The 254,637-nt window shown below is 42.5% G+C and overlaps 2 protein-coding genes across 3 annotated transcripts; both read right to left on the bottom strand.

The window, feature by feature from the left end:
• Window positions 1-19,081: 19,081 nt before the first annotated feature.
• On the bottom strand, window positions 19,082-44,385 carry LOC142200893 (integrin beta-1-A). Of its 2 annotated transcripts, XM_075271562.1 has the most exons (17): window positions 44,226-44,385; window positions 34,503-34,569; window positions 33,531-33,616; window positions 32,159-32,375; window positions 31,887-32,057; window positions 30,196-30,434; window positions 29,171-29,326; window positions 28,638-28,733; window positions 28,457-28,546; window positions 28,234-28,374; window positions 27,904-28,106; window positions 27,384-27,622; window positions 27,081-27,303; window positions 26,671-26,903; window positions 26,418-26,584; window positions 23,072-23,152; window positions 19,082-20,531 (listed from the first exon to the last, which is right to left on the bottom strand). In XM_075271562.1, the coding sequence occupies exons 2-16, from the start codon at window positions 34,567-34,569 to the stop codon at window positions 23,078-23,080; spliced, it is 2,403 nt and encodes an 800-aa protein (XP_075127663.1). In that variant the 5' UTR covers window positions 44,226-44,385; the 3' UTR covers window positions 19,082-20,531; window positions 23,072-23,077. The 2 variants fall into 2 exon arrangements, with proteins under 2 accessions (XP_075127663.1, XP_075127664.1); XM_075271563.1 differs by lacking the exon at window positions 23,072-23,152.
• Window positions 44,386-97,979: 53,594 nt separating this feature from the next.
• Window positions 97,980-251,415, bottom strand: NRP1 (neuropilin 1). Its single transcript, XM_075271602.1, has 18 exons — window positions 251,184-251,415; window positions 248,972-249,355; window positions 244,803-244,983; window positions 190,957-191,138; window positions 184,851-185,078; window positions 170,210-170,365; window positions 168,053-168,219; window positions 131,821-131,976; window positions 129,438-129,582; window positions 127,279-127,613; window positions 124,882-125,026; window positions 123,503-123,607; window positions 115,066-115,122; window positions 106,061-106,198; window positions 102,997-103,274; window positions 102,342-102,438; window positions 101,877-101,936; window positions 97,980-99,845 (listed from the first exon to the last, which is right to left on the bottom strand). Exons 2-18 carry the CDS (start codon window positions 249,036-249,038, stop codon window positions 99,562-99,564), a joined length of 2,781 nt encoding a protein of 926 aa, XP_075127703.1. The 5' UTR covers window positions 249,039-249,355; window positions 251,184-251,415; the 3' UTR covers window positions 97,980-99,561.
• Between the last annotated feature and the right edge of the window lie 3,222 nt (window positions 251,416-254,637).

The raw sequence follows: 254,637 nt of genomic DNA, 5'->3' as shown, positions 1-254,637 counted from the left end.
AAAGGTATAATGGGTGTAGTGATGGGGCTACCACGGATTACAGTAAAACCATGTGGTTTAGGGTTATATTTTGGCCTCAGTGCCAGCAGTTTGAGGTCCATGTCCTCCAAGTAACCTTGGCTAGATGGCTATTGATGTGGGCTCCTGGAAGCCTGCTTTACAAAGCTATTGCCCAGTTACGGACACTTGTCACCTATGGAGAGGACAAGGGATAAGTATCTAATTGCCATTTCCCCCAGTGATCAGGACGACAGGGGACCAAGTGTCTCCCTCAGGTCTCTGTGAATGTAGCGTCAGTATGCTTGCTGTAAGTGAATGGAGCACCTCTCACCCAAGTGCACTGGCGTTCCAGTCGCAGGAAGGCCTTGGGGGGAACTTTCATTACCAAATCCTCTTGATCACTGGGTAACCCGACGTTTGGACCCTAGCAAACACACACATCCCCTTTCCACAAGACAGAGTAAATGTGTCCATAAGGGGACAACCGCTGTAAGCGTTTTCTTGGATTAAGAATGGTTTGGGTGAGCATACCCCTGTTATACAAGTATCCAAAAGGTCCAAAGTATGTTAAAGGGGTATTCCAGCAGACATATCCTAAGGATAGGCCATTGATATAAGTAATGGGTATGATATTGGTTGGGATCTGATTCCTGGCCCTCTCACTTATCAGTTCAATGAAGGCGTCACAGTCTCTTCATTGCATATCAGACACAACGTAGTATTAACACACAGAGGCTGTGTTGGATAATGAACTGCCATAAGACTAAACAGAACGACATCAGTCACCAAGAGGCCATAAAGCTTGCCCAAGTACCGGGCACCTTCAAACAGCAGATCCAATTCCTGGAGATATAGAATACAATATAGAACTCCTGGAAGAGCCCTTCAAAGCCTTATGCACAAAGCCCTAGTACAGAGCCATGTTATACATATCTGTAATGCAACACCCACCGATATGTGCCATTTGGTATTAATGCGCGCCTCTCATTTTTTTTTTTCAAATCAAAAGTTTTATTTGGTTTTTTTAACATTTGTAAAAGAACTTTACATGCAAGTGAGAGAGCACTTATACAGGGTGTGGACAAAGAGTAAACTTAACAGCTCAAGATAACATAAACAAAAGTATGGACCGATTGACCATCTGCCATACAAATAGCGCAATATGGCTCCAATACACTAGCAAATCTATAACACAGGCGTGAGGAGCTATATATAGCCTGTCGGTATCATCTATCCATACAATTCAGGACAGTATATCTATGAGTCCTTTTCTGGACAAGTGAGGAGAGAGAAGAGGAGAAAAGATAGAGAGCAGGAAGAAAGGAGACGAGAGTGTCAGAAAAACACGAAGGGAAGGGGGGGGGGGAGGGGCTTATGCCCCAAGTTCAATGTTTGTGGATAAGCCAAGGGGTCCACGTTTTTAAGTATCGGTCATGTGACCTGGAGGACCAGGACATAAGCTCGTCAAAGCGGGATATTTGGTTTACTCTGTCAATCCAGAGGGAAATCGGAGGGGCAGACGAGTTCAGCCAATATAGTGGAACAAGCAGCTTCGCAGCTGATAATAGGTGAGTTACCAGTCTATCTTTCGCAGGGGTATAGTCTCCAGACGGCAGGAACAGAAAAACAGTTTCAGGAGTGAGCTGAAAATACGGGTAGCTTACTGCACGGATCACTTTTTCTACATATGTCCAAAACTCCTGAATCACCGGACATGACCACCAAATGTGTAGATAGGTACCAGCCTCTGACTGACATCGCCAGCAGCGATCTGAAGTGTGCAGCTTCTTTGCATGTAGCCATACAGGTGTCCTGTACCAGCGAGAGACAAGTTTGTAGTTGTTTTCCTGCAGCCGCACACACGGGGAGAAACCATGCGAACGTGACAGAACCGTTTCCACTTCATCATCAGTCAGAGAGATCTGTAGCTCGGTCTCCCAAGCAGAAATAAATTTCGGTCGATAAGGTCGTCGTGGATCCACAAAATGAGATTGATAATGGGAAACTTTCCGGAGCATAGATGTTTTGGAAAGGAGCAACTTCTCCAGCTCTGTCAGGCTGGACCTGAGCGTATATTTCTGTTGCAGTTTTCGAAAAACTATGGACAGGTGATGCTTGTGAAGAAAGGTAAACAGTCTGTCAGGAGCTAGGGAGCATATGTCGTCTACTGGTAACAGACCCGATGAGGAGATCACATCTCTGAGAGACAAACCATAAAATCTGGCCCATAAGTCCTTGAACACTCCAGATGTCTCACCAGCCAGGTGGGGGATCAGGTGTAGTGGGAGTAACGGGGATGGCTGTGGGAGCAGGTCATCCAAGAGATCCTTCCAGGCACCCGCCGGGCTGAAAAGAAGCGGACAGGAGGAAGCCGTCTGGATGCGGTGAGCACGTGGGAACCACAATATAGTGTCGAGTGGAGCATCTACACCTTCCTGTAATAGAGCTGCGGGCAACGGAGATGTGAGGGGGAATGTAAGCTCAGACCACCAGGACAATCGGACAGCCATATGATATTTCTGGATATCTGGTAAGCCTATCCCTCCTTGAGCCTTCTTTTTGGTCAGTTGCGTCCAAGAGATCCTAGGGGCTCTATGTCTCCATATGAAGCGGGTAAACAGGCTTCTGACAGAGGCAAAGAACGCAGCAGGTAAGGCAATGGGCAGCATCGCCATGCGGTAAATGATTTTGGGGAATAAATAGACTTTCAGAAGATTCTTCCTCCCGAACCAGGACAGAGGGAGGCTATCATAGTCAGCTAACGAGTGCTTCAGTTCAGCAAGCAGAGGAGGAAAATTTGCGTTGTAGAGAGCGTCTAGATGGGGCGTCAGTTGTATTCCTAGGTACTTGAGTGGTTTTGTCGACCATTGAAACGGGGTCATTCCCTTCAGTGAAGCGACAACTGCAGGAGGAAGGGTAATGTTCAATACCTCAGATTTTGAGAAATTCGCCAAGTATCCTGATAGTTCTCCATACGACGACATAACTTCCATCAGAGCTGGTAATCCCTCAGCCGGATTGGTAAGTACAAATAAGACATCGTCTGCATATGCGGTAGATTGTAGCAGCATGCCATCAAGCTGGACACCCTGGATCCTAGTGTCTTGTCTAACTGCTTGTAACAGTGACTCCAGAACCAGGACAAAAAGGGTCGGGGACAGGGGACATCCCTGCCGAGTGCCGTTGGAAATGGCAAAACTGTCAGTGAGTACTCCATTAATCTTGATCTTAGCTGTTGGACACTCATATAAGGACAGGACTGCTCTGATAAATTGGTCAGGAAGTGCAAACCGATGTAAGGCCTCTACCATGAAGTCCCACGCCACTCTGTCGAAGGCCTTTTCGGCATCAACACCGAGCAAGACCAGGGGGACATTTCGTTTGCGAGCCATATGGATCAGTGGAAGCAGCTTCGCTGTGTTGTGCCTCCCTTCTCTGCCAAGCACAAAACCGGACTGTTCCTCATTCACCAACTGCGGCACAAATGGTTGCAGACGTCTGGCTAAGATTTTGGCCCATATTTTGACATCAAAGTTGAGGAGAGAGATAGGTCGATAGTTGCTGCATTGAGTATGATCTCTGCCCTCCTTTGGAATAAGTGCAATGTGTGCCTCAAGTGTCTGGCGGGGAAGGGGCAGGCCGTTCAGTAGAGAGTTACACAGCAGGGAGAGTTGTGGTAGCAAAGTCTTTGACAGCTTTTTATAATAGAGCAAGGGGAGCCCATCTGGGCCAGGGCGTTTTCCGACAGGGATGCTGCGCAAAGTATCCTCCACTTCCGTTAAAGAGACAGGGTTTAGTAAGGATTGTTCAGCATCTTTCGGAAGAGAGGGTAGAGACAGGTCCTCTAAAAAATTCCTGATACCCTGACGTCTGTCTGCACTAGCACTAGAGGTTGGGTGCAGATTGTATAACTTCGTGTAATAGGCCACAAACTCAGCTGCGATGTTATCAGTGGAGGTATGTTTCTCCCCCGTAGGGCCATGTATGCAATGTACAAACGATTTTGCCTGCTCCTTCTTAATAAGTCGCGACATCAGCCTCCCCCCCTTGTCGCCATGAGCATACAAGAGTTTTCGAAAGTGCATATGATGTTTAGCAGCCTTCTGGTTCAAGACATCTAATAGCTTCCCTCTCAGCAAGGTGAGCTCAGCCAGATGTAAAGTCAATAAGGACTTCTTATGAATTCGCTCTAATGCGGAGATACGGGCAAGTAAATCATCAATCTCCTTCTGTTTCTGTTTCTTGATCTTAGATGCAAGAGATATTAGAACTCCTCTTATATAGGCCTTATGAGATTCCCAGACAATGGGCTGACTGACGTCAGGGGTTGCGTTTGTCTTAAAAAAGTCCTCCAGATGCCCATTGAGATATTTAACATTTTCCTCTGAGTCCAGTAATGTCTCGTTTAGACGCCAGGTCCATGAGGGCTTGGGCAACTGTGTAAGCAATATTGTTGCAGAAACCGGAGCATGATCAGAAATTGTGAAAGACCCGATGGAAGTCGACTGTACATGTGAGAGGAGCTGCTTGGATACAAAAAGATAGTCCAATCTGTGATAAGTAGCGCTTGGTATGGAATAAAACGAATAGTCTCTATCCGTGGGATGTTGCAATCGCCATATATCTAACAAATGTAAGTCCTGAAATACAGATAATACCCGCCGTAGCGCCCTCTGAGAAATAGGTTGGTGTGAGGAGGAGGAGTCCAAGGCGTAGTTAAGTGATAAGTTCAGATCACCACCTAATATTATAGATCCCTCTGCGAACAACTGGAGCGTTTGCAGAGCCGCAAGTAACCATGCCACTTGACCTCTGTTTGGGGCATAAAAATTCGCCAAAGTGTAGCTTTCAGAGGCAATTGTCCCTTTGAGCAGTAATATCCTTCCTTCAGGGTCAGCATACTGTTTGGTACATAGGAACGGTACGTCTCTATGTATTAGCGTGGATACCCCTTTAGAGGCCGAAGAGGGGTGTGGGTTGTGGAAGCTTTGTGAGAATTGTGATTTCGGGAAGGCTGGTATTTGAGGGCCTTTGAAATGCGTCTCTTGAAGGAAGACGATGCCTGCCTTCTGTTTACGAAAGAAAAGTAGAGCATGGCGCCTCTTCTGAGGTGAATTGAGGCCTTTTATGTTATACGAGAAACAGTTCAATGAAGCCATCATTCCTGCAGTACGGGGAAAGAGGTAGAGGTAGAGCAGTGGGGGGGGGGGGGGGAGAAGTTGGGTATAAGTTAGAGAAAAAAGGAGAAAAAAGAGGAGTGCGGAGTATCAAGAAGTTAGAAAGGGAGAAATTCACTGTCCGAGCGATAGAGGACGCTAAGACACCTATAAGTATCTGTCACCGGGACCAATACACTTGGTCTATGTTGGTAAGTTTACTAGACAATATATGCAATAGCGTCAACAAGCGTTTACAGTCCCTATATGAAAGGTAATAGGAGTACGTTGTACAGAGCAACCAATGAACAAAATTACAGTGAAGTAACGTAACAATGGGGGTGAAGAAAAGTCCTGATCGGATCGGGCCCGTCGTCCACCTGGAAAAAAAGAGCGTTAAACAAGGCAACGAACAGTGAGAACAGTGAAAACAGACGGCGGGTAGCGACCAATGTCACCACGGAGGTGACAGCAGGTAAAAGCGCACCGGAGGGGTCCAGTTCCTCCAGAAAGTCTACATCCAGGCATAGGGGACACAATGAAGTCAGAAAGTTGGGTATGAAACATAACAATCAGGTAACAACCAAGCGCTATGCGAGGAGGCTGAGCAGAGCAATATAGTCAAAACATGAAAAAAGGGGGAGGGGAGGGGTAAGGGGAGAGGTAAGAAAGGCGATGGAAAGGGAGATAAAGGGAAAGGGAGAAATAAAGGGGGGGAAGGGAAGGGAGGGTTGCAATTAAGTTGAATGCGAGAGAATAAGGTAAAGGTAAAAAGCGACTGCCATGCCAACCATATCTCATACCGCCAGGAGATGCAAAACAGTGCGCTAGTGGAACAATCAACAACGTGGAACACAGTATACTGGACAACAGATAACAATCTCTTAATAAAACAGCAAGAATAAGAGCGTCCGGTCCATCATGCGAATGCAACGAGATGAAGGCATCTCTGCTGGATATCTCGAGGATGCCGAACTAGTACCTCAAGGCATCCAGTAGTACATTCACCGGTAGTAAAGAAAATACAATCGTCATTCCAACAACGACCCAGACAATGTAGAATCAGACTGTCTAGGTATGGCTTTCCCCTTTTTCGGTGAACGGCGTCTGCCAGACAGAGACGAGTTCACGGAGGTAGCAGGGAAGGTAGGCACCTTGATCATATCCTCCTGCACTGGTAGCCAGGAGGGAAGGGAAATCGGGGCAATATCTAGTATCTCCCACAGGGGATCCAGATCCTGTGGAGAATGTACAGTGTACCTTCTGCCATTTTTCAAAATCGAAAGTCCAAAAGGGAACAGCCACGCATACCTCAGTCCTTTGAGTCTCAGTTGATCCAAGAGGGGTTTGAGGACTCTGCGCTTCTGGAGCGTAGAAGGAGCAAGGTCTTGGTATATCCTTAAAGCGTGGCCATCATAAGTCAGGTCTGCTTTATCTCTCGCCGCGCGGAGCAGTTCAGTAGCGTGTGCTGAAGACAAGAGGGCACATATAATATCGCGTGGCGGCTCATCAGTATTGGGTTTGGGGCGTACAGCCCTGTGGGCCCTCTCCACCGACATAACAGCGGCCGCTTCCGAGCCAACCAGCAAGGCAAAGACACTCGAAACTACGTCCGATAGGTGCTCCGGTAGGTAAGTCTCTGGTAGACCTCTGATGCGGAGGTTACGGCGCTGGTTCCTATTCTCCAGGTCCTCCAGAAGTAAGTATGAGTTGTTGAGATGAGCCGCGTGTGTCTCCAGACGGTCAGATATAGAGGAGGTCGCTTGCAGCATTTCGCTCTGGCAGGTCTCCATCACATCCACTCTCTTAGTAATGCTATTGAAGTCTGCCCGGAGAGCGGATAACTCGCTTTGTACTGGGGCCAGGGCTTGGAAAAGGACACGTTTCAGATAGCTCTTAGAAATAGGAGCAGGATTCCTGTCCGGCATAGTGTCCTCACCGTCTGAATCAGGGGCGGGGGTATCACTGCTCCTAGCCTCCTCGGGCGCCATTTTCCTGGGCCGAGCGGGAGAGGCAGCAAGCTGCTTCTTAAAGAGTTTCTGCATACCCACTTGTTGATTCTGCTGGCCTCTCGTCTCCGGAGGGTCTCTGGACCTTTCTCCCCCGACTTTGACCATTCTGCTGCCGATATATGCTAGTTAGAGGCGAACAAACAGGGCCCTGTGACGGAGCTTTCTTTTCAAGCGGCCATCACTACACACGGTCAGGCTCCACCCCCCGCGCGCCTCTCATTTAGGGCTTATTCACATCAGTGTGCTGGTTTTTACCAGAGAGCCTCATTGAGGTCAGTATCAATTCACACAGCTGTTTGTCCGATCCGAGAATAATAAGAACATGTACTAGCCTGAACTTTTTATGGATCATTCACAGAATTAAGTCTATTGGGATCCATACGATACAGAAACTACTTGGGTGTAAATTAGGAGGGTAGCCCGATGCCAGATTTCTGATGGTAAAGCCCAATTACAACGAAGCATGCAGGTATGGCAGACCAGAACCTTCATACACACTGTGGGCTCAACATCTGAAGAAAATGCAGAGGAGTTATCGGTTTACAGGAGTTACTGATAGAAGACAGGCAGAGAATTGCAAAAACTCCAAGTAAGATCAGAACATCCAGGTCCCCACCTGGTATTATCACCAGACATAAGATACAGAGGACCATCAGGCAGGATCATAAATACAGTCTATTACCCCTATAGCCTAGGATCCAGACCTTGTCAGTCACTGCCTTGTATACGGCTTATCAGTACATCTTTGGTGTGTGAGAGAAAACCCGCAAACACAGCAGAAACCCACACTAAATACAAACTCCTTGCAGATGTTACCCTTTGCAGGATTCGAACCCAGGACCCCAGCGCTGCAAGACAACCTTCAATCAACATACTATCATCATGAGCTGGAACTTGTCACCAGGTAGGAAATAAACATGCAAAAGAATCCCAATATTTGCTCTACAGGACTGGGGATCATGCAGTAGTCCTGAATTATCGATTACATTGCCCGACCTAGTTAACAGGAATGAAGGATGGTGGGTCCAGTCTTATTTGTCCAGTGTAAACATGGAGGCGATCATTATCTGAGCGGGACATAGAATTATCCGTCAGCAAGATATTGTCCCGGTCTTCTGAAGACTTGCTAAAACACCACAGCGACCACCGAATATAGAGGAAAAGAAAGCTGCGGTATTACGTGTGGTCGCTTTATGCGACTCAAGTAAAAGAAAGTTACAAATGTCACTGCTAAAGGCCAAAGTTACTGCGATGTCCTGTCCGACATCTGCAAAGACTTCCTCATTTCACTCTCCAACCACGCGATGACTGGAAGGATCAAGATCAGATGCAAGAGGGAGTCAATTCATTAAAGGTCACCAAACCTAAAGCATACGCAATGCAACTACAGTATCTGCAGAGAAACGTAATGTGAATACACAAAAAGTGGTTACTAGAGATGAGCGAACACTGTTCGGATCAGCCGATCCGAACAGCACGCACCCATAGAAATGAACGGAAGCACCTGTGACGCTGACTTTGCCGGCGGCTGGCCGGCGTCACAGGTGCTTCCATTCATTTCTATGGGTGCGTGCTGTTCGGATCGGCTGATCCGAACAGTGTTCGCTCATCTCTAGTGGTTACCTTAGGAAACCCACGGACCCCATAGACCATAATGGGGTCTGTGTGGTTTCTGCACGTAAAATGCAGAGAGAAAGATGTGAATTAGGCCTCAGACTCTGCATTGTTGACGATCAGCTATTTGCAGGGACCGCGGCCATTGCACGAGTCCTGCAGCCTCTTCATTACTGAGCTCAGTCCAAGGTTTGTCATAGAATTCTGGCCATGCCAAGTAGTTTCACATCCACTGCATGCCTATTATATCTTGGCTTAGGACAGAACTTGTTTTTATGAAGTATTTTTTCATTTCCTCAATAAGTAGTCACCGGGTCACTTTTGGGAAGATTCACAACTGTACTAAGCTTGTGCATATTGCAAAATTGTCCCTTTGATCTCCATTGGTTTGGCCTATATCAGTAGAACTAAATAGATTTTTATGCATGTGTGTCAGGGCTTCTTTCCTTGGCATGTATACGCTGAGAAGTCTTCATATACCTCCTATGAATGGCTCAAATGTAGTGTACTCCGTGCCTTCCTACCCAAAGTCTGCCGATGCAGAATAGCCAGGTGCAAATGTTCCCCTAAATGCTTCTTTCATATAGAATGCTGTTATAGAGCGCTCCATTCATGTCTATGTAGATGCTGGAGTTCCCCTCCCCAAGGACAGAATTACTAATAATATACTTGGAGCCGTCATTATATGAATATTAGAAACCACAGATTTCTGATATATACTGCAACTGCTGCAGAACCTCTTTTTAAACCCTCATGTCCTTCACTGAATGTTCTGAACCACTCACCATACCAATACTGCAGCATCTAAGGGGCTTATTATATGGATTTGCAGACGCCAAGACACAAAGTTGTATTATACCTACTGCAGCTACTAAAGAACCTAAAGCCCCACCTTGCGGATACACGGGAGTGGATTGAGCAGAAGAACTTCCTATATATTTCTCATTCCTTTTGGCTTTGGCTCAAAAAACTGCAACAAAAAAAAGCTGCGTTTCTTCAACGTGGGGCCTCCGCCTAAAGTGCAAAATAGTGGTTTGCACAAGATGAGGAAGAACTTCTAAAAGATTACTTCTGAGCACCAGCAGTAGGAAGTTTCTAAGGTTTCATTCACACATCCAAGTGCTGTCTGAGGGGGTTCCAATGCTTTGTTTCACTGAAAATGGAGCATGTCCTATCCAGCTCCACAATGAAATAGAACCAACCCATCAGCCTGCACACTTAGGCCCGGTTCACATCTGCATTTGGGCCATTCTGTTCCCCTCTACACATGAAAAATGAGGAGATGCATGTTTTGTACGGAAACCACATGGACCCCATTTATAGTCCAAGGTCCACGGCTTGCCTTAGGTAACTGCTTTATTATGTGGATAGGTTTCCATTTGGGGGATCCGAACAGAAACCTGAACGCAGATGTGACCCAGGCCTTAAATGTGTGCATGAGGCCCAAGACTTGCAGAATAAAAATATTCCAACTTGCAAATATTTTATAGGATTGCACTTTGATAAACTCGTGTAATATAGATTATAGCTTTACAGTCACACAAGATAGTAAATAGCCATAGTCAACCATCCAGTTCCTAAGACTCAGTCTTGTGTATCCTTGCACAAACTTCAGAAACAAAGGAAACCAGAAAACATACCTAGAGGGGAGAGAAAAAAAAAACTGAAAAAAAACCACCCACATCACAGGCCAGACAAGTGCTGACACATCAGATCCCGAGGCCAGTGATCTGCACAGCAGCAACCAGGAGGCGCACATGTAACCTCACCAACACCAGGAAGTCTACACGGATATATGGAAACACAATAAGCACACGGCAGGACGGTAATATTCCATAGAAGCGGGAAATTGTATAGACAGGAAAGCGCACTTTGGATTTCTAACCTGTGACTCTCTAGCTCTTGTAGAATTACAGCTCCTAGCAGTGTCAGGCTGTCAGGACATGCTGGGAGTTGTAGTTCCACAGCAGATGGAGTCACAGGGTGAGAAAGCAACCTAAGAACTGAAGTATAACGTATGGTATAACGTATCAATATTTATGTCTAGTAGATGTTACATTGAATCAATAGTCAGATGTGGTAGATATTGTTACATTGTATCTACACGACACACACAACATGCCCGGCTCATGTTTGTGCTGTTAGGATCACATCCTCCATCTTGTATTTTGTCAGCCATGTTGTAACCTTTTTCTTATATAAGCTTCATAAGAATGTCAGTTTAGAGTCTAAGAGACCCCTTTAGGGGATAAGGCGTGTGGAATGTTGATGGTTGGGTTATAACTCCTTATCTGTTTGTGGTGATCCTTAGCCACAGACCGGACTGGTCAGATAGCATGTGATCATTATCTCTCGTGCTGTGATATATACATCTAGAATTAGTGTAAGATGTTGGTTTACACATAAATATTGTAAATTCTTCTGTATGTCATGAGAAAGGTCATCCCAGGTTGGAGTGTAATAATGAGATGCAGACCTTATTCAATAGTCATGTGCCACAGCTTATGTTATAACCAATCATGTCAAAGTCCAACCTGCTTTTGTCTGTATAAATGCTAACTTTCTGTAACAATAAATCAGAATCCATTTTGATACACCACCACCATGTGTCTCTGTTGATCCTCCAGGTCAAAGATGGCTGTAGCCAATCTTGGCCTGTTAATTAATTTTCCTTTACAGACAGCATATCTCTGGGGGTATTATGAATCCCCCAACAGAAATTGGCGCCCAAACGTGCGGCTTGAGAGATGAGGAAACGGTTTGCTGATCCCCCGGACGACCAGATTACAGGAGTGCCTGGAAATACAGATCCAACAAAGTCAGCGCTGCAAGGTAAGAACTTTAATCTTACCAGTTTGATCTGTGTTTCTAAGAACTTTTGTATTCCTGTCAGAGTGTGAGGTAAACACATATGTTCCTTATATAGATAGCTCAAGCTTTTTGCAAAGAACCTAAAAGAATATATATTGTCTGTAAAGGGGGTGGGAAATGTTATACCTCATTCTTTGTATACTGTCCATGCTGTGATTTGATTGATACATCTGTTATAAAGTGTATAAGGCGGTACAGGCAGTCTCCATCCTTAGTTAAAAGACAGAGATTAGTTCAGTGAAAATGGGGATAAATCTGTGTGGAATCTGTGTGGCTATGGGGAGAAATCTGTGTGATCCCCCAAATAAATCTGTGTGGTTCTGGGGAGTAATCTGTGTGACCCCCAGAGAAATATACCCCATATGAACTAATAGAGATGAGAGAGAGAAGAAGTTTCTGCAAAAAGTAAAAGAAAAAGGGAAAATAAAAAAATAAATAAAAATCCTTAAGAGAGCAGGGCTTCCTAAGATAGGATTGTTTGATAGTAAATTTTGGGAACCAATGGAGATTAGAGCATGCAGGACAGATACAGGAGCATAAGTTACAAAGGGATATGTGCTCTAATTGAAGAACAGAATGGGGGGAGTGCAGAGTCAGCCGGTATGGAAATCAACCCAAGAGATAGTTTAAAGAAAGAGCAGTTAGAAAAGGAGGTGATAAACTGCTGATAAGATGTTGGATAACATTAAGTAAGGAATGGTTACAGAAATAAGGTATTAAGTGTTTGTATATTTTTCTTAGTGTAAGGAAATGTATAGTGAGCCCCCACTCACAGTCCAGCTAAAGGGTGGTCTGCACATGGCATTTTGTTGTTAGTGCCATGTGAGTGATGATGAAGGTCAGGCCCCTACCCCCAGTGTGACTTGTATATCTCGACACCAGAGGTATACAGGATACAGGTTTTGCTAGAATTCAACAGAAGGGGGGAGGGGAGACACGGCAGGTAGCTAAGATTTCAGCTATGAGTGATACGATGTAACATCATTGGTATAATGTATGGACAATTATGAATATATGGTTTAATAATTTGTAACTGTATAGTGTAAGCTGTTTTCAGTCAATTCCAGTGTTTGATTTTAAAAACTTGTGTAAGATTATTGTGGTGTGTTACAGTGGTAAAAACTTTGATTGGAATCTTGTAAAGGAAAGTGGTAATTAGATGAGTGGGGTCTGCCATGGAAATATTCAAAAACTGCACAGAAATATTAATATGTAATGTTGGTATCAGTATTGGCTGTTTAAATAATATTTAATGTCTTTAGTATTGGATTAATGGCATAAATTTTAGATAATCATTATTATGTTTATTTTTCAGTGTTACACATTGATGAGAAGACGAAGCAATCTAATGACATGTTTTGTTTATTTTTCCTCAATATTCAGCTGTGCAGGAATTATAACTAACCCTGTGATTATTTGCAGGAAAAGAGACAATACGTGATATCACTGTACAAAATATATGAAAATTGACAAGTTCTCTATGATTTAATGGATGTGTGTTGTCTGGAGCTCCAGTGTGAAGTTTGCATGTATGTATGGAAGGAAGTGAATGGGACCATATGTGTTACATGTATTTGCTATATGCACATGCTCTGTTTGCCTATGTCTGTATTATTACATTTTCAGTCTCCACAGGTAGCAGATGACCCCATAGAGGGTGGTGACAAGTAGATATGAGTTCCTTTCCATCGTTGAATATATATATATATATATATATATATATATATATATATGTTCTGGTGAATATGAGATGTACTTGATATAACATGTACATGTACTAGGTAATCAGTGTTTATTGGTGCTTGTGTGTATCAAGTATATCACATGGGCTTTATACTGGTAATATAAATATTGGTTATGGGTTTATACTATAAATCCATGAATGTTAACAATAGGGAATTATTTTGTGAAAAAGTTTTATCTAATCAAGGAATTAGTTGTAATTCTGGAGTGTTTAGAAGTTTTAGAGAACTGAATTTACTTGGGATTGTATAAATCAGCTGCTGGGATATGTAGTACTACAGGTATAACAAGTTTAGGAAAAGCCAGCTCAGCTGCTTCCATGATAAGACACAAGGGTTGCTTGCAGTGGAAACAAAGCAGACTGCAGTGTGTCTTATTTATGTCTTCTAATGTAAGCTTTGCATTCTGTGCTGCACTACAAGTCCCATCTAAACCTGGTAACAATAGTTTCAGGGGAGGAAAAAGTCAGATAACTTAAAATTAATTTTATTTTTGCTGATTTGGTTATGTAAATGATGAATCTATTGCTAACTCTGATGAGAGTTCTTTTATTTTAGATGATTCTCTATTTGGGAATGATGGTGGATTCTGCACCAGATATGTCATGGTCACTGAATATGAGGTAAACCAAGGGTAAAACCAAGCACAAAGTAGAACCATTAAGGAACTGTATGGGTCTCAGCTCATGAAGCTGAACTAGAAGCCATCACTGAGACAGGGTACAATGTCTGAGGGTAGGTGTTTAATATAGTGGGACTATGGTCCAATCTGGAGAGCAAGAGTTTTCTGTAGGGTTAATGTTAAGCCTAAAAGGATTTCCAGGCTGTTCAGATAGTGATGGACCCTGCTGCTGCCTCCACACAGGTGGGTATAGTCAGAAGTCAAGGCACACACCAAGGCTGATATGAAGGAAAGTAGAGGTAACATGTGGGCAGACACTGCCACTAACCCAGCTGCAGAGGCCTAGGGGATATGCTTTACTGATAATTGGTCACTGTACTAGGCCCAAACCCGTTTTAGCTCTCTTTTCAGGTTTTACAACACTGAAGCACCAAAAATGGTCCAGGACTGAAAGAGGATGTACAAGTCCTGATCTCCGGTGGTAAGAGAGTATTTTTACTGATAGCATTTGTCCCCACTGATGGCATAAGCAGCTCATTTCTAAGTACACTGTTTAGTAGTAGCCATGTGTGACCTGGTGAGCGGAGGATGGGCGGCTGCAGGATTTAGTATCACTACTGACAGATATATATGTAAGCCTGCATGGCATGTGGTAAGTGCAAAGTAGGCCAAAAAGTGAAAAGTTTCCTTGAGCCATGCCCAGAGCCCTTGTACCTGTTCCAGGGATTGCAGGATAACTATATGCTATAACTATAACTTTAGTAACTACTAAAGGTGAGACGGTATAAGTACGTGCTTGTGTGTATAGTTATTTCTCTTCAGGATGGCCTGGGGCATATCTGGTGAAGAAAGCCATCACAAGTGGGCTGCAGGAAGACGGCGATTGAAAGATGTAGTGTGTCACTTGTATTTGTATTTTCTGTAAGGTATCCTCCTGACAGAAGAATTGGTTTTAGCAAACTTACTTTGGGTCAGCCCCTAGGTTAGGGTTGTATTATGGTGTACTGACTGACTATGTGATGTCTTTGCAAAAACATCTGACTAATGTATAGTTTTGAGTTTTCTCCTCCCTCTCAGATTTTAAGTTAGTGGACGGGACCTATTCATTTGAGCCAAGAGATTGATGACACGTGAGAAATCCTCTTGAACCAAGATTTGATGATTCCCTCCAAGTGCTGCTAACTACTAATACTTCTATGAAAATTGAAGGACAGAGTAACTGTGTCCATGCTTCACATTGCAAAGAAGTATCTACACAAACAGCGATGAAGATTCACCCGATGTTACTGTTACAGATTATTCTGGTGATAAGCCTGCATAGAACATTTGACAATGAGTGGGACAATAAGTTTTTTTTCTTTAAACATATGATCTTGAATGAAGATCTGAATGTGTCAGACTGTAGGATATGTACTCATAGCCCCATATTAGCCTCAGTCATGTTATATATAGCTGTTTTCATAACACAACAGGAAATGTTTGAAGTAATGATACATAGTATAAGCAAGTGAATGTATAATCTTATGTTTATTTGTTTGAAAAATACAAAGCAGACTGAAAATAACAGGCCAGAACTATGATTGAGATTAGTTTGGAATACAGGAATATACGAGGGGAATCTGGAAAGGTCCAGCAGTAGACGTTAAGTCACTGAAGTACCTAAATATGAATTCCTGTATCCAATTATCTCAAAATGGGGGAATTGATAGGATCACATCCTCCATCTTGTATTTTGTCAGCCATGTTGTAACCTTTTTCTTATATAAGCTTCATAAGAATGTCAGTTTAGAGTCTAAGAGACCCCTTTAGGGGATAAGGCGTGTGGAATGTTGATGGTTGGGTTATAACTCCTTATCTGTTTATGGTGATCCTTAGCCACAGACCGGACTGGTCAGATAGCATGTGATCATTATCTCTCGTGCTGTGATATACACTCACCGGCCACTTTATTAGGTACACCATGCTAGTAACGTGTTGGACCCCCTTTTGCCTTCAGAACTGCCTCAATTCTTCGTGGCATAGATTCAACAAGGTGCTGGAAGCATTCCTCAGAGATTTTGGTCCATATTGACATGATGGCATCACACAGTTGCCGCAGATTTGTCGGCTGCACATCCATGATGTGAATCTCCCGTTCCACCACATCCCAAAGATGCTCTATTGGATTGAGATCTGGTGACTGTGGAGGCCATTGGAGTACAGTGAACTCATTGTCATGTTCAAGAAACTAGTCTGAGATGATTCCAGCTTTATGACATGGCGCATTATCCTGCTGAAAGTAGCCATCAGATGTTGGGTACATTGTGGTCATAAAGGGATGGACATGGTCAGCAACAATACTCAGGTAGGCTTTGGCGTTGCAACGATGCTCAATTGGTACCAAGGGGCCCAAAGAGTGCCAAGAAAATATTCCCCACACCATGACACCACCACCACCACCAGTCTGAACCGTTGATACAAGGCAGGATGGATCCATGCTTTCATGTTGTTGACGCCAAATTCTGACCCTACCATCCGAATGTCGCAGCAGAAATCGAGACTCATCAGACCAGGCAACGTTTTTCCAATCTTCAATTGTCCAATTTCAATGAGCTTGTGCAAATTGTAGCCTCAGTTTCCTGTTCTTAGCTGAAAGGAGTGGCACCCGGTGTGGTCTTCTGCTGCTGTAGCCCATCTGCCTCAAAGTTCGGCGTACTGTGCGTTCAGAGATGCTCTTCTGGCTACCTTGGTTGTAACGGGTGGCTATTTGAGTCACTGTTGCCTTTCTATCAGCTCGAACCAGTCTGGCCATTCTCCTCTGACCTCTGGCATCAACAACGCATTTCCGCCCACAGAACTGCCGCTCACTGGATGTTTTTTCTTTTTCGGACCATTCTCTGTAAACCCTAGAGATGGTTGTGCGTGAAAATCCCAGTAGATCAGCAGTTTCTGAAATACTCAGACCAGCCCTTCTGGCACCAACAACCATGCCACGTTCAAAGGCACTCAAATCACCTTTCTTCCCCATACTGATGCTCGGTTTGAACTGCAGGAGATTGTCTTGACCATGTCTACATGCCTAAATGCACTGAGTTGCCGCCATGTGATTGGCTGATTAGAAATTAAGTGTTAACGAGCAGTTGGACAGGTGTACCTAATAAAGTGGCCGGTGAGTGTATAACTGCCATTGCAGAACTTTGGTAAAGGTTTTATGTCTTCATTGCGTTTTTGGAGTTTCTGCCCTTATACCTATATAGAAAATGCCAAGCTATGATTTTCAAAAACACAAACAGCTTTCCCACTGCAGATTTTCTTTCTGCAATGTGTGAATGGAATCAGCCAGAATCCCATTCACTTTAAAACACAGCTTTTTCGCATCACAGGACTGAAGCCTTACTCTAGGTTCACATTTACGCTTAGGTTTCCGTTCTTTGGAATCCAAAAAATGTAAACCCAATCTGCTTAAAAAGTGGTTACCTGTGGAAACTCCATAGATTATAATGGGATCCTCCTGAAAAATGCAGAGAGAAAAGCCTGCTTGTGTTTTAAAGCAGAATGAGGAACGGAAACCCCATGTGCATTCTCCTGTGGGACATCAGTGGCCCCAGGTCACCTTTGAGGCCTGCGATTAGGCCTCATCAGCCACTAGGGGGTGTCATGATGCAGAGTCAAAGTGTCACAAAGTGGACGCCCCCAAGTGACTACTGAGACCCAGTCACGGTCTTCTGTGATGGTCCAGGTGAAAAGCGCTGGGGTTGCCTGGGGAAGGGAGAGTATGAATCTTATCCTGCACCTTCCCTGAGCTCCTAATTATTATACTCACGTCTCTTCAGATCCCAGAGTATAATAATAGTTCATACCAAGACAAAGCTTGCAAGCAAACCTAACAAATATTCACAACGCGAATCTGTGGCATATAAAAAGGGCAGGCAGCATGTTATAGAGCAGGAGGAGCCAATCAGATACATTGGAACTTTTCTTAGGAGTCCAGTGGGCGGTCCTAGACAGTGACTAGGAGCTCTCTCTATGCAGGAATGTTTGCCAATGACTAGAACCACCCATTTATCAACCTGCTCAGCTCCTCCTGCTGTATAAGATGCTGCTTGCAGGTTGCTCTGCATTTTCAACATGGCAGACATATTAAGATGACTGCAGTGACAGCAAATTACCTTGTTCTTCCAGAATTCCCGCATGTTTAAGGAATATGGACCTTGGAAACCTTGTGCTCAGCAAATACCAGGAAAGAGGAGGACAGCTTTATAATCACAGGATTCTCCAAGAAGAAGGACCTGAGCGTGTGCCAACATATCCAGAATAACGAATGAATGTAATAAGAATAAAACAAACAGGGCAGATTAAGGCAGTGGTCACTGTGGCGGCTAAACTTAGACCTCGTTCACATCTGCGTCGGTAATCTATTTGGGGAAATCCGCATGAGGAACCCCCCCTGAACGCATTGGCAAGCGGAGTGCAGTGAAAGCACACAGACCCCATAGACTATAATGGGGTCCGTGTGCTTTCCGCACAGAACATGTGGATAGAAAAGTAGTTCACAATTTACTTTCCTGTCCGCATGACTCTTGCAGAGACCGTGCGAAAAGCACACAGATCCCATTATAGTTATGGGGTCCGTGTGCTTTCACTGCTCACTGCTTGCCAATGCGTTCGGTAGTCCGTTCAGGGGGAAGGTCTGTCCCCATGCGGAGTCCCCAAACGGATTACAGACGCAGATGTGAACGAGGCCTAGTATAACCCAATCTGTATCAGTCAGACAACTTAGAATTCTGCTGAAATTAATATTTGGCTCGGTACACGTATATCCTATTCATTTACTGAATTGGGCCATGGAAGCAGGGTTGGGGCACGAGTGGCACATGGACGACATCTGTGGGCTGTTCATTTCCGACCGGCAGTAAGAACAGGTCGCGTGCAACCAGGCTAAAGGCAAGTTCACACATCAAGTTCAGCAGGGCCAGATTTGCCTACGGACAGCTGTGACACAGGCAAGGGTTGAACATGTTTATTGCACAGTCCTACAAGTGCACGACTATAGATACATGACAAGAATCACCGCAGGAGCCCAGTTTTAGGTCATTTTATTTAATAAATAAGTTCAGTTAACAGTACTGTAAAAAGTGAACAACTGCTAAAATAAAAAGGCACTTAAAAACAAGAAATGTGACAAACACGAACAGAGGCAAAGCAAATGGTCCGAGGGGTAATATACAATGTATCTGTATGGCACAAATTTAGAACAATCCGTAATGTAACAAAGGCAGATTACAATGAAATGGTCACAGGGTCACAAGAGTCAGGCGAAATCCTGAGGATATCAAGACAGACTGAACAACAAGAGAAGGAAGCACCAGATTTAGAAATAAAATAAAAGGGATTGACCATTTGGGAAAAAAAAGGTCTGCTTTTGTTAGAAAAACAGCGCCCCCTCTGACCAGAGGTAGTATCTGATATTGCAACTCCATTCTAATAACCTCTTTAGACATATCGGTCACGATACTGCCTCCTCCTCTTGAGCTGGGGCATTGCCATAGCACAGGTAACTAGTGGTGAAAACGGGAGTGGGAGGGGGCGGAGTAACTCAAATCCAAATTGTGTGACCCCGGGGTTGGAAATGGCATGAAAACCCCCCCAAAGTAAAATGAAACTCCCTGGAAACCCTTTAAAACAGAGTAGAGATGCAATACCAGTCACTGCCATCGACAATAGGGGGCGCAGTTTCTAAAAGAACAAAAGGCAAGCCTTTTTATTAATTTCTGATCATCCCCTTTAACACATTAAAGAAAAAGCACGCTCATGACAAAAATTTAAGGCCTTTAAAGAAATAATGCACTGTGATTTTTTTTTTTTTTGGCTAGGTAAAGTTAGGCAGCTATTGGTGCAGAGCTGGAATTTACCGAGGACCCTCTGGGACGTTATTCCATCCGATAGATTTAGCATTTCCCTTTCGGTTCACTTTCACTGACATTCGCTCGCAATACACATAACAAACCCAATCTGGCCGCACCTTCCGAACCCGCTGACGCCTGAGGTACGCGTTACGTCCGTAAATTCCAGCCCTGCCGATCCCCGTGAAGCAGACCCAGAATCATCATAATACTCTCATCGGAAAGGCCTTCAGTGATTAACCCTTCATCCCCAAAGCTATCCGCTTACGCAAAGGCACGAGGTGACCTTCAATGACTTAAAGGCTGCGCGGTCAGCGAGGTTTCTACAGTCCAATGGCACCGATTGCTTTTATCTTGCAAACCAGGTTTTGCAAAAAAAAATTTTTTTTACATAATCTGTACAAGTGAAAATCTGAACATCAAACACTGTTATGCTTTAGTAAATCATTGCAGTACTGCCCATCTGATCCCAGCGGGTGGGTAGGAAAAAAACAAAAATAAAAAAAAAAATTTTGCTACTTTGCATACACAGTGTAGTAAAATGTACACAAAATAAAAAAAAATGTTCATTTTCCCTCATATTTCGGATTCACCACCGTTGTCACCGCACTTTTGTAGATGGGATTTTCACCCTAAAATTGGGAGAAAAGCAAAAAAAAGTTAGATTGGAGAAAAAAAAAAAAAAATTCTGACTATTGACATCAGTGAGGAAATAACGTGAAGGATATCACAGCATTCCTGCTGAATACACACATGGACACCGTGCACTCACTATAGGAGGATACCGCACAGACAAGGTTAGCAAAATCGTCCACACACGGAAAAGAAATCATTTGCAGATTTTTTTTCCTCCAAGGATTTGCAGCAACTCAGCAACTCACATTTAGAAACAGATTATGTTGCAGATTTCACCCCACTACATTAAAGGTAAATGCACACCTTGCATATTAGCTGCGGATTTTCTGTGCAGTCAATATGGTGCTGGCTACGATGATGCAAGTCTAAGAGTCGCATCTATACGAGAATCTGCAGCAAGACCAAGCTCAGGATTTCATCCTTTGTATTGCATATGGCAAGTGCATGTCAAAATCTGCTTACAAATCCACACAAACATGGGCACGTTTGTCCCAGTGTTCATGTAGTCGGTTTGTAGCCCTGTTTAGTCTGCACCGTGTGGCAACCTCTGCACAATTTTGTACCCGCTGCAAGAAGATAAACCATGAAAACCTGATGGACCTACTGTCAGAGTTAAAGGGACATGGACCTGACCGTGTGCATGTAGCCAGGCTGTGGTTAAGGTAAGTGAGCATAGGCTGCATAATGGACGGGAATAGGGCCTGTCCAGAGTTCAGCCCCAGTTCACGGAAATGTGTATGGGGCCATAAAAATGAATGGGTCATTGTGTTAACCGTGAAAAACACAGCTATAGCACATGGACAATGCATATGGTCATGTGCATGAGGCCTTAGGCCCAGTTCATATCTGCGTTCGGTAATCCGGTTGGAGAGTCTGCATGGGGACCCCCCCCAAACGGACTATTGAACGCAATGACGAGCGGTGAGCAGTGAAAGTGCACGGACCCCACAGACTATAATGGGGTCCGTGTGCTTTCCGCACCAGTCATGTGGACAGGAAAGTAGATCATGAAGTACTTTCCCGTGCACGTTCCGTGCAGACACCGCAGACCCCATTATAGTCTATGGGGTCCATGTGCTTTCATAAGTTCACCACTTGCCAATGCCTTTGGTATTCCATTTGGGGGGTTCCCATGTGGACTCCCAAATGCAGATGTGAACCAGGCCTTAGTCTGCAAATATGTCCTGCATAGAGTATAATCTTGATGCCAGTAAAGCTTAGCTGTCGAGTTGCATATCCAGAAAACATGAGAAACCTGTCTGTTTTGGAGGGGGAGCAACCACGTGAGTACAAGTGCCCCATTGCTGCCCCACAAGTCAGTGTATGCTCGTTTCTGCTGGAGTTGATGGAGTAGAGTACCCCTCTAACAGGCATGTCATATACGTGGTATGGGATCACTATATCCTTTTGTAGATTCCTTTGCCAAGTATTTTGCTGCACAATCTAGCCGGGGAGCGATAACTTACATTGATGTCCTCATGGAAAAACCAACCACTATCCTCAATGGGCCGGGGAGTAAGTCAGCAACTCAACCAAAAGTTCAAGTCGTGAAGTCATGTAACTTCAGTGAAGGAAATGTATGAGTAATAGCGACGCCTCCCATAAAGGACAGAGGTGGTTTCCAACGAGACGGCAATATAACAAACAGAGGGAACCAGGGCGAAAAGGTTATAGGATACTAAAAACACATCTTCTAGGGGAAGAGCAAGCGACAGCTGAACATGGAGCTTGTGACATGAAGCCAAGGGTCCTGTAAGGAGGATACACAATGCTGCACCTCAGGCCAGCAGTCTATGGGATACATTGTTGGGTATACAAGGAGGTCCTCTAAAGGGGGTCATGGCCACTATGCATGACATATAGGGAAACTAAATCAGATGCATGTACAGGTGCCCTTCAATCCTTTAACATGGGGCAAAGCATTGTTAATATAATCGTTCACCCTGAACATCTTGCAGCATACAGTATTTACACGGGACAATGACCAGGAAAAAACTATACGCCCGATCACTGGTCCATGTAAATGCCCTTCTATCCTTATGCTTGCCATGTATTCTCACAGCAACATCGCTACTTAGGATATGTTCACGTTCAGACAGCCTCACGCTGCAAAAAAACAGACTACTGAGGGTTTCCAGCAGTGGGACCACCCATCACCACCTCACATTTTGGCAGCTGCAAATCAAAAGGGGGATACCCAGATGGAACCATCCCTTTAATTTATTAAGAACAGTCTGCCAAAAAAACCTCAAATTATATGGCGTGCGCTCCCCGCAGAAGCTGTACTGTACTTAGGCAGTCTTGGAAGTCTTCCCAAAGTCAATTCCACACTGTGCGTTCAGTAGGGTTATAGGATGCAAAAATCTACCAAAAAGCCTTATAAAACTCAAGCCACTTGCAAACCAGTTTTACCATAAATCCAGCAACCCGTCACCAGTAAGCAGACGCTGGTTCACACAGGGTTAATGTAAGAATGAGCGGTGAGCACGAGCATGCAAGAAAACGGCACAAAGAAAAAGAGAGAGAAGATACAAACTGAGGCTTAGAGAGCGGCTTTACGTCCGTAATTGGGATTCTTGAAATTATTTATAGGACTCTTGTAAATGGGATTCTCTTGCTGGAGAAAGGAACCCACAGAGAGAGAGGATCACAGTGACACAACAAGAAAGAGACATTGTAAAAAAAGAAATCAAAGACACATCTAATAGGCGAGGCGCTGGCTGCGCACCACGAGTACTCCGGATCTTCGGAGACTACTTCTATAGACCCGCCACAATAACCACTCTGTATCACTGCGCTGTTTGTTAGATGGCTACACTTGTGACTATACAGGCAGACGGTCTTTATGTAATAACTATAGGATCGCTGAAGGCATCCAGGACAGCGCACACATAGCAAAGACCCTGCACAGCATGTATGCAACATGTGAGAGCCCCGCTCATGTGCCAGGTATAATACCGGTGTCTTATGGTGTCTTAAAATCATTTAACGCCTATTTATTATTTAAGGGGTCGGATGCCTTTACAGGTCTCGCATGACTTGAAATAAGTTATGAGACTTCCTAACATCCAGTTTTATTAAATGGGTTGCACAGGATTAGAAGACATGGCTACTTTTTCCCCAAAAATCATAACGCACATCTCCACGGGTTGTGAACATATAGCAGCCCAGTCTCATCTGTAGAGACCACCTAAAGACCCAAGTGGCAGTTTATTGCATGAAGCGGCCATGTTTCTCCAATCCTGTACAATGCCTTTAAATTTTTTATTCCCCTGCATCAGGTAAGTAATGGATAAACCAATAGGAGGAGTAAAACGCGCTCACTTGGACAGAATATGAACTGATAGGTATTTATTAAGAGGACGTGTTTCGGGGTTTTTAAGAGTCAACAGGATACTCCACCCCTTCTTCAGATCTTTGCCTGTTACCTGGTTTATAGTATTCCATAAAGTTATATAATATGTACTACATGTATATCCTCATATAAGGATTAAAGGGTCTCTATCAGCAAAATCATGCTGATCAAGCCCCACATATGCGTGAATAGCCTTTAAAAAGGCTATTCAGGCACCGTAAATGTTATATTAAAACTACCCCCCCGTTTTAAAATAATACCCTAAAAAAGAATGTGATCTACTTACCCATCGTGCACGGTGGGCCGGTATTTAGGGTGCGCCGTCTTCTTCATCCACACCTCTTCTTCCTCCGATGTCCTCAGGTCCCGTCCTCCTCCGGCGCTCGCAAACTGACACTGATATAAAAAAATGGCCTGGGCGCATGCGCAGTAGCATGCGGCTTCTACTACCGCTACTGTGCATGCGCCCAGGCCATTTTTTTTATATCAGTGTCAGTTCGCGAGCGCCGGAGGACGGGACCCGATGACATCGGAGGAAGAAGAGGCGTGGATGAAGAAGACGGCACACCCTGAATGCCCGCCCAGCGTGCACGATGCTTAAGTAGATCACATTATAGATTAGTTTAATATAACATTTACGGTGCCTGAATAGCCTTTTTAAAGGCTATTCACGCATATGTGGGGCTCTATCAGCATGATTTTGCTGATAGAGCCCCTTTAAGACATTAGCAGAGAGAGTAGTTGCCCATTTATTCCCCTGCATGACATGTAACTGTATGATGGGAGTGCGTGTAAACACCCCCTCATCTAATGTCCTCAGACAATCTGAGCTTGTATTTTTGGGGAAGTAACTTTACGGTCAGGCCTCCTTTTTACTACTGTGTTGGGGGAAGAAGGAAAAAAAATGCTTCCCATTTCCGAGAGAATGCAGTATGATATATGCTATTATTACATTCTGCATAGTGTGTGGGTTTTGAAGGGCTTTCCTGTCCGGAAAAGGACCATTGGGGAAGTGGAGCCCTCACCTCTTGTCCAGACAGCAAAAACAAAGCCTCTGGCTCTGGAGGACCTGCCCGATAATGCATTACAAATCCACTAATTTGAATAGGGATGGTGTAATTCCTCCTTTAGCCTGCAGAGGTGCTGCAGAGAAACTGAACAGTTTCTACCACATTTCTCCAGATTACAGCTAAGTGACATCTTTCTATCTAGCACAGGTTGTGCATACTTTTATATGGAAAGCAATATCAGTAATACGTAATCACTAACTATTCCTCCTATAAAATAACCACAGTAAGCATATAGTCATTTTGGGGAACTTTACAGGAAGGAGCACATAAAAGAAACCAAAAAAGTAACCAAAAGATAAATTAGAAATATGGAGAAGGGTTAAGAGACTTACTGAAGATATGTATGAAACAGATATGGAAGGAGACAATAGTTAATGCCTGACTATTGGAATAATGTTCAATGAGTAGGTCTGATCCAAGTTACTATTCTTAAAGGGGTTGTCAAAGACTAGATACTGATGACCTATTCTTACACAGTGTACAGAGTTGTCTTCTCCTGGCTTCGTACACTGCAGCTGACAGATGGGCTGTACCCCTCACCAATTTGATCATAGCTTAAAGAGGACCTTTCACCACTTTTGGGCACATGCAGTGTTATATACTGCTGGAAAGCAGACAGTGCGCTGAATTCAGTGCACTGTCGGCTTTCCCGATCTGTGCCCGGTGTAAAGAGCTTACGGTGCCGGTACCGTAGTGCTCTATGGTCAGAAGGGCGTTTCTGACAGTTAGCCAGGAACGTCCTTCTGTCTCGCGGCGCCAATCGCGCTGTACAGTGGAGCGGGGAGGAACGCCCCCTCCCTCTGCTCACACAGCTCGTCCATAGACGAGCATTATCAGGAGCGGGAGGGGGGAGTTCCTCCCCGCTCCACAGCACAGCGTGATTGGCGCCGCGAGGCAGAAGGACGTCTCTGGCTAACTGTCAGAAACGCCCTTCTGACCATAGAGCACTACGGTACCGGCACCGTAAGCTCTTTACACCGGGCACAGATCGGGAAAGCCGACAGTGCGCTGAATTCAGCGCACTGTCTGCTTTCCAGCAGTATATAACACTGCCTGTGCCCAAAAGTGGTGAAAGGTCCTCTTTAAGGATAGGTCAACATATTTAGCATTGGACAACCCCTTTAATCATCAATTACATCTCTACACACAATGGGTGCTTCAAGGCAAACGGACAAGGGAACTAGCGCCTGGAATAAGTTCCCATTTTCCAAGCCACTACCCCAAAACTTCCACAACAATTACTGACGTTACTGGAGATGAGCCAAAGTTACCGCTATACCAGGGAGCCACCAATCACAGAACAGCTTATACATTTTTCCAGGGCACTGTAAGGACTAAAAGCTACACAATGGCAGCTTGCTATGGGTAACAAGGCTAGTTTTTTGCTATTGGACAATAGTGAGAACTGTGGCTCGTATAATCACATGTTCAATAGACAATTCCCATTGAATACTTACAGCGTCCCACTTGGCATTCATTTTTTCTTTCTCGAATTTAGCAAACTCCCTTCTGTCGTGGATGATCATAAGAAGCTTCCATATAAGCAGCAGTGCCAGGCCGATGAGAACAATACCAGCGACTACACCGGCCACAATTGGGATTATGTCAGGGCCGCTGGGACATTCTACAAATTATATAGAAAATCTATATTATATACACATATATAATGAATGAAGTCAGCTGCAAGTGACCCAATAGCTGGGGGCTTACCTGGATCCTTCACCACGTGTACATGAACCTCGGAGTTGGCATTGACGGAGTAGGTAAAGTAGAACCAGCAGTCATCGGCGTCCTTCTCTTTGCAGTGTGTGAGCGCGTCCGCCTGTCCAGGCTGAGGTAACTTATCCCGGCTATCCACCATGGTATAGTTGAAATGGAGGCACTGACTATTACATACGTCTTGCTTTTCTCCTTTTTGGAAGGCTCTGCATTGAACACATTCCCTATGGACAAATAATTTAAGTCAGCAGCTGACAATACAGTCCCTGCTCACTGCCCATACACGTCATCTACTCCGCTATACTGTCCTATAGAGGCTCTGGTCCTTCCCCAAAAAGCATTATATGTTATACTAACAGTGCAAAATGCAAGTGAGCAAGAGAGACCCTTGTAATACTCACTTGTGCTCAGTACACACCCCCGCACAGGTCTGACACATCTCACAGGTTTGTCCCTGGAACTTGGGGTCTGTACATTTACACCTCCCACATTCACAAGTGCCTCTCCCGTTGCAGAGCTGACCATTCGACGCCATACATGTCGACTTATCCTCCGAGCAATCGCATGCAGTTCCAGAGAAGTTGGGGAAACACTCGCATACTCGGCATTTGCAAATTCCATTACCTGGCAGAAAGAAGAGACATGTTATGGCCTGATGCTAATGAGAAAACAAAACTGGGAAAGAGGATCGCGCATATGCTTACCGCCACAGATCTGTCCATTCGATCGGTCACAGTTGAAGTTGTCACAGTCACAGTATTTGCCAGAATAGACTTCATTGGGGTTGTCCCTCTTCTTGCACACACATTGGCCGCAGATACAATCACCGTTGTTGCTGCAGATCTCGGAGCTGTTCTCCTTCCTGCACTGAGCGTCCATATCCTCATTGCTGACCTGCTCTGTACTGCACTCGCAATGTTTCCCGATACGGCCCTCATTACATCTGGACAAAACAAGAAGACAAATTGGTACAGGGTTATCCATGGACAAATGTAGTAATTTGCAAAAGGGGCCATGCAGCATTTTCATACCCATGTCCAATCTATAGCCCATGTGACAATATAATGCTATACTGCCTGCAACTAACAGGACACAAAGCTAGTTTTATTATTGCACTATGGGTGCAATATGTCTATGACTATGGGACTAAAGACACTGTACAGACTAGATCTACAGGCGATAACCAGAGTATAAGACTGTACAGGCACAATGCCATGAATGTACCTGCAGGCTCCACACTCGAATGTGCCATTTCCATTGTGGCATTCTGGGCTATCTGGGAGTCCGCTTTGTTGGCAATCACATTCACAGATAAATTTCAGAAGGATCTCCACTTCTTCGGTAAAACCCAAAGGTTTGATCTTAATAGATTCAGTCTGATCCTTCTTGGGGCACTTGTGTGCGGTTACACTGATCTCAAACTGGACCTAAAACAAAAAAAAAAAATAATATCACTTATTAGTATAAAAACCCATTGCTCTCTGCATATAAGGCATGCCAGTGCTACAATACACACACCAGGAGGCGGGCAGGGTGCTCCAGGTCACCACTTACCTGATCTCCCAGGGAGATGTTGGAGCACTTCCTTCCATTCTCGCCTGTACCAATAACTCCGTTCTTGCAGAATGACTTATAGCTGATAGTTACGCCTTCAGGTAACTTGCTGTTTTCCAAGATTAGCTCGGAGGATAGCGACTGGAAAGAGTAAAAAAAGAGATTATTTACTAATCGTCCATTATGTGGCATTAAACAGAGGTTTCCTATGTAATATACTCACATTATAGGAGTCAATGATCAGCTGAATGACGTTACTTGAGTTAGAGGACAGCGTGCCGACGGCTGACTTGGGGATCAGGTTCTTCAGTTCCTATTGAGACGACACCGGGACAGATTTGGATTAACCTCTGGTATTCCAGATTTATATACTGAAAGCTTAGACCAGGAGGAAGAGTATGTACCTTGTAAACTGGCTGGAAATCCTCAGTCACAGCAAAGATGGTCTGGATGTTATTCTCACTAAGTTTCTGTACTATGTGAGCAATGGATGGATAGTCCTGTGAAAGACGATATAAGATTAGTATACATGTGACAGGAGTCTTGAAATTAGAAATATCAGGCCTCTCAATGATGCCAAGAATGATTAAGATCTGTGGGTTTCTCAGACCCCGTCCCCCATTCAAGAGTTTGCAAAATTTCAGCTTCTGACATCAGGCCACACTTATAGCCTATAGTGGAGCTTAAAGGGGTTCTCTTGCCAGATTGGAAATCACCAGGATATTGTTTTTATCCAAGCACGATCCCACCAACACAAACAAGTATGTGACAAGGAGAGATGCTGGATCAGACGGGTCACTGCACCTTGCACATGACCTTATGTATGTAACGTAAGTGTAATATACTATGTACTGCCCCCTGCAGGAAGGGTAAGCATAGAAAACTAGATATCAGGTCATCAGACAGTCATGTAGAGAAGCTCTAACTATAGACTCACATAATAGTGGCTCATTGTGTACATATTATCGTGCATGTGACATTTCCCATCGTTCGGCAGCACGATTCCACCTAATTTTCCATCTCCGGCAAAATGGAAGCCGGCATCCGTGGAGAAGACCAACAAGCGCGTGACATTCCTCCAACCGATTTGCTCCTGAAATAAAAGGCTGCAGCATGAAGGTCATATTTTCGTGACACAGGCATGCAAGACTGATCCGCTTAGCTTCCAGGCAAATCACTATGATAGTAGTAAGTAACATGGAAGATCTTGCTGACTACACAGGCTATTCCAGAATCTGGAACCATTCCAGTCTAAGTATCTACGGATGTCTGACGAATATTTCCTGACAAAGTGGTATGACTAGTGCGTACATATTTAGCTTGTTTACAACTGCTTTGGTGGATTACTAGCGAAAATGCAATTAAAGGGGTTTACTGGAAGTCAGATACTGGCGGCTTAGCCCTAGGATAGGCAAAGGGGCTTTCCAGACTGGAAATAATGATCTCAAGGATTGAGCAACCATATCAGATCGGTGTGTGTCTGACATCCGGCATCTCTATGAATGAGCTGTTCTCAGTAGACGATACACAGAGAATGGAGCAGGAAGCAGACAGCTCCGTTCAATGTCTAGTGGTCAGCCCAGGTACTGCAGATCAGCTCCTCGTCACATGAACTGGAGCGAGGTACAGTGACTGCGTAAAAATTAGGGTGATCCCCTTACAAGTCTTTACAAAACCATTCCCTAGAGGAAGACATCCCAGTGTTAAGACTGGTTGCTGACACCCCATCCCAGGCACGAAAAGTTGCTGGTGGCTACAAATGACCCCTGCACCAGCAACTAAAGGATAACTGTAGGATTACATAGCATCCACTTAAATGAATAGGTGACCATGTAATAGACGGCTGTGCAAAGTTCACCACTGCAATCCACCCTTTGCAGCTCTGCACACCATAGGTCCTAAATGGCAGTATGGACAAGTCCAGTTGCTACAAGTGTCTAGGATGTATTAGACTGCACTTACCCCACACACAGCAACTTGCATAATCGCGTCAAAGCCACCTTCTGGGGAATCCAGGTTACCGGAGATCTGCTGCTTGCCTACCAGATCATTGAACAATTTGCCGTCGCTTGTAAGATTGAGGACATTCTTGAAGCTGAAGGGACTAGTACAGTTCTGCTCGGTGGTGCAGGGATTGAGGAGTTTAGCTGGGGTAGTGCTAATGTACGGCATCACCGTTTTCTCCACAAAAGAGCCAAAACCTAAGATGAAGCAAAAGGTAGAACGTTAATAATACTTGCAAAACAAGTAACATACTATATAGTTATAGGCAAAGCTATCAAGTGTTATTGACACCCCAAAACCCCCCCAAAACACCTGAAGTCCCGCAGTTTTCACTCTGGCCACTAAGCTTCAAAATAGGCTGAGACTTCCCGTTCAATAGAGATCACTTCTCAGCCATATCATCATCACAGGCTACAAATAGTGAACATGTGATGATGTCACAGCTCACCTCCTCCCCCTCTCTACAGTATGATCTCATCACCGAGCATGCCCACAACACACTTCCATAGACAGCAATGAGTTATCCCCAGACTACAGATTTCTATAGTCCATGTGGCTGCTGTAAAGCATCTCTGTAAATGCTGTTACTGGCAGCTCCATAACCATGTGCAGAAAAATAAAAATACCAACCTGAGAATAAACCAGATTAGAGAAATAGAAAGTGTGTCAGTATCTGGTTATAACTAGAGGGTCACTTAAAGGGAACTGTTCTGAAACCAAGCGAAAGGAAATGTAAACACACGTAGAAAAAACAATTTTTTTTTTTCTTAGACGAAAAAACCCACGATAATATATTAAAGCTCAGACAGTCCGACCTAAATGAAGAAGAGGAAGTGCAGAGAGGCCGCCCACAACCAAGCAAGGAACCTCTATCTGTACAGCAACTGCAAGATCTCAAGCCTTAATAAGTTCATATGCAGTGTGGGAGGAAAAAAAAAATGCAGTACCTGGGGAAAAGCCATGCAAACACAAGGAGAACATACAAACTACATGCATATGTTAGATTCAAGCCCAGGGCTGTAAGCAACAATGATGACCGCTTCAGGAAAGGGCTCTTAAAATACTGAGGCCTTAAGAGGCTACCAATATCAGATCAGTGGGGGTCTGATACCCAGCACCCCTATCAGCAGTTTTTAGCAAATGATGCAGAGAACGGAGCAGAAAGCAGCCGGCGCTGTTCTATGTGCAGTGGTGGAAAGGAGGCACTGCAGCTTAGGTCTCATTGATGATCTGCAGTGCCTGATCTGTCCACTACACTGAGAACGGAGCTGTCTTCTCTCTGTAAAATTCTCAAGTCTACCAGCTGTACGGATTGCATATCAGTAACAGGGCCTATTCCTATGATAGTTCAGCAATATTTTTAACCCAGAAAACCCCTTTAAAATATTTAGACAAAGCTTACTGAACCCTGACATGACTGTACACAACCATACACTGACACTGTGTTCGTTCTCTTTTTTTTTTTTATCCTATCGGTATGTCTTTGTAGAATGGGAGGAAATCCATGCAAACACAGGGAGAACATACAAACTCCTTGCAGATGTTCCTGGCGGGATTTGAACCCAGGACTCCAGCGCTGCAAGGCTGCAGTGCTAACCACTGAGCCACCGTGTTGCCCCGGATGTTTGTTCTCATCCTTCAGCCCTTACCTATCCTGAAATCTGATGTAATCTGCTCCATCTCTCTCATCAGTGCTGTGCCGAGGCTTTTCACGTTCTCCAAATCGTCCTTCATGGAGTATGACAGGTCCATAAGATAGTACAGATCGATAGGATAGTCTTCTGCTCTTCTAAAAGTTAAGTTAAATGTCTGGGGTTCACCTATATAAAAACGTAAAGAAAGAAAAAAAATAAATTAATTCAGAGATTAAACTGAAGATAAACCCTAGACAGTTTACAAAGCACAGCGTCACACTACCTACCGGATCTCAGCTCAAACCTCAGCTGCTGAGGGCGGATCTGGGTGATGTTGGCAGGATCCATACGTTCTCCTTTGGCTTTATTAGTTATGGCATTATCTTTTAGCTTTTCTTTGCTGCCCCGGGGGTTCTGGATACTATCTTCAGGGCATCCTTTGCTTTTCAATGCAGCCAGGTCGTCACAACGTGCAGAGGTCGGCTCACCTTCTTGCAAAAAGTCCTAAAACAACAAGGAAAGGTTAACCATACACAGCCTACCCGCACGCCATGTACATAATACTAGCAGGGCATGGTTACCTCCTCCCTTTCACTTCTGCTAGTAGGTTGACCGTACGCAGGTGGATAACTTTACAATGGAGTTACCGCTTCCTTCAGGTCCTCTGTGGTGTCATGTGACCACAAGACTCTCTAAATGACAGTCTTTTACTTCTTCCTCCAATTGAAGCTTTGATGTCAGTTTCATAGGAACAGAATCTGATTTCCTATCCAAACCAGGATCTGTCTCATTTAAAAAATCTGATTGCTGGTCAATGACAGTGATAAGGACCAGAAGGAAGTGGCTAACTCACACACAGAGACACCGGTAGGATTAAGAATACCTGCATTACAATACACAGGTACTAGTCTAACAAATGAGAGGTCATCATGCTTTTGGACTAATAAAACATGCTTGCATTGCAGGTGGGACTGTTGCAAAAATTTTCCGGATATAGGTGTTTATTCTGCAAGTAAAGCTCGGCATATCCCCCAGTGTGACACACGAGTCTAGCGTTACACAGTCTTCTGCGTCTCTTCTAGATTTCTGCCTCCAGACACAAGCTGTTGTGTGGGATGGACGGGAAATAACAAAACCACCTGTTCCATATAAAAAGGGATGAGGCTCCTGTATACTGTGCAGCCCGGCTATGGTAATCACATGCTATGTGCCGTAATTGCCGGTTTATACAGAAACTTGCCATAGAGTAACTTGCTAGTACAAGTGCAGTCTAGAAATGACAATAATTCACATGTGATTCCTGCGGCTGGGCTGTGTATGGAGACCCTTACCGATGTTAACCCCCTTAAGGAGCCTTCACACGGAGTAAACGAACGTGTATTTTTGCAAAATACACATGTAAAAATAAGACTCCCATTGACTTCAATGATATTTTTTTACATGAGTAAAAATACGCCTGTAAAATGTCATTGAAGTCAATGGGAGTCTTATTTTTACACATGTATTTTGCAAAAATACACGCGCGTTTACTCCATGTGAAGGCTCCCTTATAAGTGGAAAGGGTAGCACATGGATACAACCCATTCTATTGGGGTTGAGAAGACATTATAGCACAGTAACCGGCCATGGTGCTTCCAAGTAAAACTTGTCTCTACTTACCACTTTGGTGCACCAGCCACAGTTTGGTCCGGCTTGTATACACTCTCCACAGGATTTGGCGTTTGCTTTTAAACATTCAGTTCCACCTTAATGGAAACAAAAGCAATGAGGCTTAAACAAGGCCCAAGAAACTTTGAGAAACAAGAGTGCGTGCGCGAGGGGTTAATGTGCTGGTGGGCTGGAGCTATGAAGACTGGCGCGGCATATGCTAACCTTCAGAAATATTCCACCGTGTTACTCATTCAACACAGTAAATGCCATTACCAATATGCCTGAAGTGCTATAGGTTCTAGTAATAAGGAGAGATCACCTTTGCAGGCGTAGGGAGACTTACAAAGCCATTTATGCTCCACTGGGGGATTATGGGAAATATGCAAATCTGTTTTCCAGGATGTAATTAGGAAAACGGTGCCTCTGCTTGCTGCCCTCTAGGGACAGGGACTGAATTGCTATATTCAGTCCCTTACCTGTTTCTTATGGACCACCTAACTTTCGCAGATACAGACACAATCCACACGGTTGTCTATTACTGCCGCGGATTCTGCACATTTTCAAAAAAGACAACACTTTGGGCTGAACTGCTTTTGCAGAACAAGATTTAGGCCTGCAGGAACTTTAAATGGAATTTTCCAGAAAGTAAAACAGGGTCCTTAAAAACAGACCAACTTCCTCAAGTGTTTGGCTCAAGGACGGAGCAAAGTAGATTTTTTTTTTTTTTAATGTAGATTGTGAGGCCCACACAGAGCTCACAATGTACATTTTTCCCTATCAGTATGTCTTTTTTGGAATATGGGATGGAAATCCATGCAAACACGGGGAGAACATACAAACTCCTTGCAGATGGTTTTATGCCCTTGGCAGGATTTGAACACCAGGACTCCAGCGCTGCAAGGCTGCAGTGCTAACCACTGAGCCACCGTGTGGCCCCCGGAGCAAAGTAGATTTTATGTCCAAGACAAACAGCAGACTTACCTTGTTGTGCACTGATGTATGACAGGGAATACACACACAGCCCCACAATGATAAGGAGACGCGCCATCTACAAGACAAAGAAGACACACGCCATTACAGATCTGTACTTAGGATTAGTGCTTTACTTTGTGGCACAAGACTATCCTCAACAAGGACATTTAACATGGCCAAACCCGCTGTCACATAAAAGTAGTTTCATTGTAGTAACTGTACAGAAAAATCTCTATCAAATCGACTTCACGAATGTATACCTACTATATAAGTAACAGGTACAGTATGTGCAGACCTGGAGATATGACAGATAACATAGGTATGGGGTGAGGGGTGTCAGTCTACTAGACTTCCTGTCGCTGATCTCATAGATGAGTGACTGATAACAGGGAACAACAGTATGTGATATGTGAGGTGTCATCTCCATCAGACACACTATAATAAAGCTATCTTACATCATGGAAGCCCTACAGCACCATACAGTGACACATAGCGGGCCTATGAGACACGACATAACTGCGGGGGCTCCGTACACCTACATACTACTCCGCATGAGGCCTTCTATTCTGGACAACTCTAAAAGATCAACCCTGAATTTCATTTATTTTTTATTTCCAGAGCTATATCATCGACCTATTCTTAGGATAGGTGTACAACATGAGATCAGGGGGGGAAAGGGAGTTCAACATTCAGCAACATTCAGGGTCTTGGAACTGGTGAGGATATTGTTCTGACACTGATCTGATATTGATGACCTTATCTAAAGATCAGTCTAAAGAAATATTTCCTCAAAACCCCTTTAGAGAAGTCCCATCACCTCTCCAGACATGTCGGTAGAGTAATTGTATTTCCATCAAATAATTGCAGAACGTTCCACTGATACCCGCTGGAAGATTTAGAAATAAATAGAGAACTTGGTGTTACTAGAGATGAGCGAACAGTAAAATGTTTGAGGTTCGATATTCGTTTCGAGTAGCCCCTCAATATTCGACTACTCGAATCGAATATCGAACCCTATTATAGTCTATGGGGGGAAAATGCTCATTTCAGGGGTAGGCAACGTTCGATCAAATTATACTTACCAAGTCCACGAGTGAGGGTCGGGCTGGATCCTCCAGGAAGTCTTCTCCGTGCAGCGTCCCCGCGGCATCTTCCGGCTCTGAATTCACTCGGCCAGGCATCGGGCCTGGGCAGAGCCGACTGTGCATGCCCGCACTACAAGCAGACATGCGCAGTCGGCTCTGCCCAGGCCCGATGCCTGGCAGAGTGAATGAAGAGCCGGAAGACGCCGCGGGGAAGCTGCACGGAGAAGACTTCTAAAGGTAGGAGAAGAACCAACGTTGATATTTCGAATACCGTAGTATTCGATCGAATACCTACTCGATCGAGTACTACTCGCTTATCTCTAGGTGTTACCACTAGGAGGCGCATCCCATCAGCCTGATAACAGTATATAGCGTGTAAGGACACCTCTTTGACAAGGTGGATAGCAAAACCCAATTATCAGGAGGAATAACAGAGGAACACGACAATGCAGAGTAATAAGGAGCAGTGTTCCAGAGCGGTTATATTAGCGGGGACAGCGTTATATACTGTAACATATCAGGAGGGGGGTCAAGTCTAGTTTATGTGCACAGACAAGAAAATAAAATGGACCACAAACAAAAAAAATCTTCCGCTTCTGCGACTTCCACATGGCACCATTACACCATTATACTGCAGCTCCCGGTGACCCAGCACAAGGCTTGTTAGCAGGTCCCCATTTTTGGTAATCCTAAAAGCAGATGTGAGGCAGACTTGTGACAAGCAGCACTCCCTGAGTAACACACTCATCTATGAGGAGGAAGCCGGGCAGATTCCTGCACTGAATGTTCCCATATATGGGCCGAGCACCGGACAGCAAACACTGCGAGGGGCGGCATTGTAGTCAGCACCGGCTCTGCTACGTTGTGTTATTCTCATCACAGACAGTAGGAAAACTAAGTCAGCCATGAGAGAAAGGTCACATATTACACTTTATATTGGAATAATGGCCGCTGCATTCACTATTCCTGCAGGGCCGATTGTTTACATGGATTTCCTACAGAGAATGCAAAATATGTCGTGGAGTCCAGGCATAGAAAGTTTCCAGCAATGTTCACACAAAAAGCAGCTGACACATCATCCGAGCTGTGGACAGGATATAAAATGTTACTTTTAGTAATATACTTGTAAGACGGGGATAGGAACAGCCGAATATAAAAATATATCATGCCGAAGCCAAGAAAGACACTTAATGGAGACCAAATCAAAAGCCAACGAGTCAGAGCTACTGAGGGGGCGCCGACCCCAAAATAACAGCACCGAGGCAGAAATGGGATCATAACCCGCATGGTCTTACTGTAATGTGTGGTAGATGGGGTATGTATAGGATGCCAGTGACAAGGAAACATCCTCTATGTCCAGGCTAGTGACAACAAGGGGACATCCTCTATGTCCAGGACGGTGACAGTGACAAGGGGACATCCTCCATGCCTAGGCCGGTGACAAGGGGACATCCTCTAAGTCTAGGACAGTAAGGGCTAGTTCACACATAAAAACCTCCTGGCTTATTTTGGTCCTGAAAAAAAAAAAAAAAAAGGTTTTTTGACCTTGAGGCGTTTGTTAGAGCTTTTTCTGGAGCAGTTTTTGGTAAAACTGCTTCAGAAAATGCCAGGCGGTTTTCCCCTCCCCTAAAGTGAATGAACTGTAAGAAAAACCTCTAGGCGTTTTCAGTTTCTGTTTCTTGCAAAAAACAAACAAACAAACAAAAAACCCCACAAAACTGCTAGGCGTTTTTTCGCCTCCCATTCACTTCTATTGCTTTCCTCAAGCGGAATCCGCCTGAAGAAAGGTCACGTTGCTTCTTTTTTCTGCTAGCAGAAAAAAAAAAAGCTAGCGGTCTCCATAGACCACCATTGTATGGAAGCAGATTTTGAGGCGAAATCTGCTGTCAAAATCTGCCTCATTGCCCCCTGTATAAACTATCCCTAAGGGTTAGTTCACACGGGCACAAAGGGGGCAGATTATGGTGCATAATCCACGTCATAATCTGCCCCCTCACAATGGTGGTCTATTTAGACAGCCAGGCGGCCAGCGGTCTGCTCTTTCTTCAGGCGGCATCAACCTCCAAAGTCGGCTCATTTATTTGAGCCAATTCCGGAGGGGGAAGCCGTGACTGTCGTGGCAGGCGGGTTTTGACCCGAGAGTGATGTGGCTCTCCGTGTCACTCTTGGTGCCAAAATCCGCCCACACGCTCCCTGTGTGACAAGGGGACCTCCTCTATGACTAGGCCAGTGACAGTGATAAGGGGGCATGCTGTATGCCTAGACCGGTGACAGTGACAAGGAGACATCATCTACGCCCGGAGGGGAGAAAGTTTCACCAACAACATAGAAGGAGATTCTTTGAGGCAAAGCGATGGAAGCCACTGCCCCAGGATGCGGTTATGGGGGATTCATTGTTCAGGTTCAAAGAGAGCCTGGATGTCGTCCTCTAACAGAAAAAATATTACAAGTTATGGGTTTTAGATTTTAGTAAGAACAACTTGATCCAGGATTTTATATTGATTGCCAGATTGGAGTCAAGAAGATGTTTTTTCTCCTGACGTAGGGCAATCGGCATCAACCTCATGGGTTTTTGTTTTTTTTTTGCCTTCCTCTGGATCAACACCCTAGGGAATTGTAGGGTTATAGGTTGGACTTGATACATATGTGTCTTCATCCAACCTCATCTAGTATATGGTAACAGGTTGAGGCTCCGGTCAGCATAGGACCACAGCTCCAAAGTTAGGAATGAAAGGTATAATAGGTGTAGTGATGGGGCTACCACGGATTACAGTAAAACCATGTGGTTTATCTTTACATTTTGGCCTCAGTGCCAGTAGTTTGAGGTCCATGTCCTCTAAGTAACCTTGGCTAGTTGGCTATTGATTTGGGCTCCTGCTTTACAAAGGTATTGCCCAGTTACGGACACTTGTCACCTATGGAGAGGACAAGGGATAAGTATCTAATTGCCATTTCCCCCAGTGATCAGGACGACAGGGGACCAAGTGTCTCCCTCAGGTCTCTGTGAATGTAGAGTCAGTATGCTTGCATGAACCATACACTTCTATGTAGCCCTGGCAGCCCCCTGTAAGTGAATGGAGCACCGCTCACCCAAGTGCACTGGTGTTCCAGTCACAGGAAGGCCTTAGGTGGTGGTGGTGGTGGGGGGAAACTTTCATTACCAAATCCTCTTGATCACTGGGTAACCCGACGTTTGGACCCTAGCAAACACACACATCCCCTTTCCACAAGACAGAGTAAATGTGTCCATAAGGGGACAACCGCTGTAAGTGTTTTCTTGGATTGAGAATGGTTTGGGTGAGCATACCCCTGTTATACAAGTATCCAAAGGTGCAAAGTATGTTCAAGGGGTATTCCAGCAGACATATCCTAAGGATAGGCCATTGATATAAGTAATGGGTATGATATTGGTTGGGATCTAATTCCTGGCCCTCTCACTTATCAGTTCAATGAAGGCGTCACAGTCTCTTCATTGCATATCGGACACAACGTAGTATTAACACACAGAGACTAAACAGAACGACCACGACATCAGTCACCAAGAGGCCATAAAGCTTGCCCAAGTACCGGGCACCTTCAAACGGCAGATCCAATTCCTGGAGATATAGAATACAATATAGAACTCCTGGAAGAGCCCTTCAAAGCCTTACGCACAAAGCCCTAGTACAGAGCCATGTTATACATATCTGTAATGCAACACCCACCGACTTGTGCCATTTGGTATTAATGTGCGCCTCTTATTTAGGGCTTATTCACATCAGTGTGCTGGTTTTTACCAGAGAGCCTCATTGAGGTCAGTATCAATTCACACAGCTGTTTGTCCGATCCGAGAATAATAAGAACATGTACTAGCCTGAACTTTTTATGGATCATTCACAGAATTAAGTCTATTGGGATCCAAATGATACAGAAACTACTTGGGTGTAAATTAGGAGGGTAGCCCGATGCCAGATTTCTGATGGTAAAGCCCAATTACAACGAAGCATGCAGGTATGGCAGACCAGAACCTTCATACACACTGTGGGCTCAACATCTGAAGAAAATGCAGAGGAATTATCGGTCTACAGGAATCACTGATAGAAGACAGGCAGAGAATTGCAAAAATTCCAAGTAAGATCAGAACATCCAGACATAAGATACAGAGGACCATCAGGCAGGATCATAAATACAGTCTATTACCCCTATAGCCTAGGATCCAGACCTTGTCAGTCACTGCCCTGTATACGGCTTATCAGTACGTCTTTGGTGTGTGAGAGGAAACCTGCGAACACGGCAGAAACCCACACTAAATACAAACTCCTTGCAGAGGTTACCCTTTGCAGGATACGAACCCAGGACTCCAGTGCTGCAAGACAACCTTCAATCAACATACTATCATTATGAGCTGGAACTTGTCACCAGGTAGGAAATAAACAAAAGAATCCCAATATTTGCTCTACAGGACTGGGGATCATGCAGTAGTCCTGAATTATCTATTACATTGCCCAACCTTGTTAACAGGAATGAAGGATGGTGGGTCCATTCTTATTTGTCCAGTGTAAACATGGAGGCGATCATTATCTGAGCGGGACATAGAATTATCCGTCAGCAAGATATTGTCCCGGGTGTATACAGGGATGTGCTGCTGACAGACTGTACTATGATCATTGCACCTCCGCATAGTTAGCACTGGGCGACATCATCATCACTCACTGCTGTTTTTCCCCATAGCCCCCTTTTTAGGGCCCTTGCGTTCCAACACCCCTTCAACCTTCTGGAGGACAATAATCCCACAGTCCTGGTGGAAACCTAGGGAGAGGAATAAGCCAACATTCACACATTACAAGAGGCCCACTGGCAAAAAATACATTCTAAAACTGGCAAGTAAAAACCCCTGTACTAAAGGTTTTTTGTGACTAGAGACGTAGTAGCTGTGTGCGAGGAAGTGACTGACGACATCTTCTCAAGACTCGCTAAAACACCGCAGCGACCACCGAATATACAGGAAAAGAAAGCTGCGGTATTACGTGTGGTCGCTTTATGCGACTCGAGTAAAGGAAAGTTACAAATGTCACTGCTAAAGGCCAAAGTTACTGCGACGTCCTGTCCGACATCTGCAGAGTTCCTCATTTCACTCTCCAACCACGCGATGACTGGAAGGATCAAGATCAGATGCAAGAGGGAGTCAATTCATTAAAGGTCACCAAACCTAAAGCATACACAATGCAACTACAGTATCTGCAGAGAAACGTAATGTGAATACATAGACCATAATGGGGTCCGTGTGGTTTCTGCACAAATAATGCAGAGAGAAAGATGTGAATTAGGCCTCAGACTCTGCATTGTTGACGATCAGCTATTTGCAGGGACCGCGGCCATTGCACGAGTCCTGCAGCCTCTTCATTACTGCGCTCAGTCCAAGGTTTGTCATAGAATTCTGGCCTTGCCAAGTAGTTTTATATCCACTGCATGCCTATTATATCTTGGTTTAGGACAGAACTTGTTTTTATGAAGTATTTGGTCATTTCCTCAATAAGTAGTCACCGGGTCACTTTTGGGAAGATTCACAACTGTACTAAGCTTGTACATATTGCAAAATTATCCCTTTGATCTCCATTGGTTTGGCCTATATCAGTAGAACTATATAGATTTTTATGCATATGTCAGGGTATGTATACGCTGAGAAGTCTTCATATACCTCCTATGAATTGCTCAAATGTAGTGTACTCCGTGCCTTCCTGCCTGAAGTCTGCCGATGCAGAATAGCCAGGTGCAAATGTTCCCCTAAATGCTACTTTCATATAGAGCGCTGTTATTCAGCGCTCCATTCATGTCTATGTAGATGCTGGAGTTCCCCTCCCCCCAGGATTGAGTTACTAATAATATACTTGGAGCTGTCATTATATGAATATTAGAAACCACGGATTTCTGATATACACTGCAACTGCTGCAGAACCTCTTTTTAAACCTTCACTGAATGTTTTGAACCACTCGCCATACCAATGCTGCAGCATCTAAGGGGCTTATTATATGGATTTGCAGAAGCCAAGACACAAAGTTGTATTATACCTAGTGCAGCTACTAAAGAACCTAAAGCCCCACGTTGTGGAAACAGCTTATTTTTTTTGCTGGAGGAGTGAATTGAGCAGAAGTATAAGAACTTCCTATATATTTCTCATTCCTTTTGGCTCAAAAAACTGCAACAAAAAAAGCTGCAACGTGGGGCCTCCGCCTAAAGTGCAAAATTGTGGTTTGCACAAGATGAGGAAGAACTTGTAAAAGATTACTTCTGAGCACCAGCAGTAGGAAGTTTATAAGGTTTCATTCACACATCCAAGTGCTGTCTGAGGGGGTTCCAATGCTTGGTGCAATGAAAATGGAGCATGTCCTATCCAGCTCCGCAATGAAATAGAACCAATGGGGGGGGGGGGCTTAAAAAAAAAAAAGTGAACCTCATCAGCCTGCACACTTAGGTTCACATCTGCATTTGGTCCATTCTATTCCCCTCTCCGCACGAAAAATGAGGAGAGAAAACCACTTTTCTCTCTGCATGTTTTGTGCGGAAACCACATGGACCCCATTATAGTCTATGGGGTCCACGGCTTGCCTAAGACAACTGCTTTATTATGTGGATAGGTTTCCATTTGGGGGATCCGAACAGAAACCTGAACGCAGATGTGACCCAGGCCTATAAATGTGTGCATGAGGCCCAAGACTTGCAGAATAAAAATATTCCAACTTGCAAATATTTTATAGGATTGCACTTTGATAAACTGGTATAATATAGATTATAGCTTTACAGTCACACAAGATAGTAAATAGCCATAGTCAGCCATCCAGTTCCTAAGACTCAGTCTTGTGTATCCTTGCACAAACTTCAGAAACAAAGGAAACCAGAAAACATACCTAGAGGGGAGAGAAAAAAAAAACTGAAAAAAACACCCACATCACAGGCCAGACAAGTGCTGACACATCAGATCCCGAGGCCAGTGATCTGCACAGCAGCAACCAGGAGGCGCACATGTAACCTCACCAACACCAGGAAGTCTACACGGATATATGGAAACACAATAAGCACACGGCAGGACGGTAATATTCCATAGAATCGGGAAATTGTATAGACAGGAAAGCGCACTTTGGATTTCTAACCTGCGACTCTCTAGCTCTTGTAGAATTACAGCTCCTAGCAGTGTCAGGCTGTCAGGACATGCTGGGAGTTGTAGTTCCACAGCAGATGGAGTCACAGGGTGAGAAAGCAACCTAAGAACTGAACAAGAAGGGAAGCATATGGTATAATGTATCAATATTTATGTCTAGTAGATGTTACATTGAATCAATAGTTAGATGTGGTAGATATTGTTACATTGTATCTACACGACACACACAACATGCCTCATGTCTGTGCCAAGCTCCTATTTACAAGGCACGCCGGCAAATCTACCCTGCAACAAGAGCCCAAAAACTGAGACCTTTGAGAGGACACAGGGACAACACTACAGGCGGTATTTTTACCTTCTTCGGCCATGTGTGTGTTATTTGTGGTGGTCTGGTGTTATAAATACACACTGTATAGAGCCAGACTAAGTGCCCCCCTCCCTCCACACTACCACTCCCAGGATGTCCTGTGCTCCCCTCCCACTGCACATTCCTACAGGGAAACTCCCTGCTGCCTCTGGGGGTGGAAAGGACACAGCGGATTGTAATATACCCGCAAAGAAGGAGACAATGCCCCGTCTATCAGTGTGAACTGGGGCTGATCACTGTACTGCATGCATTAGCATCAGAAGACGGACTGACAATGTCCTAGCCCCATGGGCAGGGTGTCAGTATATACAATGTCCTAGCCCCATGGATGTCAGTACAGACACAACTACACCTCTGCTGGACATCAGGACTTGTAGAGCTAACAGGACAAAAAAAACAGTAACCCCTTCACTGCCATGTCTGTAATACATTATAATATAATATATATTTGTTCTCGAACCATGTTAGCTAGTGGGTAGGAAATATATATATATAAAAAAAACAAAAAAAAAAAAACAAAACTATCAAGTTTTTTGTTTAATATATATATATTATATACACACACATATTCTGCTGCAAACTATAACTGCACAGCACAATGACTACACAGATGTGTATACAGTAATACATGCGGTCATTACATCTCCAATACATACACACTGTATATATCCAGATATGTGCTCTACATATACATGACACTATAGCTATATCCACTATACATACCCAACCAGTATATACACCTACATGTTACAGATACACACGCACCTTAAGAGATTGCCACTATACACATCTATATATATCTCCACTACATTCATGTCACCATAATATACAGTCCACACTCTGTACACTGCATGCACCTATATACAATGTATACATGTAGTATATACACCTGTATCACTATACACATACTGTATACGCCTAGACTGTATCTATTACAATATATATGTATACATGTATACAGTACAGCCCCTATAGAAGTAGCTATAAAGCATCTGCTGGGTACGAGTAGTTGTGTAGAGTGTATAGAGTATATACCTACATGTAGTGCCATGTATATACATGAGTGTATCTACCATATGTACTAGTACAGCACACACAGACACTACATGATACATAGAGTACTATATACAGTATATATACGCACCTCTATATACCCCTATGTCGGGGTCTCTGTATACGGGGAGGTGCAGGCTCCGGCCCGGCTCTCTTCTCACTGGCCTCGTCCCGGCCGCCGCTAACGGTTCCCGGAGATGTTACGCGGTGACGTCCCGCACCCAGCCCAGTCCGCACGCCGCGCCACAGGAAACGCATTCCAAGCCCGTGACGTCACCAGTGTAGGCGGGGCCTCGGCGGGACACGTGGGTGCGCAGAGGGCCTGGAGGTGGGGGAGGGGGTGACGTCCGTCTGGGTGCGGGTCACACTGAGCTCATAGAGCCCCCGCCGCAGTGGCCGCGGTTCTCCTCGCTGTGTCCTTCATTTATAGGTGATGCATATTTATTTAATAGAAAAGTGCACTAAAACCGCATCAAAACTGCACTGTGTGAATACACCTTAAAGCGCATATTTACTAAAACTGACATTTGAGTGTTTTTCTTTTCAGAATATACAAACACTGGGTTTACACTCTGCTTATTGTTTTCTTTAAGGAAGAACTGCTGGCTGTTATAAGTGCTACATTTCTACACCTGAGCTTTTCTGAGACATGCTGTACATATGACTGACCTGCCCAGCCTTAGGATAGGACACCAATAGGTTACTGTGGGTGGTCTGGTACCCAGGACCCTCACAGATCAGCGGGTGAAAGAGGCTGCTGAGTTCTAGTGAGTGCTGTGACCAAGGACAGCGCTATAAATATGATAGAGGCGGTGCTTGGTACTGCAGGAGCTGAGCGTCTCCATATAGCACCATATTCTCTCCTATAAGTGATACTTCCACTATACAGCATCTAATGAAATAGGTGCCTTATCCGTTATATGTCCATGTGCACGAAGCCCGATCCTGGTAGTAGCCAATAATGGAGCTCCCTAATATAAGGAGATCAGACACACTGCCGTCAGTTCACAGTTATTACTTTTATTTTCTGGAACTGCAGCGGTATATCTGTACTTCAGTATATCTGTAGTTCGGTGTACTGCTGTATATCTGTAGTTCAGTGTATTGTGGTATATCTGTACTTTGGTGTACTGCGTTATATCTGTATTTCGGTGTACTGCGGTATATCTGTACTTTGGTGTACTGCGGTATATCTGTATTTCGTGTATTGTGGTATATCTGTACTTCGGTGTACTGCGGTATATCTGTACTTCTGTATACTGCGTTATATCTGTATTTCGGTGTACTGCGGTATATCTGTACTTCGGTGTACTGCGGTATATCTGTACTTCGGTGTACTGCGGTATATCTGTACTTCGGTGTACTGCGGTATATCTGTACTTCGGTGTACTGCGGTATATCTGTACTTCGGTGTACTGTACTGCGGTATATCTGTACTTCGGTGTACTGCAGTATATCTGTACTTCGGTGTACTGTGGTGTATCTGTACTTCGGTGTACTGCGGTATATCTGTACTTCGGTGTACTGCAGTATATCTGTACTTCGGTGTACAGTGGTGTATCTGTACTTCGGTGTACTGCGGTATATCTGTATTTCGGTGTACTGCGGTATATCTGTACTTCGGTGTATTGTGGTATATCTGTACTTCGGTGTACTGCGGTATATCTGTACTTCGGTGTACTGCGGTATATCTGTACTTCGGTGTACTGCGGTATATCTGTACTTCGGTGTACTGCGGTATATCTGTACTTCGGTGTACTGTGGTATATCTGTACTTCGGTGTACTGCGGTATATCTGTACTTCGGTGTACTGCGGTATATCTGTGCTTTGGTGTACTGCGGTATATCTGTGCTTCGGTGTACTGCGATATATCTGTTCTTCGAGGTACTGCGGTATATCTGTACTTCGGTGTACTGCGGTATATCTGTTCTTCGAGGTACTGCGGTATATCTGTACTTCGGTGTTCTGCGGTATATCTGTATGTCTGAGTGATCCGGAATAATGATCAGGATTTCGCACCACTGGAAGGAGGAACATCAGTGTACAGTGTACAGGGCAGAGGATGTCGCTGGGCTTATAGAAGAAACGTGTTCTGATTTTCCTGTCGTCTCCTCCATCCTGGCTGTAAGTCTGTCAGTGAATATGATGTGGTTGCTCCAAGAGGTGACTCTCTGCTCTGCTGTCATGTAGAGAGATGTAGTTTAGGAGAATGCAAAGTGATAAAGTGTTTAGAAAACAATTACCACTGCACTGAGTCACTGCTGCACCGATTCACTACTGCACCCAGTCACTACTGTACCAAGTCACTGCTGCACCCAGTCACTGCTGCACCCAGTCACTACTGCACCGATTCACTACTGCACCGATTCACTACTGCACTGAGTCACAGCTGCACCCAGTCACTACTGCACCCAGTCACTGCTGCACCGAGTCACTGCTGCACTGAGTCACTACTGCACCAATTCATTACTGCACCGAGTCACTACTGCACCGAGTCACTGCTGCACCGAGTCACTGCTGCACCGAGTCACTGCTGCACCAAGTCACAGCTGCACCCAGTTACTGCTGCACCCAGTCACTGCTGCACCCAGTCACTACTGCACCAATTCACTACCGCACCGAGTCACTACTGCACCAATTCACTACTGTACCGAGTCACTGCTGCACCGAGTCACTACTGCACTGAGTCACAGCTGCACCCAGTCACTACTGCACCCAGTCACTGCTGCACCGATTCACTACTGCACTGAGCCACCACTGCACCCAGTCATTACTGCACCTAGTCACTACTGCACTGAGTCACTGCTGCACCCAGTCATTGCACCCAGTCACTTCTGCACCGATTCACTACTGCACTGAGTCACCACTGCACCCAGTCACTACTGCACCGATTCACTACTGCACTGATTCACTACTGCACTGAGTCACCACTGCACCCAGTCATTACTGCACCGAGTCACTGCTGCACCCAGTCACCACTGCACCCAGTCACTACTGCACCCAGTCACTACTGCACTAAGTCACCACTGCACCCAGTCACTACTGCTAAACCTCCTGTCTGTGATTTCCTCTGAATGTCATCTTTTGCGGACGACCTCATCACCATCTTGGTTTCAGATGCATTAACCAAGGGTTCAGATGGTGCACATAAAGTACAGTGCACATTAGTATTGTATACAATTGATATGGCAGTATTATTCAGTAGTGTGTACAATCTGTGTAATGTGACTGTTGTAATGAATACATTTTACATCACTCATTGTGTGAATGGAGCTCTCCATCCAATCCTGGTGACAGAAGGATATGTGTAAAATAGCAATGTAAATTATTCACATGACCATATGACTGTGTAAAAGACTCCGTACATGGAGGCCTCAAGACTTCCTAGTACAGAGACACACTGTATATAAGATTTTTTTTTCCACTTTTTTCCATCAGTCACCTTTTTGTCACAACATGGAAAAACTTGTCAAAGACAAATACGTGTGAAAAATCTGATTTGACTTTCTATGTGCAGTGATTTTAACAGTTGGAAAGTCCTTTGTGCCAAACATATGTGTATCATACTGATAGATGTATAATAGATCCAGTGATGTCACAGTACAGGGATAATACACCCAGTGATGTCACAGTACAGGGATAATACACACAGTGATGTCACAGTACAGGATAATACACACAGTGATGTCACAGTACAGGGATAATACACACAGTGATGTCACAGTACAGGGATAATACACACAGTGATGTCACAGTACAGGGATAATACACACAGTGATGTCACAGTACAGGGATAATACACACAGTGATGTCACAGTAAAGGGATAATACACACAGTGATGTCACAGTACAGAGATAATACACACAGTGATGTCACAGTACAGGATAATACACACAGTGATGTCACAGTACAGAGATAATACACACAGTGATGTCACAGTACAGGGATAATACACACAGTGATGTCACAGTACAGGGATAATACACCCAGTGATGTCACAGTACAGAGATAATACACATAGTGATGTCACAGTACAGAGATAATACACACAGTGATGTCACAGTACAGAGATAATACACACAGTGATGTCACAGTACAGGGATAATACACACAGTGATGTCACAGTACAGAGATAATATACACAGTGATGTCACAGTACAGGATAATACACACAGCGATGTCACAGTACAGGGATAATACACCCAGTGATGTCACAGTACAGAGATAATACACACAGTGATGTCACAGTACAGAGATAATACACACAGTGATGTCACAGTACAGAGATAATATACACAGTGATGTCACAGTACAGGATAATACACACAGTGATGTCACAGTACAGGGATAATACACACAGTGATGTCACAGTACAGGGATAATATACACAGTGATGTCACAGTACAGGATAATACACACAGTGATGTCACAGTACAGAGATAATACACACAGTGATGTCACAGTACAGAGATAATACACACAGTGATGTCACAGTACAGAGATAATATACACAGTGATGTCACAGTACAGGATAATACACACAGTGATGTCACAGTACAGGGATAATACACACAGTGATGTCACAGTACAGGATAATACACACAGTGATGTCACAGTACAGGGATAATACACACAGTGATGGCACAGTACAGGGATAATACACACAGTGATGTCACAGTACAGGGATAATACACACAGTGATGTCACAGTACAGAGATAATACACACAGTGATGTCACAGTACAGGGATAATACACACAGTGATGTCACAGTACAGGGATAAGACACACAGTGATGTCACAGTACAGAGATAATACACACAGTGATGTCACAGTACAGGGATAATACACACAGTGATGTCACAGTACAGAGATAATACACACTGTGATGTCACAGTACAGAGATAATACAGTGATGTCACAGTACAGAGATAATACACACAGTGATGTCACAGTACAGGGATAATACACACAGTGATGTCACAGTACAGGGATAATACACACAGTGATGAAAAAAGTAATACCGAGCAACCACAGGAAATACACACAAATTGAACGTGTATACAGGTACAAGGGAGATTTCCAGCAGCAGCAGTTTCATCCAGAGACCCCTTGGGGGACAAAAGATTCAGACGAATGACCGGTGGATGCGAAGAAAGCTGCGCTACTCTCTTGGGATAAACAACACACGCACTTTATTCTGCTTTCCATAAAAACACGACGCTACGCACAGCGTTTCGGGGATTCCCCTTTTTCAAGTGTAACAGAAACACAATGTATCCTAATAAAAGATAAATGACCCAATAAATACAATAAATACAAAAATAAAAAAATATATATATATGAATTATGAATATAACTATAAAAATTGTGTGGGCTGGCAGGTCACAAAATGTTAGCAGTAGTGACACAAATGTTCATTGGAGACATTATTTAACACAATCCAACGTTGTTGCTAATCCCAACCACTGAAAATGGGGGCTAGAAACAGGCTAATAAAATATATAGCCAATAAAATATTTCGCCAATAAAATATTCAACCAATGTAAACAGAAAGATACAGAACAACAAATATAGCCTGAAAGGTAACAATAATAAAAAACAACAAAGTAACTGGCCAAAAAAGTATCAATAAAATAAAACAGTTTGCCATACCAAACAGGGAGCAGGAGTCAAGGGCAGAAGCTTCCTTGCAGGAATCAAGTGTGAAGCACAGCGTGGAGTGGCTACACCACGTGTGTAACGCGGGTTTTTCACATCAGGGCGCGCTGGCAGAGAGAGTCACGTGTCACTGGTCTATTCCAATATTCGCTGCCAGCCGCTCAAAACGATCATATGGTTGTTTACACTAACTTAGCTTTGTGGATGGCTGGCATACTACCTAGATAAATATAATATTTAAAACATGCTCGTGTCTAGGGGGAGCGGTCAAACCCGCTCGTGTATTTTCCCAAGTGCGCATGCGCGTTTGCACGGCACTAGATCGCGGAGGTACCCGACTGACTAACGAGCGGCCGCTCGTGTGTCGGGCACCTCGCTCATGCGCATACTCGCCCGGTCTCTGGAACTGGCCGGACAAGAGTAAGACAGTGTCTGCCTGTGGACCACTACGGCAGTGTGTTAATCAGGATGCTAATTGACTGGAACGGTCTACTAGATGGCCACCTAGGGCTCCAAATGAGTGTAAATAGTTGGGCATGTTAGATTCAAATCTTGGAAGCAACGGCCCTTGATGCTACTTTACAACCATATCAATCACAGTATGTACACTTACTGGTTGATTTAAACGACCCTTAGTCATATGTTAATAGAAGATTTAGTATCACTTGTTGCCAGCTCATATAATTTCAATTGTCACAAAGTTCTAACCTATGATCGAACTATTTTGACAAGAATATAGAAACTTAGCCCTAACAGGTTTTATTAAAAAACCTAATTATTGAAGGCTTAATGACTGTAGTAAATGCCTATAGGGTGGCATATAAAAAATACATAAAAAACATATAAAAAAAAATTTTAAACTAAGATATATTCATACTACTAATAAAAGTATAAATGAGAGTATACAAAACCAAAGTTATACAAAATATTATTATCAATGCAGTAAAACATAGTGCATTATTTTTACAATCAGATATACTAACTGTTAGGAGTATTTTGTGTCGTGGGTATTGGTGCACACCTTCTGACTTGCTCGCACGCACTGTTGGTAGGCAGCTTGATTTCCTGGTTGATTAGTCTGTCCTCCCATTTGCACCTGGGAGGAGTGGTCTCTACTCTGTATATAAACCCATGCCTCCCATGGTTCTGTGCTGAGTGTCGCTTTTACAGAGCTAGGCCTTAGCAGGAGGAGTAGGTGGTTATCTTGGATAGAGGAAGTTCCGTGGTTGGTTTTTGGGAGGCTTTGGGTGAACAAGTTGGTTTGTGTGTTTTCCCTTCTGTGTTCACCAATCCTCCCTCCGTGTATAATTGACTGTGTGAGTGAATTGCCTTATCCTTTGATTTCTACTCAGTTTCCCTGTGTTTGTTTCCTAGTGTACGGTTCCTTCCCATATTGGTTTGGGGAATTCCTTTCCTACATGTTTCCTGTGTGCTGCTTGTGTTGTTAGTCAGCGCACACCCTTGTCAGTCCCTGTCAGTAGCAGCTTCACTTGTTCGTTAGGGGTGACCCCCTTTAGTCTCCAGTCCCTAGAGATCTTATAGGGCATTCCTTCTCCCACTTCCCTCTAGGCCTACGGTGTCAGTGAGAGAGGAGCTGTCGGGGTCAGGTTTAGCCTGAGAACAGCCGACCTACACCTGTGAGGCAGGGACCGGGTTAGCTAGTGGGAGTAGTGCAGGGCGAGATTCCCTACTGCAATCCCTTAGCCCCGTTGCAGCTACCTGGACTGACATAACACTAACGTATTGAGAAACTAAACTGATTTACCTTACGCTACTCTAGATTATCCACCTATAACAGATGTATTACAAAATATAATAATTTAATAGAAGATGTCCTCTAGGGCTTCATTAAGACCCTCCGGATGGAGGGTGTTGAACTTAAAAATCCAAAACATCTCCTTCTTTTTCAATGCCTCAAACCGGTTGTTTATATTGGTCGGAATTTGTTCAAGTGGAATTACTGTGAAATTGGAAAAACTGCACCCATGTGTTGTCTTAGCATGTCTAGACACGCTATGTTTCTCATATCCGTTAGAGACGTTGGAACGGTGTTTCTTGATTCTGTCCCTTAGGGACATTGTTGTTCGTCCCACATACTGCAGCCCACATGGGCAGCTTAAAATATACACAACATATGAAGATGAGCAGTCTAGTCTCGATCTGATAAAAAATTTATCATTTGTAGATCTGCTGATCACTTCTCTCGTATTATGTGCTATATTTAAACAGCACTTACATCTAAGATGTCCACATTTAAAGCTACCAGCATTTGTACTAGTGTGAGAAAGGTTCGCACTGATTTTTTTAGAAGATCTTAATTTGCTTGGGGCAATAATGCTCTTCAAGGTACGTGCCCTCCTGAAAGTCATCATGGGTTTTTTTGGGATTAATTCTTTTAGAAATTTGTCATTGGCTAAAATATGCCAGTGCTTCTCCAGAATTTTCCTAATGGAGCTATGGGCCACATTAAAGGTTGTTATAAAGTTGTATTTAAATTCATTTTCTTTTTTCATAATTTTTCTAGGGACTAGACATTCTTTCTGGCTAGAGTTTGCTGCTCTGGACTGAGCTTCTTTAATTAGAGATGCTGGATAGTTTTTGTCCTTAAATCTTGAAGCCATAATTTTGCTCTGGGTTACAAAGTCTGATTGACTTGTGCAATTTCGTCTCAATCTTTTAAATTGTCCATATGGGACATTCTTAATCCACTTGTGGTAGTGCAAGCTCTTGAAGTTCAGCAAGCTGTTGCTATCAACTTTTTTGAAAAATGTTTTAGTCCGTATACCTTTCTCATCCCCCATTAGGACTAGATCCAGATACTCGATTTCCTTCTCATCGATTTTACCTGTCAAACTTACACCCCAATTATTATTATTTAGATGGGCTGTGAACTCATGAAATGATGTGGTAGTACCCTCCCAGATAAAAAGCAGATCATCAATATATCGCTTATAGAATTTAATATTGGTGGTCCAGGGGTGGTCTTTTAATATAAAGGACTCCTCATAACGACCCATGAAGAGGTTCGCAAATGCCGGGGCAAATTTTGTCCCCATGGCCGTTCCTTTTACTTGTATGTAGGTCTTTTGCTCAAATTTGAAAACATTATGGGTAAGGATGAAATTGATCCCCTCCAGGATAAAATCTTTTTGTTTCTCAGGCATAGACAGATCAGTGCTTAGGTAGCTTTTGATCGTTTCTATCCCCTTTAAATGTGCGATGTTGCTATACAATCCTGCAACATCCAATGTGGCCCACTGAAAATTCTTACCCCATGTCATGGGTAGAATCTCTTCCAAGAGACTCACGGAATCCTTCAGGTAAGATGGTAGCTTAATGACATATTTCTGCAATAGAAGGTCGATGTAATGAGAGAGATTTCTTGTTATAGCATTTACTCCTGAAATTATCGGGCGTCCTGGGGGATTAATGGGATCTTTATGAATTTTAGGTAAATGGTAATAAAGGGCTGCTGTTGGGTTTTGGACAAGCAGGTACTCCTTTTCTTTTCTATTTATAATGCCCTCTTTGAATGCTTTTATGATGATTTTAACATATTCTGAATAATGTTCGGCGGTTGGATCTCGACTGATCTCTCGATAATAATCTTTATCAGAAAGGATTCGGGTGGCTTCAAACATATAGGTCTCACGATTCTGGATAACAATCCCGCCTCCTTTATCCGCGCTTCTGATTACAATACTCGAATTATCTCTTAGAGTTTTTAAGGCTCTTTTTTCCTGCTAAATTAAGGTTCGTTGGGACTTTTTTTACACTATCTAGTTTCCTGAATTCAGACGACACTAGGGAATAAAATGTCTCGATGTTAGCTCCTTTATGGTGTAATGGGTAAAATCTGGATTTTGGCTTTAAATTGGTGGTGATTGGAAGAAGTGGACCTGAAGAAGGGGCCATTATTGGTTGGAGATTCCCTGAGTGGGTAGCAGAAGGGCTTGATTCAGAAATATGACGGGATGGCCCTAAGACGAGGGCTTTCTCCTGTGTAGAGTTAGAGGTAAAATAAGTAATAGAGGGTCCTGGTTGAAGGACCTCACCTTTTCCACTTTCCTGGCAATTTCCTGTAATCGCGAAATGCCTTGATAGGGTAAGTTTCCTTATAAATTTGTTCAGATCAACAAAAAGGTCTAAATCATCAATTTTTTGTGTTGGACAGAAAGAGAGACCTTTTTTAAGGAGACTGACCTCTGCCTCTGTTAGGTTGTAGTCTGAGAGGTTAAAAATTCCCACCTCATTCAGATTTTGTTTCTCTTGGGGCTTGGGCTGCTCAAGTCTAGGGCCTGCACGAGACTTTTTTCCTCCTCTGCAACCTCTTTTGTTTTTTCTGTTGGGGTTGGTGGGCTGTTTATTATCTTTCTCTTTGTCCCTAATGGAGTATAAAAGTCGGAAATTCGGGTCAGTCGTGTGTGCAAAGGGGCCTCCTGAACATGATAAGTCAGGGGGGTCAGCGTCTGGGGAAGGGCTAAAAAACGTTCCTTTTTTGGGGGAGAAGGCTCGTTAATAGCCCGCATTATTTGAGATTCAGTTAGCGGGGTTCCATAGAGAGAGTCCTCGAACTCACTACTAGGGGACACTGGGTCATCCGAGGTGGGACTGGTTGGCACAGATGCCATCAAATTGCTCTTAGTTTGGGCGAGCTCCGTGTTCTCAGTGGAGGTTCGGGTTACTTCTGTAAAGGTGGTAGGTGGAAGTTGGAGGACCTTCGTGTTTGGTCCGATTTCATCGAATAGGTCGTCCTGACTTCTCATATTTTTATTATTTTTATCCATAGTACATGTCACAGGGTTGCTAGTAGGGGAGACTTGAGGTTTGTTAGACTCTCTTGATATATTGGCATCATCCGGCGTCCTCATGGTAGGAGGGGCTGTATTAGTTTTAAGGACAGTGGTGCTTGTTAGTTTTGGTTTTAGATACATTTTGGCCTGGACCTTACTAGTTTCTCCTTTAACATTATTTACTTTTTTAGAAACTTCAACTGGTTTATCAGTTGATCTGAGTCTTGATTGTCTAATGGCTTGTCTGTGAAGTGGGGTGAACGTATTAGGTGTCACCCTACTTTTCTGTTTCGGTTTGGTAATAGTATTTTCCTTATATTTATTTTTTTCCCCCAGAGATACACCTGTTGGGTTCATTTTGTTTAATATCCAAAATTTCTCATTTCCTAGTGCGAAATCGCGTCTATCTCTATTAAGTTTACTGCTTTTTGTCTCAAGGATATTCCTTTCTGTTTCCATACTTCTTGAATGGAGAACTTTACTAAGTTTCATAAACATTGGATGGCTTTTATATTTCTCAATTTCAATATGGGCAGTGTTGATTTCTGCACTAAGTGACTCTGCTAGTTGGAACCTTTTTGAGGCCAGCCTTTCAAGGAGACCCATCGTGCATTTGTGTAAATAAGAGTCCCAATCCTTAGAGAAATCCACATCATTTCCAAAAGGTGACGGAGTTTTTAATCTGAGGCCCCTTGGAGCAATATTCTCATTCAGATAAATTAATAGGAATCTATGATCTAGACTATGTCTAGATTCTTCTGCTAGAAGGTTCTCAAGTTTCCAAAAGAGGTCATTTAGATCCTCTCTTGAGATACTAGGTGTGCCTGATTCAGAGGTTATAACGTTTAAAGTCTGGTCTTCCTCCAAGAGGGGGGTAGGTAGAGGTCTTGTATAGTGTTCGACTAGGTCCAATCGTTTCTGGGACCTCAAATTAATAAAATCCATAATAAACAATAAATAATAACAAACAATTAAGGATTGCTACAAGGTACAATAAAATCACAGGGCGTCTTTGAGAGTAGACTGGTAGGTCGACCCTCTCTTTCCCTAAGATTCACCAGACTCCTTGGTCAATGGAGTAACAGGTGACAAAACAATGAAAAAAGTAATACCGAGCAACCACAGGAAATACACACAAATTGAACGTGTATACAGGTACAAGGGAGATTTCCAGCAGCAGCAGTTTCATCCAGAGACCCCTTGGGGGACAAAAGATTCAGACGAATGACCGGTGGATGCGAAGAAAGCTGCGCTACTCTCTTGGGATAAACAACACACGCACTTTATTCTGCTTTCCATAAAAACACGACGCTACGCACAGCGTTTCGGGGATTCCCCTTTTTCAAGTGTAACAGAAACACAATGTATCCTAATAAAAGATAAATGACCCAATAAATACAATAAATACAAAAATAAAAAAATATATATATATGAATTATGAATATAACTATAAAAATTGTGTGGGCTGGCAGGTCACAAAATGTTAGCAGTAGTGACACAAATGTTCATTGGAGACATTATTTAACACAATCCAACGTTGTTGCTAATCCCAACCACTGAAAATGGGGGCTAGAAACAGGCTAATAAAATATATAGCCAATAAAATATTTCGCCAATAAAATATTCAACCAATGTAAACAGAAAGATACAGAACAACAAATATAGCCTGAAAGGTAACAATAATAAAAAACAACAAAGTAACTGGCCAAAAAAGTATCAATAAAATAAAACAGTTTGCCATACCAAACAGGGAGCAGGAGTCAAGGGCAGAAGCTTCCTTGCAGGAATCAAGTGTGAAGCACTAGCCCCCATTTTCAGTGGTTGGGATTAGCAACAACGTTGGATTGTGTTAAATAATGTCTCCAATGAACATTTGTGTCACTACTGCTAACATTTTGTGACCTGCCAGCCCACACAATTTTTATAGTTATATTCATAATTCATATATATATATTTTTTTATTTTTGTATTTATTGTATTTATTGGGTCATTTATCTTTTATTAGGATACATTGTGTTTCTGTTACACTTGAAAAAGGGGAATCCCCGAAACGCTGTGCGTAGCGTCGTGTTTTTATGGAAAGCAGAATAAAGTGCGTGTGTTGTTTATCCCAAGAGAGTAGCGCAGCTTTCTTCGCATCCACCGGTCATTCGTCTGAATACACACAGTGATGTCACAGTACAGGGATAATACACACAGTGATGTCACAGTACAGGGATAATACACACAGTGATGTCACAGTACAGAGATAATACACACAGTGATGTCACAGTACAGAGATAATACAGTGATGTCACAGTACAGAGATAGTACACCCAGTGATGTCACTGAACAGGATAATACACACAGTGATGTCACAGTACAGAGATAATACACACAGTGATGTCACAGTACAGGGATAATACACACAGTGATGTCACAGTACAGGGATAATACTCACAGTGATGTCACAGTACAGGGATAATACACATAGTGATGTCACAGTACAGGGATAATACACACAGTGATGTCACAGAACAGGATAATACACACAGTGATGTCACAGTACAGAGATAATACACACAGTGATGTCACAGTACAGAGATAATACACACAGTGATGTCACAGTACAGGGATAATACACACAGTGATGTCACAGTACAGAGATAATACACACAGTGATGTCACAGTACAGGGATAATACACACAGTGATGTCACAGTACAGGATAATACACACAGTGATGTCACAGTACAGGGATAATACACACAGTGATGTCACAGTACAGGGATAATACACACAGTGATGTCACAGTACAGGGATAATACACACAGTGATGTCACAGTACAGGATAATACACACAGTGATGTCACAGTACAGGGATAATACACACAGTGATGTCACAGTACAGGGATAATACACACAGTGATGTCACAGTACAGGGATAATACACCCAGTGATGTCACAGTACAGAGATAATACACACAGTGATGTCACAGCACAGGGATAATACACACAGTGATGTCACATTACAGGGATAATACACACAGTGATGTCACAGTACAGGGATAATACACACAGTGATGTCACAGTACAGAGATAATACACATAGTGATGTCACAGTACAGAGATAATACACACAGTGATGTCACAGTACAGAGATAATACACACAGTGATGTCACAGTACAGGGATAATACACACAGTGATGTCACAGTACAGAGATAATATACACAGCGATGTCACAGTACAGGATAATACACACAGCGATGTCACAGTACAGGGATAATACACCCAGTGATGTCACAGTACAGAGATAATACACACAGTGATGTCACAGTACAGAGATAATACACACAGTGATGTCACAGTACAGAGATAATATACACAGTGATGTCACAGTACAGGATAATACACACAGTGATGTCACAGTACAGGGATAATACACACAGTGATGTCACAGTACAGAGATAATACACACAGTGATGTCATAGTACAGAGATAATATACACAGTGATGTCACAGTACAGGATAATACACACAGTGATGTCACAGTACAGGGATAATACACACAGTGATGTCACAGTACAGGATAATACACACAGTGATGTCACAGTACAGGGATAATACACACAGTGATGGCACAGTACAGGGATAATACACACAGTGATGTCACAGTACAGGGATAATACACACAGTGATGTCACAGTACAGAGATAATACACACAGTGATGTCACAGTACAGGGATAATACACACAGTGATGTCACAGTACAGGGATAAGACACACAGTGATGTCACAGTACAGAGATAATACACACAGTGATGTCACAGTACAGGGATAATACACACAGTGATGTCACAGTACAGAGATAATACACACTGTGATGTCACAGTACAGAGATAATACAGTGATGTCACAGTACAGAGATAATACACACAGTGATGTCACAGTACAGGGATAATACACACAGTGATGTCACAGTACAGAGATAATACACACAGTGATGTCACAGTACAGAGATAATACACACAGTGATGTCACAGTACAGGGATAATACACACAGTGATGTCACAGTACAGGGATAATACACACAGTGATGTCACAGTACAGGGATAATACACACAGTGATGTCACAGTACAGGGATAATACACACAGTGATGTCACAGAACAGGATAATACACACAGTGATGTCACAGTACAGAGATAATACACACAGTGATGTCACAGTACAGAGATAATACACACAGTGATGTCACAGTACAGAGATAATACACACAGTGATGTCACAGTACAGAGATAATACACACAGTGATGTCACAGTACAGGGATAATACACACAGTGATGTCACAGTACAGGGATAATACACACAGTGATGTCACAGTACAGGGATAATACACACAGTGATGTCACAGTACAGGGATAATACACACAGTGATGTCACAGTACAGGGATAATACACACAGTGATGTCACAGTACAGGGATAATACACACAGTGATGTCACAGTACAGGGATAATACACACAGTGATGTCACAGTACAGGGATAATACACACAGTGATGTCACAGTACAGAGATAATACAGTGATGTCACAGTACAGAGATAATACACACAGTGATGTCACAGTACAGGGATAATACACACAGTGATGTCACAGTACAGGGATAATACACACAGTGATGTCACAGTACAGGGATAATACACACAGTGATGTCACAGTACAGGGATAATACACACAGTGATGTCACAGTACAGGGATAATACACACAGTGATGTCACAGTACAGGGATAATACACACAGTGATGTCACAGTACAGGGATAATACACATAGTGATGTCACAGTACAGGGATAATACACACAGTGATGTCACAGAACAGGATAATACACACAGTGATGTCACAGTACAGAGATAATACACACAGTGATGTCACAGTACAGAGATAATACACACAGTGATGTCACAGTACAGGGATAATACACACAGTGATGTCACAGTACAGAGATAATACACACAGTGATGTCACAGTACAGGGATAATACACACAGTGATGTCACAGTACAGGGAAAATACACACAGTGATGTCACAGTACAGGGATAATACACACAGTGATGTTACAGGACAAGGATAATACACACAGTGATGTCACAGTACAGGGATAATACACACAGTGATGTCACAGTACAGGGATAATACACACAGTGATGTCACAGTACAGGGATAATACACACAGTGATGTCACAGTACAGGGATAATACACACAGTGATGTCACAGTACAGGGATAATACACACAGTGATGTCACAGTACAGGGATAATACACACAGTGATGTCACAGTACAGAGATAATACAGTGATGTCACAGTACAGAGATAGTACACCCAGTGATGTCACTGAACAGGATAATACACACAGTGATGTCACAGTACAGAGATAATACACACAGTGATGTCACAGTACAGGGATAATACACACAGTGATGTCACAGTACAGGGATAATACTCACAGTGATGTCACAGTACAGGGATAATACACATAGTGATGTCACAGTACAGGGATAATACACACAGTGATGTCACAGAACAGGATAATACACACAGTGATGTCACAGTACAGAGATAATACACACAGTGATGTCACAGTACAGAGATAATACACACAGTGATGTCACAGTACAGGGATAATACACACAGTGATGTCACAGTACAGAGATAATACACACAGTGATGTCACAGTACAGGGATAATACACACAGTGATGTCACAGTACAGAGATAATACACACAGTGATGTCACAGTACAAGGATAATACACACAGTGATGTCACAGTACAGAGATAATACACACAGTGATGTCACAGTACAGGGATAATACACACAGTGATGTCACAGTACAGGGATAATACACACAGTGATGTCACAGTACAGGGATAATACACACAGTGATGTCACAGTACAGGGATAATACACACAGTGATGTCACAGTACAGGGATAATACACACAGTGATGTCACAGTACAGAGATAATACACACAGTGATGTCACAGTACAAAGTTAGTACACACAGTGATGTCACTGAACAGGATAATATACACAGTGATGTCACAGTACAGAGATAATACACACAGTGATGTCACAGTACAGGGATAATACACACAGTGATGTCACAGTACAGGGATAATACTCACAGTGATGTCACAGTACAGGGATAATACACACAGTGATGTCACAGTACAGGATAATACACACAGTGATGTCACAGTACAGAGATAATACACACAGTGATGTCACAGTACAGAGATAATGCACACAGTGATGTCACAGTACAGGGATAATACACACAGTGATGTCACAGTACAGGGATAATACACACAGTGATGTCACAGTACAGAGATAATACACACAGTGATGTCACAGTACAGAGATAGTACACACAGTGATGTCACTGAACAGGATAATACACACAGTGATGTCACAGTACAGAGATAATACACACAGTGATGTCACAGTACAGGGATAATACACACAGTGATGTCACAGTACAGGGATAATACACACAGTGATGTCACAGTACAGGGATAATACACACAGTGATGTCACAGTACAGGGATAATACACAGTGATGTCACAGTACAGGGATAATACACACAGTGATGTCACAGAACAGGATAATACACACAGTGATGTCACAGTACAGAGATAATACACACAGTGATGTCACAGTACAGAGATAATGCACACAGTGATGTCACAGTACAGGGATAATACACACAGTGATGTCACAGTACAGAGATAATACACACAGTGATGTCACAGTACAGGGAAAATACACACAGTGATGTCACAGTACAGGGATAATACACACAGTGATGTCACAGTACAGGGATAATACTCACAGTGATGTCACAGTACAGGGATAATACACACAGTGATGACACAGTACAGAGATAATACACACAGTGATGTCACAGTACAGAGATAATACTCACAGTGATGTCACAGTACAGGGATAATACACACAGTGATGTCACAGTACAGGGATAATACACACAGTGATTTCACTGAACAGGATAATACACACAGCGATGTCACAGTACAGAGATAACACACACAGTGATGTCACAGTACAGGGATAATACACACAGTGATGTCACAGTACAGGGATAATACACACAGTGATGTCACAGTACAGGGATAATACACACAGTGATGTCACAGTACAGGGATAATACACACAGTGATGTCACAGTACAGGGATAATACACAATGTGATGTCTCAGTACAGGGATAATACACACAGTGATGTCACAGTACAGGGATAATACACACAGTGATGTCACAGTACAGGGATAATACACACAGTGATGTCACAGTACAGGGATAATACACACAGTGGTGTCACAGTACAGGGATAATACACACAGTGATGTCACAGTACAGGGATAATACACACAGTGATGTCACAGTACAGGGATAATACACACAGTGGTGTCACGGTACAGGGATAATACACAGTGATGTCACAGTACAGAGATAATATACACAGTGATGTCACAGTACAGAGATAATACACACAGTGATGTCACAGTACAGAGATAATACACACAGTGATGTCACAGTACAGGATAATACACACAGTGGTGTCACAGTACAGAGATAATACACACAGTGATGTCACAGTACAGGGATAATACACACAGTGATGTCACAGTACAGGGATAATACACACAGTGATGTCATAGCTAAAGACTAAGGCTCACGTTGAGTAATAAACACATAAATAAATGATAATACACAGAGCCATGTCACAGTATATGTGTCCATCTATTCAGACAATGAGAATTACCATTATAGATCTGCCCGGCCTATTATGACAGTACAAGAACTGAATTCTTATTTCTGTAACTTGGAGGAGTTGGAGCTGTCACATCACTCTGCACATTCCTTATCTCCATCCTCCAGCTGTTACTCTGTGAGTCTGTGTAGTCTGTGTCCTGCTCGGCGATTGTCTGCCCATACCAGATACCAGGGCTTTAGACCAGCTGCATTTAAAATAAAACATGATATGATATGATGTGTTGGTTGTCCGGCGCTCTCTGCTGCTTTTGGACCAACCATGGTTGACAAGTCATTGAGAAAATGTCCCTCTAAAATCTCTGGTGTGTGAGCGGCTTTGGGCGTGCAGTTCTTAGGTTGACTATAAGCTATACATTTTAGATGACCTCTTTCTGTAATGATAAGTTACTGACAATTGAATACTGATCTCTGCTTTAGGATGTTGCACACAGGTTTACTCAGTCCATGAAATTTGGATCACGTGGTGGCCATATTTCCGGGACTGAACATGGAGCACTTACCTGAACTCAAAGCATCATAGTCATCTATGAATCCATCAGTCCTGGCCTCTTAGTAGGACTTGTATCCTGTACTGATAACATGATTACAATACGAGACAGTAGTCCTTTGGGATACAGGAACTGCTAGCGTCATACTTGACTATAGTGTCCAAGTGTTCTGTCCGGTAAATATGACCAAAATCCAGGCCATATTTTACAGACTGAATACACCCATATGAAGCTTTCCTTAGTATGTTATCTGGGTTGGTTTCTATTGAAGAGGTTTGGATGCCATTGTCAGACCTATCCCAGCTGGAATTTGAGCATACCATATTGTATGGTATTTATCATATTGCCATTGGCTGCACCAGTGTCAGAAATTTCCAAATTTGAAGAGGACTTTTCACCACATCCACCAGTTGTTAGCATCTGTAAATAGTCACCAATCCACTGATTCCAGCACAGTTGGAATTTTCTCTCTAGCTCCCACCATTCCTGAGCAACAAATGCAGTTAGTTTTGGTGCTTGATGTGATGTGCTATTTAAAGGGATTCTACCACTAAAATGTTTTTTCTGCTTTAGACGTCAGAATGGCATTTAGAAAGGCTATTCGTTTTTACATTTAGACGTGGTCTCCGCCGCACTGTTCCTTAGAAATACTGTTTTTTACTGGTATGCTAATGAGTTCTCCGCAGCAATGAGGGCGGACCCCAGCGCTCAAACGGCCCCACTGCTGCCCGAGACCCTCTCTCCAGCGACGCCTTCTTCTTCACCTGCATCCTCCCCTTCTCTGTTGTCTTCCTTCTTCGTCAGCTCTAACGCCCGCGCAGTCGGCTCTACCAGTGTCTCGCTGCGGAGACCACGTCTAAAGGTAAGAGGTGAATAGCCTTTCTAAAGGCTATTCTGAGGTCTAAAGCAGAAAAAACAGCGTTTTATTGGTAGAATCCCTTTAAGCTCTGTAATGTCATAAGGGCGGTGTCAGGCAGGGGGTGTGATTCAGAGCTCCAACCAGAGGCAGCCAGTGGCAGAGCTCAGAATCACACCCCTTGTCTGCTCTTGCCAGTCCCCGCCCTCCTGACAGTACAGAACCTAAATAGTATATCAGGCACCAAATGAACAGCATTGATTGCTCAGGTATGGTGGGGGCTAGAGAAAAAATTCCAACTGTGCCAGGATCAGTGGATGTAAAGAGCTGGACTTGTTGGAGGTGGTTAAAGGTCCTCTATAACAGAGGAACAGCACAATATGATACAGATTAATAACTTTATGGAGAATACAGTTAGCTAGTACAGCACTGTAATACAGCGTTTTTTCAACTGCATTTCACAAATGGTCAAATACTCTGGGTTTCCGTAATGTGTGACCTCAGCAAATTTTTTGTTTAATACACATAGAGAGTCAATTCTGCAAACAGTAATCTCAAATTCAGTAGTCAGAAGCAATGACTTGAGTTACACTGGATGTCTCTCAGCTGAGACAATGTATCCTGGTTTATGTTACACAGCCTTGAAATAACCGGATTGTGCTGTGTCCCGATCCTCCTCCCAAAACTACATAGAGACATATACTGAGCACACAAGTCTGGAATGAAGGCTTTGCTGATCATTGCAGGTAGTGAGTCAAAGGGACGTGACTCAGCCGCACTGTCAGTCCTGAAAGCCATTTGACTCAGTAGGAGATGATTCAGTTATGTATCCGAATAGAAGACGCTGTGTGTTTCCTATCTAGGGAGAGATAACATTCATAACATGGATAGATGATGTGAAACAAAGCGTCATCTGAACCGTCACTACAAATAAGGAGCAGGCAGAGTTGGTGGCTGCCTAGGGCGCTATTGGTGGCGGAAGAATTGCCTTTAACCCCTTCCTGCCATGTTTTGACTTTTGTTTTTTCCTCTCCGTCTTCCAAAAGCACTGAGAAGCTGGAAAAAAATTCAGGATGGGGTGGAATTAGAGAAAAACTTTGTTTTTATGGCATTCACTCTGTAACCAAAATGACACGTTACCTATATACTGCAGGTTGTGATCATTATGGCCATGCCAAACGTATCTAGTTTTTGTTACATTTTAACACCTTTAAAAAATCCAAAACTTTGAATTTTTTTTTAACCCTTCCCCCACTCATCAGCTGATCCAGCTGCCTCTGGGCACCAAAGCTATCGGAGTGGTATTGCATGTAGGAAATGCTGCTGCATGTCTTTGTAGACAGCGTTTTCAATGAGTTTGGGCTTACCCTAAAACAGGACCTTCCAATCCACTCCAATGTACTACATGCATCAATAGTCACTGCTGCACTGATTCCAGCGCATTTTGAATTTTTTCTCTAGCCCTCTCCGTTCCTGAGAAATACTTTCTGAAAGTTTTGGTAGAGTCATGTTCTCTATTATCAGGTGGGCGGTCCTGGGCTGGAATAGAATGTCAGGGACCGCCCACCTGACAAGAGAGAGTGTTATTGTGCTGACACTAACAGCAATGATTGCTCGGGAGTGGTGGGGGCTAGAGAAAAAATTAAAAATGCGCTAGAATCAGTGGAGCGGCCTCTATTGAAGAATTTAAGCAGTTGGATGTGGTGGAGGTGATGAACGGTCCCCTTTAAGGGGGTTGTGTTCAGATTAGAAATATATGGCTGTTTTTTCTTAATGTATTTCTTTTTTATATAAATAGCACCACTCTTGTCAAGGGCTGCAAATGGTATTGCATCCTAGAAAATCGATATAATAGCATGCCAAGATGGCTGGATTAGCTAATTCGTATATTTGGAAACCTTTATGTCATGCCTTATGTAATCGCACTTTTTTTGTGTGTTTCTTTTTCCCCAGCAGAGCATTTACAAGGCAGGCAGCAAAAATGATGTCAGAAAATCACCAAGCTAAATGAATAGTCATTATGTTGGCAGTTTTCTATTCCCTTGACAGGAAAATCCTCAATCTCATCCTGACCGGCTGCCAAAATGAAAGCATTGATTGGAGCCACTCCTGTCATAAATAAGTCAGTGCGGGCCTTATGGTGAGGCAGCCATTACTTCCTATCATAGTGAATCCCATTTGCTCTTACTGGCAAGTCATTGCTATAGAACTGGATTATTTCAGCATTTTATCTTATCTGCATCAGTCTGGTTGAATATGTAACAGGAAATTCTTTTGTCGTGGGTTTGTGCAAAGGTGACAAGGCACGCTGTGTTAGTGGTGTCCGAACCAGCCAATTGTGACACAGCTAATGCATACCAGGGTGTCCGCACTCCTCTCCAAATGATCGGTTTGGATTGGGCGTATTAAAGGGAACTTGTCAGGGCTATTGGGGCAATAAACCACACAAAGCTCTCTCTCTATATATTTATATATCAAAACATTGCTGGGCTGGATTCACATCTGCGCTCGGTCTCCGTGTTGGATTGTATCCCCCATTCTACTTGTGAAATGTGGAGAGAAAAGTCCTGCAAACAAGGCTAAAACAAGAACATATTAATTTGCGTGATGTAATTTTTTTAATGTCATTCTCTGTAAGGGATAGATATCATTATTTTTGTTTACCTTTCTTATGTTTCATAGCCCCAGGAAAGCAGAGAAAAAGAACTTTTATCAGTGGTGTAACTGACCGACACCGAAGACCTCGACCAACCAACCCCCCACCGCATTCCTGAGCACTCTATTATGCCCCATAGTGGCCCCAGTACACAGTATTATGCCCCAGAGTGACCTCAATACACAGTAGTATGTCCCATAGTTGCCCCTGCACACAGTATTATGTCCCATAGTTGCCCCTGCACACAGTATTATGTCCCATAGTGGTCCCTGCACACAGTATTATGCCCCATAGTGGCCCCTGCACACAGTATTATGCCCCATAGTGGCCCCTGCACACAGTATTATGCCCCATAGTGACCCCAGTACACAGTAGTATGTCCCATAGTTGCCCCAGTACACAGTATTATGTCCCATAGTGGCCCCTGCACACAGTAGTATGCCCCATAGTGAACACCCAGGAACAATTATTATACTCTGGGGTCTTTTCAGACGGGAAACTATTTCTTTAATTCTGTTTCGTATTGGGCTTAGATGTACAATGGGCGATCCTACTCAGTGATTGACGACATATCCTGTATCTCTGTGCCTGCAGAGATAACTGTCAATCACTGATTAGGACCGCCCCCTGGACTCCTAAGCCCAGGAAGAGCAGAGGTTTGAATAAATAGCAATTTCTGCTCCATAAAGCTCCCTTCAGATTGCACTACATATACAATGCTTCAGCGTCCCTTTAATAGCCAAGCATCATTCTTTGTCCTGTACTCTTATCCCTGGTCTTGTTGTTACCCTGAAGCTAGATTTTGTCAAGCAACATACAGTAGACAAATATAATAGGTGAATCTTTCTGTGACTCCTTCATTCCCTTTCCATGAACAAGCATGGTGTTCCTTCAGAGCTGAAATCGAGTGGTTGCTGAGCAAAGCGAAAAATAAATTTTGCAAAGTCCAGTGGTTGCAATGCAATGGTGGTTTATGGAATTTTGACTTTTTCCATTAGTATTGGTTAAATATCCTAGAATATTTGTGGATTTCTTTAGAAAGCTTCCTGTTTTTGTGACTATTTCCCACCCATGACTGTGAGATCTTTCTGAGCACACTACAGGATTCTTCCCTGTGATGGCCAAGGGACAGCTGTTTCCTGTTGTTTCTGCCACGACTTGCTGAAGCATCAAAGCAATGTATACGGTATCCAGTATGTAAAGAGTGATCTGACCACAAGTAACATGGACGATCTAGTGAATTCCTCATCTGTCACATTCCTAGCCAGGGGTGTAACTAAACTCTTGTAGGCCCTGTTGCAATCTTTTGTCCGGGGCCCCCTACCTCATCCCTACAGCGAACTCTTGATAGTGATGGTTACGGGTGCTAAGGAGTTTAATCTACCTTAGTGTGGTTCGGGTAATCTGTGGGTCTCCTTGGTTTATGGGCCAGATGGAAGCTGCAATCTCAATACTTTGTCGACTTTGCAGCATTGGGGTCCAAATGTGACCAAGGACATCTGCATAGAGTTTGTATGTTCTTGTTTTTTTAGGGTCTCCTCCATGTTCTCCAATTTCCTTCAATACTTGAAAAACATACTGATGGGTTGGTTACTCGGCGTTCAGTGAGAATGGCCCTAGTGTGTAGAGGTACAGAAATACTAGGCCTGTTATCTAGGCTTCATATTAGACAAGACTAGAATGGGGTCATTGTTATAATTCTGGCGGCGGTGACCTCACGTGGTTTCTAAACAAGACACTTTTTATCATATGAATAGTCTAGTGTATTATTATGTGCCCTATTTATCTGCAGCAGGAGAATGTGTATGAAGTGACTTCTTACTCTATAGAAGAAGCGATGTGTGCAGAATACATGTACCTGATCTCCAGGGCGTGTTCAATAACCTACAAAGAGTCAACCGCACCGCAGGGCAAAGTCCATGCAGAGTAAACAGTGAAGCTGCATGTGCATATGGTAATATTATTGTGCACCAAGGACAAGCAATAGCTCCGGAAATATGGTACTGTGCAAATATTTTAAGCAGGTGGGTAAAAATGCTGGAAAGTAAGAATGCTTTTAAGGGAGATTATTAGCTTCCTTAACTTCTTCAAGCTACCAGCATAGTGCTATAGACGCTGTAACATGCTTAAATATACCTTTATTATGTTTCACAGTTCCGTGGATGCCAAGAAAAAGATGTTTTCTTCATTATGCAAATTGATGCTTGGAGCACAGAAATTACCAAGTATAGCTTTCTCCATTGTATGCTTTGTTCCAACCAGGGGCGTAACTACCGCAGAGGCAGCGGAGGCAGCTGCCACAGGGCCCGGGCCATTAGGGGGCCCGGTGACAGCCGCTACCGCTGCGTTTTTAAAAAAAAATTTTAATAGGCCGTTGCGGGCCCTATTTACTTGCCGATCCTGGCTGGGCCGGGATTGGTAAGTGATATTGCGGGCCCCACAAATACTATCATTATTATCTTTGCAGACCCCCGAGTATAATGATCGGCGGACCGGAAGAGGTAAGGGAACGTAAAAAACACTGTTACTTACCTCTCCACGATCCTGCCAGGCCTCCGTCCTACTTGTCTGACGTCTCTGACGTCACATGAACCCGGCCCGCTTCCCGGGTCATGTGATGGGTCATCCGATGTCATAGAAGAAGGACGGCAGCGGAGAAGACCGCGTAGGAGCCGGGGACAGGTAAGAAACAGTAATTTTTTATGTTTTTATTCCCCCAGGTCTCCGATTATTATACTCTGGGGTCTGAAAAGACCCCAGAGTATAATAATTTTTTATGGGTGTCCACTATGGGCTATAATACTGTGTGCAGGGGCCACTATGGGGATGATACTGTGTGCAGGGGACACTATGGGGGATAATACTGTGTGCAGGGGCCACTATGGGCTATAATACTGTGTGCAGGGGCCACTATGGGGATGATACTGTGTGCAGGGGACACTATGGGGGATAATACTGTGTGCAGGGGCCACTAAGGAACATAATACTGTGTGCAGGGGCCACTAAGGAACATAATACTGTGTGCAGGGGCCACTAAGGAACATAATACTGTGTGCAGGGGCGACTAAGGGACATAATACTGTGTGCAGGGGCCACTAAGGAACATAATACTGTGTGCAGGGGCCACTAAGGGACATAATACTGTGTGCAAGGGCCACTAAGGGACTTAATACTGTGTGCAGGGGCCACTATGGGACATAATACTGTGTGTAGGGGCCACTATGGGACATAATACTGTGTGTAGGGCCACTATGGGACATAATACTGTGTGTAGGGGCCACTATGGGACATAGTACTGTGTGCAGGGCCACTAATGGACATAATACTGTGTGCAGGGGCCACTATGGGACATAATACTGTGTGCAGGGCTTACTAAGGGACATAATAGAGTGCGGAGAAGGGGTTCGGTAGAGGTCTTCGGCGACGGTGTCGGTTGGGGCCCCATGTCAAAATTTCGCCACGGGGCCCCGCCATTCCTAGTTACGCCATTGGTTCCAACCACTGGACTGTGGGAGACGATAGTCCTGTGTGATGTTAAATATCGCGCATGCACAGTATGCATTTGTAGTGTTTGGCGTACATGAGCATACAACTTATCTGTACTTATGCATTGGGATTTGTGGTGCATACTGCACATGTGCATAAAAAAACAAAAAGTTGCAATTTTTTTTGTGCAAAAACATTTGGGACTTTTCATGCCTTGTACATTGAAAACTGGCGTAGAAGGCATAATAAATGTGCCCCATGGATTGGGAGGATTTGCACTTCTAGTATCCCATGACTATGGACTAGGATGACTTCTCAATAATAAATGCATTTAATCCCCTTTAAATTTTTCCATTCCATCCAATGTCCTCTTATTAACACAACCACCAAGATCTTGTTGCTAAGCCGGTGTCATAGAATACAAATAATGGAGAAGTCTGCATAGTAACTGCATGTCACTGATATATCACATACGGCCTCAGATTTGCCTCCCTGACTCATGTAATCTGGAGAGTTGGATGAATATTCTGCTCGGGTTCTATGATGTCATCTCCTGAAATATTGCATTATTATAGAAGGAACTCCATGTACCCGTAAATTACAGCACAAGCACAAAGCTCAGCAGACAAAGTGTACGGCAAATCAATTCTTACTATTGTTAGCCTGAAAAATACGGAAGAATATTTGGCTGCAGTCTCAGCTATTCCTGTAAATACGTGGATAGTGGGAAACTCTCAAATAGGTCTGATGGCTGAAGCCACTCTGATTAGGAGATTGGGGTCCATCATGGCCCATATAAATGGAGCCGTTCTTGACTGTCCCATAGAACTGAATGGAAAACAAGCATGTACGCTCCATTCATACAGAGCACACGGGACTCTCATGCTCATGGTCGATGGGTGTTAAGGTAATCAGACTCCCATGTTCAGGCCCCCCTATATATAAAGATAACCAGTGTTGGACTAGGATGTCTAGGACCCATCAGTGCAATTGTCTATAGGGGCCCAGCGCCAGGACCCCTACAGATCAGTTGTACCGACACAGCTTTGCCGCAGGTAATAATAGCGCCATGCTGCTCACCCACCATATGATGCGCACCACTGCACTACCTAAACCCACCTCTACCATATGTATAGCAAGTGAGCAGCATGGCTCCTGGAATTGTTAACATTAACATGTATCCACAACTGTAGTTATCAAGAATACAGTGTAGTGCGGCGCCTGGGATATACACAATACTGGGAGCTGCGTGTTCTGCTAAACATGTGACTGCTGGGGCCCAAACACAAGCCTCAGCATTGATGTCTGGGGTGTGTGACCTCAGTCACAGAATGGAAGAGCCTTGAAGAAGATGCTGGGAGCCATCGGAGTCCCAAGAGTGGTGAGTATAAGTATTTGTCATATTTAAGCACCTCCCTTGGGCTGGCTACTATTGGAAAGGGGCCTGGCCTGTACAGACATCACATAATGCTGGACCCCTTTCCATTAACAATATATATAGCGATCGGGGAACCGAGTTTTCCCCGATCACTAGCATGGTGCTGCAGGGCCCAGGCTATCTCAAGTGGGCCCCGTACCACTCCCCAGCGACTGCAATCGTTACACCGCCTGTTACCACATCTCCGCTGCCTATTAACAAGAGCAAGGGGGGTCAGGTAGGGCCCACTAAAGGCACGGGGCCCACCGGGGGATTAACTAGTACCCTGGTGGGCCAGTCCGAGCCTGGAGATAACAACCTGTATGGTATATATTGGAATTCTCCTTTTTAAATAACTGCAATAATGTGGACAAAAAACTTTTTTTTGTCTAATATTCCACTTTGTTTCATTCTATATATTTTGGTTAGTATTCCATTACAGGGGACAGCTGTATACTGTACGATATCATCTCTGCGATTACCTAGCTGAGCCTGAGACTGAAGAGTAATTTGAGATAATTTCCTATAGCTGTAATGGGGCTATGACTAGACACCGATGTGATGATAAAACTAGAGAATCACAGATTTCCTTTCTAGATTTATTTAAGTAACAATGTCATAAATAAAACACATTGAATGCGTTCTCTGGAACTCTAACATTGACTCCATCTCTGTAGGATCAGAAGACAACATAAAACAAGAGAGCGATAGCAAACCAGAATCTTGTACGGAAACCTCGATGAGTTACATTGTCTACAATATGTCTCATATTCCTTCCTTACGTCCATCCATCTGGCCTCCATTAAAGGGGTCTGCCATTAATACTGAATCACTGGATACATTCACTTTCTTATATACTTTGGGTTTGTGTTTTATATTCAGCTTAGAGTCCACGTTTTTCATCGCTGTCTGTCTGTAACACTAGGGCTATACATTGGCTTTGCCACAACCCCATCACACGACCAACGATCATGACGTCACTCTGCCACTCTTTCAGTAATGCCCTTCTTGATCTTTTTTCGGCTAGAAGTTTCTGTCGCAGCACCCTTGGACTCAATGTGTCTCCATTAATTTACATTAGTGGCGGAGTGATCGGCCAATATGGCAATCATTGGTTGTGCAATGTGTTATGGCCGACGTCACTGTGTAGCTCTAGCCCAATATTCATTGGCAATAACAGACAGGAGCCCCCTTTAGGTCTCCCTGAAAGTTAATAATGCCTCCTTGTGGCTCTCACAAGTTAATGGAGCCCCTAACAAAGTAACGGAGCCCAAAAACTAATAGTTCCTCCACAGGTAATACTGGCCTAATAGTATCCCCTTCACATAGGTTTTAGTGTCCTCCAAAGATACTAGTTCCAACACCCCACCTGGGTAATATGTTCCCTGACATAGATGACAGTGCCCTACTGCTACTAGTGCCCCCCACAGGTAGTAGTCCAACCTCCCCCATACATATTTTCCAGGCCACACCACAACTAGCTACCATTGACTTTCTATTGTCCTCTCGGCTCCCCTGAGCTATGATGCCACTGGTTTTGGTAGCAGGAGATAGGAGAGCCAGGAGGAGAATAGAAGGTGCCCACAGATTCCCATGTGCTGCATCCACTCTGTGTAGGGATATGATAGTGTCAGCAGTAGCATGGCCAGGGGCCCTATAGCATGTGTGACTGCAGTGACCCCTATATCTACGCCTCTACCTGCAAATATTTAGTCCTGACCTCAGCTGAGAAGTCTGAATGAAGTGTCATGTATTAGAGTATGGCGACATACTGGATATTTGCTCGGTCCCCTGGGTTTATGTAAAGCTCCGCGCAGGTCATGACTATTGATTTCTTCTGGTACATCTTTATGGAGCCTTATAATTCATGAGGAATTTCAGGTCTGACTTCTTCAAGTTTTCTGTCTTACAACAATGTTGTATTTTTAACCCAGGATTGTGAAATGTTCCATACAAGGATTTATAATATTTCCTCCTGGACTTCTTTCATCATCTTTAGCTGAATAGTTTCTACACAGGAGGAGAAAAAAATAAAGGGGGGGGGGGGGGGTACTGTACAAATTGTTTACCCCATCTTATGTGTAGGGACAGAAAATTCAGGGGGTTGTTCAGAGATCACTTTTTCCCACTGGATAGGTGAGAGCCCTGCTGATCATCTGTGTGAAGAGGTTACAACACTGGTGTGAATGCCGTGACCCCTTCACTGTTTACATTGGACAAAGCGTCCATGGCATATAGTTACAGCATTGTCCCATTGAAGTGAAAGGGACCAGGTTTTTATTATGTTGCACGGCCGCAATAAAACGTGCTCATTGAGGGTCTGTTCACACGGCGGAAAATGAAGAGGAAATTCCTCATGAATTATGCGCTCAGCTCGGCTGCATCTCCGGAGTAGGCGAGCTGAGCGCACGGCCAGCACTGCTACATCTCAGCATAGGAATGCATTGACCAGCGTTGCCGGAGGAGGCGGAGTCTAAGATCGGTCCACAGCAGTCTCCATTCTGGTCCGATCTAAGACTCCGCCTCCTCACAGACGAGCCTCCAGCAGAACCAGCGTTGATTGGCTGAATGCTGTATTCTGTATGGCATTCGGCCAATCAACGCTGGTCAATGCATTCCTATGGGAAAAAGTCAGCTTGGGCATATCGCAAGCTGACAGGGATCCCGACCAGATAGAGCCCCAAAGAGCTGTGTGAGTGACATTCCCACCTAAATAAAGGCAATCCCTAGCTAACCCTGCCAGTACATCTGTCCCTGTCTCACAGTCACATAGTTCACAGTCCCAAATTAATCAAATGTTAAATCCACCACTCGTCTAAATTGGAGGTCACCTGATTTAGCCAGCCAATTACTTTTTCCGATTTTTTTCCGATGCCTCCGTTGTCGTAGTTCCTGTCCCACCTCCCCTGCGCAGTTATTGGTGCAAAAAAAGCGCCAGGGAAGGTGGGAGGGGATACACATTTTTAGTGTGTTTGCCTCATGGTATTCGATTGGAATCAAATACCTCGAACGGCCTGATATTCGATCGAATATCTATTTGATCGAACAGTGTTCGCTCATCTCTATTCATGAACATAAGACAATGAATGGCGCAAAAGAAAACTGTTCACCAGATGGAAGGAACCCTATGAAATGTTTTACTTTGATGTCCTCTGCAATGTTGGGCTTTATAGGTCATGCGTTTTCAATCACATACGGTCTGATCTAAGGAACATCTGCAGACGGAGCTTAGAATTGCAGAGGTAGAAGATGGCATCCCCTACGGAGAATGACGGAAATTTACTTTCAGTCTGTTCACATTTGGTTACCTTTGGCTTGTTGGCTACGAAATTATTTTTACAGCAATTCCCTGATATAAATATATCATTCAAAATTGCTCTCTTCTCAGTATAGATAATAGAAGAGTGTAAATATAATAATGTCATATTCTAAGGGCCATTTTAATGCATTACCGGGCCTGAAGCAAAGGTTTCGTAAGAGTCACACAAAAATTTGTCAGGAGGTATAAAATAGGGTGTGCAACATGGGTTCCTGAAGGTGGAAGGGAATAACACTTCTGCAGGTTGCTCTCACATATCACATGCAACCAAGGAGCTCCCCTATGGTCTTCCACCCGGCACCAGGCCAAGGGGGCAGTCAGGGATATCACTTCCGAACATGTCCCCCACTAAACCATGGCATGTGCACCATGTTTGCCACCAAAACTTTCTTTCTTATATGTACACCTGATTCTTTTCCTGAATTGACCCCAGTCACCTAGTTAGGCTACCATGCATAGGCTTAGGGGCCGGTCCACCAGACGTCTGCATGTCATGAAAAGCAGATGCCAAGTGGCCATTACCTTTGTCTTGGTGCAAGTCAGAGTGGGCAACCATAGCTCTAAGGACATAGCATATGCAGTGGTCAGGGTTACATTGCTCGGAGCTGTAGCATTGCCATGTCACCAACACACGTGAGATTATTTCTTGAGAAGAAGGAAACCGCCATGTTTACTAATCCTAGATAATCTCTTAAACAAACAATATATACATAAATTCATCTCCTCTAGTAACCCTATACGTGCAAAAAAGTAAGTGACCTGTACACCGTAAATATTTGATATATTATATACAAGAAACTTCCATAGATTATTTTTATCATTTAACAAAATGAAGTGAATGAAGAAAAGAGAAATGTAAATCCCATCAATATTTGGTGTGACCTTTGCCCTTTGCCTTCCATCAGTTCCTCTCGTTACTTGCAGACAGTTTTTGGCAGGGAGGTTGTTCCCGCCATCTTGGAGAACTAAGCACAGATCTTCTGTGGATGTAGGCTTACTCCAATCCGTCTGTCTCTTTATGTCATCCCAGACAGACTGGTACTAAGGTAACAATCCCAGGGGCTAAGATATGTTTTATTATAATTATTAGTTAACAAAAACTAACAGCCTGCCTTATATACTTTTGAGGATGTTCTTGCTGTTGGCATAGTGAGAATGAAGACATAACGGCTGCATCGTATACAGTCACCATGATGGAAATGTCATGGGTGAGGTTGTCACCTCTTTGTGCAGGGCACATCACATTCTGCTGCACTTTCAGAATGATTGTACTTTTGCTAACCACAACTGTACGGGGCCACACCTTTGTAAACCACAGTACAGATGGCACAGGCTTGTTTTCCTCTTTTCTGTCTTCCTTCTTAGATTAATTGATTTGCAGTAAAATAGTTGTAGGAATTTGTGCAAGTTGAGGTTGCCTCTGGACCATGGCGATTCGGCAGCCCCAAGGACCCTCTGACAACAGCAATATATTCAAGTGTGGTACAGAGATGTCATGGCAGGTGTGATGTGAAGTCATTGCACACAGCGGCACAAGATGGTTGTACTTTTGCTATTGTGCTATTTGCATTGAGCTTTTGCTGCATTTTCTCCATTTGTAATAAATCAATTAGTTTTAAGTTGTTTTTCAGTCTTGTTTCTAAACTGGGCAAGAATGAGCAAAGCTCCCAGAATTGTGTGTGATTACTAACTTGTTCATGTTTGGGCATCTCAGGCTTTGCTGGCAGCTCATACGTGTCTCTCTGGCATGTGCCTGCACAGTCTCATACTGCATTGTTGACTGAATCCTGGTTAGACTAATCACTTTTCTAAAACCAGTGGAAAGGCTGAGTCACATCGTGGTACATTTTACACCCATGGTAGATGCCTAAATAAATTGTTCATATGCTTCGGGTTACTAGTGCCGCATGCAACTCACTGGTGGGAACTGGAGGATGGGATTAGAAGTAGTAATAGTGTGGTTACCGGTAGGCCAAGGACACTCAACCAACTCCTCCAGTCCACCTCCCAAGTTGGGGCAATGTTAAGGGGGCCTATGGTGTATCTGTTGTTGATGGTAGATCTTCCCAGGGTACTTCCGGTCTTATTTTATCCTGCCTTGAGCACCTCTCCTCTACCATGTTGATGGTCAGAAGGACCCTTGATGGTGATTTTTATCTCACTGATCCCCCACTGTGTCCACTTTGACACTATCCAGTTCCATTTGCTACTCTTTGCTCTATGGTTTCTCTTGACACACAGGAAGTGACCCCTTGGCCAATCACTGATCCTAGTGGTGACCTGTTAGATGGTAGATCTTCTTTGTGCTCCTCATCCACCCTTAATTTAGCAGCTACCCACTTCATGTTTTCTCAGAGTAGTATAGAAGCCTAATGATTATCAGGAAAGTTCTGGAGACCTAATGCCTGTGTATTTCTGTCTTAGGTCTCAAGAAGAAGCTGAGAGATATTGAACTAGTGAATAGAAGAAACTTTGTAATATATCTTATTAAAGAAAAATCTTCTTTTTCCGTATATCAGGCTGCTGTCCTTCCTTGATTTTGTTTCTTATCACTAATAGAAGAAGAAGAGCACCCAATTGGGGTTTTTTGCCTTCCCCTGGATCAACACTGTAGGGGATTGTAGGGTTATAGGTTGGACTTGATGGACTAATGTCTTTATCCAACCTCATCAACTATGTAACTATGTAACAATTCAAGTTACTTCTGACATAGAAGTCTATGGAGAGGGAGGAGGAGCCTGCTGAAAGGAGAAAGGAAGTGACACACTCCTGCTAGCTCCTCCATGCTCTACCAAGTATGATATCTCTAACACTGTAGACAATGAATGACTTATTACACAGCAATAGCAGAGTTACCAACAGCAAAAGGTAGAACCCTATATTTTAACCTTCCAAAGAATCCAGGAATTATATAAGTAGTCCTGTCCTTATGTACTTTGGATTTTAGGTGATTCAATAAGTGGGGTGTAATATATTTGCTAATTAATGTCTCCTGAATTCTGGAGATTTTGCTCTAGTTCCAGGGAATTAAGTGACTCACAAATTGTGCAATTTCCTGTTTAATATAAATAAGAAATGGATAATACATTTGGATACATACCACACTATACAGTAGCTCCCTGTTATTTTTGCAATCTCCCCGCCTGCCAAAAAGCCTGCACAACAAATATGGATTCAGTAAAATACATCTGGCTTAGCTTTTTAGCTCTGCACTCAGTTATGTCAGGCCCCTGTAATGTGAATGGAGCCGTGATCACTCTTCACTGTGGGTGAGTAATAAAAGGAGTCGTGGGATCCCTTTAAGTGATCAATCTCATCACTAAATGGGTGATAAATGTCACTTATGGGAAAACAAATCTTTAAGCGGTCAATAACTTTTCAACAGACTTTTGTATAAATCAATAGCGCAAGTGAATACTAAGATAATAAGTAAAAAATAAGAAACTGCCTCTTTCTCCACTTGTCTGGCTCTTTTCCTGCTCCCCCCTCTCTTTCAAAACTGATATACACTCTGAAATCTCTGCTGAATCCGTCTTGGACTAAAGCTGATATAGCTGTTAGATTACAGATCACAACAGAAGTCTACAGAGCAGGGAGTACTCTCTAACATGGTGGTGCCAATTGGCTATGCCTGGGAGGAGGTGGTGGTAGACTACCTTTAATATAGTGCTGTCCATAGATACTGTATCAGTATAACGGAGCTAGAGGGATGTATAGCCCCATGCACATGAGCCTACTGTGCACATATGCAGATTTTAATTCTCTTTTCTTCCCTAATACTTTATATCCTTTAAATTGACTCTAAATGTGATTTGTCATCCAGAAATTCAATGTAAGCATCTGCGTTGCGCTCATTGCTCCTAATAGATCCAAGTATGATTGTGCACATCAGTTTGTGTTTTGGCTCCGTGAAGACAATGTGAACGGATTCTTAGCATAACATGACCATAATAGTAACATAAGAGGTTTCAGAGAATTTGGATTGTTTTCCTGAAAATGTGTCAAATCTAATCAACGCAAATGTCTTCTCTTGTTTCCCATTACATGACATTTTACAAATTAGATTTGGCCGCTTCTTCGTTATATTGGTTTCTGAAAAAGCTAAGTGACGAGGAAGACAGACCCATTATAGCTTGGATAGGGATGAGGGGTCTGAGCCAACCACTGCCTTGGTGTAGATTTATATTCTGGATATTTCCCATAGTGGCTGCCATATTTGCTGTTATTAAGTGAGATTCTAGAATTTTTCAAGTTAATTTTTAATTTTTTTTTGTAAAAGGGTCAAACCCCCACCACTCCACTGCAGCTCCTGTTCTGCTACTATCCGGATCCCTGCTGATTTCTGCTTCCTGGTCCTTCTCAACACACAGAAAATGCCAACCAGCCAATCACTGAGCTGAGTCCCCACTGAGGCCAGTGATTGGCCAGGTGGGCATTTCCTGTGTGTTGGGAGGACCAGGAAGTAGCAGGTACCAAGGAAGTGCTGAAACGGGAGTGGTGATGGATTAGTGGAGTATGATTTATTTTTTTATTTTTATGCTATACGGAGCCTTATATTCATGGTGCGGGTGTCTGCAGTTTCTCCATCCTCTGGGGCTGGATAGAAGGAACATTTTTGATAATCTGTAAGGATAATAATAACATCTAAAAAGCATCTTTAAAGGGGTTGTCCCATCACAAGGATCCTATCTATACGGCTAGTTTATGTGGATTTAAGACTTTTCCTAAATGCATTGCTTTATCAAAACTGCTTTGTTTGGCCGCTATCTTAATTTATTCACTTCATTGTTTACACTCCGTTTCAAGGGCCCTTGAGATTATCTGCTCATTTGTCAAGTGATGTAGCTGCCTGCTCTCAGGGGGGGGGGGGGGGAGGGGCTGGGAGCAGCTCTGAGCTGTTTGTGTCTGATAAGTAGTGGAGCTTCTCAGATAGGGGAGGTGAGATTTTTGAGCTCTTATCAGTCAGTTTAATTGAATTTGGCTGATAAGGGCTGAGATAGGGAGTCCGTTACCTCTGTATGTAATGCAAACTGACTCAAATCCAGCTCTGCTACATCAGCTTCACACTGTGGTAATTCATTTACAACCAATCTTGTGCACGTGAAACCCCGCCCACCAATGTGCTGAGAAAAGCAGGAAGTGAAGAGAGCACAACAGCCTGCAGGTTAGTGGACAAGCATCATGGGTATACCACTTTAAATATAATTTAAACCCCTTGAAGGATGATGAAGGACCCATTTCATCTGTGAGACCTAGAGAAGGTGACCTTCTCCCCTGAAACTTCTGGGAGTTATAAAGACATCAGAACCACAAACATGTGTCTACTTTTCTTGTCTACCAGTTTTTCCCCAAAATAAGACAGGATCTTATAATATTTTTTGCTCCGAAAGATGGGTTTGGGCTTATTTTCAGGGGATATCTTATTTTTTTCCATGAACAACAATTCCCCTCACCAGACCACCTTAGACCCAAAACAATTAGAGTTGGCAAGTGCCAATGGTGGATGGGCTCTCATACACAGATCTGCATCACTGTCATGACCCTTGCCATTGCAGCAATGTTCCACTGCCTCCAAGTGTAGTGATTGGCTCCCTCTGGTCTGGAAGCAGCCATAACATTCGGGGAATGGGAGTGGAGCGATTCCAGTTGGACTACCCATTGATACATGAGAGCCTATCCACCATTGGCAGTTGGCAAATCTAATTGTTTTGGATCTAAGGGGGTCTGGTAAGTGGAAAAAACATAAGACATCCCCTGAACTTAAACCAGTACTCAACCCTTATGGTTGTGGAGAACTATCTCATGCTAGGGCTTATTTTTGGGGAAACATGGTAGATGTTAGAATTAAATAATATAAATAAGGATGGCCGGGATAGAACTAGAAAATGGACATTTTGGAGCGTTATTCATTGTTTGGCAGGTCTTGTCCTCCATAATAGGTTCCTAGGTCATATATACTATGAGAAAGTGACAGGCAGAGTCCTGGAGTCCAGATATATCAGCCCCAGGTTTCTGACATATGTGTGGTGCAGCGCGGATCTGAAGTAGGCCTCAGCCCACGTGCAGATCCTTGGCTCATTACTGGGCTAGAAAAGGTTGCAGCTCTTGCATTGTGTGCAGTTCCATGAGGTGAAAGGAGGTGTGTGGGCCTGTCCTGTAACCCTGAGTCTGGTGAGACAATATTGCTCCTGTTTTGTTCGTGTGGCTGATAGTAAGCCACGCGTATAGTTAGGTTATCTGTTCTGTTTAGCTAGTGGCTCAGACGAGCAGGGTTTTGTTTTTGCAGAAGTTAATGCTATATTTTGTTTTGTTTATTTTGTGCCTGAAGCCAAGGTTTATTTATTTTCCTGTTTTTTTTTTTTTCTAAATAAACCAGTTTGCTGCACATTTTGTGTCCCTGTCTTGACTGTTTGGGTCCGCACCACTGCCTCTACCGAGCTAACTTCCCCACAACATCTACTTTATAAGATGAGCAATTGCTTATTTTCCAGCGATCGCTGCCATGATTACATAGAAAATCATCAGTACCTGATCTTTATTATTATATCTTTAGCCTATGTAAGAGCTCCTCTATTCTACACTCACCGGCCACTTTATTAGGTACACCTGTCCAACTGCTCGTTAACACTTAATTTCTAATTAGCCAATCACATGGCGGCAGCTCAGTGCATTTAGGCATGTAGACATGGTCAAGACAATCTCCTGCAGTTCAAACCGAGCATCAGTATGGGGAAGAAAGGTGATTTGAGTGCCTTTGAACGTGGCATGGTTGTTGGTGCCGGAAGGGCTGGTCTGAGTATTTCAGAAACTGCTGATCTACTGGGATTTTCACGCACAACCATCTCTAGGGTTTACAGAGAATGGTCCGAAAAAGAAAAAACATCCAGTGAGCGGCAGTTCTGTGGGCGGAAATGCGTTGTTGATGCCAGAGGTCAGAGGAGAATGGCCAGACTGGTTCGAGCTGATAGAAAGGCAACAGTGACTCAAATAGCCACCCGTTACAACCAAGGTAGCCAGAAGAGCATCTCTGAACGCACAGTACGTCGAACTTTGAGGCAGATGGGCTACAGCAGCAGAAGACCACACCGGGTGCCACTCCTTTCAGCTAAGAACAGGAAACTGAGGCTACAATTTGCACAAGCTCATCGAAATTGGACAATTGAAGATTGGAAAAACGTTGCCTGGTCTGATGAGTCTCGATTTCTGCTGCGACATTCGGATGGTAGGGTCAGAATTTGGCGTCAACAACATGAAAGCATGGATCCATCCTGCCTTGTATCAACTGTTCAGGCTGGTGGTGGTGGTGTCATGGTGTGGGGAATATTTTCTTGGCACTCTTTGGGCCCTTTGGTACCAATTGAGCATCGTTGCAACGCCAAAGCCTACCTGAGTATTGTTGCTGACCATGTCCATCCCTTTATGACCACAATGTACCCAACATCTGATGGCTACTTTCAGCAGGATAATGCAATGCCATGTCATAAAGCTGGAATCATCTCAGACTGGTTTCTTGAACATGACAATGAGTTCACTGTACTCCAATGGCCTCCACAGTCACCAGATCTCAATCCAATAGAGCATCTTTGGGATGTGGTGGAACGGGAGATTCGCATCATGGATGTGCAGCCGACAAATCTGCGGCAACTGTGTGATGCCATCATGTCAATATGGACCAAAATCTCTGAGGAATGCTTCCAGCACCTTGTTGAATCTATGCCACGAAGAATTGAGGCAGTTCTGAAGGCAAAAGGGGGTCCAACCCGTTACTAGCATGGTGTACCTAATAAAGTGGCCGGTGAGTGTATATGCTTACTGATGACTTTTTTCCGTAGGGGAAGCATTTCACAATAGTGTAAATTTCCATTTGTGTTATAGTAACGTGCTATATTTCTCTATAAATCTGTATAATATCAGGTTGAGCAGATGTAAGATCCTATGGCATTTCGTGGAATGATCCTAAAATCACTGCCTGAATACATAGTTACATTAAAAACTAGGGTGTAGCCCAAGGAAGTGTGAACCGCGCCCTGACTGATTTCATCACTTTCCTAAAACTGGGTCATCACACTTCTTACTGTATAAACCCCTTATCTCTGTTCACATGAGGATAATTCATCTGTATTAAAGGGGCTCTATCAGCAAAATCATGCTGCTAGAGCCCCACATATGCGTGAATAGCCTTTAAAATGGCACCGTAAATGTTATATTAAACTACCCCCCCGTTTTAAAATAATACCCTAAAAAAGAATGTTATCTACTTATGGAACGTGCACACTGGGCGGGCATTCAGGGTGTGTCTTCATCTTCATCCACGCCTCTTCTTCCTCCAATGTCCTTGGGTCCCGTCCTCTTCCGGCGCTCGCGAACGGACATTGATAAAAAAAAATGGCCTGGGCGCTTGCGCAGTAGCATGCGGCTTCTACTACGGCTACTGCGCAAGCGCCCAGGCCATTTTTTTTAATCAAAGTCCGTTCACGAGCGCCGGAGGAGGATGGGACAGGAGGACATCGGAGGAAGAAGAGGCGTGGCTGAAGAAGACGGCGCACATTCTTTTTTAGGGTATTATTTTAAAACTGGGGGGGGGGGGGTAGTTTAATATAACATTTACGGTGCCTGAATAGTCTTTTTAAAGGCTATTCACGCATATGTGGGGCTCATCAGCATGATTTTGCTGATAGAGCCCCTTTAAACAGTCCGCATTATGGCCGCATATCTCGTCTGGGGTGCAGATCTAAAGGCCTAAGCTTACAATATCATAGTTCCATATGGTGCCCTATCTATCTATCTATCTATCTATCTATCTATCTATCTATCTATCTATCTATCTTTCCATTTATCTCTTGATCTATATGTCTATCAATTTATCTATGTGTTTATGGAATCCATCTACCTAAATATACAATATATTGTTGATGTTGGATAGAATATATCATTGTTTAGTGAGGTTACAATGTCTGGTTTTATTTCATTTGTAAAATGCACATTATTGATCTGTGAACATCTAATGCAGGTAAGAATATCCAGTCTGTTTAGATATTGTATCCTGCCATGGAGCCGATATGCCGCCAGAATAAATGTATATACAATACTCATCCATCCTAATTAGATCCCTGCCAGGAATAGATTTTATTTAGTAATATGTCATATATCCAAAAATATTGGCCATGCCGTTGTAGAGAAAAGCGGGATATATATACGCAATGACAGCAAAAAATAACATGCAATGTTGTGGCTGGGCCTATAGATCCTGCACACTTGTAGGTTACTGAATCTCATCCCAGCTCGGAGATTTGCCCATAGAAGAAAGAGACAAATAATTTCACAATATGCCACCCTTAAAGGGACAGGTTTGTCGTGATCAGTATATAAGAAAGACTTTACAAATTTGTCTATCTGAAAGGTTTTATCCAAAATCTTGACTCAAACAGTCTTACGGAAATATAGAAAAGTAAATGTCTCCATGTGCTCCTAATCCCCTATGTTTGGGATGGGGCCAACTATGAGTTGTGAGAGGGGGAGGCTGAGATTATATTACTTTTCCATTGCAGGCAGAGAAGGAGAATCTGCAGCAGACACCGTGCCATAGATCGGTCTGGTCTGATGTACATGAGGAAGACAAGGGACAGGAACACAGGCACCTTCTAAGACAGGGACTCATATAGTCTGTGATCTCCATAAATCCATGTTGGATTGGGGTGCCTAGGTCCCACTAGTAAAATTCATTGTGGTGGCCCACTATATAGATACATGCAAATATTACCTATATTACCCCAAATTCCTAAAATGTCACCAACATAAATTTATTTTCCAGTAGTATCTTGCTGCCTAGCCCTTGCCTCTGATTATTCTTGTCCTGAGGTCCTGTCAGTAGTCTGCTGCCTGGTCCTTGCCTCTGATTATTCCTGTCCTGGGGTCCTGACAGTAGTCTGCTGCCTGGCTCTTGCCTTGAATTAGGGGCATCTTAACTCTATAAACCTGGGATGTGAGCCGGCGTAGCATCACGCCTCAGGCAGCAGAAAGGCTTGAGGCCCCTACAGGGTGATTGAGAAGGTGGGACCCAGGTTGGACACTGCACCTAGATGTTATCGCACCCGCCCAGTGTATACTAAATAAATTGGTTTGTTTTTTTTAAATAATCTACCCCATATATAATACTGACACATAGCTAGATGCTGTAAAATAAGTATCTGTAAGGGTTCACGCGGGTTCACATCTGCTGCCTGGTCTCCACTTTAGTGGTTTTCCGTCTTCTGCCCCGAGAAACTGGACAGGGGACGGGCACCCAGCAGTCAGTTTTCAAACCCCTTCACAAGAATGGGTTTGCAAAGTGACCGCCCGTGTGCGTCTTCTGCCTGTCTGTGGTGGAACCGTTTTTTTTGTAGCCAGACACAAAGTCGAACATGCAGGACAGGCAGAAGACGTACATAAGCAGTCACTTTGCAAACCCATTCAAGTGAATGGATTTGAAAACTGACCGCTGGGTTTCCATCCCTTGTCCAATTTCGAGGGGCAAAAGATGGAAACCCACTGGATTACAAAAACTGGACACTGGGCACAGATGTAAAACTGAACACACAAAAGGTTTCCTCAATGCAAGACAGCGAGCCAATATAAGGCAGAAACCAACTTGACAAAAAGCCGCATACAAAAATTCAAATAGTCAATATGTATATAAAAAATATTTATACATTTTATTATTCAAAAATATATAAAAGATATTTGTGATCAGCAGAATGGATGGAACAATAGTGAATACACAGATATAAACCAATGTAGCAAACAACAGACCAAGCATATCAACAATGATTAAAAATATACTCACAAGAAAGGAAGGGGGGGGGGGGGCAAGATGACATGTACCCTATAGTTTATGAGTGTATACTAGAAATAAAGGCAATAATTGCTACCCCCTCATCAATATATTAAACATGTATACTGTATGTCTAAGGATTGAACTACAGGAACAAATGGACAATCCAATATTGCACAGGAAAGGTGAATATAGCAAACAAAAGGACAGGCCAATGCTGCACTAAACAAATTAGTGATGTAATACACCCTAAATATCACCCCTCTAGATACACTATACATAAAAGTATCAATTCAATATCTATATATAGATGATAAGAACCATGGGTAGTGTATCAAAGCATACAGGAACTAAGGTATAACCCAGTATGCAGGTACTGAGGATAATGTAAATAACCAGTATAACATAATCACAATAAATACCAACAAGTACCAATACCACTATAGCTATAACATAAAGCCAATCTAGATCATAAAAGGAATATCCAGGTGTGCAATGAATGCATATAGGGACAAAGAGATATAAAAGTCACTGCTATCTCAATATTGGAAAGACCCCATTACCTGTAGACATGATATAATGCTTGGTCCGTGCTACCACAGTGAAAGAGCCCTTAGGCCGAACGCCTTAACGCGTTTTGCCTGGTGTCAGGCTTCCTCAGGAGACATATAGTAAAACTGCCCTCAGAATTACAGTGAGTGTACTATACCAGGTCAGGGTGAGCTGGGGACCCACTGGGCTCCAGGGCCTGCTAAAGGATTTACCTGTTTACCTATGGGCCAATCCAAGCATGTATGACCTGATTTATTTATTAGATTATCTGTATTATACTCCAGAGTTGCATTCATAATTCTGTTACTTTTCATCATCTCCTTTCTGTAACTATCAAGCCAGCAAGGAATGCTTGGAGATTACAGCTCTGAATATCTTACAGAATTGTGAATGCAGCCCTGAAATATAATACCGGCTGTAACTCAGAATCCATAAATGATAAATGAATTGATGGAATTACAAAATGATTACATTTTATAAGTTTCTTATATATATGGGAGTAATTCATGGAGATTATGAAAGATTACTTGCAAAATATTGTCTCTCCCTTGTTGTAGATGGTTACCGTGTATCCCGCAGGAGGGGAAGGAAGGTCGTCATTACCTTGAACTTTTCTATTCTGTACTTCATAGACACTTAGATCTTATGTATGTGTCAAGTAGGGATAAGCGTCACTTGAGGCTGTTAGATCTTCCGCTCAGTTATTGATACTATATGAAGGCCTAACATAGTAACACAATTTGTAATGCTGTATGAAGATATACAGATCCAGCGGCCATTGGTTATATTCTGTGATATTTTATCATAGAACAATGTAAAAAGCAATGACCTTTCATTGGATTTGTTGCCTTGTGTGATAACATATCGTGTGGCAGCAGTTTAAGCAATTACCTCTGCTACATCTGTATATTCCTCCAGTTCAGCCTGTCATCCTACAACCCCCCCATAATGAAACAGTATTTTTTTCTCATTGTAGGTAAATTGTTGATGTGCTTTTGCTAAATTTCTCATGTTAGATCTTTCGGGACCAGATATTTGGGGATCATCTGGTTGAAGGTGTTGCTTGAATGAGAGCGGCTTCCACTTCACAGGCCACGTGATGTCACATTCATCAGTCACCTGGATTGTTTGTAGTTCAGTCCCATTCAAGTGAATAGGGTTAAGCTGCAATACTAAGCACAAGCATTATACAATGTATATGAAGAGGCCCAAACACTAACCCCAACACTGCAGCCTCTGTAACAGCTGATCAGTGAGGGTTTCAGGTGTCAGAATCCCCCGGTCTTATAGTGATGACACTGTCAGGGCTCCTAGGAACCTATCTATAAAACATAATGTAGGACACTGTGAGATCTCCTAGGAACCTATCTATAAACATAGTGTATAACACTGTCAGGGCTCCTAGGAACCTATCTATAAATATAGTGTAGAACACTGTCAGGGCTCCTAGGAACCTATCTATAAACATAGTGTATAACACTGTCAGGGCTCCTAGGAACCTATCTATAAAACATAGTGTAGAAGATTGTCAGGGCTCCAGGGAACATATCTATAAAACATAGTATATAACACTGTTAGGGCTCCAGGGAACCTATCTATAAAACATAGTGTAGAGCACTGTCAGGACTCCTAGGAACCTATCTATAAAACATAGTGTATAACACTGTCAGGGCTCCTAGGAACCTATCTATAAAACATAGTGTAGAACACTGTCAGGGCTCCTAGGAACATATCTATAAAACATAGTGTATAACACTGTCAGGGCTCCTAGGAACCTATCTATAAAACATAGTGTAGAACACTGTCAGGGCTCCTAGGAACCTATCTATAAAACATAGTGTAGAACACTGTCAGGGCTCCTAGGAACCTATCTATAAAACATAGTGTAGAACACTGTCAGGGCTCCTAGGAACCTATCTATAAAACATAGTGTAGGACACTGTCAGGGCTTCTGGGAGTCTATCTGTAAAACTGTCATCAAGAGAGGGCCGAACAAGGAGATCCAAAAGTATGAGTATTTTTTTTCCACCTCCCCTGGGCCTCAAAGTTGCCATTTAAGTTCAACAGAGTTAAAGCTTTATTTGTTCAATTTTGTAAAATAAAAACAAACAATTTGGAATAATCAGGTTGAACCCGGGTTGGTACAAGTCTATTCTCCCATCTCTACGGACTACTCATTCTTTGTAGGTGAAAGGGCTGGAGAGAGACTTTGCTTTGATTCCTTCCTTCCTCTTCGCTTTTTACTAATGCAGAACCTAAACAGAGACATCCCTGACCAAGGACCTCCCAATCACTGGAGAAATCCTGAGCATGTATGGGCTGCTACTGTAATAGATCGGCACAGTACAGCAAGGCACCAAATGGGTGGAATGGAGCGGCCACCATCTGACAGCTGCTCCTCTCCTGCTTATCATCTGAGGCCTCCTGTGTTGTGTATATAAGATTATAAGAGGAAGGATAGAATGGATCTTTTGTCATCTGACAGCTGCTTCTCTCCATACCATGGCTTGGATCAGTTGACTTCTGACTACTGGATATTGAGACCCTCTGATGTGTTTCCCTCATCTCGTCTTGTGAGAACTGTCTGTCCCAGTTTTATTCAGTTAGATCTTTCTGTTCAATTGTCTCAATATTTTATTTCCAAGGGATTATTTCTTATCGCACAAAGGAAACCTTATAACTGCTTTTTGTTTTGTTTCTATCTCTAGTATCAAATATCTTGCAAAGCAAGTTCCTCCTTGAAGATGTGTCCTACAATACTCGGCCTGCGTAATATTTTCCAGAAGCTGCTGCTGCGGCGGAAAATAATGTTCATATTTGGCATGTCCATTGCATATGTCCACCAAATGTTTCCTGCCTGCATTTATAGCCAATGTGCTGAGCAGCTCCATATCCCATTATATATAAACCTCTGGCGTCACCTAGTGGTAGTATTGGATGTGTGCACGCTGCATCTGTGATAACATACTGTACCAATAGCATAGAGGCGAGCAGAGCAAATACATTTCATATACTCTCATTTTTCTCAGTTCAGCTGCCCATGTATACACATCTAGATACACTCTGTTTTTGTATATTTGTTATATATGGATGTTTTTTTCTATAGCGAGTCAATGGAGCACTGGAAAAAGGAACTGGTTAGTTGTACTGTCTTATGTGAGTCCGCACTTGTTTATTGTCACTTTAAGAAAACTTGCAATGCCATTGCTATAAAGAAACTACTGGATATTACTTTAAGTGGGGTAAACCTTAAGTAGGGCGGAGATGGGCCACAGTAAGGAGATGGGCCGTAGCCCTGCTCACTTTTATGAACATTCGGCGCGACAATGACTGCGAGGATCATTGTGGATGAACCTTGTAACTGTGATCCAAGACAGGGGTGTAGCTATAGGGGTGCAGAGGTAATAGTCACTACCAGGTCCTGGACCATGAGAGGTCAAAGGTCTCCATTCACTATAAAACACAAGTATTCTGAACAGCACAAGGTAGATAGGAGCCCCTTTGTAGATTTTATATAGGTGTCCAGTAGCTAAAAGTTACACCCCTGATCCAACCTATGAGCCACCGAATTGGCTAGACATCTTTTTGTGATCTGCACCCTGGGCATTGCAGAGAATTTTGTGGTTTTTGAGTATTACACTTTAGGGAACAGAAGACTTCCCCAGCAAGGGAGACACTGACTGACCCCCAGGGTATACAAATACTGAGAGCAAGGGAGACACTGACTGACCCCCAGGGTACACAAGTACTGAGAGCAAGGGAGACACTGACTGACCCCCAGGGTACACAAGTACTGAGAGCAAGGGAGACACTGACTGACCCCCAGGGTACACAAGTACTGAGAGCAAGGGAGACACTGACTGACCCCCAGGGTATACAAATACTGAGAGCAAGGGAGACACTGACTGACCCCCAGGGTATACAAGTACTGAGAGCAAGGGAGACACTGACTGACCCCCAGGGTACACAAGTACTGAGATTCAGCCCCAGACAAGTGGTGGTCAAAGTATGTTATATGTTATTTTTCAAGTAAATGGTGAATTACTGCTTTGTGGAACACTATCTCCTGAGCCTTTCATTCTCAAATCACCAACAAGAGCCCCCCCAACCACCATTAGGCTCGGGGACACTATCTACCATAATTTCCCTAGAGGACACTATTACCACCGCCTTCCACACTGCAGACCCCTCTTTACTGAACCTCCCCTGAGGAGTGCTGGAGAATCTAGTAGTGTTTATTGCCACTGTGTGCCCGGATACTACTCGCAATGTCCTGGCCTTACTTAGTGCTCGTTCACACGGGGAAATAGGCGGCGGATTTTGTCGCTGAGTCCTCCTCAAAATCCGCCCCCTCACAATAGAGGTCTATGCAGACCGCTAGCATTCTTTTTTCCGCTAGCGGTTTGTTCCCGCACATGGAAAAAAGAAGCGAGCTGCCCTTTCTTCAGGCGGATTCCACGGCTGATTCAGCCCCGGAGTCTGTCTCGTGGAAGCACCCTCCGGACTAGGCTCATTCATTTGGGCCTACTCCGGAGCGGGAAGCCGCAACTGTTGGAAGCCGCGACAGTCGCGGCAGGTGCATTTTGGTCCTATTCTGACGCGGCTTCCTGCATCAAAATCAGGACCAAAATACAGCATCCCGTGCCCCGTGTGAACTAGCCCTTACTGGGTTGCCATATTACTCTGTTTTGATACATTTGTTGTACCGTCTTCTCAATGCTTTCAAGTAGACTGCTGATCCCAGACACAGTGGGAAAAACTTAAAGAGGACCTTTCATCAAATCGGGCACATGCAGTTTTATATACTGCTGGAAAGCTGACAGTGCGCTGAATTCAGCGCACTGTCGGCTTTCCCGATCCGTGCCCGGTGTAAAGCGCTATCGGTCCCGGTACCGTAGCGCTTTAGTGTCAGAAGGGCGTTTCTGACTGTTAGCCAGGAACGTCCTTCTGCCTCGCGGCGCCTATCGCGCTGTACTGTGGAGCGGGGACGAACGCTCCCTCCCCTCTTGATAATGCTGGTCTATGGACGAGCTGTGTGAGCAGAGGGAGGGGGCGTTCCTCCCCGCTCCACAGTACAGCGCGATAGGCGCTGCTGGGCAGAAGGACGTCCCTGGCTAACAGTCAGAAACGCCCTTCTGACACTAAAGCGCTACGGTCCCGGGACCGATAGCGCTTTACACCGGGCACGGATCGGGAAAGCCGACAGTGCACTGAATTCAGCGCACTGTCAGCTTTCCAGCAGTATATAGAACTGCATGTGCCCGATTTGATGAAAGGTCCTCTTTAAAGGAAGAAACTTCTGAAGAAATATGTCCATCGATCAACTTATCCCAAAGATCAACAGGCGATGTTGCATATTACTGCACATTTCTACTGCAGAGGCCATGGAGTTACATGGTGACTATGTCAGTGAATGGGCAGCCGAATAATAAATGGCAGGACCGAGGGGCCAGAGTGGGATCCTTCTTTTATCATAGCTTTCTATTCTGCTTCATAGAGGGGGCCATTAATAAAGGATCCTCTATGTTATCTGTAAGCTCTAAAGGTAAGGACCCCGCACATAAATGACACAGGCGACCTCCTGGTACTGTAATGGGGGCCTTGTAGTTGGTACTGTATAGAGGGACTGTTGTTGATACTGTTATGGAGGCCTTGTGGCCCTCTGCATTACCATTTGGCCCCTGTCTCTGCTCCCGGGGAGCATTAGATGTGATGTAGTGACATCGGTTACATTGCAGCTGCTACTTCCTCATGGAGCTTCTGGGAGAAGAGACAGGAGAGAACAGGAGAGAACAGGGGAACGGGCAAGAGGAGTAGTTGTGTTTTTTCCCCCCAAAACAATATACTTTGGGCACAAGGAGAGGACAATATATATACCTGTATACCATGGATGCACGAGAGAGTGACTTTATGCTATCAGGGCAAATCTATACTGTGGTGTAGCTGGAGAGGGACATTAAAGTATGGGGGCAATTGGAAGGGGGACTTTATAATGTGGGGGTAGTTGTGGGAGGCATTATATTGTGGGTGCAACAGGAGAGGAGCATTACACTGTGGGGGTAACTAGAGGGGGGTCATTAGACTGTAGGTGCCCCAGGAGAGGGGCTTTATACTATGGGTGCAGTTGGACGGGGACATTATAATTTGGCGGCAACTGTGGAAGGCATTATACTGTGGGTGCAACAAGACAGGGACATTATATTGTGGGGGCAACTAGAGGGGGTCGATAGACTGTGGGTGCACCAGGAGAGGGGCTTTATACTGTGGGTGCAGCTGGATAGGGACATTATAACGTGGTGGCATACCATCTCAGGGCCACAATATGGGCGTTGTACTGTGTGGAGACACAAAAAGTCATGGATGTGAATGGACGGATACAACGTGGAAGTGGGTGGGGCTGGATGATAGGCAAATCATTCTTACTCCTTATATTTGTGGTGTTGAATATTGGGAAGTATAGGTTGGGCATGTTGGATTTCAACATGTCTGACCCTTTGTTTTTGGGAAGATGTTGTAAAGTGGTGCTAGAGGAGCCTGATAGTAGCTGACCCCTGTCCGTATGGAGGACACATGTATTCTTGGATAAGTTGAGGAGGTCGGGAGGGAGGGGGGGATAGCTGTCAGCTATAGGAGCATTGGTTGGTAGGTATCTCATACACAGCCCACCTTACAGATTGTATAATACTCCAGAATTTTGCAGTCTTCAGAATCTCCCAGTTTTCTGTGTTGGTTCGGTATAAGGACGTAGCTTTGTGGTTTGGATCCTCAGAAGTTTATTCTTTACACAAGGCACTGTATAGTAATTTGATGCAGACACTATCTCAGCGAAGTTCCTGGGGATGTGTCGGTCTCTCAGCTTGTTGACTGTTTCCAGCAGCAAACAACAGAATGTGTGTGACCTGTATTATATTATTATTATGGCCATGCGGTGTCATGGTGGGCCATCTCTGTAGACCATACAACCTATAGACTGCTCTATGGCAGTTGAAGATTTAATAGATATGCATAGGTGAGGTGAGTATTATTCTTTTGTTGTTTGTGCATTTTTCTGTGGGGGGTCACATTGACGACAGTATACCATAAGGAATGCATTGAGGGGGACATTATACTATGGGAGACATATTAAGGGGGGGCTTTATACTGCGGTGGCTGCAATGAGTGGCTATAGTGAAGGCACGCACAGCCCAGCCTCCCTAACTAGATATTTATAATAATGACGCTGCCCCCAGCAGGTAGATGTAGTAATGTCTCTAGCTGTCCAAATGCAAAGATGGAGTCTGATACAGAAGCTGCAGGGATATGAGTGGAGTATACATGCAAAAAGCCTGGAGAGTGATGGACAGTCAGGTGATTGGTGCAGGGACAGACAAAGTGTTTTTGTTGGAGTTCTTCTTTAATGCTGCCCATTCTTAAAAATGTTCAATTGTGGCAGGTGAAGTGTCATGAAGGCCAAGGATACCCTAGTTGTTGATTAGTTTAAGGGCTATTTAATATCGATGTTATATGTAATATTAGATCCATGGAGGTCGGACAACCGGGAACCCTGCAGATCTCGGTAACGTACTGTGTAGTGGATGGTTTAGGAACTGCATTGCTATCTCGTATTCTTCAATGGGACAGTGCAGAAGTAGCTAACCCTGCCGACACTTTTTGTACAGCAAGTGAGCAACACAACTCCCGGCATGAAAACATAAGTGGGAGCAATGCTGCCCTGGTACGGCTGATCTGTGGGGGTCCCAGGTGTTGGTCCCATGCAGATCTAATATTAATTGTATCAATTGATTCGAAAACTGGATAAATCCTTTAAAGGGAGTCTGTCAGCAAAAAAATTGAGATTTAAACTAATCACTTTGTAGGGCTGTCGGCACAGTTTACAATGATGTATATCTTATTAAAGACCTCTTCTCCTTTCTTTTTTTTTTAAATTGTCCTTTTATCTCTTTGCAGATGGGCAGAAAAGGGCTTTAGGTGCAATTGCTGTACATTGGTGGGCTTCACTATCTGTTGCTGCTAACTGCTGCTCAGTCCTGTGCATGTCTGATGATGTCACACTGCACCCGGAAGTGAAGAAAGCTGGATTCAGATGGGTGCGGTGTGACATCATCAGACATACCGAGCTGAGTAGCAGATAGTGAAGCCCATTGGTGGCAAACAACGCCCCTAAAGCCCTTTTCTCCTCATTCACATAGGGATAAAAGGACAATTTGTAGTCCTGAATAAGAAACACATCATTGCAAACTGTGCCGACAGCCCTACAAGGTACTGGGATTAGTTTATATCTCAATTTGTCCTGACAGATTCCCTTTAATATTTTCCAGACAACATCATTTTATAGGGAGGATTTCTGGTTAGAATTCACTAAATCACAAATTTCATCGCTTTACAAAAAATCCTATAACTTGTGCACATTATCATTCTGCAAGAGAATGCTACGGTGCAGTATTTAGGCACCCGAAACCTGTGATGGGTCTATACTGTACCTCTATATGCTTCTAATTTTATATAAGGACATACTGTATATACTCGAGTATAAGCCGACCCAAATATAAGCCGCGGCCCCTAATTTTACCACAAAAAAATGGGAAAATTTATTGACTCGAGTATAAGCCGAGGGGGGAAATGCAGCAGCTACTGGAAAATTTCAAAAATTAAAATGGTTGGCGTTTTTGGGTGTTGTAGATGCTGGGTGATGGGGAAGGGGAGGGGGTGTTTTGGTTGTCTGTCTGCCCCTTCCCTGAGCTTGAGGACTGTTTCTTTTTCCCCCCACTTGGAATTCAGTCTGGCTGTATATAGGAGATCTGCAGTGCTCCTATTAACCCCTTCCCGACGGAACAGGAGCACTGCAGATCCCCTATATTCAGTAGACCGGGCACTGTCAGACACAGGGACACCTAATGTGTATGTGTTTCGCAGTAATTCTCTACTTTTGTATCTATTCTAGGGAAAGGAGGGATTTACAACTTTTAATTTTTTTATAGCTTTTTTTTTCCCACTATTTTATGGGAGATTCTATACATTGATATTGCGGCTGGTCATAGACCCACCCCCCTAAAAAAAAAAAAAAATAAAAAAAATAAAAATAATTTCTGACTCGAGTATAAGCTGAGGGGCGCTTTTTCAGCACAAAAACTGTGCTGAACAATTCGGCTTATACTCAAATATATACGGTACATCATTTTTATTCCTATGGATTCATGAAAAATCCTTTAGAAAAATCTAACGTGGCGTGTTCCACCACATACTGTATTTGGCTAGTAGTAATGGAAGGATACGATATAGCAACGAGGCCGACAGCTCTCACAGCAGTACACACAGCTCTCTGTGCAGCTTCTGTATTATGCCTACTGATCTATCCAGCCGTGCCTACTTGTAGAATTCGGTGTTTCCGATCTTAATAAAATATTGTAAGAAATTTGTGCAAAAGTGGAAATATTTTATGAAAATGTTTATTTCAACTGTATCTTTGGAATGTAGTAGTCATCGTTTGGGAATTAAGTTACAGTTCTATTTTATGTGATATTATGCAATTCAATGTCCAAGAATACAAATGTCGTTCAAAGTTAAGGCTTTGCAGTTCATTCCAAAACAACAGTTTACAAGTGTCATATTGTCATACAAAATAAAAATTTCTGTAAAAAAATTTGCACAAAATTTCATGATGATACAAAACATGAAGCAATAATATACCAGTAAAATGAAATCATTTTACTACAGAAAAGTTTTTTTTTTTTTAATAGTTTCCGATAAAGAAAAAATATGTTATTTTACACTTTTAAAAATTATGAAACAATCTAAAACAAATATAAATGAACAATTTTCATTAACACTGCCTTTACAAATAAAAACCCTTTAGTCCAAGCGGAGCGGAACGGACGCCAACTTCCACGCGAAGATTCGCCGCCCTCTCTCCGGCTAGGTTAAAGGGTTAATAATGTTATCAACATATAATTTTAAATATAGTTTTCAGTGCAAGATTCCTTTCTCTCAGTTCTAAAGATTCAGTATCATTTTTCCCAGAATGACCTTCGCGGTACAGATGAGAGCTCGAATTTAGGGTGGAAAATTTTGGTAAAATTTTTTGGCCATTAAATTTCAACACACAAGTAAATAAAAATCACAAAATATACAAAAAAAAAAAAGTCAAAATGCCCAATAAGTGGGGGCTGCTTCCAAGGTGCTAGAAGAGTCAACACTCTACAAATGATTATTATGGGATGTGTCTGTTCACACTGCTGTCATGGCTTCCGTTCTCGATGACCAGATTACAATGGGGCCCATCAGGTCCCATTATGGTCATCAGGAATAGCTATTCTTTCCATCAAAAACTCCAGAACGTCCATGAAAAGGAATGTGAACAGAGTCTAAGACAATGTAACAAAGCAAATTTCTTGCTCTCGCAGCCACCATTCAAATTCCCGATAAAATTTTTGCACAAGAGTTTATAGATTTTGCTTTATGGTACTTTTAGGCTATCCCATAAGCAACCATTATGAAAATTTTCTTGGGGAATGTCAAAAAAGTGGCATCAAAAGAGGTCCATCGCTTTCTATTTCCCCAAAACTCGATGCCCTTTCTGTAACTCTCATTCATTTTAATGGGGTGAACCGACATATATGTCAATTCCTTCATGGCGAATTGGGACTTGCTACAGATCTGATTGTGCCCAATGGGACAACTGGAACTAGAGATGACCCTACATTGTCAATGGTCAATACACGACTGAGCTCTCCGAGTATGTTCTGAAGAAAGTACGCCACTGTAAGGCACCTCTGATGGAGGCTTAGCCTCTTCGAGAACAAAGGATCAGGCATGTTGAAAGTCAATATGCCCCATCCTTTCTTCATTTTGATGCACAGTGATTGGCGGTCCTGCTGAAATTTTTGGGTTTGGTCAGATAATGAGTTTATCCACTTATTGGAAATTTACAATATTCTACAGGGAATTATGGGCAAGTGTCTCGTAGACCTCCAGCGTCCAGCGAGATATTTGCCTCAGTCTTCTGCCCAACACAGTACAAACAGACCGGAGTTTGTAGCACCTTAAATATTTTCCTGTTTCTTCTTTGTGATGCCGTAGGGATGTTACCAGCCCAGTACCTCAGACGACACAGCACAAGGCCATATCTTCCCAATTTTATGACATCATTTCGGCTGTGATTTTATTACAACAGTTAATCCTGTTTTGAGATCACAAGCGTACAAGTCATCCAGACCTGTATTTATTGATCACCATAAGAGCGGCCAGGAAAGCTTTTCCTTGCAGGTTCATATTATGGTCATAATTTAAGAATCCATTTGCCGTCTCAGTTTTCGGCTCTCCAGGAGCTCACGAGACAGGGGTGGATTTTAGAGCAAAGGGAAAACCTTGTATTCTAACAGGTCATAAAGACGTAATAAATAATAAATTACAATGTCACTCACTGTGAATAATTTCAACCTAAAACATCCAACAAAACACTAGAAAAGCTACGCACAGAAAACCCATCACATACACGGGGAACATGGAAGCTAGCTGAAAATAATACATACAGTTTCCAGTGGACGATGGAAACAGATATTTCATGATTTGGGAAAATTCATCAAATGAGAAAATTGATCCGATAAAACAATTTGTGATTCATTGGTTATTTGTGAGAACGGGATCAAAGTAATGACTATGGTAACAAAAAGTTTCACCGTAGTAACATTATATCATCTCATGGCCTTTCCACTTTGTATAGGACCATCTATAGTCTTAACACTAGAAGTCCCAGAGAGGGATCATTTAACATTTCTCCCATGGCTTCAAATGGGAGCTCGAAATGTCTGGGACTTCTAGTGTTAAGACCCTCATACACATAAGAAAAAAGTTGGCCAAGTCTTCCTACTGGGTGCCCATCTTGTGACTATGAGTCGTCCCCCCCCCCCCCAACTCTACACCGACAGATGATATCAAGAATTGAGCATGTTCAATTTTAGTCTTTGACCCTTTTGTTCTCTTCGGAGGTACGTCTCTTTTCCCCGTTAAAAATACGCACATGCTCGGCCAATCCCAAGGTGTATAGGGGAGTCAGGAGGAACGTCTACGGGTCTAAGTTACATGGCTCATATTGATAGAGCCAACCACATTGAAAGCATCTCTAGCACCTTCTATAAAGTCAAAGTCTATGGCCCAACGAAACATTTCCTATATAGACTTGTTCCAAAAAGGGCAGCTGTGTTCTGGACGTAAATTGTCCACTTAAATTTGGGCTAAGACTTCTATACAGTGATATGATAAAGAAACAATGGTGTAGATAAGACACCAACTTCCAATGGTCTATCTGCGATCACCTACCGTTCTCCGCTTTTTGTTACCATACGGTATTACATAATCACTTGACTTTTTTTTTTTTTTTTTGGAAAAATGATACCGAAGCTTCTGACCTCCTGACAGAAAGTCAAAGTTAAACTTTGTAGGGTAAATGTCAGAACTTTCCCTTATTCCATCTAAACCAAAGGATGGTCTTCAGCAACCATACTGCCTTATGCCTCTGCGGCAAAAGCTTTACATCGTCTACTCAGAGCTGAGTACAAATTGTTAAATACATTCTACCGAGAAGAACACAAATGGGGTATTGCAGCTTTTTTTTTTACAATAAAATTGTGATTTCGACTGAAAAAAAAAAAAAAAATTGATATTCAGAAATAAAAGCTTTTCAGCCAAGTCGGTGGTTTATCTAGAGCCCTTGCCTTATCAAGGCCATCGGGGGGGAGAAAAATGACCGTCCTAGTACACAGTTTTTCAGTTTTTGACAAGGGCCTATGATAAAAAAAAAAGAACATTATTGTAATCAGTGAGAATACAGTCAAAACTAACACAAACACAAAAAGGCACTTGAGAGGACATCCACTAGCTAGTGCCGCAACATTTCCTCAAAGGGTAGACCGCCACCCCCTATTGCCGTTGCATTTGATGATGGTGCATGTACTGTATAGACGTTTTTAAGCACTATGCTTCAGAACAACACTGAAACACAACAATAATGGATAGCTTTGCTTCAAAAATGCCAAAAAACATCATAGTGGCACATTTTTTAGGACTTCCTAAGCCTTTGTTACAGCACAAACAGATATGCACAAACATGAAATAGTCGTGCTGCGAGTCCAAGGACGTGTAGGGGGGGAGGGGGTAGATCACACAGGTCAGTGTGCCAATCCAAAAGCGCCCCCCGACAAGTGTTATTTCGTGACCGCAATCTGGGTTCTGTGCACAACCAAGAAGTATCCGCAGCAGGAAACAGAACAAAACGAAACAGAGGTTACAAAACCATAAAATCGATCATAATTGGTCTCAACACCAGCATCAGATTATCCAGAAACAAAGTAACGAACAGAAAAGCCAGCTGTACATGATTCAGATTGTATATACGTTCATAGTTTTCAGGTATATTCACTGAAGCTCCTGAGAGAAGTTTGGCTTCACGACAACCAACGCACTTTTTAGCCTAAACAGTAAAAGATCATCGGTCCGCCTTCACCAAGATTGACTTTAGTCTTTCCACCAAAAGTAACATTAGGTTTCCTTTTGCCGCTTCATGCCTCTGAATATGTATTCTGTGTGTTTAGTTTGTCCTTTTTCAACTTGACACCATCTACAAGTTCAAAATTGTAATTTTCTAGGGCGGACAAGTTCCTTTGTGACATTACATGGTGCCAACACGCACAGTAGAGCACGACTCCGCAGATAGCTCCTAGGAGGACCCCCAGAGCACTCATTGCGATGATGGTGATAAGAATGGGGTCCAAGTTCTTCAAGACGCCTCCTGGATGTCGGACAACGGTGTCGTTATTCCAGCCCGGATAATTAGGCGTGATACCTGAAACAAAGAAGGATCGGTGTTAAGTGTTGACCGTTCATGGATTTATCTTTGGTAAGAACATAAGATGGAAGGGTCTGTTTTGGGTCTATATGGGCGCTTGCTTCATAGACAAGCTTGTATGTATAGATAGGTGGTGGAACACTTCAGACAAGACAAAAATAATTCCTGTTTTGGGAATTAGTAGCCCCACTAGCAAACATATAGCTTCCTATGGAAGAACATAAGATGGAAGGCTCTATTTTGGGTCTTGCTTCATACACAAGCTTCCTTGTATAAATAGGTGGTGAATAGGGTTGAGCGATTGGGATCGGGAAAGATGGGATCCCGATCGGTGATCGAGCAAATTTCATGATCGCGATCGGGATCAGGATCGGCTGGAAAATGATTGGAAATCGGATTTTGAAATCTCGAGAACGGCATTGACTAGGGTTGGGCGATCGGGAAAGATTGGATCCCGATCGAGCAAATTTCACAATTGCAATCGGGATCGGCTGGAAAATCGGACCTGAAATCTCAAAATCGGCTCAACCCTAGTGGGGGAACACTTCAGACAAGACAAAATATCATATCATGCATAGGCCAACGCCTGAGCCGGTGGTACAAGACACAAAAATTCAAAAAGTGAATCCATGTGCCATACCGCACCCCACAACCTCTCCACATCTCTAGAAGTGATGCCATAAAATTCAGAGTAGAGTCCCATTAGAAGTGTAACCTGAAGCCCATAGATAATGTATTGCTTATCATACTGGGCCCTTCATATTGGCAAGTGACAACTACACCCTCTGCACCCCCTCAATTTACGCCCTATCCCATAGATCAGGAGTGGATACTGCATCAGCATGGGAAAACCTTTCCATAGCCCTATTAGGGGGGATTCTTGCTCGGGGCCCCCTTCTAAGTACAAGGACATCTCTATTCTGGACTGCCAGTACTTCTCTTATGCCGTACAATATGTCCTATAGTTACAGTAACTTTACATTCACATTATGTTTCCTTGCACATAGGATTGCAGGTAAACTACACGGGAAAGGGGTTAAATACATAATCCGACCACAAATAACGAGACTCCAATCCTCTTAGTCTGTTTTGCAGTTGTGTAAATGAATAACTGAGCTCTGCTATATCAGTAGATCAGAGGTCCGTGGAACGTTGTGATACTACAACTCCCAGCATCCTTGACCCCCATAGGGGCCGTTCTATGGTCATACCCCATGCACACATTAAAGCAAGGCTGATACTTTGTAGACTTAATGTAGGAAAGTCTTGATGTGAGCATAGGGATAATATCTGTCTTATTGATCGAGTATCACAGCTGCACATTGTAGATAAGCCCAAAGCAAAAATGATGGCGCGTTCCAGATAAGTGTTAAATCAATCCGGCATCAGTACAACATTGCAGCTTGTTTATGATAACGCCATAGACTGGAAGGAAAAATGATCCTGTAGCCCAAGGGGAAAAATCCCTATGACATGAGATATTCAACATTCATGTATGATGGCCCTTCATTCGGCAGTAAAGTGCAGGAAGTTGTACATCTTAAGGCGTCCATAAAACTTCCTTGTAGCACATCTTGCCTGCGGCCATATCTGCTGCTCAGCTCCATGTACAGAGATATAGTATGGAGAAAAGTGTGTTTTAAGGAAACGAAATAAAGTGCGTGTGATGTTAACTTCAATGGAGTAGCGCAGTGTTCTTCCTATCCATCGGTCTTCTTCCAATAGTATGGAGAAGACACATTGAATGGGGGTCGTTTATGGCATCACCAAAAAAAAGTGGTGGTACAGGTCCCTACTGTCCCTACCATGAACAACCAATGTTGACCTGGTCCACCAGAGGATCCTCCAGAGGGCCCCAGCTCTAACACAACAATGGTCCAGTAGAAGACACCCAAACTTGAGGGGTACTATGGTCTATTTCTTAGGGGTTGCTGGATAGAAGTCCCCCAGAATCATTTTATTTGGTGGAACCTAAGTCCGACACTATCATGACCAAACTCCATGACTGTGTCCCAGCACATGACATACCTTGGTTATTCACATTTCTTTGGTCCACGGTACCTGCTCCGGATTCTGGTGGCTCGGGACCTAAATAACCCAAAAGAGTGTAATAAATATGATTGCTATAAGAAATAATAGTCTATATATCACAGTATTGTGCTGGCTAGGGGTTCATGTGTATGGTCATATTATGGCTCCATACAAACTTCAAGTTGAATACGGCACCCATAGAAGTTAATAAGGCCTTACTGTAAATTTAGGTGCTCAGACGTCATACAGAAGTTTGTGGTATTCTCCATTAGATGTTATATTATGAAGTTGTTCATGCTCATTACACCAATAGCTATATGACCGCCATATACATGCACAGTCAGATTGGTGAATAAGACGCCTCTGCCAATGGCTTATTTCACTTACGGACAAAGCATCGGCAATATTGAACCCTGCATGTCCGATCCTTTTTCCCCCTTGACAATATTCTCAGGTACATACCTTTACAATCTTCAGGAGCAATTTTATTAGCAATGGAGATATCGTCCACAGCAATCCCTCCGCTACTCCCTTTGCCAATTTTGCCTTCAACCACGACCTGGACATATAAAAATAGAAAAAAAATATATTAAAACACTGCAAACCTACAGTCTATGTGCCTTTCATCTGTGTCATTTTAACCCCAGCTCTACTTTCTCCTCTAGGGGGCAGTAGTTAAATTCACTTAGATCATTAGGTGCCTTATAGCAAATGGATATGAAATAGTCTATGGCCTATAAATAGTATATATTTTATAAGGTGTATTATGCGGGTGACCAAAGACCACCATCACACCAGATACAACCACCATTAGTCTAGCCATATTCAGGGGTGTAGATGTAATAGGGGGCCCTGTTATAGATTTTGCACAGGGGCCTATGGGCTTCACGTTTCACCTCCAAACATATGTAGAACATTTTACAAGTATCTGAAGCAATATTTTCACATCCTAGTAACAAATGGTGAAGTCAGGTCAGCAGAAGACCATTGCTAATCTCTGTTTTGAGAATTGGTGGTCCCACTAGTAAACATATACTTTCCCATGGACATTTGGTAAGAACATATGTGTATACAAATGGAGAATCCATAGAAGAAAAAACCTAGTCTTGCATCCTACCCGATACGGCTTTATTGACTTGTGCAGGAGAACTCGAGCTTCTCGCCACGTGTTGTGATATTTGCTGTCGCTGCCAGCTACCCATAAGAGTTGGTCGAAACCTTCTTGACTTTCGTAATGTAGTTTTATGCTCAAAGAGCCAACGTGAGATCCGGAGATGTGGTACCAGAAGGTCATGCACTGGGCAGCATTCAGGGACGGCACGACAGGGCTCAGGAGACGGGCCACTTTACCACTGTGCCCTTCATCAGATTCAGAGTAGATGAAGTTGCCATCTCCTGCAAAAAAGACAGAGGTTTTGTAGCTTAGTAATCTTTGCACTGGTATAGTACTCTGTGCTACAGACATGGCATTCTGTGGTATGGGACTATATAGTACTGGCATGTGACTTTATATACTCTTTACTACTGGCATGGTATTGGTGCTGGTATAGTCCCGGTATGGGACTCTGTGATATTGGTATGAGACTCTATGTACTAGTATGGTACTTTATTATACTTTTATGGTACTCTATGGCATTTTTATGGTATTGTGTGGTACTGATATGGAACACTGTAATATTAATAAGAGTGCTCTATGATACTGGTATTGGTATGGTGTGCTACACTATGGTACTGGTATGGGACTCTGTTACTGGCATAGTGCTAGTATGATACTCTATGGTACAGGTATGTGACTTTTATGATGCATAGATACTAATATGCTACTATATAACTCTAGCATGGTGCTGGTATAGGACACTATGATACTGGTGTAGTACTATATATTACTGGTTTGGGATTCTATGAGACTCTCTGGTATTTGTATGGCACTCTTTGGTACAGGTTTGGGACTCTGTGGCCCTGGTATGGTATTCCATGATATTGGTAATGATTACAGATGATCGAGTAGTATTCGATCGAGCAGTTGAATATTAAGATCTACTCGAATCGAATATAGAATTTTTAATATTTCACCACTCGCTCATCTCTAGTAATGATCTCTGTGGTACTGGTATGGTACACCGTCATACTTGTATAGTGCTATATGGCACTTGTATGGTATCCTATGATACTGATATTGCACTCTGTTGTACTGAAATGGTACTCTATGGTACTTGTATCATGCGCTGTATTGATATGGTATCCTATGATACTGGTATGGGACCTTGGTACTGAAATGGTACTCTATGGTACTTGTATCTTACACTGTACTGGTATAGTATCCTCTCATACTGCTATGGGACCTTGGTACTGAAATGGTACTCTACGGTACTTGTATCATGCGCTGTATTCGATATGGTATCCTATGATACTGGTATGGGACCCTGGTACTGGAATGTTACGCTATGGTACTTGTATCATACTCTGTACTGGCACGGTATCCTATCATACTGGTATTGAACTCTCTGGTACTGGAATGGTATACTGTTATACTGGTATAGTACGTTATTCCTGCTGGCTGGAGTGACTATGGTCACTATTTTATTATAACGTTCAGTGCATTAATCTCCTCCACTCCCCTAGTGGTGGCTTTTGAACCAATAGAACATTCCCTTTAAAGGCACCATTTTACTACAACTTCTTTGTATGAAATATCCTTTACTAAGGACTGATCGGCTATTCTTTTCTCAGGACAGTGTCTGAAAATCTAACACATGACGGCTCGTCGCACTTGGTTGAAAACTGGTAAAAAATAGTATAAATCTAAAAATTCTGAAATCGTAAAGCGCCAATGAAATAGCAAAGCCATTGTACTACGGACCAACTGTGCGGAACAGATAACCAGTCTATTTAATGCTTAACTGCATGAGATGTATACGGCTCAGTGTCCAAAATGAAGAAAACTTGGCCGTCCAAGTACATTAGATCATGTTTCATTAGCAGCGCAATTCATCAAACGCAATGTTAATTTTCTGCCCACTGCCCATCAAACAGTAGGGGAGAGAATACAAACAATGGTGTCCAGGAGGAAATTGATATAAATCTAGTGTTTTATGAGGAAACTCTTGTGGAACTGAGCAGGATTTAGGAGAGAACTATAATCTGCACTGCATGGAAGCCAAGTCCTTGCGCTATTCGATACCATCATTTCGCGTGTCACCCCTTGATCTATTGCAAGTGGTAAAGTAGTGAATGCAAATGTCCCTCTTCAATAGGTACTTCTAGATGAAGAAATCTGTTCTATAGCACTTAAAGAGGCACTTTGTTAATGCCCCCCCGTGAGCCTTGCATTGCAACTTGCACAGAGAGTTTGACCTCCAGTTCATAGAAAACACTGTGTGCATCAGAGGAGGTCAGCGCTCCAGAGGGGAGCACATAACTTCACAATACACCTGTGTGTTTAGTAACACTACACTACACGCAGGATTCATGTCAATTTTTTTTTACTGGAGTACTTCTTTAAAGAGAATGACCAATACTTTATACAGTATATATGTAGACATAAAGGGATCAAAATGGAGATTGATGACCACGGTCATCAATAACAGATTGGTGCGGGAGACAGAAGCTGTCTACAATGTACGGAGCTCTGTATACTGTATCAATAGCCAAATAGAATTGCAGCTCTGCTTTTATCACTCTAATAGCTATATACCTTGTATACGTCTACCTGCAGCTGATCGGTGCAGGGTCTGGGCATTGGATCCTAACCAATCTGATACTGATTTCAGTGTACAGTGTATGATGTGAAGTCCCAATGCCAATCAAACTGAGCCTTCATACAACAATGGAAGAGTTCAGCTCTGAAGCCTGCAGACGCATGAATGCAGCTCTATAGTATAGTACCGGCTGTAACTCGAGACCAGCACAAGAAGCTCAAACATGGTTAAACAGTCTAAAAATTGAAATAATCATCCATTTTTTTTTCAGATAGCTAAGACTGCATTTATTTTCTGGGATGTCTAGAAGTAAACATAATTCTAATTGGTTTCCTAGAGAAAATAGAATTCACTATGTGCCCTTCCACTAGATGGCAGTGTTCCTATCACAATACAGTCACCAGCCTTATATGTAATATGTTGGTTCTTTGGCCACTGGATATTAATAAACCGATTGAAGACAATGACTATCGTCTCACTTACCTGTGTGGTCCTGTACTGGGCCGGTCTTACTGTTCAGCACTGTCCACTTCAGTCCCAGAGTACTATCGTGCTGCCACTTACAGATGGTCTTCTCTGATCCCCATCCGAATTTACAGTCCAGATCACTGGGCGGTGGCTCTATAGAAACATAGAGATGCAAAGGTATTGAGAAACAGTATGGACCACTAATGGCGGTATACGGTATAATGTTACTCAATGATATTAGTCAAATTAAATTGGTCACCTGTAATAATGAAGCATACAATAGTTCCTAATTCATATAGAATAGGACAGGGATGGACTGAGAGTGCGCTACGACTTTGATCAATACATCAATCATTATAGATACAATTTACTTAAAGGGGTTGTCCCATCACAAGGATCCTATCTATACTGCTGGTTAATGTGGATGTAAGACTTTTCCTAAATACACTGCTTCAGCAAAACTGCTTTGTTTGTCCACTATCTTACTTTATTCAATTCATTGTGGCCACAGCCCTGACCTAGCTGCTCCTGAGTCAAATGATGTATCTGCTGCTCTCAGGGGGGAGGGAGGAGGGGCTAAGTGCAGGGAGCCAGCCTGTGTATCTAAATATTCCTGTGTCTACACCACGTGACCTAGCTCCCTGCTATCAGATAGAGGAGAGGAGCTGCTTTCATTTCTTCTGTTCTCCCAGTTATCAGGCTAGCTAATTCAATTGTGTTCATTATGGCAGAGACAGGCAGTCTCTGTATGTAACACAGAATGGAGTTGCTGCTGCCTGTACTTCATAGTCCAATGTGGGTGGGCGGAGCTACACTCGAATGTGGGGGCGGAGCTAAACGGCAGGTTGCCTGTGAAACTCCGCCCACCAAATAATGCAAGCAACCAGGAAGAAAGAAGATTTTACAAGAGTGAAGACTGCTGAGTATGCGAGGTGGGAATACCCCTTTAAAGGGAACATATCACATTGTACATGCAGCATGTTATAGAGCAGGAGTAGCTGAGCAATTTGATATAGGTTTGTAGGGAAAAAAATCTGTATATCTTGCATTTAATTGATTTAAATAACTACTCGCTCTGGGCTTAGGAGTCCTGGGGGTTGTCAATCACTGAATAGGACCGCCCACTGGACTCTTAGGCATTAAATGAAAAAAAAAATAACAAGTTACTTTGACTCTTTTATCACTAAGCTATATATCAAATGACTCGGCTCCTCTTGCTCTATAACATGGTACCTACAGATCAGATACCAGCGCTTAAACTTCAGTGTATCTAACCCCTTCTGATCATGGATCTTCAAGCATTGCTCTGATTCCTGAATGATTAGTCCACGCCTGGAAATTGTATAGCAAATATAAATTACTATAAAATAATACAGCGCAAAGGGATATTCCATCCAGTTTGTATTATTTATTTTATTAATTTGTATTATTTATTTAATTTAATTTAATTATTTGTATTTTCTTTCTGTTTTCTGATACATTTTCGTTATCTATTGTAGACTATTAGGGTCTAAGAACACATAGGAGTAGAGGTAAGAGTCCATACAAGTGTACACTAACTGTATACATGTTTTACGGAAGACGGAAAAAATTGATAAAAAAACTAAATAAAACAGAAATGTGCCCACGGACTGAGATGATCCATTGCAATTACATAGCAAAGACCACTAGATGTCACTGTGCATCAGGCTTCCCCATTGTCAAAGGCACAATGCCAAAACGGTCTTTGGCGTACAGCAAGGGAGCTGGTATTAGATGACATTATGAGATCCTATAAAATTGTGTGTATTCTCTTCCAAGCTTCCCAACAGCTTTAAACAATGCAATATCTTTTCTTTTCTTCCTAAAGGTTTAGGAAGATGAATAGAAGGATGTGTGCGACAGATAAAGCTAATCTTGTTTATGTTTTTGACTTCTGCTGCCCGCTGCAAAAATCATGTCTGCAACATCCTCTCTACTCCCTGGCTGCTGCTTTTTTACCCAAGGAAGGAAACCCGCTTCGAAGAACAAAAAAAATTATTCTTCCAGGAATGTTGTCGTTGTTCACAACAAAGTCAAATAAGGTCTCAGAAATCCGACTTCCTTCCCCGGCGAGCGCATATTTTGCCCATGATCTAATTGTCTTAATTTTTTGTATTTTGGACGCCATATCCTCAAAAACAGCCTTTCCATTTACCCTTCTCCTTTACCATCTGCTGCCAAACAATGCAATGCTCTGCAGAGGAGACTCCCTCAACAATGGTTCACACGTCTGGTGCCTGGAGGGTTACATGTGCGAAGGACGCTTCCTCCGAGGATTTGTGTGTTTGTGCTGACGAGGAAAAACACACACCCTATATAGGAATAAATAAATGCACCGCAATACTAGGTTTCAAGAGTCGGGAGTAAATATGAGAGCGTTAACCCTAGGATAACCAGGAACCAGGGGCCTAACTTGAGTGGGTGCACAGGGTGCAGTTGCAGGAGCCTTAGGGCGTCAGTATTGAGATTGGAGCTTCCATCTGACCCATAAACCAAGGAGACCACACTAAGGTGGATTAAACTCCTTAGCACCCGTCACCATCACTATCAAGAATTCACTGTAGGGATGAGGTAGGGGGCCCCAGACTAAAGATTGCACCGGGGCCCATAAGACTTTAGTTATCCCACTGCCAGGAACTACTCAACTGCTATACTCCTATTGGCACCTGTAAGTGCCAGCTTAGGGAGCGTTCACACTACCGTCGGTGTCCGACATGTAGTGTCCGCTCCTAGTGTCCGCTCAAAATCTGTCACGGACACTAGGAGCGGACACTAGATGTGTCCGTGACACCTGTCATTCACTTGAATGGGCATCGGGTGCCTTCTTTTGCACTCCGTGCCCGTCCTTCCCTGTCCGCAAGAAAAGATGTCCGACTTCTCAAGCGGACAGAGGAACCCTGCATTCAGATGGAATTTTTTGTGACTAACACGTCAGAATAGCCTTAAGAAAGGCTATTCTTCTCCTACTTTTAGATGTCTTCTCTGCGCCGCCGTTCCATAGAAATCCCAGTTTTTGCCGGTATGCAAATGAGTTCTCTCGCAGCACTGGGGGTGGGCCCCAGCGCTCAAACAGCACTGGGCCCGTCCCGAATGCTGTCAGAGCACCTTCCAGTGACGCCTCCATCTTCTTACACAGCTTACACAGTAAGTAAGCGGCCATTTTCTTGTGACCTGTGGGCATGCGCAGTTGGCTCTGCTCAAGGCCTACAAGTTTCTCCGCCTGTGCCGGAAGAAGACATAGGAAGAGGACATTCCTGAAGAAGATGGAGGCGTCGCTGGAGAGTTCTCTCGCAGCATTGGGGATGCCCCCAGTGCTGTTTGAGTGCTGGGGCCCACCCCCAGTGCTGCGAGAGAACTCATTTACCTACCAGCGAAAATCGGGATTTCTACTGAACGGCGGTGCGGAGAAGACATCTAAAGGTAGGAAACGAATAGCTATTCCGACGTGTTAGGCACAAAAAATTCCATCTGAATGATAGGATCCCTTTAATAAATATCTATGATTTGGTCAGCGTCCGGCAAAGCTACGGAGGCCCGGAGGATATTTTCTACCTCTTTGTAGCTGTTTCTGGCGTAACTTCGGTCATGTCAGTCCCTATGTTCATCCCCATGGTGTTGTCTCCATTCCTGATTTTCCGATATCTCAGAGATCAGGTGGATGGGACGTCCGCGCGTCTAGCGGCATCTTATGACCGTGCCCAGGTTATTACACCCGAGCCGCTCACGGGGGGAATCCAAATAGGTTTTCTTTTGATGCTGTTGTGTGTAATAGCCCTGAAATCATGAATGAAGCTGCATAGTAATAATGGGTTTTTGCTTTGAGACAGCGGAATAAGTGCTAGCGGAGGGCTGTGGTTTCCGTGGTAACAGCACATCTGGTGCACTCGAAATAATTTGTTAGAGATAGTCCCTATCCATACCTATCTGTAAGGTTCACATTGTCAATGGGATGATGGGATTATAGCATGGCAATAGATGCTGCTAGGTACCTATGACAATATATAGCCTATAATGATGTTATACACCAGCCATATACATTATTATTACTGTCCTGATCCCTGCACACTGTTCACATTTAGTGAATTCGGGGCTCTTGCTAGACCCCTTTGAATTAATTTTTCCGGAATTATGATATTGATCTCCATTTTCACTTTTCAGATGAGTGATATCACGTCCATTAGTCAAGTTGCTGCTCAGTCCCATCCAAATGAATGAGACTGAGCTGCAATGCCAAATACAACCACTATTTTATGTAGGGTAAGTAGTGAAGAGGCCACGGCGCTCAATATCATAGTCTAAGAAAACCCCTTTAATTTATGACCAGGGGTGTAACTACTGGGGTAGCAGCGGTAGCGGCCATCACAGGGCCCGGGACACTAGGGGGCCCGATGGCAGCCGCTAACGCAACATATTTTTATTTTTTTTAATAGGCCGTTACGGGCTGCAGTAACTCCAGCCGGTAACAGGCCCTATTTACTTACAGATCCTGGCTCCTGCTCACGGCCGCCAGCGCTTCCCCTTCCGTGGAGGCTGTGAGCAGTAACCAGGATCAGTAAGTAAGGCTGCGGGTCCGCTACCCCCACAAATACCACTATTATTATACTCGTGGATCTTTTCAGACCCCTGAGTATAATCATCGGAGGGGTAGGAGAGGTGAAGGAATGTAAGAACACTGTTACTTACCTCTCCTGGCTCCGGAAGGCTTCAGGCCTACTTGGTGACGTCTCAGACGTCACGTGGGCCGGGCTTGCATCCTTATGCGTCGGGGGAGGGGGGCTTGGGGTCATGTCAAATGTTTGCCTTGGGGCCCCGCCATTCAAAGTTACGCCACTGTCTATGACAAACATTTGTAAAGTGCAGGGAGTGTCGTGGAGTATGGGAGTTAGTGGCCGCCATACAGGAGTGCCCAGAGGAAACCCGCACAAACATGGGAACAAACTCCACACTGATGTTGTTCTTGGTCAAATTCAAACCCAGGACTCCAAAAGATTCATACCCAGGACCCCAAGGTAGCATGGCAACTCTACTATATCTGTAGCTACAACTATATTAAAGAAACATCCCATTTTGTAAGGCTAGTGCCAAAACTGAGACTATTTGGAGATAAGGTTACAGTTACCCAAGTGCTGAGATCGATGTCTCGTGACTGCTGACAGCTGCACAAGGCGAAGAGTAAAATATTATCTAGAAATGTAAATTTGGCGACTGAGCGGTTTAAGTAGATGGGATGAGGTCTCCCTCTTATCATGCGTCTCCTACTGATAATAATTTGTAGATTCCAGCGACTCATAATAAGGAAATAACAGCTGCAGGGAAGACTCTGCTCCTCGGACGTGTTGCTAGAACATATGCTTACTTGTAATTTTCCTTTAATTTGAATGAGAGGAGCAGATAATGTTGCTTTACCACTGAATGTATGGCGGCGATAGTGGAGGCAATGTTTTAATCATGGCGTATATTGTCTGTTAGGAAAAACACATTATTGGAGCGTATGCAATCATCTGGCTATTTACTCAGATTGTCTGGACGGCGAAAGAGAAAATGCTGCTGAATAAGAAAACGTGGATGTGACTCAGGATTCAGCAATCTGCTGCGGCTAAAACCGCCATGTGTCCATCATATGCTGTCTCCATACATATTAGATGAATGGAGTCCAAACCTGACAATTATGGTGGGATCAACTGACCATCTAATGTATATGGGGGCCTCAAACTTTAAAATCAGCCCTCGCTACATCCCCATTTTGGCAAAGTGGTGTGGGTGGTGCAAAAATGGCAGTTGCAACAATTCATGTCGCACCTTCTACACTACCCTCAATGGCTGGCCTGACAGGTGATATTGAGGGTAGGAAGGATTGGGCACGTTGACAGGCAATATCCAACTCCCTTACTCCAACTTTACTCCCCTCTCCCCATTGAGAATACATGCATGCTGAGTCCAGGATAAATTTTTCGGGAAGCCTAGAACGCTATCATGATGTACTTCCTCTTACATATATGTTTTTTGACCGTGTGTACGTTCCTTGTTTGTCACAGAATGCCGTGCCATTTTGGTACCCAGTGGAGGTCTAGGGGGAGCAGTTGTGTGGCCATATAAGTTCCCTTCTCTCCTACAACCCTGGACCCCCTCTTCTATTGCGGAGGGAAATGCAACTTAGATTGAGGGCTCTATGGTGGACACTAGCAACTGAGGGCTCTATGGTGGACACTGGCGATTGATGGCTTTATGGTGGACACTGGCAATTGATGCCTTTATGGTGAACACTGGCAATTAATGGCTCTGTGGTGGACACTGGGGATTGATGGCTCTATGGTGGACATTGGCGATTGATGGCTCTATAGTGGACACTGGTGATTGATGGCTTTATGGCGGACACTGGCAATTGATGGGTCTAAGGTGGACACTGGAGATTGAGGGCTCTATGGTGGTCACTGGGGATTGATGGTTCTATGGTGTCAATGGCAATTCATGGCTCTATGGTGGCCACTGGCGATTGATGGCTCTATGATGGCCACTGGCGATTGATGGCCCTATGGTGGACACTATCGATTGATAGCTCTTTGGTGGACATTAGCGATTAATGGCTCTATGGTGGACACTGGTATGAAAGCCCCGGTAGTAGCCAGGAACAAGACATATCCCAAGGTACCCTCTGTCTGCTATGGGTGGGGACCTAGTTTTTGGTTGCCTTTCTCCTTCAATCGACAGCACCCCATCATGTTTTTTGTACATGGATGATAAAAAAACTCCCAAAAAACAGGGGTAGAATTGCGATGAATGGCATTTGCAACGCCAGTCGTTGTATTCTCTGCATTGATAACGGGGACATCTCATTTATGAAGAGGTGCATGTCTCCTCATAAATCCGGTGCACCCTCTGCCCTTGCACTAAAATCTAAAGCAATCGCAAATTTTGGTGCAATAACCTGATTTGCATGAAAAACTGAGATTTTGTTATGTCTTGTGGCTAGAAAACGAACATAGAAGGCATGCTACCATTGCTCCAGGTCCATCATACAGACCCTATAGGGACTTTTTAGGGGAAAAGAGAATCCTACCATCCATTGACAGTGACTTTGGGCATCTTTATCCATATGGAAGAGTTAAGCAGGCGATGAAGCAATAACAGTCTGACAGTGAATTACAGGTGGTTCAGATACTTAACATTTACATGGCAGCGATTATCTTGGAAAAGGTCCCTATTATTTTTCCAGCAGAGTAAACTATTGATCCTCAGCCACATCTCTGTCATCTAATTTAATGAAGTTTGCAAATATAAAGGAGAAGTTTTGTAAAGGCCTTGTTAAATCCGCCGCTAGTAATTGTGGCTGCTTAGTATTCACACAAACATGGCACATTCCTCTGCTCACCATGGAGAATCTGCACGCCGAGAAAAGGACAAAATATATTTATGGAACAAACAGGAACAGATGCTGAGTCGCTTTACCGAGCGGGAGAAAAAGCCAGAGGTCTGTGGTTCTCTCCTCCTCAGCGTGGGGCGCTCAGCTTGGAAAATAAAATATTATATCCCTAAGTGGAAAGAAATGCCTACTAAAGACGCACGAACCGCCAAGTAAAAATAGTAAAAATTATCGTGAATGGTATCTTAGCCATAGGAGCCCCACAGTCACATAGGAATACATTAGTGGCCCTATCACATTGAGGCTCAAAAGTTATACCTAGCGGAAGGGACGGAGGGACGGATTAGTCAACTTGTTCCACAACATGAACGTGACCTAACAGTCTGTGGTGGTCATCGTCTACTTGTGACTTCCAACTACAACTCCCAGCATACCCTCTAAGCTTGAGGCTTTGTACAGTTTTATTGATGTGAAAACCATATAACTTTTCTCGTTCAATTGTTCGTCCATTTGTGACCGCAGGTTTCCCTGCATTGTCTTGACAGGATCCGATACCATTCTTGGCACTAATACACGTCTCCTTCCTGTATGGAGCTGTAGTATGGGGGCGTCTGCCTGTGGTTGGCACTAGTCTTAGATTAATAATATGGGACAGATTTTTTATTATGAACTTGGACTTGCCATGTATACGGTATATTCCATAGTAATGTACAAAGTGTTAAAGGGATTGTCCATCAAATGTTCATTCATGCTCAGGAGATTTGTGCAGGTCTGACACCCTAGACCTCCATTGATCAGTTGTGTAAAGAGGCTATGCATCTCATACAGGAACTGTGACCCCTTCACTGTTTAGCAGTGTGCAATGTAATTACAGCCCAGTCCCATAGAAGTGAATGGGACGGAACTGTAATGACACCGGATGGCCACTATGTAATATATGGTGTGCTATGTAAACAGTAAAGAGGTCACAGCACTTTTATAAAAACTCCTGGTTGACAGGCTTCCTCAGTGTCAAAACCCCTTTGATCTCTTACTGTTGTCTCATCGTGAGGATAGGTCATGAAAAGTTAGTTGGAGAAACCTTTTAATGAATGTATATATTTAGAAAAGTAGGATAAAACTGAACACCCCTTTATAGGACATCACTCTTACCTACATGACCCTGAATGGGTCATCATGTCCATTAAGGGTGCATGCAGACTACGTAACGCCGGGCGTGTATGAGAGCCGTACACGCCGGCATTACGGCAGACTGCCGAACACTTCCCATTCACTTCAATGGGAGCGCTCGTAACAGCGGCGTTTACGAGCGCTCCCATTGAAGTGAATGGGAAGTGTTCGGCAGCCCTGCTGTAACGCCGGCGTGTACGGCTCTCATACACGCCCGGCGTTACGTAGTGTGCATGCACCCTAACACTGTATTGGGTAGCCCAAGCAACCCAACTGGACCCTATATAACACGCACCCATAGGAATGAATGGACGCATTCCGTTTCGAATAGTACTCGCTCATCTCTCACCCTAATGTTGCATAAAGGACAACCAAGATGAGTTGTTCTACGACAAGGGAGTGGGTGCCATGCCAAGGGTCCATGCCCTATCTACAGTATGTCTTCAATGCAATAACAAGTATCTGTTACCTGACTTTGTGATGTCTTCTGTTGTTGGCGTCTCCGTACTCTGAATTGTAGTTCCAGCTACAACAAATAAAGGAATACATTACCGATATTAGTTACAATTTGCAATAGACACTGATTCCAATAAAACATGACAGCTAAAAAGTCGAGTCTGTAATAATAATGCTAATACATTGTACATCAGTCACATAAATAGAGCGTTAATGTTGTGCAGATGATACTAATGCTCTATATATCAAACTTATCATCATTACGTATTCACAGATGGAAGAGGATGGGGGTGCGAGTCCGGTGATTGGCGTACATTAACTCTCTTTTAGTTTTAATATGTTGAGTGCATGGGTAATAGGAGAACAGTAAATGTTGTGATGTCAGTCATCATTGTTGTCAAGGAAAAATTGCTTGTTAGGTAATTGGCGAAAACCAGACGTTTCCTGCACGAGGCTAACAGTCTAGCCACGAATTACGGAGGAGTATAATGTATATGTAGCATAAGCTTTATATACTTGTCTTGTTTAGAGAGCCCATTTTTATATACTTTGGCCCATATTTACCAAGGGGTTTGGGCCAGGAAAGTGCCCCAAAATGCGCCTCAGCTTCTGCACCCCGCTCGCCACTTTTTTACAAACTGACGTGAGTTATACCATCCCTGGTGGCGTAGGTTTGTGACTAGGTACATCTACCAGAGCCTCTTAGTAAGTATCGAGTCTCTGGCAGGGAATGAAGTAGGAACTGACGTAAGGATCTCCAGTGGTAATAAACTCCCCCATCTGAGTTAAGAAAGGGGGCGACTCAAGACACTCAACCATTACAAAGAGCCTTCTACCTATGGAGGACCCAGCAATTCCATAAACAACCTGTTGATTTCAGTAGGAATCATATACTGCTTCACTTGACCTGTGGGGGCACTGTAGCAGAATTTGAACACTTGCTGTTAGGCCCATTAGTCCTGTGTGCATTAGTCCTTCCTTGCAATAACTTTTTGCATTATCATTGAAAAGTCAAAACTTTATTGTAGATGTCCAAATAAAAATATACACGGGAGGAGGCACGCTCAGTGAGGAAGAGCCAAGTTTTTTCTACTTTTCAATGCTATTGGGACTTTTTTCACTTAGAGCACCACCCTTATATAGTGTTTTTCATTACCCCCATCTAGGCTATGTCTCATCTAAGTAGTGCCATCTTGCCCCATATATGCTACATTACTTTTAGCATTACTCCTGTACTATGATATAGCTGCATTATTACCGTGTATAGATATCGTAATGCCAGTAAAGTAACGTCATTATGTTTTTTTCCTTTCATTGTGTGGATCACTATGTGCATTGATTCACTACTGTGACATCACTATGTAGATTATCCATGTACTGTGACATCACTGTGTGTATTATCCCTGTACTGTGACATCACTGTGTGTATTATCCCTGTACTGTGACATCACTGTGTGTATTATCTCTGTACTGTGACATCACTGTGTGTATTATCCCTGTACTGTGACATCACTGTGTGTATTATCCCTGTACTGTGACATCACTGTGTGTATTATCTCTGTACTGTGACATCACTGTGTGTATTATCCCTGTACTGTGACATCACTGTGTGTATTATCTCTGTACTGTGACATCACTGTGTGTATTACCTCTGTACTGTGACATCACTGTGTGTATTATCCCTGTACTGTGACATCACTGTGTATATTATCTCTGTACTGTGACATCACTGTGTGTATTATCCCTGTACTGTGACATCACTGTGTGTATTATCCCTGTACTGTGACATCACTGTGTGTATTATCTCTGTACTGTGACATCACTGTGTGTATTATCTGTGTACTGTGACATCACTGTGTGTATTATCCCTGTACTGTGACATCACTGTGTGTATTATCCCTGTACTGTGACATCACTGTGTGTATTATCCCTGTACTGTGACATCACTGTGTGTATTATCTCTGTACTGTGACATCACTGTGTGTATTATCCCTGTACTGTGACATCACTGTGTGTATTATCTCTGTACTGTGACATCACTGTGTGTATTATCCCTGTACTGTGACATCACTGTGTGTATTATCCCTGTACTGTGACATCACTGTGTGTATTATCCCTGTACTGTGACATCACTGTGTATATTATCTCTGTACTGTGACATCACTGTGTGTATTATCCCTGTACTGTGACATCACTGTGTGTATTATCTCTGTACTGTGACATCACTGTGTGTATTATCCCTGTACTGTGACATCACTGTGTGTATTATCTCTGTACTGTGACATCACTGTGTGTATTATCTCTGTACTGTGACATCACTATGTAGATTATCCATGTACTGTGACATCACTGTGTGTATTATCTCTGTACTGTGACATCACTGTGTGTATTATCCCTGTACTGTGACATCACTGTGTGTATTATCTCTGTACTGTGACATCACTGTGTGTATTATCCTGTACTGTGACATCACTGTGTGTATTATCCCTGTACTGTGACATCACTGTGTGTATTATCTCTGTACTGTGACATCACTATGTAGATTATCCATGTACTGTGACATCACTGTGTGTATTATCTCTGTACTGTGACATCACTGTGTGTATTATCCCTGTACTGTGACATCACTGTGTGTATTATCCCTGTACTGTGACATCACTGTGTATATTATCTCTGTACTGTGACATCACTGTGTGTATTATCCCTGTACTGTGACATCACTGTGTGTATTATCTCTGTACTGTGACATCACTGTGTGTATTATCTCTGTACTGTGACATCACTGTGTGTATTATCTCTGTACTGTGACATCACTGTGTGTATTATCCCTGTACTGTGACATCACTGTGTGTATTATCCCTGTACTGTGACATCACTGTGTGTATTATCCCTGTACTGTGACATCACTGTGTGTATTATCCCTGTACTGTGACATCACTGTGTGTATTATCCCTGTACTGTGACATCACTGTGTGTATTATCTCTGTACTGTGACATCACTGTGTGTATTATCCGTGTACTGTGACATCACTTTGTGTATTATCCCTGTACTGTGACATCACTGTGTGTATTATCCATGTAAAGTGACATCACTGTGTGTATTATCCCTGTACTGTGACATCACTGTGTATATTATCTCTGTACTGTGACATCACTGTGTGTATTATCCCTGTACTGTGACATCACTGTGTGTATTATCTCTGTACTGTGACATCACTGTGTGTATTATCCCTGTACTGTGACATCACTGTGTGTATTATCTCTGTACTGTGACATCACTGTGTGTATTATCTATGTACTGTGACATCACTGTGTGTATTATCTCTGTACTGTGACATCACTGTGTGTATTATCCCTGTACTGTGACATCACTGTGTGTATTATCCCTGTACTGTGACATCACTGTGTGTATTATCCCTGTACTGTGACATCACTGTGTGTATTATCTCTGTACTGTGACATCACTGTGTGTATTATCCCTGTACTGTGACATCACTGTGTGTATTATCCATGTACTGTGACATCACTGTGTGTATTATCCCTGTACTGTAACATCACTGTGTATATTATCTCTGTACTGTGACATCACTGTGTGTATTATCCCTGTACTGTGACATCACTGTGTGTATTATCTCTGTACTGTGACATCACTGTGTGTATTATCCCTGTACTGTGACATCACTGTGTGTATTATCTCTGTACTGTGACATCACTGTGTGTATTATCTCTGTACTGTGACATCACTGTGTGTATTATCCCTGTACTGTGACATCACTGTGTGTATTATCCCTGTACTGTGACATCACTGTGTGTATTATCCCTGTACTGTGACATCACTGTGTGTATTATCTCTGTACTGTGACATCACTGTGTGTATTATCTGTGTACTGTGACATCACTGTGTGTATTATCCCTGTACTGTGACATCACTGTGTGTATTATCCATGTACTGTGACATCACTGTGTGTATTATCCCTGTACTGTGACATCACTGTCTGTATTATCCCTGTACTGTGACATCACTGTGTGTATTATCTCTGTACTGTGACATCACTGTGTGTATTATCTCTGTACTGTGACATCACTGTGTGTATTATCCGTGTACTGTGACATCACTTTGTGTATTATCCCTGTACTGTGACATCACTGTGTGTATTATCCATGTACTGTGACATCACTGTGTATATTATTTCTATACATAAGAAAGACCAAAATAATCAAATGCTTCTATGCCCTGAACTTGTTGCTGAAGGTGGTCACGGCAGGGCGGGATCCTATTACAAGTTTTGCTGTGGGGCTTTGTTGTTACATGTTAAGCCCAATTTGCAATTAGCTCAATTTTCACTTCTGACCCCCAGAGCAGATCTTAGAGATCCCGGCTACAGATACGTCCTACGTCTGTATTTGTCTGCATAGAGATCCATACATGCCTACTCTATAAATGAATACATCTATAGATAAGGTCCGCCACGTTCTCCGGTTAAGGACCTCATTTTAAATCATTACCTAGAGATCATTCCAAAGTTTGGACATGTTAAAGAAAAAATAAAACTCCAATATTGATAATATCACAAGGGATTTAACTAGTCCGACAATTGTCCCATAGACCCGTAATGACCTCCTGGCGATATCAAAGGGTCTAGGTTTACTGTAATATACTTTGATGTGGAGCAAAGCTGGCATCGATTAATGCGAGATTCACACTCGAGGTGCTGGTAACAATTACCGGGGCTTGTGCCGTCCATATGTTTTTTATCCATTTTATAACCCCAGTGAACTAAATTATCCCAAATGATGTATGTCTGACTATCGTGTTACCTATGAATGACAGCTTGTGCGACTTGTTGAAAATATTAACAGGTGTAATAGATCTCGGAGCAATCTGGGCAATTATTGGATTATTGGTTTTACAACAGGTCTGGGAAACTCCAATATCCTGCGCCATTGTCCACTTTTCCGTGCGAGATAATGAACTTTCAGGGCGGGAGAGTAAAAGGGTTTTTAATGGGGTGGTAATTATTGCACAAAAAAAAAAGCAAAAACATCCAATCTGGTAATACCATGTCCAGATATAACAAGGAACATGTGGCTAATCTTTGCAGTCTTCAATGGTTTATATTACACTTGGCGGGGTTTATATTCCGACAAGTTTGTGCAGTTTTCGGATGGGATTTCTCAACAATGAAAATGTAAATTACCAATGAGTGAAATTCTACACCGCGCTATTGTTGACGTGTTGCCTAACACCAATCCTAAAAAAAAAACCAACTGCGTTATAAATTCTGGGCTTAGTTTAATGAAATACTCAGGATCGGATAATTAAACTTGTCCCGGGGTCTACTTAGAATCCCCCCACCCCGAATATTCAACAATTAGAACTTGTAAAAGTTATAGAAACCACAGAGCAGGTGATGTGTTAATAACACATAAAGTTTTATGACGTGAAGCCAAAAGGGTCTGTAGAGATTAATGAATTTCTAGCTTTTAACCCCATCATAAGTAATTAATTTTGATTTAGTTTTTGAGTCATGTGACTGATTGGCTTGGAGAAAGCATGTTTTTTATTATTGGGGCCAGTTTTATAGCTTAGTGTTATAATTAGAGATGAGCGAGTAGTATTCGATTGAGTAGGTATTCGATTGAATACTACGGTATTCGAAATACTCGGACTCGATCGAGTACCACTCGCTATTCGAATGGAAAAGTTCGATGCAGAACCAGCATTGATTGGCCGAATGCTATACATTGCCAATCAACGCTGGTTCTTCTCCTACCTTTAGAAGTCTTCTCCGTGCAGCTTCCCCGCGGCATCTTCCAGCTCTTCATTCACTCTGTCAGGCATCGGGCCTGGGCATGACTGCGCATGTCTGTTTGTAGTGCGGTCATGCGTAGTCGGCTCTGCCCAGGCCCGATGCCTGGCAGAGTGAATTCAGAGCCGGAAGATGCCGCAGGGACGCTGCACGGAGAAGACTTCTCGGAGGATCCAGCCCGACCCTCACTCGTGGACTTGGTAAGTATAATTTGATCGAACGTTGCCTACCCCTGAAACGAGCATTTTCCCCCCATAGACTATAATAGGGTTCGATATTCGATTCGAGTAGTCGAATATTGAGGGGCTACTTGAAACGAATATCGAACCTCGAACATTTTACTGTTTGCTCATCTCTAGTCATAATCTGATGAGGCTAATGGCCCTGCCCTGCTGCACTACGCAAAAACATCATTATCAAGCATTGTGGCAATTAAAAAGTCAAAAACTGACGAATCGCAACTTTTTTTTACACCACAAATGTCATGTAGGGCCATAATAAATACGTCAATAGTTCCAGAACTTTGTCTACCATTGTTTTGTTAGGGTTCATGAAGATGCCGAACCCTGATGTCATATACAGTGCCTACAAGTAGTATTCAACCCCCTGCAGATTTAGCAGGTTTACACATTCGGAATTAACTTGTTATTGTGACATCTGGACTGTAGATCAGCCTGGAAGTGTGAAATGCTCTGCAGCAAAAAAGAATGTTATTTCTTTGTTTATTTTTTTTTTTTAAATTGTGAAAAGTTTATTCAGAGGGTCATTTATTATTCAACCCCTCAAACCACCAGAATTCTGTTTGGTTCCCCTAAAGTATTAAGAAGTAGTTCAGGCACAAAGAACAATGAGCTTCACATGTTTGGATTAATTCTCTCTTTTTCCAGCCTTTTCTGACTATTTAAGACCCTCCCCAAACTTGTGAACAGCACTCATACATGGTCAACATGGGAAAGACAAAGGAGCATTCCAAGGCCATCAGAGACAAGATCGTGGAGGGTCACAAGGCTGGCAAGGGGTACAAAACCCTTTCCAAGGAGTTGGGCCTACCTGTCTCCACTGTTGGGAGCATCATCCGGAAGTGGAAGGCTTATGGAACTACTGTTAGCCTTCCACGGCCTGGACAGCCTTTGAAAGTTTCCTCCCGTGCCGAGGCCAGGCTTGTCCGAAGAGTCAAGGCTAACCCAAGGACAACAAGGAAGGAGCTCCGGGAAGATCTCATGGCAGTGGGGACATTGGTTTCAGTCAATACCATAAGTAATGTACTCCACCGCAATGGTCTCCGTTCCAGACGAGCCCGTAAGGTACCTTTACTTTCAAAGCGTCATGTCAAGGCTCGTCTACAGTTTGCTCATGATCACTTGGAGGACTCTGAGACAGACTGGTTCAAGGTTCTCTGGTCTGATGAGACCAAGATCGAGATCTTTGGTGCCAACCACACACGTGACGTTTGGAGACTGGATGGCACTGCATACGACCCCAAGAATACCATCCCTACAGTCAAGCATGGTGGTGGCAGCATCATGTATTGGGGCTGCTTCTCAGCCAAGGGGCCTGGCCATCTGGTCCACATCCATGGGAAGATGGATAGCACGGCCTACCTGGAGATTTTGGCCAAGAAACTCCACTCCTCCATCAAGGATCTTAAGATGGGTCGTCATTTCATCTTCCAACAAGACAACGACCCAAAGCACACAGCCAAGAAAACCAAGGCCTGGTTCAAAAGGGAAAAAATCACGGTGTTGCAGTGGCCTAGTCAGTCTCCTGACCTTAACCCAATTGAAAACTTGTGGAAGGAGCTCAAGATTAAAGTCCACATGAGACACCCAAAGAACCTAGATAACTTGGAGAAGATCTGCATGGAGGAGTGGGCCAAGATAACTCCAGAGACCTGTGCCGGCCTGATCAGGTCTTATAAAAGACGATTATTAGCTGTAATTGCAAACAAGGGTTATTCCACAAAATATTAAACCTAGGGGTTGAATAATAATTGACCCACACTTTTATGTTTAAAATTTATTACAATTTAACTGAGCAACATAACTTTTTGGTTTGTAAGATTTATGCATCTGTTAATAAATCCTGCTCTTGTTTGAAGTTTGAAGGCTCTAACTTATTTGTATCTTATCAAACCTGCTAAATCGGCAGGGGGTTGAATACTACTTGTAGGCACTGTAAGTGATGTGCATGTGCTGTTAAAACTTCCATACTCATGAGCTGCGGGCTAATGCTGTCTATTTACCGATAATTGACAGATTTCTCCCTATGTACAGTATAGGGAGGGAGAAAGCTCTCAGGCGGCAGCTGGAGGGCAGGAAGGGACTGCTGCTCATAGTAACAATGTGTCACAGTTCTACTGTTTCACGAACCCACGACTAGGGTTGAGCGATTGGGATCGGGAAAGATCGGATACCGATCGGCGATCAAGCAAATTTCACGTTTGGGATCGGCTGGAAAATGATCGGAAATTGGATTTTAAAATCGATCCTGCAATCACAAGATCGGCTCAACCCCAAAAATGACTGATCCAATGACCCCCAAAACACATACTACATGGTTCTTACCACTGGTCTAGAGGTAACTGTTACATCAATGTCACATTCTAGCAAAATCCCAATAGTCCCAGTACAGTTACTTTACCTGAGAGCCTGTAGTCTTCACTGGTTCCACTATGGCAGGGTATCTGGTCATCATCACAGTCATCTTCAGCACTAATCTTGGGTGTGGTGGGAATAATGGTCGGTGCTGAAAAACAGTGGTCAAAACTTTATATACAAAGTGGAATTTCCAGTTTTAGATGAATAAATCGTGAAATACATGAAAAAGATTTTTATCTTATGTTAGATAATACCCATATCTAGCCTTACACACAGAAGTCTATGGAGAGTGGAAGAAGCTGTTGTCAACTAATAATTGATTTAGTCTGTACAGTAGTAGAGTATTATCTTTTTGGATATAATAGAGTGACAAGACCAAAGCTTAATCACTGGAGTAGTGTTTTTTTTTTCCAGCAGCTTCCTCTTCCCCTTTCCATAGACCTCTATGTTACAAGTAACTCAACCTGATAAATGGAGAAAGAAGCATTTTTCTTTAATAAGCTATATTGTAACATTTCTTATAGTCACTTGTACGATTCACTCATGAAAATTGTTTTATAACTGGAGGCTCTTTAACGCAAAGTATAAAGTTGCAGAACTTCTCATTTCCAAAGCAATTACATTTTTTTATTCAATTGAAAGCAGAAAACTCTGTAAAGATAATTCCATTTTTCTAAGCCCGTATTTGTAATTTTTTTTTTTTCAGTAAGTTAAGCGATTTCTAAAAGTTTCGCTCATCTTCAGAAATGACCTAATACTGTGTGATGGAATGTAATCAGGTTTTTCTGTATCTCCTCTGAGCTCGCGAGTTCCCACAAGAGATACTACTAGACGGCCAGAGTCTGTCTTTCTTTGTAGTGATAAGACATAGTGATGCCCTCTAGCTCTGAATACTTAATGGGGCTGAGATCTAATCCAATTCCAATGCATCTGATCCAAAAAGCGCGCACTGCGGTCATGAGAAAATATTCCGTGGTTACATTTGACTGATGTACAATGAACATACATAATTCCTCCTTCCCAAATATGCAATAAGAATCAGTTTTAGGGACCTCGACCTTCGTCATCCCAATACTATGCCATAGTTGACGTTGATTCATTAACCAATTAAGAGCAAGACACAATATGGTCGTTTGCTTGGATAAATGCTAGGCCCCTAACAATATACATTAGCCGGTGATGACAGATGCAAATGACCATAATGGGCCATCTACAGGATATGGAAGGAGGACATTGTGTGTAACATTAATGTTCCTTCTATTAAGGACTGTAAATCCAAAGAGATTGGCCACAGGATAGATTATCAATGAGGGACACAAAAGCATTAGCGATAATGTAACTGGGCTCCAAGTACAATAAATATATATGTCAGACGGAAGTAAGGGAGTGTGTGCATATATTATGCATGTAGTAGTTGGTTACCTTCAACTTCACAACCCAACAGTTCCATGCGTAGTCCGAGACCTAAAATCGATGCTCTTTCGGGAATGATACGGATGAATCTGGTCGGTATGGGTGCAAAGGTGCGTAATTCTGGAGTGTCGTAGTTTGTATTGCCTTCGAATGTCTACAAATACAATAGGAAAGTATATGAGCTGTATTCTTGTCAATCCATAAGCCACAAACCGGCTCTTGGAATTGTCCCATGGAATGCTTCCTGGTAAGGCTGAGCCCCCATATATTCTAACCATTTCCAGTTTTCTGATCTAAACCTAGAAAAAGATGGCGGCCAGATATGTCATAATTAGAGATGAGCGAGTAGTACTCGATCGAGTAGGTATTCGATCGAATACTATGGTATTCGAAATACTCGTACTCGATCGAGTACTACTCGCTATTCGAATGGAAAAGTTTGATGCAGAACCAGCATTGATTGGCCGAATGCTATACAGTCGGCCAATCAACGCTGGTTCTTCTCCTACCTTTAGAAGTCTTCTCCGTGCAGCTTCCCCGCGGCGTCTTCCGGCTCTGAATTCACTCTGCCAGGCATCGGGCCTAGGCAGAGCCGACTGTGCATGTCCGCTTGTAGTGTGAGCATGCACAGTCGGCTCTGCCCAGGCCCGATGCCTGACAGAGTGAATTCAGAGCCGGAAGACGCCGCGGGGACGCTGCAAGGAGAAGACTTCTCGGAGGATCCAGCCTGACCCTCACTCGTGGACTTGGTAAGTATAATTTGATCAAATGTTGCCTACCCCTGAAACGAGCATTTCCCCCCCCCCATAGACTATAATAGGGTTCGATATTCGATTTGAGTAGTCGGATATTGAGGGGCTACTTGAAACGAATATCGAACCTCGAACATTTTACTGTTCGCTCATCTCTAGTCATAATCAGACACCAATGGTGACTGAGGGTCCATATAGGGCTCATTGGGTTTCCGTCATGGCTTCTTCCATTCTAGTGAAGGCTGCAACAATTTTGACAAATTTTGCAACAAGAGCAATGTCAACCTAGATGTCAACCTAGTCTAATACCTACGAATGTCATTGTAATTGCCCTCGATTCTCAGTTCTGAATTATACACCTAATGTAAAAATGCCATATTGATTGACGTTTATCCAATGCATTAAGGAAGACAACCTGTCAGGTATCTGCTCAATCCTGCTGTCGGAGTGCCCTAGGCGACTGCCTACCTAAATGTGTCTACGGTATTCGTGTAGGCTATCAAAAGTTATGGAAGCTTTAGCCGCATCATGGAATATATTACAGATAATCACCTTGTTCAGAGTTGTACCAATTGACTGTGGCAGCTGAGTAATAAGATCCACTTCAAGCAATTTGTCATCTAATCAAAGGATGTTTGAGTGAAAGTTACTCTATTATTTGCATGCAAGACTAACCCGGTCCCGACTTTAAAAATGTAAACATGTCAAATTTCATTCTTGTAATTCGACTCAAGTTAAGACTCATCCTTGAGATTTTCTAAAATTCTCTTTTATTAAGAAGGGTCTTTGAATATTGCACATAAATAATGCCGCACGTTTAAAGGACGCCATCTAGTTATATGAATATTTGATATAGATGAAAGCGTTACATAGAAAGCCATGCTGTATTTGACTGGTAATTTTTTTTCTTTGATTTCCCCCTTATATCGTTCCAAGCCTTTGGTGTTAAGAAGACTTGGAGATGAGCTGTCAGATATCTCAAGATGAGCGGGGCAAGGTCCAATTTGGAAAAAACACTATTGTGTTACTCAAAGTATCAAAACACATTTTTCGGTTATCTCAAAGTAACGCAAACATTTTTGGTGGTCTCACCCCTCTCGTCTCACGATATCTCAAGCCATGAGGACAGGTAAGAAATTAAGAAACAAAATATCTAGGCTCTTACTCCAGAATGTAGAGTAGAATTGCAAAATTTACAAAATTTTGTTCAACGAATAGGGACCACAAGCTGTTTAGCTACTATCATGTTCCATCGAACTTGGTGATAAATTTAGAAACTGGTCAGATCTACCAAGTTCTAACCAACACCAGAACGTCATTCCCAAATGTGGAGTGGAATTACAAAATTTACAAAATTTAGGGATCACAAGCTGTTCAGCTTCTATCATGTTCCATCGAACTTGATGATAAGTCTACAAAGTGGTCAGATCTACCAAGTCCTATCCGACACCAGAACTACATTCCCAAATGTTGAGTAGAATTGCAAAATTTACAAAATTTTGACCAATAAATGCTAAACACAAACTGTCTGGCTGATGTCAAGTTCTAGTGAACTTCATAGATCCACCAGGTGGTTGGATTTTCCAAGTTCTAACCAACACCAAAACTACATATGGGAATGAACTAAATCTTTGATCTGGACTTTTTTCCTTACCTTAGCTTTGTTCTTTCTTGAGTCCATGATGTGTTCCCAGTCTTCCCCATTATTGCTATATCCAATTTTGAACTTTCTCATGAATACTTTATTCTCTCTATGTTTCCCGCCCTGAATGATAATTCCACGCACAGTCTTCTCCTCTCCGAGATCAATCTGCAGCCATTCGTTTGTATAAATATGATCGGTTGGGGGTGGGAGTGCCCAGCCATTGTGACTGGTTAACAGACGGACATGCTCCGGGAACCACTTACGATCAATCCCATTGGAGGCTGTAATTTGGGAATCAGTTATAAGTCCTGAGACCATTCCTAACATTCCAGAACATGGATAATCTACAAGATAAAAAATAATGAAATATTATTTCAACAGCAGCAAAAAATTCTGTAGAGTTATCTCAAAAACATTATCTCTGTGTTGAGATGGGTTTTTGACATATTGGAATCTACAATCTAATCTCCTTCCATTCCACATGTTGGTTGGTTCCAATCTTGATCCATGTATGGTGGTCAACCAGGAGGAAGTGAATCTGCTTTGTTGGATTTTTTTTTTTACCCCTCTTCCAAGGTAAGCAGCACTAGAAATGTCTGGCACTTTCGGTCCATCCAATTGTCGATAGATATGACAAACCCTATATTAGGAAGTCACTAATTATACAATGGGGCTTAATTATAGCGGTCAAGAAGTGGCACCAAGCAATGGTCTAGAGGGGGCTTTATCTAAAAGGAAAGCAGTACCAGAAATGGGTCCAACAACTGCACCATGTGTGAACATAACCTACCCATAAGAGTACAGTGAGCTAAACCCATTGATTTTGGTGGGCTTGGCCATCTACCTCATAAAAATCCCAACTCACCCCTTAACAGATGATCTAGGGGGAAATAGGGTTGGACAGGAGATAAGCCAAGAACACACACTGTTGGCAGAGTGCTATTGAAGGGGTGTGACCAGATTAAAGAGGATTTCCTGGTCTTATATATCGATGACCTATTAGGTTAGGTCACCAATATGTGATAAGTGGTGGTCCAATCCTGGGACTCCAACTCCTGGTTGAATTGACTGCATTCGTCGGGTGAGTGCTACGACCTATATACTAAATATAAAGCACAGCGCTGTGCACTTAGTAGTGGCTGTGGTTGGTACTGCAGCTCATCTCCATTCACTTCAATGGGACTGAGATCGATGATCATGTTGTCATCAGCAATTGATCTGTCCCGGAACTCTACCCTGTCAATGACCAATCAAAAGGTCTAAAGACAGAGTCTAATATATTAGGGCATCAAATGGGCTTATGTGGTATCCCCTACTCCTAGACTTATTTTGATATCTTTCTATACCAAAGCTATACTTAGAATTTTGGAATACAGTCTCCCTTCGCTATCCTACTAGATATTCCTCTCGGAAATGTAGATGTTCGGCGTGACAAGATATTATAAATGTTTTTGTGTTTTGCTTCAGCTGCAGTAAAGGGAGCAAAAACTCCAAACATTTTCTTAGTGTGGTATATGCATGACATACTAAATGAAGCCACACAGCTGTGCTCAGGTGTTTATATCACATTAAATGGATACCTGGGGACTAGAGGCGGTGGGAGTCGGGCGCAATCAACTCCTAATTGCACACACAGGGGCCTCGCGAACATCAGCAATGCAGTTCACTTGGTGCTAAATTGGCTTGCTAACCCAAAACAATAATGTTGCATGTATTGTGTGCGAATACGTAATTGTATCAATTAATAACCAAGGTGCAGCCTCAACAACGAGGAAGCCAAACTGTATATAAAGTTACCTTATAAGTTACGGCTCGGAGCGAAATCATTACAAAGGAATTAGAGGACGACGGTGCCAAAGGGCACGAAGAACAATGTAATGTCAGGTCAAAAGCCCCATAATTGTACAGGTGAAGGAGCCTTTAAGGGCCTATTATTTCTCCCATAAAGACTTTTATTATGTGGTTATTACAAGTCAACTTATTACAGTTTACTCCACCGAGTATTGTTGAACCGTACAACATATGCAATGAACTCTATAATTATATATATTTCCTTAATTTGCATTCCAGTAGAAGTCAATGTAAGGTTTGCGCCCCTATTGTGGTCATTGAATTCCATAGGAAAGCCAGTCACATAAAAGTTGAAATATGTTATTCACTCTACTTACCTGAAATTTTACAGCCGTAGACTTCAAATCTTAGCGAAATTCCAGTTTCCCAAGTGACCGGGCGGATTTTAACAAACCGAGTGAGGACAGGCTTGGGGAACGCGCTGTAGACTACATCAATTGGGTTGATGTTTCCTGCAAATACCTGTAGGATATAAGGACCATAGTTTAGAATCGGTCGAATTTATAGAAGACTCCAATAAAAACGACTCTTTCCATCTTCTATTCATCGCTTCTGCTTATACGTTGCGTCTGTGCTTGTTGTAGGGACAAGTCATCTAGAATTCTTCTCTATCTCGCTCATATGTTTAGTACTTTACGAATCATCTTTCAGAAAACTAAAATCAGTTAACTTCCCTATTGTAAAAATGACAGGCCTTTTTAGTTGTTGTGTTATGGGAAACCCCAAATCAGGACCCAAGAAACCCAAAGGGAAAAACTGGATTGTGCAATGATGTAGGCACAGATAGTACTGCCTACTAGTCTCCTCCTATAAGTTCTGTAAGGACAGGTAGTATCCCTGTTTCTCCAGGCAACATATGCAGGCCCAGATAGTAGTGTCTCCTTGATACTCCTGGAAATTATACAGGCACAGATAGTAATGCCTCCTTATCTCTCCCTGAAAATTATATAGGCACAGATAGTAGTGTCTCCTTGTCTCTCCCTGGAAATCATATAGGCAAAGATAGTAATTAGAGATGAGCGAGTAGTGTTCGATCGAGTAGGTGTTCGATCGAATACTACGGTATTCGAAATACTCGTACTTGATCGAACACTACTAGCTGTTCGAAGTTTAAGGTTCGATGCAGAACCAGCGTTGATTGGCAGAATGCTATACATTCTGCCAATCAAGGCTGGTTCTTCTCTTACCTTTTGAAGTCTTCTCCGTGCAGCGTCCCCGTGGCGTCTTCCGGCTGGAATTCATTCTGCCTAGGCATCCGGCCTAGGCAGAGCCGACTGCGCATGCGTGGGCATGCCCTCGCATGCACAGTCGGCTCTACTCAGGCGTCAGGCCGGGCAGAGCTGACCGCGCATGCGCAGTCGGCTCTGCTTAGGCCCCGATGCCTAGGCAGAGTGAATTCCAGCCGGAAGACGCCGCGGGGGCGCTGCGCCGGGAGAAGACTTCAAGGAGAATCCAGCCTGACCGTCACTCGTGGACTTGGTAAGTATAATGTTATCGAATTTTGCGTACCCCTGAAACGAGCATTTTCCCCATAGACTATAATGGGGTTCGAAATCCGTTCCAACAGTCGAACAGTGTGCGGCTGTTCGAATTGGATTTTGAACCTCGAACATTTTAGTGTTCGTCTGTCTCTAATGTTTCCTTGTCTCTTCCTTAAAATGAAATAGGCACAGGTAGTAATGCTTTCTTGTCTCTCCCTGGAAATGATATAGGCACAGATAGTAATGCCTCCTTGCTTCTAAATGATATAGACACAGATAGTAATGCCTCCTTGCTTCTCCTATAAATGATATAGGCACAGATAGTAATGCCTCCTTGCTTCTATAAATGATATAGGCACAGATAGTAATGCCTCCTTGCTTCTCCTATAAATGATATAGGCACAGATAGTAATGTTTTCTTGTCTCCCCCTGGAAATTATATAAGCACAGATAGTAATGTCTCATTGTTTCACTTGATATAGGCACACTTGATATTGATTTCACAATGATATAGGCACAGATAGTAGTACCCCCTTGTTATTTAAGTAAATGACAGACACAGCTTCTGTCATTCATTCATTCATGAAATGGCTGATACCAGCGGACAATAGCTTGCACAGAGAGAATCCAGAATATATTTTAATTTCAATGATGAATTACAATAAAATACGGTATTCGATAAAAAGTAACATAAGTGGATCAGCGTGCCTGTACATAAATCTTGTTTTGCTATTGCTTCAGTTTATTTTGCAATATGGCGTTAAATAAATTCGTCTCCCTCCTAAGGGCCATTCGTTTTATTTTCGCCATTAACAGAAGTGAGCGACGGCCTAAAATAACAATTTACCACAAATCATGTTTTATGTATTTCGACTGCTCTTTATAAACATTCCCATATAAATCCGTCTCGGGATGGATGTGTGTGCAGTTGCTTTTCTTGGTCTTTCTTCATCAGCGCAGGGGCCCTTTGTGTTTTTATAGTCCCCGTATCTTGCGCTCCATATACGAGTCTCTTAAGTCCTTTTAAATTGCACAGACCTATTTGGGGAACTATAGACCTGGCGAGCGACGGGAGAGGTATTAAACAGAAATGGGGCCTACCCCTAATAATGGCTTTCATGGTATTTTAATATTAGTATGATCTTTTATTATAAATTCTTACTAGTTGCTATGATTTTTAATTTACGGGCTGCAAAAAAATTGGACCTTTGACTCTTACCAGATGTTTATTTCCATCTTTAAGGGTAATCCAGTCCTCTCCATTGGAGCTAATATCGACTTTATACGACTTCACGTAATACTTTTTCTTGGTTTCCTTTGATACGGCTCCCTGGATTCCTATTCCAGAAACAAATCGGAGCAGTCCAAGGTCTACCTGTAAAGTGAAAGCAGAGAGAATGTTATTTTATTAGTTATAGGCCGGGATCTTCACGTAATGAATGGCTGGAATTGAATAGAAATATAACAAGGTTCACTTGAGTTACAAAAGTCTACATCGACTCATGGGCTTGTCTGCTTTGGACCATGACTTTTTATTAGAAATTTTATCCAAAAATCATTGTTGGTCACAGCCTATATGTAACAGCGCCACTACAGGTGCAACTAAGTATTGCGGCCCATTGAAATCAATGGGTTACCAATAGAGATGAGCGAACAGTAAAATGTTCGAGGTTCGATATTCGTTTCGAGTAGCCCCTCAATATTCGACTACTCGAATCGAATATCGAACCCTATTATAGTCTATGGGGGGAAAATGCTTGTTTCAGGGGTAGGCAACATTCGATCAAATTATATTTACCAAGTCCACGAGTGAGGGTCGGGCTGGATCCTCCGAGAAGTCTTCTCCGTGCAGCGTCCCCGCGGAATCTTCCGGCTCGTCATTCACTCTGCCAGGCATCGGGCCTGGGCAGAGCCCGCACTACAAGCGGACATGCACAGTCGGCTCTACCCAGGCCCGATGCCTGGCAGAGTGAATAAAGAGCCAGAAGACGCCGCGGGGAAGCTGCACGGAGAAGACTTCTAAAGGTAGGAGAAGAACCAGCGTTGATTGGCCGACTGTATAGCATTCGGCCAATCAATGCTGGTTCTGCATCGAACTTTTCCATTCGAATAGTGAGTGGTACTCGATCGAGTACGAGTATTTCGAATACTGTAATATTCGATCGAATACCTACTCGATCGAGTACTACTCGCTCATCTCTAGTTACCAATAAAAATACAGACAGGTTGGGTCCTCCAGAGGAAGTTTCCTTCTTCAGAGTCACTTTATACCTTAAAGGACTGATGGATGTTTCTTTTAGGACCAATATGGAACAGACCTGAATTTTTCCAAGGCCGAGGGTTGCAAAATTAACACTGAATACAATATATTTCTTGTTCTGCATGACCTGAAAGATCATATCTACTTCTAAAGCTAGCTGTACACCTTCAATAGTTCTTGGCTGGACACTTGTTTGGCCAACAGCAATGACTTCACTATCATACACTGTCTACCTATAAGTATTTGGACACCAATGCAAATGAAGATATCTGCGGTCATGATGTACGTCACGCCTTAAATAGGAAACAGCATTGGGATTAGTCGCATACAAGATGCCACGCAGTACAGAGTTGTCCGATTTCGAGAAAGGGGTAATTGTGGGGTACCACGGAAATGGTCGATCCTTAAGGGACATGGCAAGCGAACTGAATTACCCAAAATCAACAGTGACCTATGTGAGTACAAAGTGGAAGGTGAACAGTGATTGTTGGAATGTGCCCCGAGTCGGCAGAGCCCCGAAACTGGGAGATAGAGAGCGACGAGTGCTGGCCAGAGAAACCGCACCCAACCGATGGCTCCCATACACCGGGAGTATCACCAGGCATCCGGGAGTATTGTGTCGCTCAATCCCATCCGTAAGGAAGCATCTGCTGGGGTCTACCAACTATTGGATAGGAAGAAATGTTGTTTTTCTATTCTACCACAGGGGTCCAAATACTTATTGGTAGACCGTGTAATCAAGCTTGGCCAAGGGTGCATGTGCTCTCAGTTGAGATAGGGGATTACATTGTTGTCAGACACCTCTAGTGGCTTATCTGCTATAAGGACAAAGGATGGAGCATGTATAATTCAACATATGACCCTTAAAAGCATTAGTTGTTGGTAGAACATTCATTCATCTAACAGGTATTCCTTCTAAATCCTGCAAACACATTCACACTTGGCTTGTCTTAACATGCATGTGCAAGGACTGAAAAATAAACTGCTGCAAGATCCACTGATGGTGACATACAGTATATCTCCAAGAACCAAAGGATTAGGCATGTTGCAATCCAGTTGCCCGATTCTACCATCAAGAAGACCCCATATGGTGGATTTGGTCAGAAGATTCAACATGCCCAACCCTTCATATATCCCCTGCCTGCCCATATGAAGCTGAATTTGTAAAATAGTAAAAGTTGCCAGAGGGTTCCATACTGTGTTTTGCTCCCTCTATGTAACATTCTTTTAATCCATATTGAGCTTGTTATTAAGTCTCCGTTGAGGCTTATGAAGAGACAGATTGATTCCACAAGTGCTCACTTCACAAGCAAACATACCCTGCCCCCCCCCCCCCCCCGCACTGCTATATATAGCAAGCAGACATGTTATTTATTGCCATGTGAGTAAATGCAATAATAACCCATATTGTAGATTACACACTCCTTGTGCTACCTAGCATGATGCTTAGATCTGCATATGCTAATGTATGCTCTAGCAGGAGCTCCTGGTGTCTCAGCGTCAGCACATGGGTTAATATACCGCCACATACACAACGCGTTTCCGTTTTTATTAGGATGGAAATGACTGGGTTTGCAGAAAGCTCATATACCCGCTCTGCATCTGAAAATGTAAACCTTCTCGTCTCGAGTGATTTTAGAGTGGTCTTAGGAGCTCATGTCCCATCCTGTGCTCTTACCGGTCTGAAGAGCCCTTTAAATCTGGTGATCTCTCCGCTGCGTCTCTTCATGTTTTCTGCAGTAATTAAATTACGGCAACTAAAAATATAAGCTTTACCAACAGGCTGGTATACGGAGATTGTGTTGTGTCTGCTGCTAACTTTACAGGTACCTGCGGAATTCTTTCGTGCCAGGAACAAGGGCAGACACAAAGAATTATGGCCCCCTTGTTTCTCAATATCAGAGTCTAGAGCGTACCCTCACAATCCACCAATATCATTAGCTATTACAGGGAATGTGTCACCAGAAAATGACCTATGTTTTTAAGTTAAACATAATTTTTTAAATTTTTTACTATAGCCTGTAATTTTCAAACAGACTACTAAGCCTAATAATAGACGGACACTCGCCAATTCTCTAGGGATGTTCTTTGTAGCAGAAACCTCATTTATATCATAAACAAGGCAGACAGCATTACAAAAGAAGATAAAATATTAATAGATAACACCATCAAGGCATAATATCACAGTTTATCTACTCTCCCTCCTTGGCTGTATAACTCCGATTCCAAACAGAGACAAATATTTTTTTTTTTTATGGAACGTTCCATGAAAATAGATTGCGGCAAGATCTATTAAATGCCTTACTATTGTCAGTACTTTGAGGGCTAGTTCACACGGGCCCAGAGGGGGCAGATTATGGCACGTAATCCACGTCATAATCTGCCCCCTCACAATGGTGGTCTATGTAGACTGCCAGGCTAGTGAGCTGCCCTTTCTTCACGCGGAATACGCGGCTCGTTGAGCCATGGCGTCCGCCTTGAGGCAGCAACCTCCGGAGTCGGCCCATTCATTGGAGCCTGCTCCGGAGATGGAAGCCGCGACTGTTGGTAGCCGCGACAGTCGTGGCAGCCGGGTTTTGACCTGACCTGAGAGTGACGCGGCTCCCCGCGTTACTCTCAATGCCAAAATCCTCGCTTCTGTTCTCCGTGTGAACTAACCCTAAAGGGAGACTATCCTTGCAATATGGTGGCACCATAGGGTGGCCCATGGAGTGCCTACAGCTCACTTCCAACATGCTGTCTCAAAAAGACAACCACTAGACTCTGCCCAAGAGATCAGTTCGTATCACTGAGCTAGATTGAGCCTTACTCTCCCCCCAGGAGTGAACCTGCCCCTTTCGCTGCCCGAGGCGAACTACAGAAAGCCGCCCCCCCCAGGAGGGGGCGGGGCTAGGTGAAGGGGCGGGGCTTAACACCGTTCGCAGGCACGGAGAGGACCTGCTCTCTGCCTGAGCGCTGCTCCAGCGGCCTCCCCAATCCACCGCTCGGTGCTAAGCCAGTCCAGGACAGCTTGGCCTGGACTGGCTTAGGTAACCAAAAATGCCTCCCTCCCTGGGGCCCTGGCATAGCGCTGCCTGAAGCGGTCGCTTCAGGTCGCCTCATGGGAGGTGCGGCTCTGTCTCCCCCTGAAGCGCCCACTGCTGATTCAATGCAGTATTACATGCCGACCATTCAAGTGGCCACAACCATGGACCTCAAGAGAGCAACTATACAAAAAGAAATCTGCGGTTACTTACATTTTAGTACATTAGCCTTTGCCATTGACTAAAAGCCGCAGAATAGTCTATAAAAGGAGCATGCTATCCGAAAACTAACCTGGCAAACACTCCTATACTGCATAAATTGATGAGGGAATCTGTTTTAGGAGAAAAAAATGTGAAGTTTTGTGCATTTGGCCGACGTTCAATGTTCACATGGCAACCGGAGAAACTAATTATACAGAAATTACAGATTTTTTACTTGAAGTTAATAATTTCATGTATGATAACGGAAACTCTAAGTCCCCAGGGTCGGGTCACACTAGACGCGTTACATTATATCATACATTCTTTATGATTGGATTATATTGGCATCATATTGTGCAAATATTGAGATGCCAACAGATGAACTCATTCCTATAATTAATGATATTATTACAGTTTCGGGCTAATAAAATGGAGACTTGTGCAAAGAACAATTCAGCGGAGAAATATAATGTGTATTACTAAATATTAGATGTGTGAAAACCATCAAGCAGATCACAAGCCTCAACTGGCTTTGTCTGTAGTGTAGATTTTATGTACATTATATAGAGGCTGGCTTGTAATGATGCCGTAATGCCGCCATCTATTTGATATAACAGTTTAGGATATAGTAAATTCACTTTTATCAAATGTTTATGGACACCTTACTATGATGGTGATCTCCACTTCTCACCCAATGTCATGGTATGGTCCACGAAGCTCAGTCCTATTCAAATAAATGGGGCTAACCTGTAATACCAAACACAGCCACTATACCATGTATGGCGCTATGCCTGGTAGGTAGTGCATAGCCACAGCAATTGATATCATAACCCTTTAAGACTGGGTCTATACATACTTATAGAATAATATATGGGAAAAAAAACTAGAGGTCTCCGTAATAGATATATCAAATACAAGCCACGTACAAGCCACGGAAGAACAGACTGTGCCAGCACTGTGACCAGGGGGCCCTAGAAGACGAGGCCCATTTCCTGCTACACTGCACCAAATACTCAGCTGTGAGGGCCGTCTACTACCAAAGACTCTCTGCCCACATCCCAGACTTCTTATCTGCAGATGAGAAGAGGAAACTCTACATCCTACTGGGAGAAGAAGAGGCCACTGTGGAGATCGCTGCCCAATACGTGTCCAGCTGTCACCAAACCAGAGGAAGATGAGACCCCATGGACTGTTATACCCCAAATCACCCGCCCCACCCCACCTCCCCATATAGCGGCCACCAACTAAGAGGAAGATGAGACTCTACGGACTGTTATACCCCAAACCACCTGCCCCACCCCACCTCCCCATATAGCGGTCATCAACTAAGAGGAAGATGAGACTCCACAGACTGTTATACCCCAAACCACCTGCCCCACCCCACCTCCCCATATAGCGGTCACCAACTAAGAGGAAGATGAGACTCCACAGACTGTTATACCCCAAACCACCCCGCCTCCCCATATAGCGGTCACCAACTAAGAGGAAGATGAGTCTCCACAGACTGTTATACCCCAAATCACTCGTCCCACCCCACCCCACCTCCCCATATAGCGGTCACCAACTAAGAGGAAGATGAGACTCCACAGACTGTTATACCCCAAACCACCCGCCCCACCCCACCTCCCCATATAGCGGTCATCAACTAAGAGGAAGATGAGACTCCACGGACTGTTATACCCCAAACCACCTGCCCCACCCCACCTCCCCATATAGCGGTCACCAACTAAGAGGAAGATGAGACTCTACGGACTGTTATACCCCAAACCACCCGCCCCACCCCACCTCCCCATATAGCGGCCACCAACTAAGAGGAAGATGAGACTCTACGGACTGTTATACCCCAAATCAGCCACCCACCCCACCTCCCCATATAGCGGTCATCAACTAAGAGGAAGATGAGACTCCATGGACTGTTATACCCCAAACCACCCACCCCACCCCACCTCCCCATATAGCGGTCATCAACTAAGAGGAAGATGAGACTCCACAGACTGTTATACCCCAAACCACCTGCCCCACCCCACCTCCCCATATAGCGGTCACCAACTAAGAGGAAGATGAGACTCCACAGACTGTTATACCCCAAACCACCCGCCCCACCCCACCTCCCCATATAGCGGTCACCAACTAAGAGGAAGATGAGTCTCCACGGACTGTTATACCCCAAATCAACCGTCCCACCCCACCCCACCTCCCCATATAGCGGTCACCAACTAAGAGGAAGATGAGACTCCACAGACTGTTATACCCCAAACCACCTGCCCCACCCCACCTCCCCATATAGCGGTCACCAACTAAGAGGAAGATGAGACTCCATGGACTGTTATACCCCAAATCAGCCCCCCCCATACTCTCCCCCTCGACTCCAACTCCCCCCCCCACACACACACTTTACTAGCTTTGGCAATGCCAAATATCCATTCGGATGTGCCAATAAAGCCTATTTGATTTGATTTGATACAATACAGGATGTCGGGGCATGATCGGTATTAAAAGAAAAGTCTACTAAAGATGTGACCTCTAATATCATTCCAACCATGGTACCAATTTTTAGTAACATAAGACATCCCTGGTGCCACTAGTCCATAACCAGTCATATGAATACAGGGGTGCAAAGGTAGCAATCACTACCAGGTCCTGAATCTTAAGGGGTCCAAAGGCTTCTCTATGTTAATATTATAGCTAGTACATGATATTTGAGGCCTCATTACATACTTTTCATTGGAGCCCAAGAGCTTCAAGTTAGACTTCTGGGCACAACAGTATCTGCAGGTGCCAACAGCCAGAGAGAAATACAATTATGGTTACAACATCCTGCAATATTACCATCATTGCTAATAGCTTGGTTTAGTGTCCCAAATCGACCTGACTGGTTCCTTTTCAGGGCCACTTTGTTCTACTCATAGAGTAAGGAGTTTTTAACTCAATATTTTTTGATCTGACAGCTTTCCTATAGTGGACCCAAAAACATATGAAAAATGGATTTGGCCTCTCTATATTAATAAATAAGTAGTTTTATTGGAAACATTCAGTTTCATTAACGGGGATATTAAACAGCGCAGCTGTAAATACAAAATGGGGAACAGCGATGTTTTTGTTGGGTTTTATTCCCTTATTCCTTTATTACCGCTTATAGGAAATAAAACAGCTGTATATACAGAAAAACGGGGAAGCGACTGTTTTTGTTATATGATGCATCGCTCCTTTATTGTATCAGAAAGTACTAATTATGTGACCCTCTCTGGGACTCGTACACAATACTGGAAGATGAGGCCGCAGCGGTCTCGGAGCTTATTCGACACAATGTAGCTGCGGAATGATTAGCTGGCTGATTAGAATGTATCACAATGTACAGTGTACTGTATCCCCTGCGGGACAAAGCAATTTATAGACATGTACTTTATGTATGAAGTCAATGTTTGCTAAACTGAACACGTGGAGATGACTATTATTCAGAGCAGATGCAAAGAACTTGTAGTCTCTGCATTGGGAAATCCATTTATGGCATATAAATGTAATGGTAACATAAGTCGCACCCCAATGATGTCTATGAGAGGTGAGGTCTGCTCTCAGCAGATAGCATATATATGTATAGTCTATGATATCCTTAAAGGTGTTGTCTGAAACCCATTGGTAATGGATATTGATAGGATCAGATCAGTAGGGGTTTTATATAGTGGTGTAACTAAGGTCTTGTGGGCCTCGATGCAATCTTTTGTCCGGGGCCCCCTAACTCATCCCTATAGCGAATTCTTGATAGTGATGGTTACAGGTGCTAAGGAGTTTAATCCACCTTAGTGTGGTTCGGGGAATCTGTGGGTCTCCTTGGCTTATGGGCTAGATGGAAGCTGCAATCTCAATACTGATGCCAGTGCTTATGGAGCCTCTAAGGCGCCTGGGCCCCGGTGCGACTGCACCCTCTGCACCCCCTTGAGTTACGCCCCTGGTCCTACACCCAGACCCTGCACTGTTCAGCTGATGGCAGTCAAAAACTTTATACAAGATATATGGTCAGTGTATATGGGGTACTGCAGCTTTGCTGCCATTGACCTCAATAGGAACAGGGCTGGTTCTGGCTGTATACCTTGCATATGGCTTCTGCAATTAATCAGCTGATTGTTACGGGACGGACTTGGGTGTTGGACCCCTACTGATCAGATACTAAAGGCCATTTGTATCCATTACCCATAGGTCTTGGAGAACCCCCTTAAAGGGCTTTTCCGGGAATTTAATACGGATGACCTACCCTTACGATAGATTGCTGGGGGACACTCTACGCCCCTAAAGATCATTGTTTTGTAGCAGCTGAGGTGCTCAAGCTTACATTTCAAGGTCATAATGCAATTTAGTCCCAAATGAGATTGAGGTGCAGTACCAAGCAAAGCCACTAAAAATGTATGGCACTGTCTTGGTATGCTGTAACAATGTGGCCTCTTGAAAGAGCCTATTGGTAGACATACCAGATGTCAGACTCCCACCGACCTGATATCGGTGACCTATCCAAAGGAGACCCAAAATTACTGCTATTAGAGAGACCTAAGGGGTTGTGCTATGATTATTTGGAGAGTAAGAGGTGCACATAGTGTGTTTCCCAGGAGTCCCCTGTTCTCTGCGTCCGCCCCTATGTGATATTATTCTATAGGTCTGGTCATAAATAGTTCTTTATACATTTCAGACTGACTACCTTTAGATAGTGGGACCCAGGAGTAGTAGAAAGTGCTTATTAAAATTCTCATGTATTTCCAGCTTTATTTTAATTACAGCTCTGGAGCGCAACCCTTCAATTTCTCAGCATGTGTCATGTACGGCAATTATTTTTGTAATTAAAAATGAGGGAAACATTGCTGCGCCGTCATGCAAATTTTACCTTAAAAAAGCAAAAAACAAAAATATCCAAACAGCTCAGAATTGCCGTGAGGACAACGTATCGGTCTGGCAGATAATATCCATTATTCTCTCTCTACTAACCACACATGCATGCTCGGCCAAAGACTTCGAGGAACATACTGCAAAGTTCGCCGAACAGAGCGTACTGCGCAGGCGTCCGACATCAAGCTGAAGAAGGAAAGGGAGGATACAGAAGAACATAGAGGCGGCGCTGCAGTCGGTTTTCGAACAGCAATGGGGACACCCCCATCACATCTCCTGCACTGGGGGACGCCCCCATCGCTGCGAGAGAACTAATTAGCATACCGGTACAAACCGGTATTTCGAACAAATGGCGCGGCGGATAGCACTTCCAAAGGTAGGAGATGAATAGCCTTTCTAAAGGCTATTCCGACGTGTTACCTAGAAAAAAAAGTTTTTTAACGGTAGAATCCCTTAATACTTATAACTAGCCTTTAAAGGGTATATTCACCTAGATTTTATTGCAAGCTGAAAAAAATCTGCTTCAAGTATTAGGAAACTTTTTTTTGACACTTTTTTTTACATGATGTTGCGTTTTTGACACGTTTATCGGTGTAGTTTTTGCTGCATTTTCTTGCTCCAGAAGACTGTATGGACCTGGAAATTTCCAATGGAAAAAAAACTTCACTTAAAAAAACTTATAAAAATGCATCAAAAACAGCGTAAAAAACATGTAGCGCTTTTCCCGCCTCCCGTTGATTTCAATGGGTTTGCCAAGGCGGAATCCACCTGAAGATAGGTCCTAAAAAAATCAGCTATAGAAAAAAAAAATGCTTCTGACCCCATTGAAATGAACAGGAGGCGTTTTTTTGAGGTGGATTTTAAAGCGGATTCCACCTCAAAATCAGCCTGCAAAAAAGTCTGTATGAACATACCCTAAGGGCTAAGGCCCCACAGGGCCGAGGGAAAAATTGTGGTCAGGGCAGAGCGGATGGGATTCTAGGGAAACCCATGCCCACTTTGCAGTAAAATCTACCATGCGGATTCACCGTGATTTCCAAAAACGTTGCGGTTTTGAAGATCGCAGCATGTCAATTATATCTACGGAAACACTGGTGGTTTCCCCATAGGTATAATTGTAACAGAAAGTCCATGGAGGAAAACTCTGTGAACTTTCTGTTTAAAGCGCTGCGGGAAGAACCGCGCCCTGTTTTTTCCTGCAGCTCTGCGACGTCCCGTGGGGCCTTAGCCTAAGACTGTATATTATATTAGCTATGCTACCAACCACTCTCAAGGTGCTGTAGTACTATAACTCCCAGCATCTCTCCATAGCTATAACGTGGCTGGGTGTCCATGGGTTATGTAATCCCCATCATTGTATTCCAAATTGATTTGAAATTTAGTAAAACGACTCCTATTCCTATTCCCCAGGCCCCGCATGTGTCATGTCTACTGCACATCTGATTTATGGCCAGACTGGACAATATCCAGGAGGATCTATTTTGCAGTTGTAAAACTTGTAATGACCCTGATTAAAATGATTCATTACATGGAAGTTTCAGATTTTTTTTTTTCTACTCATCTAAAGCTATTTTCAGGCTTCAGGCGCCCGAACTGACTCCGATATTGCGAGTCTTCGAGGGTTTGATGAAAAAACCTTTAATTACTGACCAGTTGTCTAGCGTGAGCAATTCATTATTGCTGGCAGGGAAAAAAGTGGCAGTAATTTCAGAGAAATTCCAGCCATAGTGTTCAATTAGAGCCATAAAGTAGAATGCATCCATTAAAATATCAGGAAGTGGTTGGTAGGACGGGCAGCCGTACGTCTAATACACAATGCGGCTATTACATCTATAGGTAGATCAATGCTTACGGATGGCTTCAGGCCACAGCTCAGCACAACAGGCGTCATTACGAGGATGCAGTAACTATCCACATATGTTATAATGGCCATGGCCACTTTGGACCTATTTTCCAAATTGAAGAGCCAGTCCATAGTCGGGGAAGGGGGGGCGGGGGATGGGGGGTAATTATCGTCTTTTAGATTTATGACTTTGAAGAAAATAAGGCAAAACATCGGGAGTATTTTTATCTGTATTCTGGCACTTCAGAGGAAAAAGTAATTGTGATAATGATCTCGGTTTTTAGCACGCATTTTGATAATGGGTTTCTACCACGAGTGATTATGGAAGAGGTAGTCAGATGGAAGGACGTGTTAGAGAGCGGTATAAATGGGCCGTATCAGAAAGTAGTTTTTGCTTTTATACTATGGTGGTTAAATGGATTTGGGGCTTGGATGCATTAAAAATACACACAATAGGTGACAGCTTTTTGGAGTGAATTTGCAGCCCTTGTGTAGCGTTTTGTACGGTCTTCACATTGTCAGTAATAAAATATTGTGCCTCAATGTCAATGTGCTGGCTGAAAGTTGGCTTAAAATGTAATATAATAATAATAATAATGCTTAATTATTCATTATTTATTTGTATTTCTTTATTCATTCTCCATAAATCCACAGTACAGGTGAAGATATCAAACTTTGTAATAGAATTTATTATTTTTTTTTTTATGTAGATTGTGAGCCCCACATAGAGCTCACAATGCACATTTTTCCCTATCAGTATGTCTTTTTTGGAATATGGGATGGAAATCCATGCAAACACGGGGAGAACATACAAACTCCTTGCAGATGTTTTTTTTTTTTTTTTGTCCTTGGTGGGATTTGAACACCAGGACTCCAGCGCTGCAAGGCTGCAGTGCTAACCACTGAGCCACCGTGTGGCCCCAATAGAATTTATTAAAGGAAAGTTCTTCTGTCTTCACTTATTTGCCTCCTTCTGTCCCTGTCAAATCTATACAATAGAAGTCTACGGAGAGGAAAAATCTATACAATAGAAGTCCATGGAGAGCAAAATCTATACAATAGAAGTCTATGGAGAGCAACATCTATACAATAGAAGTCTATGGAGAGGAAAATTTATACAATAGAAGTCCATGGAGAGCAAAATCTATACAATAGAAGTCTATGGAGAGGAAAATCTATACAATAGAAGTCCATGGAGAGCAAAATCTATACAATAGAAGTCTATGGAGAGGAAAGGGAAGAGTAAAGCAGAGAGACATCTGCACTCTAGAGAGACATTTCTGTTACACAACACAGTTGGATTATCAGGGATTACCATCCAGACTTCTCCTGACTGCTGTAGGTGACCTCTTATCTCTGTTTGTCTCTTCTTCACCTTTCCTCTCCATAGACTCCATTGTAAACTGTTTTTGTACATAGTATGGATCAGAAATCACTCAGATGAGAAGTAAAAACACGGGCATGTTTCTATAGTGAATTATGGATTGATGAAAAATAAATAAGTGAATTAAAATACGTAAATGTAACTTGTAGTTCTTTCCTGCACAAACGTTGGATCATACCACTTTTTGCAAACGTTATTTGGAAGCACCATGTGAAATTTTCCAATCAACTTTTCTCCCAGATGTAGGTAACAAATGTCAATGCGTTACCCTGCCATTGATTTCTATTGAGAAAATATGGTATACATTGATATATTGGCAACTCATTTCCATAGAGTTGTAATAAAGGGATACCCAAACTAAAGCCTGAAGTCAATTTTTTGTCTTGTGTCCACAGCGCTACTCCTGTCCATAGGCTGTGCCTGGTATTACAGGTCATCCTCATTTCCCTTCCTTGACCTCTTAAAGCCCCATTGCCACCACACTGATGCTGTTTTATCCATGGTCCATGATATCGGGAGGCAAAATTTATTCTAATATAGATTTTTTTGGAAGCACCATAATGCACTGGACGTATGTGTCTTGCTTTCACGTAGCAACAAGCCAACATCCATCAATATTATTACCATAAGTGCTGATAATATAGTGAAGCGTAGCTCGCAGACAGATAGGGTTACGAGAAGGTTGACCTTATACTTGGTCTCAAGGAAAAGGTCTGCAAATCTGTGGTATAGACCGAGGCAATAAGTGACATTTCCCAGCAGGTAGGAGGTTTTTACACATTGAGGAAATGTCATTGGAAACTCTCCATCTCGGCTTTTTGTTCCGATCTGAGTAAATAATGCTCACAAATAGATTTCTTTTTAATTGATTTACCTCTTCAAACTAATCTATTAAGAGTGGTTGTAATCCGCAAGCTCCAGGCCGATCACTCAGAAATGCTTTTAGACTTTGAAGCCTTCCATACTTCAACCATTGACCTGTCTATTGACTACATTGAGCTTCATTAGCTGTAAAGCATAGAAATGATGGAGCAATGGATTAGAAGCGCTCTTGCTTTAAATATGGAGGCTGACAAAACCATCAATTACCAGAAAGCAGGTCAAGATGGAGTGTAAAGGGTTTCTTGGTAAAACAAACTTGTAAAGGCGAATATCAATGTGTACGGTTGAAGATGGATTGAACTTCTTCTAAGACAAGAGTCATTTTTTACAGTGATCATACAATTCCTATTCAGGGTATTGGATTTTTGGGTAACACCATTTCTTATTAACAAAAAATTACCTTTAGGATGGAGATGATGGATACTGGCCACTACTGAACCAATATCTTTCCATTTGAAGACTAAGATAATACATGGTGGTGTATCCACCACTGTAGCGATGAACACTCTGTAGACATAGCTCTACTGTAACATGAATCTTAGGTCAACATGAGTCAAAACTTTCTCTATCCTAAAGTCTATTCAGTGGCTGTGGACTTCTTGACTAGGTGTCACTTTGCAACTGGGCTAGTTGGCTACCATGAAGTTATTCTTGGTGAAACCCAAGTCTACATTAACACAGTTGCCTTCCATTGTCTACGTCCACCTTGTTCTTTGACTTGTTGAGCCACTGACTCTACAAAACCTCTGAAGGTGACCAGCATTAACTTTTTTCAGCAATGTCTGTTATAGTCACTATTCCATGGGATCGAACCAGACGGGTGGCCTTTGTTCCTCGGCTGCAATAATCTTGAGTATCCAGAACCCGGGACCTACAGACATAGCTCTACTGTAACATGAATCTTAGGTCAACATGAGTCAAAACTTTCTCTATCCTAAAGTCTATTCAGTGGCTGTGGACTTCTTGACTAGGTGTCACTTTGCAACTGGGTTAGTTGGCTACCATGAAGTTAATCTAGGTGAAACCCAAGTCTACATTAACACAGTTGCCTTCCATTGTGTACATCCACCTTGTTCTTTGACTTGTTGAGCCACTGGCTCTACAAAACCTCTGAAGGTGACCAGCATTAACTTTTTTCAGCAATGTCTGTTATAGTCACTATTCCATGGGATCAAACCAAACGGGTGGCCTTTGTTCCTCAGCTGCAATAATCTTGAGTATCCAGAACCGGGGATCTACAGACTTAGCTCTACTGTGACATGAATCTTAGGTCAACATGAGTCAAAACTTTTTCTATCCTAAAGTCTATTCAGTAGTTGTGGACCTCTTGACTAGGTATCACTTTGCAACTGGGCTTGTTGGCTACTATGAAGGTATTCTTGGTGAAACCCAAGTCTACATTAACACAGTTGCCTTCCATTGTGTACATCCACCTTGTTCTTTGACTTGTTGAGCCACTGGCTCCACAAAACCTCTGAAGGTGACCAGCATTAACTTTTTTCAGCAATGTCTGTTATAGTCACTATTCCTTGAGATCGAACCAGACGGGTGGCCTTTGTTCCTCAGCTGCAATAATCTTGAGTATCCATAACCCTTTCCCGGGTTCACCAGTTGTCCTTCCATGAATCACTTTTGGTAGCTACGACCCACAAGACCCGCCATTCTGCATATTCTCTGACATTGTCATCTAGCCATCAGCATTGGGCCCTTGCCAAACTAGCTCAGGTCCTTACGCTTGCCCATTTTTCCGCTTCCAACGCATCAAGTACAAGAGCTGACTGTGTCGTCGACTAAGATGAAGACATTCATTTCCTTATAAGATTACATTTTTAAAATCATATTGTTTTACAAGACCTATCAGGTTCATCTCAGGTTCTTAGAACATACAGACTTAATAATAGCTACATCATGTATCCTATATCATCTGCAGGATGACATCATGTGGGAAGGGGTTGTTGGGTAAAGGTGTAACTAGACATATTCGCCTTTAGGAGCAAAAGCACTGACTCCCGGTGCCTTAAATTTGTAAATATTTTGATAGATAGCGCCGTCTTTTGCATGTCTCGCAATGAATTGTATGACATGTAATAAAACGCGTTCTACATAGCGATTCCTAGATACATAAATATTCTCGAAAGGTTACATGTAGCAAAAATGGATTATAGTCTTGAGAAGCAGCCAAGGCTCTTACTGCGCTCCCAGAGCTGTTATATTGGATAACAAATGGCTGCAGGTAAAAACAGTCTTCGACTAAGTCACCGTGGACCAGTATGTATTCCCTACGTAAAACTATCCCAAGGCTATACAGGGATACAAACACAAAAACAGATATCTTATGAGACTGATGCAATTGTCACTCCTGGGAATTGCATCATTCTATACATTGTGTACATTATATTGTTGCTGGCTGTTCCTCAGATACATTGCCATTAGTGTTGATTTGCTCATATGGGCCATAATGTCAACTTAGTCAGGAAGACAAATATCCTCTCTACTTAGCAGGTATCTTCGAAGGCCATGCGGGAATAAAGAAGTACACTTACAAAATAACAATACTCCCCATGGTAGGATTTGCATCAGTCAGCTCATTACAAGAAAAATTGTAACTTTTTTGGTACCATAATAGTATACCCGTGAGAATTTTTTGTAAACATAAACACACACAAGCACATAGAGATAGGACATGGAAGTATATTTTCAAGTAGCGTTGTCCCAAGTCACCCGTACAATCAAACTGACTATAGACTTGCAGTCATTTTTCGCAACATGGTCTTTAGACTGGCGACTGAAAATAGTACTTGACCCAAAAATGTATCATATGGTCAACTCGAGAGGTGCCATGTACCACTAACAATCATGCCAAGGGAAAATATCATAGTGGTAAAAAAGGTTCCGGCACTCAAATATTAGTTATAATTTTCTCTTAAGGGATTATACAGTATTAATATGCAATCCAGACAAATTATGTGATGTTTCGGTCCAGTGTGGAACTACGTCAGATCATCGGTTTACCAGAGAATAGGTGCAACCCCTTTAATAGATTACCATTATATATTACACTGGGTTCCCACCTGCGTTCGGGTTTGTATTGTTCAGGTCTGCTTGGGATCCGAACAATGGAAACCCAATCTTCTTAAAGAGGACCTTTCATGTCCTCGGGCACATGCGGTTTTATATACCGCTAGAAATAAGTGCGCTCAATTCAGTGCACTGTCAACTTTCCCATTATGTGCCCTTGGATATTGGTGCAGTTACTGATATCTCTTCACTGTCAGAAGGGCGCTTCTGACAGTCTAGCTGGGTTGTGACTGTCAGAAACGCCCTTCTGACAGTGAAGAGATATCGGTAACTGCACCAATATCTCTTTCCCCGCGGCACATAAGAAAGCTTTCTAGCGGTATATAAAAACGCATGTGCTCGAGGACATGAGAGGTTTTCTTTACAAAGTGGTTACCTGCAGAAACCAGCAGACCCCATAGACTATAATGGGCTTTGCCCAGTTTCCGCCCGGTTTCCGCTTGCAGGACTTTTCTCTCTGCATTTTTCTAGCGTAATGGGAGTGCAGATGTGAATATAGTCTTAGCCAAAGCAAAGAATGGCTTTCAAGAGTTTTCTCTTTTTCTTTTAAACACTCAACATTCCCATGCATTACTAGGACAACTCATTGATTTCAAGGGGTCTTGTGTATTGTAGCGGCTACCAGTGGTGGCGCTACAGAGGGAATTGAACACTTGCTGCCAGGTACCCTACTCAATACAGCTGATCACCGGGGGGTCCCTGCACCAAAACACCAATCAGCTTATCCCCAGGCATCTCTTCCAATAAATAAGGACTGTATTCTAAATGAACGCTTTGGCAAATAAAACACCTGTGATCAGACATTCTGCCGTAAAGCTTTCGGCAAAAGAATTGCAACAAAATTTTACAATCTGTACAATTTTTAATAAGACATTGAAAACGAAATCTAGATTTTGTTGCGCTGTCGGGGTTACAAGAAACGTCTGCTTCCATATTCTTCTGTAACGCAGTCAGTACAATGCAAAAAGTTGAGAGCCATTCTTCAAACCAAAAGAAGCCGTCTTGTAAGAATGTAAAAGAGAGAAAGGACTAATTTTAAACATTAAGATGTAATGGCTTGTAACAGAGAGGCAACACGCTGCTTCTAGCTTTAATTGTGTCATAAAACGTTAGATCTTATGAATGAATCCTTCCAGCCATTGAAACATAACATAATTAACCGTTTTGCTATTGATTTCTCGGAGCTGGCACGGTGCTGAGTTTTTCATTCCGAACAGCGTCTAATAGCCAGATACAAATGCACATTCCAACACATACCTATCAGCTGTGAATAGGAGACGTCCTTATCCAAAACCCGAAGCAAAGTCTTAGAAAACCCAACACAAAGCTGGTACAGTGGGGTGGAGGTGCAGCCAAGTGGCGTTAGTGTTGTGTCTTAGAAGTCAACACTACGAGGAAGGCAGAAGAAATAAAAGAGTCTGGAAGATTAAAAACGGAATGTGTTTCTGGGAGATTAAAAGAGACAATGCTTGCGGGGACGGTCGGTCTTGTGCGCGGAATCTTTCGACTCTTTAATGCTTTTGTGTTCTCTTCTGCATAAATCAGAAGCAAAGGGAGAAAAATCATTTAATTCAGATGGATCCTTTGAACTTCCATTCCATCTGGTTCTCTTTCAATAATGAAATCTGTTTTAGTCGTAAAATATTGGCAAGAATGGGCTTTAGTCAAAAAAGAAACAAAAGCAACTCAGTGCTCCAGGTTAGGACGCAGCCATGTCATAGACTAACATTGTGGGGCCAGGCCAGTCAATGAAGGGCCTCAATGATGGCGACAACAGGCACGTATTGTCACGGCACAAAGACAATGGGAGTCTTTTCGCTCGATTATTGCTTTGAGTGATGTCCTAAAACTGCCTTCTCTTTCAAAGCAAATGCTTTGACGTATTGTGCAAAATAAGCCAAAGTCATTTTAAGCATGCATTGAATGAAAAGAGTCTGAGGCCGTGCCAGTGATTCATAAGGGTAACATTGGGTCCTGATAGATGGCCATGTTTTTTTGCAGAAGAAACCATGAATTGTAGTTTTAATGTAACTTATGAAGCTGTTATTTGGAACTCTGGGAAGTCAGAATTACTTACAAAATTGAGGCAGAGATGGATGACGTTAGGAAAGAGAACTCACTGTGGATATGTGGAGGGAAACGTTGGAATTGCTATGTCTTGTTTATATACATGTCTTAGGCTGAGACTCCACGTGGCAAAAATGCATCTTGCGTTGCATTATATTGAGCCAAAGCCAGGAGTGGATTGAGTGCAAGGTAGAAGTATACGAACTTCCGATACATATTTCCCATTCCTTTTGTAACCATTCTTGCTACAAGTACAAAAAAATGCACCAAAATCTGCATCAAAAAAGCGGTGTTTCCGCAACATGGATCCTTAACCTAAAAGGGGTCTCCAAGAGGTGTTTGAATACTTACATCTTAGTTCTACATGTGACAAACAATGGATTTCCAAGCTGGTTCCAAAACAGCATCAAGAGAATGGAACCTGAGTCAACCTCTTCCTCTCTGCTAGTTACCTATACTATGGAGATTGGATATAATGATGTAGTCTGCAAGGTAATATAGTAACTCATATTGAGCACGAGGTGGACAGAGGAAGCTAAACAAATTAGTGGGTCAGGTGTAGGGGTGTAACCAAAGTCTTGTGGGCCCCAGTGCAATTTTTTGTCCCCAACCTCATCCCTACAGTGAATTCTTGATAGTGATGGTTACAGGTGCTGAGGAGTTTAAACCACCTTAGTGTGGTTCGGGTAATCTGTGGGTCTCCTTGGCTTATGGGCCAGATGGAAGCTACAATCTCAATACTGATGCCAGTGCTTATGGTCCTCCTAAGGCTCCTGGGCCCTGGTGTGACTGCACCCTCTGCACTCCCACAAGTTACACCTCTGGTCATGTGCTCATTCCGATCAGCCGGGTAACCCATGGTTTAAGACAAATAGAACCATGGAAGAAGTAAGTATTGAATCACTGCCTTTATATGGGTTGTGTTGTAGGACTGTGTTATGGACTGTAACCAAACTTATCTTCTGTACATCTCAATAGGCTTTTCATATGGAAATGTAATTTACAGTACTGAGAAAGTGACGACAGCCTTATACACAGGGCAATATTGCTGTATGTGTTGGAACGATTAGTATGGCATCCATATCCACCACTCTCCCATGCTGGATGTTCATCTGTTCCTGAAAGTACATGGATTCTGGGACTATTTGCAAACAATGGGGCATGCTCCATGGTATTGCCAATGACTGTAGAGTAGAATATGGTGCTCTAGGGGCACCATTGGTGGAAGTCCTTATTTTTCTAAAACAAGGCTTTATGGTTCCATGCATAATCCATGGATTGTAGGCTACACACAGAGTTTTCATTCCTTTAGTTTATCCAGTATTCACCTGTTTCTAATAGAAATGAAACCACTGACAACCAATTTACAATCCCGAATCTTTAAAGCCGGTTTAATACGAGCCATATAACGCCGGCCTTAAACTTAATTACAATTTAATTGCCAGATGGAAAAAACATGGTATCTCTGCCACTTTATTAAAAATGCCTCGCAAAACTTATTCCAACTGGATTATTTTTCACTTAATTTAATTTGTCCTAAGAGGGACGACTTTTACAGCAGACAATCTGCTCACAGAAGCAGAAAACACACTGCAGAAAAATATTGCGCAAAGGAAAACGGAAATAGAATATTGTTCTATCTAGAATTAAAAGGACCAAATGAAAACTGATCGTTTTGCAAGTTTTTGAAAAAATTTAACTTTTTCCCCCCATGTTATGTATATGTTACTTTCCAGTTGACTTTATCTCCGACTATTGAGTGTCGGGAGTTGAGCGGCAGTTGTTTTCTCTCATTAGTAGCGCTCTATCTCATACAATAACGTCACCCGCGTAGTTCAAGACAAAAACAAGATAGTGTCCAATTTATCAAGGCTAAAACACGCTTCCTTCCAGATCTAGGAAAATACCACTCATCTTTCAAGGTTTATCTTTAATGTGAAGAAGAAGGGATAGAAGCCAAGCCAAACGTTCTTTTCTGAAGGCACATGGTATGTAAGGGAGTTCAGCGTGTACTTAGAATTTTAGGGAATTTTCAACAAAGCCATGTTTTAATATAAAATTCACTTTATATCAAGTAAGAGTTTCTAAAGTGTTGTTTAGACTGCGGGATAAGGAATTGGCTGAGGCCCTATAATAGGATAGCATGCCAGAGGACCACTGAAGACCACGTCTATGGCTCTTGACATCAGATTTTAGATCACACACCATGTAGACTATTTGGTTACTAATGGGGTCTTGGAAAAAAGAGGCTCAGCAATGGATGGTCCTGTTCCAATTGCCATTGGATGGTGTAGGACACCCCAGATTTTAGATCACACACCCTGTAGATTATTTGGTTACTATGGGGGCCTTGGAAAGAAGATGCTCAGCAATGGATGGTCCAGTTCCATTTGCTAAATGATTGTGTAGGACTCCCCACTTTTTTAACAGACAAGAGGGTTGGGAACTGGCACTAGAGTAATTAAAAGAGACATAAGGGGACAACCAAACAATAGCCCCTTCTCTTCAAGGTAGAACAACCCAATGTCTTAATAAAAGGCCATTTGGAACTTTGCTATGTAGCCCCATGTTTTCTGTGTATCCACCTACAAAGTAATGTCTACGGGGCACTGATCAAAACCCAAAACAATGTTAAATTTAGTAAGTCACATTTTTGTCAAAGTGGTGCTACACTGGCAACTAAGAATGCTTTCAGAAATAGAAGGGTTAATAGTTTATTTTTGTCAATTAACAAAATGAAGTGAAGGAAGAAAAGAGAAATCTAAATCCCATCAATTTTCGGTGTGACCTTTGCTCTTTGGAGGCGGAGTCCGGGAGTTGATGATACGGCCCCCGCAGAGCCCTGATCTCAACATCATCCAGTCTGTCTGGGATGACATGAAGAGACAGATACAGTCCTATGAAAAAGTTTGGGCACCCCTATTAATCTTAATCATTTTTAGTTCTAAAAATTTTGGTGTTTGCAACAGCCATTTCAGTTTGATATATCTAATAACTGATGGACACAGTAATATTTCGGGATTGAAATGAGGTTTATTGTACTAACAGAAAATGTGCAATATGCATTAAACCAAAATTTGACCAGTGCAAAAGTATGGGCATCCTTATCATTTTATTGATTTGAATACTCCTAACTACTTTTTACTGACTTACTGAAGCACAAAATTGGTTTTGTAAGCTCACTGAGCTTTGAACTTCATAGCCAGGAGTATCCAATCTTGAGAAAAGGTATTTAAGGTGGCCAATTGCAAGTTGTTCTACTATTTGAATCTCCTCTGAAGAGTGGCATCATGGGCTACTCAAAACAACTCTCAAATGATCTGAAAACAAAGATTGTTCAACATAGTTGTTCAGGGGAAGGATACAAAAAGTTGTCTCAGAGATTTAACCTGTCAGTTTCCACTGTGAGGAACATAGTAAGGAATGGAAGACCACAGGGACAGTTCTTGTTAAGCCCAGAAGTGGCAGGCCAAGAAAAATATCAGAAAGGCAGGGAAGAAGAATGGTGAGAAGAGTTAAGGACAATCCACAGACCACCTCCAAAGAGATGCAGCATCATCTTGCTGCAGATGGTGTCACTGTGCATCGGTCAACTATACAGCGCACTTTGCACAAATAGAAGCTGTATGGGAGAGTGATGAGAAAGAAGCCGTTTCTGCACGTACGCCACAAATAGAGTTGCCTGAGGTATGAAAAAGCACATTTGGATAAGGCAGCTTCATTTTGGAAACAAAAATTGAGTTGTTTGGTTATAAAAAAAAGGCGTTATGCATGGCGTCCAAAAAGAAACAGCATTCCAAGAAAAACACATGCTACCCACTGTAAAATTTGGTGGAGGTTCCATCATGCTTTGGGGCTGTGTGGCCAATGCCGGCACCGGAAATCTTGTTAAAGTTGAGGGTCGCATGGATTCCACTCAGTATCAGCAGATTCTTGAGAATAATGTTCAAGAATCAGTGACAAAGTTGAAGTTACGCCGGGGATGGAGATTTCAGCAATACAATGTCCAAACACCGCTCCAAATCGACTCAGGCATTCATGCAGAGGAACAATTACAATGTTCTGGAATGGCCATCTCAGTCCCCAGACCTGAATATCATTGAACATCTGTGGGATGATTTGAAGCGGGCTGTCCATGCTCGGCGACCATCTAACTTAACTGAACTTGAATTGTTTGTCCAAAATCCCTTCATCCAGGATCCAGGAACTGATTAAAAGCTACAGGAAGCGACTAGAGGCTGTTATCTTTGCAAAAGGAGGATCTACTAAATATTAATGTCACTTTTCTGTTGAGGTGCCCATACTTTTGCACCGGTCAAATTTTGGTTTAATGCATATTGCACATTTTCTGTTAGTACAATAAACCTCATTTCAATCCTGAAATATTACTGTGTCCATCAGTTATTAGATATATCAAAATGAAATGGCTGCTGCAAACACCAAAATATTTAGAACTAAAAATGATTAAGATTAAGAGGGGTGCCCAAACTTTTTCATAGGACTGTAGATTGGAGCAGAAGATCTGTGCTTAGTTCTCCAAGAAGTTCTTCCTTCAAAAATGACCTACAAGTGTTCCGAGAAGAATTGACGGAAGGCAAGATATGGTTGTGCCAAATATTCACGAGATTTACAATTCTTTTCTCCATTTTGTTAATTGACAAAAATCCTATTTTTTAGAGTGTTCTTACTTTACAACATTTTTCCCACTCCTTCTGTGAATTTTTTAAATCGTTTTTCTAACATTTTATACGTTGAACCAGAATACCTTTCTACCTTTCTACACTTGGCATGACATCCATGTTCTAAAGTAGTAAACCATGCGTGGTTGATGATAAGTTGAGTGCTCATGACTACTTCACATTTATACAAATTGAGGTTAATCCCTTTGTTGGAAACTTTCCGGTCCAGCACAGTACCTGCTCTCCACCAGACGTGTAGCAAAGTACAGGTTTTACCCACGGGCTCTTAGAACAAGATATGAGAGCTATTACATTGTAATGATTTCTGTGTCAACATAACCGCCGATTCTCAATGCGAGGACTTATGATCTCTGTAGAAAAGGACAATTATGGCTTCCAGTACAGAAATCAGCACTCGCTTCTCAGTGAACGTCTGCAAATTGCAATCATAAAATCTCGGAACGTTATGGATTTCATTAACATTTTCTTCCCCCAGGATTCCCTCTTGGACAAAAACAGAGGTTTTTCCAAACCTTTAAATACCACAGGCAAAAAAATAGTCTTACGAAAAACAGATGTGAAACGTCGAGATCCGATTGGCTCCAAATTTCTCAGCCGTTGTTGGCGATTAGTTTGTTTTTGCATCTGTTTTTTTTCCCTTCCTTGAGGAACACGGTAAAAAAAGTCAAAAATTTTCAGGTGTGTTTCTTCGCTTTTGATCAAAACAGACAGTTTTAAGACGTTCTTAACTACCGAAAGGAATGTTAGAACAAAGACGACCCCCTGGAAGAATTTCTGAAGCAGCTGTTTATTTTTTAGGTTTTATTTTTTTATAGGGCCAATAAAATAAAGATGATGACTTTATATTACCTGCAAGCTACCGATAGGGAGATCAAATGTGACCAGAGAATGAAGGCAGGAAAATCGATTTTTTTTCTCCTACATTTGTCAAATAGATGTTTCTATGTAAGTGAATGAGAATTACACTAGAATTGGAAGCCGCCATTATATAGTTCAGCTAAGAACTACATTAGACACTGCCCCTAGTGGATGGAGGACTTATCTTCAGATTTAAAAAACTTGATAGATACAACTATTCAGGTAGAACCAGTCATACATATCATATTAATGTTGTCCGAAGCTGTTGGATTTTGTGGTACCAGCAACTCCAGATAACTCCAGCAGGTAACGGAGCCTATTTACTTACCAATCCTGGCTCCTGCGCATGGCCGCGAGCCAGGATCGGTAAATGACCCCACAAACACTATCATTATTCAGACCCCAGAGTATAGTGATCGAAGGGCTAAGAGGGGTGAGGGAACTTAAACAACACTGTTACTTACCTCTCCTGGGCTCCCAAAGGCTTCGGGCCTATTTGTGTGACATCCCATATGCGTTGCAATGCAAGTCCCAGCCCAAGTGATGTCTCTTCCATCATTTAAGATGGCCAACATCAGCGGGGAGTGCGCCAGAGCCAGGAAGAGGTAAGTAACAGTGTTTTATATGTTTGTAGCCTCCCCTGGGTCTCCGATTATTATACTCTAGGGGCCCTATGTTATAAGTTTGCTGTCTATGAATGGTTAACTCCACATATATCATCCATAAGGACAAGACATATGTGAATATTAAATCCCAGCTCATCATAGTAGTCCTGGACAAAAGAGCAATAAAAATAAATACAATAGAGAATACAAAGGCTATCGTTCTTTGTGATGAGCTGTAATATTTTTATTTGTAATGTTCATTAAAAAGTAAGAAATGAAGAAGGATGTTCGGCACTAGCGCTCAGTATGTTAATTTTTCTAGGGTCTCCACGATAGCGAGCAAACCCATAATTTCCCATTACTCATGCACCTATCACAGGCTGAAGTATGTGCATGTATAGCGCGCAGCAATCTCGGCATTACACTTCTCAGCTGATTGCAGCCGCTGCTTTTAGTGTTTCATTAAAGTGCCAATTTATCTTAGCCCAGAGCACATCCAGCTGAAAAATGATGGTGGCTCCATAAAGCAGCCCTGTGCACTTTTTACCTTAAACTTGTATGCACAGAATAGACAGATCACCAGAGGAGCCTATTTTATTTACTCTGACATTGCAATAATGTAATTCTCTGTCAGATACAAAGCGAAAAGTTCATGTCTATAGATCAGTGAAAACCAACAATCAATGCTTGGTTAGCAATAGATTAAAGCGGGGGAGGGGAGCGGGTCTGGGTGCTCTAGGACTGCTGTCTCACGCAGGCTTATGATTGGGTTATAAATAAAGGCAGATGATCCGATGACATTTATTAGATTTTTTTTTGGAGAATCAATAACTATATTATAAGTTTTATTGTCATACACATAAACACAAAGTCAGCCAAACCCATCAATATCACCGGGAATAGGCAACTATCTTATATGTATGGGGGCCACTGGAAACCATTTGGGGAAAGGAAGATCAGGCATGTTGAATTTGACATGCATGATCCTTTCGATCTTACAGAAGCCACCAACTGTGTCCTCTGGAATATAGATGACCACTTAGTCAAGCCTATATCTGGAGGAGTCGGGAGGAATAGCCAATATCTATTGAAGGTATACGGGCAACATACTAGGACAGGCTAATGAACTGATAGGGGAATAAGCCTATGAGTCCATTGACTGATGTGGCTACTAAAACCAAGCTAATGTTTAACTGTGGTGAGACAGGTACAGTCGGTAAGTACCTGAGGTGGCAATGAAATTTATTCATGTAAATTGTCTTGGCTTATGTAGATTCCAGCCCAATCCCATACATCATCTGATCGGCGCTGTCACCCTGAGAATTTTTAGTTTGCTTATCTGAATCCATTTAGCAATTCTAAAGATATAAGCCTTTTAGTGTTAGTATATAAGTTAGGATACTACCCAAGTGGTCGGTAACACTTTGATTTCTCTGGGGTCGGGGTCTCTGTGCGTTGTATGTCACGCAGTATTACCACCTACTTTGCTAGTATAACCTAATCTGTATCATCGCTAACAGGGCTTATATCTTTGGAATAGCTGAACAGATTTGGATAAACAAAACACCAAAATGCTCAGGGTGACAGCCAGGGGTGTAACGATCTTGGTTGCAGGGAGTGTGACCGTGATTGGGCCTGGCAAGGTACGGGGCCCGCGGCCAGCTGGAGATAGTCAACTATGACAGTGGTTGGGCAAAGCCTGGTTCCTCGACCGCTATACATACTAGCCCGGGGGAGGTGACTTAAAATAATAAATAGTTATACTCACCTCCTCTCCAGCGCTCTTCCTTCTCGTGACTGATGTCTGTGTTTGCACTGGGGCTCCGGACGAAAGTTTGCACCCGGGCCCACAAGACACTTGTTATGCCACTGGTGACAGCGCTGATCGGATGATGTATTTCATTGGGTTTTTTACGCCCGGTGACAAGTCCTCATTGAACCACTGTCTATCCAACAACTACTGTATCCTGAGACTGCGGAGGGAATGGGGACACCAAGAGCACTTGTCCTACACCTGACTTCCAAGATCCAAAAATTTACTGCAGTATGTCTTGACTGTATTTCTGCCTGTCCCACTAAATAAAAGTAGCATTATCCGGAATACCAATGTTCTGAAGACATTTATCTCAACGGCGCTTTGTCTCTGCGACATATTTGGCCGTCATCCATGATCCCTAGTCGTAGAAACCTTCAAAAGCTAATGCACCAACTAGTAAACCGGTGAAGGCAGCAAATAAATGTAAAAATACAACTTTCCTTTAACTATTGGAAAAACCCCAAAGATCCAAGTTTGGCGATCTATCCAAATAGGCGTAAATATTTCATTCGCTTACATCACTGTTTCAGTGACTGTTTATAAAACAAAACCTGTTGTTAAAATGGATGATTAATGGAATTATTTTTCACCCGAGGCTAAAAAGCTTCATAAAATATTTATTTTATATACTAAAGCGTAGATGCTGGCAACAAGCAGCGGTGCACAACGGTGACTTATTCCCCCTCGCCAGGTTTTACTGTATTTCACGGCACAGCTTCAAAACATCTCTTAAATAGTTGAGAAATTTTTAGCAGGTTTTCTTTAAAATTAATTATAGCATCGTATGAAATGCTTCGTACTGTACCGAGCCAGATGTCTTTCACATGTGTGTACGGCTACATTGTGGCTTTGTGTTCCTAACGCTCGTACAATTTTCAGAATGACTTGTTAATAGGGTTGGATTTGTAAGAAGGACGTATAAGCCAGGAGCTGGGCTTTAGGGCAGGACTGGGATTAATAAACAGAATTGGCAATCCAGTAATGCCAGACTGGTTTGTGCCAAGAGATAATGTGCCATGGAATGGGAGAGTGGTCCGTGTTGGTTGTTGCGCTGGATCATATCCATAAGATACACACATACAGATTGTGTAAATCATACACATCGGGTTAAAGTTGGCCGAACCTGTTGAGTTTGGTCTTCTGACTAGAGATGAGCGAACACTGTTCGGATCAGCCGTTCCGAACAGCACGCTCCCATAGAAATGAATGGAAGCACCTGGCACGGCGACCGGCCGTTGGCAAAGTGTACGTGCCAGGTGCTTCCATTTATTTCTTTTTTTTTATTTATTTATTTTTTTTTAAATGTAGATTGTGAGCCCCACATAGAGCTCACAATGTACATTTTTCCCTATCAGTATGTCTTTTTTTGGAATATGGGATGGAAATCGATGCAAACACGGGGAGAACATACAAACTCCTTGCAGATGGTTTTTTTGCCCATGGCGGGATTTGAACACTAGGACTCCAGTGCTGCAAGGCTGCAGTGCTAACCACTGAGCCACCGTGTGGCCCCCATGCTTCCATTTATTTCTATGGGAGTGTGCTGTTCGGAACGGTTGATCCAAACAGTGTTCGCTCATCTCTACTTCTGACCATCTAATGTATGAGAGTGTCCAGATTTTGCCCTGATGGCAAAAAGCTTGCTGCTATGTAAATTGTATGGCCAGTCCTCAGATACATAGGTAATTTTTAATAGTATAGTCTATCAAGATGTATGTTAGTGTATGGTGGGACTGCAGCTGCATTTCCGCATACAACCTGTGTTCTTAGGCCTGGTTCACATCTGCATTTGGTATTCTGTTTGGGGAGTCCGCCTGTGGACCGAATGCATTAAAAGCAGTTAGCTAAGAAACCACACGGACCCCATAGACTATAACGGGGTCCGTGTGGTTTCTGCTCGGTTTCCGCATGAAACATGCAGAGAGAAAAGTGCTGCTTGGAGAGTCCCCAAGTGGAATACCAAATGCAACGTGAACCGGGCCTTACAGAGGTCACAAAATGTGTCTAGCTACAGCTACTTTCTTTTCCCCTCCTTTCCCACTTGCATATATTTGGGAAAGAAATAGCCGCCGTTTAAAAATCTATTGAAGATATATGCAGAGGCAAAGTTATAGGGGGTGCAGATGTAGATACCGGGCCCCCAAGCCTCTAGGGGCCTAGTGGCCTCTCTACAGACACAAGTATTATAGATGGCACATGTTAAGTGCCATAGTTTGCATTGGGGCCCAGTAAATTAAGTGACTCCTTTGGGTATATGGCCACATTTGGCGACTCCACGATATAAACATTGGCTACTTGAGTTGAGCTGGTACTGATATGGGGCATGGTCAGCGCCGCACCTCCCATGAGTCAACCGAAAGCGACCGCTTCAGGCGGCGCTATGCCAGGGGAGGGCGGCATTTTTGCTTACCTAAGCCAGTCCAGGACAAGCTGCGGCCTCCCCTTACGCTCAGGCAGAGAGCAGGTCCTCTCCCTGCCTGCTCTCTGCCTGCTAACGCCGCTCTGCCACGCCCCCTTCGTTCCGCCCCCTCCTCCTGGGAGGGGGGGGAGCGGCTTTCTGTCGTCTGCCTTGGGCGGCGACAAAGGTAAGTTCACCCCTGGGTATGGTCAAAGTCTGATCTACCCCAACCCGAAATCACAAGTCCTTGTGGGCACAAAGAGAGTATGAGAAGTAATAATACTGCTGATAACAACCATCTTCATCCTCGCTATAATCGGAATACATTCCTTTAAATTCCTTGAGCTCCAAATCATTACCATATCAACTACCAATCTCCCTTTAAGCACCACATGGCGACCCAGCCGGCACCGCTCTCATGCCCACCAAAGTATTCATCGAAATTAAGTTGTTTTTGAGAAACTTCTAAAGAAGAGAAGCCGCGTATTCAGGAAGCGGTATTTATAGTACAGAGATGAAAGTGGAGCCGAGCTCCGATCACATATGTTATAAGCAGCTGTTTGTTTATAGTTTATCACTTTGTTCTGTTTAGCTTAAAAAGTATACGAGGTTCTCTCGTTAGTTTCATCTACCATTGTCATGGTAACCAGGTTATTTAGCATTGACGAAAGGCTGTATACATTAGTTATTAGCGGAATGAAGATTCCATTCATGGTATTTCAAAGCAAAGGTAGAAATGTTTCGAAGCAACAGATGGACTAAGATATATTTCCAAACCAGGCCTTGTTTTACTTAGAATCGAGTTTGGAGTAAAAGTATAATAAAAAAAATCCAAAAAAGATGTAGAATAATAAAAAACCGCTGCAATATGATAACGATATTTGACCAAATAACTTTTGTAATTGGACTGGTGTCTATATAATCTCCCATCTTTCTCTATTTTTCATTTGAATCCGTCAATATTTGGTGAGGACACTACTAGGTTGTAGATAAGAGGCTACCAGATCCTACTATGATTACTGTCATCATATCTAGGGGTAAGAAGGTTTTGCTATCATCTTAGACAAAGATTCTTTACGGTAAGAGCAGAGAGACTATGGAACTATGGAACTATGGACTATGGAAGTCTCTTCCATAGGATGTTGTGATGGTCAATTCACTAAAGTTCAAGCAGGGCCTCGGTTTCTGTCTTAAAAGTATTAATATCCATTTTTGTATGGCATGATACAAGTAGGGTCTGTTTTATTTTTACTTAAAAGCATTAATAGCTGCATTGTTTTTGGCATGATACTATCTTGGTGCCATCTAACAGATGATATATTTGTAACGATCAATCCAAATTGTAAGCAGGATGTCAAGGAGCTAAAGATCTGGATCTCAGGCATAGGACAAGGTGAATACCATGCACGAAACATACAATGCACAAAGTCTAACCCACTACAGAGAGAGTTGTGAGCTCCTAGTAAGACCTTTCAAGGCAAGTGATCAGAAGCCACCCACCACCAATGTATTTTTACAACCCATATCCACCACCCCATAACCATACCCAATAAAACACATACAGGACCTTTTAAAATGGTCAAAAAAATTCCAAAAATGCAGCCCTTTATTAGCTTTCAAAACTTTTTTCAAAATTAGATTTCGCAAATTGTATGTTGGGATTTTTTTAAAAAATATTTCAATAGATTATGACCACTGTGGGGAGGTAGCTCAGTAGCAGCAGTGGTACGGACCCAACCAGTCAAAAACAGGGACACAAAATAGGCAGGAAATAGATTTATTTAGAAAAAACTGGAAAAAAATAAACCTTCACTTCAGGCACACAATGAGCAAAATACAATATAGCCTTAACTTCAGGCAAAATGATGAGAAACAAAATCCTGCTCGTCCGAGCTCTTAAAGGGTTTATCCCATCACAAGGATCTTATCTATACTGCTTGTTAATGTGGATGTAAGACTTTTCCGAAATACACTGCTTCAGCAAAACTGCTTTGTTTGTCCACTATCTTACTTTATTCATTTCTTCACTGACACATCCCTTGACTTATCTGCTCAAAAGTCAAGTGATGTATCTGCCTGCTCTCAGGGGGGAGGGAGGAGGGGCTAAGTGCACGTGAGCGAGCCTGGAAGGGGGGGGGGGTAGTTTACACTTTGAGGGAAGGGGCTGCCAATACAGACCCGGCATCCGCTGTAATAGAGAGGCAGATGCCGGGGAGGGTTAGACGCCGGCACAGTTGCCTACGACATCGCTACGCTCCTGCCCTGCATGAAGCCAGCAGCGGTAGGAACGATGCAGCTATTCCGGAGGGGGGGTGGGGGGTGGAGGAGCGGAATAGCAGCATCGCTCCTACCGCTTCTGGCTTCATGCAGGGCAGGAGCGTAGCGATGTCGCAGGCACCTGTGCCGGCGTCTAACCCTCCCTGGCATCCGCCTCTCTATTACAGGGGATGCCAGGTCTGTATTGGCATTGTGAAGGCTGGAGAACTGACTGGTCTCACCATCTATGAGCATGCACGCAGGGCCAGCGGCATAGAAGCGACGTCATCTCACTGCTGGCTTTGCATATGTAACCCACCAATGACGCAACAAAGCAGGAAGAAAGAAGATTTTACAGCAGTGAAGACTGGTGAGTATGCGGCGTGGGAATACCCCTTTAACTAAACGGTAATAATAAACTAACTATACATGTGGCTTACTAACAGCCACATGAGCAAACCAATAAGCATGATATAGTCTCACCAGACTCAGCATAACAGTTCAGACCCAGACGCCTCCTCTCACTCCCGGGATCTGCCCTGAAGTGCAGTCTTTTCAGCCTTTTATGGCCCAGTTCTGAGCCCAGGACCCACACCTGGGCTGATGCCTACTCCAGACCTGCCCTGGACCTCACATATGTTAGAAACCTGGGGCTGATATAGCGGGACTCCAGCACTTTGCCTGTCACCTTCTCACACCACGCCATATTCCATGCTTACCAAAAGTGCCTTTAAATAGTGGATTTGGTGGTGTTATATTGTTCTTTTCACATATGTATTTGTCCCTCCTGGCCAGCAAGGTATTTGTTTTCTGTCTATATCCGCCGTATTGTACAGCAGTAAGTTGGCCGAGGATGGAGATAAAGCAGCGGATGCTGACAGTGAAGAATCATTTCATAAATAAGAAACACTCGCCGCTCGCCTCCGATACATCCCATAGTTCCCCATGCACAACAGCCGGACTTTATGAGTGAGTAATTGTTGCTGAATACCATGTTATTTGGCAAAGACAGATGACATTTTTAGTCGGCACCGTTGCTGCAGGAATATGTATAAAGGCTTGGAAGATCTGCTGATTGACCATCCATTATTCATGACCTTCATTTTAGCGGGATGCTGTTTACAGTTTTGCTATGATGCGGTTTCTCAAGTGTTTCATTGCGCATTCAAGCTCTTTGCGAAGATATACGATGGAACGTCAGTCCTGATTCCTCATCTCCCTAACTACTTGTTCGGCTGTCATTTTAGATGTAGAGCAGCTTGGACACATGTGTTAAATTTTTATGCCTCCCTATTATTAATGGTCGGTGAGTAAAAATGTAGTGAAATGCACTTTCATTAAGATATTATAAGCCGCACGGGAAATACGCTCACAAGCCAGGTAGTGAGGAAGAGGGGACGCCGGTGACCTTCTTTTCTATTGTTCTATTTCCCAATACACAATGGACTGAAGTCTTATTAATAGAAAGTCTGCCTTTCTTCCGCTCTTTACATCTCCTTAGTGGTTTCTCTATTGAGAAAACTTTATTCTGAAGGGATAGATGAAGAGATAGAAGTAAAGAGAGATAAATAGACAGATAGCTCTTAAACAGATGAATGGATAGATGGATAGATAGTCAGATGGATAGATAGATAGATAGATAGATAGATAGATAGATAGATAGATAGATAGATCCGAGATGGATGAATGGATAGATGGAAAGAAAGGTAGATAGACAGATAGAGCAGAGACGGTTGAATGGATAGATGGATAGATAGATAGATAGATAGATAGATAGATAGATAGATAGATAACTCTGAAATGGATGAATGGATAGATGAATAGATAGATTTGAGATAAATAAACATAGGCACATAGATAAAGAGATAGATAGATAGATAGATAGATAGATAGATAGATAGATAGATGATAGTTATAATTGCCAAACTTTAGGACATAGGTAAGAACGTTGTGCAAAGAACGACACTTGTATTGTGACATATGCCAGTCACATCTCCTTTTTGGATGAGAGCTCCTGGAGAGTTGGAAAGTATTAGATAGACAATAGATAGATAGATAGATAGATAGGAGATAGATATTAGATAGATAGATAGATAGATAGATAGATAGATGATAGCTAGCTAGTTAGATAGAGATAGATATTAGATAGATAGATAGATAGATAGATATGAGATAGATAGATAGATAGATAGATAGGAGATAGATATTAGATAGATAGATATAGATATTAGATAGATGGATAGAAAGATAGATATATATTAGATAGATAGATATGAGATAGATAGATAGATAGATATGAGATAGATAGATAGATAGATAGATATGAGATAGATAGATAGATAGATAGATAGATGATAGCTAGCTAGTTAGATAGAGATAGATATTAGATAGATAGATAGATAGATATGAGATAGATAGATAGATAGATATGAGATAGATAGATACATAGATGATAGATAGCTAGATAGAGATAGATATGAGATAGATAGATAGATAGATAGATAGATAGGAGATAGATATTAGATAGATAGATATAGTATTAGATAGATGGATAGAAAGATAGATAGATATTAGATAGATAGATATGAGATAGATAGATAGATAGATAGATATGAGATAGATAGATAGATAGATAGATAGATAGATAGATAGATAGATAGATAGATGAGATAGATAGATAGATAGATGATAGATAGATATGAGATAGATAGATAGATAGGAGATAGATAGATAGATAGATAGTATAGACCAGAGCTCCTCAAACTGCAGCCCGAGGGCCACATGCGGCCCGCCAAGCACTTCTGTCTGGCCCCGCCGACAATGCCGGCAGGCGTGCATTTATAATGAAGCTCCTGGGGAGCTCGGGCCAGGCCATGGAGCGCACTTCACTTTACCTATTGGATTGCACTGCTCCCGATGTCTGTGCGACCTGCTCTGCCTCCGGCCCACTGTTTAAAAAGTTTGAGGACCCCTGGTATAGACAGACATTTCTTAAAGCCAGCTTGAGGAAGCTGTAACGTTTTTCGTCACGTGCCCCTTCCTCCCACTGGAAACTGTAGCAGTTCAGAGGTCACACAGTTTACCCATTAGCTATGTCAAGGGGGCGAGCTGCTGGATGTTTTGGAAGGAACATCAACATTTTTTGAGGCGTAAAAGACAAGTTAGCAGACTGCGGGCACGTATAGTGGTATTGTGTGTCATCCTACTCCCATAAAGGCTTTGCTCTGTTGTCAGAGGATATTCCCCAATGAATGCGGCTATTCACTTCTATAAAATAATGGTATGAGAGGATAACGTTTTATAGAAAGTTCCTTGACCATGAATACACTGTCCTGATCCTCTAATGAAAGAAAACCCAATTTCTGTGAGGCACATATATCAATCTTCTGAACTTTAACATCTTTGATCTAAAAATTAGAGGGAATAAAGACATATATTGTCGTGTCCTTGAGAGTCGGAGCGTTCTTTAGAAAATGGGTAAGTAAAATTTCTTGAATATCTGTGCTTTAACCCTGTAGGTTTCAGATCCTAAATTATGTACAGACTGATTTATTTCTATATCTTTGTAGTAACTGGAGATCAGGTTGATTTTTTGCTGTTCTGTTCCAACCATCCCAAGTGTCACCCAATGGGAACCCCATAAGCCATAAGGAACTCTTACTTTTGGGTTGTGTTTGCAAGAACCTATCCTATTGTGGCAAGGTCATGTCTACGTTGCCGGAAGCTTCTGGTGAGAACCTTTATCCAAGTGTCATATGGTACACATCCTGAATCCTAAAGCTATGTAGACCTTAGTTAGGATGTACACCTAATGGCAAAAAAGGGCGGAGTTGGCGTTTTTGAGGCTCCATGCTAAGCCTGAGGGCCCCTCAATACTGGCACAATATACTGACCCATTATTGTAACCAGTATGTGGTAAGGGGGCACCCCTAATCTCAGGTGTCCTATGCAATTGTTTGGGTTGCTTGGTGGATAAACCACCCTTGATGGCAAAGGAGCTCAAGAGCTTTTATATTATAAAGGACTTATAAGAGAAAGATGAGGGAAGTTGGTTCTCATTCCAAAGCAGCCCACCTTCTACACGAAATAGCCAACTGACTACAAAAATCATGTCAATTCAACCTTGAATATCAATGGCGTTGTCGTAGACCAAGGTTGCCCATACCCATGAGATACAACAATCTCTCGCCATACCACAATACAAATGCTGAACTCTGTATGGGGAGAGGAACCCATTGCAAGACAACCTTGGTGGTGATTTATCTCCCCAAGAACAAAACGATTAGACATGTTCAAATCCAACATGCCCAACCCTTTTCTTGCTTTCTGCCAAAAGGAGCATCGGACACCTCCATAAACTTTAGACGGTTGGTGAGCAGATTCAGTTAAAGGTTTGGTTTTTTGGCTTGGTTAACCCATCGACAATGGTAACATTCTTCGGACCAATGTAACTTTACAACAAGCCAGCGGATCGCAACAACAGCAAAACAAAGTTACATCTCAGAGACATCATCAATAATATACAGACGCAAACTCAGATCTTTTATTCACACTGACAGATTCTTAAGATATTGCTGCAATAACACCACAGCAGGGAACACCTAAATTAAAAATCTTAATTAAAATATCCTTTGCATCCTCTATTTTATGCATATGATGTAATATGCAAATATCTCTACTGTAATTGCTTGGCACATTGCCTCTCAGCGTGATCTGCCTCTTTTGTGTCGAGTATAATCTCCTTATGCACGGTTTTAGAAATTCAACATATTTTTATGTGTTTTTTATTTTATTCTCACTGATTATCTACACTCATATCTGTAAACAGGATCAAGGGTAAAAGAACCCTAGAGATAAGTGTTAGCTCTGCCCCATCCACTATGCCCCCTGTCTGAGGGTCACCAGACATGGAAAGATGGAGGTAGGTCCTTATTCCTAAAAATTAAGTATCAGCCAGAGCGGGCAGTGACTACAAAATTAACTTCTTGCTCTAGAGGACCCAGCATGCCTGTATATCATTGATTTCAGTGTGTAATACTTCATTTCCCCTGTGGAGGCAGTGCAGAAAAATCCAGCACTTGGATTCAGGTTCCCTAACAGATGGCTGCTAAAGATCCTCAGCAAGGACCATAATATAAAGCCATCAGAGAATATATACAATGAAGAAATTCTGTAGATTTTTTTAATAAAAATGTAGTTGGAACATACCTGTATCCATTCTTTAACGGTGTCCTCACCAGGTGTCCATCCATTTTCAGGATAGTTGAGCCTTGACCTTTCCGTAGACCAGTTTGTGCTATAATGTGAAGAGGCAGTAATTTGGTCGGAGATAATTTCCCCGGATTCCATGCCGAGAGCTTCTTTGCAGACAAAATCTTAAAGAGAAGATCATATATAAGATCAGCCATGTGTTTGGTGAAACATCCTCGATACTTTGATAACGTAATATATGTCTTTATGCAAAGTCTTGGGTCCTAGTGCAAAATCTGTAACAGGGCCCCAACTATCATGGGCCATCAATAATACTGGTGTCGTCTTATGTGTTTGACACATTTGGACTTCTTGATGCTACTGCTCGCCGTTCTACGTCCCTATGTATTGTTTGGGTATCAGTATAGTAGACAGTAGCAGGACTATAGTAAGGTAGCATGGCAATGATTTAGTCTTTCATCTCTATTTGACACGATGTGACTTTCTACAGAGGGGTCATCTGTATTGACAAATAGAAGTCTCATTTCATTTTTCTATGGATTTCAGGGCTGTCCAGACTGACACCCTCTTCCTGTTGGTGGGCTTAAGGTAATATATGATGTTTACCTTGTAATTGAGGTCACGTATGAAAGCTTTGAAGTTAAGCTGTTTTGCTGTTACCGCTATTATGGATACTAACCTTCCTAAGTGCTATGAGGTCAGAACATTGCTCTTCCATGACAATAAAACAGAACGGCAAAAGGCCACATAATCTTTTCCAGTTGTTCTCAACCGTGTCCTTCAAAAGCTCCAAAACTCTGAGATCGTCTTTGCGGGGCTCGGGCATGTTTGTGTACGTGGTTTGTGTTTCAGTTACATATTGGTGGTGTCATTCTACTCTTATGGATACATCCTATCTATCTATCTATCTATCTATCTATCTATCTATCTATCTATCACAATGAAACGAAACCCCTAAAATAATGTCATGCTTCTAAAACAGCTCTGATCTATCGAGGCATGGACTACACATGAAGATGTCCAGTATTTCTTCCCCGGGAGCTCTTTGTTTCCCCTGTGCATCAATAAGCCTTGAGTGCCCATTACCCCGTTGCAGGGTCACTAGTTAGACCACTTTTGGTGGGTATGGTATTGGTAACATCCCACAAGACTTGCCATATTGGAAATGTTCTGTCTACCCTTAGACTGAGGCCCCATGTTACGGAAACACCATTTTTTTTGTATCAGATTTCCCTGCAGTTCTTTGAGCCAAAGTCATGAATGGATAAGAAAGGAAAAGAAATATATAGGAAGTTCTTATACTTCTTCTTTCTCCTCAATCCACTCTTAGCTTTGGCTGAAAAAATTGCAACAAAATCTGCAACAAAAAAAGTACATATTCATAATGTGGTGCCTTCACCTTAAAGGGGTTTTACAGGGCTGAGGGGTTTTGATTTGATATGGCTATGGATATCTTAGGATAGACAGTCACAATCAGATCGGTGAGGGTTTGACAACTGGATGCCCCACCATGTAGTTATATTTGGCAGTCCATTCACTTGAGTGAGCACAAAGCTGCCTTACACCAGCATGGCTACTACACAGTATACCCTGCCCTCTGCTCCTGGCTCTGTACACTGTACAATTTCATGGGCTGCCAAGAGCAGCTTATTGTGGGGATTCCAGATCCCTACTGATATGATATTGATGACCTATACTAAAGATAAGCCATTGATACTGAAACCCCCAGAAAGCTCCTTTACTTACTTTATTCTTAGGTGTTACCAGTTCCTATTTTTATTCCTTGCAATATCAACTTCAAGAAATGACTTCTGTTTAATATTTTCCACGTCGTGACAGGTGACATTGTTATAAGATAGTCAGTGTTATTCATATATATATATATATATATATATATATATATATATATATATGTGTATGAATATAGCACAACACTGTAGCCATAAACCATCTGTCAGAGGATATCCTATGTACTGTATGTGTGCCTATATGTAATACTATTATTATGTATTCATTCCTGCTCCATATAGATAATATCTAGCCGCCACATGAGTAAAGCGTAATATTCTTCGCATGATCTGATTTATAAAGAAGTTCACGCGAAGAAGAAGAAGACGTAGAATACGTAAGACCCATAAATGATGCAGTGCTGACCTTGTTCTGCATTGCTCTGTAATACAGAATAGTTTGCAGAGAATCCTTCCTTGGATATTGCATTGTCCGCATGGAAAACAACAGACATGATCCCGGAGGAGGCCCGAACTCGCCCGGGGTTGTTCTGTCCGCAGTAACGTCCTATGTGAGGGCCCACTGGAAAGGGAAAGAAAAAGTTTGGTTAACAAAAACTTACAAAAATGCATTTTCCTCCTCTGGTATCGGCACAGACGTATTTATTGTCCTCATACGAGTCCCCACATCGCAGGCGGAAAGGTCAGGAATAGTTTCTCTCCATGATCATCCACAATAATAGATACATATCATAAACAAGATAATAGGCTTCTGCTGCGGCGCGGACCTGAGCTACGAGACCTTCAGTTACCTAAGAGAGGCCGCTTTGTATCTATAGATTAAGTGGAGATGGAAAACTCAGCATACAAATATAGTCAAGTGCCAGGAAGACGGAAGGCGATTAAATGAAAAGCCAGACAACACAGAACACAAGAAGATTGAAATTTACCAATGAATTCAATAGGTTGTAAACTATGTTATAAAACCATTTCCTATTAGTTTTCGCAATCTGGATCCTTGTTAAATGAAGATGTAATAAAATATATATAAGAAGATATTCTAAAGATGATTGCTGTATAAGGACTCAATAATAACTGGAATAACTGCGGTTACTATTGTGGTACATGGGATTATAGGAATGGGAAGAGGATTTCTGGGTAAAAAGTTGAGTATATGCTAACAGGACTCCTGGGAGAGACAGTGAGAGTCCTGATAACCCCGCCCACGTACAGTGAGAACCCCGCCCATGTACAGTGAGAACTCCGCCCACATAGAGTGAGAACCCTGCCTACATACAGTAAGAACCCCGCCCACATACAGTGAGTCACAGCCTTTATATACACACAGATATAGGGAGAGCTGTCAGTCAGTGTGTGTGGGTGGAGCAATCAGGACTCTTACTATCACTTATAGGAGTCCAGTCAGGATTTAGGGCCCCTTCACACGGCGTAAGCCCTCGGCTCATTCCGAGCCGTACACGCAAGCGCTTCTAAACACTTCCCATTCACTTCAATGGGAGCACGCGTAGGCTTTACACGCGCTCCCATTAAAGTGAATGGGAAGTGTTTAGAAGCGCTCGCGTGTACGGCTCAGAATGCGCCGCGCGCTTACGCCGTGTGAAGGGGCCCTCAGTCAGCTTTTTCCTCAGACACTCAGACAGAAATCCTATAAGAGTTCAGCTTCTCTCCTCTATCATATAACCTATATATCACAGAGCTCAGCTTCTCTCCTCTATCATATAACCTATATATCACAGAGCTCAGCTTCTCTCATCTACCATATAACCCTATATATCACAGAGCTCAGCTTCTCTCCTCTATCATATAACCCTATATATCACAGAGCTCAGCTTCTCTCCTCTATCATATAACCCTATATATCACAGAGCTCAGCTTCTCTCCTCTATCATATAACCTATATATCACAGAGCTCAGCTTCTCTCATCTACCATATAACCCTATATATCACAGAGCTCAGCTTCTCTCCTCTATCATATAACCCTATATATCACAGAGCTCAGCTTCTCTCCTCTATCATATAACCCTATATATCACAGAGCTCAGCTTCCCTCCTCTATCATATAACCCTATATATCACAGAGCTCAGCTTCTCTCCTCTATCATATAACCCTATATATCACAGAGCTCAGCTTCTCTCCTCTATCATATAACCTATATATCACATAGCTCAGCTTCTCTCCTCTATCATATAACCCTATATATCACAGAGCTCAGCTTCTCTCCTCTATCATATAACCCTATATATCACAGAGCTCAGCTTCCCTCCTCTATTATACCATAAATTAAGCAAAATGTAAAAAGCTGACGTGTCCAAAAATGGATGTGTAACCTCCAATCTGTATGGTGCATTGTACAAAGAAGTCTCTCCAGCTCATAGTGTGTACATGCAGTATGTATGGATGTAGTATGGTCTCAGTAGCCATCTCTTATTAATGGGAGTCATATTAATAAACTCTTTTTTTCCTTCCAGAAGAAAAATATACAGACACAGTCATAAAAATGGGGTTGAAACCACTTAAACAATAAATGTCAGCCGCTGAACTCAGGTGCCTTCTTTGAAATATAAACAAGTCAGCCATTGAACGAGAAACAGAAGAACTTTGTTGGGTCGGGAGCTGGAATTGAAGAGCCTGTTTGTGTCTCACTGGCTTATAATTTTCATGGAAGTATTTGGGATGTCTACATTTAGTTTGTCTGGATTTTGCCCCCTGGACATCTCAGAACTCAGTGCAGTGTCTGTGATTATTGTACGGTCAGGAGCCGCCAAGACAACAACATACAAAGGAGTATTCAATTTCATTCAATGGGCAACCCCTGTCCAGCTAATGCAATATTGATCTGTGGTGAGCTGGATACAGCACAAATAATTCATAAAGCACACAGCACTATCTATCTATCTATCTATCTATCTATCTATCTATCTATCTATCTATCTATCTCCTATCTATCTATCTATCTATCTATCTATCTATCTATCATCTATCTATCTATCTATCTATCTATCTATCATCTATCTATGTATCTATTGCTCTATCAATCTATCTATCTATCTATCTATCTATCTATCTATCTATCTATTAGTTATCTACAGTATCTATCTATCTATTGCTCTATCAATCTATAATCTATCTATCTATCTATCTATCTATCTATCTATCTATCTATCTATCTATCTATCTATCTATATCATCTATCTATCTATCTATCTATCTATCTATCTATCTATCTATCTATTGCTCTATCAATCTATTATCTATCTATCTATCTATCTATCTATCTATCTATCTATCTATCATCTATCTATCTATCTATCTATCTATTGCTCTATCAATCTATTATCTATCTATCTATCTATCTATCTATCTATCTATCTATCTATCTCCTATCTATCTATCTATCTATCTATCTATCTATCTATCTATCTATCATCTATCTATCTATCATCTATCTATCTATCTATCTATCTATCTATATCTTTCATTTACATATTATAGATAAGATTTTCAGCTTATTGTTATCCCTGGGTCCAGATCTTACACAGAATTTTTATACGATGCTTCAATTTTTGCAAGAACTAAAGTGTTTCATAATTTTGCTAGACATTAAATCTATGAGCCATGGCAAATCATTCACTTAGATTCCTAGTGTATCTATTATTAACGCTTATAATTAACAACTTCAGCCCAAATGTCTAGTCAGAGATGAGAGGAAGTAATTAGACTCGGCTTATCTCCCTGTAGCTAATTATATACATATATTTATATGACCTTTCCCATTCCAGCGTATCCAAAGGCCTCCAATTGAGAAAAACCATATAATGTCAGAACAAGGGACTCGGACTCTGATCGATAGAGATGTATGACGGAAGAATCTATACACATGATGGTCTGCCTGCAGATGAAGCAATACAAAGGACGGGTTTATGTGGTCAGTATTTATGGACAGAGCTAATCCTATTAGACTCGCTGTAACTCTAGAAGTCTTGTTGTCTCAACACATTGCTTGACCCTAGAGATGGCTACAAATTGGATCATGATGGTCTGTAAACCAACTAGATCTACGCTATGTTTCCTATAGGGCTAGGAGTCCAGGTCAACTTTTGGTCACCCAAAGGTCACAGTAAAGTTGTTTTATCAGTTACTGCCTGTTTTCCTTTAAGGGCGGATAGTTATATGACAATCTCACAAATTTTAACATGGTTGGTATTCTTGTGAGTTGAGATGTGTGAACCTACCCAAGATTCGTTTCCAATGGCTTGGGTGCCCGATTTATTTTGGGTCAAACAAGTTTGAATAGAACTGGAAGTGACATTATTATACTTTGGGTCTATAAAAGGTGGAGGCCCTGGGTAGATGGAAAAAAAAACCCTATACTCACCTTCCATCACCTCTTTTGGGTCTGTCCCAGCGCTCTCTAGTGGTCTTCTTGGTGAGGTCATGTGCCAGGGGTTACTGCTGAGGCCTGTTATTGGGTCTCAGCAGTCACATGGACCCACTGAGGATCATGACATCATGACACTTAGCATGCCCAAGTGACCACTGTGGCCCAACTCTAGGTCTATAAAATCACCAGGAGAGCATCAGACGCCGCAAGGAGGTCCAAAAGAGGTGAGGGAAGGCAAGTATAAATGTCTTATTTTTTTTCACCTCCCCTGGGCCTCCACCTATTGAAGAGACCCCAGAGTATGATCATTTACCACAATACATGTCACGGGGCCAATTAAGTTCATTGTTAAAAAAATTTACAATTTGGGATATTTGGGTCAAACTCAAAGCTCTACTTGTGATCAACACTTGTGACTTCTTCCCGCTTGGAATGGTCTTTAAGACTATGGACACCTAATATAGTGAACCTCAACTACCCAAAATTGCAATGAAAATTGGTATTCTGGAAGGCTGGTACAGCTCTGTTCCATTCAGGAAGTGATGTCACCTAAGAAGAGGAAGTGTAGCTCATCCCAAAAGAAAGCAGCCATGTTTTATCACCCCTTATATAGTCAGGTGGGCATGTCAAAAGTACTAGACAAAATGGGTCACGGAAACATTTCATTACATAAACATGTTTGCAGGAAGTCACAGTCCCCTTTAAATAAGTTTTCATTTTTCAGCCTCAAATGTTATAGAACTGAATATGGTCACGAGCAAAAGCTGAGCAAAGTCTTAGCCATGAAAATTAATTGATTTTGTTACTAAGTACACTTCTGCCATCGACCGCATGAAACAAAAGGTTAAAGTATCTTGGCTTATATTACTTATAAATTGGATCTGATTACTTCCAGACATAATTGGAGAAGTGACGGCGTTGTCATATCATCACGGCCGCGTGATATCATTAAGTAGACTTCTTGATATAAAGCAAATAGGAAGGAAAAGAGAGAAATAAAAGTAGAAAATGATCAGTCCTATGGATTATATCAATCACTAAGTCAGTCCAAATGCAAGTATATATTATACTCGTGTTTTGCCTTGTTCTGTTCTGTGTATCACTTATTCAGAGAAGGGACTGTCGCCCAATTGTCCGCTGTCACCTAGGGTAGTTGAGGCAAGTATGTAGGGGTTAAAGGGGTTGTCCCATCACAAGGATCCTATCTATACTGCTTGTTAATGTTGATGTAAGACTTTTCCTAAATACATTGCTTCAGCAAAACTGCTTTGTTTGTCCACTATCTTACTTTATTCAATTCTTTGTGGCCACAGCCCTGACTTATCTGCTCAAAAGTCAAGTGATGTATCTGCTGCTCTCAGGGGGGAGGGAGGAGGGGCTAAGTGCAGGGAGCGAGCCTGTGTATCTAGCTATTCCTGTGTCTACACCACGTGACCTAGCTTCCTGTTATCAGATAGGGGAGAGGAGCTGCTTTAATTTCTTCTGTTCTCCCAGTTATCAGGCTAGCTAATTCAATTGTGTTCATTATGGCAGAGACAGGCAGTCTCTGTATGTAACACAGAATGGAGTTGCTGCTGCCTGTACTTCATAATCCAATATGGGTGGGCGGAGCTACATGCTAATTTGGGGGCGGAAATAAACAGCAGGTTGCATGTGAAACCCCACCCACCAAATGATGCAAGAAACCAGGAAGAAAGAAGATTTTACAGCAGTGAAGACTGGTGAGTATGCGACGTGGGAATGCCCCTTTAAGTTTAGGACTCACTGTCTCTGCCATTCTCTTCTTTTCTGGTTTCAGCAGCAACCACTAGAGAATTGCAATACCACACACAACCTATGGACCGGTGTGGCACTGTTTTGGAACATATAGAAATACTTAGAACTAAAGCGAAATCTGAAGTATAAAGGATCGATCCAATTGTCTTTTTCCTATTAAATTAAAAATCACAAAGAAACAGCCAACACAAACAATTCCGTGTTCCGTGCCGCTCCTCTTTTCTTACATTGCCTATAAATCTTACAAGAATTGTCCTCTTATTGCATTACCAGCTCCTTTACGTATGAAGTATTGCTTTATTAAGCTGTTGACTAGGATTTTTTTCCCACTCTGCTCTTGTTCGGATTGGTCCAATGGTAACAGACTCCATTCTATCATTTCTATGTAGACATTACTTTGAGAATTGCAAGTCTGTATGACAGCAAAGTTAGACAAGATGCAGAGGAAGTTGAAATAAAAGAGATTAATAGAGTGTTTAATTTGCAATGGCATTAACATCTATTGGAAGACGTTGCTTTCTACGCCGCCATTCGGAAGGGTGTTTATTTTATTGACTTAAGCATTGAAGTCGTGCCAAAGAGATGGCTCTGAAATGCTCTTCATACTCAAGATTATTCCAGCGTGAGGGCAGGAGAGTCGGAGCTGTAAACAATATGCATCGCTTTTCTCTACTATGGCAGATTTTTTACATTTATTTGTTATTATTATTCTTATATGAAGCTACAAAGTAACGTAAGACTACCACATCTGGATTGTCCTTTATTGCTGGGTTCATCACACTTCAGTGATGTCATCTCATGAACATTACAGAGATTCCTCAAGATTTGTCCCTGAGAACATTGGATTTTAGGTACATCTCAGGGTCCAGGGATTAGCTGAATGTACAGGGACATTCAGGCCTGGATTGCCTTTTGACAATTTGTCTTTTGATGATACTTCAGATACTACATGTCAAATGTTCGCCTTGGGGTCCTGCCATTCCTAGTTATGCCTATCTATCTATCTATCTATCTATCTGTTCTCTCATCTCTAATTTTCCCTGACATACCACTTTCTGTCCTGCCATATAAACACTATGTGAGTGCTTTATACATCCAGTGTTCTGAGAATCTCCTTGGCTGACATGACAATGGCTACTTGTTTTCCACCTTAGGATGTGTGAGTGACAAACTGGTGATGTTTTCCGGCTCCAGCATGAGGTGAGAAACTTTAATCAATGTGGCTGCTGCAGATTTCTCCAGCAAGGACCTACAGCTGCGGGTGTAAAACAATATGTTGTGAGTCTCCGAGAAGGGATTTTTAGCTAAATGAGGACACCAAGCACCTGTGCACGTTTGCTTTCCGCCTGACCTTAGAGTAAAGGACGTGCATGTTTGCTTGTTTTCTTTTTACATATCTACAGTTTGGTCTTTCTCCTGATCCTAAGTCCCAGGACCTAATTCCAGCATTAATATATTTTAGATGAGACCCCGAGGGTTATATGCAAATATGTACACTGGAATCTATGAATAATGCATGCCGGAGTATCAAGTGAATATCACCGCAGTTAATTAACTATCTACAAAAGTGAGCCACAGGTAAAATGGAAATTGTTGTTGAGCCGCACACTGTGTAGCAGCCCCACACAATAAGAGCATGCATAAACATTCAGGGATCTGACTTTGCTGAGGGCCAGATGAAAGGTCACCTTTTACTTTTAGATTAGCATAGTGATATCTAAAGCTGGCACATGCGGTATGTGGTGGTGGCGGAAGGAGGGGGTAGCAAGGCACCTGTTGTTAAAGTCAGGCTGGCCATATATAGATATATTTTATAGAGGGGGCCATACAGTGGCGTAACTACCGGGGTAGCAGCTGCCACAGGGCCCAGGACATTAGGGGCCCGGCCAGTGTTGTAACTAGGAATGGTGGGGCCCTGACACCAAAGATCTCGACCGAGCCCCTCCCACGCATTCCTGTGCGCTCTATTATGCCACATAGTGGCTCCTGCACACACTATTATGTCCCTCAGTGACCCCTCCACACAGAACTATCCCCCATAGTGGCCCCTGCACACAGTATTATGTCCCTCAGTGACCCCTCCACACAGAACTATCCCCCATAGTGGTCCCTGCACACAGTATTATCCCCCATAGTGTCCCCTGCACACCGTATTATGCCCCATAGTGGCTCCTGCACACACTATTATGTCCCTCAGTGACCCCTCCACACAGAACTATCCCCCATAGTGGCCCCTGCACACAGTATTATCCCCCATAGTGTCCCCTGCACACCGTATTATGCCCCATAGTGGCTCCTGCACACACTATTATGTCCCTCAGTGACCCCTCCACACAGAACTATCCCCCATAGTGGCCCCTGCACACTGTATTATGCCCCATAGTGGCCCCTGCACACAGTATTATCCCCCATAGTGGCCCCTGCACACAGTATTATCCCCCTAGTAGCCCCTGCACACAGTATTATCCCCCATAGTGGCCCCTGCACACAGTATTATCCCCCATAGTGACCCCTGCACACAGTATTATGTCCCTCAGTGGCCCCTGCACACAGTATTATGCCCCATAGTGGCCCCTGCACACAATATTATGTCCCTCAGTGGCCCCTACAGGACTAAATACTGTCACATCACCCGCTGACCGCTATACCAGGACAATTGTGGATAAAAAGGCTGGTCATGTGCATTACAATTTAGTAACTCCATGTGCCTCATATTAATAGCAGTTAACCCCATCATGTCCCTCACATTAACCCTTGTGTACCTCACATAAGAGTTACTCATATGTGAGAGACATGGAGGTAATAATAAAGTATCTTCATTATTATTACCCCCATATGTCTCACATATTAGTAACTGTTATGGTGAGGCACACAGGGGTTAATGTGAGGGACATGATGGGGTTAACTGCTATTAATATGAGGCGCATGGAGTTACTAAAACAAAAGTAATCACCCCCAATTAAGGGTCAGTTCACATGTAACCGTCCGCGCGGGTTTTGACACAGAGGGAGACGCAGCGAGCCGCGTCTCTCTCTGGTCAAAACCCGCCTGCCGCGACCATCGCGGTCGCGGCTTTCCTGTCCTATGTCGGCTCAAATGAATGAGCCGACATAGGAGGATGCTGCCGCTAGGCGGAAGCCGCAGCCCAGCGCGCCTTGGCTTCCGCCTGAAGATAGGACATGTCGCTTCTTTTCTCCGCTAGCAGCAGCCCACCGCTAGCGGAAAAAAGAAGCCCGGTGGTCTGCATAGACCACCATTGTAAAGGGGCGGATTTTGAAGCGAAATCCGCTGTCAAAATCCGCTCCTTTGCCCACGTGTGAACTAGCCCTAATAAGCCTAGTAACCCCTGTATGTCCTGTGTACCTGTGGTTTCTTATTTTAGTGTCACTTTCCTGGAGCTTCTTCTGCTCCTTCTCTTGTGTGCAGGACGGCAGGAGCTCGGCAGGGATAAGCCCCGCCTCCTGGGCTCTCCTCAGCCCTCTCATTGGTGGGCAGAGGACAGCCAGAGAAAGGGAGGGGGGGAGAGAAAGCGTCCTGAGAGCGCTGAGAGGGGCCAGACCTGCAGCTCTTGCATCGGCTCCTGTGTATCAGCCATTGCTGCAGCTTCAGACATATACTTTCCCTATATTAATAGGGAAAGTATTCCACCAACAGCCAAATAGCCAAGTTTGCCCCCCCCCCAACACCGGCCCTGCTTACCTCTCCCGGGCCGCCGATCATTATACTCGGGGGTCAGAAAAGACCCCCGAGTACAATGATAGCAGCGGTAGCGGCTGTCACCGGTCCCCTAATGTCTCCGGCCCTGTGGCAGTTGCCTCTGCTGCTATGGCGGTAGTTACGCCACTGGGCCCGGCGACAGCCACTACCGCTGTGTTTTTAAAATTTTCTTAATAGGCCATTACCAGCTAGAGTTACTTCAGGCAGTAACGGGCCCTATTTATCCCTAGCAGGGGCCAGGATTGGGAAGTGATGCCATGGGCCCCACAAACACTATTATTATACTCAGATATAATAATGATCGGAGGTCTGGGAGAGGTAGGGGAACATAAAAAATATTGTTACTTACCTCTCCACACTCCATACAGGCTTCGGGCCTAGTTGTGTGACATCCCTGACGTCACATGACCGGGGCCTGCGTCCCGGGTCATGTGGTGTCCGAATGTCATTGAAGATGGCTGACACCACTGAGGACTGCAGTGGAACCAGGGATAGGTAAGTGACAGTGTTTTTTTTTGTTTGTATCCCCCCTTTGGATCTCCGATTATTATACTCTGGGGTCTGAAAGGACCCCAGAGTATAATAATTGTCAATGGGTGTCCACAGTGGGGCATAATACTGTGTGCAGGGGCCACTATGGGCATAATACTGTGTGCAGGGGCCACTATGGGGGATAATACTGTGTGCAGGGGGCACTATGGGGATAATACTGTGTGCAGCGGCCACTATGGGGCATAATACTGTGTGCAGGGGTCACTATGGGGGATAATACTGTGTGCAGGAGCCACTATGGAGCATAATACTGTGTGCAGGGGCCACTATGGGGGATAATACTGTGTGCAGGGGCCACTATGGGGGATAATACTGTGTGCAGGGGGCCACTATGGGGCATAATAGATCGCGCAGGAAAGCGGGGGGGGGGGGGGGGCATGGTCGGTCGGTAGAGGACTTCAGTGTTGGGGGGGGGGGGGGGCCATGCCCACCATTCCTAGTTACACCACTGGGGCCATACATATAAGTTATAGGTAGCTCATGGTTAAATAATTGTCTGATAAATCAGGGGCATAGTTATACGTTACACGTTCTAGTAGAAAATTGACAATGGAGTTTTATGCGGTTTTACAATAATAATGCTAGGTATGTATAGAAAGAAAATGCTGGGCGTATATACCATACAAGTAGATCTGGGTGCAGGCAGCAGTAAGTGCTAGTGGTGTTACTTCAAGTCATTGTTGTTCTGTGAATTTCATTACTATGATGTGAAGTTGATACAGTTTCTCGCACCCCTGTTGCCATGCGAGCTCGGCTCCAGCTACATAACACATTGGATTTCTATTATTCTGAGAACTAATTAACATGTAAGAACTTTGTCTATGTTCGGGGAAGGAAATGTTCTTGACTGTAATATATTGCTTTTACAGAGGTGAGAAATGTCATTAGCTGCTATAGACAGCCGCAATAAATACATTTCTGGAATGTTACAAAAATTATATTTTTCAAAGAATATTGGGTAAATTCTAGGGGAGAAATTTGATCCTAAATCTAGATGTGCAGTTGTGGTTGACTAGTCATTAGCTGTTTTCTTTGCAGATCTCAGCACATGCACAATACACGGTGATGGGGTTGAGCCGATCTTGAGATTTCAGGATCGTTTTCAAAATCCGATTTTCAATAATTTTCTAGCAGATCCCGGTCGCGATCGTAAAATTTGCTCGATCACCGATCAGGATCCGATCTTTCCTGATCCCGATCGCTCAACCCTATTAGTAGGATAAAAAAGTGACATCTTCCCTTATTGTGTTTCCTTTCCAGAATAGTGTGCCCTACCCGAGCGTAGCGGGTACTGTGCATATTGATATCCTAGACAGACTTGCCATTACAAAGCTGTAAATAGATTTTAGTTCACTGCATGCTCAATAGGACCAAGCTTACATAGGAAGATATGACCATATGACGATATGAAATCCAAGTAAAAGAAATCCAGCGGCAATGGAGCATGTTGAATAAAAAACTTCTCCTTTATTTGTAGAAAACTTAAAATAAAAGTCAGCAATACACACGAGTCGCAGGAAAAAGGGAGGGGAAGCGTCAGACTGACGCGTTTCGGATTTATTAATCCTTCCTCATAGGAAGGATTAATAAATCCGAAACGCGTCAGTCTGACGCTTCCCCTCCCTTTTTCCTGCGACTCGTGTGTATTGCTGACTTTTATTTTAAGTTTTCTACAAATAAAGGAGAAGTTTTTTATTCAACATGCTCCATTGCCGCTGGATTTCTTTTACTTGGATTTCTTCAGTGTGGCTCTGAACCGAGAGAGTCTTTATTCCGAGCGGGATCCTCCAAGGAGGCATCAAGGAAATAGAGAACATTTGGAATACGGACAGGCTGAGTATATATTTTTCCTTACCCCATTTCCTACAAGATTTGGCCATATGACGATATGACCAAGCTTGCGTGTGTTCCCAATAGGAAGACCAGAATTAGCCGCTGTCATACAACTCTGGTGGTGGCGCACTACTCTCAAAAACAAAAAGTTTAGCCATGTTGAAATATTACTTGGTGCTTTCTCCCCCAATATCTGCCATTGGGAAGAGTCAGAGCACCAAATAAATATTAGATGGTCGGCCACACCATATAAAATCTTAAAGTATGGCCAATTTGTATCTAATATGTATGGCCACCCTAAAAAGCATGAACCTGTAATGATGGTTACATATCTTTCCCAAACAGGCAAAACTATGCGTTGAAGAACAATTCCAGGGTATTGTCTAGGTATGAAGTTTATGCCCTATAGGTGACCATAAAATATGGTCAAACCTATCAATATTAACAGGATTGATGGGTGTCTGGCATCAGCTTACTCTCCATCTCCACTAAGTACGCATGCAGACTCAGGGCTCGTTCACATCTGCGCCCGGTCTCCGTTCTGCAGGTTTCCGTTTCCTTCACAAAACAGAGCAGGAGACGGAAACCTGCAGTACTCTTTCTCATCCATTCATTTGAATGGGTGAGAAAGATGTCCGGCCGTGAGCGGCGGTGAGCGTTTTATGCTCTCCGCCGCGAAACCGGTTTTTTAAAATCCGGACACAGAGTTGGACATGCAGTACTCTGTGTCCGGTTTAAAAAAACCGGTTTCGCGGCGGAGAGCATAAAACGCTCACCGCCGCTCACGGCTGGACCCGGTCTGTGGTTTCCTTCTTCTTGCATGCAGAAGACGGAAACCACAGAACGTAGTGCTGAACGCAGGTGTGAACCTAGCGTTAGCCAAACCAAGTGAACATGATTATAGTGGTTGGCCCTGTCACTTATAGGCAGCAAATATGGCTCCATAATAACAAAAAATATATCCATCTGTTCACACGACCTCTCAGACAAGATACAGTGTCACATATTCATCTATGACTGTGAATGAATGTTGTAAGCAGATCCACACGTCAGATTCATATCTACTGAATATTTACACAACTTCTCTACTTTCACACAAAGGCCCTCTGTGGTTCTCACTACAATGAGTGGGAGCAAAAATTCACCATTGTTCTCTCTTGTGGTAAAAGTGTGAAAACTTGGTCAGTGAAAGACGGCTTTTGTGCTCCGTGCTGAGGGCATGCTTGTAATGAAGGGCAGTTGGCTGTACATATCTGCTTGCAGAATTCAAGGGAGGCACCAAATGTGGTTTTTGCACCTAAACTGACACTCAGAAGTTGCTCTTATACAAAAAAACATAATCTGTAAAATATCTAGCATGGTTCTCTTCTGTAAAATCTCGTCATTCGGTTCTGATCTTTCTGGATAATTTTGGTCTACATCTTTGGTCTCCATTTCTAAAGGTGGCAATCACATATGGTTGTCCAAGACATGTCGTCCAACATTTCATAGACTACGAATTGCCTATAAGTACCTCCTACTCCTACTCTCAAAACCCATTCTAAATCTTAGGACACTTTAAATCTCATTCTATCCAGTTTTGCTCCCAAATCTGCTGTTCTTAATGCAGAACCGGCCAAGAGTAAAATCCCTGCCTCTTTGGGGACACCTAAAAACTTATCTGCGTAGCATCGAACAGACTAGACTAGAGATGAGTGAGTAGTATTCGATCGAGTAGGTATTCGATCGAATATTACGGTATTCGAAATACTCGTACTTGGTCGAATACCACGTGGTAAACACAGTAAATATTCGATTCCCCTCCCACCTTCCCTGGCGCTTTTTTTTACACCAATAACTATGCAGGGGAGGCGGGACAAGAACTAGGACAACGTAGGCATTGGAAAAAAACGTATACAGTCATTAGCTGGCTAAATCAGTAGTAATAATAATAATACTGGGGCATGGGCATGTTAGATGCCCCAGACATGCTTCCCCTGCTGTCCCAGTTGCATTCCAGAGGTGTTGGCATCATTTCCCGAGGTGTCATTGTGGACTTGGTGACTCCAATTGGTCGTATTTTGGTTTCCCTGAAACGAGCATGTTTTTCCCATAAACTATAATGGGATTCGATATTCGAACGAATAGTCGAATATTGAGGTCTACTCGAATCGAATTTCAAATTTTCGAATATTTCACTACTCGCTCATCTCTAGACTAGACTAGTATTTTTCGGACAAAAGAGAATGGGAAAAGCTGAGAAACAGTCCTCTAAACTATTCTTTCTGGAAGGGATAGTCTTCCAGCAATTCCACCATATACATGCTTCTTTGGATCGGTTGGATATGTGAATGTACTGAATGGAAAGAAGGGAGATAGCTACCACCAATACCTCTGGCAGCAGCTTATCTTCTCTGAGAGCAAAAGGATTGGGCATGGTGAAACAGGGAGAGTTGACAAGTCCCCATACACAGTAGATGGTTGGCTCAGCATTAATATATCTAATGGCCACCAGCCATGGTCTAAGATCACATAGTCATGGACCAGGAAGCCAATGCCTGCACAATTTTGTAGATAATGGCCAAAATTGTTCACCCATTGGCCGTCATGGGTTGGTGGGTTTCTGCAGTGTATATCAGCCAGCTGAGTGTTGTCTTAACTCTTACTTTTTTCGAGCAAAAATAGGTAACACATAGTGAAGCCTTTCCATTTCCGATCCTCAAATATGTTATTTATCAGATTTTTCTAAAATTCCCATTTAGAACCTCTTCAATCCTATCAACTAAAACTTAGTATCAATCCCTTACCTTCAGGGAATCCATCCCATATCTCCAGGTAGTCGTATCGACATGGCCGTCCCGCTTGAGCATTGCTGTCCGGTTCCAATTCGAAGCTTTCAAATTCCATAATGATCTCCGACATTTTTGGTGCAAAAATAATGTATGTACATTGGGCATTATTGGGGTATTTCTCAGGATATTTTGGTGATTTGATAACTCCACTTGGTGATGTAAAGTTCTGGGAACACTCCGGACCTATGGATAGAACATACAATATGGAGCATTGAAAAAAAACTGGAAGAAATCCAAAATTTTTATTTCGTAGTTCTCTAGGACTCACATCTAATTGCAAGCAACAAGGGCTCTGTAGTAACACATCTCAACAACTGTGCTAGTCGAATCTGAATTTCCATTTGTACATGGCAATTTAAGCAGAAGGATTGTGACAAATATTAAGTCATGTGGGAACAATAAAAATCCAAGTTGTAAAAATTCTGACATATCCCCTGAGATATAATTATAGGCCCTTGAATCTTAAATCTTTAAAGCTACAGGTTGACAGCCATTTATTTTTGAATTACGGAAAAATCTTAGCACAAGTGGGCGCGATATGAAATCTGCAGAGGGTGCTCCCCCCCCCATCTATATTCTTCTACCATAGATCCTAACATTGCCAGATGTGACCTCTGCCTTTGGAAAAGTTAATGTGAAAAGTAATTCTTGGTTGTAGCCGGGGTGAGTGAGTGTTTTTGAAAGATGTTGACACAGGTGGGGCAGTAAAGTATTTTGTATAGGCCGCTCGCTTGATAAACTGTGTGGTCATAGGCAGTGTGGCCCATGGTTTCTTGACACCACTGTTCATATGCTAAGCGTTAGTAAACGGGGAGTATTAGCCATAGTCAAATAAGTCTTTCCCACATATATCACATAGGGCAAATAATACATAAATTACCCAAACATCCTGCTCATCCCACAATGTATTGGGAATAAGGGGTCGGTCAGATGTAAGATTTACATTTGGTGTTCAAGGTTCTCAAAAGTTTATCCTCTTCCGTGATTACTTAATTTATTGATGTGGACTCCACACCCTGCTGCTTTTGCTAAGTATATTGGTTAACCATTCTGCCATTTTGTTGCCCTTTTAATGAAATTAGTTAAATGATGAATAAATAAATATCATGAAAATGAATTCATTTCGTAAAAGTTGCAGGAGGGTGTTCTTTGTAAGATAGTATGTACAGCATTAAGATCTATCTATTCTATATTTTCTATTAGGCTTCAAGCCCACAACCGAATGTTCAATCCAAGTATGTTCTAATGTTGGGTTCCGTACCGATATTTCCCTTTATGTTATGATGGATCGGAATAGAACCTGCCCTAAAAATATTGGAATGGAAGGGAACATCGGAACATACTAGGGTTGCAAACTCAGTCATCTATGTGAAGCCTCAGCTGTAGCTGTCTATATGACGCTAGGTTCACACTAGCGCCCGGAGTCTGAAAGCTGTCAGACCGGGTCCGTCCACGAGCGCCGGTGAGCAGTTTATGTGCTCCGCCGCGAAACCGTTTTTTTTTAAATCGGACACAGAGTACTGCATGTCCGACTCTGTGTCCGATTTAAAAAAAAAAAACGGTTTTGCGGCGGAGAGCATAAAACGCTCACCGGCGCTCACGGCCGGACATCTTTCAAACCCATTCAAATGAATGGGTATGAAAGAGTCCTGCAGGTTTCCTTCTCCTGCTCAGTTTTGTGCAGGAAATGGAAACCTGCATGAATGGAGACCGGGCACAGATGTGAACGAGCCCTTACTAGACAGACTTAAGTACACTTTCCCATCTTTGGGCAGGATGGGCAATAAACATGTTGACCAGCACTCATTTGCATCCTTTATATAACACCATTTTGTTGCCGGGATTAATTACATAGTAGATAACCATGTCAAAAATATATTTCAGTAAAAATCGCAAGAGGGTGCTCTCCGGAAGATTTTCTATTATTTCTACTATTATTTTCTATTATTCAGTGGCATATTAGTCATAAACAGTAGGCAGACTATAAGTCTTGCTACATTGTCCTATCTTTGGCCAGAGTTCCAGTTGAGGATACAAACGTCGATTAGCGCTCATGTGCACCAACCTATTATTATGGCCAAAGCAAAGAACAATGGGGGAAGGGCAACTGCTACAGTGATTATTCCACCCCTATTGATCACACAGGGTGGTGTGCTGCTAATAATCTTGCATCTTTAGCTGCTCTAGTAGGTGTTATCTAACTAAATACCGCCAAACTGATAATTTAGGGGGTGCAAACTACTTTAAGAGAAACAGTCAATGCAGCGACAGTATTACATGCAAATAAATTCTCCTTGATGAGAAAGAAAAACTTCTCTAGCGCCATCTTTTCAATGGTAGCTCCATGTAGACCAAGCTTTCAGGTAGACCAAGGCCTGGTTTTCTAAGAAACTAGAGACAGCATCCCATACAGTACCACCATTTAGTTTAAGCCTAAATTCTACAACATTATTTTGGTGCATTTAAGTCATGCCCCCTCTTCCTGAGAATCCATACCCACATGTCTAGAATTTTAGCCCAAGCAAGATGTGCCACACGGTGCCAAAGATATGCCATGTTTTCGCTAATGTATACTCGTAAAACTGGACCATGGTATCAAATCCAAAGCAGGACACTGTTTTCTTAGAAAGCAAGGCATTGATCTATAGGGAGTTACCTTCCTAAAAGGTGGCGCTAGAGTAAATTTTACTTTTTCCGTCAAGGAGAACTTATTTGTATATTCCTTTCTCAGATTTTCTAAATATGGGTCTGTAAGACTCTACACACTGCAAGAAAGCATGCAAAGGCAATGAATGATGATGACGATATCAGACATGTCTTCCATTCTCTATAAGGAAGTGTACTGTAGACCAGGGTAATATACACCTCCCTACTTTATTTTAGGGACCTCAGCCTTTCCTAGTTCATATCACAACACAAATAACACAAAATCCTTTAATTTCCCCGTAATATTTCCTAGAATCTTATTCAATATTGGATGTGACCTGCAATATGTGCCCCTAAAGATGATGCATCATATAGGACGGCCTATTTCTCAGAGCATGACCGCTGCATCTCATGAACCCTGCGAAAGGTGCTCAGTGCCTGACATATTCTCCTGCTTGTAGAGCTCATTCCAGATGACTGTGCTGATAAATGCAGACCAGGTTATGAGAAGGAAGTCGGGAAGTGATTATCAGGTTGTAGCGACGGGATTAAAATACTTTCTGCCAGTCAGCAGGGTTTGATGCAATAACAAATGCAATCAGCACAACATAGATATAAAAGCAAGAAATAAAAGGGAGATGGTGAGGACCTGGGGAAGATTCAATTGATTTAGATGGTCCTGAGACAGGTATCATTATAACCCATGCTGTGGCTATGAGTAGATACCTTGATTTAATGAAGCTTTCCATTCCTCTGTTATATCTTTGTACACGGTGATATGTCACTTCCATCCACGCATCAAGTCAAATTACTTGTTTAAATGCACATCAAGACACAGCAGGTTTTTCATTATCCAATACTGTGTCGGAACGAGACCCAACGTTACCTCCTAAATCAAGCAATATTGCATTTTATAAGTCATTTCGTAGAATTTGCAAATGCAGACACGTCCTGGCCCAATGATCGACTTCTTCATATGGAACCTTGTTTTCTTTTTGCTTTTTAATGTCATCGTTACGTCTGTCGCTTTATATAAGAACATAGGCACTAAGGTATATAGAGCGCAATAACTGTGTAACACAATTGGTGCTCAGTTTTGGTCTCAGAGTAGATTTAGGATGGGGAACACGAAGGATGGTTATATGTTTAATTATATTGTATATATTATTGTATAGGGTAAAGTGTTCATATGTGTATATGTCTGTATAGATTAGAAATGAATCACAGTCCCTGAGTTCACATTAGTTACCTAATAGATGAGGTTGGATGAAGATAGAGGTCCACCAAGTCCAACCTATAACCCTACAGCATTGATCCAGAGGAAGGCAAGGTTGGACTTGATGGACCTGTGACGTCATCCTACCTCATCTACTATGTAACTATATGATCTCAAGGACTGTGATTTTTGGATGAAGACAGGGGTCCACCAAGTCCAACCTATAACCCTACAGCGTTGATCCAGAGGAAGGCAAGGTTGGACTTGTTGGACCTCTGTCTTCATCCAACCTCATCTACTATGTAACTATATGATCTCAAGGACTGTGGTTTTTAGGACCATTGGGACCACCAACTCCAGTTCCTTGTATCCTTCGATAGACGATGCTCTACTGATTCTTGGGCAAATGGAAATTTCTTTCCTAGCCATTCCTGAGCAATTTATAAAGTTTCCCAATATGATAATTATGCTCTCTACTATCAGGTGGGCGGTGCTGGGCTGGAAGAGATAGTCAGGAACAGCCTACCCTACATTAGGCACCCTAATTGTGCTTAAACTAAGAAAAGTGATTGCTCAGGAAGGGTGGGGGTAGAGAAAAAATGATAAGTGGAACGAGAATAACAGGAATCAGTGGAGCAGCATGTATTGATGGATACAAGGAGATGGATTTGGTGAAAGGTCCTCTATAAGATTTTGGAGAGGAAATGTAGCACACCAGTTGTTGTAGCTACACATATTGCTGTAATACATAGTGGTAAATGATCTATTATTGTGTATATATGGTGGTTCTTGTCTTCTTATTCACCCTGTAGATGGGATCTTCAGTATTTATCCTAAACCACTGGAGGTAGACTTGCTTTTTGCGTTGTTTTATGAGATCACATGATATTTTTATTGCAAGTCACCATGCGCCTCATTATCACCAAGGACGCCCTGATCTTTGATATTACACATAGCCTTAGTAGATAACTCGCTTAATTCCAGAGGCAAATAAAGACGTGAATTATATTAACAAATGATGTAATATAAAACCGTTGTAAAAGAAACCATGCTGCTCTCTCTGTAGGAACCTTCAGCTGAAGGAGAAGTAGACGACGGGATTTTCAATATCAATGTGAAGTTGAACTGAACAGCTGTGTAAACAACACACTTGACTAACTGCTGGAGGGGCATGGGGGGACACACACTGGGCGTTCTGCGGGGTGTGAGGGTGTCGGAGAGAAAGGAAATTGAAGATCCTACGATAATGCAAGGGCAGAACCTCGAGAAAAGAAGTTACTGAATGGTTTTCAGTATTATTCTTCTAATCTCACCCCTGGAGTGACCGCAAGACAGGGTCAGGCTTCTACATTTACAGAGTGGCTTCATTGTATAGTAGGATGGGGGCCTCGTTTCCCAGATTTCGGGTGCAATTTTCAATTGTATAGATCTGTAAAATATTTAACCAATGCATCCATTGTAACATCTGGCACAATGCCACATTCCATTGTATCTGCACATGTCCTCCAATGCCCAATGGGACCCCAGATATTTTCAGAGTTTACCAGAATCTGCTTACCTATCTGTCTATGTGATTAATGAAGCATTCCAACATCATGGAATTAGTGGCGGACTGGTCAGCTGCAAGGTTATGTAGAACGATGGGTAGTTGGTAATACATCCATGGTGCCAAAAGTAAAGGAAACCTGAAGGGCTTGTTTACATGTGCACCTGACAACCATGGCCCATTGCTAGCTTCAGTAGTGACAGTAGCATATATGGCACAGGACGGCTGAGACCAGTGACTGACTGCAGTGGTCACATGTACAGAAACATAACACCACAGGTCACTAAACAGAGACCTTCTTGGACTACGAGTGTTGGTGGACTGAATAGATGAGTATCTATAACATGCAAATTTTTGCAAAATCCTGGACAAAAGTATACCCCTTCCTGGCTCTAGGTCTTCACTGTTTAACATGGAGAGACTCAAAATCAGAATTTACTCCTCTGATTCCATGATACATTGAAGAGCAGCACCCCCCATGAGCAGCCATATTGACTAGGATCGCTGTCCTAGCAAGATCCGGGAGCGGCCATCCGTGGGACCCCATTGAACTGTTCTGAATATTTAACACTACAACTATACAGAGTTAAAAAAAATCTACACAAATAATATCTGACAACAATTAGGGGCAGTAGAAGTGTCCTCAGACCTACCTGCTTTAAAGATTTCATAGCGAATCGAAAATCCAGCTCCATGCGTTTCATAGTCCGAAACAAATCTGATAAACAGGGACGGTCCGGTGGACACCACTGCTGATGGTGCAATTTTTCCACAATATTTGCCCAAAATAGGACTGTCTGCATTTTCCCCGCTGTAGACTTCCACGTAATCGTATCTAAGGAAGAGAAGGAAACGGATTTGGTTAGATACATCTGAGTACATGATGAATGTGAAGTATCATCGGTCACTTGTATATAGAGAAAATTATTGTAAATGACGCCTTAGATCATGAGTAGTAGTGCAGAGGCGGTAAAAGGACCAAAGGACCTTCTACTACATAAGAAGACATCAGTGGGAGATATTGTGTTGGGTCCAGGAGCTTCGAGATATGAATCTGTCTCGAAGAGTCTGGAAGAGTACCAGCTATAGACACCAGTAATTCTACCAGTTGGGTTCATAAGGCCGAATTTCCAAAATAACACCTAAAATTCTCCTTTTTACATCCACCTTTTTAGACCCACTTATAAAACCATGTATAAAACTTTACGTAAAGTCAAAATTTTGTTAAAATAGAAAACTTTGAAATGACAATGAAGCGTATTATCTGTTTTCATCAAAGGAACCTTTGAAACTGGTGGAACATTTGTAGTTTTATATAACGTGGTATGGCTGGAGACAAGCAGTTAAAGGGCTTTTATATCTAGATAAATACAGTACCATCATCCTTGTCGGTGAGAAGGGAAAACATATTTATCTCATAGATTTGGAATGCAAAGCTGGCTATAGAGCTGTGAGGGTGCCAGTCAGCCTTGTGTTTGATGATGAATTAGTAGCAAGACTTTCCAGGCCGCTCGGATCACGATATCATGACAAGTATAAAAACATTATGTCATCTCAAAGGAGCCATTGGAAGGTTCATTGAAAACACAACAAAGGATAAAAAATGTAATTGGTATTACATTATGTTTCACACATTGAACTGAATGTGAGATTAAGAGTACTGACATAGATTCAGTTCTGTCCAAATTACCAGAAAACTAAATTTACGGGAGCATTGGCTTCAAGTAACAAAAAAGATGTTGCCTTGATTTGTAGCTCTTGGGGTGCTATTTTTCCTTTCGGATACACTATCTGGCATAGGGGGTTTTACAGGCAATGCCCCCCGGGAAAAGATATGCCATTACTAAATCATAATGTATGCTAGGCCAGATTTTAGCAGGGCCCAAAGGGCAATTACCCAGCAACCGCCACTACCTGAGGCCCTCAACTTCCCCAGTGCTTCTTAGACAAAACATAGGAAATCTCCAACACCAGTGGTGGATTAGAGTTCCTTGGGCCAAGCAGATAAAATGATTCTAGGGGCTCACCCACCACCAAGCCCATCCACTACCAAGCCCACTCACCACCAAGCCCATCCACTACCAAGCTCACCCACCACCAAGCCCATCCACTACCAAGCCCACTCACCACCAAGCCCATCCACTATCAAGCCCACTCACCACTAAGCCCATCCACTACCAAGCCCACTCACCACCAAGCCCATCCACTACCAAGCCCACTCACCACCAAGCCCATCCACTACCAAGCCCATTCACCACCAAGCCCATCCACCACCAAGCCCACTCACCACCAAGCCCATCCACCACCAAGCCCACTCACCACCAAGCCCATTCACCACCAAGCCCACTCACCACCAAGCCCATCCACCACCAAGCCCACTCACCACCAAGCCCATCCACCACCAAGCCCACTCACCACCAAGCCCATCCACCACCAAGCCCATCCACCACCAAGCCCACTCACCACCAAACCCACAGACAAAAGCAGAAGACAACATCATTTGGAGGGGAAGAGGGCCTATCTATCCTATTTAAGAGTATAATTTGTTGAAGATATGAACACTACAGCTTTTACTAAAAATATCTAACTTCGTTTGGAGCTCCCATATCTGACTAATGCTTCAACACTGCCAGAAAAAACGTTGGTGCTGAGTCTTGATTTTTTTTTGACATACACATCACTGCTACCGGGGAATATTTTACAATATGGTCAGGTGTTGTAGGAAAGATGTCATCATGTACCACAGGATTGGTGAGGGCCAGTGAACACAACCACATGGGAACTCAGAAGTATCCATTGGGTTAGTTAGGGTTGTTATTCTGCCCCCATTATATGTAATACAACTACTGAAGAGTAGACTCACACCATTTTTTTCTTTTGTCCGGGAGCCTCTTGAAAACATGGGGGTACACAGTAATCTCTATATGCATGATACGTATATAGCAATAAGTTAAAAACAAAATGTTGGAGAAAAAATAGAATATGGTACCTATACCCCTGGCAATGAATATTTTGTACATATTGAGTAATAAAATACCAAAGTAAGGGCGTTAATTTACCAACATCTGCGTCCGGGGACCCCCTGAATAGAAACCTATCCACATAAAAAAGTGGTTACCAAAGGAAACCCACGGACCCCATAGACTATAATGGGGTCCGTGTGGTTCCGCTCAGTTTCCGCATGAAAAATGAGGACTTGCAAGACTTTTCTCTCCGCATATTTCATGCGGATAGGGGAACTGAATGGCCCAAACACTCGGGCCTGAGAAATGTATATTGGCTAACCAAAAATTCACTAACTGTTTTATAAAAAATTTGGTTATAAGATGAATAAAAGGTAAAAACACAAGTATTGTATAAAGTAATTCATCACGTCTTTACAATAAATAGGACACTGAATAATTCAAGTCAAAGACTATAGATATTTAAGAAGACAGAAGACAGATTTGCATATTCTTCCCATGGTCCCTTGCAAAGTGGAGTGCTAAAGGCTTAATTAGTCTCCACACACCTATATGGAGGTCTCTCCCTAAGGAGTGACGATATCCCCTTAACCATGTCTAAGCCTCTCACCTCTACCAGGTTAGTCTTCTCTACACCGGGCTGACGAGATGCAATAACATCAAAACGTCCGTCCTCGGTTGAGAGACTATACCTGGTAATAACCCCAGCGTCATTGCAAAACAAAGGCCTCTTGGAAGGTCGAGCATGGTGTTAAAGGGAGCAGCCTTTATTGGGCCATATCACTGAGATTCTGTCTTCCTAATTACATCAGGGAAGACAGGCTTGCACATTCCAGTGAGCGCCCTCTATTGGTTTGCAACACTGAGGCACCTGACTTCCTAATTACATCATGGAAGACAGATTTGCATATTCTTCCTATAGATATTTATACATAAAAACTAAATGTAGGGTGTGCTATATCATGTAATCCCCAAAGGGAGATTCAATTTTCCGATCCATCCATTTCTTAAATTGGCACAAAAATACAATTTTCTATTTGTGATCGGAAGGCTTTTTTTTCCAACATATGTAAATTTTTCGTCTACAAAATTCAGACATCGCATCAATTTCTAGCATGGTAACTTCAAATTAGGTCAAGTGCTGTCTCTATGATGAACAAACACAAGACTGCCCCGGACAATAAATTATTTTATCCAGCGTAATGCTTCCTTTAACAGCCTTGTACCCAGGTTTCCAGAGCACAAGACGAATGTTTGGTGGAGGTCCCTTGGGATCATGGCTGAGATGATATCACTGGTTAAAGTAGACAGGTAATGGGTCTTCCATGAAAAAATAGCATTACCTCATCAAGTTAATTTGTATTCCAGTATTGCTGAGCATCAAAAAGGAAGAAAAATGACACTGATGGGGTCGTGGGCATTAGCATACGTAGGTTATTGAATTAGCTACACACAGCTCGATACATGGAGACCATCATGGTGGCTCTTGGGCTTTGTGTTACCTTAATATTCCATGTTCCTGGTAATTGGTAGAAAACTGGTTGGAAGTCGAAACTATTCAGAAACCCAGGATTAATAAGCGTTGCGAATTTCCTGACTGATACGCACTGCACAAAGACAGTACATCTATTATTCCTTTATAAACTAATGCTAGCTATAAAACTGGAACGATGGCTTGGTTAAAAGAGTCACTTCCTGTAACTCTGTATGTTAAATGGCCAAGTTACAATTTTCCACAATCCCTTTGGCAATATTTTTGTGCGTGTAGGATATATAAATGATGTGTGTTTCACTTGTTTGGCCTCAGCTTATTAATTCCCGCTCTTGTTTTATACGCTGCTAGTTTTTTACAAAAAGAAAATAATGCTGTAGAATGGAAGTCCGTCATGGACAGGCAGAACGGAGAACCTTTAAAGAAAGTTTTAAGTTGTAGGGAACCCTCGTTTTTTTCCAAGTAAAGCACATTACACCTAAATTGGCTCAACCTTCGGGTCTGGATAGAGGTGGTTATAGGCAATTGCCAAAAAAAAACATTTTCAAGGGGACCCTCAGAAATAGGAATTAAGACAACCAAAAATTATGTATTAGTATATGGTCATAATAGTTAGGAATTGCAGTATGGTATTATTTAGACCTGTATAGCAGCATTATTTGAGACCTGTATAGCAGTATTATTTGAGATCTATATGGCAGTATTATTTGAGACCTGTATAGCAGTATTATTTGAGATCTGTAGCAGTATTATTTGAAATCTGTATAGCAGTATTATTTGAGACCTGTATAGCAGTATTATTTTAGATCTATATGGCAGTATTATTTGAGACCTGTATAGCAGTATTATTTGAGATCTATATGGCAGTATTATTTGAGACCTGTATAGCAGTATTATTTGAGATCTGTAGCAGTATTATTTGAAATCTGTATAGCAGTATTATTTGAGACCTGTATAGCAGTATTATTTTAGATCTATATGGCAGTATTATTTGAGACCTGTATAGAAGTATTATTTGAGATCTGTAGCAGTACTATTTGAAATCTGTATAGCAGTATTATTTGAGACCTGTATAGCAGTATTATTTTAGATCTATATAGCAGTATTATTTCAGACCTGTATAGCAGTATTATTTAGACCTGTATAGCAGTATTATTTGAGACCTGTATAGCAGTACTATTTGAGACCTGTATAGCAGTATTATTTTAGATCTATATAGCAGTATTATTTCAGACCTGTATAGCAGTATTATTTAGACCTGTATAGCAGTATTATTTGAGACCTGTATAGCAGTACTATTTGAGACCTGTATAGCAGTATTATTTGAAATCTGTATATCAGCATTATTTGAGACCTGTATAGCAGTATTATTTGAGACCTGTATGGCAGTATTATTTCAGACCTGTATAGCTGTATTATTTGAGCTCTATATAGCAGTATTATTTCAGACCTGTATAGCAGTATTATTTCAGACCTGTATAGCAGTATTATTTGAGATCTATATATCAGTACTATTTGAAATCTGTATAGCAGCATTATGTGAGACCTGTATGGCAGTATTATTTGAGACCTGTATAGCAGTATTATTTCAGACCTGTATAGCAGTATTATTTGAGATCTATATAGCAGTATTATTTCAGACCTGTATAGCAGTATTATTTGAGATCTGTAGCAGTACTATTTGAAATCTTTATAGCAGCATTATTTGAGATCTACATAACAGTATTATTTGAGACCTGTATAGCAGTATTATTTCAGACCTGTATAGCAGTATTATTTGAGATCTATACAGCAGTATTATTTGAGTCCTGTATGGCAGTATTATTTCAGACCTGTATAGCTGTATTATTTCATACCTGTATAGCAGTATTATTTCAGACCTGTATAGCAGTATTATTTCAGACCTGTATAGCAGTATTATTTCAGATCTGTATAGCAGTATTATTTGGGAACTATACAGCAGTATTATGGTGGTATTTGCAATAGTTTATAGTAGCTATGTTTTTATGTAAATGTTCAAAAATATATATATTTATATTATACAGTATATAAATTTATTTCCCATAAAGTGACTAGTTTAAAAGGGGTCAGAGATTGCCAAAAGCCAAAGATGAACTATAAATACGTGTAAAGCTTTGGTCACACTAATGTTAGGTGACTGTTCGGGAACTCTGCTCCCCATTCCACTGATTCGGGCAGAAACCCAGCGGACCCCAAGGCGGGTAACCACTTTTTAAGTGGATAGATTTTCCCAATGGACCCAAAGAACGGAAAGCTGAACACTAATGTGAACCTAGCGTAAGTTCTTGAGGGGACTGAGTTATCACCTATTCTTTTACTTCTGTAATGTAAGACTTTGTCAAATATTTCCTTTTGATCTGAGTACGTCCTAACAGGACTTTTGGGAGAGACAATGAGAGTCCTGTTTATCCCATCCACATAGGATGATTGACAGTCTTCTCTGTACGAGTATGCACAGTCATACGTGGAGAGCTGTCAATCACTATGTGTGGGAGGGGTAATCAGGACTCTCATTGTCTCGCCTAGGAGTCCTCTTAGGAATTACCCTGCTACCCGATCCAAAAACTACAAACCTATTATATCAAAGAGCTCAGCTTCTCTCCCTCTATCATGCCATAGGGCAAAGAAATCCAAACAATAGGTTCTTTTTAGGAGCCCACCCCATTCATAAGCACTAGAACTTACATCATCTCTGGTCTGCCCTAGGGACAAAAAGAGCCAACCCCACAATCACAACCATATCTGTTGTCATCCTCGCGTTGCAACATAGAATCCTATTCAATATTTGAGCTGTGACTTGCTCTGTCTGAATTTGTCCATCTTATATAGAATTTGGAAACATTCTGATATTTTGCTTGGTTCCATGTAAATCTCTTTACTATTCTGAATCTTGGAATTAAAGACATGCAGAAAAGAACTAAGTCTGATTTACGTTTTGCTCGTGTATAAATTTCCTCAACAAGAAGACAACAGCCCCTAAATTATGTGTGTCATGCTTACAAACATGCCGACGCTAAAACAAGAGCTCTATCCACCAGGGATGTTTTGTTCTGGCAAGCCTGCAGCAAGATCACTCCTGCATATTTCATTACTACAGTGGATGTGTAAGGACTGTATATTACTTTATATCTGGGACAGGAGAAATCATTTGCCTTACAGTAAAAAAAAAAAATAAAATAAAAAAAATTCCTACCCGGCACTGGCAGTGAGCGACCCCTCCAGGGCCAGAAACTGTCACTAGCTCACAGCGAAATAACTAACTGAAAGGTTCACTATGGAATCCATCCAAGAAAGTGTTCTTTACAGAATCTGCCACGTTTATTATTGGCCGCCTAATTGTCCTTTTATTTTTGTCTCCACCGTTTCTGTAGAATTTACTGGAGGGCACGAGCGCTTGGGAAAATGACGGAGAAAATAAACCTATTCTGTAGCTGATAAGAATTAGACAGAGGGAAAGGGGCAACACGGTGGCTCAGTGGTTAGCACTGCAGCCTTGCAGCGCTGGAGTCCTGGGTTTGAATCCCGCCAGGAGCAACTTCCGCAAGGAGCTTGTATGTTCTCCCCATGTTTGTGTGGATTTCCTCCCATTCTACATAGACATACTTAAATAATAATTAATAATGGGGCTCACTATATATATAAGAATTAGATAGAATAAATTCAACCATATTCTACCCGATGGATCGACGACAATCAATAGTATAAAAAGTCAGTGGGCGCCTAAAGGAGTTTGGGTGGAGGAAAAATGTCTGAACCAGAAGGGTCTAATGACTAATTCCCATGTCGGCCTCCCATCATACTGATATTTACATTTTACATGTTCATCTATTTTTTTGTTAGGTGACCAGCCCCGCTCTACTCCAAGTACTAGAAACAGGAGTAAAGCAGGGTTGGTAACGTGGCGAAGAGTCAAGAGACAAAGCATCAGGATTATTTAGCTGACCCTTCTGATGCCCCTTATTCCCCACATAATCCTTTTAAGGCCCTAATAGGAGCCAAGGCCTAGATATAAGGGGACCCCCCACTACATAATGTACACTGTCTACCAATAAGTATTTGCACACCCATGCAAATGAAGATATCTGCGGTTGTGATGTACGTCACGCCTTTTGCCATTAAATAGATAACAGCATTGGTATTAGTGCATTGGCATTAGTCGCATGTAAGATGCCACCAAGTGCAGAGTCGATTTCAAGAAAGGGGTAATTATTGGGTACCACAGAAATGGTCGATCCTTAAGGGACATAGCAAGCGAACTGAATTACCCAAAATCGACAGTGGCCTATGTGATTTAGAAATGGAAGGTGAACGGTGATTGTCGGAATGTGCCCCGAGTCGGCAGATCCCCGAAACTGGGAGATAGAGAGCGACGAGTGCTGGCCAGAGAAACCGCACCCAACCGATGGCTCACATACACCAGGAGTGTCACCAGGCATCCAGGAGTATTGTATAGATCAATCCCATCTGTAAACACATCTGCTGGGGTCTACCAACTATTGGATAGGAAGAAATGTTGTCTTTCTATTCTACCACAGGTGTCCAAATACTTATTGGTAGACCGTGTATACCACTACTGTAAATGGCACTATATAGGCTGGTGCCCCATTACAGATTTTGTATTGGGGCTCAGTTTCACCTTTGAAATAAGCAATTGCCAGGAACAAATGAAACACAAACCATCATAAATAGATATGGGGCCTTCCATTCCATTATAGTTGGCCGCACACCCCCTGTTCACATGGAACCCATTTTACACCCACACAGACAATACAATCAACTATCAAACACCCGTTTCCTTTTTCGTCAGCTGATCAGGGCATTAATACATGGAAATGATCTAAACTCGCCCCATTGTTCGTCCTGTTGTTCCACTTGCCCCATTCAGCAAATAGGCACATATGGCCAAGCCCAGTATGTACATTTACATGGTGGTCGGGGACCCTCTTTTATCATATATGGATATATACACTGTGAGAATATGGAAGATGTGCAAAAAACAAGACGTGAACGGAGCCTAACCAGCTATATAATACCGTACTGTATTGGAATACAGGTGATAACCATATCTGATATACTATGTGCTTGGTTATGTCTAATGTGCTCTACAGGGGATAATGGATTTCGGGGATCGTCTGGAAAACCGAAACGAAAAAAATTCACAACAAAGAATATACATCTTTTATTTCATTGACATACACTGCAATACATTGACATGAGAAAGACATAACTGTGATGTACTACAACGCCGTACACTAATAACACATCTCCTCATAGAGACTCATACAAGGCCTCGCCATCGCTAAAAATAAATCTGAGCTCTTAGCTATTTCAGCCTCTACGTTTTTAGCAGCAGGAATTTCCAGCAGATAATAAGATTTTGGCCAAGACAGGAAATAAACATTATTTCTCATCGCTTCCCCGCTGTCGTATATTTATAGTTGTGTGTGAGTTGTGGATTGTGCGCTATGGAAATAGTGAGGTATACAGGTGCACGTCGATCTGTATACTCACACATGCTCCTAATAATACACACAGGAAGAAATGAGAACGAAATACTGTCTCCAAGGGTAAAAGAGGGAAAAACATACTCATGCTCTGGCTCAAGAAACCACAGCAAAATCAGTAACAAAATGAGGCCTATGGCCGGGTTCACATCTATGTTCGGTATTCCGCTTGGGAACCCCCCAAATGGAATACAAAATGCATTAAAAAGCGGTTAGCTAACGGACCCCATAGATTATAATGGGGCCCGTGTGTTTTCCATGTGGTGTCCACACGAATCACGCGGAGAGAAAAATACTATCTATCATCCCTATCTATCTATCTATCTATCTATCTATCTATCTATCTATCTATCTATCTATCTATCTATCATCCATATCTATCTATCTATCTATCTATCTATCTATCTATCTATCTATCCATCCATCCATCCATCCATCCATCCATCCATCTCCTATCTATCTATCACCTATCTATCTATCTATCTATCTATCTATCTATCTATCCATTTTCTATCTATCTATCTATCTATCTATCTATCTATCTATCTATCTATCTATCCTCTATCTATCTAATCACCTATTATCTATCTATCTATCGATCTATCTATCTATCTATCTATCTATCTATCTATCTATCTATCAATCATCTATCTATCTATCTATCTATCTATCTATCTATCCATTTTCTATCTATCTATCCATTATCTATCTATCTATCTATATATCTATCTATCTATCTATCCATCCATCTATGATAAAAGCTAATTATAAAGAATAATATTCGGCACAAAGTAGTGACTCCTCTCCACATTCCTAATAGTAATATACAGCCATAACCTGGAGATACATTAAAGCGACGCCTTCCAGCGCGGCTCCAGACATAGAAAGCTTGTCATGGTTGAGTTTCAATACCATCCAAACACCATACCAGCATTGATAAGTCCTATTTCACAACAGAAGGGGAAAAAAATCCTAAAGCGCTGTGGCTGATCCGATTTCCATATGAAATGATGTTCTGTAATAAGCTCATTCAGATGCAGACAAAGTTTCATCGCAAAACAAAATGCCTGTATATTAAATATGTGTTTCCCTCCCGTGCCAGAATGAAATACATACAGTATGTCTCCGCAGTCTGTTCCAGTAAATAATAAGGTTGAGGATGGGGTCTCCAGCAAGACCATCTGGGCAGGACTGCTCAGCATTACTAAGTACAGCGCCTGGAATACGTCTAATAGAGGGGACGGCTGCACCCTTGTATTCTCTGTACAGTGCACATACTGTAGGCTCTATACATTAGCACATTACACCTCCATATACATGGCAGAACATTCTCATGGTTATGTATACTCTAGTTGCTATCTCTCCTGACCCACCTATATACACACTACATTCTCTTTTATATAGTGCTTTACAGACTTTGCTCCAAGTAGGGCTTACAAATCCCCTACACAGTACAAAGAGGAATCCCATAGAAACATGGGAAGAACATATAAACTCCATACAGATGTTCTTGATCAAAGCCAGGGCCCCAGCACTGCAAGACTACAATGCTAAGCCCTGAGCCACCATGCTGGAGTGGCCGAGCGTTCATGTATTCTGATAAAGGAGGAGGAGAAAGCCCATGTCTGACAGCTGGCGGCTTATCTACCCACCAAAAAAGTATCATCATGTTGAAATACAACCTCCTGATCCTTATCTCCTATGATATGTCATTGAGCAAAGTTGAGTCCATGTAAAGCCCAGTTCACATCTGCGTGCGGTATTCCATTCAAGAAGTCCACTTGGGGACCCCCCGATTTAACCACTTTTTAATGCGTATAGGTTTCCGTTCGGGGAGGAGGGGGGGATCCCCAAGCAGACACCCCAAATGGAACACTGAATGTAGATGTGAACCAGGCCTTATAATGTTCAGGATCATAATTTGAGGGGTGCAGAGAGGGCCCCATAAGGTGTCTCTATCAAATATGGGAAGACCAGTACTGTAAATGATACATTATAGATAAGGAGCCTAGGACAGATTTTGCCCCAGGGCCCAAGAGCTTCATATTACGCCTCTGGTTCTGTCACGGTTCCAGATGAACACTCTAGTGGTTGCAACGTCCAACTAAAATGGTCACCTTCGCAATTAGCTTGTCTATTCCTAGGGACTTGGTCGGTCTTAGGGTAAGTTCAGACAGTTTTTTTGGTCAGGATTTTGAGGCCATATTCACTCAAAATCCTGACCAAAAAGACGGCTCCCAATGAAATCAATGGGAGCTGCTCAGGAGCGAGATGCTTATTCTTCAGGCCGAGTCGCTTCGCGATTCGGCCTGAAGACACTCCCTCCTCCAGACTAGACCCATTCATTGGGCCTAATCTGGAGCGGAGTGCACAGCTCAATGCCGCTGTAGTGCACCAGCTTTCAGTCGCAGTTACCCGTTTTTTGTACCGGAACCTGAAGTGGCCTCCGCCTCAGGTCGCAGTCCAAAAAAACTCTGTATGAACTTACCCTTATAGTTTTCAGTTGCAGGCTTGTCTAAAACCACCATATTACTTAGGGACACATTGTATGCAGCTATATATTCCAGGGATATCTGCTTTACGGACAAATCTTGGTGGCAGATGCAACTTGAAAAGCCCGGCTAGTTAGCAACCATCTGCCTCTACCCTATAGGAAAACCCACATCTGTCTATAGAGTTGCTTTATGGGTATAGACCATTGGAGCTATTTTTACTATTTATTCAAAGCATACATTAGCCAGAGTCCCATCCACTTTGCAGGTAATGTAAAACACTGCATTTTTCACGGCAGTGTTTACGCAACGGCCAAAACATTGAGTTTTCGCAACGATGGATAGATGGAAAGATTGTCCTTTGGCTATTAAACCAGCATTAAGTCATCTTTACCTCTGGATAGAGTTGACTGTAAAATGGAGTATCTTAATATCCTGCGCCGTTCTGAAATTCTCTGATAACCTTATCAGGCAGGATCTCTGATATTTATGGGAAATCCAAATTACTCCTCTAAATATGGTGTTCAAGTAAAATTCTGCCATCTGGTATGTATTATAAAGCCATTTGTAGCATCTCTCGCTCAGAGCAAAATCTTCCTTCCTGCCAATTTTCCACCAAATAAAAAGCTTGTAATTTATATTCTTTCTCCAAGCCCAGATTATCCTGAATTAATTGATAAGGCCAAAATGTACAGCAAATAACTCAGGGCTAGTTAAGCAAAAGGTCTCCGGCAGCCTCAATATTTGCTCAGGTTCGCCTGTTTTGGTATTTTGGTTGTAAGTTAAAATCTTGGTGATCTGCAAGAATATTCTCAGGTATGTAAAGAATTCCAAGTAAAGCTTGTATAATCCTCAGCATCGGACTGTGAGAAGTAACAGGAGTATAATAGGGTAATATATTATATTAATGTATATGATGGTTTACATTGAGCGTCCAATGGATTTCTCCATGCAGTAGTTTCCTTAAATTCTGTCCATGTATACACATGTTTATTTAATTCCATGGTAAGTTGGTTGAACCACAAAAATAATGTATCACCAATGACACAGGTGATAAATGTATCACTCTAGGACCCACTGCCAAGCGCAAGAACAGGGGTCCATGTCACCTGTCGGAATGGATTGGTGGTCGCACATGCAGGCCACCACTCTATTTAAAGTCAATGAATGGAACTGATGGCAATAGTTGAGTTTCCCATTCATGAAGGTCCCAGCAATCTTAAATGTATCACCTATAGAGTAATAAGTGCCGTCATATAGTGTCTCTCCTATAAAAACATACTTCTAGGGTAGAATGTTTGGAGTCCATACAAAAAAACAACCTATTCATGAAATCTGAGGCATTTGGAGATACAGTAGAGCCCCAGATATACAGATGTCTATGGATATCATATTATGGCTTTGTACGGCTAAGAAATTGTGCAATAGTATGCCTGAGTCTTTGAGGCCATAATGAACCCTTCCAATTACGATTGAGATCTGAACGTCCTTGGATAACTTTTTAGAAGGAATGAGAGATAGTAGATGTAGGAACTTTCTATGATCTGGAACTTGTCAGCCCAGCCATCCTTTTTATCTTCTCATACATGTAGTGTCCTCCTGATAATCAGCCATGATGTCCTTATTGTGTCCGGGTTATCTTCTCATACATGTAGTGTCCTCCTGATAACCAGCCATGATGTCCTTATTGTGGCCGGGTTATCGTCTCATACATGTAGTGTTTTCCTGATAACCAGCCATGATGTCCTTATTGTGTCCAGGTTATCTTCTCATACATGTAGTGTCCTCCTGACAACCAGCCATGATGTCCTTATTGTGTCCAGGTTATCTTCTCATAAATGTAGTGTCCTCCTGATAACCAGCCATGATGTCCTTATTGTGTCCGGGTTATCTTCTCATACATATAGTGTTCTCCCGATAACCAGCCATGATGTCCTTATTGTGTCCGGGTTATCTTCTCATACATGTAGTGTCCTCCTGATAACCAGCCATGATGTCCTTATTGTGTCCGGGTTATCTTCTCATACATGTAGTGTCCACAATAAGGACATCGTGGCCGGGTTTCTGACAAGTCCCAGACCACAGAAATTCTAGAACTTGTAATTGTCTACAAAGTGGAATCCAATGGTCCAATCTTTTACACATTCATTGTATATGATACATGATTCTATTGAATGTTGACTTGACCAAAACCTTTAGCTTTAGTCTCCTCGTCTCTCAAGCTTGCTGATGTACATTGTAAAAGACACAGAAAGACCCTGAAGGATCCAAGGAACCTCAGTAAAATGTGCAGGTGCCAACAGAATGAAGAACAGCCGCTTAATGATGACAAAGCACATCAGACCACGAAGCTCCAACCAAAATTTACAAAAGCCGACTCTTTATCAACACATCTCCCAGCTCCGGATCTGGAGGTGTTTGCAGAACGTTCCTCCGTTTCATCTCATAAACCCCAAGTGCAGATCTTTTGTACCAGCGCAGTTAAAATAACTTAATTAGTGCAATTAGACAGGAATAACCATTTAATTGTGGATATAAAAAAATCTAAATCCATTAAGTGTCTCCTTTGATGTAGCCGACTGATTTAATGATTAGAATTAGTGCTTTTAGTATGTAATGCTGAATTCAAGGAAAAAAAATTCTAATTAGTATGTGAAGCCGACGCTACAGCGATCCACGTGACGCGCCGCCGCCACCGCCAACCGTTTGTATTCCTATGATTTCACACGGCTCTAATTTTTTTCTTCGATTATTTCCGTGAAAGTGGAATACATAAAGACATTACCTAGGCGCTGAATTCGCTTGGTCATACCTTCTGATTTATTAGCCAAGGATTATTAGAGTCGCACAATACGAAGGATTTTATCGTGTTCTAATTTCCTATAGAATTTATAATATCTCAGTATCGAGGACATTGGGTTTTAGCACATTACAAGGTGTTCAGGTTATTGCAGCAATTACTATTTTTTTTTAGATACTCGGCCTTATACTTAACCCCTCCTGACTACGGCCGGTAAAGTGGCGGTTCTGTATGGAGGAGGAGTGTTACTTTGATATGATGCAGCTTTCTACGGTAATCCGACACATAATATATGAGCTGATAATTCAATCCATCACCATATGGGGGATACTTCCTAAAGACAAGGAGACGTGTATGATTTACACATTGGAGTGTGGAGAGATGCCAAGCAGTGCAGATTGCTGATAGGAAGATACTAATATTGCCTTATGCTCAGATACTCGTGTCTATCACATTGTGGCATGGGAACAGTTTTAAGGTCATGACCAATGGCATCAATACCATAATCTTTGGATAGATGTTGGTGGAAGCAGGTGGCACCATTTCAAGGGGTGCACAGGGTGCAGTCACAACAGGGTCCATAAGCACTGGCACCAGTATTGAGATTGCAGCTTCCATCTGGCCCATAAGCCAAGGAGACCCACAGATTCCCCAAACCACACTAAGGTGGATTAAACTCCTTAGCACCCGTAACCATCACTATCAAGAATTCACTGTAGGGATGAGGTAGGGGACAAAAGATTGCACCGGGGCCCACAAGACTTCATTTATGCTACTGGGTGGAAGGCTTGTATAGTTAACGTCTGTTCCTATTGACACACCAATGCTTAAGGCAGCTGAGCATGCATGTGTTCTGAACGGGCAGAGGAAACAACTAGACTGGACATCTCTAGTAGCAACTAATCCTCCTCAAGACCGGGGGCTCCACGTTGCAAAAACGCTTTGATTAACCGTGGTGGAAATGTTGTGGCCAAAACCATAACGTTTTACATTGTACCCGCAAAGTGGCTAATCCCATCCACACAATGCAGAACAAAACCTGCAGCGTTTTTGCAAATCGAAGCATGTGAATTATGCCTACGGAAACGTTGGCACTTTTTATATAGGTATAATAGAGGCAAAACGTCCACAGAGAAAAACTCTACAGACTTTGTGCGAAAAGTGCTGCGGAAAAAAAAGTGATGCGTTTTTCGTCTACGTGGGGCCTTAGTCTAAGGGTCCATTCACATGGAGGAAAATGGCACTTTATTTGGCGCTGAATTTTTCAGCTCTAAAAAAAAGCCTCCCATTGATTTCAATGGGTTCTGCTAGCGGCCATTAAAGTAATAGGTGATAGCCCCATCAGATCATGTCCTACATTGAGCTTGGTAGGCCCGGTGACAGGTCCTCTTTGGCTTCGTTCTCACGGAGTAACGCGCCGTGCATTCAGACACGTATACACGTGTCAGAGTGTGAGCACTCAAAACAGATCCCATTCACTTCAATGTGTGCCGGCTTACGGGCGCTACACATTGAAATCATTGGGAGGCTTTTTAACCCATTGATTTCAATGTGTAGCGTGTGTGAGCCGGGAATGGGATCTGTTTTGAGCGCTCACACTCTGACAGGTGTATACGTGTCTGAATGCGCGGCGCATTACTTCGTGGGAACGGAGCCTTTAATAACAAAATGTTCAGGCATGTTAAACTACAACATGCCTGATCCTTCAATTCCCCACCATCTGCCGTACTCCGAAATGTCTCCTGCCAAAATTGTGTTAAGCCAGAATTAATCTAATGTGTGGGGCCATCTTTATACAAGTTTTTCTGTTTTTAGATATCATTTTTGGGCCAGAGGTGAAACAAGAAGCCACCTTGATTTAACCCTTTTTAATACTCCTAGTCCTTGACCAGCTTATGACCACTTGTCTTATAGAGATTGGAAATCTCAAAAATCTAGTTCTCCCAACCACACAACTCATGGTTTACACATCATGTACAGTATTAGTTTTCATGCTCCATCTTGATATGTTTCATAACAATGGTTTGGATTACTATCTGTGCCAAACAAGATCTAGTACAGGTAGGTAGCTCCAGAATCAGTCTAGAAACCAATCCAACTATAGAAGGTGACATCATTGAATTTCCATTACTGGATTCCATTCCAGCCCTACTGACTGTAATATTGTCAAGGTGCAATACCGGAAACAACCAGTGGACAGGTGTGGTGCTATTTCTGCAAAAAAGTTGCCCTGTTTTTCTAACCCTTTTTAATATTCCTAGTCCGTCAAGAGAAAGTATTCCTTCTCTCCGGTATTTTCAAAGAAATCACAGAGTGCAAACAGCATAGACGTTCACAGCCAGACCACAACAGGCTGACACGTTGGCTGAAAGCCATGTGTGCTATTCAAACAAGCTTTGTAATGCAATGTGGGATTTGAAGTAGATAGCCAGCCCTGTCTAATGAACTGTTCTATCCTGTGTGTGCCCAGATGATGTATGACTTCTTCATGGCCTCATCACATTGTAGACTCCCTGGACACTTAGCTTACTGAAAAAAACCCTTTCCCAAAAATCCATACCCATTACGGAGACAGTAAGGTGGGGCGAGACACTGTTGCCTTTGGATACGAGATGAAATTAATATGAAATACATCCTCAGAGAAGAGGCGAAGAGTAGAGCGGTCGTCTGGTTGACCTCCCTTTGTAGTCGCACAGTCCTCGCCCAATATAGACCCTCTCAGCAGAGATCTGAACCCATTTGCTAAGAAGACCCTTCCCCTCCCTTGACATAGCGCACAACAAACGCTAAATAGGCTCTTTACATGATTGAAATGTGTGTTGGTCTTTATTAGTTGGGCCACATGGGAATTTTAAGGTCACGCGCTCCCCGCCTCTTCTTCTCCCTACCCCCTACACTTGCCTTCGTACTTGTTGAAAAGGTCTTGGCTATTTCCAAAGTGATGTATGCGTGCCGGCCTGAAATGTAATACCCTTTTGTACTATCCTTAATTCAAACAAAGATTAGGTTTTATTGAAATTGAAAATCATAGCGAGACCTATAGGACGGCGGCTGGAAATAAAATCCCGAAACCTTTCTGGTAAAAAGCTGATTTATTGCCAGGATTATACAATAGGCATTCGAAAAATCTGTTCGGCCATATCTATTATGTTTAACCTTTATTGAAGAATTTGCAGTGACCCTTAGCGTGAAAATCGCATTTATTTCCCATCAGCGGCAATAAGAATTTCTCTCTAATGACAATAGACTCATTTTCGGTTCCGTTTTATCTACAGTCAGGAAACTAATTTTTCGACATACGATTAATTAACATAATGTGGATTAATAGAACAGACTAATATATAAAAAAAAAAGTCTCAAAAATTGTTGAAATTCATTGTAATGAACTCCACCGCTCCACTAGGGGGCAGTATTTTATTGAGCCATGGCTTGATAGTTTACTTGGAATTTCTGATAATGTATTTCTAGTGTTTGGAGGTTACATGGTATAATGGGAAATAGAATAACATCAATTTAGAATATTATTTTAACACAATTGAGGAGATTTATTAGTATTGTCTTGTAAAATTAGATCAAGTAGGAGGAAGATACGCTAAATTTATCGCTTCGCTTAGGTTTGGTCCTACTATAGCTAAGAAATAGAATGAGGAAAAGGGTAGAGGGTGAATTTTCTTGTTTCAAAATTATAGGTTTTAGGAGATAATTCTCAACCAAATAAGTCTCTTTCCTTTATGAAAACATGTGCATACTCGGCCAATCCAAGTGTGCATTTGCATTATGGAGTTGGAAGGAATAGCTGTAGGAGAATGAGCCAACAGCTATTGAAGGTGTATGCATACCATTAGTAACATGATCATTTAGTAAAAAGCGGCCAAGAACAAGGAGTTATGATCTGTATGTCACCATTGGGCAATGCTTCTAGGGAAGATCACATAGGACACAGGGGCATAGGATGAGGTTTCCGGAGGGAGGGTTTCTTGGGGACAAGAGATATTGTGAGAATGGGAATAGGAATCCCCCCTGTATAATATCTATTTAGTGCTTTGGACAGTATACTATCCCTAAGCAGTATACTGTTCCCAGGACTCACACAATAATATGAGTCAAACCCACTCAGTACGAGGCCCAGGTAATTGACACTAAGACTCTTTCTTTGGTCCTGGCACCTAGGTCAAAGTGAGGTTGACCCACAGAAGGGGTAGAGATTCCTAGGAGCAGTGAGTACTGAGAATCCTTACTCACCGCTCACTCTCCAGGCCCCACAGTAAGCAATGAGATAGATGGAATACTTCATTGGTTAGCAGGTCACTGCTGTCCTGAACTATCATGGTACCTGGTCAGGGGCAGCATAACTATCAAACAGCCCCCTTGTACACATCCCTTGATCATATGTATACATAGAGGTATATTATAGTGTCCTACTGTTCTATGGGTGCCATTTTACAAACCCATCCAATATGGGAATAGACCAATATTTCACCTATGTCCTTCTAAACAAATCAATTAAAGCTATTTAAAGGGATTCTATCATTAGAATCCAGTTTTTAGCTAAACCTACATCGGAATAGCCTTAAGAAAGGCTATTCTTCTCCAACCTTTAGATGTCTTCTCTGCGCCGCCGTTCCCCAGTGCTGTGAGAAAACTCTCCAGCGCTGCCTAATTGGGGTCGCCACCTCAGGCTCTGTTTGGCCAAAGGAAAATAACCAATTGCGCCCACTGTGCACAGCTGTTGGCCATTTTGCTGTGGCCCATTTGGCCAGAGGAAAATGGTGACGGACATGCACAGTTGCGGCTTTTTGAAGAAGATGTGACAGGACAAGGAAGAAGAGGCGGAGCTGGAGTGTTTTCTCGCAGCACTGGGGATGGTCCCCAGTGCTTTTTGACTGTTGGGGACCGCCCCCAGTGCTATGAGAAAACTAATTAGCATATGGACAAAAACTGGGATATCTAAGGAACGGCGGCGCAGAGAAGACATCTAAAGGTAGGGGAAGAGAAGCCTTTCTTAGGGATTTCCAACGTGGGTTTGGCTTCAAACGGGATTCTAATGATTTAGTTATTTTAAGTTAATTTTTCCATAAACCCTTTTTTATTTTAAACCTAAACGCAATTTCCAACCTCTTTGTTGCTTTTTATCCGTTTTTATTAGAATACTTTTAGAACAATGACTGCCTTGTGGCTTTGTGAAAAAAAAGGGGTAAAGTGCATTTCTACATTCCCGACAAATGCTTTAATCATGAACTACCTCTATTTTCTGGAACGAACGGCCTAAAAAAAAAAAAAGGAGTTAAAGTCGGAGGTGTTTTAAGGCTGTTAAAAGCAAAGCTGCATTCCCAACCACTAATTTATCCGTGACCCCGTCCTCCCACCATTCTCTCGCTCACCAGCTCCCTGTGATGCTCTTCAGTACAGGACCCGGGCTTGGAAAGGTTATTGATTTAATATCAAGACTTTTTCCCCTGCCAATACTTTTTTAAGTAACAGAAATTATTGGGTGTTTTTTTTTTCTATATAAATAAGCGCTCCGTGGGTGTTTTTAGAAAGCAACCTTTTCACGAGGCTTTTAAATCCCGCACGAGGCGATCCATAAAGCTGCCAAGTTCAGATTTTCAGCTATTACAGAAGCGATAATTCTTCTGTATTTCGTAAGGTGGAGTTGACATCTTACCCTTGTGCTAATTACGATTCAGGGCTCGGCTATTGTAACCGAATGTACAAAATCATTGCATGGCGGCCAATGGAAGGAAAATCCTACAGAGTCTAATTTGTCATGAGCTTAGAAAATGCAAAAATATTCATTAGGTTTCCAACGCACAGCATAAGCCGTAATGTGACAATGTATTTTCTACAGACGCGGCTTAGAGTTATAAAATATATTCAGATTTTAATTCTAGGCTTGAATTTTGGCAATGTGTCAAATTTGAAAGGAAATGGGGGTCGGAACGAAAATGGAAAAGGTTAAATATCTTCATAAATTGTCATTTGAAACATTTTCTCTCTTATTACACATCACCTCGTACCAGCTATAGACAATAGGTAATTACTCTCATGGTGTACAGGAATGCTAAAATAGAGCTGTGATTAACCAATCAAATGTGACTTCCCAACCATCCCCCAAATTCCGCTAAAAAAGTGTTTTTTGGATACACAGTACTGTGCAAATTTTTTTGGCCAGGTATGGAATAATTTTGTAAGTAAGAATGGCTTCAAAAATAGATGTTAAGGAAGAAAAGAGAAATCTAAATCCCATCAATAATTGGTGTGACCTTTGCTCTTTGGAGGAGGAGTCCTGGAAATGATGATACGGCCCCCACAGAGCCCTGATCTCAACATCATCCAGTCTGTCTGGGATGACATGAAGAGACAGAAGGATTGGAGCAAGCACATCCACAGAAGATCTGTGCTTAGTTTTCCAAGTTGGCGGGAACAACCTCCCTGCCGATCTCTGTCAAAAACTGTCTGCAAGTGTATCTAGAAGAATTGATGTAAGGCAAAGGACATTGCTTTGTAATATATTTCCACACCTGCCTCAAACTTTTGCATGGTACTGTAATTTAAGTAAAGATGACCTGTTGTCTCTCCCCGACATGACTGTCAGGGACGTAACTTGAGGGGGTGTAGAGGGTGCAATCACATCCGGGCCCAGGAGCCTTAGGGGGCCCAAAAGGGCTGGTATAAGTTAAATAGTTCACACTGGTCCCTCCCATCTACCACTAGTCCATAAGTTACTCTCACCACATGAAGTCTGATTAAACTTCTGGGGTCACCTTTCTGAATCCCTCTGATCACTGTTAGTCTCTGCGTTGTAAATTTAGTACACCTGTCCTCTGGTGAACTGGAGTGAGAAGATTTATGGCCTTCCACTGTCAAAAAAGAGAAAATTAACCCATTTATGCCAAATGGAGCAACTACTCAGAGTAAGGTCAAGGACGGAGGTTGTAGTAGAAAAGGGAAGAAAATTGCTTTGGGGGGCCCAAGCTGGACTTTTGCACCGGGGTCCTTAAGCCTCTAGTTATGCCACTGCTGACTGTCATCCTTATTAGAGATGAGCGAACACTGTTCGGATCAGCCGATCCAAACAGCACGCTCCCATAGAAATGAATGGAAGCACCTGTGACGCCGGCCGGCAAAGTCAGTGTCACAGGTGCTTCCATTCATTTCTATGGGAGCGTGCTGTTCGGAATGGCTGATCCGAACAGTGTTCGCTCATCTCTAATCCTTATATATGTACAAATAAATTGTCAACTAGGTGTTACCAGTTGAGAGGTGTCCCTTTAGACTCTCGAACTGTCCCATCAGTGCTGTCAGTGCCAGTAGGGATACACCCCTTTGACTAGTGGCATCCTAGTTGTCAATTTATTCCTAAATCTCTAGTAGAAATAAGAGAGAAACAGACTATAGCAAAGCTTTAAGACCGGAAGCTGCAAAACGTACTTCTCCTAATACAGATATATTAGAAAAATTAGAAAAATTGCTAAAAAAAATTAGAAAAATTGATAGATCCCCTTCATATTGATGTTGATTTTTTAGATTTTTAGACAAATTTCTTGGCTTTCCAACGTTTGTCTGTTTTTCCATTGGCCTTTGATGTGATCCAGTGTTGGATACAATTGAATACAATTTACTGTTGTGTTGTACCCAATGGAAGGAAATTAAAATTCCAGCTTGTACAACATTTTGTCTTTTACCAAGTACGCATATGGCCGACTGGCGACAATCGTAATGTTCGGGGCCAGACTGATGATCTATTCTTTTGCTGGTGTTTGCCACCAGGTGTTGTCTCGAAAAGTCAGACAAAGTGCTAGAAGGCAGGTAGGACCCAGCTGGTTATTTACTGCCATCTGACATCCATTTACTTCCACTATTGTAAAACCTTCCCGGGGTTTTTCTCCAACTATAGGGAACGGGCCTAACAGACATCTTTTTCTAGCTCTTCGCCCTACACATGTCACTTAAGAGAAGTAAAACGTTGACTCATGCCGTTTAATGGAAAAATAATATATGTTTGTTGTCACATTGGAGGAAAGACTCCGACAGCCTTCCACTGAATTGCTGCCCTACTTCTCTAGCCCTTATTGAGTTATGACTCTCCGAGGGCTGTGTCAATATATTGTTTCACTGTAACGTAGTGAGACATGGCAATGTGTGCAAAAACAGATTGAATGGCGTGTCCTGGGAGTCATGAATGTTCACCCTAAATATTGGACTTGTCTTCACAGAGGTCAGATTATTTTCATTTGTAAACATTCCCAACTCAATCTCCTGTATCTCCCACATGTTAATAATCAACTAAAACACCATTTAAGGACAGGGTGCGAAGAATTTCGCAGAAAGTGCTGGAAATCCACATTCCTTGCATACAGAACACAAGCACGTTGTACAGGACTCAATAGGATTCAGCTACACTGCAACGTTTACAATCCTTCATAATTCATGTACTATAGGATATCCTATATATTATGCATGTAGCAACAGTTTGCAGTCATATATGTCCGCCCAACAGGTGGGACTAAAAACCTGTTACTCTTCGCTATACACAATTTATTGTCGCATAGGACCGGCTGACCCATTATCTCATACCATGCATGGCTGATGGATCTACAGCTGTTCCTCTTAATACCCAACTGTCCCCTAAATCTTTTATAGGGAATTCAATACAAAGATAGCGATGAGACATCATACAGAGTGCACGTAGTCTGTGTTATCTTAGTAATATCATAAGTCATGGGATATTCTGAGACACAATGGTAGTGCTTAAATTGGGAAAAAATTTCAGACCCCCAGAGTATAATAATCGGAGACCCAGGGGAGGATATAAACATAAAAAACACCGTTACTTACCTCTCCCTGGCTCTGGCACTCTCCCCGTAGATGTCGGCCATCTTCAATGACGTACCGATGTCACATGAGCAGGGGCTTGCGTCGTATAAGGACGCAAGCCCTGGCCTATGTGACGTCTGGGACGTCACCAAGTAGGCCCGACGCCTTCCAGAGCCCAGGAGAGTTAAGTAACTGTGTTTTTTATGTTCCACTTCAGACATATTTTTACCGAAATGCCGCCAGAACTGAGTACCGGCCCAATTTAGCAACTGTATACTGCATAATGCTATCAAGAACACATTATGGCTTGTGTAGCCTAAAGATTAGAGATGAGCGAGTACTGTTCGGATCAGCCGATCCAAACAGCACGTACGCATTGAAACGAATGGATGCACCTGGTACTTCCGCTTTGACGCCGGCCAGCCGCTTAACCCCCCGCGTGCCGGCTAAGTCCATTCATTTCAATGCGTGCGTGCTGTTCGGATCGGCTGATCCGAACAGTACTTGCTCATCTCTACTAAAGATCATATTAAGATTCATTCTTAACTTCTTGATAGTTCTGGAACTTCACTAATATAGATACTGAAAATATTTTTACATTCTATGATCGGCCCCCAGGAGCAAAAATGGAACAGAATGGGATCATAATCCCGAGGAACCGAAAATTACAATGGTCCATCAAGACATTGGGACTACATGCTAGCACCAATAGTGTCGCAACATAGGGATCAATTATTCATCCCAAAAAGTGCATTAACCATCTCAAGGGTCACCTGTGTGACATATCCAATAGTCCCCAGTATTTGGCACCTCTGGAGGGTCACAGACTTATTTTCTTTAGCCCTATACTTACAATAGACTTAGAGCCACCCTCCTGCTCCCAATAAAATCTTGCAATAAATTCACAATTCATAGTTAAAATATCTCACTCTCTTCTTTTAATTTTTTTTTGGTACATATCTTCAAATTCCCATTCCCATTTCTGTATAATGGCCACCAACTTCTCAGACTACTCTGTGCCCACTGGTTTGGTTATCTGATACACTCCGCCCTCCTCTTGATTGGACCGGCTGAAAGGGAAGTGTCTTAGACTATCGAAACACAATGTGCACAGAGTGGTATGGGAAGCTGCGGCCATTTAACAGAATTAAGGAGGGGACTGGGAATCAGAGGGACCACACCAGAATTTTTATTGTGAAGTAGAGGGTTACTTTAATCTGCTTTGGATTTGACTACTTTCCCTTACACTGGAACTTTTTACATTTTTGCTTTTTGGCTGAGGGTTCCATATTAAGGCGTATCACTATCAGGGGGGTAACTTGACGGGGTGCAGAGGGTGCAGTCACACCGGGGCCAGGAGCCTTGTGGGCCCATAAGCACTGGCATCAGTATTGAGATTGCAGCTTCCATCTGGCCCATAAGCCAAGGAGACCCCCAGATTACCTGAACCACACTAAGGTGGATTAAACTCCTTAGCCCCCGTAACCATCACTAGCAAGAATTCACTGTAGGGATGAGGTAGGGGACAAAAGATTGCACCGAGGCCCACAAGACTTTAGTTACACCACTGGTCACCATGCTAGTATGCAAGCATCACTGATCCAACCCTACCCAGAAACCGATCGACTAGGGTGTTTTTTCAATTAGGACTTGGAAATAAGGAGAAATTTTTGGTCATTTGGAAAGTATCAAGACATAAGTGCAACATAAAAAGTAAAGATAATCCCGATTGTTCCCATGTACGGTCGGTCACGATTTTTCGAATTATTAGCCTATTTCTTTCTTTTGTGCTCTTTTTTGTTCCACTTACAATAGCCCATTAAATATTTATGAGACAGCAAGGGTTGGAAAATGCACAACACATTTGTGCGCTGAGAAGTCATTGTCACCTGTGGAGAGGAATGCTTTCTAAATTACACTGCTGCTGCCTTGCCGTGCACCCTCACACTTCTCGCATCTTGGTGGGATTGCAGCTTTAAGAGACAAAGCTCTGCAAAGTCCCTCTGAATCCAGTTAGCACCTCATTGACACGAGTCCATGCCTTCCAAGCACCTGCAGTCTGCATAGGGTCTGCACACTATTAAACAGTCTTGTGGAAGTCATTGCAATGTATACAGACAACATCTCACTATCAGTTCATGGTATGCCAAACATATGTTTAGTGTCAAGGCTCACCGAATGGATAACACAAACATTTTTGCAACGGTAGAAGCCAAGATATTCATGGCCCATATGTAAGTGCCACTACAGCAAGTGATAGGAATGGTAATAATATAATCTATGTTATAGTTGTCTGTTGTTTAGTCTATGGTTTAATTCACTCTCACTCTTTACTATAGCTATAGTGGGTATCAGACTAAGCCTTGTCAGAAATACAATATTTTTGTAAGCCCAATAACCATTGCATAGGACAGCACTATGCAATAAAAATATTAAAAACTGGTGGCAATAAGAACAGTGGTAGTGCCCTTACGGCCTGCGTCCTGGGTCATGTGACGTCTGACGTCATTGAAGATCGACTACTTTGGAGGCCGACAGCGTAGGAGACGGGAGATAGGTGAGTAACAGAGGTTTTTTTTAATGTTTTTCTCCCCCTGAGTCTCCGATTATTATACTCTGGGGTCTGAAAAGAGTATAATAATTGTTTATGGGTGTCCACAGTGGGACATAATACTGTGTGCAGGGGCCACTAAGGGACATAATACTGTGTGCAGGGGCCACTATGGGACATAATACTGTGTACAGGGGCCACTATGGGGGATAATACTGTGTGCAGGGGACACTATGGGGGATAATTCTGTGTGCAGGGGCCACTATGGGGGATAATATTGTGTGCAGGAGACACTATGGGGGATAATACTGTGTGCAGGGGCCACTATGAGGGATAATACTGTGTGCATGGGCCACTAAGGGACATAATACTGTGTGCAGGAGCCATTAAGGGACATAATACTGTGTGCAGGGGCCACTAAGGGACATAATATTTTGTGCAGGGGCCACTATGGGAACATAATACTGTGTGCAGGGGCCACTATGGGGGATAATACTGTGTGCAGGGGCCACTATGGGACATAATACTGTGTGCAGGGGCCACTATGGGGGATAATACTGTGTGCAGGGGCCACTATGGGGGATAATACTGTGTGCAGGGGCCACTATGGGACATAATACTGTGTGCAGGGGCCACTATGGGGGATAATACTGTGTGCAGGGGCCACTATGGGGGATAATACTGTGTGAAGGGGCCACTATGGGTCATAATAGAGCGCGCAGGAATGCGTAGGAAGGGGTCGGTCGAGGTCTTCGGCATCGGTGTCGGTGGGGGGGCATGTCAAAAGTTCGCCACGGGTCCCGCCATTCCTAGTTACGCCACTGCTCTGGACTCTTAATAATTCGGAACTGGCATAGATTTCCTATCTAGTAAATTTCCTAAAAAGTGGCAAGCGAGGCATAAAAAAGGTCCATGCACCAAAAAAGCACCAAAGCTATTTTCATCTATGCCTTGAGAGAATAGTAAATTTCCCCCAATGTTTTTGTGCAAACGCATATCCTAGCATGACCCGCCTGACTATCCTGGTTTCCTCCTGATTTTTTTTCGAACATTTGTCTCCATTTAGAAACGTTTCTACCGTCGTCCTTGAGTTGATGCTGAGAGAGTCTACTGAAGCGTTCGACTTGAATCAGGTTTTTACGGGCCATCTAATGTAATTAATCTGTTTCCAGGACACACAACTTTCCCTGGATTTACCTGTTCCCATAAAATATGTAGCGCAGCTGACAGACACTAAATACAACAGCTCAAGTACAGAACGGTTTAATCAAGAATAAAAGAAAAACACATTCATTATCTTCAGAGAATTGAATGTTTGCCATCTGCCGAAATGCAGAGCAACCAGAAGGAGCGAAAAAATAACATAAAACCCTTCGGAGCTCATTCATACCATGAAAATGCAAAATGGCTTATTTTATTCAATTGACATCATTCGAAAATATATTCCCAAACTCCAGATTTGGCACTAACTTTATAGCCGAGTGTCTCGTAATGTATAGCCTTAATATTGAGAAGTTTTATCAGATCAGATCTACCACTTGAGTGTAACCATAGACATCCGAATCGTCTTATTGATTAACTTTTTAGGCAAATACTGAAAATCCAGTTTGGACCAAGATAGGGTTGCAATGCTTAGATTTTGGGGGCTCTGCTGGACTCCCATCTTATGATCATTCCACCTTCAACATCAACATATTGGTGAGGTCAAGGTCTTCTCCATAGTGAGCATGTAGAAGAAAGAATCCATGTGCTCCGTATTCCGCATTCTGGCAGTGGAATAATTTATTTTGGAACATCAATGCCACATGATCCCACCATTCAGAAGATCCACCAAGGAACATCATTGTTGAACCCATTGGTGGGCCAGACGTTGGACCCAAACATGGGCAAAAACTGGCAGTTATACTTCAGCTAAATGGGTTTTCTAGCCTAAAAAAAATGATCATTCCACCTTCAACGTCAATATATTGGTGCAGTCAAGGTCTTCTCCATAGAGAGCATGTGGTATGAGATTGGCGGGCTGTGACACCCAACATTTCCACCGCTCAGTTGTCCTTAATATCCGATGCACAGATAATGGAGCAGAAAGCAGACAGCTTAGTTCTCTATGTAGAGGCTAAGGCTGTGGTCATGCTAGTGTTTGTTGACCATTCAGGTATACCATCCCTCATTCTGCTTAAAATATGTGGAGAGAATGGTCTGCAAGCAAGACCTTTGTCTCTGCCGATTTCAGGAAGAAACTGTGCGGAAAGTCGTCAGACCCTATTATAGTCTATGGGGTCTGAGGGTTTCTGCAGGTACCCGCTTTTTAAGCGGATAGGGCGGATAGGGCTTCCACTCCAAAGCGGACCAGAAGGATGCTAGTGTGAACCTAGCGTCAGCTGAGCATCCTTTTGATTTGATCTGCAGTAACCCCGTATGACCACTAAAGGTAAAACGGCGCTGTTTGCTTCCTGCTCCATTCTCTGTGTATCAGCTGCTGAGAAAAGCCAATCGATGGGGTTCCATGTGTTAGACCTTCACCCATCTGATATTGAAAGCTTATTTATAGGATAGGTCATCAATATTTTTACCTGGAAAATCCCTTTAAGGTTACACCTCGAAGATTGGGTAAATTCTATAGAAACCTAGTTTATAGCTTATTGGTGATCTAGACCTGCTACGACTTATGGGACTACATTGGCAAAAGTGTTGTCCATGACCCAGATACAGAATAAAGGAATTTTTTGCTATTCTATGAACTCACACAACACATTGAGCTGATTTCCCAGAAGTGTTTGTGAATGTCACATAATATCATGTTGTATATGGGGTAAGTGCATTTTAGCTACATTATTCCTCAGTGTCAGTTCTCTGGTGAGTATTCTCTTCGTACCCAAGAGTCTAGCTATACCCCTGATATAAAGAACCAGCCAAACACTTCATTCCCCCCATGTGAATGAGGTGCTAAGTAGATTCAGGAGGGCTGCGTGCAGTTTGTGTACGTGTAAGCTCTTCTTGTAGTAAACCACATGCAGAAACCTATTTCCTGAAATTAGTTCACCCTCTCACATTTTACCAGCGCCGGTATTTGTCAGTCCCACCAATGTATCCTATATACGGTATGTCTAGTAGGTACAGTCAGAGTCATTTCAGGGTCTATGAATGTTATTGCTTTGTCTTTATTTCCTATGGACCTTTGGACCCCTTGTTTATCAGACTATCCCATCATTGGAATGGTTGCAGCAGCAGGAGACGAGTGTGCTGACCTTGCAGCAGGCAGTGACCTATTCTTATGTCTTACTTCTATGGAAAAAACTAACTTCAGCTGAGCCTTAGGGAGGACAGATCAGCATGAGATATGATCAAAGGATGGGAAACCATACAAAAAGGAAGTCACAAACTCATGGAGACTTATATGGAGGGGAGTACGGGATCCCTAAGAAAATAAAAGAAATGTATGGCCAGTTTTTTTTACATCTTTGCATTAAACCAGATAGTTATTTCACTATCTATCTATCTATCTATCTATCTATCTATCTATCTATCTATCTATCTATGTAAATAGCACAGCCATGGCCAAAGACAGCAATAGAGGGCTATGGGAGAGTTTTGTAGACATGTTCTGTACAGAGACGGAGAATAGATAAGGCGTGACATCATCTATTGTCAGTAGTGGTTACAATGATGGGTCAGTGGTGTTATCTATCAAGGTGTTGTCTTCTATTGTAATCCTGTAAAAGAGACTGTTGCAATGAAAACCCTATAGAATTTGCAAGTGTCTGTCTATTATTAGGTTTGGTGGTATGAGTGATAATTGCAGGTCATAGAACTTTTGTTAAAACAAATATGGAAAACTGTATAAAAAACATCAAAAACTATTTAAAAACACGTTTCACTTAACCCCTTCCCGCCGATGGCATTTTTTGATTTTCGTTTTTCGATTTTGACTCCCCTCCTTCTAAACCCCATAACTTTTTTATTTCTCTGCTCCCAGAGTCATATGAGGTCTTAATTTTTGCGGGACAATTTTTTCTTCATGATGCCACCATTAATTATTCTATATAATGTACTGGGAAGCAGGAAAAAAATTCAGAATGGGGTGGATTTGAAGAAAAAATGCATTTCTGCGACTTTCTTACGGGCTTTGGTTTTACGGCGTTCACTGTGCAGCCAAAATGACATGTCCCCTATATTCTGTGTTTCGGTACGGTTCCAGGGATACCAAATTTATATGGTTTTATTTACATTTTGACGCCTAAAAAAAATTCCAAAATGGTGTTAAAATTTTTTTTTTCTAAAAGTCGCCATATTCCGACGGCCGTAACTTTTTTATACATAGGTGTACGGGGATGCATAGGGCGTCTTTTTTTGAGGGGCCGGGTGTACTTTTTAGTTCTACCATTTTCGGGAAATGTTATTGCTTTGATCACTTTTTATTCAAATTTTTATCAGAATTAAAACAGTGAAAAAACGGCGGTTTGGCACTTTTGACTATTTTTCCTGCTACGGAGTTTACCGAACAGGAAAAATATTTGTATAGATTTGTAGAGCGGGCGATTTCGGACGCGGGGATACCTAACATGTATATGTTTCACAGTTTTTAACTACTTTTATATCTGTTCTAGGGAAAGGGGGGTGATTTGAACTTTTAATAATTTTTATATTTTTGTTATATTTTTTTTTACTTTTTTTTTATTTTTTTTTTGCATTTATTAGACCCCCTAGGGGTGTTGAACCCCAGGGGGTCTGATCACTAATGCAATGCATTACAATGCTAATGCATTGCAATGCATTGCAAAAAAGCATCATCTCTTTTGCAGGCTGTATACACCAGCCTGCAAAAGAGAGAATTTGCAGACCGGCTGGGAGCCTTTAACAAGGCTCCCAGCTGTCATGGCAATGGGGGGTCGGCCCTGGAGCATGCTCCAGGAGCCGGCGATCTATGCCAAAATGGCGGCGCCCATGCGCCGCCGGGAAAATGGCGCCTCCGGCCCCTTTGACAGCAGCGCCGGAGGGGTTAATGCCTCCGATCGGTCCGGGGACCGATCGGAGGCATGAGAGCCGGTTGTCTACTGCTTAAAGCAGTAGACACCCGGCGGCTATGACGGCCGCCCGGCTCCCGGGCGGTCGCCATAGTTACAGACCCGACACGCGCCGTACTATTACGGCGCATGTCGGGAAGGGGTTAAAAACTTTAAAAAGAAGGCCATTTTTAGTGACGCATTGCCTTTAAAGTGCCCTTTAACCCAGTGTCCAGTCATCATACATAAGTGATCCTGAAGACTACACAAGGCAGAGCCAAAATTTTGTAATTTGGTGACATCACCAATGACTACTGACCTGATATGTCTTGTTGTCAAGGAAACTTTGACTAATAAGATGTGTGTGTTGTCTAATGGTATTTTTATCATATTATGGAGACTAACATATGAGACCAGGAGAATCCATCGTCTCCCTCACGCTCTAATTGACATTATCTATAGAATGGAAACATGTCTGTGGCCCCGAGTATATAAATAGGACACGCCGGTTACAAGTCATATAGAGGAGGACATGAATTTCATCATTGCATTAAGTAATTATACCTATAGGCTCGGAGACCATGGGATTCTTATCTCTCGCCGTCTCCAGAGGACTTTGTTTCCTGTTTAGTACTGATTATATATAAAGTATATATGTCTATTATTATTTATGGTTGCATTCAACAATTTTTCTGGTTGTCTTTGGTAGGTGACCAATGCAATGACAAATGCTGAACTATGGGAACAAGGCCTATATAAAAGTGGCCAATGGATCAGTTGACCAACACAGGTCCTACTTGATCAGTAGTTTTTCCAGGCAATGTCGTTGCCTAAAGGTGACCTTACATATTGGAGAGAAGTAGTTTGATGGTTGAAGATCATCCGGTGAACCATCATCCACCTGGGCACACTTTAGTCCACATGGGTCCTAATCGTTGTCCAAACTGGTCAATGACAATGGGTGAAGGACACACCAATCTTTCCGGGAATCTTCTTCCATGGAAAGATCAATGTGGATTGTGAGTGTTGGACGAAAATTGCAAACTTGGCCAACTGAGATCATCCTTTGTTACATTGTACCCATTTTGGTTAAAAATCTACTTTGTACAATTGTGTAGGGTCTACTCTGTCCATGCTGCCGTCGTACCTGCGGATATGATCCATTGTATACTGGACTCCAACTGTTCCCACTGACTGATGAGCGTTTTTCCTTTAAGAGTTTTCCTTTAAAGTTGTTTTGGTCTACAATGTGGAAAACAAGCTGTCAGCTTAGATGGAAGATGTTTTATTCTTTTCGAAAAAGCAACACTTGGAAGCTTTTAAGACAGATGACAGCGATTGAATAATGGGAATAATTTTACATCCAGGTTCATTTAAACTCCATTTAACACAGAATAGCAAATAACCGGGGTTGTTAATTATTCAATATGTTCATTCACGTAAAGGAGCAAGATGGAGACGGAACTTGTTGTTAATGAGCCCGGTGACTTTAGTTCATTGAAGAAGGGCAAATATGTTTCATTGATAGGATAGCTAGCTCCAGGCTCCGAGCACAGTGACTAGAGATACATGCCGGGACCTGCGCTACGGTGGATGCTGAGCCAGCTGGATATTACGGTTAATGATTACTCGGGCTGCACGCTTACTCATGGAAGCATGTGTTTATGGTAACAGTATCAACAAGCGAGCGTAGGGTGAAGCTACCCACCATAGAAATGAAGTGTGGATCAGGTCATCTTCACCGGTCCACTTTCCAAGTATCCTGTTTGCCAAGGATACTTGGATACTTTCAGATACCCTACAGTGACAACTACAGTCTTGAACTAAATGGAGGCACTTAAAGAGGACCTCCAGCTCTTGAAGATTCCGCACAAAGAGTTGGTGGAGGGTCTGAGAGGTCTTCTTTAAATAAATGCCATCTTGCTTATTAGGCTACATTCACACAATAGTGATTAATGGCCATGTGATGTCTGTTTTTTTTTCACATGGCATCATTGGATTCAATATTAGTGAATGGGGATATTCACTGGACCAATATTTGGATGGTCCATTGCAATGGACTGTCAAAATAAAGGTCAATGTCCATTTTCATGGATCCCTCCATACGTACTCATATATATATGGGGGATCCGTGAAAATGGGTGCAAGACTGAAGTGAAAAAGGATATATTGCACCTCGGTCTTCTGAATGTGGGTGTAGTCATACTTGCCAATATTTAGCTAGAAGTGTGCAGAAGAATCCAGGGTGCAACATGGTGTGAAAATGTGCAACACCTGCTATGGGCAAGGCCATACCCCATTTCATAGAGCTCACAATGTACATTTTTTCCCCTATCAGTATGTCTTTTTGGAACATGGGATGGAAATCCATGCAAACACAGAGAGAACATACAAACTCCTTGCAGATGGCTTTTTGCCCTTGGTGGGACTTGAACACCAGGACCCAGCGCTGCAAGGCTGCAGTGCTAACCACTGAGCCACCGTGTGGCCCTATACCCCATTTCTTGTGACATGAACACAAAATAATCTAACCAGCCGCCTTTTCAGATGTCACCGGAACAAAAGTCACATATAAAATGATTGCCCGCTCTTCCAGGAGTCTGGGAGGTCACTCCTTCTTGCGGGAGCCTCCGATACGTTCCAGGAGAGTCGGCAAGTATTAGTCAGCCTCTGCTTAACATCACAGAAGGGTCCCAAGATGAAGAATCCCTACTATGATGTTCATGAGTCCTAATAGGACAACTGGAAAGAGGTTGTCCAGATAAGAATCCCTTTTCATTTTTACAATGGTTATGATAAATTTCCCCCATTGTGGTTCTACTTTCTTAAATAGAAACGTCAGTATGTCTCTTACACTATTGTATTTGCTTTGTATGCAAGACATTATGTGTTTTATACAAAGGAAAAACACAAAGGTCTGTTCTCTGGAGAAAACGTGTCTTGGGCATATTGCTCACTTCCGGGCTGTCAGCCACTTTGTCTGAACAGATACATAGGAAAGCTGTTGCCTGGTGTCGAGCCTGACTAATAGAGATAGAGATGACAAGCAAGGAATGACTGTCTGTGGCCAGATATTAGTTAGACTGGTATAAAGTAGCGCTGTCATTACTAGGGTTGAGCCGATCATTTTTAAAATCCGATTTTCGTTCATTTTCCAGCCGTGAAATTTGCTCGGTCGCCGATCGGGATGCGATCTTTCCCGATCCCGATCACTCAACCCTAGTTACTTTATGTTTATGGAGTAGGGTTGAGCAGATCTTGAGATTTCAGGATTGTTTTCCCAATCCCGATCGCAACCCTAGTCATTACCCTGTATTATGATTGTAGCAACTAATACAGAATATGAACCTATCTGCTAAACTAATACTGATATATAGACCAGGGATGTACTTAGATGAGCTATGGATATAATGTGACAGTGGGAGATTGGGATTCTGAGTTATGCCTCTGCTGAGTAGTGAATAAAATAATGCAAAAAGGAAATAAAAACATAACTGGCACAACGCCACCTTGTGGTCACTTTATCATGAAAAAAAAAAAAAAATTGTATATATTTATTATTACTCCCCAGTATTAATAATACAAAACCTTGACACAGCTATAGGTTACGGTTAGGGGTTAGGTTTCAATAAAACACCTCTTGACGAAAAGCGTACAAGAAATCGGAGGTGAGACTCTCCGAATGCAGATAACAACCCGGAACAGACCTCAAATATCTTAAAATTTCACATCATTGAAATGGCAGGGGCATAAAATACATTAGAAAAATAAATCCCCATATAAGTTTGACTCCCACCTTGTACTGAATTTCTGTGATCTCGCCTTTTATCGTTGCATCATGCTGTTTTCCTCTCTTCGAAACCGTTCAGAAGTCATACTGTTCTCAGTGTGGCGTATTTTTCAAAGTATGGGATCAATAAGGAAAATAACCTTAAATGCCTCTGGGGTCATCCTTCCATTTCTTTTAACTTGGTTGAATTTCCCTTGAAACGTTCTAAGCCTCGGTAACAATTTACAACAATTGTAGGGATATTTGCAGGTTGCTATTATGTAAATATAATATAACAGTAGCGTCCAGGAGAATTGACATTGTTGTGTATTCTACCTGCTCGATGTAGATTTTGCTCCATATACATGGAAATGTAAAATTATAATTTGCTCGATGACCAAATTGGACAACATCTGGCCAATAACATGGTCGAGTGCAGAAGACTTCACATGTGGCAACCATCCAATGTTATAATTATAGTCTGATATCTAAGGTGAATATTAGTGGGTAAGGTGGGCCTATTAAGCCCTGCCATGTGTGCATTTGCCTAATTTTAGTTCCAGTTTTTGGACATTTCTAGACACAATCGGGAGGATTTGGTAAGACTGTAATTTTCTATGCCAGTCTTAATCAGCTTCTGTTCTGGTCCGAGGTGCACCGTAAAGATTAGGAGGTCTCTCTGCATCTTGAGTGGTCCCTGGCTGGCTTAGATTTAATTTTTTGGAACAAGTTATATTCTATCTGTTGAGTCGAGGCATCCTTACCCCACTCAATCCACTGAAGAAATTAGACACACTGGCATATCGTACGAATCTATGTATAAGATATATATATATTATCTAGTTATTAGAGATGGGCGAGTAGTATTAGATCGATTAGGTAATCGATCGAATACTACGGTATTCGAAATACTCGTACTCGATCGAGTACCACTTGCTATTCGAATGTAAAAGTTCGATGCAGAACCAGCATTGATTGGCCGAATGCTATACAGTCAGCCAATCAACACTGGTTCTTCTCCTACCTTGTAGTGCGGGCATGTGCAGTCGGCTCTGCCCAGGATCAATGCCTGGCAGAGTGAATTCAGAGCCGGAAGACGCCGCGGGGACGCTGCAAGGAGAAGACTTCTCGGAGGATCCAGCCCGACCCTTACTCGTGGACTTGGTAAGTATAATTTGATCGAACGTTGCCTACCCCTGAAATGAGCATTTTCCCCCCATAGACTATAATAGGGTTCGATATTCGATTCGAGTAGTCGAATATTGAGGGGCTACTCGAAACGAACATCAAACCTCGAACATTTTACTGTTCGCTCATCTCTACTAGTTATAATATAGGTCAACTTTGTAAGGAATTAATAAAAAAGTTACTACCTGGAACAAACTAGAACCAAGCTGTCAAAGGATTGACGACAGATGGTGCCAAAACTACATGGAATGAGCCTCCATTGCCCCAAGCTCTTCCATAGTTGATGACCATTCTTAATCTCCATGGGGTCAATTCTTAAATTCTTCGTCACGGCTTGTATTTTACTAACTAGGTACCAAAATAAAAGGTAACGCACAGGAAACAAAGTCATTACACCGTAGAAAGGAATGTCTATGGCTCACTCCCAATGATCTCATGGCTTTATTCATCATTTTCAAAGCCATTCTTTGTATTAGGAAAGCGAATAGAAAAATCCCCCCACCACTATAGTATATAATGTAACGTGAACTATATCTCTAAGGTGCTCGCCACTAAATTCTTGACTTTTAAAGTTGGTATGGCTGTCTGTAACTTTCACACAACATGATATTGTCACAGGATAGTCACATCGCAAAAGAGGTCAAAGGACGAGTATGGAGTAGAGTTCAACTTTTGTTTGTGCCGTATATTGACTTTTGTTAGAACACAACACGAGAAAATGTTGTCTACATGGAATTGCACAAGGTTGCGCTGAATGGCTCGAGCCAAGAAGCCTTCTTATGTTGGCCATCTTACAGCAGAAAATTTGACCTTATCATTTGTTTTTCCAAGTAATATTTCTTTACAGGACTCTAAGGGCAAATTATCTCTTTTCCCCTACTAAATGAATATGGACACTTAGCCAAGCATGCATGTTTATAAAGAGTTTAGGGGAGATAGTTGTGTAAGGGTTGGATTATGGAGCGTAATCCACGTGATAATCCGGCCCCAACAATGGTGGTCTATGGAGACCACCAGGCTCACGGAAAAAAGAAGTGGGTTGCCCTTTCTTCAGGCGGATTGAGCCGCGGTGTCCGCCTGGCGGCAGCAACCTCCGGGGTTGGCCCATTCATCTGAGCCGGAGGGGGAAGCCGTGACAGTTGGGTTTTGACCCGAGAGTAACGCGGCTCCCCGTGTGCCAAAATCTGCCATACTGCCCCCCGTGTGAACTTAGCCTAAAGCTTCTCATACAGAGTTGCGGGATTTCCACTTGTGCTATCATTGTTCCTACATGAAATAAAGTGCCAGAGGAGTCAGACAGTGGCTTATTCCCTTCTCCCTATTGAGAATACATGCATGCCTGGCTCGGCAAATGAACATAGCTGTTGGCTGAATAAGCCCTTAGCTAACTAAGCCTTTAGTCTCAACTATGTGAATGGTAATGACAACTCATGTACAAATGTAGGGCTCACGTAGGGACAGAGTACAATCTAGTACATTGGTTGGATTTACTGATCTGAACTACTCAGGAGACAGCACTCCTTGCTTGAAGATGCAAGTAGCATCATAGATCACTTGGGGTCCCATATCCCTAGGCTTGGACTGGGAATTCTAGCTCATGTATGAACCAGATATTCCAATTTGGATCACCTTGCATGCAAGTATCATCTAAATGAATGCAGACTGACCCAAGATCCAGATCCTAGTGAATGTACAGTCACATGGTCTCCATGTTCTACATATGTTTGCCATTGACATCTAAATAATTTAGGAGTTCTTGCTGAAGCGATGAAGAAAGTCCACAGTAAATGTGTCTTTACATTGTACATTAGGAGTTTCTCGACAGATTGTAAGTAATTAACTCTAAGTGAAGTTTCCCCCACGAGACGTCTTGGCGGGTCCTTCATTAATATTTCCAACCTTTGAATCTTGCATAATGATTTCCCACTAAGCCTTAAAATACTGACATATATCCATCAACATGTATACACAACCTCCTCCGCGGGGAGCTTAAAATCATAAAACCCTCCAATGCCCTATCCGAGAATTCTTCAGTGCTTCATTTTCACTTAAAATACTTAAATCGCGGCACTTGAGACGCATTTCGTGGCCATTGGCGTCGACTTGGGAAAACAAGGAGGAATTATAAAGTTATTCGTAATTAACCTCTTTTACTCCGGGGACTTTTTCTTTTTGTTTTTCCACATTAGACGTTGCCAAATTATTTATTTTTGGGGCCGGTTACCTTGGTTTAATTATTTAGAATGGTCGGACGGGTGTAAATCTTGATAAATGGCTCCTGAAAGATGGTGTATAATTAATTACAAGTGGTGGACGACCTCCCCCGACACAGCGGGCAGGCTGACACTATGAAGCGTCTTCCACTGGAGCGTTGTTCTCTTTGATGTCTCGCTTTAACATCCATGCAGGGAATTTAAGATTCCACATAGTGACTGTAAATGTCCAGAAATAACCTCTTTAATGTAATCCCCAGAACCCAGTCCCGGGCGCAGTCATGTATGTACTAAGGCATAAGGAACTCTTCATTTGGATACTTTTGGATAAAGTTACTTGGACACGACTATCATGTTGCTTTTACAAGGTTTTTGTAATGAGCGGACATGTCCCTATAGCTTTCCACAAGCTACTTTTAGGCAGATCTACAGCTTTTTTATAGAGAGACGAGGCCTATCGGGTAATGCCAGGGCTTAGGGATGTAAATAACTGGAAGACATAGTAACTAGACGTTTCTTATTGTCACCTTGTACATGACTGGTTGTAGGGTCCCCCATAATAAACACAGATGTCGATCCTTCTCTATATTTAGTAATATCTATTATGGGCATAACTATCATAACTATCATGGTGACATCATCAATTTTTTATTTCCTAGGCTATGATGTCGCATATTATGTACATGGTGATTTTTTTTGTGTGTTGCGCCTGTGTTATATGATAATGTCAATTTGTCATAGTACACATTATCCCTGTACTGCAGCATCACTGAATCATTCCTGTGAAATAATTATAATGTTACTAAGTAAATTACTGTGCTGTGACGTTACTGCGTGCTTTATCCCTGTACTATGACATCACAGTGAACTTTCTGCATGTGCTGTGACATCATTGTGTGTATTATCCCTGTACTGTGACATCACTGTGTGTATTATCCTGTACTGTGACATCACTGTGTGTATTATCCCTGTACTGTGACATCACTGTGTGTATTATCCTGTACTGTGACATCACTGTGTGTATTATCTCTGTACTGTGACATCACTGTGTGTATTATCTCTGTACTGTGACATCACTGTGTATATTATCTCTGTACTGTGACATCACTGTGTGTATTATCCCTGTACTGTGACATCACTGTGTGTATTATCCTGTACTGTGACATCACTGTGTGTATTATCTCTGTACTGTGACATCACTGTGTGTATTATCTCTGTACTGTGACATAACTGTGTGTATTATCCCTGTACTGTGACATCACTGTGTGTATTATCCCTGTACTGTGACATCACTGTGTGTATTATCCCTGTACTGTGACATCACTGTGTGTATTATCTCTGTACTGTGACATCACTGTGTGTATTATCCCTGTACTGTGACATCACTGTGTGTATTATCCCTGTACTGTGACATCACTGTGTGTATTATCTCTGTACTGTGACATCACTGTGTGTATTATCCCTGTACTGTGACATCACTGTGTGTATTATCTCTGTACTGTGACATCACTGTGTGTATTATTTCTGTACTGTGACATCACTGTGTGTATTATCCTGTACTGTGACATCACTGTGTGTATTATCCTGTACTGTGACATCACTGTGTGTATTATCTCTGTACTGTGACATCACTGTGTGTATTATCTCTGTACTGTGACATAACTGTGTGTATTATCCCTGTACTGTGACATCACTGTGTATTATCCTGTACTGTGACATCACTGTGTGTATTATCCCCGTACTGTGACATCACTGTGTGTATTATCCCCGTACTGTGACATCACATCGGACCCCACACCAGTAAATTGTTCTGACTACATTGGGGCACAGGTAGATACTACTGTGTATGGGGCTGGGGACAGCTCTGCTCATATTCAGGTAATAGATACAACGCTGTAGGACTATCACTGCTTCTATTACTTGAATTTCGTCCATAGCAATAATTTCCAGTATCTGGAATGGCTGATCGGTGCAAGGTCTGGGTGTTGGATCCTCTCCAATCTTGGAGCTAGGCCATGAATATAAGAACTATTAGGCCATGGAGTAAGACTTCTTAGAGACTTGTTACATACTATACTTATATTTAAAAAAAAAATGGCTAAGAACTACAAAAAAAAACAAAAAGAAAATTCAAAAACTTTCTTCTCCCTTTTCCATTACACTGTAATATACACATCTCTATTTGTCTTTGTCTGTACGCCCCCTCCCTTCCTGTACATGACCTCTAGTATTCCGCTTTGGGGGAAACATGTTAGATGTGTGTTTATTGCACATTTTCTTTCATTACTCCTTGTAGTGTTTACAGAGGAGGGACCTTGAGGAGGCCATAATAACGGACATTAACCAACATTAGACCCTCGCTCCTGCTATAAAGCTGCCTTGTGTCCTTTGTCTAACGGTCTTTTAATCTCATTCAAATAGGACATTGGAGCCGTCTTGGAAATAGAAATCTACCTTTCCATAGTGGTCCCGAGCCTGATTTATGACCCCCTGAATAAACCTTTCCAAAAGGTAGCATAGCCTGCACGGTGCATTATCTCATGCTGTTCCAAGCTGCTTTATAAAACATTCGCCGGCCGGGGCGCTTGCTCCAAACCAAACACCATAGAAAAGTGATTGATTTACGTAAAAAGTAAGCAGGCCCCATTCTGCTGGAACAAACAACATAAAAAACGAGTGCAAACAAGAATGTGTCCAGCATCAATGTGATTTGCCAGGGCATCGGCATGGGAAAAACAAACAGAAGAATGCAAAAAAAAAAAAAAAAAGCGCGGAGAGCGATTTAACCAAGGATCTTAACAAAAATAAAGCAGCCATTACAATCCCGCATTGATTCTAAGTGATGAATGCCGAACAATTTGCCTTTCTGCCTCTTTGTGTAATCAAATATTCCCCGCACTTGTGTAGCATTTACATCTTGCCAAGTCTCCGTACATTTGCAAGGTTGTACTTTTCTAACCACAATTAAATGATTATGACTGATAAATCGCGATGCGAAAAACCACTTAACGCCTGCAAACAAACAAATAAAAAATGACACGCTAAATCAAGCCAAACGCAATCGAGTAACAGGGCGGCTTTCTACGCAGGTAAATTGCCAAGCCAGACAATATCCATTCATCCACCGGTGACATTATAATATAACAATTCCAGATCCATCTCCTCATTACGGGTTTATTCCGGAAGATATAGTGCCCGCTTTTATTTGTGCGTTTTTACTTGGAAAATTACACGGCGTAGAATGTATTAATAGTTGTTCGATGTAAGGCTTCAGTTTGGAGGACGGTGGTTAATGTGTGATATTTTATGAGGATATGAGCAAGTCGACTGTATTCTGTATATTTATGGGCGAAAAATGTTGGGCGCATCGTAGGGGGACAAAAGGGTATTAGTTAGATAGTTAATGCGATCATGCAGAAATGGTTAATTTTACGTGGTGGCTCCCACGAGTCCACGTTTTCAAGTGCATTCTATAGGAATTATACCCAACTCGGGCAGCCGGGATGAAAGATCAGACCCACCTATACTTGGTACTCTGTTGTACAGTCATGGTCCTTATTGGGGCACCTAACACCCCGGTCACATTTGCATTCGGGCCATTCCGTTCCCCTGTATGCATGAAAAATGCAAGCAGAACTTTTCTCTCCGCAAGATTTGTGCGGAAACCACACGGACCCTATTATAGTCTATGGTGTCCGTGGGTTTCTAGGGTGTCCGCCTAACCACTTTTTTAGGTGGATTAGGTTTCCGTTTGGAAGGTCCTCGAATGGAAACCCATGCACAGATGTGAACCTGGGTCTAAGCCGGAAGCAAGAGACTTACATGATCATTAAGCCCAATCACTAGCCACAATGGTTCCTTTCCAATGGCCAACCATTGGTCTCATCGATCATGTGAGTCTCTCTGCTTCTGAAAGGGGACTGGGACTGTACAATGGAAACCAAGAATAGGTCAGTGACTTTTTTTGTTTGTTTTACACCCTCCCTGGCCACACCGGAGTTTGTTATAATTCCCGGACAACCCCTTTAAAGCACTGTATTACCTATCTCCACTAGTCTTATAGAGATGGAATGGATAGGGAGTCTCTAGACATGACCACCACTTGGTTTTCTAATCCTTAAAGGGATTGTCTACATAGTTGCTATCAAAGTTATATGAGGAACACGAGTCTCCAGATCAAGGCCACCCTTGGTTGGTATGAACCTTTGCACAATTTTAGCACCCAACTGAGAAGACAACCAACCCATGGGTCCCTTTGCTTTTCTCTGCAGGAAAGAAGGGACGTTAGAGGGCAAACAAGAGTCAAGCCCTCCTCTCCTGGCGACTGGCTTCCTTGACTTTCACTCTCCTTTGACCTTTCTTATGGGTATAGTAACCCTACTGAAGGATGATACAGTTGAGTGAGAAAGAATGTGGTATTTTTATGTCCGTGGCATTCCTTCCAGTCCTGTAAATGTATGCATTCCTTACGAGAAGGGCCGTGCACGCAACCACGCATTCATCAGATGTGTTTATAGAAGGAAAGTCATGAAATGAGGGGATAAGTATAGGGTCTCCGGTGCGCCCAAAGACGTAGGAACCACCTGAGATTTCCTGTAGGCCCTGGTAGACCTGTTCACGCATGTTATAGCATAGGGTTCACTGTAAATATATTTGACTTCTACCCATGAAAAGTGCACAGACAAGCTGTTTGTGCTATAAGCAGATGTTTATGTGCATGTGTATAGTCAGAAATGATTAATGGAAAGCAAAAGACTTCGGGTTAATTAAAATTGATCGCAATTTACAATGAGTAATTTGTCAGAATACCTCACAGATATTGCACATGAGGTAAGGTACAGGCTGCGGAGAAGAATTGTGGATGGACAGGACTGCGGATCGGGTAAGAAGGAGCTGCTTTTATGGACTTCATATTGACTATAAACCATATGGGAAGGTCTTCATTAGTCATTTATTCACCCGAATTATTGAATTTTTATGTGTTTTGGCTACATTTTTCCAGCAATAGTGCAACTGTTATACAAGGCGTGCATGGGCTGGATATTCTTTTGAAAAAGGCTATGCTGCAGTACCATATACAACCAGTGGAGAGGAGAGGCGCTACATCTGGAAGAAAACCATATTACCCATTCAATAAAACTAGATTGCTTTTTTCTGATTCTAGATATTTTATTCATGATTACAGGGGCGGCCATCTTGCCTGAGCTTCTTCCAGGGGCGTAACTTGAGGGGGTGCAGAGGGTGCAGTCGCCGGAGCCTTACAGGCCCATAAGCACTGGCATCAGTATTGAGATTGCAGCTTCCATCTAACCCATAAGCCAAGGAGACCCACAGATTCCCCTAACCACACTAAGGTGGATTAAACTCCTTAGCACCCGTAACCATCACTAGCAAGAGGTAGGGGGTCCCGCACAAAAGATTGCACCAGGCCCCACAAGACTTTTGTTACATCACTGGCTTCTCCCTTACCCCGATAACAGCATTTAGCGATATGCTTTACAGCCTGGTCATGGCCATAGGCAGCAATAGAGAGTTTTCTAGGCAGGTTCTGCGTAATTAGGGGGAGTAGATAAACCGTGACATCATCTATTGTCAGTAGCGGTTATAATGATGGGTCCGTGGTGTTATCTATAGAGGTGTTATCTTCTACTGTAACCCTGTCTGCAATTTAGATAAGGTGACTGCTGCAAACAGAATTGGTAAATGGCAGTATATTATTAGGCTTAGTGGACAGAGTGAAAATTGCGAGATGTACTATTTTTCATATTAAAAAAAATGATTTCAAAATTTTTGACACCAAAGCCTAGTATAGAAAATGGGTCATTGGCTGATATCCAATCTTCCCCAGAATTTTTTGTTCATCCCCGAGCAAACATGAGGAGTATTATCTCTTAGCACCTTGTGTTGCCATACCTGCCAGCTTCTTCCGCCACTCTCATTTCTTTATTAAATATGTGTTAATTCATAAACCCGGAGTGTAATTACCTAGAAATAACATTCTGCTGTACAGGAACGATTTGACGATAAACTGAGGAGTTTGGAGGCAGAAGCTCTTCAATGGCTTTCTAGCAGCTCGGTTAAGTGTAAGACATTGGAGTCTCGACGTCAAACACGAATACAATGTGGTGTTTTTTTTTCGCCTCCATCAGACTCTGTGTTTGCTGCGGCAGAATGTGAGAATTACACTGTGCTAAATTTAGCAAGCGGCATAAAACCTGTTTGCCCTAGACTGGAGCTCTCCGATAAGAGGCAATGCTTTCCCCGGGTTTATGATTTGGAAAGAGAGTCCTATTAAAGCGAGGAGTTAGTCATGCACCAAAGCAAGATGGCAGAGGGGCTATATATAAACCACCACCATATGACAACCACGGAACAATTCTCACATGACAGGCTTGGAAAGAGATAAATGTCATATCTTAACTCGTCGTCTCGACAGTGAACTGTTTCAGCGAACATATTTCCGTCTTCAGATATTGCGCTTATTTATTGGGACTGTCAGATAATTTGCCAAGAAAAAAATGCTTATGTGGTTTATGGGGCTGTTACTATTGTGCAGGTATTAAACCTTGTATACGGGAAGTCATCTGCTTCATGTCATGGTAAGGCGTCTGTCTCGCTGCAAATCCACTTCCAAATTCTGCATATTCCATGTCTAAATAAGAAATTTGTCTGTCGCGAAAGAAGACTCGCTTCAATACAGCATCGTTAAAAAAGTGACTACTAACTGTGACTTAAAGGGATTCATCACATTGAAAATACCGTCCTATCTGCAGGCAGCATGTTATAGAGCAGGAGGAGCTGAGCGGATTGATATATATATATTGGTGGGAAAAGATTCAATACAATCTGTAGCTTATTGATCAAAATCTCCGCTCTTTCTATGCTTAGGATGACAGTGGGCGGTCCTAATTGATTGGACCGCCCACTGGACTCCTCAGCATAGAAAGAGAAGAGATTTCAATCAATAAGTTACACATTATATTGGATCTTTTTCCTATAAAACTATATATCAATCTTCTCAGCTCCTTCTGCTCTATAAGAAGATGCCAGTGGATATTCTATTCAAGGTGACAGGTACAAATACTTTGTTCAAAGTGATAGGTTCCCTTTAAGGTGAAAATCCAATTCTAATATCAACAAGGCCCAATATAAGACCATATTAAATAAATATGTGTTTCATAATAATAAAAGAAGACCTATTTATCTCATCGATCCATTCCATTTTCTTCCATGGCCGTCCCATTAGTTTCTACTTCCTGTTTCTTCTTGACTAACAGGAAGTGGTGCTCAGCCAATCACATTTCCTGTATGTTAAGTGGGCGGAGGAAGGCGAAACCGGCGTGGTACTTGGGAACTGCCAAAACGGGAGTGGCAGAGATCAGAGAGGAGAGTAGGATTTGTGGTCTCCCCAACATAGGCACCTTCATCCAAGCTTGTGTATGTGGTAGACTATGTCTTGATATAGATATAGTCATTGCAGCTATGTAATGTGTATCGCCAGCTCTAGATCCTATTCTCTTGGGCCTATCTACACCCTGGCATTGACAAAACAACCGCTCCCAACCTCTTACTTGAGCCTTAATGGTTTCTGTACATTGTATAGACTGTACACACATCCCCTATAGACTTCCAGCCTCCTTCCAGCTTCCATAATGCAGTGTCTGTGAAATTTTTATAGCTCCCCAGATGATGACATCTGACCCGACGGTAACCATCCACGTCTTTCTCTGCAGCATTTGTCACAAGACATTCTAAGTGATCGCACTGATAGAGTTTGCTGGGAAACAGAACGCGGATTGTAAATGCGGGGCACTCTATCAGATGCAATCATGTTTATCGCTCCAATAAATATCCCTTTTATAGTGCACCGCTATGTGCGTCAATGAAGCGATCCTTTCAATATGTGTAATAACAATTTATAAGCACCATGTATGTGTTTACACCGAGCAAAGCAAATTATTAATTTCTTCGCCTTGCTGAATTCTCACGCAAGTCTGTCTAGCCATAAATCGTCATGAGGAAGTATGGACTGAGTAAAAAGCTTCCATTGTGGATGTGTCTGGGATAGTTCATAGACAGGTCATACTGGAAGGATCTTTAGGTGCCTCCGATGACCAGTCACATGGCTGGAGATATAGACATGTCCACATTTCTGTAGATACACGCGAGGATGAAGGAAGAATTGACTGTAATTCTATTATTCATCATAATACCTTACTTATTGAGACATAGACCTGACTAGTCATAGGCTAGTTATAGACTTCTGACATGGTCTTAGAATCCTCTGTTATTCCTCCTAGAAAACTTTGAACAAATTGACAAAGGGGTGTGTTTGAAACAGTTGATTGGACAGTGGCAGAATGTTTAGAGGTACAACCCAACTGCCAAAACCTAGTTGTCAATTTATTCCTAAATTTCTAGGAGGACTGGCCCAACAAAGAATTTCCAACAAGATGTTTCAGAATTTTTGTTGACTACAGGAATTCCCTAAGAGGCTGTTCACATCACGTTTTAATCATCCTCATAATGGATCTTATATACAGATGCTAAAACAGATGTCTACAGCTAATGTTAAAAAACAAAACACTGATCCGTTACGGTCTGATCTTTTTGTTGGGCACAAAAATTTAGTAAGCCCCACTTTTCTGTCCTAGAAAAAAAATGGCCATCTGTTTGCATCTGTTTTTTAGCATCCTAATCCGTTAAATGGATGATCAGAATGTGATGTGAATGGCCCCTGAAACAAACATGTCAGGATTGGTGAGTGGTCCTCCAAAATGATAAACATACAGCGTACCCACAGAAGGAGAGAGGACCCTGCCCACGAGGGCCTACAATCTACAGGCGTCTAGAACAAGTTTACCCAAGTAGCTACCAGTCCCCATGCTATTGGCCCAATATTTCTGGTATTGGTGCCAGTCCTGTGCCTCATTGGTAAATTAGATCTCAAAAAGAAGGAAGAGAACTGTTCTTTGGTACCACCGAGGCGTAGCTGTAATGTAAGTCAACATCCAACCCAAAAACGAGCCTTGAAATAGGCTTTACATCTAAACAGCTATTTCAGGATACTTGTTGGCCAAGGTGGCACTAGAGAGATAGACTTCCTCCTGCATGGGAGCTCATTTGCATAACTTTCCCATGAAGCATTGCCATAGAGCTGGATCTCCTCAATGAGAACCGGTACCCCCCAAAATATTGTAAATATTGCATGATATTAGATTTTTTTTAATTTTTTTTATGTAGTTTGTGAGCCCCACATAGACCTCACAATGTACATTTTTTCCCTATCAGTATGTCTTTAGAATATGGGGAGAATATAGGGAGAACATACAAACTCCTCGCAGATGTTTTTTTTGCCCTTGGCAGGATTTGAACACCAGGACTCCAGTGCTGCAAGGCTAACCACTGAACCACCGTGTGGCCCCATGATATTAGACTTTTAATTGTATCCAGGAGCGCCATGTTACACCTCTGAAGAGAGGCAACGGCCTATCATGGTAAATGGACAATGTATACAGCATTCCTATGATGTCATCATCTTCTGCATAAATTATTGGCCTCCACAATAAAAGCTAATGTTCTATATCCTGTACTGATGAGATCTATAAGCGTGACACCGATAATATCGGACTCCATCACTTACAGCCATTGTTTTATTGAACACTTATTATGGCGGAGCTGATGCAAAGGAACCTACAACAACTCCCTGCGGGTCCTGCGATCATTAACCCCGGAATATCTGAGCAGTGAGACTGTAACATTCCTCATCCCTATCTATCCTTAGCTGGAGACAGAAAACTCATGGACAACATCACCTTATCTTTCTCGGGGGGGGGGAAAATTGACAACTGCACAGGAGCAAAAAAAGCTCCTGTCCACTTTCCAGGCTGTGGGATAATAAAATCCTCGGTTATCTTCTCGGTGACATCACTTTGTACATTGTTTGCTTAGTGTTAGCGATAGCGATGAAAGTTTTCTTTAGATTATGGCCGCAGCTCATTACGGCCAGCTGTTTGCTCACATGAAGACAGGAACGTTCTCCATGACCAGTCATAACAGCCAAGGCCACGAATTTCGAAAATTCCCAATGAGAACGGGGCAATGGGGGGGAAATAACTCTTGTTTTCGAAAGCTGATGGAAAAGTACGTTGACATAGGTCACTCATGGCCAAAGGGCGAAGAGTCTGAAAAGTTAATTAGAAACTTTCCCGACGGTTAATCATTGATTTAGGAGAAGATTCTGTAAATTGAATATCCCAAAAAAGTTAACGAAACTTTTTGCCCTCCAGGTTTGTATAAAATGACTGATCCTCAGATTACCCATAATGTTCTTAAAGCTAAATGCACAAGGGCAGTGCCAGAAAAATTCTGCAGTAGAATTTTGGCAAGAATTTTGCAAGTGTTACACATGGGATTTATGGCAAATTTACCCCAATTTCACCCTACGGTCAGACATTGACTAGGTGGACTACAGAGACAGCTTATTTCTACTAGTGATCATATAAGTATATCCTATATCCCAGGGAGCATTGCGCGACCTGTATGGGTTTACATGATCAGGATTGCCTGCGGATTTACTGTGTGGAGGTCAATGCCGTAAATCTGCGTTGAAATTTATTAGCATGAGAAATTCCAATTTTCATGCACTTTGTGCAAAATTTTTTTCCATGTCGAAACGGAATTCTGGTGCAAATATCCAACTCCATGGCATGTCAATGGGCATGGATTTAAAAAAATGGCTTCAAGATCTGCATGTCAAAATCCGCACCTGTACAAAAATATGCAGCGGTGCAGATTTTCTGCATGTGTTTTCACGCCTATACATGTAATGCATGTAACTCCTTGTTGTGCACATGTCCCCTAAAGCTGAAGCTCCACGTTGAGGAAACGCGTCTTTTTTTGTTGCAGATTTTGCTGCGTTATTTTTGAGCCAAAGCCAAGAATGGCTACTAAAGGAATGGTAAATATATAGGAAGTTCTTATACTTGTTGGCTCAAAAACCTGCAACAAAATAAGCAGCGTTTTGCAACGCGGGGCCACAGCCTAAGGTTATGGTGGTTTCTACAAGGAGAACTTGCATTAAAAGGGTGAAAATTGGAAGGAGAGGTCAATTTCCATGCATAAATTTTCTTGTAGCATGAAGATAAGATTATTTCAATCTCAATCACTTTGCAGTTGGTAGATCTTCCATTGGAAAATCTGCACTGTATCCTATGTGTGAACATGCCCTAATGGGAGCAATGGGATGTGGGAAAAGCAAAGGAATGGCAAGCTGTCTTATATCTCATTGGTTTGCTTTTTGCTATGCACGATATTACGGTGTAAACAACACCCAACACGGTATACACAACCAGTCACCCATCTGGCCATACAACTAAAGTGAACCACTTTGTGTCTCGAGCTTCGCTAATATAATTAGTTAGGAAGTTACGTAATTAGATGAACACTGGTTCAGTATGCGAACCATCTGCCTCGACTCCATGAAAGTGACCTATATATACCATATATACACCATATATCATTAGGGGCTGTTTCTGCTCAAAACTAAGTGGAAACAGGGACCGGAGCGATTTAGCCCCAATGGTCTGGGTGGAGCGTGGACGCCAGGTACGCTATATAATAGATTAATGTTCCACGGGAGTCGTTGCGTTCCCGGAGTATAACGCCTACCGGTTTGAGCCACTTAAGTGAGCTACAAAGTTATAAGACTCCTTGCCTGGGGCCGGCCGGGAATAAACATACCAGCCTCCATTAATAGGACTACTTTATGAGCCACGTATTTATTTTATGGCTGGATAACGCTCACGGTGGATGACGTTCTCCCCAAAGAAACATTGGGAACTAATTAAAAGACTAGTAAAGTGCTGGATGGAATTTCCAAAAGTGCCAAGAACCACATGCTCCTCCGCCGAGGAAGGAAGAGAAGGCATGTCCCTGTCCTTCAGCCTGTTTACTAGTCGCACATGATCCGCTTCCTCACGCACGCTACTTGTACACAACAATGAGCATCTCATTTCTGTATGGTTACACCCTTCATTTTACATTCCCGTCAATGACAGTGCTGCCCGGAGCCTTCAAAAGAGATTCAAAGTGTAGGACATTAATCCATGGTGTGTGCTTCAGTCTGGACCGGAGCGGTGGAAACAGGCGGGTGCCAGACTGGAGCATTTCCTGAGCGAAGACAGCCATAGGTCGAGGAAGAGATTCTATATCGGATTCCTTTATTATACTGAGGATGTAAGGGACACGTACTTATTGATCGTGCTCACATGTAGCAGAGTTATGGGGCTGCGTTACTTGTATATTGTGAAAAACAGGGCTGCTTTTTGCAAGAAACAGCTCCCCGCTTCTCATTGGGCTGTATCTGGTATTGCATCTTTGTCCCATTCAAGGGAGACTGCAGTAACGAATGCAACTCAAACAAGATTAGGGCTGAGTATGAACAAAGCAATGTTTTTCTATTCTGGTAGCAGCCCCTTAAAGGGGTTGTCCATCCATGAGATCCTCAGGATAGGACAGGTCATCTATATCAGATTGGCGGGGGTCCAACACCAAAACCACTAGTGCCAGAACTACACAGTGGATGGAGCCAGAAGCAGATGGTGAAGTAACCTGTCAGTGCCGCTATACAGTGGACAGATCCATATCCTTCTAAAACTGTCCACTGTACAGTTCCGCCATCAATGGATGCTGTGAATAGATGACTGTTGGTGGTGCCAGGTATGAGACAACCACCAATCTGATATCGATGACTTATCCTGAGTTGGACAACCCAATAACTTATAGAAAACCCAAATTTCAATGTTCTTGGTGGGAAACTCAACTCTGAAAAGGATTTAGCTTTATAGCAGGAAATCCCATAAAGGGCTTGTCCGGGACCATGATTTTAAGCTTCTCAAGCCAGTGCCATCATAATCATTGGTCACATGACCATGCCGCAGCTCAGTCCCATTCAAATGAATGCAATACCAAGAGCAGCCACTATATAATGTATGGCGCTGTGCTTGGTAAGTAGTGAAGAGTTCACAACAATTAATATAGTTCCGGATCAGTCTTCTACGATTTTGAAAAATATGGCCACTTTTTTTTCCATATACAGCGCCACGCCTGTCCACAGGTTGTGTGTGGTATTGCAGCTCAGTCTTGTGTACTTCAATGAAGCAGACATGGCTGGGCATGGAGCTGTTTCTCATACAAAGTAGCCATGTCACTGACATCCAACGGTCCAGATAAATCGGATCACGTGGCACCTTTCTGCTCGCTCTCGCTAGCCCCCTCCCTCTGACTCCAGCACATGGCTGACTGACACTTTAGTCATTTATGATCTCATGAAATATGGCGAGAAGAACGTATTACCATGCAGCGCTAAATAACATACTTCTTCCTATATTACATTATGCAAATGTATAACAAGCGCAGACACACGGCCTCCTCGTAACATATTCGCTCACAATCCAATCCATGTCTTCTCCAGTGATGGCGGCAGATTTATTACACCTGCGAGCCAGGGATCGCCTTCTATGTAATGAAATCAGACACAACAAGACACCTGACCGGATCAATATACACAATGCATTTAATGATCCCGCTTCACGGTGAATACCAATCTAGAAATGAGCTGTCTGCGGCATGGAAACATCAGCGCGCCTTCATCTATACATTCTGTGCAGATTGCTATACTTCACATGGTATGTCTAGCTACGAGTGACACGGCCTGATCCGTACACATATCTACCGCCTCTGATGTATGGAAGAGACAGGATCCAAAGCGGTACATTCAATAAAATGTCAGCCATAGTCACATCTACAGCAGAGATGTAGCTATAGGGGGTGCAGGGGTAGTGGTTGCATACAGATCCCTGCCACTAAGGCCCGATTCACATTAGCTCGGGAACCCCTGAACGGAAACCTATACGCATTAAAAAGCGTTTACTTGGGAAACCCACAGACCCCATAGACTATAATGGGGTCCATGTGGTTTCTGCACGAAACATGCGGAGAGAAAAGTCCTGTAAGCAGCATTTTTCTCTTCGCATGTTTTGTGTGCAAACCACATGGACCCCATTATAGTCTATGGGGTCCATGGGTTTCCCAGGTATGCGTATAGGTTTCAGTTTCAGGGCTATGTTCGGACTTCCATGTCTGCTCCTCTGGCTTTCCACTGCCGATCAGGCTCAGGTGAATGGGTCTATTAAGCAGAGAGGCTCACGTGGCAGGTTTTGTGGCCCAAATCATCCACGGAATCCGTGGTACTTATTCTTTGGGCGTCTTGTTTCAGTCTCTGCCTCCCATTCATAACAATGGTTGGTAGAATTGTAAAATCAGCGACAAATTCTGCCTACTAAGTCTGGGTTCACATCTGCACTGGTCTTTATTGGAGACCACCAAAAACCACTGCTTTCAGTTTTGAAATGGCGGACCCCATTATAGTCACCAATGCTCATGTGTAAACGCTGAAACAGCGGTCCGGCTCTGCCTCCTTCAGACCCAAAGAATGGAGAGCCCAATGTTAGCGCCAACCTAGCATAAGACACCAGCATTACCGATGGCGCGGGGCAGGTGTGGCCAAGTACCCTTTTTGCGTTGTGGTCCATGAGCATCAAGCTCCACTTCCAAATGGCAATAAACACATCAAAGTTTTTGCACTTTTTTTTAACTTAGTTTGTCTTGTTTTGTGACAACTGCACAAGATTTATTCATCATTTGCACTGTTTCCGCTGCAAAATCGCTCCTCTTGCCATGTTGAGATGGCGGAGGGAAAGGGGGCGTGGTTTATTTCGACACATTTACAAAGTGCACCTATTTCCAAAATCGCAAAAGTAGGTACAAATGCATTCCAGCACAAAAGACCGAGCTATCAGACAATGAAATCAAAATTTCCATGTAACATTTATGGCGTAATTGCTCCTTTTTAGCAAACTAGTATCGGAGAGCTGAAAATAAGGTACAATTGGAAAAAGTAGAAGAAAAATTGGGCAAATCATACTTTTCCGCCTTCACGTTTGTCATAGGCAATGGAGCAGCCAAACAGAACGCATTAACTATTTCTCTCCTGAAACTCATGTACGTTTCCCCTCTTAATCTTATACTTTCTATGTAACCTATTATATGCACAATATTAATATGAGAAGGACCATAAGCAAGAGACTACAAAGAGAGTGCTAACTAAGAGTGTCTCTTACTCTGGAGGACCTGTCCTGTCCTGCATTACATGGACAACCATTGATCTGAATGGACACAGTGTAATACTTCATTCGTCCACTGGAGGTGCTGCAGGGAAACACTTTCTGCTAATTTGTCCTATACATTACGGTTAGCCTCTGAAGGTCCCAGCACAACAACACTGTGAGATCTGCTTGAAGTCAAAGGACCCATTTAACAAGGAGGGATTGTTCAACCCTTTAATAATGCAATTAAATCTATATATCAATTTAAAATATTATGCTCAAGATATTACAAAATGCAATATTTTCCTAAAAAGAAAGACATATTCTGTATACAGGTACGACCATTAAAGCTGTAAAGTAATAAGAATATTAATCAAAGATATAATTGGATATAATAACCTTGAACAAATCATTAGACATGGCTTTCAGTTTCCTGCAGATCGATGCATGACATGCACACAAGTAACACAATGATCCGCCAGCAGATGGCGCCCAAGACTATACAGAAATCCCACTTACTTGCATTCTCTGTCTTCTAAGTCGAAGTGAGGGTTGAAGTTAATAAGAATCCTCTGGTCCCTTTTGGGAGACTTTATCTTTAATATCCATTCACATTTCTGGGACGGGGTATATGAATTTGGATATCCAGGGGAGACAACATAACCGGGTTCTTCGATCAGTATAGTTCCACCACATTTCTCTGCATTGCAAAAATAGGGGAAAAAAAAAAATCAGAATTGTCACTTTGGGAGGCGCTGATGGATCCCTATAATTGGATGTCTAATTGGGTCTATTTTTTTTGCCTTGTACTTGTCTGGGGAAAGATTATTTAAATGTTAATGCACTAAATGTCAGCCGGGGTAGCGGCGGGCCTTGTCTGGTTCGACAGGAGCGACGCTCGATTTTAATTGGAACCTGTGATCTAAATTAACAGACACGACAATATAATAAGGAGGCATTCCCTAAAAAAAGATCTAGCCCGGTCTTGAGCGGCGAATGAGTCTCAGGGGCTCTTCGGAGCCTGGATTATTGTTGAGCGGTCTAATCTCATTAGAGAACATGCTTTAAGTGGCCATGGACTAAAAAGATGCACGTTGCCCCCTGCATGGGTGTTACATGATAAACCTTTGTGCTGGGTCATTTACCATCAGGATCTGTTTAAGCTCAGAGCAGACTCATCCTTTGTCTCATTACCCCCACCATCATGGAGCTATGTATCACTGCTATGAAGACCTTTACTGCCTCCATTCAAGCATAGACCAGACATTAAACACTTTTTTATCTCACCCCTAAGTAGATCAAAGCAGCAGATTCCTCCAGATATGTCTCATCGGATAGGCTGCCAACATGGGAACTATGCTGAATGGACAACTCATGCTAAACCTCCCAATACATCTCTATGGAATGAAATGATGGGAGGGGGATTCGATGGAAATAAGACAAATGGCTACGATGGACAGACCCTTTTATCTCAGCCCTGTGTGAGGCGCTAACAAAAATGACACTAATGAGATTGGAGCCAATGCAGATGAATGGAGGGGTAGGGATAAACTTTACAACTTTGGATCCAAATTGAAGAAAATTGCAAAAAATTGGTGACCATGCTGGTTTCAATTCGACAAGATTTCTATACATTAACACATTGTTATTTGCACCTTGGAAAGGTATTTGGTATCAGGCTAGCGTAGTAAACCAAATTTTATAGAAAGCCTATGAACAAGTCCTGACCAATGCCCAATAGTTATAACTCCAGTAAGGTGCCCCATATACGACTATAGTGATGGGCACGTTCTTCATGGTTACCACTCAGGACCAGACTAGGGTAGTGCAATAAATTTTCAATTAAAGTCTTGATCTTTGCCCAATAGTGACAAATCCAGCCCCATACACAAACAATTAGGATGCCCCCTATTGGTTGGGCACATTTGACCATGTAATGAAATCCCACAATAGGGGCTGCCATTCAAGACCAGGGTAGGGTAGTGAAATGGAAAGCTTAGGAACAACTCTTGATCCATGCCCCATACTCGACCATTACGCCAACTCGTGATCCATGCCCTATACACCAACCATTATACCAACTCTTGATCCATGCCCTATACACCAACCATTACACCAACTCTTGACCATGCCCCATACACCAACCATTACACCAACTCATGACCCATACCCCATACACCAACCATTACACCAATTCTTGTTCCATTCCCCATACTCAACCATTACACCAAATCTTGATCCATGCCCCAGACACCAACCATTACACCAACTCTTGTTCCATGCCCCATACACCAACCATTACACCAACTCTTGATCCATACACCAACCATTACACCAACTCTTGATCCATACACCAACCATTACACCAACTCTTGTTCCATTCCCCATACTCAGCCATTACACCAATTCTTGATCCATACCCCATACACCAACCATTACACCAACTCATGCCCCATACACCAACCATTACACCAACTCATGCCCCGTGCCCCATACTCAACCATTATAATGATGCCAACTACTTCGGACACTTTTGATCCTCTACTGAAATCCCATCATTGGTTCTTTATTGCTCTTATGTCTCCTATTCCTCAGGATTCAGGTTACTCTGTGCCATCCAAATACATAGTAATAGGTAAGTGGCTGACTAGTATTGACTTATGTATGTAGAATAGGGAAATGAGATGTGACCCTGACTAGGGACAGAGACTGTTTTACAATACTGTGCAATATGTTAGCGCCATATAAATAAATGGGATATCTATCATTATAGAGGATCATTATTGGTCGTCAGCTATGAGAAATCCTTCTGTCTATGGCCGTCTATGCAGCTGCATTGCCTTTCCAGGGCTGAACAAGGACCTGTCAGCTTTTGCCTTGTGCAATTGATAGTCCCACCATCCAGATGCATGGACTGCTAAGGTAAACAGCACAGCACCAATGAGCCGCTAAGACCGTACACATGGCTTGTCTCATTAATGGTGTGGACAGTGTTTTCCCTTCTTTATCCCATTCCCTAATAGATTCCCAGTGGAAGGGAAATAGCATCCCTGGCTCTCAGCATGAATTTCTAAATGTACAGATTTTTATTACAGGAAAACCAGGTCAATTGGAAATGAAAGAATCTGCCCATGAAAAATGCATAGAGCTACCAGCATTGTGGATGCAGCTTGTCAAGAATTAAAGTGAGAAATATGACTTTCATTATAGTGTTTGTTAAGCAAAGTGTTCTCCGTCTGAGGGGGCGCGAGTAGGGGGTAAACTTCTAATAAACACCAAGGATGGGTATAGGCTGGAGAGCTGACATTGTTTCCAGTCTTGAAAGATGTCTTTCAATTTCCAGAAGGTACAGACTGAGATACATCTGCTGAGAGAGTCTCATACCGACTGAGGATAAGACTCTGGAAGTGATATGGTCTCATTAAAACCTCCTCCTTTATCCCAGCAAACGGTATAGCAGAGGGATCTGGCATCTGTTAGACAAGTGACATAAAGCAGTCTTGTTCCCAGTCACTTGACAGAGTCACTTTAACGCAGGATCCTGTACCATCAATGATCCTTAATCTGTGACTTCTGTAAAAGTGACATAGTAATAAGATAATCGGGTTTGTATCTGGCTTTGCTCCATTTCGCCAGCATGGGACATTAATAGGAGTAGCTGGTAATGGCCTTTGACCATTAGGCCTAAATACACATAATAAATACAGTTTAGAGACGGTGCTATCTATGCAGGGAGCTTCATGCTGGAGGTCTGTTACTTTGCACTGTGGGTTAATGGCATGACTGACTCCACTAAGGTCATTAAACAGTCCCTAACTGCTCCGCTTAGATAATAGTGTCTGCGAGTAATATGGTTTAGCAAAGTGCAGCTCTGTATCAGCTATTTCCTGGCAAGAATGTGCCCAGTCCATTATTCTCAATTTATTAAATCGCCTCTTATCCATCATGATACCAATAAGGCAAAATCAGGAATAACTAGGGATAACACTGGCGAATACAGAGTCTAATGATGAGTAACTTACTAGTAGCCTACTAGCTGTCATACCAAAGGAAATTACTATATGCCTATGCCTCTTACTATGTGCCTAGTCTATACATATTCCTACAAAAGAAAGCCTCTTATCCATCTGATACCAATAAGGCAAAATCAGGAATAACCAGGGACAAAACAGTCTAATGATGAGTAACTTACTAGTAATCTACTAGCAGTCATACCAAAAAATTTTACTATATGCCTATACCTCTTACTATATGCCTATACCTCTTACTATATGCCCAGTCTATAAACAGTCTTCAAAAATGCTCTAATTCCAAATCTAAGTAATTCCAGCTGAAAATTTTACCCAAACTTTTGTTTACTTTTGTTCACTTTTGTTTACACCATGACTGATACAATGTAACAATTGTGTTCTATAAACAACAGCCAATAAAACAATAAAGCATTGGCAATATTATATCCTAAACCTATAAGAAATGTCAACGTCAGATAGAAATGTCTTAAAGGAAATTGCCATCTTCTTCTGTTTAGTCTGAAATCCCAGGCACAAAGTGCTCAGCACTTCTACAGTCGGGTGATGTTTATATACCATAAAGTGCAGCATGATAACAGGGTAATAGTGATCGATGAGCCTGGGACAGCTTCATGGTGAACAGATTGTGGAATGGATGGGAACATCTGGAAGACTCACCTTCCTTAGTAGCACTGGCTAAATGGATGAGCATCACCCAGCAGAAGAAAACCAGCCTGCTATGCATCCTCTGGCTGGATTGGTAACACCACAAGTGATTCCAATCTCCTTGCAAATCCTATAATTCCTCAGTCCAGTTCCAGGAAAACACACAAATATGTCCTAAAAGAGCAGGGGCTATTGTGCCTTAGTGTTTGCAGTGTCCTGTATCCTGTCATTCACTTCAGGGTTTCCTCCACCACTTCCCACACTTGGTGATGTCTTCTGTGTTCTGTTACCATCTCCAAACAGCAAGAAAGGGGGAAAAAAAAAGAAAAGAAAATACAAGCTCCTCCTTAAGCCACTTTGGGAACTGATAAGGAAACCAAACGACTCCTTGCTTTCCTGGAGAAATAAGGAAGGAAGGACAAAAATATGATTAATGAGCAGCTGCACAGCAAAGCGCACAGAGCCACCAGAGCCCTCAGTGGAGGAGCCAAGCTAATGACTTGTCTCCTTTACATGGATATCCCTGGGAGCTCTTTCAGGCAGTGTGTGCTAGCAGCATCTGGGCAGGCTCCAGTCTCAGGTCCCTTTGTTATATAGAGGGTCTTACTGGGCTGGGACTGGCAGCTGTGCCAGAATCAAGGCATACATACAGTGCCAAGGAGAATGTCTCAACTCTGAGCTCAGCAAGCCCCCTACCCACAGCATCCAAATGGATCTCAATACCATTCAGCTGCTCTCCCCCCAAAGCTGCAAAACACCCACCTTGCAGAAATACCTGTAGCCATGAATGATATGTGGAACAGGTACAACTATTAAATGCAGAAAAATAGGGATGGCAGACCATAGCTTATACTACAAGTAGTACATGCACCCTCTCCCCTGAATACTGAAAATCAACTGCTTGCAGAAATACCTATAGCCAAGGATACTATCTAGAATGGATAACAGGGACCACTACTATTACATGCACCCTGGAAATAAGAGTATCTTTAGAGATCATTGATCACAGCTTGTAGGAAAACCTGTAGCTATGATATAAGGGCAGGTAGCAGGGACCACAACTATTACATGCACCCTGAAAATAACAGTATATTTAAGGATCACTGATCACAGCTTGTACAGGAATACCTGTAGCCATGACATAAGGGCAACTATTACATGCACCCTGAAAAATAAAAATATATATACCCATGAATGATCTCTACAACTATAGCATGCACCTTAACTTAAAAAATACCTATATCCATGATTAATATCTAGAACAGGTAGCAGGGGCTACAACTATTACATGCACCCTGGAAAATAACAGTATCTCTAACTACAGCTTATAAAAATACCTATACCCATGAATGATATCTACAACTACAACTACAACATGAGCCCTGACCTATACAGTATCTATAAGAATCACTGTCCACAGTGCATAGAAATCCCCATGAATAATGTTTAGGACAGGTAGCAGGGACTACAACTATTACATGCACCCTAATGCTGAAAAATAACAGTATCTCTAAGGATCACTGACCACAGCTTGTAGAAAGGCTGAAGAATAAGGGAACTAATCCACCCAAGCGCTGAACTTCAACAATTTAGAGAAAGCCCAGAGGTCTGCAGCACATTATTGAGAGCAGCCCCTGTGCCAGGTAAACCCAAGTGAAACTGACAAGGCATGACCTGCCCATCTGCATCAGGTAACAAGCTCTGTAATTAAAGGCGGCTTCTCAGCTCTCGGTGCATTTCTTCATTTTACAAGCCACTGCTTCTTATAACCCCAAGGTGCACCTCCTGCAAGTGCAAAAACCCCGGTATTAAATATAAGAGGGAGACAGATAGCAAGAGAGACTGATACCGCCGCTGCTGCTGCTGACCAGTGGCACATCTGGGAGTCTTGGTCCATGCCACTGCTTGCTAATCCCAAACACTTAAGATATGTCAGCAAGATTATACATGCCCCGGTTTAAGATAAAGAAGCTGCTGAGTGTCACTAGCAGATGACAAGTGCTAAGTTTGGGTACATTTCATGCCCTTTACGCATGGCGAGTTGCAGAAACAGTGCTCCAGTTCATGCATCTATCTATCTATCTATCTATCTATCTATCTATCTATCTATCTATCTATCTATCTGTACATAGGCTGTGTGGTCTGATGGCACAGGACGGAGTGGGAATAGCAAACTGCCATGCATAGATTTTAATACACGAATATAGACAGAAATGCAGTTTACCTTCAGCTGGTGCACTGTCCCCTTTATGGTGAAGATGCCATGGCAGGGTGATAGGTGGTAGTGAATATAAGGGTGAGTGTCCTTGTTGAGGTATATAGCTGGCTGCTGTGTGTTTGTGGTGCTTGTTACATGCAGCTCCTTGGAAAGATTAGTAAGATGACAGTTTCTCAGCACAGAAGGGATGGGAGGAACATGAGCAGAGAGAGCTGAGAGCCTGGCAGTCAGAGCCTCTCTGAAGAGCCAGCCAGTGCTATCAGCTAGGAGGCTGCAAGCTGAGGAGGAGGAGGAGGCTGGAGGAGGAGGATGATCACAGGGGAGGAGGCAAGGACCTGCTTTTATGATGACTCTGCACATCAGTCACTTCTTCACAGCTCTTTCAGTGTTTGTAGGCAGAGGCTTGTTACACAGTAACAGCTGTTCTCCTATGTGACTCCTATGGAGGAGCTCAGGTCTCCTTACCATAGGTGGATGCAGGTCAGAACCCCCCCCTATCCCTCCCCACCTTTGATTGACAGCAATGTGGCCCCCTGGAAAGGAAAGAGTTAAAAGAACATTTTAATGTACATTCCAGTCTACCTGCCTTCACCCTTGGTGGGACTGTGACACTTTAACACTATCCATTCCAGAGAGGACAGTGGCTGGCATGTCACCGCCTGGGGGGCGAGCTGTTTACTCTGCAGCCTGGTAGCCAACTCATTGACTTAAGAAAACAAAAGGATTTGGAAAGAACTAAAAGTCTCCCCCCCCAGGGGGTGTGGGGACAGAGCAGCAGGATACAGGCTCACATCACTGCAAAGTGACAGATTGCTATTACAATGCACAACACAACTAGTGCTCAGGGACATGGCTGCATCCCCCACTGACCGACAGGGGGCAGACTTGTGCTCTGAATAAAGACCATTTAGCTCTCAACTGGAAATTTAGGGAAAGTGAATCCTGTGTTTGTAGTAGAGACCAATAATCTGCACACATGACAGGGAATAGTGGATGAGATCTGCAGAACTCCAGTGCAAGAGCCTTGTCCTCAGCTGCTCTGTACCTGGATACAGCCTCAGAGAGGTCATTAGTGAGGGATAATTCACTATTATATCCTACAGTATAAAGTTATCACATGTCATCACAAATATACCATTATAAAAAATGTGCATCATTTAACATCATGTATTTACTGCACAGTATGATGATATTTTAGACATTAATTTTACTTTTATATTATTATTTTGCTTTATTATTATTATTATTATTATTATTATTATTATTATATTGTTATTACTATTATGTTATTATTACTATTATGTTATTATTATATTACTATTATACTATTATTTTGCTTATTTATTATTATATTTATTATAGTTATTAATATTATGTTGTTATTATTATATTACTATTATTGTAATATTATTATATGTTGTTATTATTAATATTCTATTATTATTATTATATTACTATTATTATATTATTATTATATTAATAAAATACAATTACTATTATTATTGCTATTATTATTATTAGAAATTATTATATAAATTATTACATATCTGTTATTATTATTATTTGTAACTGATCATGTTTAGTAGCTTCTACCTTAGGTCTATACCTTACTGTATGTGCCTTATATTTTATACATTAACCACTTCATGTCCTGATCATTTTCCCTGGTTCATGACCAGATCCATTTCCAGGTTTTTTTTTGGTACATGAGGATTTCAAGATTATAATTTTTTTTTTTTTTTTTTTTTGCTTGGGCTATTCCAATACATTTTGCTTCTTTTTTTCAGTGATGCACAGGACTTTATCCTTACGTAATGTTCATTTTCATTTTTTGCATGTTTTTTTTCTTTAAAAAAAAAATCAAAGAAAATGTAAAACGTACTTGTTTTTCTTGCCTTTGGCTAAAAAAAAAAACGTAGCAAAATCTGCAACAACAAAAAAAAATGTGTTTCTGCAACGTGGGGCCTCATTGTGAGCGCACAATGACCTATCCAAGTAAATTAGACTGAACTGCAGTGGCCAAGTATGGCCACTGCACAGTGTATGGCGCTGTGCTTCAAGCGGCTTTGGAGCACAGTGGGCATGTGAGGGGCTGGATGTCATTAATAGTAATGTCCTGGAAATGTGTAAGTAAATTGACAACTGGGTGTTACCTTTACCATATCATTAGTGCCTCTATATAGCCTAATACTGTCTGCAAGGATTGGTAAGCCTATAGGGGTATGTTCCTTTTTAAAGAGGAATGGTAGCACCCAGTTATTTACATTTATATACATTTCCAGGCGGAATAACAGAGGAACAGTACACTGTAACATTATAAGAAAAGATGTTTCAGAATTGTTATTTTAAGGAGAGTGCAAATATTTCCTAAAACAGGCATCTTTAGAAAGCAGACAGCTAGATAATAATACTACTACTACTAATAATAATAATAATAATAATAATAATAATAATAATAATAATAATTTATGCAATTCCCTTGTATCGTTGTGAAAGGCCATTAAAAATTTTAAGTAAATTCGTTTTTCATCCCCAATGAGAACTCAAATTTCAGCAAGTCCCCCCCCCCCTTCCCTCTAAAAATTCCCTATTGAGAAATTGTTGCATGTTTGTGAATGTTCCTTACAATTGTTAGGTGACTGTACACACATGATGTCGCCCACATTTCTGGACGGACATGACTTTAATGACTGGTGTTGCGCCATCCAAAGAAGTGATCTCATCCTAACAATCCTAGTAAATGATAAAGGCGTTTTTATTTGGTTCCTAATGACATGCAGCATTGTTCTGCGCCTCCATATAAGCTGCGTATCTCACACATGACTGTCCATGGGGCAGGCTTTTATTTGACCTCACATTCTCAGATCCATCTGGGTATGTTCTAAATAAGGCAGGATAATATTTACTAAAGCCATGGCAATGAAGGAATAATGTGGTTGCTATGTACTCTGTATATAGGCAGTGGCTGCCGCCTGGCTGGGCTTTTCTACAGCATCAGCAGACCATTTGGTGTTCAGAGGGTTAAACAGTATCCCATACACTATGTCAGAGGCCACATACTTCTGGTAATTGGGATCTGAGTCAAGTTCTCCCATGTTTGAGACAGAATCTTAAACTATCAGCCCTTACCCCACTGCCCAGTGTTTATATAAGAGAGGGAAGGAAATAAACAGCTTAAGCATTGCAGTAATTCCTGACAAGTCTTATACTGGTATGTGTGTAATATCTATCTATCTATCTATCTATCTATCTATCTATCTATCTATCTCCTATCTATCTATCTATCTATCTATCTATCTCTCATCTATCTATCTATCTATCTATCTATCTATCTATCTATCTCCTATCTATCTATCTATCTATCTATCTATCTATCTATCTATCTCCTATCTATCTATCTATCTATCTATCTATCTATCTCCTATCTATCTATCTATCTATCTATCTATCTATCTCCTAT

This window comes from Leptodactylus fuscus, chromosome 4 (genome assembly GCF_031893055.1).
Source record: "Leptodactylus fuscus isolate aLepFus1 chromosome 4, aLepFus1.hap2, whole genome shotgun sequence".
In the NCBI taxonomy this organism is placed as follows: domain Eukaryota; kingdom Metazoa; phylum Chordata; class Amphibia; order Anura; family Leptodactylidae; genus Leptodactylus; species Leptodactylus fuscus.
This window is presented reverse-complemented; position numbering and strand designations above follow the sequence as displayed.

Bases quoted from the DNA above. Each gene is read 5' to 3' on its own strand.
- LOC142200893 (XM_075271562.1), bottom strand. From the start codon at position 34,569: ATGGCGCGTCTCCTTATCATTGTGGGGCTGTGTGTGTATTCCCTGTCA. The intron at 32,376-33,530 runs GTAAGTAGAGAC...TTGTTGTTTTAG, and splicing joins GTGGCTGGTGCACCAAAGTG to GACTTTTTGCAAGAAGGTGA. The intron at 29,327-30,195 runs GTAAGTGCAGTC...CTTTTATTTCAG, and splicing joins TGCAAGTTGCTGTGTGTGGG to GAGCAAATCGGTTGGAGGAA.
- NRP1 (XM_075271602.1), bottom strand. From the start codon at position 249,038: ATGCATAGCAGGCTGGTTTTCTTCTGCTGGGTGATGCTCATCCATTTA. The intron at 244,984-248,971 runs GTGAGTCTTCCA...TTTGCAATGCAG, and splicing joins AGCCAGTGCTACTAAGGAAG to AGAAATGTGGTGGAACTATA. The intron at 170,366-184,850 runs GTAAGGGATTGA...TTCCCTTTCCAG, and splicing joins ATGGGATGGATTCCCTGAAG to TGGGCCCTCACATAGGACGT.